This window comes from Lepidochelys olivacea (assembly GCF_965140295.1).
Source record: "Lepidochelys olivacea isolate rLepOli2 genome assembly, chromosome: 1".
NCBI classification, from domain to species: domain Eukaryota; kingdom Metazoa; phylum Chordata; order Testudines; family Cheloniidae; genus Lepidochelys; species Lepidochelys olivacea.
Window position 1 is genome coordinate 266,222,571 of NC_140411.1, and position 288,358 is coordinate 266,510,928.

Below are 288,358 nucleotides of genomic sequence, written 5' to 3' on the forward strand. Positions count from 1 at the left end.
TTAGAAAAATCAGTGCTTGGAGCACACTAAGAAGCTGCTCTTCCCTTCACAGATTGCATCAGTAAATGATGACAGAAAATCCTTCCTTGCTAGGTAAGGGATCACAGGTAGGCAGAACATTTCCTTGTTTGCAACATTGTTGATTCAACTCCGATTAACATTTTCTATCTGGGTTGGATCCTCTGAAAAAGCTTTCATTGCTCTTTAATAAACTCAGTTTGCAGACAGCTTTCCTTACTCTGCATGATGAACAGGGTGGAATGCATTATTGTATTTTTTGACTCAGGTACAACCCAGTCATCCTGTACGTGAACCTTCTTGCAACATGAAGAGAATGAACAGACATACTGGATCCTATCTCAGACCACAACCAATACCTGAGACTTGAGAGGAAGAGGGGAAAAAAACAATGCACTTGGTCAATGGTGCAACTCTTTACATGGATGTGGGCTCCTGACCACTGACATAGTTAATGACTTGAAGCATGGGATTTATTTACCCTTTTCTTAATAAGTGCAGCTGATACAATTTGATTATTGCTCAATCAGCCCCTTTAAAAGTCAATATTTAACTCACTGGCTTCTTAAGTCTGTGAACTACATAGATTGATTGTCCCCTGTATGAAGCAGCACACCGCCTAAATATACTGATCACTAATTTGGAATGTCCCTTTGCTTTCATATTATGAAGTAGCATTTAAAAAAAGCAATTTTGTCCGACATTGACTACATACCCTTCATAATCATAAATGTTCAGTCATGTCTCCTGTAACTTGTCTCCTTCCCAGGTTAAATAATCCTAAGGCAACATTTTCAAAATTACCCAGTGATTTTGGGTGCTCAACCTGAAACACCCTTGGCCTGAATTCCAAAGCTGCTGACTATCCACACCATCTATTCAATTGCCTTCAGATAGAGCTGTGGCTACTCAGGACTTCTGAAAACCCAGGCCTCCAAATCTTGAGGTACCTGAAATCAGGGAACACTTGTGAAAATGTTGGCTCTAGACTTTGCACTCTTATCAGATAAGCCTCTCCTTATATTTCTAAGCACATGTGTTGCCCTTTTCTAGAATTTTGCAGTTTGCACTTACAGCTATACCTATCCTCATCTGAGGCGACCAAAACTGGATATGACACCCAGGTCAGCTCCATTTCCTTGTGCACCAACTCTGAGATCCTCAGAGGTGACTAATTTCAGATTAATAGCCGTGTTAGTCTGTATCCGCAAAAAGAAAAGGAGTATTTGTGGCACCTTAGAGACTAACCAATTTATTTGAGCATAAGCTTTTGTGAGCTACAGCTCACTTCATTGGATGCATACTGTGGAAAATACAGAAGATGTTTTTATACACAACGACCATGAAAAAATGGGTGTTTATCACTACAAAGGTTTTCTCTCCCCCTACCCCACTCTCCTGCTGGTAATAAGAGAGGTGACTAAGCAGCTTTGAGAATCAGAGCCCAAATAACCACTCTTTAATCATGCAAATCCCTCAGAACACCTCATCCATGAAGCCAATCAATGCTAAAGCACCCTAAAAAGAGCAATATGCATATGGTGGTGGTGGGAGCATGGAAACTACACTGTTTTTGAGAATGGACCATCTCCTGCCTATCCAGTGCACTGTGTGTCTAAACCACGTTGCCTACTTCTTGTTTCACACAATATCAGGTACAATAACAGTGCTTAATAAATAATACCCAGGAGGTTGTATCATTGTTAAATTACAAGACTATGATTAATACTTTTCCTTTTCTTAAAATGCATCCACCCCTCCCTATGTGCTCTTTCATATGTTGTCACACCCTCAGCAGATGCTGTCACACCCTCAGCAGATGCCCTCATTATCCTCCTACGTTGACTCCCTAATATTAACCTCTTTCCATTCAAAGAAGCAGTCGTTTGCTGTGATGTTTCCTACCTCTTCATATTTTTTCAGTCCTTCATAAGACTTTGCTCTTTGTGTGATTATTCAACCTCCTTAACACTATTTTATGAAGGCCATCATCAAAAAATCTTTGGCCGTACTCCAGCATTTAGCCAGTGATTATTTCAGAAAAACAGTCTTGTCACAACCTCTGCAACTGACATTTGGACTCTAATTAGCCAATGTTCCTTTTTTTCCCCCTTTGATAATATAACCTTGCACGTCCGCACAAGACAAATGCATAACATCCCCAGCTTCGTTGCCAGGTCCTCTCACTTAACTGTCCATACACCATTATTAAGCAAATTGCGGGGGGGGTGGAGGGAGGAAGGATTATTTTTTAAACTTTTCTCATTAGTTACAATGGTAGCCAGAGAAGATTTAAAACTGAGCTGTTCCTGACCACTCCTCCTTATTAGAGACCCCAAAAGGGTGTCCTGGCCAAATTCCACCCTGGATAATTCCATACTGGTGAACTAAATGTCCCTGCAGTTTAGAATGGATACAGCAGTCGTCTTCACTGTGTGTCTCTTATGGGATACGTGCTCCCCAGTTGTGAAAAAAATGAATTCTAGGGCAGTCAGATATGAGAAATAAAAGTAATGTGACTTGGAAGAAGAGCTAGTTGGAAAAATATGCAACAAAAAATAGGAACAGTTTAATGGAAAATGTTTTGTATTTTCTCAGCAGCTCTGGTTGGTTTAAATGAGGAAAGAACTTTAAATATGCTTCCCATAGCTAAGCAATAGACCGGAGCAAATAATTCACAACAAAAAATGTACCCAATAAATGTAGGCCTGTTCTTTTACTTACAGAAGTTCTGCAATCAGGATTCCCTCAGACGTACTTGAAGTTAGTAAATAATGTATTATTTTATCTATTTTTAAACTCTATTGCTTGTTCAAGAGTATATCCTAGCAGAGCTGCAATGATCACTTGTGATAGGTCAGAGAAGCCACATGGTATGTCCCCTGATTGGATAAGTGCACAAACATTTGCAGTGTGTATATTTTTTCATTGATATTTTAATTTTTATTTCTGCAAACCCCCACATGTGAAGTTTCAAAATTAGCTGTCAGTAAACAGCAAAGCTTGACTGCCTGAATGATCACAGAAAGCAAACAAGAAGAAAGTGAGCCTGGCCAAAGCAAACAAGAAGAAAGTGAGCCTGGCCAAAGCAAATCCAATTAAATAGTCAAAATTCAGAGCTTTCATAACGTTGTCCATTACTACCGGTGTGGGTGTGACAACATATGAAAGAGCACATAGGGAGGGGTGGATGCATTTTAAAAAAAGGAAAAGTATTAATCATAGTCTCGTAATTTAACAATGATACAACCTCCCGGGTATTATTTATTAAGCACTATTTACTGACAGTAATATTGTAGTGAGACACAGTTCCTGTCCAAAGAGTTATAAATAGAAAACACATTATTATCCTCATGATGGAACTCAGGAACAGAGTGATTAAGGGTATGTCTACACTAGCAAAGTTACAGCGCCGGCAGTTACCGCGCCGCTCGGAGGGCGCCGAAGGGAAACTGCTGTTGTGTGTTCACACTGACAGCTGCCTGCGCAATAGCACGTACACACTTGCGGCACTATTCAGAGCAGTGCACTCTGGGCAGCTATCCCACAGAGCACCTCTTCTGCCACTAAGGCTTGTGGGAAGGCAGAAGAGGTCGTGCGGCATCCTGGGTCCTGTCCCAATGCCCCGTGATGCATTGCTTCTCATCCCAGCAATCCCTATGCTTCTGTCCGCATTTGGCGCCATCTTTCAATGGTTTGTGTACTGCGCGCTCTGCCCTGTCTCTTTCTTGCTGCAGGAATGGATCCTGCACTGTTGACCAGTATGCTGCTCGCTCTGACCAACACGTCACGAGTGGCAGTGGAGTTATTCCTTAAACTACAAAGGCAAGAGGAGTGTGACATTGATCTCACCACGCATAGTAGCTACGACATGAGATTGCTTGTGACATTCACGGAGGTACTGACCACAGTGGAACGCCACTTTTGGGCTCGGGAAACAAGCCCTGAGTGGTGGGATCACATCGTGATGCACGTCTGGGATGACAAGAAGTGGCTGCAGAACTTTAGCATAAGGAAAGCCACATTCATGGGACTGTTTGATGACCTTGCCCCAGCCCTGCGATGCAAGGACACAAGAATGAGAGCTGCCCTGTCGCTGGAGAAGCACGTGGCGATAGCACCGTGGAAGCTGGCAACTCCAGACTGCTACCGATCAGTCGCGAACCAGTTTGGAGTGGGAAAGTCGACCGTTGGACTCATGTTGACGGAAGTGTGCAGGGCCATTAATCACATCCTGCTCCAAAAGACCGTGACCCTGGGCAACATAGACCCCGACTCCGTGCGTGCTCCGGGGCTGGAGCATGCATGGGAAAAAATTAGAGGGTGCTCAGCACCCACCAGCAGCCAAGCCCCTGCTGCCCCCAAGCCCCTCCTTGCCTCCTCCTTCCCCAAGCACGCCACGTCCCTGCTCCTCCCACTCCCTCCAAGCGCTTCCCACCCCCCCGCCGCCTAACAGCTGTTTGGCAGAGCTTAGGACTTTCCGGAAGGGAGGAGAGGAGCGGGGATGCAGCACACTCAGGGGAGGAGGTGGAGAAGAGGCAGGGCACGGGTGGGGACTTGAGGTAAAGGGGTGGAATGGGGGCGGGGCTGGGGTGGGAAAAGGTGGGGTGGGGCGGGGACTTTAGGGAAGGGGTGGAATGGAGGTGGGGCTATGCTTGGGATTGCAATGCTTGTAATGCTAGGTGGTGATTGGTGCACCTGGTGCAAGAGAGGCCTTAACATAATTGAATGTTGCTTTGCAGTGCTCCTTTTGGTTTCACTTAATAGAATAAAGATTGCTTTCAAACAAACAGTTATTTTATTGAAAGACAACCACCAGAGGAGAGAGTCAAACGAAAAAATTCATCAGCGGGGGGTGGGGGAGGAGGAGATGGGGGAATGGAAGGTCTCAAGAGGAGGAGGGGTCCTGGGACAGCTACAGATTTGTATACGTCCAGGGATCATACCCAACCTTCTCCTTTGGAGTACGATGAGCAGGTGCTGTACTTCAGCAGGGCCAAACTGCAGAGGGATGGGTGTTGAGTGCAGTGGGTAGTGGGAGTCCGCACTGCTAGACTGTGAGGAGGGAGGAGTGGAATGCTGCAGGTAGAGAGTGGAGCCAGGAGGTTGAAAAGAGTGTGTTGGCATTGTAGGGTGGGGCACATGGGAAAGAGTTTTGTGACAGTGGCTGCAGGGGAGGGCGGGTGTGGAGCTGCTTGGTTTGAAGAGCTAGTATCACCTGGAGCACGTCCACTTGGTGCTCCATAACTGGAAAGAGCCACTCCCTGGCTTCTTTCTGGTGTGCCGTGTTCTCCTTTCAGTCCCTCTTCTCACTGTCCCATCACTCCTTCAATTCCTTTTTCTCGGCAGCGGAGTGCATCATAACCTCACGCATAAAGTCCTCCTTAGTTTTTCTTGGAGGCTTCCTAATTCTTCACAATCATTCTGCTGCCAATAATAAAGAAGGGGGCTGTGCCTACAAGGTCATCTCTGTGAAGTTTAAATGCAACATTTTACAGAAACAGTATTGTTTGCAACACAGACAACACTGTTTCAGTGCTTTAAAACACAGCCAGTACTGACACACCTGTCACTAACTGGCTGACCCCAGGCAAGCACACATAAGCCACAAGACCCCCAAAATGGTGAGTAGCCGCAGGGGCAGGATAAATCACTGCTCCTGGACCCAGCTGTGCACTGGGCATGTGCCTCTTGGGCACTTGGGGAGAGCCAGCCCTGTAGGGTGGGCCTGATAATCATTCCTGTCCCCACACCTTCCACAAAAGGTGATCATTATGGAAGATATCTCGCGGCTGCAGGTGAGCAAGGAATCAAGGGAGAGTCTTCTCCAAGCCTACAGCTTCTGCCCTGGCCCCTATATGGCTAGCCTGTGTGCAGCAATGGTGTCCCTGCCCCCTCCCTGTGACGGCACAGTGGCATGGGAAAGTTATCATTAATAGGGCAAGAAACAAAGTTCAGCTCTGCCGAGGAACCTGCGGTAGCAGATTGTCCAGCATCTCCACAAGCGTTTCCTGGAGAACTCTGAGGGAGATTCCCATGAAGTGAGAGAGTACATCAACAGCCTGTTCTGTCACTCAAACTAGACATGAGGTGGGAGACAAGCCTGCTTCCTGCAACCCTCCTGCCCCCAACAACTCGCTTCAGCAATTCCCCAAGATCAGATCCACTTACCAGGGGCCTCCCCTCCTGTTTGCACTTTGCCAAGATCCGACTGCTGTGACTGGCTAGGCTCCTCCAGGGTATAAAAGAGCTCCTAACTGCATGCATCTCTGGCCTCCAAGTCATCCTCTGCCTCTGGTTCCCACTCCTGCTCTTCATCCAAGATTGCCTCCTCCTGGCTCGGCCCACTCTTGACTGGCACGCGAGCCACCGAAGTATCCACAGTGACCTTTGCAGTGGAGATGGGGTCGCCACCGAGTATCACGTCCAGCTCTTTGTAGAACCAGCAGCTCGTGGGCGCAGCACCAGAGCAGTGGTTTGCCTCCCGTGCCTTGTGGTAGGCGTTCCGCAGCTCCTTCTCTTCTATTCCACAGTGCAGTGTGTCCCAGTCATGGCCCCTTTCAGTCATGCATCGTGAAATCTGTCCGTAGGTATAATTCCGATGGCTGGAGCACAGCTGGGACTGCACAGCCGCCTCTCCTCAAATGCTGATGAGGTCCAGTAGCTCAGCATTGCTCCAAGTGAGCGATCGCCTGGTGCTTGGAGCAGGCATGGTCACCTGAAAAGATGCGCTGAGATCACTGCAAGCATCACTGAGCAAACAGGAAGGGGACTTTCAAATTTGCAAAGGAATGTATGGGGTGGGGCTGACGGTTGGTCACCTGAAGGCAGGGCAGTAGAGTTCAAACTGATAACCAGAGAGGTGAGAACAGGCATTGTGGGACACCTCCTGGAGGCCAATCACAGCGCTGTAATCGCCCAGGGTGTCTACACTGGCATCGCGGTGCTGTAGAATCATAGAATATCGGGGTTGGAAGGGACCTCTGGAGGTCATTAGTCCAACCCCCTGCCCAGAGCAGGACCAGTCCCAACTAAATCAAGCCTGACCTTAAAAACTTCTAAGGAAGGGGATTCCACCACCTCCCTAGGTAACCCATTCCAGTGTTCCACCACCCTCCTAGTGAAAAAGTTTTTCCTAATATCCAACCTAAATCTCCCCCACTGCAATTTGAGACCATTACTCCTTGTCCTGTCATCTGCTATCACCGAGAATAGTCTAGATCCATCCTCTTTGGATCCACCTTTCAGATAGTTAAAAGCAGCTATCAGATGTTACGAATTATACCCGATAGGTCACACACAGGAACTGCTGCGAATTATACCCGATAGGTCACGCACAGGAACTGCTGTGAATTATACCCGACAGGTCACGCACAGTTTGAGTCTAGGCTGAGGCACACGAACAAAGTCCACAACTGCAGAGTTCCCAAAGATACTAAGTTTTTTACGCTCGAGCGTGGTGCCCCCCTGCTAATCAGGAGGGGACCCCGAATGCAGGTTATACAGAGATTATATACCTTTTAGCAAAGCATGTTGCCCTCACGCATCGGAAACCTTAGCCAATAGACAAACCCTTCCCTTATCTACCACCTATCCCTGCTAAGTGCATCCCCCATGCTAAACCATTACTTCAACTACACAACATGGTCCTAAAGCAATGCACCAGCAGCCTTTCTTATCAGGATGGGAGGCTCGCATCAAGCCCAGGAGGCAGGGAGTTAGGAACAGACAAAGAACAGAAACTGGGAGTTGAGACAGGCTGGAAACAAGGGGGGGGGGGTTTCACAGGAATGCAGTATCCTAAGGAACACTCCTCCTGGTGCATGATGTGTTTGCTTTTAGACAATGGTGGGCCCCAAACCAAAATGAAGTCACATATGCACATATGCTAACTTTTCCTTAACAGTCTCCCCTTTTCTTTTGTACATCAGTAAACGATATCGGGGCTGAGCAACCGCGATGCAGGGTTAGCAGTTGCCGATAGCACATACCACAACATTGTAGGCATACAAATAAATAACACAAAAGCAACAACAGCCAAAAGAATGAAATACAAAATACACCGTCCCCAAGCCCCCATATCCGGTAGCCATGAGGTGAGCCAGTTCCAGACCTCCTGGAATCCAGCGCTGGTATTGTCGAGGCTGATGTGGTGGAATAGGGCTGCCTGCTGCATGAGGATGTGGATATCAGTTTCCACCCTATGCTGCCGATTTACAAATACACAACAGCTTGAGTTAACCAGAGCACAGACCCCGCCCTGGTTTGCAAGGAGATAATCCAGGGCCAGGTGGTTTTGCAATGTAGTTTAGGATACCTGAGTTACTTCAATTTGAAGGGCAGATAAGGCATCTGCAGTTGCATTTGCCATTAATTTCAAAGCAGCTGAAATATTAACTATAGCTTTTTCTAGTTCACTTACTCCTAACCATGGCAGAAACCATCGCGCAAAGGAGTGAAAGCCTGTGGGCCGTTGAGAAAGAGGGTTTAAAGGAATACTTTGTTGGTTTCTCCATACTAGATTGTGGATCTCTCCCTGGGTTAGGGTCTGGTGTACTGTCACGGCGGGTACTATAGCCCCTAAGGTACATGTACCACACCATCCTGCTGGGAGAACCTTATAGGCTGTGTGATTGCATAACCAATACCAGCCAGACCCCTCAGGGACTGGCCACGGGGACCCGGAGTAGGTGGAAGGGTCTGCTGCACCAGAGCTGATCTGGGTGGTGTCCTTGCATCCCACAAAATTTTCCACAAAAAACTGTATTTTCCATGCCCTTACGTCATGACACACAAAGCATAATTACCCTGGGCCACCATATCAATAGACCATCTTTGGATCGTAACATTCCAGTTGAATGTAGTGTTTGCCCATAGCTTAGCTTGGAGTGTTCAATTAAGAGGGATAGGTACCCCTACCAACAGGACCCCCTGACCCAAATATGTGGGGGTATGAATATAAATCCAACACTGCGTTTGATTTACACTCTGTTTTATGGCACAGGTTAAATTCAAAAAGCTATTGCCCTCCCATCCTTGTACTGGACTTGGGAATAGGGAGAGGAACCCCCCAGGCAAACCATATCAATGTCGGCATTCTCCTCTATACAATACAAAAAACACCACCACCAATGTAAGTCCGATAAACAGGAACACGAAGTCCTGGTGGGCTGTAAAGGTTCCAATAGTTGGAAAGCTTAGTCCATGGGTTGGTCATGGTGTTCATTTGTGAAGTGGCTCGTCCAATGGCTTGTCAGGGTCAGGTGGGGGTCCCAGCACCAACTTAATGTAGCTATGATGGATCCAGGAACCTTTACCTGCAAAGGAGTGGTGGCAGATGGAGGGAGTAATGTTCGTGGCTGTAAGGCGTTTTTGGTATTCATACTTGCCCACAAGCACAGATTCCAGCCCCTGGAATAAACCCACCCCACCACTTCACTTCACATTCCCAAGAATACATCCTGCAACTTCCTCCCTGACAATGTACAATGTTCCATCTTTGCCACCAAGGCCAATTCTCAGGGTCTTTTGCAGTCAGGAATCCCTGGATCTTGGTGGTTTCAGCAGAGCAGGCGTTCCTTCTTCTCTCTTGGAACAGTCATGCTTTTGCATTATACAGGGGAGAGGTTACTAGCACGTCACCCTATAGTGCTTTGGTTTCTTTAGCAAATACTGAATGCAGGTTAGCTCTGTCAGTGGACAAGGGAGAGGTTACTAGCACTTTACCTTGTCCTTTTCCCTGCTGTCCAAAAGGAGGAAAGAAAAAAAAACCCAGAAGGAGGGACAGGCTGATCAGTAGTCGAAGTGAAGTCATCTCGAGGTGGAGGGGTCTTTTTGCAGTAAGAAGCATGGGTCCAGGCAGTCAGTCCTTGGCACTTCACAGTGGTGTTGGTAGTTAGCAGGACTTAATAAGGGCCTTTCCAGCATGGGGCCAGACTAGTCTTTTGTTGATGGACCTTTATGTAGACCCAGTCACCTGGTTTTAACAAATGGCAGGTTTGCTCAGGATTCTTGAAGCAGGACTTCTTTCACCTGTAAATACAGAGACCTAACACATTTCATTCATGTCTGGCAGTGTGTTGCAGATCTCACAGATTGGGCACATTCAAGCCCCCCTCTTTCTTGGCTGTCAGCCAAATCCTAGCTGTGAGTAGTGTCCTTGGGCAGGCCAGTGTCTTATCTTTGGACCGAGCCTGCCAGCTACAGCGCTGAATTAGCTCGTTTTCTGTTTTTTTTCTTCTCCCCTTCTTGGCTTTTATTAACTTGCAAAGGAAACTTTCACTTTTTACTCATACACCTTTGTTTAAAAATGAACACATATACATTGCCCATTATACAGCACTTTAGTCTTATTGTTCAATGTATGCCACATATACCCTTCTAGGAAAATGACTATTACAGAGCTTTGGAGCAACAAGCCAGGACAAGCACACCCACTTTGGAGGAGTCCACTTGGTGCAACCTCTGGTGTCCAATACCTTTCCTCCCTCCCCAGCCCTCTGGCTAGAAATTTGAGGTAGCCAGAAGGATCTCATGTATAATATGTGGAGTGGGTTAACCTTTCATGTCATTGCTTCCAAAGTCTGTTGATGTGCGAATTTTAATTTTTTTCAATTAAAAGATCTGGTCAATGAAACTTTTTTTTTTTTTTACTTAAGCAAATGTATTAAACTTTAGTATATCACATTTTTCTGATATTATCCAAACACTTTGTATTCCAAGTTGAATAAAACAAGTATCTGCATTTTGATTTAACCCTTCTGTTTAGTTTTAAACTAAACTGTCCTATGAAAAATTAAACACAGCAGTTCTGGCCACAAGACAAACACCACAAGACAGGACATAGAACACAGAACATAATTCCTATTGTGCCAGTAAATTCATGATATGTTAAATTGCTTTTCAGCTGGCATCAGTTTTCTCTGATTTTCTGAAAGGCAAAAAGAACATAGATCTACCCCTTCTGGGCAGTCAGTCATTGCTTAAAATATTTCCTTTTTATACAAATACCCTTGTTAATTGCAGGCAAAACAGAGGAATTACACATATTTTCTTGTATTTGTTTCATAGGCAGCCCAGGTTTTAGTGGCCTCTACCTTATCAGTTAGGTAATTTACATTAAAACAAATGGTTTCCGGCTTGCTTTTGGATCCACAGCTTAAAGATTCTTACTTTAAAAAGGGCACAATAAACTTTATCAGAGCCCTGGTCTACACTAGGACTTTAGGTCGAATTTAGCAGCGTTAAATCGATGTAAACCTGCACCCGTCCACACAATGAAGCCCTTTATTTCGACTTAAAGGGCTCTTAAAATCGATTTCCTTACTCCACCCCTGACAAGTGGATTAGCGCTTAAATCGACGTTGCCGGCTCGAATTTGGGGTACTGGGGACACAATTTGATGGTATTGGCCTCCGGGAGCTATCCCAGAGTGCTCCATTATGACCGCTCTGGACAGCTCCCTCAACTCAGATGCACTGGCCAGGTAGACAGGAAAAGAACCGTGAACTTTTGAATCTCATTTCCTGTTTGGCCAGCATGGAAAGCTGCAGGTGACCATGCAGAGCTCATCAGCACAGGTGACCATGATGGAGTCCCAGAATCAAACAGGAGCTCCAGCATGGACCGAACGGGAGGTACGGGATCTGATCGCTGTTTGGGGAGAGGAATCCGTGCTATCAGAACTCCGTTCTAGTTTTCGAAATGCCAAAACCTTTGTCAAAATCTCCCAGGGCATGAAGGACAGAGGCCATAACAGGGACCCGAAGCAGTGCCGCGTGAAACTGAAGGAGCTGAGGCAAGCCTACCAGAAAACCAGAGAGGTGAACGGCCGCTCTGGGTCAGAGCCCCAAACATGCCGCTTCTCTGATGAGCTGCATGCCATTTTAGGGGGTTCAGCCACCACTACCCCAGCCGTGTTGTTTGACTCCTTCAATGGAGATGGACGCAATACGGAAGCAGGTTTTGGGGATGAAGAAGATGATGATGAGGAGGAGGTTGCAGATAGCTCACAGCAAGCAAGCGGAGAAACCGGTTTTCCCGACAGCCAGGAACTGTTTCTCACCCTAGACCTGGAGCCAGTACCCCCCGAACCCACCCAAGGCTGCCTCCTGGACCCAGCAGGCAGAGAAGGGACCTCTGGTGAGTGTACCTTTTAAGATACTATATATGGTTTAAAAGCAAGCATGTGAAAGGATTACTTTGCCCTGGCATTTGCGGTTCTCCTAGATGTAGTCCTAAAGCCTTTGCAAAAGGTTTCTGGGGAGGGCAGCCTTATTGCGTCCTTCATGGTAGGACACTTTACCACTCCAGGCCAGTAACACGTACTCGGGAATCATTGTAGAACAAAGCATTGCAGTGTACTGGCATTCAAACAACATCTGTTCTTTATCTCTCTGTGTTACCCTCAGGAGAGTGAGATATAATTCATGGTCACCTGGTTGAAATAGAGTGCTTTTCTTCAGGGGACACTCTGAGGAGCCCATTCCTGCTGGGCTGTTTGCCTGCGGCTAAACAGAAATGTTCCCCGCTGTTAGCCACAGGGAGGGGGAAAGGTTGAGGGGGTAGTCACGCGGTGGGAGGAGTCAAAATGCCACCTTGTAACGAAAGCACATGTGCTATGTATGTAATGTTAACAGCAAGGTTTACCCTGAAAGAGTGTAGCCACTGTTTTATAAAATGTGTCTTTTTAAATACCGCTGTCCCTTTTTTTTTCCTCCACCAGCTGCATGTGTTTCAATGATCACAGGATCTTCTCCTTCCCAGAGGCTAGTGAAGATTAGAAAGAAAAAAAACACGCACTCGCGATGAAATGTTCTCCGAGCTCATGCTGTCCTCCCACACTGACAGAGCACAGACGAATGCGTGGAGGCAAATAATGTCAGAGTGCAGGAAAGCACAAAATGACCTGGAGGAGAGGTGGCGGGCTGAAGACAGGGCTGAAGCTCAAATGTGGCGGCAGCATGATGAGAGGAGGCAGGATTCAATGCTGAGGCTGCTGCAGGACCAAACCAGTATGCTCCAGTGTATGGTTGAGCTGCAGCAAAGGCAGCTGGAGCACAGACTGCCACTGCAGCCCCTCTGTAACCAACCGCCCTCCTCCCCAAGTTCCATAGCCTCCACACCCAGATGCCCAAGAACGTGGTGGGGGGGCCTCCGGCCAACCAGCCACTCCACCACAGAGGATTGCCCAAAAAAAAGAAGGCTGTCATTCAATAAATTTTAAAGTTGTAAACTTTTAAAGTGCTGTGCTTAAAGTGCTGTTTGGCATTTTCCTTCCCTCCTCCACCACCCCTCCTGGGCTACCTTGGTAGTCATCCCCCTAGTTGTGTGATGAATGAATAAAGAATGCATGAATGTGAAGCAACAATGGCTTTATTGCCTCTGCAAGCGGTGATTGAAGGGAGGAGGGGCGGGTGATTAGCTTACAGGGAAGGAGAGTGAACCAAGGGGCGGGGGGTTTCATCAAGGAGAAACAAAGAGAACTTTCACACCGTAGCCTGGCCAGTCATGAAACTGGTTTTCAAAGCTTCTCTGATGCGTACCGCGCCCTCCTGTGCTCTTCTAACAACCCTGGTGTCTGGCTGCGTGTAACCAGCAGCCAGGCGATTTGCCTCAACCTCCCACCCCGCCATAAACGTCTCCCCCTTACTCTCACAGATATTGTGGAGCACACAGCAAGCAGTAATAACAGTGGGAATATTGGTTTCGCTGAGGTCTAAGCGAGTCAGTAAACTGCGCCAGCGCGCCTTTAAACGTCCAAATGCACATTCTACCACCATTCTGCACTTGCTCAGCCTGTAGTTGAACAGCTCCTGACTACTGTCCAGGCTGCCTGTGTACAGCTTCATGAGCCATGGCATTAAGGGGTAGGCTGGGTCCCCAAGGATACATATAGGCATTTCAACATCCCCAACAGTTATTTTCTGGTCTGGGAATAAAGTCCCTTCCTGCAGCTTTTGAAACAGACCAGAGTTCCTGAAGATGCGAGCATCATGCAACTTTCCCGGCCATCCCACGTTGATGTTGGTGAAACGTCCCTTGTGATCCACCAGAGCTTGCAGCACTATTGAAAAGTACCCCTTGCGGTTTATGTACTCAACGGCTTGGTGCTCCGGTGCCAAGATAGGGATATGGGTTCCGTCTATGGCCCCACCACAGTTAGGGAATCCCATTGCAGCAAAGCCATCCACTATGACCTGAACATTTCCCAGGGTCACTACCCTTGATATCAGCAGATCTTTGATTGCGTGGGCTACTTGCATCACAGCAGCCCCAACAGTAGATTTGCCCACTCCAAATTGATTCCCAACTGACCGGTAGCTGTCTGGCGTTGCAAGCTTCCACAGGGCTATCGCCACTCGCTTCTCAACTGTGAGGGCTGCTCTCATCTTGGTATTCATACGCTTCAGGGCAGGGGAAAGCAAGTCACAAAGTTCCATGAAAGTGCCCTTACGCATGCGCAAGTTTCGCAGCCACTGGGAATCGTCCCAGACCTGCAACACTATGCGGTCCCACCAGTCTGTGCTTGTTTCCCGAGCCCAGAATCGGCGTTCCACAGCATGAACCTGCCCCATTAGCACCATGATGCATGCATTGTCAGGGCCCATGCTTTCAGAGAAATCTGTGTCCATGTCCTGATCACTCACGTGACCGCGCTGACGTCGCCTCCTCACCCGGTATCGCTTTGCCATGTTCTGGTGCTGCATATACTGCTGGATAATGCATGTGGTGTTTAATGTGCTCCTAATTGCCAAAGTGAGCTGAGCGGCCTCCATGCTTGCCTTGGTATGGCGTCCGCACAGAAAAAAGGCGCGGAACGATTGTCTGCCGTTGCTCTGACGGAGGGAGGGGCGACTGACGACATGGCTTACAGGGTTGGCTTCAGGGAGCTAAAATCAACAAAGGGGGTCTTTTTACATCAAGGAGTATTTCAGGCAGGACTTCACGGAGGGTTCCAATAAGAAATGGTGCACCTAAGTTATCGTTCTTATTGGAACAAGGAGGTTAGCCTGGCCTCTGATTGATACATGGCTAGATTTACCTCGCTGCACCTTCTCTGTGAGTGACTGCAGTGTGACCTAGAGGAATGAGTCCCCTAGACAGGGGAGGAGGCCAATGAGTACAAAACAAATCTGGTCTATTTCTTGTTTTGACCCACTCCATCCATCTTTTACATCTTTGGCTGGCAGCAGACGGTGCAGAAGGACTGCATGCCATCCACATCTCATGGCTGCTCGGCAGAAGATGGTACAGTACGACTGCTAGCCATCCTCATCTCTTGCCTGCCTGACAGAAGATGGTACAATACGACTACTAGCAATCCTCATCTCTTGCCTGCCTGGCAGAAGATGGTACAGTACGACTGCTAGCAGTCCGTATCGCCTGCCCGCTCACCATAAGACGGTTCAATAGGACTGACTGCAGGACTAAAGAGAATGACCTGCTCAAGTCACTCCAAATTTAGTCCCTGCGCCCATGTCTGCCCAGGCGCTCCTGATCAACCTCACAGAGGCGACCAGGAGCACCTCGGACATGACGATGATGGCTACCAGTCGTACTGTACCGTCTGCTGCCACAAGGCAAGGGGTTGCTGCTACTGTGTAGCAATGCCGTACCGCGTCTGCCAGCACCCAGGAGACATAGGGTGACGGTTACCTGAGCGGGCTCCATGCTTTCCGTTGTATGGCGTCTGCACAGGTAACTCAGGAAAAAAGGCGCGAAACGATTGTCTGCCCTTGCTTTCACGGAGGGAGGGAGGGAACGGGGGCCTGACGATATGTACCCAGAACCACCCGCGACAATGTTTTAGCCCCATCAGGCATTGGGATCTCAACCCAGAATTCCAATGGGCAGCGGAGACTGCGGGAACTGTGGGATAGCTACCCACAGTGCAACGCTCCGGAAGTCGACTCTAGCCTCGGTACTGTGGAAGCGCTCCGCCGAGTTAATGCACTTAATGCACTTAGAGCATTTTCTGTGGGGACACACACACTCGAATATATAAAACCGATTTCTAAAAAACCGACTTCTATAAATTCGACCTTATTCCGTAGTGTAGACATACCCAGACTTTTGATTGCCTTTTACTTTTAACTCCTGCTGTCAAATACACAGCAACCTGAAAAGGAAGACACCACTTATTGTAGCCCCTTGGAGCCTAATAAGATATTAATTAAGTAGCACTGTATAATTGCATACCATTGGAAAAGGGCCCATTTTCCTCAAAATGGCTGCAAAGAAACCAAGAATTCTTTTTTCCCCCCAGTATTTCACAAAGTTCAACTGCTTAATTCTTTTCAGCAACTACAGAGTTAACTTTTTACTTTTCTTTCTTAAATTACTTGCTTATCTTGACACCCAATTAACTTAGATTTTACCATTCTAAGTATTATTTTGGGATTTACATTTCCCATTCCTGTAATTATTTACTCCTCTTTTTCCACTATGACCTCCAAGTTTTCAACCTGTTTTCCAATCTCTATCTCTTGCCTGCCTGCTTGGGCCCGATCCTGTTTTTTTCTCTGAACTGTCCCTTCCATGAGCACCAGCTTTGTTTCACTACCAATTTAACAAGGAGGGTGGGCTTCTTAACTAGCCCCCCAGCTCTCCTGGTCTCTTCTCTTAAATATTCCCACTTACAAGGGCTACCCGAGTCCCCCCCCCATGAGGCTTGTCACCTGGACAGAACGCACGGCCAATTGGCAAGCAAGGAAGTGACAGGCATAAGTCAGAAAGCCGAAGGTAAGCCGGAGGAGGGGCAGAAGCAGGCATAGCACAGAGCGGGGCTGGAGAACCCTGAGATGAATAAGAAAAGGAGGAGGAAAGAGGACGTCCTTTCGCATGCGCATAAGCCCAGTTGTCCCATACATATCGACAATCCATCTGGGCTGGAGCTTTGTTCTCCAGCCTTTTCCTAAGCGCTGTTAATTTTTCTCCAGCAAAGGAACCATCCGGTGGCCATTCAAAAGGTGTTTGAGTTGTTAGTGCTGGCCACTCAACCTTGCACAAGATTACAGCTTTTTTTTTTTTTTTTTTTACTTAACCCATGGGTACCAGAGATATTCCCCTAATTCTCGAAAATTTCAGCCAAAGGGGTTCCCTTACTTACACTCTGCCCAGAACCCATAATGGGCTACCAAAAGTACACCAAATGTGCCACCTTATCACCTAAGCGACGGCTCACACCCCCCCTCCTCGGAGTTCTCAAAGGTGAACTCACCCTGTGCCGGCTGGAGCTGTCCGAGAGGAGGAGTGTAATCTCGCTTGTTGAGGCGAGCCTAGAGTCCCTTCGTGGTCACCAAAACTGCTGCGATTTATACCTCACAGGTCACGCACACAAACTGCTGCGATTTATACCTCACAGGTCACGCACAAGAACTGCTGCGATTTATACCTCACAGGTCACGCACAAGAACTGCTGCGATTTATACCTCACAGGTCACGCACAAGAACTGCTGCGATTTATACCTCACAGGTCACGCACAGTTCGAGTCTAAGCTGAGGCACACGAACAAAGTCCACAACTGCAGAGTTCCCAAAGATACTAAGTTTATTACGCTCGAGCGTGGTGCCCCCCTGCTAATCAGGAGGGGACCCCGAATGCAGGTTATACAGAGATTATATACCTTTTAGCAAAGCATGTTGCCCTCATGCATCAGAAACCTTAGCCAACAGACAAACCCTTCCCTTATCTACCACCTATCCCTGTTAAGTGCATCCCCCATGCTAAACCATTACTTCAACTACACAACATGGTCCTAAAGCAATGCACCAGTAGCCTTTCTTATCAGGATGCGAGGCTCGCATCAAGGCCAGGAGGCAGGGAGTTAGGAACAGACAAAACAGAAACTGGGAGTTGAGACAGGCTGGAAACAAGGGGGGGAGGGGTTCACAGGAATGCAGTATCCTAAGGAACACTCCTCCTGGTGCATGATGTGTTTGCTTTTAGACAATGGTGGGCCCCAAACCAAAATGAAGTCACATATGCACATATGCTAACTTTTCCTTAACACAAATCCCCCCTCATTCTTCTCTTCCGTAGACTAAACAATCCCAGTTCCCTCAGCCTCTCCTCCCAGTTCCAGACCCCTAATCATTTTTGTTGCCCTTCGCTGGACTCTCTCCAATTTCTCCACATCCTTCTTGTAGTGTGGGGCCCAAAACTGGACAGTACTCCAGATGAGGCCTCACCAACGTCGAATAGAGGGGAACGATCACGTCCCTCGATCTGCTGGCAATGCCCCTACTTATACACCCCAAAATGCCAGTGGCCTTCTTGACAACAAGGGCACACTGTTGACTCATATCCAGCTTCTTGTCCACTCTAGGTCCTTCTCTGCAGAACTGCTGCCTAGCCATTCGGTCCCTAGTCTGTAGCGGTGCATTGGATTCTTCGGTCCTAAGTGCAGGACCCTGCACTTATCCTTGTTGAACCTCATCAGATTTCTTTTGGCCCAATCCTCCAATTTGTCTAGGTCCCTCTGTATCCTATCCCTACCCTCCAGCGTATCTACCACTCCTCCCAGTTTAGTGTCATCTGCAAACTTGCTGAGAGTGCAATCCACACCATCCTCCAGATCATTTATGAAGATATTGAACAAAACCAGCCCCAGGACTGACCCTTGGGGCACTCGGCTAGATACCGGCTGCCAACTAGACATGGAGCCATTGATAGCTACCCGTTGAGCCCGACAATCTAGCCAACTTTCTACGCACCTTGTAGTGCATCCATCCAGCCCATACTACTTTAACTTGCTGAAAAGAATACTGTGGGAGACTGTGTCAAAAGCCTTTGCTAAAGTTGAGGAATAACACGTCCACTGCTTTCCCTTCATCCACAGAACCAGTTATCTCATCATAGAAGGCAATTAGATTAGTCAGGCATGACTTTCCCTTGGTGAATCCATGCTGACTGTTCCTGATCACTTTCCTCTCGTCTAAGTGCTTCACAATTGATTCCTTGAGGACATGCTCCATGATCTTCCCAGGGACTGAGGTGAGGCTGACTGGCCTGTACTTCCCAGGATCCTCCTCCTTCCCTTTTTTAAAGATTGGCACTACATTAGCCTTTTTCCAGTCTTCCGGGACTTCCCCCGATCGCCATGAGTTTTCAAAGATAATGGCCAATGGCTCTGCAATCACAGCCGCCAATTCCTTTAGCACTCTCATATGCAACGCATCCGGCCCCATGGACTTGTGCATGTTCAGTTTTTCTAAATAGTCCTGAACCACTTCTTCCTTCACAGAGGGCTGGGCACCTCCTCCCCATGCTGTGCTGCCCAGTGCAGTAGTTTGGGAGCTGACCTTGTTCGTGAAGACAGAGGCAAAAAAAGCATTGAGTACATTAGCTTTTTCCACATCTTCTGTCACTAGGTTGCCTCCCTCATTCAGTAAGGGGCCCACACTTTCCTTGGCTTTCTTCTTGTTGCCAACATACTTGAAGAAACCCTTCTTGTTACTCTTAACATCCCTCGCTAGCTGCAACTCCAGGTGTGATTTAGCCTTCCTGATTTCATTCTTACATGCCCGAGCAATATTTATATACTCATCCCTGGTCATTTGTCCAATCTTCCACTTCTTGTAAGCCTCTTTTTTGTGTTTAAGATCAGCAAGGATTTCACTGTTAAGCTAAGCTGGTCGCCTGCCATATTTACATTCTTTCTACACATCGGGATGGTGTGTTCCTGTAACCACAATAAGGATTCTTTAAAATACAGCCAGCTCTCCTGGACTCCTTTCCCCCTCATGTTATTCTCCCAGGGGATCCTGCCCATCAGTTCCCAGAGGGAGTCAAAGTCTGCTTTTCTGAAGTCCAGGGTGCGTATTCTGCTGCTTTCCTTTCTTCCTTGTGTCAGGATCCTGAACTCGACCATCTCATGGTGACTGCCTCCCAGGTTCCCATCCACTTTTGCTTCCCCTACTAATTCTTCCTGGTTTGTGAGCAGCAGGTCAAGAAGAACTCCGCCCCTAGTTGGTTCCTCCAGCACTTGCACCAGGAAATTGTCCCCTACACTTTCCAAAAACTTCCTGGATTGTCTGTGCACCACTGTATTGCTCTCCCAGCAGATATCAGGATGATTGAAGTCGCCCATGAGAACCAGGGTGTGCGATCTAGTAGCTTCTGCGAGCTGCCGGAAGAAAGCCTCCTCCACCTCATCTCCCTGGTCCGGTGGTCTATAGCAGACTCCCACCATATTACCCCCCTTGCTGCTCACGCTTCTAAACTTAATCCAGAGACTCTCAGGTTTTTCTGCAGTTTCATACTTGAGCTCTGAGCAGTCATACTGCTCCCTTACATACAGTGCAACTCCCCCACCTTTTCTGGCCTCCCTGTCCTTCCTGAACAGTTTATACCCATCCATGACAGTACTCCAGTCATGCGAGTTATCCCACCAAGTCTCTGTTATTCCAATCACATCATAATTCCCTGACTTTGCCAGGACCCCCAGTTCTCCCTGCTTGTTTCCCAGGCTTTGTGCATTTGTATATAGACACTTGAGATAACCCGCTGATCGCCCCTCGTTCTCAGTATGAGGCAGGAGCCCTCCCCTCTCACACGCTCCTGCTCGTGCTTCCTCCCGGTATCCCGCTTCCCCACTTACCTCAGGGCTTTGGTCTCCTTCCCCCAGTGAACCTAGTTTAAAGCCCTCCTCACTAGGTTAGCCAGCCTGCTCGCGAAGATGCTCTTCCCTCTCTTCGTTTGGTGGAGCCCATCTCTGTCTAGCACTCCTTCTTGGAACACCATCCCATGGTCGAAGAATCCAAAGCCTTCTCTCCGACACCACCTGCGTAGCCATTCATTGACTTCCACAATTCGACAATCCCTACCCCGGCCTTTTCCTTCCACGGGGAGGATGGACGAGAACACCACTTGCACCTCATACTCCTTTATCCTCCTTCCCAGAGCCACGTAGTCTGCAGTGATCTGCTCAAGGTCATTCTTGGCAGTATCATTCGTGCCCACGTGGAAAAGCAGGAAGGGGTAGTGGTCCGAGGGCTTGATGAGTCTCGGCAGACTCTCCATCACATCGCGAATCTTAGCCCCTGGCAAGCAGCAGACTTCTCTGTTTTCCCGGTCAAGGTGTCAGATAGATGACTCAGTCCCCCGAAGGAGAGAGTCCCCGACCACCACCACCACCCGCCTCCTTCTCTTGGGAGTGGTGGTCATGGAACCCCCAACCTTAGGACAGCGCATCTCATGCCTTTCAACTGGTGGAGTCTCCTTCTGCTCCCTTCCCCCAGACTTATCATCTGGGCCACTCCCCGCAATGGTACCTGTGGAGAGAACATGAAAACGGTTACTTACCTGTATCTGCATTGCTGGTACATGGACATTCCCTCTTCTTCTTCTGGAGGTCACATGTTGCCAAATTCCTTCACCGTCCTTCTGTCCCCGCTGCACAGCCTGCTCTGAATCTTCAGAACCTTGTGCCCGTAGAAGCATATCCTGACGTCTGTCCAGGAAATCTTCAGTTTCTCTTATGCAATGCAGGGTCGATACCTGTTGCTCCAGACCTTGAACCTTCTCTTCCAATATGGAGACGAGCTTGCACTTTGTACACACAAAGTTGCTTCTGTCCTGTGGTAGAAAGACAAACATGGCACATCCAGTGCAGGTCACAACAGCTGAACACTCCCCATCCATATTACCTTCCTACACGAGCTTCCTCAGGAGATGCAGTAATTACTCAGAGAAGCTGTAGCCCCAGCACAGAAAGCTGTACACCTCTCGTCGAGGTGGGTTTTTTAGAGCGCTGCATCTGTGCAGTTTCCGCACACTATGTGGCTTGGCAGTGTGTACACCTCGGGAGTTACAGCACTCAAAGCTGCTTTACTGTGCACAAACTTGCCAGTGTTGATGGGCCCTAAGTGTCTTGGCCAAGGTTAGACAAAAGTATCTGTGGTATAGCAGAGACTCAAACACAGATCTCCTGTGTCCCAATCTAGCACCTTCACCACAAGGGCAGCTAAAGTGCGATTAGGCTTTTTGTAAAGACACCCATTACATTAAAGACAGTTGAAATACATAAATACTCCCTCACTTTTACTTTTTCATGTAGGCAATTGCTGTAGATGACACTGGGAGACTGCACAGTCTCGTATAGGAGACTCAGATAACTGGCTAGGTCCAGATGCAATGCAGCGGGCGGTGCGTAGGTACCCCAGCACAAGCCTATAATTCACCTCAATCTTGATCGGCAGTTCCAGTCCCACAATATCTCCTCCCTCTGGAACTGCAAGATCCACCTCATCCCCCCGGCTATCCCAGAGCAGGGATGTCCCCTGCGTGCACACACATACACACCTGTCAGCGTACCTCCATTCTCCTTTGCACCACCACCTGTTAATCTGATCATGGATATCTCACACATTGTTGCCAGTGATGTTGCTATGGATTTTCTCATCTCCATTCCACTTCGAATCCCTAGCACCTCCACCTCATCTGCTGCTCCTCATTCTCATCCCCATCCTGTTTTTAGTCTCCTACCCAGTCCTGTCTGCTGTCCATCCCCATGCCGGTTCAAGTCACTCTGTGCAGTGCATCAAAAATCAAACCCAGGTGGCTGGCAGACAGCAAAGCCCTGAGTAGCCTTTTATCATGATCAATAATATTTATGTACCTGAGCACCTCAGTCAAGCTTCCCTCAGAAGTTCTTGTTCTTGCAGTGTGGGAGAGAGGTGTTTGCTTTCCTTCAACATTGTGCTTTTTGGCATCATAGGAACTTTTCTGCACTGGAACACGAGAACAAATTATAGAGCTACCAGGCTTGAGGAACCATGTCAAAAACTGACTAGTGTTATGTGGGTGTGGGCAGAGTTGGACATAAAAACTTATATCAAATTAAAGAGGCCTCTGACTTTTTGTATGTGGGATGGGCAGATGAAGATAGCTCTCTGGTTACCCCATCTGTCTCAAAAGGGAAGTAGGTTGCCCTACTTTCCCAAGAAAGGTGTGTCTTAGTCAGACGTAAATTGCATTTTTGGCTGCAGAAGGAAAAGTGCAGCTACCAGAGAGGGGGAGCACGAGAGAGCATGGCCTGAGAGGAGCATTAGTGTGGGGCGTTAAATAGACATTATGCTCATGGAAAGAGCAGCAATTGCTTGCTATGGAACTGCAGAGCAGGAACTGGGGATCATGTGGGTGGAAGACCATGGTGGGGACATTGGAAGTGACTGAGCTCTCTCATGTAGATGTGGCCTAAGTCAGTACCAAATGCCCTTGGATCAAACCTCACCTCCTCCCTGCCTGTTGGTTCAATCAAAGCATCTCTATCCATCACTCTGTCATCCCGACCTTATCTTTAAGAGGAGTCAGTGTGTCCTTGTACCACCTTCAGGAGTGTGTTTACACCCTATCTGGTGTTGGGGTGTCCTGGTACAACCCTTTCACAATGTGTTTATGTGAGAGTGTCATGTGCCAAACATTTCTTTGCAATACCCGCCCTTTTCTTTCCAGCTCCTGTGGACTTGCAAGTAGGCATGTTTTCTAACAGAGCCTGACTCCTGCTAACCTTGCTTTATATCAGCAGGGCCCTGACTTTAGTTCAGGACTTAGGCCTTACACCAGGCCTCCTTATACTAGGCCTCAGGCTCTCTCTTTCTACGACAGTTACATAAGACCATTTGGATTTGTTTTCCTTCTCAGAGTGAACATGAGCATGAATAAACCCTGTAGTTAAGAAACACGTGGCCAGAATGGCTGGTCTCTGATTGCTGCTAAGCCAGCTGATCCCATTCTCTGTACAGACCTCTTCCTTTCTGGCTTCTCCATAATGAAACAAACCACAGAAGAAAGGGTCTTTATCCACTCGCCTCCCCACCCACCCCCCTCCATCTGACCTGTGATTGGATCCCCCTCATTGGGATAATCCACTCCCACCTTCTACAGAGCACAGTGCCCGGCTGTTGGTATTGGATCAGGTGACAGCAGCTGGAGGTGGGAGGAGGCCAAACTTTGAAGTCATACTCGCAGCATGTTAATTCTGGAATAAATGAGCCCTTTCTCTCTGTTGAGTCCTGGAATAGCTTGTAACAACTTTAATGAAAGAAAAATCCATGTTATTATCTACTCAGCATTTTGAACACAAAACCAATAACGGTTATTGTGTCCAGGCCTTTAGTCGGGCTGGCTCACTCTTGGCTCATGTGACAAGACTTATCTCTGCCTGTGCAACACAGGCCAGATTTGTGCTTGCTTATCCAGCTACTTAATGTCAGAAGAGCTCAAAAGGGGTGGGAAGGAAAGAGGTTTGAATTCCAGCCTAATCCTCGCCTTGTGCCAGTGAGGAGGTGCTAGACCCAATCCTTCCCACACTGCCTCCCACTCATTCCAGATAATCAGTAATTGGGGGCTGAGTGTTCTGCGTCTTGGGTGTTCTTCTTGACTATTCTGACTGGATTGGGGGACGTGTAGTGACTCATGAAAATCAGGGACTGGTAGCACTAGCTACAAACAGGCAGAGTACAAGGGTGGGGTGAACAAGTTTCCCCAGGCTGCCGCACCTTCCGGTTCCTGACTTGGACTTCTTCACCTTCTGCCTGGCTGTTATGCCTGAGCAGAGAGCACAAGGCATGTGGAATTGTGGCATGGATTTTGTGATGTCGAGTAGGGACAACAGGCAGAGGAGCTCTGCAAATTCGTTTCCAGCTGTGACCTGGACACGCCTGAACCCAGATCTCCAGACGTGTGAAAGGCCAGCAGTGAAAGGCCGAATCTTGCACGCAGCCCCAGCCTTGGCCCCCGATCCAGATGTGGGGCAAGCAGACTCAGCCCGGCAGGATCCAAGTGTGGAGGGGATTAGTGTGGGGGGATCCAGGTGTGGGGCGAGAGGTTTTGTGTGGGTCAATCTGGGTGCAGGCAGCTCAGTGGGGGGTGCAGGTGCCGGGGGGATCTGGATGCACAGGGGCTTGCAGGGGGATTCCGGGTGCAGGGGAATGGGACTCTAGAGGGTGGTCCAGGTGAAGGTGGTTGGGGCTCAGCAGGAGGGGTCAGGGGCTCGGCAGGAGATCTGGGTGGCTCCAAATGCATGGGGACTGGGCAGACAGGGGAGCAACTCCCCATACAGTGAACCCTCCCACCATGGCTGAGGAGTGATGGAGACAAGATATGGGGGCAGGGGGTGTGAAGCTTCCTGCAGCCAGGAGAGGTTTCTGGGGGTGGGTCTGACATGGCCCCAGCCCCTCCTTGCAGGGGAAGAGGAAGTCCCATCCTTTCCTGCCCCACCCAGCCAGGACTGGCAGCTGAGTCCAGCGCAGCGTAGGAGCCACCGGCCAGGACCTCCCCAGCCCCACTCATCTGCCCGCCACGGTGATTTACCTCTCTTCTGGCTGCTCCAGGCACCCGAAACGACGTGCCAGCACGGCAGGGGAGAGGTGTGTGACCACTCTTGCAGCTTCCCTTTGCTTCCCCATCAGAAAGTCAGTTTTCTGCAGGGAAGCAAAGAATTTCGCAAGGAAAACGAATTCTGCACCCACCCAATGGCACAGAATTCCTCCAGGAGTAAATAAAAGACATTCGCTCACTCACCATGTCTCTCTAATAGTCTCAGAAATCTCAGTAGCCAACAGGTGGTCACCAGTCTAGCATATACTATTAATAAAGCATTCAACAGGTGCTAGACAGATGTGTCAAAGACACATGAAGACAGCAAGGGGAAAAAAATACCCAAGGAGAAAAGGAAATGTATTGCTTGAGTGGTTCCCCTGCTGGTGCTGTTGAATGAAGTATCATTATAAAAATCCCTTGTGAATCAGAGACAGCGTATTCAGCTTTACTGATTTTACAGAAAATTAGCCCTGAGCTTTGGTGGACGGGGAGGAAAGGGACTCAGGAGGATCCGAGGGGAGGAAAGGACACCAGGAGAGTGCATTCTGTGCACAGGATCAAAATAAGAATTGGATGCAAATCTTTGAGATGTTTTTTCACCTCCATTTACAGGCACTGATTTCGGCAGGCAATGGCAGGGGGGCATCTGAGCTGCTGCAAGAACAGCCAGCAAATTCACAAAGACTAAATGGTGAGACCCAGTCCCTGCAAGAGAAGGCTGGAAATTACACTTCCAACCACTTATTACTTCTCACTTCCTATGCAGCTCCTGAGTTTCCTGCACTGGCGGCAAGTTTCGATAGTCACTGAACTACCGCAGTGGGAAGGGGAAGGCAAAACCACAGGCTGTCTGCAAGTCTGGGAGAGCAAGGGGTTGACTGGAAGGAAAAGGATGGGCGAGTAACACTGGGCAGCATTCACAGCGGTTAGCAGAGAGGGACAAGTGGCTCGGCACAAGGCTTCTGTCAGAGTAAGTGAAGCAGAGACAATCCTTTGGAGAGCAACAACTCGCTTGCTCCTGGTGGCTTAAAGTTTTAAGGACCCAGCTCATTCCTTGTGAGCCTGCCCTGGATTGAAGGAAAAAGAAAACACAGGCAGTTAGGGACCTGGAACGCGTCTGGGATAGTGCCAAGGATGCTGTGTTTCCTGACAGCATGAAGGGACAAAGGTCTGGGAAATGTCTAGCCCTTTGCATGCTGGCTTGGAGTTGCCTCCACTTTGCCTGGAGTGATGCCATCAGTTCCGGGGCCACCTTCACTGGAGCTGGAAGTATCGGAAGGGGCTTCCCGAGCGACGTCACCAATAGAACCCATGTCCGTAGCAACCTTTCAGGTACGTAGTAAGCCAGTGTCCCTCTCTCCCTTACGCTGCAGAACAAATGTGGGGAGGACTGGGGTGTGGTGGGTGGGGGTCTCACTTGCCCATATAACTGGTTGGCATGAAAGGCACAAGTAGGTGGGAGGAAAGTGCAGAATATTAGTGCTGTTATGCACATTTGCTGGCAGACTTGGGATCTATAAGTGGGAAGAGTCATCTGCTCTTAACGTGTATTTATTGCTTACAGTCATAGCTCCAAGCACCATGGCAACATCCCTGCAGTGGGAGAGCTTTGCAATTGAATAGGCAAAATTTTCAGGTGAGGTGAAAGCTCTGACCCCTTTATTTATAGGGGAGATTCCTCTGTGCTACTCTGACTTCTCCCTCCACCCCATGATGACCAACCCATTGGTCAAAGAGGTCTGAACGGAGCATCTTCAAGAGCTTGTTAACGCTGCTATGAACATCCAGTCACCCAAGAGCACCAGAAGGCGCTCTGAATGTCAAGGGGAGGAGCACGCTGCCTCCCCTACACCTCCAGCCTATGTCACACTGATGAACTCATCTATTCTTCTCCTGATCTTAACCTTTGTCATCAAGGGCTGAGGCCAGACACTATGAACATGAGGTAATGTGAAAAGGGGAAAGAGTACAAGACGATTAAGATGGATCTCCAAAAGATTTAACATACTTCTCTTAAGCTTTGGCCAGTGTAGTACCTTAACTTGGCCACTCTGTCCGTATGCATTCTGATACGGGCTTTAATTACACGATCATAGACTATTTTGCCCCATAGGACCCGTCTCACAAAGAGGCTGAAATCCAGGCTGCAGGTGCAGCCAAAAGCAGGGTTGGAATATTTAGAGCCACAGCACATGAAATCGCTGAGGCCCAGGGCACGGAAGGCTTTTAAGTGGATCTACCATGAGAGGGGGACGCAGACATGTTGCAAGCCAGCATAGGAATGCTGAGACTCAGGAATAATGTGTTCAACTCCAGGTTTTGTGCATGAGTGTGTTTAGTGGCCATAGACCCTTCCACCCCTGTTGTCCCCCAGCCTTTCCCTGTCTACTCCTATCCCCCATTCTGACCAATATTCTCCCTTCCTCCTGACTTCTGGACCCCCCCACAAGCTCGCCTATCCTCAATGGCTCCTGCCCCTCCCCCTTGTTCCTGTTCCTACTTTGTATTCTCCCTGCTTTCCCCCCTCCATCCCGCAGTTTGTCCCCCTCCTCTTGCTCCTAACTCCTTCTGCATGCATTCCATTCAGGTTGCTTCTTCCTTCTCCTCCATGCTGCCTGGCCACCAGTAGGGGGTGAACTGCACAGTCTCCCTGCTCTCAGGCCCCGGGTCCAGAACCACATCAGCCAGGAATAGCTAGTGCAATAAAACCCTGCTCAGCCAGCCCCTGGATCCTTGGGAGGGAGCATGCTCCCTCACTCAGCAGACATGATGCCTGTGCAGTCCCAGCTGCACACAGGAGATGGGAAGGGCTGGAGCATGCTCAGTGTCGACTGTCTTCACAGCTGTTATCCGCCAAACTCTAAACAAGCCTCTGCTGAGCATGTGCAAACAGATGTTTTTTGGCTGGCTTATAAACTTAGCCGAACTTGGGCAAATGTTCACAAGAACACCAAAAGATATTTCTGACACCAGGAGGAGCCCTGCCCAACATCAAGGCCCTGTTCCAAAGCATGGAGTCACTAGAGCTTCTCAACTAAATGGCTTTAAGATTCTTTTTTTAATATGGGGAAAAACAAATCTCATTTTGGGAAACAGCGGAATTATTGTAGCTGAAACTTCCTCTTTCCGCAAGAAAAAAAAGAAAAAAGAAAAATCAGCCTCCGGCAGACACCCAGTGAGGAAAATTTCAGCCCAAACAAGTTAATTTTTCAAAAGTTAAACAACGAAAAGTATGGTCGTATAATGGAACATGTCAGGCAACCTTAACTGTCGATGTTACCAATTAGAACACCAGCACCATGTATGCACACCCGCATGAAATGCAGGTCTTGGTGACTTGGCCTTGCGTACGGTGGCCCTGATTCAGACGAGCATGGAAGCACACGCTTAACTGCTTTCCTCCATCAAGGCCACTACTGTCACAGGCCAACTGGTGAAATGACTGAACTGAAAGCAGCACAGGGAGCAACTGTGAGGGGAAGAGATTTTCCAGGCAGACTAACGGACGGTAACTACAGTTACCATTGTGGTAATTTTAAACACATGTAACTTCAGGGACTAACATACTGAAGAAAAGGAGTTAAAGATCTGTCATCTCTTCTCTTTCAATAAAGTTTGAGGGCTCATAATGTACATCCCTGAAGCCCCTAAAGAGGGTCCTCCAATGAAACACGAATTCTGATTTCTAGGGTAAAAACAGCTTCTGTGTAACTATCAGCATTGATTTGCTGTGTTTCTCTCCCAGTTCAGTGTGTGATGCTCCTCCCTCCACCTTACGGATCCTATTACATCGAGAAGGGCACCGGCCTCTCCCTGGGCTCAGTCATTGTGTACTGGTGCAGAGAGGGGTATCAACTGGTGGGCAGCGAGAAGCTGGCTTGTCTCCTCCGAGACAGCACCTCTTACTGGAGTCAGCCAGCACCTCACTGCGAGGGTAAGGCAATGACGAATGAATCAGTCACTTCACTTCAGCTAGCACTGGCTTAACAGATTGTTTACACTAGTGTCTTACAACTCCTCTAGCCTTAAGCAATATTAGTCCATTTCTCCATGGACACGTCTCTCTGCCACTCAAATCACGAGGGGGGGGCTGCAATGGCTATTCATTGGCTATTTTGGGAGGAGTTTCAATAAAACCCAACCCGAGGGAATTTGAACCGTCTCAAAACCCTTGGAGGTGGGGCCTTCGGTTTTTAAGGCAGATGAGGGGGGACATTATTGAAGCAACGTGTGAAAACGACACCTGACTACTGCCTATGCTACACCAGTTATGTGGCGAGACCAAGGGGACTTTACTTTGCAAGACTAGCAGTTGGCACTACTCCCAAGTGCTAAATTTGTTAAAAGAAAAACGGGGGGGGGAGGAGGAGGAGTCTTAGAAAACTTCTCAAGTTCCAGGATACTCAGACCCAAGCAACAAGGGTGTGAAAGGTGTTGCATTTCTTGGCAACTAGGCAGGTTGAGGACAAAGTCTGTGTGTCATTAATCGGACAATATTCCCTTTCTCCCACCATTAGTCTAACGGGTCTATTTGGACTGCGCTCTTTGGGGCTAGGCCTGTCTCTTCCTATATGTATGTACAGCATCCAGTACAAGGGGGTCCTTGTCTCAGTTGGGGTCTAAGAGACTACTGTACTGCAAATAAATGGCAGATAGCTAGAGGCATGAATGGCTGGATGTATGAATTGGCGGGTAGCCGTACAGCTGAGTGAACAACTGGGTGGAGAGAGTCAAAGAATTTCTCTAGGGGCAGTTTTATCTTGGGACTGCAGAGCTCTTTCTGCTCCCAGCTGCTCGTGGGCACGGGCAATTGCAGAGGCGCAGCTGCTTGTGACGCAGGCCCGTATCCCACAGTACATCTACCATGCTTCAAAGTCTGACACTTCGGTGGAGTTGTTTCCCTAGAACTTAACCAGAGAGGAGGGCAGAGGAAGGAAGTGAGAGGTAAGCAGACGCTGAGACCCCGTAAAACTCATTTCACAGAAGGGTGGCTCAGCCAACTCTCACCAAGGGCCCAGAAAAGCTGCATGCTCTTAACAACAATTCAGTGATCACAGCAGGCAGAGAGTTTGCAGCAGTAAAGAAGTGATGTAATAAAGAACTGGGGGGGTGGGAAGGGGCGGGGGAGAGAAAGAAAGAGAGAGAGACTGCAATAAGGAAAGTTTGAGGAAGCAGCCTTCCCCCTCTCTAGGGTGGTGGTTCAGTGACTGCAAAGGGTTGCCTCAACTGGAAAAGCCACCCAGTGGAAGGGTAGCAGGAGAGAAAGAGCTGCTGCCCCAGGGGCTAGAGCAGGATGGCAGTTGTGTGAGGCCACGGAGACCTGGCCCTGGAGAGAACAGAGAAAGGATGAATGAGAGCCAGCGTCCACGTGACAGCCGCTCTGTAGAAAGGGCTCTCGGTAGCCCTGTGAGAGGGCTGCTTAACTCCACCAAGGGATTATCCTCAATCTGTCCAAGCTACTGTTTTGCCAGCCTCAAACTCCTTACAGGCGTGTTCCATGTTTATCTCCCCAGCCATCCCAAAGCCCCTTGACAAAGGGTTCCGGGTAGCAGTCATAGCCTCTCTCATCAGCGGCGTGATCATTCTGACCATGTCTGTCTCCTTCGCTGCGTGCTGCTTGCGAGACAGGCTACTGAGAAACAGCGCACAGCAGCTGAACATCAGGGAGGAGTAAGTACCTTGGATTTTGGACAGGATCCTGTCATGTCATATAAATGCTAATTCCTAGTGCATGAGGTCTGATAAAAAGGCATGACAAGTGACAGGGGGGAGAGGGGGGAGACGACAAATGAGGCAGGTTGGTTTCAGACTGAAAAAGATTTGGGGCTTGTGGGAGATAATCAGCTGAACATGAACTCCTAGTGTGATGCTGAGGCCAAAGAGCTAATGCAATCCTGGGACGCATAAACAGGAGACTCTTGAGTAGCAGTAGAGAGGATATTTTACCTCAATGTTTGGCACAGGTATGACCCTTGCTGCAATCGTGTGTCTAGGTCAGAGCCCACAATTCAAGAAGGATGTTGATAAATTGGAGAGGGGTCAGAGAACAGCTGCAAGAATAATTAGAGGATTAGAAAACCCGCTTTATAGTGACTGAGTTCCTTAAGTCAGTCTATTTAGCTTAACAAAGAGAAGGTTAAGGGGTGACTTGATTATGGTCTATAAGTATCTACATGGGGAACAAATATTTAATAATGGGATCTTCCAACTAGCAGAGAGATGTATAACATGATCCAATGGCTGAAAGCTGAAGACAGATAAATTCAGACTAGAAAGAAGGTGTAAATTTTTAACAGTATAACACTGGAACAACTTACCAAGGGTTATGGTGGATTCTTCATCACTGACAGTTTTTAAATCCAGATTGGATGTTTGTCTAAAAGTTCTGCTCTAGGAATTATTTTGGGGGAGCTCCCTGGCCACGGGTGCTGGAATGGTGTGTGTGTGTGGGGCGGGGGGGGGGTCATGGCCCCATCACTTTTAAAAGTGGGATGGCTATGTCCTCCTGCTTTTTACCACCTGTAAGAGCGAGCAATGGGGGGGAGGGATGGAGAGAAGCAAGCGGGGGTGGGGCCATGGGGGCGGGGGAAGAGGCAGCAGGGGAGCGGAGCCTCAGGGACAAGGGGAGGGACAGGGAAGGGCCACAGTTAAGCAGCAATGCCCGCCCCCGCCCCTTTTAGGACACTTCTGTCACTCCTGTCCGTGGCCTGTGTTACACAGGAGGTCAGAGTAGATAATCACAATGGTCCCTTCTGGCCTTGGAAACTAAGACTAAGAAGGATAGTGGTGGCAGCATCAGCCCTATTTTTAGTATACTCTTCATTGGCCCTTCAGGAGCAGACATCAGATAGTGTTCCTCCAAGTCACATCAATGCAACAGCAGCAGTGGCCACACAGTGCCTAGCTACAGGGTTCCTTGACTAGAGTTCCCTCTGCTGTCTGACTGGGCTCTGCATTTGGAAAAGCAGGAAAAATTCAGGACTTCAGACTGAATCTCTGAGTTGAGAGTATTCAGTAAAGTCTAGAATGTGGATTAACTTCTGTTATTCAAAACTGATCTTTACAAATGTATGGATTTTATTCACTTATTGCGGGGGTGGGGAGATCAACGTACAGCACATGGCGTGATTTAGCTTTATACTTGTGGCAAAAAAAAACACCTGTATTTTGGCCCTTCTCCATACATTGTGGAAGTCTCAGTTAAACACTGGACAGCTTTGCTGCTCCAGAATGATTAATCCAGCATTCCAAGCACCTTACTTCTCTACAGCAGGAAGCGTTCACCCCATAAGGTCCTGGGGCAAGTTGCCTTTGGAACTGACAAGGATTTTTAAAATAGCTACTTGTTACCGTAATGTGGTCTGTTCCAAAGGCAACTTGCCCCAGGACCTTATGGGCTGCGGCAGCTAATCCAGTTGTGCCAGTCTGTCGAAAGCTGAACTGCTCTCAGCTGAGATGCGGGAATTTTATCAGTTTGCAGATTCCCTCCCGAGAACATATACACATACTTAGGTCTGGTCTACATTTCAAAATTAGATCAACATAGCTACGTCACTCAGGGCTGTGAAAAATTTTACACCCTAAGTACCCTACTTAGGTCAACCTAACCCCCAGCATAGATGCAACCAGGTTGACAGCAAATCCCATCAACTGAGGGGTGGATTAGCTATATTAACAGAAAAACCCCTTCTGTCGATGTAGGAACCACCTACACTACACTGGAGTAGCTGCAGCTGTGCTGCGGTAGCATTTACGGTGTAGACATAGCCTCTGGAAGCTTTCCTTTAGACTGCCACAGTTTTGCTCTTCAGGTTTGCTGCTATTGGGGATGCTTAAATTAAAGCTTCTGAAAAGAGACATGCTCATTGAATTCCAATTTCATCCCTGTGAAACATCTTGGTAGGCATTAGCTCACCAGTTGTGGTTTGGATGATCCTTGGTCACCCTTTGCTTTTTTATTACAGCAACACACAGTAGTCTACCTTATCTTGTACACTGCAGATGTACTGGGTCATCTCACTAGAGAACAAGCCGCCACACCAGTCCTGTTATTGAGCCAATTGATAAGCTGGTAATGCCACCTGCTGGCCAAAGAGCTCCACCAACTTGAAATTCACAAATGTCATGCTCAAATAAATTGGTTAGTCTCTAAGGTGCCACAAGTACTCCTTTTCTTTTTACAAATGTTACAATGGTTCCATTTGCTCAACTGCAGTTAATGCAGAGTTCATATTTTCCACTGAAATAACATTGGAGTTGTAGATCTATATCATTTGGCTCTACCAAATGTTTTGCAAGCAAAGAGAGCTTTGGCTGAGTATAGACAAGGTGCAGTCAATGTACTGTATTAAAACTTAAACCTGTTTTGCAAAAAAAAAAAAAAAATCATGCAGGAGAAGTCCCTCTACACCTGTATCACTAGTAAGAGTGAAGTAGTGCTAGAATTTTAACAAAGGACTCCTACAAGCATATCACCTTTAGCCCATGATAAAGCCTATGCCACAGACGTAGCATTGCACAGAGAGGAAAGCTACGGTACTGGAGGAATCTATTTGTTTTCCCACTTTAAAATGTTCTCTCCTAACCAAGGAAGGAAGTAACGTAACTGGGGTACTGAATATGCTAAATGCATTTGCTGGAAATATTTATATTTTCTTTGTGAAAAACAGATGGAGCTCAGTGATAGTACAGCACAGTGCTCAACTTCTGTAATCACAAGTGAGGATTGAGGTGAAGGGAAGCTAAGTATCCTTCTCCAGGAAGGATTTTTAAAATAGCGACTTGTTACCGTAACGTGGTCTGTTCCAAAGGCAAACAATTGCTCTTCCAAAATGGTTATGAACCCCAGCAATCAGTCAGGGCTGGGAAAGGGGTGATCCAAAATCAGGGAAGTCACCACAACACTCCATTATACAGCTTGATGGCAGGATTGTAACAAGAGACTCCCACAAACTTACTGCAGCATAGGCTGCAATCCCGGCAGACCTCAAACGCTAAACAGGGTCAAAACATTGTGGGCTAGGATGGGGGTTGGTGATTCAGTAGGTGACACTCTTCCCAGGCGGCAAGTCACTATTGCACTAGCGCCCAACACCAGGTCAGGGACACCAGGCTGCTAGAAGTACTCTCTTTCAAACGAGATACAACACTGAGGTCTTGAGCACCTGTGGTCATTAATCACATGGCAAAGTAGGAGATTAGATACACTGGCCCTCAGAAATTCCAGCCTGTGTAATCACATTCTTCCGACAGACATTCTCACTGCAGTTACAGTATTTAACACTTCCCCCTTTAAAACTGTAAGGTAGCTGTTTATGGTTAAACAGCTGCTGCATTCTACAAAGTGGTATATTGACTCTCATTCCCCAGTGGTTTCAAGTAGGCAGGGAAAGCCAGATGTTTGCTACATGAATCCCAGTTGATTTGCCTCAGATTGAGAGAGAAAAAGTGAAGCACCGATGCCAGAAAAATAGTCCAAGGCAAATGGAAACACAAATACTCTGTACACCTATGCAAAGGGCCTAAGAAATCCTTCCTTTCCTCTACAGCAACTGCCAAAGAGAGCTATACAGGGTGATGAATGGCTTCATCAAGCCAGAGGGACTAGTCCACAACAGAACGCACCATCCCTCATGGCAAGGAGCTTCTTTCCTGCTGAGACCACCACATGTATCCAGGAGGCCTCTTAGGACACCTGGAACCAGACACCAAGTGTATGCCCAATATCTGACAGACTCTTTGAACTAATTTGATCCATTCATACAACAGAAAGCCCTAGATATCCTGAAGTAGACAGGAGTCACCACCTTTGTGAATCAAATCCTTGCTCTGGCTGACTAGTGAAGTACAGCCAAAAGTAACTAGAACCCTTTCAAACAGGGTCAGCTCCTTGTTCCAAGAAATATTGAATGAGGATAAACTGAACCGGTGACAGGAAACACATTTTTGCATCATGCATAGTTAAACCGGCAGAACTCACTGCTGCAAGATAGACTAAGCACTTGGCTGTAATGCTGATTAAAAAAGGATTAGACATGAACACGCACAATGGGAACATCTACAGCTAGGTTAGTGAGGATATTTTTAAAGAGATATAAAACCTCATGCTTCAAGGTACAAGTCAATCACTGAGTAGTGGGGGTCAGGACACTTTTCCTAGAAGGCAGGTTATTCCATAATTGTGTAATGGGATTTTGTGTGTTTGTTTTTAACCTGGCTTTGAAACATCTGGTACTGCTCACTACCAGAGATCAGACACTGGAAAAAGTATCACAGTGATTCATGTGGTTTAAGAGTCTAAATAGAATAAATTTGAGTTAAAGTATCTCCTTAATGACCTATATATAAATATAAAGCCAGAGGAAGCAAGAGGGGCACAGCGAGAGTTAACCCATTCATTTCTTGCACAGTCTCACTTTGCAGTGGAAGTCTGCATAGGGCTTGATGCTACACCCCCTTGCAGCCAGATTCCTGAGCTTGCAGACTGCCTGGAGGAAATGAGAGTAGCTGAAGGGAGTCCCCTTCTCCCAGTAATCACATACAATGTCTACACAGTGCTCCTTACCATACCAGGCCTGGGCCCAAAGGCCCAAAACATAGAGCTGGTTGAAATTTTGCAAATGAAAATGGAGTTTCCTGTCAAGAAATGTTGTAACAAAACCAACGTAATTTTCTGTGAATAGTCAACATTGGCAAAATGTCTCCTGTTTAGCAAAGTCAGCCTATATTCTCTGTGATCCAAGTTTTCCAGCATTTTGATGAAATGGCCCTGAAAAAATACAAAGTAACAGATTGCAGTTTGTTTTCTGCAGTTCTCAACCAGCCCTACTGAAAAATCTTCATAAACTTTGATTCTCACCAAAACGTGAGTGCATTACAACGTTTTGCTTTATGTCTCATTGTTTCTCTTTTCATTTTTTAGGCAACAGCAGGGCAGGACGTGCCGGGGTGCAAGGCAAGCTGATTCCACTAACAAGGAAATGGAGAAGCAACAAGGAGCTTTTGGGAAACTGAAGCACCATCACAGGCTTGATTACCGCATCTCCGCCCTCCGTAGTTCTGTATACCCTGGGGCACTTGCAGGGTGCAGTAACCAGGGATTCCAAAGGTACTTGTTGCCATTACCCCATAGAGAGACTGCTCACCCATGGAGGTTGGATCCAACAATGTTGGTAGTCAAAGACTGGCTTCTTCACTGGGGAAAGTGTTAATTCCAGATCACTTCTCCTTTGCAGCACACATGCCCCAAAGGCTTTTCAATCCACATCATGGACAGAGCTTTTTCTCCCCGTTTTTTGATCAGATTGGGATATAAGGCCTGCTATTATGCTATAATGCCCAGCTGCAACTGTCCCTGCTGTTCCAGTGCTGGGTTCTGCTAAAGCACCATAGTCCTGGTTTGTAGCAACCCTTGTTGCAAGACTGGGTCTCTTCTGTTTTGGAATTTAGTAATTTTCCTGATTTACCAGATGTGATTATTTTGCAGTGTAACTAGAACACTTACTAGGGACTAACCCAAAACTAATTTTCCTTTGGTCTTACACCTAAGCACTGGAAGGCACATTTGCAGTGGGGAACAGTTAATATGTTTACCCATTTACTTACTCAATTCCTTCTCAGCAATGCAGCAATTTAAATGCACTTTTGCCTGCTGCCTTTTGGAAGGTTGCAACATGCTGCCATCAGGATAGAAATGATAATTCTCTGCTGTCCTTGGATATTTCTAATAGAATGGAGCAGGATTGGTTGGGTTAAAACAGAGGGAGATGTCTTATTAGCAGAGTGTCTTGTTCTCACTCTTGTCTCACTTTTGCCTTTAACAGGAGTCAGGAGAATTCACACCAGACGTCCATGCAAAGCTTATGCTCTGAAATCCACGTCTTCCCACAAGTGGTTCTGCGGCCGGGTGCAACACCATCTGCCTCCTCTTTGTACATTCATTTCCCCCAGAAGCCAGGAGATATCTCCCTGGCTATAATGCCTTGTCATGCCAACTCCCCCAGAGACATACCCACAGCCTACTACAGAGGATATGAAGAACATAAGCCCTTAAGCTTGTATTGATAGTGATCAGCTTACAATTTTAAGCCATTACCCAATTCCTTATTAACACCAATTCCTTGGAAGTCTCCCAAGCTCAGCAAGGAGAGGCATATGATAGAATCAGTGTGACTGGATTTTCAAGCGGCTATTGCAAACAGGTGAAAAAGAGTGACATTTCATGTTGAAAGTATATTTGACCCCACTCTTGTTTTCTTCTGCACCCAGGCTGTTTACATGCTTGTTTAAAATGTAAGGTCATGTGCTATAAGGATCCTGATGGTTTTAATGAGAAAGTGAACAGCTGAAGTCAACTGCTCCAGATTACAATACAGCCCGAGCACATATAGGCATTTCATTACACAACATTCTGACCATCTATTCTGTGGATAAGTTTACATGGCCATCTGTGATGGTTCTCAGGGTATGCAGGGCAGTGAGCCATCTTGTCACATATATAACTCCTTGGATAGTGTCTGTATGTACATTTCATGATATTAACAACCACCCTGATCCCGGCTTTCATTTAAGACCTCCCATGATATTCTTTAGTGAAACAGAATGCACATACCAGGATCAGGATATTTTGCAATGCCCTGGACAGTTGGTACTGAAGGATTCCTGGGTCACATCATCAATCTCCAAAAGAAAAGTGTCCAGAGAGGAGGGTTTTTGGAGGTGGAGATGTAACTGGAACTTCTTTGATCCTAGTTTAGGAGTGTAGTTTGGGACTAAGTGAAACAAAAGGGGGTTTTAATTTAATATTGATTCTTTACAGCTTATCACTTCTACTTAGAGAATCAAGGACCAACAGCATAAGAACGGCCATACTGAGTCAGACCAAAGGTCCATCCAACCCAGTATCCTGTCCTCTGACAGTGGCCAATGGCAGGTGCCCCAAAGGGAATGAACAGACAGGTTATCATCAAGTGATCCATACCCTGTCACCCAATCCCAGCTTCTGACACCATTCCTGCCCATCCTGACTAATAGCCATTGATGGACCTATCTTCCATGAATCTATCTAGTTCCCTTTTGAACCCTGGTATAGTATTGGCCTTCACAACCCCCTCTAGCAAGGAGTTCCAGAGGTTGGCATACAGTAACAAATGCTTAAAGGTGACGGCAAAGGGGAAAATGGGCGTGCACCCTTTTTGGTTTTTCATGAAGGATGAAGTGACCTGAAAGGTTTTTAATTCAGTCTCCCACTATTTTTCTTCCTGCATTAGAAATTCACTTCATGTCTACTCTACCAAACAATGGGGACTGCTGAAGAACGAGCAACATGAACATTTTGATTAAAGAAACCTTTACAGTTACATAGGCGTTAACCAAAACAAAGTTACAGACAAACAGTCTGGCTAAAGATTCCTTCCCCTCTTAACGGCTCAACTGGCATTCGGATTTTGTGACTGTAGAGTCAACATCTCATTTCTTCAATTAAGGCGAGAGCCGACAGTACATATATAGTGGCTCCTCCAGCAAAGCCAGACAAGACTAGAGCTGATATAGAAATATTAGCTATGTTTAAAAAACGCAGGGGGAAAAGAAAAGGAAGCTTAGGAAAGCCCACCTTTCAGGCCTCTCTTTCACACAACAAAGGAGCAGAAAAAGGGCCAGAGCACAATTTAAAAAAATCCTTTGCAGGTCACCATTTTGTTAAAAAAAAATATGTAGACCCCTCGAATGAAATTGTATCCACAGCTGTGCTGTAGGAGAAAATATAAGTCTTCCATCCTTATAAAAAGCATTACTGTTTGCTGGGAAAATGACTAGACAAGCTGAACTGGCACATGCTGCTCTCTCAACGCAGAACTCCCCCCGTGACCGAGAAACAATCACTGGGACTGCTTGTGTTATCAGTAATAAAAGCCATTGCCCAAGAGAAGAATCAAACTTCAAGAAAGGCACTCTACTCTCCAATAGCATGCCCGAAGCTTGTGAAACGGCTTCGTTCTTAGCAGAGGACAGGGCAGCATTCCCTAATCACAGCTGCCAGTATGAAAGGATTCCTAGAAGGTGTAAATCTAGTGAGAGACAATGGCATTTTGAGCCAAAGGTATTAGAGGATGTTTGTGCCTAGATCCCACAGAGACCATGTTAAATAAAAGCACAACACAGATTTGATGGGAATCAACAACTTCTGCTGTGAAAACTACACCATTCAATTCCTCAGTAACTTAGATGAGATTTAAGCCAGTCAAAAACACAAAAGGAGGGGGGAATTTTCACATGGATTTCATATTTTTATGGCCTTTTGGGGAGGGTCAAAGTTAAAAAAATGCAACATTTTTCTACCTGTTTTAAGAGAATACACTCCCCCATCCCAACCCGTACACACAATTGGATTTTTTAATTCAAGAGAGCCTTTGGGACATGCTCTGGAGCTAGCAGTGTCTCCAGTTCAAAGAGCTGGAGAGAAAAATGGAATTTCCACCCTGAATGAAATTCAGAGATCGATGTTTGTTTACACCCAGAATTGGGACAAGCAGTAAAAAAATTTCCAAACAAGTAGTAAAAATGTTCAGATTAGAAACTTGCAAATGAAACTTGCTGGAATTTCCCAAACAAAACGTTGACATTTTGAAATGAACACTTGCATTTCTAAGCATCAGTTTGAAACCACGTTTTGTTTTCAAACTGCCTTTTCAAAAACAAAACATTTGATTTTCCTGACAGAAAATGGAAGAATTTCACTGGAATTGACATTTTCCTGCAGGATTCTGGTTTCGGTGAAGCCACATTTTTGGACAGAAAGTTGTTGGTCAAGAATTTTTTTGACCAACTCTAGTTCTAAAAGCAGCACAACTCAGTGAAGGGGAACAAGTATATGAACTGCTTTGAGTCCTAGCACATTGTCCACAAAACCTGTAGAGAGAAGCAAAACACCTGCTTCAGGTGAGAGGAGACAAGTATGAGAAAGCATTTTGCCGCTTGGGGGTTATTTACCAAAAAAGAGAATGGAGGAAGACATGTTGGAGTTCAGGAATGTGGGATTAATCTTTATTAAACTCTAGGAGTAAACCTCACTCCATGCAGGATATCTTCCACCACCATCTCATCATACAGTGGGGTTAAATAGTGATTTGGGTTTAAGTTACACAATTTACAATTTTCCACCTGCCTGTGGTTTCTGCCAGGAATGTTTCAGTCCTAGTTTGTACCATGATGAGAAGCACCTTTAGAATAGCAGCCCAACATGAAAGAACTCCAATTACTTAATGGAAACTTTGAAACAATGACCGGTATTTCTAAACGGCTGTGCAGTTTTAATGTGCTCTTCACTAATATTTTTATGGTTCTTTGGCTAATGTTATATGAAGATCAGTCGCTCCTCAGAGAGGCAATATATTTCCCTAGCAATGATTTAAAAGGATAATATTTAGTGCGTGCATTGTCGTCTAGCCAAGCGGTGGCATCTTCAGTGGCGTGATGCAGTTCTGCTAGGCCGCCACGGAACCTAGTGAGCAGGCATTCATCGATAACGTGCGCCATCGTCTGTGTTGCACCGCAGCTGCACAAAGGCCCGTCACAAAGGCCCCAGCAATGCTGGTTGGCTGCACAGAGACCTTGCCTGGTCTGGAACCTGTTCAACAGGGACCACTGGAGACGGGGCAGGTCAAAACCAGGCAGGCAGATTGTGGGGGTCGGCGGCAAGGGACCGGTTGGGGATTATAACAGACATCCATTCCTCTCACCAGAGTGTTTCTGCCCTAACATCCTGGCGTGGCAGTTGAGACCATAATGGGCAACGCGATGGCAAACATGCGGCTAGTGGTTTAAAAAGGTCATTGTGCAGCGGCAGGTTTGAGTTAGCGCGTACTTTCTCCAGTAACTTGCCAGTGGCAATCTCTCGTCTGATATGAGGAGGAGCGCTACTGCTCAGAACTGGAAGCCATGGGAGTGAAGTTGGATGCAGGATGCCAGAGAGGATACACACGGCGGCATGTACCTGCATCTTTGTCATGCCACCCACCAGTACCTGACAGCAGTCAGGGAAGCTAATGATCCAACCAGCGAGCCGAATTCCACGAGCACCAGCTCAACAAATTCCGGCACTGTCATCACCGACAACCCCAGCGTGCAGCCCAGTGACTCCTATGTCATTGGTCTAGCTCTGCAGGTGTAACCACTCAACGTGGAAGGTTTGTCAGCTGCAGAGTATGATTTACTCAGGGTTTTTGCACGATAATATTAAAAATATATTACAATTCAAAAATAGTTAAAGAGCTGGGGCAGTTTCTCTGTGCCTTTGGCTTGCTCTTACGTTATCAACTGGATATGGCTATTTTCTGGGACAAGGAAGAACTTGCATTTCATTTCTTCTATTACCACTCTTCTGACCACACTCCCATGAGTTGGACTGGAAGAAGTGGCAGTAGTTTACTCCTCCTTGAGTCCAAGAGTAGGTATAGGTATCTGCTAAAGTTACCTGCAGTGAGTTAGCAAGTTGAGAATTGCTAGGCTTCAGTTAACAGCAGAGTGGAACTTCTCAGAGTTATTGTCTGTCTGCAGTGTCAGGAAGACAGCAACAATCAGCTTCCACATGCAAGTAGTTTTCTTTGCAGAGGGATAGAATTTAAAAACTTTCATTCCTGCAAACTAAAGTTCTACAGAAACAGATGGGCCAGAAGAAAAGTTCTACTCAGGCATATCTTCATCATGTGACCTCTGCTCCCCTTCTGCCATTGGACAGCCATCTCTTTGCACCCATCTCCTACTCCACACACACACACACACACACACACACCAACCCACCTTTCCTTGGGAGCTTACTCTCCCACCTGGTGCTCCCTGGACTTAGCTCTGGTCTACACTATGGGGTTAGGTCGAATTTAGCTGCGTTAGGTAGATTTTAAAATGGATGCGTCCACACAACCAACCCCGGTCCGTCGACTTAAAGGGCTCTTAAAATCAACTTCTATACTCCTCCCCGGTGAGGGGAGTAGCGCTAAAATCGACCTAGTTGGGTCGAATTTGGGGTAGTGCAGACACAAATCGATAGAATTGGCCTCCGGGTGCTAACCCAGAGTGCTCCAATGTGACCACTCTGGACAGCGCTTTGAACTCCAATGCACTAGCCAGGTACACAGGAAAAGCCCTGGAAACTTTTGAATTTCATTTCTTGTTTGGTCAGCATGGCAAGCTCAGCGGCACAGGTGACCATGCCGTCCCCCAAGAATTGCAAACGAGCTCCAGCATGGACCGAAAGGGAGACACTGAATCTGATTGTGGGGGAAGGATAGCTCAGTGGTTTGAGCATTGGCCTGCTAAACCCAGGACTGTAAGTTCAATCCTTGAGGGGGCCATTTAAGGATCTGGGGCAAAAATTGGAGATTGGTCCTGCTCTGAGCAGGGGGTTGGACTAGATGACCTCCTGAGGTCCCTTCCAACCCTGATATACTATGATTGCTATATGGGAAGAAGCATCTGTGCAGGCAGAACTCAGAGCAAAAAGAAGAAATGCCAATATATTTGCCAAAATCTCACAGGGCATGATGGAGAGAGGCTACAACAGGGACACACAGCAGTGCCTGGTGCAAGTTAAGGAGCTCTGGTAAGCCTACCAAAAGACAAAGAAGGCAAAAGGTCGCTCCGGGTCAGAGCCCCATACATACCGCTTCTATGATCAGCTGCATGCCATTCTGGGGGCGGGGACCCTACCACTACCCCACCACTGTCCGTGGACACCTGCAAAGTGGGAGTCTCACGCAACAGGGAGGAGGATTTTGTGGAGGAGGAGGAGGAAAATGCGCAGCAGGCAAGCGGTGAATCTGTTCTCACCGACAGCCAGGACTTTTTCATCACCCTGGACCCAATACCCTCCGAAGGCGGGATCCCCGACCCTGAAGCCAGAGAAGGCAGCTCTGGTGAGCGAACATTTGTAACTACAGTACAGGGTTTAAAAGCAATAGTGTTTAATGTTTGATTTGCCCTGAAGAATTGGGATGCATTCGCGGCCAGTACTGCTATTGGAAAAGTTTGTTCACACGTCTGGGGATGGAGCAGGAATCCTCCAGGGATATCTCCATGAAGCTCTCCTGCCTTATTTCGTCCTGCATGGTAGGACGCTTTACCACGCCAAGCCAGTAGCAAGTAGTCTGGAATCATTGGAGCACAAAGCATGGCAGCTAATGGTCCTGGGTTTTGGTCGCATTCAAGCAACATTTGGTCTATATCTTTCTGTGTTAGCCTCAGGATAGTGATATCATTCATGGTCACCTGGTTGAAATAGGGGAATTTTTGTAAGGGAACAGTAAAAGGACCCCGTGCATGCTGGGCTGTTTGCACTTGGCTAAAAGGGATCATCCTGGACAATAGCCACGCAGCAGGGGGAGGGAGAGGTGTGTACTGCACATCCACCCGAAAACTGCAGCCCCTCCTTTTACATGTGAAACCCAACCCATTGTTTGCTATGGAAAGGATGGTGCTGCAGTTTGAAACCATTCCCACATGTTATGCAACCCCGTGTACCCTGTGCCTTACTATGGCTGCCTGGAAACTGAATTCTGTTGCCCCGCCTTGTGTGATGTGTCACCATACCAGCAGGTGCTCAATATAAAAGGCAAAATGCAACCTTGTACCTAAAGCACATGTGCTGTCTGCTGTGAATTGCTTGATTCATTGTGAAAGAGTATCCCTTTTATTCTTAGAAATGTATCAAATTTTACTCTCCCTTATCTTCTCCCCCCCACGCAGGTGCAAATGTTTCTACGCTCCCCCTATCATCTCCGTCCCCTGAGGTTATCACAGATTAGAAGGCGAAAAAAACCACACTCGCGATGACATGTTTTCCGAGCTCATGCAGTCCTCCCGCACTGATAGGACACAGCTTAATGCATGGAGGCATTCAGTGTTAGAGGCCAGGAAAGCATTAAGTGAGCGCAAAGAGCGGAAGCAGGAGCGTGAAGAGCGGAGACTAATGGGGGAGCAAATGGACAAGATGAAGCATCTGGTGGAGCTGCAGGAAAGCCAACAGAAGCACAGACCTCCGCTGCATCCATTGTATAACTGCCTGACCTCCTCCCCAAGTTCCATATCCTCCTCACCCAGATGCCCAAGAATGTGGAGAGGGGTACGGGGCAGGGGGAGGCTCCAGGCACCCAGCCACTGCACTCCAGAGGATGGCCCAAGCAACAGAAGGCTATCATTCAAACAGTTTGATTTCTAGCATGGCTACAAAAAGCAATGTGGCCTTGTCCTTCCCTCCTCCCCGAGCTCACCCCACCCGGGCTACTTTGTCAGTTATCTCCCTTTTTAAAAAATTAATAAAGAAAGAATGCATGGTTTCAAAACAATAGTTACTTTATTTCGAAGGGGAGAGGGTGGTTGGCTTACAGGGAATTAAAATCAACAAAGGGGACGAGTTTGTATCAAGGACAAATACATACAACTGTCACACCGAAGCCTCGCCAGTCATGAAACTGGTTTTCAAAGCCTTTCTGATGCGCAGCACACCTTGCTGTGCTATTCTAATCACCCTGGTGTCTGGCTGCTCAAAATCAGATGCCAGGCGATTTGCCTCAACCTCCCACCCCGCCATAAACGTCTCCTCCTTACTCTCACAGATATTACGGAGCACACAGCAAGCAGCAATAACAATGGGAATGTTGGTTGTGCTGAGGCCTGACCTAGTCAGCAAACAGTGCCAGTGAGCTTTTAAACGTCCAAATACACATTCTACCACCATTCTGCCCTTGCTCAGCCTGTAGTTGAGCAGCTCCTGACTACTGTCCAGGCTGCCTGTGTACGGCTTCATGAGCCAGGGCACTAAGGGGTAGGCTGGGTCCCCAAGGATAACTATAGGTATTTCAACATCCCCAACAGTTATTTTCTGGTCTGGGAATAAAGTCCCTTCCTGCAGCTTTTGAAACAGACCAGAGTTCCTGAAGATGCGAGCGTCATGTACCTTTCCCGGCCATCCCACGCTGATGTTGGTGAAATGTCCCTTGTGATCCACCAGAGCTTGCAGCACCACTGAAAAGTACCCCTTGCGGTTTATGTACTCGCCGGCTTGGTGCTCCGGTCCCAAGATAGGGATATGGGTTCCGTCTATGGCCCCACCACAGTTAGGGAATCCCATCGCAGCAAAGCCATCCACTATGACCTGCACATTTCCCAGGGTCACTACCCTTGATATCAGCAGATCTTTGATTGTGTGGGCTAATTGCATCACAGCAGCCCCCACAGTAGATTTGCCCACTCCAAATTGAGTCTTGACTGACCGGTAGCTGTCTGGCATTGCAAGCTTCCTCAGGGCTATTGCCACTCGCTTGTGAACTGTGAGGGCTGCTCTCATCTTGGTATTCTTGCACCTCAGGGCAGGGGAAAGCAAATTACAAAGTTCCATGAAAGTGCCCTTACGCATGCGAAAGTTGCACAGCCACTGGGAATTGTCCCAGACCTGCAACACTATGCGGTCCCACCAGTCTGTGCTTGTTTCCTTGGCCCAGAATCGGCATTCCACAGCATGAACCTGCCCCATTAGCACAATGATGCCCACATTGCCAGGGTCCATGCTTTGAGAGAAGTCTGTGTCCATGTCCTCATCACCACGCTGACATTGCCTACTCACCCGGTTTCACTTTGCCAGGTTCTGGTGCTGCATATACTGCTGGACAATGCGCGTGGTGTTTAATGTGCTCCCAATTGCCAAAGCGATCTGAGCGGGTTCCATGCTTGCTATGATATGGCATTTGCACAGAAAAAAGGCATGAAACAATTCTCTGCCATTGCTCTGATGGAGGGAGGGGCAACTGACGACATGGCTTACAGGGTTGGCTTACAGGAAATTAAAAATCAACAAAGGGGGTGGCTTTACATCAAGGAGAAACAAACAAGTGTCACACAGAATGGCCCCCTCAAGGATTGAACTCAACCCTGGGTTTAGCAGGCCACTGCTCAACCCAGTGCTCAACCCACTGAGTTATCCCTCCCCCTGGTATTTCAGGCAGGACTGAATCTCCATTAAACTTTTCAAGGTGCCTCTGACAGACCTCACCAAAATGATTGTCGGCCGCTGATTTAACGGAGGGAGGAGCAAATGAATACAAAACAAATCTGGTGTATTTCTTGTTTTGATCCACTCCATCTATCTTTTAGATCTTTGGCTGGCAGCAGAAGGTGCAGTAGGACTGCAAGCCATCCACATCTCATGGCTGCTCGGCAGAAGACAGTGCACTAGGACTGCCGGCAGGACTAAAGAAAATGACTTGGTCGAGTCACTTCTATTTCAGTCCCTGCGCCCATGTCTGCCCAGGCACTCCTGACTGACCTTACCGAGGCAGCCAGGAGCACTTTGGACATGATGAAGATGGTTATCTGACCTATTGCACCGTCTGCTACCACAAGGCAAGGGATTGCTGCTGCTGTGTAGCAATGCCGTACCATGTCTGCCAGCACCCAGGAGACATACGGTGACGGTTACCTGAGCAGGCTCCATGCTTGCCATGGTATGGCATCTGCACAGGTAACTCAGGAAAAAAGGCGCAGAACTATTGTCTGCCATTGCTTTCACGGAGGGGAAGGAGGGCCTGATGACATGTACCCAGAACCACCCGCGACAATGTTTTTGCCCCATTAGGCATTGGGATCTCAACCCAGAATTCCAATGGGCAGCGGAGACTGCAGGAACTGTGGGATAGCTACCCACAGTGCAACACTCCAGAAGTCTACGCTAGCCTCGGTACTGTGGAAGCACTCCACCGAGTTAATACACTTAGAGCATTTTGTGTGGGGACACACACAATCGACTATATAAAATTGATTTCTAAAAATCCGACTTCTATAAATTCGACCTAATTTCGTAGTGTAGATATACCAAAAGTCACATCCTACTCTCACAAACACTGTCTTAGAATTGATAGGGATTTGCCAGATTTATCTCAGGGCTGGGGAAAAAAACAGAAATGCTGGTTTCCCTGGACTCCATGGCAATGAGCAATGAATCTGACACAATGATCATTTAAACCGTAACAGATTGCACCTGTCTGTAGGACAGGATGCACCCTTCCCTCCCCACCACCCAGTGTTTAGGATCCTGTCTAGAACAGTTGCCATTCTATATAGTTTTCTTCCATAGTGGCAGTTGCTCCTCATTCAAGAAGCTTGCAACTCAAGAAACCCAAATAGGCAGCTTGTACCGAGTCTGACATTGAACCACCAGCGCTTTCTCATTCATGAAAAAAGTCTTTTCATGGCACACTTGGCCAATTCAGCAATCGCGAAAGCAACTTGTATTGAATGGTGAATTCCCTTAAGTGGGCAGGTCAATCAATGCTTCTCACTTTTTGGGAAGCATCCTGCTCTGCCCCCTTGTTAGGATAAATATCTTAATAAACCATGACTGTGCAGGGTCTCCTACCCCATTAAGCAGCCACTGCTTTGCTATGTAAAGCAAACAATGGTCATAATCTAGGGTTGAAATCAAGACAGGAAGTGGAGCATATGAAGGGAAGGCACTGACCATGTCAGGCCTCTTCAGCAAACAACCCAAAGATATGTTTCACAAGCAATGCATTGAAGCAGTTGTAATACTGTATGCCACAACACCACCATTTGCATGGCTGGAGAGGCAGAATTAATAGTGTTCAAGTTTTCCTTCTCAGCACCATATCTTGTGTCTGGGGCCCTTGCTTAAAGCAATAGATTTAAATGCAAGACTTACCAGTGTGTAGATGGATGACCAGCTGTTGTTCTCAGCCAGCACAAGAGAAATTTCCAAGCTTAGGTATGAATGACCACAGAGTTAGGTTAGGATTTAGTGGGCAAATGGAGAAGTCTTGCACATTTAGCTCAGAATACCACCCCAGAAGTGATCAGTTTGGGGTAATGCTTGAATATTAAAAGCAAATTGCCTAGCAATATGCAAAGGACCTTCCCCCCCCACCCCACCCCACCCCCCAAAAAAAATCACATCACACAATCACATTCCATACATAGAAAATAATTCAAATTGAGTGCGAGAAGGGCAAGCGTAGCTCAAGGAAAGTTTTTATTTGAAAACACTAAGTTTGCTAATGCCCCTCCATGCTGCAGTGGCTCCCATTATTCCAATACTGGACCACTCCCTGCCTTCTCCCCCATTTCTGTCAATACACCTCATTTCTGAACTATTGCACCTTATATTATTCCAGTTTTCAGTCTCTCCACAGCAGAGAGGGCCAATCATGCTGCAATGCGTGGTGCTCTCATTCAATGCATCCATGCATACTACAGACTAGGATAAGACTAAGATTTAACTCACCTTGGATTTAAATAGGGCGTGGACCTATCCTGAGGCAAGAGGCAAGTACAGTAACTCCAGTCACACTATCTTTTTATACACATTTCAAATCTACTGTTCAGAAATATATCTGAAATCTGCCCCTTCCCCAGAAAAGTAACAACTGGCATGAGAGTGTGAAGGAAATGTGTGCCGAAGCCAAAGAAACCTCTATGAAAACATGGTCAATTCTTATGGCTTTATTATAAGTTTTGTGATAGTTCGCGTTTTTCTTAAAGCCCCAGCTCCTGGAGCCATTTGATTACATAAGATTCTGAGCTTTCATTGATTCCCTCCTGCCACAATGTTTTTAGCACTTATGGTTGGGGAGAAAAACTTGGAAACATGAACCCTAAGGACTCAAACTAGCAGGCAAATATGCCAAATTTAAAAATATCTTATGATTTTTAAAGCCAGTCACAATTTTTTGAATGCTTGGGGTTGGCAGCAGCATTCTGGCCTGACTACTGGAAAGATATGCAAACAGTATAATAAATTAGCCACTGAGAACATTATAGTAAATAGCAACAAAGCATGTACAGATACGGACGTAAGGCCAGAACACAGATGAAAATGTAAACTGATCTTTCAATAAAAGGACTGGTATGGCGTTTGATGCAAAAAGAAAACCATATCGGTAACCAGAGCCTCATGAGACTAATAAAGCCTCACATCGCTTTTCCAATGCAATACACTTGAACAGCGTAGAAACACCCTGGGCTTATCTCCCAGTGAAGGAATCAACCATGAACAGCAGATGAGACAACTAGACAGCAAACATATTAAGCCCATCTGATGTATTGTTTGTCAATTTGCATCATCGTCACTCTGTTAAATCTAGATTTGAGAAAGGTTACAAGTAAATACCATACACTGTCAAGCTGGATGCAGTAACGTCTGTGTACTACAGTACCCAAAGTTACCAGCTAGGGAGTTTGCTTTTGTGAGGGAGGTGAAGCCCCAGGAAGAAAAGAATGCAGCTAGCATGAAACTTCTGAATGGTACGTTTACTCTCATAGGGCTAGCACAACACATTGTAAACAGCTAGAGCCTACACAATGCTTGGCATGAGAATTTGACATGCAGGTTTTTGTTTTAAACGTTCCAAACTCTGGCAGTGGGACTGAATCCAAATACATGGAAATGGTCACGCTTTGTGAGTTGCTAACTTAACTAGCAGTAACTAATTGCACCAGTCTTTAAGAGGGTTATTTATAGGGATTTGTAGTCCTTTAATAGAAGTTTGCAAGTTTTGCTAATGATAGAGGTTGTCTCTCAGAACTAACCCAATCCTCACCATGATCTCAATAGGGATATTAAAGCCAACCTAGTTTCTTTTGTTTTCTTCACCTAGAATTCATGCATCTGGCATGCTTATGAAGGAATTGCTTGCAGGGGGCACTCACACTGATTTCAGTCCACACCACCAGCTTTAATTTTCAGTTTTTGTTAAATGAAGCCTTTAATCCAGAAGCCATTAAACCACCTGATAGTTTTCAGGCAAGTGATTTTTTTGGCACAAACAGGTTGAAAAGCATTCTTCTGAGCACTGAGAGCACAAGGCTTGTTTTCAATTATGACATCTAGAACCAGTAACTTCAGTTCAGTTAACAAGCCTTAGTAAATAAATGCTCCTAGGAAAAGCAGCCACTCTGAAAACTGCACCAAAGGGTAATGTGGTATGAGAAGAGAGGAAGTAGCTTTCTAAAGTCACCATCACTAAGAAGCTTGCCAAGTTTGCAGCTGGTTTGTGGACGATGGGGCTATTAGAATGGAAAGCCTCCTGCAGAGGACATGAAGTTAGGGGTTGAATCATGGATTGAAAGTGTCATCCCCTAATCTTGCCCCCCACCCCATCAAAACGTTTGCTTATTTTAAATATTGTGACTACCAAGGTTGGGCTCCCTGGCAGACCTCTTAGGGTACATCTACACAGCCCATGGCAGTGAGTCAGAGTCTGTTGACTTGGGCTCGGAGACTCGTTGCCGCTCACTGTGTAGATACACCCTTAGAGATCTCGCGTACGTAAACAGCTCTTGCACACCTGCACCCAAGGGGAGGGGTGTTGAGTCTTTAAACAAAGACGTCCCTTTGCCAAATGTTCACTAGGCATTGGGAGGTACAGGGATTGAAAAACCAAGTTTTAAAGCAGTAACTAGAACTCCCCCCAGTGCTCAGCTTTCAGTGCCATCATGCTATTATGTCACCACTGTGCTATTTGTCCCCAGTCCCAGGGAAGACAAGATTACTTTTACTGTAATGAGTAGTATCAGTTTAAAATGAATGGGAAGAATCTACTAGGATTTGCTGGTACTCCATAAAACCCCATGCAGAGTTAAAAACCAAGAAAAAGGAAAACAAAGTCATCATCAAGTTTTCTGTTTTATTTAAGATTTTAGTTTTAATTCTGAAGAAAGAGGTACATTTCCTTGTTTTTAGTTTTAGCGTCAGGTTATAACCATGTTTATTTATCTGTTTCTTTTTTTCCTGTCTTTTCAATACTGCACAAACGTCCAGAAACTACAGGGTTAAGTAAAAGCTGCAGGCAGAGGAGGTCAAAGGTTGCGCTCCTGATGGTGATCATGTGGCCCCAATGCAGTGCTATCCCAGAGTGCCCTAATCAGGTGAATTTAAAAAAAAAGAAAGAGAGATTGACAGAGGAGACAGAAAGACTGAAGTAAATATCACTCGTGTTTCAGCTGCTTATATTATGTTATATGCTAGGTATTAAATCTGTGAATACTTTTAAAACATTAAAGTTTACTTTAAATCTAACGCCAAAAATTTTTAAAAAAACTTTTCCCCCCTCTTTAAACCACTCTTTAGCAACATGCCAGTTACTTCTACACATTTTGTCCTTTGACCCACTTCTTGTCAAACTTCTTACTGACTTACATAAAGTACCCCCTTCCAAAAAAATACATAGCAATTTCCCTGTGTAGTGACACCTGAATGCAAAATAACTGCAAGGCCACTGCTTTCCTCCATATGTTCAGTAATTTTGTTTAAATTAAAAATAAAATGTTCATGTTTCTGCAATTCATTCTATATTTTTGCATTACATTTCTCCCCTACTGTAGATTGACTTTCTGCGAGGCAGAAATGCTCATTATGTGCGAAAGACAGACTGATATAGTCTCTTTTTAAGCACTGAGACAGCACTTTGATTTCTCTCTCTCTCTTTTTTCTTACAATGTTTAAGGAAATATTTTTAAACAGTGTATTTCAAACACTGGATCAGCAGAAACTTTACAACAAAAAATATACGGTCATGACCCTGTGATCGCATTGCATTTGGGGGTGGAGGGGAAGATTTGATCAGGAACTAGATTCTTCAGAAAGAAAGATATGAGAAGGGAATGGTGGGTGGGCATGGGGAGGAATCAGGGTGGGGCAATTCCTGCATTTCTCATGTTTTTTCCTCCTCCTTTCCTAATGACGATCCAGCGCTGAGCTCTGTAGTAGATCTGTGGGGGTTTTACTGGGGGGTCTGAAGGCTGTCTGAAAGCCTGGGGGAGGGGAATGGAAACTGGTAGGGTTTGAAGGGGGAGAGTAGGGGTTCCAACTGGCTCTGTGCAGAGGGATCTGTGTGCTGAAGGGGTTACTGTGGTGGGTCTGTGATGGGGCTGCACTGGGGCCGTCCATCTCTGTGAGGGCTTGAAGAGATTTTAGCCAGTGTGGTGGATTGTCGTCTTGAAGGGAGTCTAAACTGTTTCCTGTGGAGGCTGGGATCCCTGTGAAGAGAAGAAAAAGTGGGAGGAAAACAGGTGAGTCACAACAGAAACATGTTCAGTGTGAAGGAGGTCAATTTAATCTAACAGATGGCAGTGGTGAGAAAACAATTAGCTTGTACAGAAAACATGTTTATACAGTTTATCTCTCACCCTTCCCACAAAGATGAACATTTAAATCCAAATAGTTTCCCTCCTAGAAACACTTTTTGTGTCATTAAGTCCATATTCTTACATCACGCATTTGCCAACCCTCCCACCCCCCAATCACAAGGCCCAGGTCCCTGTCCATTACCTACCCAAACCCAGTTCTACCACTACTGCATGCTTTTCTTCCTGCTCTCCCTGCTTGAATCATGCTTCAGCCTATCTAACAGAGATACACAACCAGACAGCCTTATAAAACAGAGCTTTATAAACAAGTGGAGTACGTTCATTTTTAAATTAGAAGTCCAGGCACTGAAGGCATTAACAGAAGACCAGCAGCGCACATACTGGACATACCATCCAGCAGAAGGGACGCCAACATAAGCCTACAGTTATGCACTGAGCATTCTAACCACCTGTGAAGATCCTGGGCATGCACTGGAAAGGGCTAAGTGGGGGTTCATTATACCTATTTGTTCCACAAGGATTCCTGGCTCCTTGAAGTTTTGTGGATGGAAGCTGGAAGAGACCACCGCATACAGACTTATTTTTTTTCAGATGCCGATTAGTTTGTACCAATACCCAGCTGATGGCTGCCAGTGGAGCTGAAGGAGTGAGAAATGGTTACCTGTGATGATTGCGGGGTCCATCCAGCTGCCAGGGCTGTCCCAATTCAGGCTGTCGGAGGTGGCAGTGTTGGACGTTGGTACACTGTGGTTGGCGTTGGAGGGGGAAGAAGGATTGGGCAGCCCACCAAAGTTGATGTTAATGTTCGGTAGAAGTGCCCTTAGCCCGTCCTGCCATTCCTTCATATTTAAACTCTCTATAGAACTGCTGTTGTCTGGGAGATTTACCAACAAAAAAAATGAAAGATAAAAAAATAAAAAGCTGAAGTTAGAAACAGATGTCCTCCTTTGGTGGGGGAAGGGGATCTTCTTTCTCTATTAAGCATTTAATACAGTTTCCCCTGTCAAGAAACTGGGCTAGGGATTTTAATATGGACTATGAATTAATCAAGATGGGTTGGCATGTTTTATTGTTTCACTTTTTTAGTGTAATGGTGCAGGGGAAAGATTTAACTCCTTCCCCACTCATGTCACCATTTATTCAAGTTAGAGACCTGAATGGTTAAGGACACAATGGCTCTCCTTTCATTAGCAGTGGGAGAAGACCCATGAGATCTTTTATCAGAGGGCTGGCAGCTAGTCTACCCAATTCATCTGCTTTATGAATAGACAGCAGATGCTAAAGCCTGCCATTGAGCATGCCTTCCAGTATATTAAAGTGAAGAAAGGCTAGGGCTCTGCTATTGAAGTCCAACATGATTAGTCACTTGGGGAAACCAAAGAACGGGGCTGTTTGATTACAGCTTGCTCATTTACAGCACTGCAGATGCGATTCAAAAGGAAAAGGTAGCAATGCGTGCATTAAGTCAGAAAGAATGTATCTCTCTTTCAGCCTAAGGGCAAAGGAGGAAATTCCTAAAAGATCTTTCAGAATAATTCCCAGCATTGCAATCTGCTCCAGCTGAAACAAGACACCAAACAGTGAACGCTGAACTCCTTCACCCTGATGTTTCAGGGCATCCATTACCAAAGAAGGGCAATGGGATAACAGCTATTGGCACTGGAAGATTCTCTTCTATATAGGTTCTTATACTGCATTCGTCACTGCAGTAGCTGAGCTCCTGACGATTACATTTAATGATTTAGGGAACACTAATACAGAAACAGCAGGGGCTGATACCATGACAAACAGAGCAGACCTTGATTTTATACAATGCTTCTTCTACTCCGGGTATACCAAAGCACTTCACAGATCAAGATACTGATGGTGCAGTGATTGTGTCAGCAAATGCAAAAAGCCCTATTTAGCAATTATTTACAGTCAGCCAAGATCCCATTTCCTATTTGAGGGAAATGTTTGCCAGCACAATGTAGTTATCTGATTCTTTTAAATCACTGATGCCAACTTCCACCTTGACAGCCAAAGAGAGAGTAAAAGAGATGTTTGATGTCAGATCTGAAGAGTGGCCTCTGACAGTGCAGTATTTGTAGGGCAATGCTCCTCCACCAGCATTGGATGAGACTAAGCCCTGGCAGGAAGTTTGAACTGCAACCAAATGGACCATGTGGCATCTAATGTGTGATTCCAATTCAACAAGATGAGAAGGGGAAGGATGGGATACTCCCCCAACTCCAACCATTCTTCAGTGACATTTGTAAGTCTGACTGCACAGAGTGAAGAACAGATATCCTTAGTGAGTGCCTAGGACTAAAGGGAGCATGCAGTGTGAAAGTTTTCCAACACCACCTCTGTCCTGTTATGGTACCTCTTTCTCCAAGACTTCTCATGAGAATAAATGTTTATATTTTCATATGGACAAGTGATTAAATATCTCAAATCATTATTTGTGATCTAAGCCAAACTTGAACCCATGGCATCAACAGCAAGATCAGTTACCATATTAATCCACTACACCCAGCCAATGTGCCATAAGGATTGCAGCAGGGTGTTCCTGACCTTTCACGTTCCTGACCAAGTATGCCATCCTATATGGCAGCAAGCAGAATCTAAAACATAGTAAGGGTGAAGGCCCTTGTGCACAGTATAGTCAGACTTAGATATCCGGTGTGGAAACCAGGAAGAGGACAAAGGCATCAAATCACTTTCAAGATCACTATACAGTAACTGAAGTTATCTACAATAGTTGGATGCTGGTCACCATACCACAGAGTAATTTTCAGGATACAAAATTTATCTTATCAGCTGTTAAACTAATACTTGCAATTATTTGATGTTATCTTTGCTCCTTGGCTGAGGCGAGAGAATTACTCATTCTTCAGAAGTTAGCAAATAAAGTAACATCTGAAGAAGAGGAGAAGCAAAACCAAATGTCAAGTCTCAACCAGTGAGCAAAGACTAGAGACACAAGAGTCAACAAATCCAACAGCAGAAATCATTAATCCAAAAGCCTGCTCACTATTTCGCAAATTATTCAAGTACCGAAAGTGGTTCAAACCTTACATGCTATAGCAGAAAAGGAGATCAGAGAAGCTTTTTTTCTCAAGCCAATAAAGACTTCAAGGACTAACTTACTTCAGCCCTAGCTCACAAAACTGAATAATGCTATTATCAAACAATCTTACAGAATGCTCAACAGTATGTGGCAGGCAAGTGGCTAATATATCAGGACCTGTACAATATGCTTGTAGGAAAGTGATGGGTTTTCACAAGATTTGTTCTGCACCCATTTAGTGTGAAACCCTGGTGCACACACTTGTACTTGCTCTCACTGACTTGTCAATCAGTCATTCCTCCTATTTTACTTTAATCTAGTTTTGGGCTCTCTAGAATTTATTCCCTGTAATTCCTTTGGAAGGTTGGGCACGTGTTTGCAACTTCTTGTTTAGCCAACGGATGGGAAAACTAGAGGAGCTTTCCAAAAGTCTAGCTGAAATGAAAGATAAATGAACTTGTGGCATGGAAGAGGTGAAAAATCAGCTACAACCCAAGTCACAACTGTTCCTATTAGGTTTGTGCCCATAGCCCTCAAATAGCACCATAAAAATCAAGTTGCTGGATTCAGCTCTCAATACAAGAAGATTCTAATTCATTAACTCAGAAAAATGATTATGGGAAATTCTCAATGGGCATTTACCACCATCTTCAAGAGCTGTTATGGCAGCAGAAGTGGATGTAGACTGCAGAGATCTACCTGTCCAACACCACCTAGTTGCAGAAGATAGACAAGATGCTCTTCAATGACTAACTAGGGGCCAAACACAATGCTTCTGCAATACCTGCCAGCCTGAAATGTGCAGAATAATTTTATGACCAGATACTGTTCATTTCCTACTTGGTATTAATGTGGCAGTAATTAGGAGTGGCACTATAATATATAAATTTAGTAGCAAGTAGTGACACTCAGGGAAGACACCATGCTGTCAATGTAAACAGCTCAATGTGCAGCAGTAGTCAAAAAAAGCAAGCAAGGTGTCAGGACTCAGGATGTATAAGAAATGGGACAGAAAATACCAAAGATAGTCTAAATGCCACATTGCCTAATCAATTCTGGTAACCTGGCATCAATTTTTTTTTTTTTAAAAGACATACTGCGGCATAAACAGGAGTCCAGAGAGAGATGAAAAAAACAATTTGAGGTAAAAGACTTCTATAAAAAGAGATCGAAAAGGTTGGGACTATGTTTGGAGAGAAGATATACATATTAATAGAACAGTATAAAGAAGGTAAACTGGGTACTCCAATTTACCCTAATACAAGAGCAAAAAGGGACATACAATGAAATTGAAAGGTAAGAAATTTAAAACTGACTACATGATTTTTTTTTTTTACGTCAACAGAATTAATCTGAGGTAATGAGTTCTTGGCAAGGCACTGAGGTCAAGAGCTTAACAGATCTCAGAAAAGACTTGTCATCTATATGGATAATGAGAACATTCACAGTTACATGACATGGAGAGGAAAGGGGGGTGTTTTGTTTATTAAAGACATACAAATTTTTATGCTTTAGGGCGTAAGCCAACCAATGACTGTAAAGTTTAGGAAGAAGGGCAAGCTGGCTTTTCCAGCCAACATGGCTTTCTGGGGTAGGGATAGGTGGAAAGGCTACAGCCACTTGGCAGCCCCATGACACCACTCAGCCAATGGGATAGCTCTGCTTAACTGAGGAGCTCTCACTGAGCAATCCAGGTGCCTGCAACAGGCTCCTGGTTTGGCTGGCTGGGACACTGGGCAATTAAGGGCCAGGCTAAGCAGAAGAGGACCTCTTACCACTCTACCCACCACTGTAAAATGCAGTAGGGATTGGAATAATACAGACTTTGATGAGGTCTTATTTTGAGTGGGTGGGTTGAGTGAACACGATGCTCTGGATCTGAGCATTGATACTGTGGGGGTAGATGATAGGCGAGTCATCTATTGCCTTCCCCAGTGCTCCGAGGACAAATGGCCTTGAGAAAATTATTCTGTTAAGGGATTAAAGTTGCAGCCACTTCATCAAAATTCCAGATGTCTGTGCCTTCCTCACTGGCCTCTACAGTTCACAAAGATCCCTTGTTGGCAAGTTAATCCATAGTTTTCAAAGTTCTTGCACTTTTTTCTGAAGTCTCAATTAGTGGCTAAAGTCATACTGGGTCAGATAGGTGTCCTGTCAATTCTTCTGTTCTTATGCAATACTTCTGCAGCACTGTATGGTAAATTTCAGCCCAAATGCTTAGAGATCAGCAAAGTTATAAGCAACTGAAAACAGAGTTGTATATGGAAAGTGTTGGGCAACCTTAACTACAGTCATCATTACCTCCACCACTTATAATAAATCTTCCTACATGTTATTTAAGAGTGTGGCTCCTGAAGCCCACGGCTGGTCCCATAGTTGCTACTATATTCTTTATAAAGTCAAGTTTTAATCCAATTTGCATCATAAAACTGGCATAATATATAAAAACAAGAGGATAATGAAAAAATCATTTAAACCCCAGATGAACCCGAGTCTGTAAAAGAAGTCCCTGAACCACTTCCACCAGATTTTTTGGGGGGGGGGGGGGGGTGGAGGGAGGAGAAGAGAAGGTGGTGTAATTTTGAATATTTTTAGGAGACTTATTTCCATTTATCACCATTAAACTGGTAATATGAGACTAATACTTCCTCATCCTCACATTTGTTTCTCTTCATAGGCTCTTTCAGTAACTTAAGCAGTGTGCGGAGGAGGATAGGAAAATGTGGGGGAACTCATATGCCAAGTTTAAATCCACCAATCACATCATAATCTTTCTGGAAAAGTTTTCTATTCTGACTCAAGATAATCTTAGAAACAGGTCTGATATAACTTTGTTTTGTTCCTATGGCAATAGATTAATTTGGTAAAGCTGCAATGAAAAAAGCCAACTCCCATTTAAAAAACAGGTTCAGGTAAAACCAAGCATTTCAGACATGAAGGTCTATTGTTTCCTCAGTGTGCATTATTTCATAAACTCTGTTCATGTTGATGGAAACTTGTGTCCCCACTGAGAAGTGAACAGATTCCGAAGTATGGCACTTCTGCTGAAAATGTTCAGTTTCCAGTGTGATACACAAGCACGAAATTCAACAGTTGTACCTAAAAAGCTTTACACATTAGCACCTGTCCTTCCCTATGGTGGATAAATTAGGGAAGTATATAGTGACAGATAAGCTTTCATCAACACAAGGAGTTCAACTCATCCCACACTGATAACGACCAACAGTGTACCACCATTTGATGTCTGAGCATTAATCTATGTGGAAAACTGATAGTTTGAGTTCCTAATGGACAAGTTTCCACATCACAAAAAATCCTACTATCACAATGATACCTTAGTGGACAGTCTTACTGCAAATACAAAGGACATTAGAATATCCTTATGTTTAAAGATTATCCCTCCAAATCAGGTGGGCAGCATATGCCTGTATATGTGGACAAGGCCTAAACACTGCACTACAATAATTTAGACAAGGCCTAGACACTACACTGGTAACATCAGTTTGACTAGATTCTAAAGTTTTTATAGGGGAATTTGTAAACAGTCAGAGCTTTGAAACTTAATTCTCATGATCCCTTATTCAGCTTGTTTTGAGGGAGGTACAGTAGTTTGATGAAGTAAGCTATCTCCAAATCTGGGACCTGGAGCAATTTTGGTTGAATTTCCTTCCTAGGCTTTTCATGTATGAACCTGATCTTTGTGTGGCTTCCCTTATCTTCCTACTTTAGTCTAATTTAGATGGCGGACAAGGTGGCCGAGAGGAAATTTTCCAAAATTAGACCAATATCAAGTTGTCACCTGAATTTCAACATGTAGATCTAGGACCAAATTTTTGCCATGAAACAACTAATGTTCAGTCAGATTTACTTATTTATAGAGAAAATATAACATGCCTATTAAATAAATATTTAAGGCAGATGTAATCCTTTGTCTTGGCAAACTTCAGTTATATATCTCAAGATATTGCAAAGAACTGGACTGGATACTCATCTGCATTCAGCCAGAAGACAGAATAAAGAGATACCACAACAAAATGCAGACAATAGATATGCTCTGTTTTGAAGCTTTTACATAATGAATAACCCAAGCTTAATTTACTCTTGCCTTTTTATTAAAAATGACATCCCATTAGACTCATCTGTTTTTAACTATGCTTTCCTCAAAAGTAATTTGATTTTTTAAACTAATAATCAATCCTATCATTTGATTGATTATACAGAAGCAGATATATTGTGCTTCTTTACTAACCTTGTATAATTGACTGATCTTTATAGCATCCTACACTCTATTCCACATGAATTTGACTTTTCCCACCAAGGGAGTCTAGAATAGATGTATGGAAACAGCTTGTCTAATTTAGATCAAGTTTCCTATCCTATAAGGATAAGTGCCTCATGTGAATTATCTCTTACATTGCAATACATACTTCAATAATAGTTCTCGAAGTCATAATGAAATACAACAACCTTTATGCCAAAATACTAAATAAATTCTAGTTCCATTAAAAAGCAAACACTCCTATAATTTTAGATTCAGATTTAGATCTTTGGGTTACCGAGAGCAAGATATAACAGCACAACAGTGCAGAAGGCTGAGCACTTCAAGTAACCCAAAACAGGCAAAGTTCAGTGGAACACAGCTGGATGAAATAAAGTATTATACTAGCAATGCCACCAAACTGATTGCACCATATAGCAACACAAGGAGTGAAAAGAATAAGGTGATGTATTAAATAGTCAGCACTAAAATGGCTTAAATGTATAAAGGCCCTTGTCCAGCCCTAGGTCTGTACTGTCAGTACTGATCAGTTTTTAAAAAAGGACATTCAATAGCTGCAAAAAATCCAGAAGATCACAAGACTACAGTAGAAAGAAGAGGGCACACCAAGATAAGATGCATACATTAAAAGCATGAACAGCTTAAGAAGACGGCAAGGGTGAAGAGAGCTGATTGTGGTGTAACAAATACCAAAAGGAGACCCACCAAAATCTAGGACAGAGATTCTCAACTTGCTCACAACCACAAATGGAGGTACCAGGAAACCGTGCCCCCTTATAGCACAGCATCTGTCAGCTCTTAAGACAATCCTTTGTGCTGGCTGCTGCAATGCTTCATCGAGAACTGGGACTTCCTGGGAAGCGTTACAGGAACCAGTCCCTTAAACCATCCTAAGAATACGTAACATACAACCAAGGCACTAAGTCCACAGGAGAGAGCTTAGAACCCCTGATCTTAAGTACCATCTCTTATCTGTGCAGAAAGAATAAACTTAGGTTTAAGCATAAATAGGGGCTTCTTCAATCAAGGGATAACTAAAATGTAAAACAGTCTAAGAGGTTTAGTGGAGACAGCTACTAACAGTTTAAACTTGAGTTAATGGCAGGATTAGGAGACACCATGTTTTCCCTCTATCCAGAACCCTTATGATTCTGTGTAGCAATGACTTGTGGTAACCCCACAATATTTAGCACAACTGAGGGCTTCACTTGCCAGGATCCTGAAAGCATAATTTGCCTAAAATAGGACAAATTACATCCACTCATTAATCCAACCCTCATCACTCTGGAGGTGCAGCTAATGCATAGTGCACTGCATTTTCAGTTTTTACTAATTTTGACCAATAAATTTTCAAGTTTTTTTTTTTTTTAATTAAAAGAGTTTGGGTTTTTACTCATTTACACCCGTTATCAATCCACTCATTTTTTGGGTGCTTATTTTTGCTGAACACTAATACTTTCCGCGACTATTGTGTCCTGCAGCTCCAAGATTGAAGCAATACTGCAGTTAAAACACAGAACACACACACACAGCCGAGGTTGGAAAAATCAAACATTAATATCAGACTATGGCTATGTCTACACTACCACGGGATCGATGCTCTGGCGATCGATGCACTGGGGGGGTCGATTTAGCAGGTCTAGTGGAGACCTACTAAATCAATGGCAGAATGCTCTCCGGTCAACCCCGGTTCTCCACCAGGAATGAGAGGAGTAAGGTAAGTCGATGGGAGAGCGATGGGACACACTGCAGTAAGTCGACCTAAGATACATCGACTCCAGCTATGTTATTCACGTAGCTGGAGTTGCTTAACTTAGGTCAACTTACTGCAGTAGCATAGACAGTCTATGACTGCCTCAAAAGGAGATTCTGCCCACCTACTCCTTTGTGTCCGTTCAGTGCAACACTGAATTTAAACAATAAATCCTCTGCAGATAAAGAGGGAAACCTGGGGCAAAAAACACAAATCTATGCCTGAATATCAACAAGAAAATCAGTGCTTAGAAATTTTCAAGGAAAGTAAAGACGGGAGCGAAGAGGATGCATTGCGCTGCAAGTAATGCAGCATTTCGGTCTGTGCTCGCACTGACAAAATAAAGGAGCATTTCAAAAGCAAGTGACAAGAAGCTTAAGAAGAAAGTGAGGTTTGGGGTAAACAATCAATATCAGGAGTTTTCACCAGGGCTTTAATGAAAGAAAAAACAGCACGATTGTGTCAACAAATGTGTGTGTGCTCCTTGTTTCACTGATAATCGCTGTTAATTGCGGAGGAGCCTGTTGGTGACTTTGTGAGACAATGCTGTCCAGCAGCAAAAACCCTTCCTAATGCAGACAGACAATCTCACTCAAATATCTGAAAGATAACGACAATGCTTCAGTATCTAAACTGATGGAACAAATGGAAATATGTTGTCTAATCAGAGTTTTGACGAGTCTCCTGATGCTTTGGACCATCCAATTCTTGGCCTTTTGTTTTCATTTTTTTATTTCAAAGCAAATAAACCCACATTGTTTTGTGCTGAGTGTGACATTCATCTGCTCAGCTGACAGCTGTTTTGTCAACGCAGCAGTAATGGACATGTTTGAGACATACCAACAAACTTGGGAAAATTTAGCCACAACTAACACAGATTCTGCTTCCTACATGGCTAAGATTGCATTGGAGTTTAAACTCAACCAGAAACCAGAGCTGCTACTTATTACCTGTCCTGCTTATCTGACTAACGTTGCACTGTCAGCAGCTACTGGCTACAGAAAAAATGAAAGACATGAAATCTTGCATCACTGAGTTTGCCCCACTCCAGCTGGGGAGTGGGGTCAGGGGCTTGCCTCGCTCCGTGCAGCTCCCAAGAAGCAGCCAGTGTGACTCCCCTCAGGCTCCTACGTAGCACAAGGAGGCGCAGCCAGGCACCTCTGCGCACTGCCCCGTCTGCAGGCACTGTCCCCGCAGCTCCCATTGACTGCAGTTCCTGGCCAATGGGAACTGCAGGGGTGGTGCCTGTGGACAGGGCAATGCACAGAGCCACCTGGCCGCACCCCGGAGCAGGAGGGGGAAACATACTTCCAGGGGCTGCTTGCGGTAAGTGCCATGTGGTAAGCACCCCTGAACCTGCCCCACACCACAATCCCCTGCCACAACCCTCCTGCCCTCTGAACTCCTCAATCCCAGCTCAGAGTCCCCTCTTGTACCCCGAGCCCCTCATCCCCAGCCCCAGCCCAGAGCCCACACCCCCAGCCAGAGCCCTTCCCTCCGTGCCCCAAAAGCCTGTCCCAGCCCAGAGCCCCCTCCTGTACCCCAAACCCCACCATTCCAGAGAACATGCATCCATGCTGATGACTGGTTCTGCTTTATAACGATCCAAAGCAGTACACACCAACACATGTTCATTTTCATCATTTGAGTCGCATGCCACCAGCAGCTCATTTTCATTTTTGGTGGTTCAGGTTCTGTAGTTTCCGCATCGGAATGTTGCTCTTTTAAGACTTCTCAATGCATGCTCCACACCCCGCCCCTCTCAGATTTTGGAAGGCACTTCAGATTCTTAAACCTTGGGTCGAGTGCTATAGCTATCTTTAGAAATCTCACACTGGTACTTTCTTTGCATTTTGTAAGATCTGCAGTGAAAGTGTTCTTAAAATGAACTGCATGCTGGGTCATCATCCGAGACTGCTATAACATGAAATATATGGCAGAATGTGGGTAAAATACAGAGCAGGAGACATACAATCCTCCCCAAAGGAGTTCAGTCACAAATTTAATTAACACATTTTTTTTTAACGAGTGTCATCAGCATGGAAGCATGCCCTCTGGAATAGTGGCCAAAGCATGAAGGGGCATACGAATGTTTAGCATATCTGGCACACAAATACCTTGCAATGCCGGCTACAAAAAAGTGCCATGTGAACGTCTGTTCTCACTTTCAGGTGACATTGTAAACAAGTGGGAGGCATCATTATTTCCCATAAATGTAAACAAACTTGTTCCTTTTAGTGACTGGCTGAACAAAACGTAGGGCTGAGTGGACTTGTAGGTTCTAAAATTTCTCTCTCTCTTTTTTTAAACACAACTGCACTCAAAAACAATCTACATTTGTAAGTTGCACTTTCACGATAAACAGATTGCCCTATGGTACTTGTACAGGTGAACTGAAAAATATTTATCATTTTTACAGTGCAAATATTTGTAATAAAAATAATATGAAGTGAGCACTGTACACTTTATACTCTATGTTGTAACTGAAAACAATATATTTGAAAGGGTAAAAAAAATCCAAAATATTTAACAAACATCAGTTGGTATTCTATGGTTTAACAGTGGGATTAAAATTGCAATTAATCATGGTGGTTTTTTGTTTTTTTTAAAGTTAATCACGTGAGTTAACTGTGATTAATCAACAGCCCTAGTTAAAAGCCTAATGACAGACAAGCATCCCAGCAAGCCAATACTTTTTCCTTGTGGCTACCATGTTGTCCTTCGGAATTTAAGCTTTTATTTAAAAAGACTTTAATCCTTATGGTTGCAAAAATAACCTGCAAAATATGAACAAAATCTAAATTGATTCAGTAATATCTGCCTAGCTCTCTAGGCAACCTGAAACAATGCCACAGGTAATTTGCATTTCTGATCAATAGTAAATTTGTAATATTGCATTTAGATGATCACAGCATGCAAGAAAGGAGACAATTATATGAAGAGCTGCACAATCTACTGTCAGTAATATCCGATTGCTATCACAAAGGTCCAAAGCTTGGGTTGGGAGTGGAGCTTTGGAGTGTACCACCATTTATAATTTTTCCCAGTCTGATCCTTGGAAGCCACGCTATAGGGAAGCCTGGGATGGCACCCAAGTCCCACCAAGGAGGTGTGAAGAAGACATGCATGATCCTATTTTGAAGATCAATACAATCCACTGTGAAGGTTCTTATTCTGAGAGCCAAGTGAGTAAAGCTTGAACGAGTACCACGACCATTTTATTTCAGTTTGACTATAACCTACATTGACATTAGCAGGTAAAACATTTAAAAGTCTAAAAATCCTAATGACCAGGGCTTATAGCGAGGGCCCTATGAAATTACGGCCCTGAAAACCGCATCACAAACCATGAAATCTGGTCTCCCCCCAGCGAAATCTGGTCTTGTGTGCTTTTACACTATACTATATAGGTTTCATGGTGGGGCGGGGGGGGGGGACGGGACCAATGTTCCTCAAATTGGGGGTCCTTATTCAAAGGGGGAGTTGCAAGGGGCGGTCACAAGGTTATTTTAGAGGGGTCCTGGTATTGCCACCTTTACTTCTGCACTGCCTTCAGAGCTGGGAAGCCGGAGAGCAGTGGCTGTTGCTGAGAGCCCAGTTCTGAAGGCAGCGCCTTGCCAGCAGTAGCGCAGATGTAAGGGTGGCAATACCATACCATGCCACCCTTACTTCTGCATTGCTGCTTTCAGAGCTGGGTGGCTGGAGAGTGGCAGCTGGTGACTGAGGGCCCTGCTCTGCAGACAGCAGCGCAGAAGTAAGGGTTGCAATACCATACCATGCCATCCTTACTTCTGCACTGCTGCTGGCGGTGGCTCTAGCTTCAGAGTTGGGCTCCTGGTCAGCAGCCGCCGCTCTCTAGCTGCCCAGCTCTGAAGACATCGCTGTAGCTGCCAGCAGCAGCGCAGAAGTAAGGGTAGCAGTCCTGCAACCCCCCCTACAATAACCTTGTGACCTCCCCGCAGTTCCTTTTTGGGTCAGGTCCCCAATTACAGCACAAGGAAATTTCAGATTTAAATAGCTGAAATCATGAAATTTATTATTTTTAAAATCCTATGACCATGAAATTGACTAAAATGGAGAATTTGGTAGAGCCCTACTCATAGCCAATGTGTCTCCTAAGGGAAAAAAAACAGTTAAAGTGTCATTTACCAATGATATAAAATGGAAACTCTTAGCATACATCTGCATTGCCAAAGTCAGATGTTTACATTCACCACTAGTGCAGCTCCACTGTGGTAGCAACAGCAGTGTAGAAAGGGATCACACATCTTAACAGTGTATAACACTACACCCCCCACCCCAAGAATGTATTCTATTGTGGTTCTGAGAAGAAAACAGAACAGAAAGAGAATCCCCTCTAATGCACTTTTAAGTAGTGCATGGGGCAGATGGGAAAGCAAGGAAATTTTCATAACACTGCATCATTGCTCTGGGTTGAGCAATAGAGCACAAATTGTAGATGTGGAACAAGAATGAACTTCAGAATAGGTTCAAACGGATCCTCCCACTTATTCTCTTTCATATTTTATTTCCTCTAATCTATTTCATTCATGCAACCTTCACATCAGTTATGGTTTTCAGGAAACAAACTTGAACGTTTCTTTTGTGGAAGTGCTGGAACTCAGCTCAGCTCCTGTGACCATTAACTTTTCTCCCATGTGGAGTTATGATCCTTAACTAGGCCTTCAGCGACTGGATAAGACTTAAACAGCCACCTACCAATTTTATTTTCAAGGGAAGAGTACTCACCCTCCACCTCGCAAGAGCCACGAGGCATATCTGAAGTCAGATATTCAATGGGAGAGCTGTGCATGTAAGGAGAGAAGACTAGAATGGGGTTCCACAGAGTAGATTTGAGAAGAGATTTTTACCTGTAGTTTCAGGAGAGTGATTGTAATCTTCTGCTTACAAATCAAGGTTATGAAAACAAAGAGCTAAACTTGGTGCCATTACAGCTGCAAGCCACTTAATTTAAGTTGTGAGAAAACAGCCTGCCAAAAATATGGAGGAATATAGCTTATTTGAAAGCAATACATACCTTCATGCCACTGGTTTTCACAGAGCACACCTTTATCTGTGATGCTGAATTTTTAAATGGTTATTTAACATTTACATAATGTAACAGCTAGAAGCCTTAATCAGTTTGGGGCTACAGTGCACTAAGCCCTGTTCATGCAAAGTGACATCAGTTCAGCAGATTTAAAAAAAAAACTTGAAAAATTGGTCAGTAGAGGCCTCCACCTAGTTGCCATTATATACACAGAATGTTTACTGGTTGATAGTAACCAAGCATTTTTAATTTTTTCAGAAAGGACATAACATACTATATGGGCTACTATACAGTGAGAACTACCAAAGGGCCAATACTAGCAACGACGAGCTGAAGGGGAAGCAATGACGACATTGAAATGAGTGCAAATATTTATCTGGGATATATACAAAGCACATCTTGGTTAAAAATGGAGTGGTACATAACATCCATGCACACGGGATGACCAAAATTAACCTATTCTGGGTATATTTAATGCAAATGACTGATGCAGTCTAAGCAGAACTTCAACCTTCACTGATTATTGTAAATCAATGGAAAAAAAAAAAAAAAAGACTTCCAGACCCTAAAAGGAGAATCCCATACAAGATTTGTGGACAGTTACTTTTTTTTTATCAGATATTTGGAATTTTCTGTGGAGTTGAGTGTAATGACAGGAAGTGCTATATGGAATGTGCTCTGAACTTTATGAGGTTTAGTTGTGACCATGTTATTAAGACATGTGTGAAATACAGACAGCAATTTTAAGTTGGGATTTTTGGTCCTAGGATTTTATAATTCTTATGCTCAGAGCAAAGAATAAAATTAGTGCAGTGCACAGGTGCACACTGAGGACCACTAGAGCCATTCTTGACTTTTCTGTCTTTGTAACAAATAAATTAGGATGGTTAAGCATTAATGTACATTTGCAGGTACCTTTATAGAGTTATTCTGTGATCAGGTCAGATGAGAGAAGTAGAGAAGGAAGCTGAAAGGAAAACAAGGCATCTGAACCTGGACTCAGTATGATTACTGAATGTCATCTTCAGATATAGTTGACCCACTTACGTAAGCAAACTTTTTTTTGTTTAAAAAGATACCTATGCCTACAAATAATTGAACTCCAAATTCAGCTTAATATCTTTTTCCCAACACAAGATTCCAGTGTTGAGGAAAGGGATTAAATTTGCATATACTGAAACAAGTCAGACAGCCTAATTTCACAGAGATCTTTATATTCTTTCAAATTAAGTTACCCGATTAAGGTACTCCATTTTTTTAAAACATTGCAAATAGCAAAAAGCTATGTTCTACTCAGAAACACATTCATTCAGAAATGTGCACTATCAGAGTTTGGCCATCTGCATTTATTGCCAGATAGGTTCTAACTGAAATTTAGGATATTTGATTTGACCAATAAAGCCTTATAGTAACTTAGGGCCCTCAGTAATGAGAGATCTTCCTCCTCTGAGATATTGCTGCAGCCAACCTGTTGAAGTGTGCATGCTAATAGTCCTCTAGTTTAAATGGGAAGAAGTGGAAGTGAGTTTTGCATGAAAGACCTCAACTTTTGACCTCTTCTCAGTCTATCCAAGGTCAGATCTGTTTATGCATTGTAGGGTGCTCTCACTATTCTACTGGTGACATCTGTTTCTTTTAGATTGACTTACAAAGCAAGTTGTACACTTTAGAATTTTACTTTGTAAGTTTTAAAAATGTGCTACAGCAGCTCTAGGCCCTAAGGATCAACGCTTTCCAGAAAAAGAACATGTCAAAAATCTATCACAAGGGGAAAGTCTACTACTTCTTTAGCCACAGCATCTGGAGGCCCTAACCAGAATTGGGGACTCATTCTGTCTATACACGCATTTCTGGCTAGACATCTTTTAGCTTTCAATTAATCCCTTTTTTAAAAAGCAAAACAAAGATTAGCACTGAAATGTGACGAATTTACAGCCATGAGGACAGAAGTATTTTTTACCCACAAAAAGAGTGCTAACTTTCCCCACTACCAGGGATGGGAACGGAGCACAATCTATTTTAATTAAATACCTTGCTCCTCCAGTGCACTACCACGAAGGGTGACACTAAAAGAGGAAAGTCAGCCACATGAACCACCTATCCACTACAAAGTGAAACAAATAGTAAAAAGCCACTAGATATAATCTTTGCTCACAACTGGTGGACCCGAATGCAGACCAACAACCTACAGGAGGAAGTCACTCTTAATCCTATGAGAAATCCATTTTCACCAGTAAAACATTTATTGCCATCTTAGCTGTGTTATTGACATTAGCAGTCCATCTGAATTTGTCGCAGTTAAGGGAGAAAAGCTTGGAGCCAAGAGTTCTTGAAACATTTAAAACTTTCTAATTTCGTAAGTTAGGAACGTTCAAAACATTTTGAAAATTTGGAACCTTAATGTTACTATTAATGCTGGTGTACAAGTTAGCTCATCAGGTTAGGACAGTTCAGGTTGAAAGTTTATTGAAACTTGCAAATGCCCAAAGCTAAGTCCTATGAGATCAGTAGTTCTCAATCTGTAGTCCATGGACTCGATCTAAGGGGTCCGCAAAAGACAGACTGAAAAGTGACAGGACAGAATTCAACTATATATGCCGACAATAAATTTCCAAAGGTGTCTGGCACCTCCATTCGAAATTTCTGAAGAGGTCCATATCTCCATTGGAAGTTTTTTAGGGGTCCGCAAATTAAAAAAGGTTGAGAACCACTGCTGTAGACTAGCGCACTGATATTTATACAAAGAGGTTTATTAGAAATAGCATCTTTCACACAACTGTATCTGAAACACCTCAGGGTTAAATACAGTTACTAAATTAACAGCAAAGTTAAGAACACAAATGAGATTTTAAAAATGTATAGAAACAATGCGACTGCTCCAAATGGGAGAAGCTTTATAAAAAGTTCTTGAACACACACAAGAATCTCTCTCCCTCTCAACATCTTATTTAGTAAATGAGTAGAGGGCGCAGATGGAGAGCAAAGAGACAAGATTCAAGAGGCAGAATGAAACGTCTATGGCTGGTTTTAAAAAACAAGGCAATGTCAATCTGGTCCCTGAAATGAGTAGGGAGCCTGGGTATATGCTTGGAGATCTTTCCACTCTACACATATGTGGGAAGCAACATTTTGCACATGTTGGAACAAACAGGAACTTGAGAAACTTTAAAAGGAGTTACAGTATTCAAAGCAAGATAAAGAACTCTGCAGAGGTGGCATCAAGACGGGGGGGAGGGGAGGGGATACACAGAGGCAACGTTACAGAAGTGACAATAGACAAGTTTGCAGCCAAAGCATATATGGGGAGTTGAGTCAAGGAGAAGGCCATGGTTATGGGAACGGAAGGCAAAATGGGATATCAGAAGGCAGAACAGAGTTTGAAATTTGTCCCACAAACCCTTAACTGATATTTAGGTGAAAGATTAATCCATAAGGAACATGGCTGAACATGAACATGAGCAGAGCCTTGACAATCAGCGTAAGAGTGGTAATTTAAAGCAGTGATTTTCAAACTTTTTTTCTGGAGACCAAGTTGAAGAAAACTGTTGATGAGCGCGACCCAATGGAGCTGGAGATGAGGGGGTTGGGGTCCAGAAAGGGGCTCTGGGTTTGAGGGGGGCTCAGGGCTGGGGCAGGGAACTGCGGCACGGGCTTATCTCCAGTGGCTTCTGATCAGTGGCGCAGCCAGGATGCAGAGGCAGGCTTCCCGCTTGTCCTAGTACCACGGACTGTGCTGCACCCCAGAAGTGACCAACAGCAGGTCCGGCTCCTAGGCAGAGGCAGACAAGTGCCTCTGTGTGATTCTTGCCCACAATCACCACCCCCCTGTCCTCCCGCAGAGCCGGACCCGCTGCTGGCTGCTTCCGGGGCGCAGCACAGTGTGGGATCAGGTAGGGACTCGCCTGCCTTAGCCGGCCAGCACCACCAATGGGACTTAACGGCCCAGTCAGCAGCGCTGACCAAAGCCACCGCAACCCAGTGCCTTACATTCCATGACCCAGTACTTGGTTGCGACCCACAGTTTGAAAACCACTGATTTAAAGGATATAATATACAGAAACAACTATGAACTAACACTGATTCAATGGAGTTCACATGGCTAACACTGTGGGATAGACAAGACTAAAGAAATCCCAGAAAACTGGTTATAAGTGGATTTACCATCTACTATGTATTGTGCTGAACCAGTTGAAACATTTATCAGGATAAACAGGAAAAAGTAGCAGTTAAAATACAAGTGAGAGAAGGAGGGAAGTAAAGGGCTTACAACTGAGCTCTTGAGTTTCAATAGGAGGAATCACCAGAGAAAAAGCAGTGTTACATGGGGAAGGACCACAATGAAAAGAAACCCGACACCTGAATAGTTACAGAGACTATTCAGGAGGACAAAGTCAATCAGTGAGTGCCAAGATTTACATAGAGGTCAAGACAAACTTTTGTTGATGAAAACTGAATGCACAGATGCTATTAGGCAACTGTCTTAATGAAACATGAATTACAAATAGTTGAGGCTATTGTGCAAAACGTGGTTTGAACATTGATAGCAACACAATCATTTTGCTAAGAAAGAAGGGATTAAAGACTAAACCAGCCAAGATTTTCAAAACTAAATAGTGATCTTGGGTATCAACTTGGCATCTGATAGTGAGTGTTCACTTTCTGAAAACGGAGACTCCTTTAAGGTGTCAAGTTGGGCACCCAAAATCACTACGCAGTTTTGGTGATTAGTGTGTATGTCATGGTCAGAGAAAGGCTTACAAAAGGGCAAGTAGCTGCAGATTTTAGGGAGTTGGGAAGGTAGCAGCAGAAGAAAAAGGAATTGTTGATAATGGTTGAAATGTTGCAAGCAATGCTGCAGAGACAAGACTAAACAACAAGGAAGAGTGCCAAGTAAACAGGTAGTTTTCCTTGAAGTACTATGTCAGAAGAGTGACAGGTGGCAAATAAAGTGTTTGTGACAGTGATGCAAGTTTGGCCAGTTACATTAAAGGTGGATGGAAATCCTTTGCATGTGGCCAAGGAAAGGATAAGAAGGTGGAAATATTAAATTGAGTGAGACATTAGAGAACATGCAAACAGAATGGTCAGTGGGAGTGAGAGACTAGAAAAGATGGGATGCCGCTGTTAGAAGTCACATGGCCATGGAGGAACAGATTGGATAATACTTCGTACATAGCTCTTTTCACCATCAATGCATTTTACAACATACTTAATATATCGCTCCAAGGTAGGCAAGTATCCCCATTTACAGGAGGGGAAACTGCAGCAGAATCATCATGTGATTTGGCCAAGGTCAGAGCGTGTGTCAGAAGCTCAAGAGCTCATGGCTCCCAAGACTTGTTCAAAACATACCACCATACCTTGCTCTGTATAGGCGCTAGAAAGAATCAATTATGAGACACACGAGTGACAAGGTCAGAGGGGTAAAGACCACTGAGGTAGAGGCATTCCTAACTGCAAGGAGGGTTAGACTTGGGTGTGAAGGTGTTACATCAGGAAGTCTGAAAATTGCTCTCTCGATGTCAATGCAAGAGAGAGACTCTCAGCACTGGCTACGATGGATACATCACCCTCCTCTGTGGTCTGACTCACGGGAATTCAAGGAAGGAGGCAGCAGAGGCCAACACCTTAGTAAAGCAGTGATGTTAATAGCACACTGTCTGAGGTATAGTAGCAGGTAAACAGATTTGATGTTCAGCATAAATTTGATAGATATGATGAGATGCCATATGACTCAAATGGTGGGAGAAGGCAGAGAGAGAAACCTTTCAGATGTGGAGTGTTAAATTAAAAAAGGAACACCAAATAAGGATATTAGATAGATATAATTTGCTTTGCCCTTTTCGTTCTAGGCAATTCTACTTGAGAGGCCTGAAGCAAACAGGTAAGGGTGCACTTTTGTAAGCCATCACCTTGGTTGTTATGTAGTAACAGTCAATGTGTTTGTATGTAGAAACAGCAATATAGGAGGACTTGTGTGGTGCTCAATATTCTTACAAATTTAAGCCTGTTTAAAAAAGAAGCCCCCACTCCTTTGAGTCCACTCAGGCATTATTTTCCTATCTACAGAGTGCTCCCATCTATCAGATTGTGTGTAAGAACAAGAGATTTGCTAACAAGCTATACAACCCCTGATTCAATAGAAGCAATTTCTCAATTACACCTACCTCCAAGCAGAAGTCTGAGATGATTCTGGCACCAGACCCTGAAGGTGACTGATTATGACCAACATTCCAGAACCAAGGGTTCTCAAAAAAAAACAAAAACCCTATCTACACTCTCCAAATCTCAGGGCTTAGCAAAATTGATGAAAATGATTCAACTGTCATAATGGTACGCAGAAGAGCAGGTATGTCCATAAGTTTTCTGCAGTTGTATATAATCATACCTTGCTACTTATATTAACACTAAATTACAATATGTACAGTAGAATACTGATCTTCCAATCACTCCAATCCCCAGAAGAGAAAATCCTTCAAAAATGTGACCATGAAACCTTTGCAAACAGAAAAAACAATATCTAGAATAGTCTAGCCACCTGAAAAATATGGATATTAATTTTAGAATCACTGCAAGAAGGCTGAGGGAAATGGTTAAATGGTGGTTTAGGGGTACATTTGTGCCCGGTGAACATTCCAGTTTCAAAATTTCTATGCATACCAAAGAAAAGTATGGGGCCAACTGCCTGGTTAAGTATTTAATGTTTGTAATTAGAAATACAGTAGCCTTACAACCATCACACATTTCCTTCATGAATCACATCAGAACAAGCAAAGTCAAATCCACATGTGATTTTTTTTTCTTAATACAGGTCCTATATACATTTAGATGGTGCCATGTCCTGAGTGTCCTTCCATTTATATTATTGGGCATCAAAAACAGCTGTTTTGGAGTTACAGGAGTGCAAAAGAAAGTAATTCTGTTCTGGAATAAACAGAAGATAAAATTGATATGGTGTCCTAAAGTTAACACTGAAAAATAAAACTAATGAATACCAGTGTAAAATATTAATTTTAAAATGTTCTCTCCCTTAAATAAGGAACCATAATGGTTAAAACAGAACATTTGAAAGAGCCATACTCTATGGCACTAAGTAACTTTTTCATGAAAAATTATAGCACTAAAAGTTCAGCAATTTAATTGGCTAAACATCCCCAAATAATTTGTAGTGAAATTAGCAAATCAAGGCACTGAAGAGTCTAGCAAACAGTATGCTGATTTCAAATCAAAGTTTTGTGAGGCTCTTTTAATCAGGTTTGGTTTTATATACATATAAATAAAAAAACGTTGAAAATGGCTGGGTGAGTGGAAAGGCAAGTTGACTGGATGATGCGTAGAAGGCTCAGATGTTCTCTTTTTCTAAACACTAGTCCAGGATTATTGTTTGTAAATTGTATTCATCCTGAAAGCATTTATTTCTGATCCATGAAAGTGTTCATCTTACCAATAAGCTCTAATGTAGGCAAGACACCCACAGCTTCCAGTATTTTTACCACCATGTCAGTAAAATGCTGGATGCTGTTGGAGCCCTGTCTACAGAAGTACTACCACTGATGACACAGGTGAGAAATTCTCTATTATAGTCATAGTTTCAATGTTACTTTTTTGCCTAACTAAATAGAACTTTATGTATACTTATCAATTCACTATTTTTTGTATGCTAAATGAGCTTACCCCCACACCATCTCATGCAGGGCCCTGTTAGAATATCAGTTACAGCCCCTTAGTGTATACACAGCCTTAAAGACCTAGTCTACACAGATGTTAGTATTAGTATAACTATCTGTTAGGTCTGTGATTTTACCAATCTAGTTATACTAGTACAGTCCCCCAGTATGGCTGCAATTATCCATACAAAGGTGCCTTATACCGGGATCACTTATTCTTCCCATATGGAATGTAAAATTACAGCCACGCTAAGGGGTCATAACATTTTGATTATATCAGTATATAGAGAAGCCCATGGAAAGGAAGTTATCACATGAAAAGGTAAGAGTAATTTTGTAGAAAGCTCTGCAGATCGAAGACCTATCTGAAATGAGAACTCTCTATCAGTGAGTGGTGGGAAATATAAGATGTGTTCTAACAGGTCAACATGCCACAGGAAAACATAGGAAGTATTCTGACATTTCCTCCTATCTTCCAGGAATAATTATTTTATATTTCAGTAGTTCCTAGGAGCCCCCAGTCACTGAACAGGACCTGTGTATGATGAGCCATACAAACAGAACAAATCCATACAATAAAAATCCATAATCCAACAAAATGATCTGACCTTCTTGTACTTACATTAATTTTGGATCAGAGAAAAACAGACTAGCCAATGCACCCATGCAGATGATATCCTTCTCTGAAGGAGTTTATCAAAACCACTATGAATGTGGGTTGTTGGAGAACTAACAGACTTGCCAGACTGTGAACTAGGCAACCTGCAATGTTTTCTTAACAAGAGTTCAAAGCTAACATGACAGAACTTCCCATAGAGACTTCAGCAGATGTTTATTTTGTGTTTTCTGTATTTAAAAATATTTTTGGAAGATGAATTGGTTCTAATGGTTACATACTGAGAGAAAACATTGGTGGATATTATTTCTGTCCTTTAAAAAGAGGCAGTGAAAAGTGTAAGTGACAGGCTATATACTAGTCATGGGTACAAAGGTCCATGGAACCCTTCCTCCAGAGCAATACCAAGAAGGATACCCAAGTCTTGTGCAGCACAAAAAGGGAAAAACAGCATGGCCAAAAGGCAATAAATGATGTGATTTTAAGAATGACCTTGCAAACCCATCTTGCCAGAATCAAAAGCCTTATTGCAAAGTTGAGGTTATCTTTGCAACACCACAGAATATTTATTTTAACCATAATGACTCAAGATATCTAACTTCAACCATACCATTGGTCCCTTGGACTAGCACCTTTTGCCACTGGTCCACGATAAAATATATCAAGTCACAGAGCTCAGAATAATTTTATAATTATTTATAAATAATAAAGCGCAAATATATTTGATCTAATTTCATGAAAAGATCTATTTGCACTGTTAGGTTGTAAGTGTAAACACCTTAATGAGATAGCAAAAAACTAGGAGCCCTCTTGTTTACCTTAAAGTTTTTTGTTTGTTTTTTAAACCTAGTGTTAATCATCATTTAACTTGAGGGAGCCAACTTCACTGTAAACGCTTGTCTGGACACTCTCAACATTTGTTTCAGGCTACAATTTGGTTTACTCCAGGGAAGCCAAGGAAAAAGCATGGAAATGATTGGGCTCCAGCAAGGATTCAGAGGACAAAGCAGAGGGAAGAAACTGCCAAAATTAGCCTCTGCACTTGAGTAACAAAAATATGTAGTAAAAAATGTCTAGGTCACTCGCCTTTAGATTTTTTTAATCATTAGAACAGAATCGTAGGGTTAGAAAAGACCGCAAAGGTCATCAAGTCTAATCCCTCTGATAAGATGCAGGTTTTGTTGCATCTAAACCAGAGGTTCTCAAACTGTGGTCCGCGAGCTCCATTCAGGTGGTCCGCGGATAGTTTCCTCTAAAGTGTGCACCTGGGTGGCCGCATACAAGAGAATGAAGGGCCATCCACCTAATTAATGAAGCCACACAGGCATGGCTCCACTAATTAGGAGCCTGGACCCTGGAGAAGATGCACATGTAAGGTGAGGTGGTGGCCTTGCGGAGAATAGGGGGTAGATGGGAGGGGGCAGTGGGATGAGAAGAGGGCATGGGGGGAATTTGGGATGTGCAGGGCTGTGGTGGTCAAAGAGACAACTTTCCCCAGCTCCAGGGCTGAGGCTGCCAGGAGAGATGGCCCTTCTTCCTAGGCCCAACTCGGGGGCTGCCGCAGCGGTGGAGAGAGGGCACATCCATCACATTAGGAAGGTAATACTACCGATATTAAAATATGAGTTGTGTGCTTTTATTTCTAGTAGAAAAAAAAAACCCTTTATTATTATTAAGGTTTTTTTTAATATGACACTTTTATCCAAAGTGCTTTACAATAGTTACCTAATGGTACAAACAACATTTGGAAAGATCATTAAGTGGTCTGTGGAGACCCTCAGCAATTTTCAAGTGGTCTATGGAGAAAAAAAAAGTTTGAGAACCACTAGTCTAAACCATCCAAGACAGATGGCTACCCAGCATCCTTTTGAAAACCTCCAGTGAAGGAGCTTCCACAACCTAGGCCATCTGTTCCATTGTCCTATTGTTCTTACAGTTAGGAAGTTGCAACATGTTTCTCCAAAATGCTCAAAGAAAATAATAGCGGCAATGTCTCAAGGAACAGCTTTCCGCAACCCATGACTGCAAATAGCTTAGGAGACTTTTTCTTCCTTAAATTGCTAGTTATGTTGAATACAAAATGCCACAAATATTTTTTCCTGGAAAACACCTGTTCAGGCCAAACTTATTAAAAGCGGCTTGGGAGTACAAGATGAACTCCAAATCCCAGAAGTGAACTAGACCAATATTCTGGCTATTTAGCCCTCTAGTCACAATGTTTGTTGCAATATCCCACCAATCCAGCCATGGTCCAGAACTGGCCTGTTTTCTCTTAGGACATCAAAGATTGCATGTAAAACATTAAAACCATTTGGAGTGCAGAAATAAAGCATGGAGCGTTAAATATGCAGTTTGTTTTGGTTGCATGTGAAAGGGAACAAACTAGCCAAGACAGCTGGCTGGTGGCTTTATCCCTTATGCTTGCAAAGAATTTTTGCATATCTTTTTGAAACTTGGATTAGCACCTGCATGTTGATACTGGAGTCTGATTGGAATTTCAAGACCCAGTCTTCCTTTTAAGTTTTCATGGAAAGCCAGAGCTTGGCAAGACTGAAGAACTGAAATACCAATCTCTTTTGAAATGAAATAATTGGGCACAAGATACTCCACCTTCCTTATAAAGCTCAATGTTACAAGGCTAAACATCCAATTAAACCTTCTGAAAAAATGAAAGAGGGCCCATTTAAAACAATGTTGCCCCAAAAGAATCCCAGGAAGACAATCCTGGTAGCAGTCTAGCACTGGTAGCTGGCTATCCCCCCTCTTCCCACCCTGGCTCAGAGAAGCTGAAGGCATGAATCAGGTGACACATTCATGGCTCCCTTGATTCACCTACCTGATATAGGGATCCCTCCCAGACCTGTGTTGTGTTGTGGCGGGAGAGTCAAGTCCAAGAAATTACTATTTGAGGTGGGATTTGCTGTGTGATTCAAGTGCATGATGCTATTGCGTGGGAAGGCCATCCAAGGATAGCGAGCTGCTTGGCCTGGAAAACTGAAGGAGTTGTAAACTGCTCGGTGCTGTTGAAACTGCGGGAACCTCTGCGGCAAGACTGGAAAGGTGCTACTGAGAGAGTTGGCATTTGAGGGCGCAGCAGGATGCAGGAATCCAGACCCTGACCCTTTGGCGGTTGTAGTGTGCGGGGAAGGGTTCTGAAGAGATGTAGGTGAGAGGGAAGGCTGGTCTTGGACTGACAGTTCCTTCTCAATCAGGTCTGCTAAGGCTTTGCGGGTGATATCAAAGGGGTCAAACCCTAAGTCATCCTCTTGCTGTTTGGAGGAGCCAAACCCAAATGCCGCTTGCCAGTCTGTAGAGGAGGATACTGGGATGGTTTCTGTTGGAGGAGAAGAGGGATGACATTTAACATTTCAACTAATCTCACCTCCGTGGTCTTTTTAAAAAAAAAATCTTATTGCTGCAGTTTTCAGATCCAACACTATTAAATGTCAACGTTTGGCCACCTTTCATATTAATACATTTTTATGACATTTCCCCAAAGACATTTGGTATTTGAACAAGCGCTTCCACTTTCGCAGCCCATCTTATCTTTCTATCTCACTCCACTATAAACTAACTAGGAATCTGGGGTGATTTGAGATAGTACAGACAGGACTGATTTCATTGCAGGATAAAGCAGAATCAGGTCTAAAGTGCAAAAAAGAAAGCCCTTACCAAATAAATATCTTCAGTAAAAGCAAAGAACAGAAATATAGGGTGACTAAACAGGTGCTTGCACAGAATATTCCTTGAGTTTTTACTAGTAAAAGTTTTCCCACTGAATAATGCATTAGTCAGAGCGACAAAGTAAAAATCCCTTAGTCTTATTAAATAAAGGTGCTGTTAAATATTATGCTTTCAATTCTAATGTTGTACTTCAGGGCTGATATGTAACAATTTTGTAGGAGGGGAAAAAAATTGGCCTCTTGTACTTCTGAAAACAAAGTACTGATGACTTCTGAGCAACCCTGGGAAATAGCTTGCAGAGTATAAACACCACCAAATTACACGAATGAGTAAAATATGCGCCTTGACAAAGGAAGTTGAAGAAAAATAGCTGTACTGTAAATTTTGATAAGTGCTTTGAAGCACTGTTGTGGACATGAGTTACCAAAAACTCTTCCTTGCATTTTCAATTCGCGCGTGCGTGTGTGTACACAGAGAGAGAGAGTTCATCTTATTTTTAAAACATATATAAATAGTATTAAATTCATAGTCTCTGAACACTGGAAACTGTCATTCAGTTTTTGTAGAAAGTATGAGACAACATGCTGGAGATAGATTCTGAGCCAGCAAGTCCCCTTCTATAAGGCAGTATCACAAATGAGCATTTGCATTGTCTCCCTTCATTAGGGAGACGCTAGAATCAACTGCTTAGAGGAGTACACACCACTATGAGAAGACTGGAGAAATTATGGAAACTGCTCTGTGCATCATTTCTCAGAAGACTAGAATCTAAACTTCCACTTTTGTCCCCAATATGAGAATTATGGGATTATAAGACACTAGGCATGAGGAAAGTAGATCTTCCACATTTAGGCTTTATCTACACTATCGTTTTTGTCAGTAAAACTTTGTTATTTTTCCACTCCCCTGACTGACATAAGTTTCACAGACAAGAGTGTTGGTGTGCACAGCGCTATGTCACCGGGAGAGGATCTCCTGCCAACACAGCTAACGCTGCTCACTGGGGGTGGTTTAATTATGCCAGCGGGAGAGCGCTCTCCTGCCAGCAAAGAGCAGCTACACGGGCAACTTTACAGCAGCACGGTGATAGTGGTACAGCTGTGCTGCTGCAAGACATAGTTTAGACATAACCTAAAATTTAAATGGCAACACAAACCATAAAGCACAAGTGACAGCAGTGGAAACCAGATCTATGTTGTCTGGGAGTTCATCCTCCGCTGTTGCTTATTCCTTACATGAAGACAATCTCCAATACAATCATTTCCTTAGTATGAATTTTGATGACAAAACAGGATTATGAATTCAGGTGAAGAACATGAAAAATATATTAACTCAAACAAAGTATTCTGATCTTGAACAAACATCTATGTGCCATTAACCACTAGATACTTGATACCACCACAGAGTATGTCTAGTTTCAGTTCATGTACCTGATACAGCACAACATCCCATTCGTGTGAATGGATATTCTAAAAGAAACCATCTCTGCAGGGCTACAGTTGGCCCTAATATCTTTCACACTTCCTAAAATGAGTGGTTGTGTAGTCAAACACTGGCCAAAAAATATGGAGAATAAGCTAGCTTGCATAGCCATCAGCCAAAAACTCTGTCATAATCACTTCACTAAATATAATTACAAACCTGTGCATGCTGGATCTTCAGATAATACAAATATGGCTTTGGTATATATTACTCATACCTCTCTACGTTGTTCTGTTATTTTATGCCAAAAAATTTGAACATGCTTTCAACACTAAGATCCGTAATAAATTGTGTTTTTAGCATTTAAACAGACATGAATACTACTACACTAGATGCTCTGATAATTCCAACAAGCAGTTGGGATGTTGGGAAGAGTGATTTCTTGATAAGAATTAAGTCAATATGCATTTGACTATCAAATGAAATTAAAATAATGGTGTGAAAAAATAAAGAGGCATAAACTTCAAAACTAAGTGACTTCCAACACCTTAACCAGGCTTTCATACCTGATGTGAAGAGGCTCTGTGGTTCTGGTGCTGTGGGCCAGTCGTTGGAAGTCTGTGGAGAGCTGGGGAATGGGGGGAGCCCGCTTGGGATGGGGTTGGGGTGCCGGAAGTTGTCCGAGAAGAGCGACTGTGACTCTGTTACAGCCCCTTCAAAAGGAGACCGCGCACTGTGATTGGATGAACTGATGGGTATGACTGGATTGGGTTTTGATAAACCAGGTGGTGGTGAAGGTGTGTCACTGTTTGTTATCTGGTGGCAGGGGAGAAAAAAAGACGATAGAATAAGATATGTATCTTTGGACTTAAAGTCATTCCATATTAAAAAAACATTTTAAAATTCAGTTTGAAGACTAGAAAAAAATCAGATTAAATTAAGATTAGTTCTGTGAGCATACAGTTTAAATGTGAAACAAATCAGCCTGATGCAGCCTATTTTTGGATCAAAAGACATTTAAAATTAGTTAAAAGAAAAGGAGTACTTGTGGCACCTTAGAGACTAACCAATTTATTAGAGCATAAGCTTTCGTGAGCTACAGCTCACTTCCTCAGATGCATATCGTGGAAACTGCAGCAGGCTTTATAAAATTTATAAAATTAGTTGACAGTTATCAAAAGAAACTAACATGCCACATTGATATTTCACACACAAAAAATATGTCTCTTTCAAAATAAAGGTTGCAACTGAGCTTCAAACAAATACAATTGACATTTACATAATGTTGGCTTTCAGGCCATACCTGCTGTGAGTTGTCACCATTTCCTATACTGAGAGCATCTGAAGGTTTGTCGAGAGGGCTGGAAAAAGTGAAAGGGGGAACAAAAAAATCAAATAAGATATATGCAACCACCAGAATAACCATAATGAACATCAGAAGTTGGTTTATTTTGTGGTATAAACGCCTAGAGCAGAAACTGCCCAAAACTAGTTTCAAGAGATTATGAAGGAAAGTCCTCCTATTGTTTGAGGACTTCTTAAATCAGAAGTGTTCCAGTTTTACCATTTGCTAAGTTTTAGTTTATGGCCATAGAGGTGTATTTCCATACACTCTATTCTGCTTGTGCATTGTTCTACTGAGCAGCCAATGGTTCATCTGCAATCCCAAATTTGTTATCCTTCAATTCTGCCTGCTTCATCAGTTTAAAAAAAAAAAGTACCACCATGGGTTTGTTACTGAGATGCACAAAGAACTTAGTTCCCCCGCTCCCTGATGTGTATTTAGTGCTTATAAGAGGAATGAGATTGACTGCCTTGAAGACTGACATCCTTCATCTAGAGAAAGCAGACAAGGCAGTGGCAGTTCAAGCTTCCCAGAATGGCTTGTCACTGGTGTTTCAACTTTGACCTGGACAACTACTAAGGTGGAGAGGGAATTAAGTCTCCAGACTCAGAAAATCTGAGTAGAGGCAAGGTCTAAAATCGAGAGAAATGCAGAGAAACAATCAAAAACAGAAAAGGACAAAAATGCCACCTCAGAATCCTATTCACTGGAAGCTACACAAATCCCTTTGAATCATCACTGCAGCCATAATAAGAGATTCTGACAGCCATTTACGAGCAGTCCAGAGTGCTCTGAATTCCATGCTATCCTAGGGCTTCAGTGTAGGGCCAGATGCAAAAGTCCTGTAAATTCAGGCTATGACCACAAGTACAGCTTATCTACCCCTAGCACAGCAGAGGCCTGTACAAGTGTCAGACTGTACAGACCCAAATGCTTTCCTCTGCAGAGAAAGAATATCAAAAGTAACATGAAGAACTTTAGAATATTACATTTTTATTAGAAAGCCACAGTTCAATACAGGTCAAATTACAAACATTGTATTTGGTGCAAAAGTTATTCATATTAATGTTGAGTTATTTTACTTGAGTGCAGCCCTCTAGATCTTAGCCAGTTATTAAAATGTCCTGCTGCTGTGAAGTTTGGGCACTACTTATTGTACAAGGCCATTTGGCTAGCTAGAAAACATCATTTAAGAGGTTAGAATTAATTTAAAACTTAATCAGAGAGCACAGGACTTGGGTAAAAGCAATTTGTGTGCATAAACACATTGGTTAAACCTGACAGAGATCAGAACTGGGCCTCAAGTATTTTTAAAACAATTTAGGACAAACATCATATAGGAACAGATATGTAGTAGATGACTATTCCAAGGTAGTCCACTTAATTATTTCTTGCTCATCTCAAGAAAAATAAAGTTCTGTAACTTATCCTATTTACATTTTGAACAGAGATTTATGACAAAGGTTAATGTATATCTACAGCACAAGAATTCTGTTGCAAAATCTTCACTAATAGCTTGTCTTCACAGAGACATGTGGAAAATTCACCCAAATTAACACCCTCATTCAGAATTACAGTGGTCTTATTTCACCTTCTTAATCCACTTTGAAATGAACTGAACTAAACCAAATTAAGGCCATTAATTTGGAACAACAGCATCCACACAAAAAGAAAAGGAGCACTTGTGGTACCTTAGAGACTATTTAATGTGGTTTTAACTAATCCACTTCAAATTCACACCTTTAGTTAATTCGTATTAACATTCCTGCATGTCCTTATGTAGGAAAGTCTTAAGTATTCAGTTCTTGGTAGAAAAAAAATGTTTAAATGACATTTCAACCCTACAAAGACATTGACAATAATAGTACTGCTGCATCTTGAAGCAAGTATATGATTGTTTATGACAATCCAATTGCTGAGAAGCAAAACAGATTATACTTTAGATCTATACAAAGGGTCTTTAAGTGAACAGAATTTACAAGCTATAAGTTACAACCCCATCAATAAACAAAAATCAATGAATCGCCTACATTTTAATAATTTTGCTTATGTAGTGCATTCCATTCAGAAAGATCCCAGTACAGCCTATATTATGCTTGTCCACCGGTGAAATTCAGCCACAGCTAGAGTGAAACTTAGTAATTGTTTAGCTGCACACAGCAATAAATGACTGGAAGTGAAGAATATCAGAGTTAACTGAAACTAGAGGGGAAATTTTAGAAGCTGAATTACCTAATTGGAATTTGCCCAAGACACTTTTGTTAACACTCCTACTCTTGGGTGAAGCACCATAGGATTTCTGAACACAAATGAGGACGACCCCTCTTACATCTCAACCAAAAGGCGTGACCTTCAACAGTGAAATTTCTCTTATTCTAAGGTTTGGTTCAATACTGACCCAAAAGGAAGAATAGCTGCTGAATCAGCACTAGAACATCTGTGATATTCTAGATTTTCCTTTGTCTTCTCCCTTCTAAACTTTGGATTAGTCCAACCCAGTTTAGCCCAAGAGATCTAATGGAATCATAGCCTGGGGTGATATGATTGTAAGATGTTGCAAAATCTGCCCAACGATGTTTATGATGGAAGTGGATACCAACAGTACTATAAAGAAATTCAGAGACCCAGTGTAACAGTTTGTAGGGAAACGGTCAAACAAGTAGAGGAGACTCCTTGGCACAAAGGAATTCCAGCAAACTGTGGTGCCCTGCCATTCATGCTAGTGTACGAAACCATAGGAAACCCTGAATATTGTGGCTTAGTTCCCAGAACACATCAAGGTGAAGAGATGGAAGTAAGTATTTAGTATTACAATATTTACCTTTTTGGCCATCATAAGCCAACTTTTCAAAGGGTCATCAACTAAAAGCCTCCTAATGGACTACAAGAATTATACCTTTCTTGAAGAACTTTTGAAGTTGTTCATAAATGTGGGGGACTTATCCCTGGCTAGGACATGCTTAGTGTGGGAAGCTTCTACACAAGCTTCCTATGACCATAGTGCTGCCAATTCATGTCAGTCCTTACCTGCATCATCACCTATTATCTTAGCTCTAGGATTTTCCCAAACTGTCACACATGCAGTGTTTTTGCAATGGGGTAGAGGCTAGGCTGAGCCCAAACTAGTTTCTATATGTGACCTGATCAAGTTTTGAATCCAGCTCTCCAACCAGAGAGTCCAGAGAACCATCCCTCCACACCATTAAGTGAGAGAGAAAGCAAGCTAGCTAAAGTATAAAAGGCAGCACAATTACCCGAAATCTGAGTCTGGACCATCTGGAGTCATGTGTTCTGGGTCTGTGCCATTTTCTAATATAGGAGGCGTTTTCCTGTGTTCCATTGTTAAACCGTTGGCTGATTTACTTGAACTCTGTAATGATGGCCAGGCATCTTTGTTATTACTGTTGGGTCTGGAAAAAGGCAAGAGTAAAAAAAGAAGAGTTCAAGTTATGAAGAAAGTGTTCTAAAAAAATTTAACCGCCGAGGAAATGAATCCTCGCACCAGACAGTCCATAGGAATGGAATTATCTGGGCATATCTTTCAAATAGATTTTAATGCTGATGGATAAAAGAGGCTCCTCAAGAGAGAAGATTGAAGGAAACAGAGTTCTACCCACTGATTAGATAATCGGATCACCTACATTGGAGTCCAAACTTGTCCAACTGTAAAATATCCATTTAGACAGCTTCCAGTAACAAATCCCATAGGCTTGCTCTCAGTTAAAGCTTCTTCACTGTATCACAAAAGTATTTAGTAGTTTTATAAAAAGTAATCATTTTTTTTCCCCTGAAGATCTTCCACATCCCACCATCTCCCTGAAGATTTTCCCAGGCTGGCCTGAGAGCTGAAATTGAATTTGGTTGCCTGCCTGATGGTCCACAGCACCATCACTAGACCATGAAATTAGCCACTCCAGAACACTTTAAAGCAGTCTATCCAAGTTACTGCCCAGTTCACTTCTTTTAATCTAAAACCTTTATGATTTCCTCTACAAAACAAAAGTAGAGTTCACTCCATGAAATGTATCTGATCTGGAAGAATGACTTCAGAGGAAGTAGTCAAAGTGGAAGTTATTTACTGCTGCAGGGAATTACATCCCCAGGCAACACTGCAGCCAGTTTTTATGTGTTTATTTGTAAAAGTACATTTATATAATAAATATGTCATCAGCTAATACCACAACACAAAACCTATTAATGTCTAGCTCCCTTCATTTTTTCCTATTGTTCTTTCCTATCCACTTTAGAAAACAGCATCCCATTTAAGGCAAGTGATTGCATAGTGTACAAGCGCATCATTGTAAAAGGGCATACACTAAAAGCTGAGTCTTCTTACACACCTGCTTTCTGATTTCTCTTCATAAGTATAACAGACTTACTGCCTGCCCAAGTATTCATTCCACATATACAGGTGGATTTAATAAGTTCTGAATTGGGACCAGGAAGATTCCTATGGCTCTTTAGCAATAGCACCATTTTCCAAATTCCTATTCAGTCTTAATATCTCATTACAATCCTGGCTGTCCCCACACCTCAGATATTGTAAGATTTACTATTTTGTCTCCATCTACTCTTCTCTCTTTGTGGGTCAACTCCTATGTACATTTAAGTAGGTCAAATCTTTCATTTGTGCATAAAACTCATCTTAGATCTCTCACCTTTGAGAGAAGAGGCTAAATATGGCACCCTATCAACTACCTTTTACCAAATTGAGAATCAATTTATACTACATCTCATGTCATGATTAAAAATTTTCTTTTGCCCTTTGCACCATTCTATCCTGACGCAAGAGACTAATTTTCAACCCAGACAAAATTTCAAATTAATTCTAGTCTAGATGTGACTTCAGACTGCAATCAGCATTTTCTCCTTCCCCTCCCTCCAAAAAAAAAGTCTAATGGTTTAACAGATCCCAAAATATTCAAATCATAGCATAGACTTTCCTGTGGAAAAAAATGTTTTAAAGTGCTTATGAAAGCTAAATGCTTCCTAAGAGCAGTTCTCCAGCAATAATCCCTCACCCTATGTGCCAGCGACAAACATATTTAGTATTACAAGAAAGCATCAATCATTTTGCCCCATTAAAAACAAGTTTGAGGAAAGTGGCAGAAGAAAAAGAGGGCCAGAACTTTTTAAAATCAACCCACTGGTATCAGCACCCTATATTTTTTAAGTGAATACAACTGTCATTACTTCTACTATATAACTATGGAATGCTGTACCAATAGGTACTTCTTACGGACACACACTCACACAGGTGGAAATTACAGCATTTGCCTTTCACACAAATGAGGGAAAAAATAGCATGAAGAGGGACTTTCACACTGGAACAAACTTGGAAAAATAATGTTTATACAAAGTTTTTGCCCAGTAATTATGTTTTCTCTACTATTACTGCAGGCTTACATTTGAACATATATTTCTCAGAGCTCAGCTTCTGCTTGATCCCTCAGTGAAATCCTAACACCGGACAGTCAAGAGAATGATTGTGAAATTGTTGACTCAGATGTAGAATTTAACAGGAGAAAGACAGTCGCAAGGCAAGGAATCAGACAAATGAGAAGCTGTTTATAAGTAGAAAGTTGTGAAGGGGTTAGCAATTTAAATATGATTAGTCTATAATTTAATCAGCTCTCAAACTACATATGGCCATGTCTGATTAATATTTGAATGGAGACCTCCAACTTCCTCACTGCTGAAAGGGCACTGGCAATCCAGACAATACTGTCCACCACTCCACAGCAGTACTGAATCAGTTTCCCACTGTAGTTATGCATTTCAGATGAATGACAAACTGAAGTTCAGTCCACTTGCATTTTTCACAAGTGCCAGGATGATAGCTCTGGGGGCCTGGCCAGATTCCAATGCTCATAACTGCTTTCCAACTACCTGAATTCCTGCAGCAGTTTCAGATGGAGCAATGCTTCACTTCCTGTTCTGTAACATCTTGTGCTGGGATCCCATCAGGTTTCAAGTTAAGCAGAACTGGTTCAGGCCCTGGATGTAAAACCCATCAGCACATGACTACTGCAAAAGTTGGTGTGTTGGGTTAACTTGGTTACACTCTTCCCTCCAAGTTAGTATTGAAACGAAGGCTCAAGGCATGACAGTCGGTGTCAGTGCTTCAGATGAGAAATCTGGCGATCCCAATCACTTGCAATCATTAACGATTATGACACTTCCTATAAGAGTAGGGAAAGATAATCCTAGTCTCTTAGTCAGATTCCAGTGCTGGTAGACAGAATATAACTATCCGAACTCCCCTGGCTGTTTCCTTTTGATATGGTTTTCTTCATTTTCTTGCATAAACTGTTGTCTAGTGCTGCTGCCAGAATTCGTTTCAGTACTGGGTTAACAAGCCCACAAAACTCTGATCCTGCATCAGAAGTGCTATATAAAATGTAAGGCACATTTTAAAAGTTTACCCCCAGTATGAAAGTCCCTTCTTGAATGGAAAGTAGTTAAGAGCTCCTTTTTGTTCATCTTAAATTTAACATTTAGCAAAACACACCAGCTACTTGTTTTAGCTTTTGGTTTATTTTTTGTATGGTTGTAAATTACTGGATGAAAAAAACTGTCAGGAGGTGGCTTTTGGAAAGTAGACCACAGCTGAAAAATATCTAGTAACAAGCAGTAATGGGAAGACAGACGCAAAGAAAGAGAAAGTTACAATTCAAATATTTAACCAAAACCACCATTTAAGTTTGCTAGGATGTAGCACCCAAGGATAGTTCACACCATGTGCCCGTTTCTCAGCCAAAGGTAAAAGCAAAGACGAAAGTTCAACTGTTTTACTTTGAATTGCCCAGATTTTTAGGGCTTGTGTACACTTAAAACACTGCAGCAGCGTACCTGCACCACTTGAGCTGTGCCGCTGTAGCGCTTCAGTGAAGACGCTACCTGTGCTGAAGGGAGGGGTTCTCTAGTAAGCATGGGTTCTCCACCTCCCCAGGAGGCGGTAACTAGGTCAACAGGAGAATTCTCCCATCAAACTATCACTGTCTACACCAGAAGCTAGGTCCCTTTAACTGCATAGCTCAGAGATGTGAATTTTTCACACCCCTGAATTACCCAATTATATGGACCTAATTTCCTAGTGTAGACCAGGCCTTAGTCTGTGTTCAAATCTTAACACTGATGTAAATATTAAATAATATCAAATATTTAGACACTTCAGCCACCGTGACAACAGAGACTGCCTGCCCTCTTATCACAAAGCAAACGCCACATTAGCTATAATTACCAAGAATTTGCTGCTTAATAGTATTCACTGAATTGCATTAATGTTATTGCAAAAATTGTGAAAATATTAAATAAAACCCTTCTGATATCTGCTTCAAAACGACGACAGCTTGTTTCGAGTTAATGTGCACAAAACCATGTGGTACAAGAAGGGGGAATCCTTTCATTTATCAAAGATGATTTAGCACATGTTGTTACAACTAGAATGAAGTACTGCATAATACTGCATTTGTATGTAAGCGAAAATTTGAGATGGAACATTTCACACCTTCCATATTAAACAGCAAGCATTGGGTGAGATGGGAGAGAGGATCAGCAATTTTAATGAAAATAACTTTAAAAGGGAAGTGTTGTCAGTCAGTCTGGAGTCAGTACTTACACATCATACCTCTGCAGTGCTGTCACTTTGTTCTTGTTCTTGTCAACTGTACCCGTAGACAGCTGGAGGAAGTTGGGGTTTAGTTTGTATAATTCTTGCAGTAGCTTCTGTTCATATTCTTGGTGTTTTCCTGCCTGGGGAAAGGGTTAAAATTTTCAATGAAACCTAAGCTGAAGTTCATATTCCCTCCCCGATCTGAAAGATCTTGGGGCACACAAAGCTATAAGGCTTTGCTTGACACTCTAATGGAAAGTTTGGGCTTCCAATTTTGCAGTCAAAAGGTTATTCCAAGGAGTCAGAGGCTCATGCTCTCAGATACACTCAACCAGCTGAATTTGCCAAATTGCTTGTGGCTTAACATGAAATTTATTTTCTCTTTTGGTACCTTTTAAAACAGAAAACCAATTTACTGAAGCCTTCCTAGGACTTATTCTCCAGTTCAAGCAAAAGTGTTTGTTGTAGTACAGTCCAAGTACGTTTCAAGTAAGTTTCCAAGAGAAGTGTGTAGTCTGCATTTTACATCTCCCTAACGTATATTAAGCTGTCCAGAGGGAAGAAAGATAGTCGCTTCATTTCAAAGAGTTTCTTTGCTGTTGCGAACAGTTCTGCATTCCAAAGACTATTTCAAAAGTATCACACAGCTGTCAATAGGGTAAGCAAAAGCATTCTGGTTAGTGTGACTGGAGTTTGTTCAATACAGAAGTGGATTTCTGTACAGCAAAGTATTACAGGGAGATATGCATGGTGCTTTCAGGAACTGGGGAGATTTCTATGCCTGAATGATTCATACTGCACAGACTCTACTTCTGAGTGAAGAAGGGGATGAGATTCATTCAATTCAGGTCTATCCTTTTGGCATTCCTAGAACATATTAGAACCATTTATTTAAAGTTTATTCAATCTAATGCAGAGTAGCTTCTTCTATGTTTTATTTATTTTTTGAGAGAAGGCACTTAAGCATGACAACTGAAATAGGGTTAGACTAAATATTAAAACATTTTGCCTTCTCTCTTCCGACAACCAAAGCTGTCCAAATTTGAAGGAAGTTTTTGGTATGAGGCTTGGGTTAGAATGGTTACAAGGTAATATTACATGCAAGTTTAATTTCAATATTTTCAAGAATTTTAAATTAAATCTAAAGTTGCAAAATGCAAACAAATTGAATTTAAAATGCCCAGTCACTTGTGCCCAGTGACCCTCAACACTATGATAGGCACTTTAGAAACAGAAGCAAAATGTTACTCCCGTAAAATTGGAACTACATCATTATGCAAGTATCAAGTGTTCATTACACCTTTAACACACATTTTGTACGTAGTGTCACGAAATCGTATGTCTACAGAATCCAGTATTATGGAGTGTGATTCCGAAAGCACTCAAACATGTTGTACACTAACCGGTCCATGTAGACCCTAAATATTCCCTAGTAAACTTTAACATAGTACTGTGTCAAACAGTACTTTGCTGAAGTGCACGAGGAAATCTAGTGTGCACCAGCAGGGTCTAGGCAGATCAATTAATGTGCAAAGCATGAGTGCACTTTAGAAATCGCACCCCCATGGTGCACATTGCCAACCCATGTAAACAGCCCTCAGTTATACCCATCAGAGTTAAAAAAAATTCAGATAAATATAATTGAACTATTCATGACAATGTCAAGTCATCCCAGAAATACTGTACTATATTACAACTCAATCAAACAGTAATCTTTTTAGCCTTACATTTTTAAAACAGCAGAAGTATTGTTTCTCATTTTAAATCATTTCATAAAAAACTAAGTAGTACCGGGGGAAAAACAATCCTTACTTTAGTTACCTTACTACGGCTCACTCAAACAGCACTGATTATGCATCCCACTTCCACTAAGTATCATAGGTAATCCAATCAGAGTTAGAGACCTTATACACCCCCTTCAGTAGCACAAGGCTTCAGAGAAAAGTCTCCAAAATCATGCAAAGTTAAAAAAAAATATACTCCGTTTTTATGACACCACCACATTCTTCTGATCTATACTCAAAAGGCAATTCTTCGAAGCCCACACCTTCAGTCATGCAAGCCAAACTACTGGATTATGGGAGGAACAGAAACCTGTATGGTTTCCTTCCAATCCCTAAACAAAATCCACTTTGAGACGCTCATGACAATCATGAACCTAAAATTTGGTTAATGCAAACTTATAGATGTATTACGTGCTAATAAATTACCCTCAAAACATCTTAATACTCTTCCAAATGCTTAGCACCCATTTCATGAGATACAGTAGGAAATATAAACTATCCCACAATTGTCTTACAAACCTTTAACTATCCAATACTTGGAAGATTGACTCCTTTTGAGCCTGTAAAAACAGCACTCTTATTGGAAAACCACCAGTGCCCTATTGGCTAAGTATCTTCTGGGGTTAAAAAAAAAAAAGAAGTTTTGCTATGATAATATTTAAAGGCTGGCTACACTACACTTTAATATAAGTCATACACAGGAAAAAAACAGACATTTACACTACAATTTAGGATCCTCCTTTCTGTGCGCATCTACCTGCATCTCCTCTTTTGTGAAACTGGCTGCTTCGTCCCCCAGCTCATGTAGATACATACAGTCAGGTTTTGGACACTGCATGTTCTTTAGGAAATAACTGCAATATTTTGTTGTACCTAAAGATGCCTGAAGGAGAAAGAAAAGTGAGACTGAGTAGCTGAGCTAAGCACAGAAACCTAGAAGCCACATTTCAAGCACAAAAAAGCCCTCTGAATTTAACAGAGGTCTCAGAAGACAATATACCTTCATAAAAATTGGAGTTCATTGAAACAAGTTTTTTGATAAGGCCTAAATAGGATATCAGTAACATAAGAGACTCATATCCAGGGTCTAGATAATCAGAACGTACTTCAAAATCAATTTTCATCACATCAAAATAAAAAGCAAGACCAAAGTTGGGTAGAGATTTACTTTCATATTTGTAAAGGTAGGGCCAAAAAAATCTCAATTACAAGCCGGGATTTTCTGAGTTCATCTCCTATTCATTTCTGAGCCCTCCCACAAAACACTAGGCACAAGAGCTCAAACTCAAGACACGTGGATTCTATGACCAGCTCTGCTGATTTATATAAATACTGTGTCTAACTGGATGTTTTTATTGAGTAAAATATAGCAACAAATCTGAAACAGATTTTTAGTATCTGCACTAGATGTTAAAGTCCTTGCATGTGCCAATCACAGAATGCAAAATACTACCTTAAGTGTTCTGCCATCTACCACCACATTATTGACACACTGTATGGCTCTGAGAGCATCTTCTGATCGGATGTAGGTTACGTATGCACTTGCACTCGGACCCTAGAGAAAGAATTGAACAATGTGGAATTCTTTCTGGTTAGTTTTTTTTTTTTTTAATTTTCCTTTACTATCTGGCTAAAATTCATTTAACAAGGTTTAAAATTACATTTGTTTGAAATCAAACAATTCATTTACTTGAAAGGTAGTAAATGTAAAGGTCTGAAAAAAGGAAGCTTAAAGCTCTTAAAAGTTTGTGAAAATGAAAAGCTTATTAAAATATGGTTTATTAAAGTACTTGGTAGCTGGAAATGTAAGAATAGATACCACACTATTATTCCAGAGTAGAATAGATTCCACACTATTATTTTCTGAAGATTCTATCTTTTGCTTTCCTACCACGACCTCCATTATTTTGCAGACACTTTCCAAGGACTGCAAGTGCAAAGTCATTTAAGGATACAATCAATATTACTCTATGTACTCTGTTACTGTAGTATTGATTCTCCAAACCCCAGCCCCACAACCTGCCATGATAATTTGCCATGATAATTAGCCACCACTCAATCAGGAAAACGTAGCCCAGATTCTTCTTGAACCCGTAACTCCTGTCATGAACAGTGCCACCACAATACCAGAGCAACAAAAGCCCAAGAATCTCCTACCATGGCTTACCTGGGAGCCTGCATATGATGTGCTGTTGTTGATGACAACTTTATGTATTTTACCAAACTTCCCAAAATATTCTGGCCGCTTCAAAACCTGCAGGAGGAATGAGTAAATTAAACAGACATATTGGGAAATTAATAGCAACTCAATGATATTGCTAAAGGATTAATTTTTTTTAATGAATAACTTAGTTTTGCAATTAAGACCTTTAACTAGTGAAAATGAGAGAGGACAAGTTCATATAGATAAGTTTGTTCTGAGAACCTTCAATTAAAAAAGATTTACATTACTTTTTCTTAATGTTGGTAACATTAACACTGCCCCAAAGAGCCAGGATGACAGGTATTCATCATATCTTACACTTGAATCTTGTAGCTCCTTTTCGAACCCAAGACATCCAAATCCTGCAATAAGCAGCTGATGCCTACGACAGAGGGTTGCCCCGCAGTGCACACAACACAGTTATGTAATAGCTACCCCAGAACTTGACTGGAGCACAAAGCTGGCCCATGGGTGATCAGGTTGATCTAATATTTCCCCATGTTTTAAAGATACATTTATTTTGTAATTTCTGGAGTAAGAAAACAATCACATCAGTCCTAATTTTAAAAAGTGACTTGAAAACTCATCTACGGAGACACAGATAAAATTTTGTGAAATTCCTTTTTAACTGTTCACAATCAGTTTTGGACTTAGCTATCTTGAATTGTGTATTGCCTGCAAATTCTGCCAACCTATTGTTCACACCCTCTTCCAGATCATTTATGAATATGTTGCACAGCATAGGTTCCAGTACAGGTGCTTGGGGGACCACACTATTTACCTCTGTCCAAAAAAGTGACAGACTATTCCCACTCTTTGTTTCCTATCTTTTAATCAGTTACTGAACCACGAGAGGATCTTCTCTCTTATCCTCTAACTGCTTACTTGCTTAAAAGCCATTGGTGTGAGACCTTGTCAAAGGCTTTTTGCTAGTCCAAGACCACTATATCCACTGGCTCACCTTTGTCCCCATGCTTGTTGATGCCTTCAAAGAATTCTAACAGATTGATGAAGCACAATTTCCCAACACAAACTCCATGTTGATTCTTCTCCAACATATGTTCATCTGTGTGTCTGATAATTCTGTTCTTTACTAAAGTTTCAACCTACTTGCCTGGCACTGAAAGAGAACCCAGAAGACTGGAGCAGGGCTAATGTAATGCCCATCTTTAAAAGAGGGAAAAAGGAGGAGCCAGGTAACTATAGACCGATCAGCCTGACCTCAATATCTGGGAAGCTACTAGAGCAGGGGTCTCAAAAACGCGGCCCGTGGGGTTCTTTCGTGCGGCCGGCCAAGCTCCCGCCCCTCTGCCTACCCCATGCCATTCCCTGAAGCGGCCGGAACCATGCCCCTGGGGGCGGGGGTAGGAGGGGAGGGGGTCGCACGGCAGACAGCTCCATGCATTGCTCTCGCTTCCAGGCGCCACCCCCGCAGCTCCCATTGGCTGGGAACAGGGAACCGCAGCCAATGGGAGCTTTGGGGGAGGTACTTGGAGGAGCAGCAAGAGCAGCACAACAAGCCATGTCCCCCCGCCCCAGGAACATGGTTCCAGCTGCTTCCTGGAGCAGAGCAGAGCAGCCAGGCTGGAGCCCGCACCCCAACTCCCTGCCCGCCCCCTGCTGCACCCCACACCCCTCCTGCACCCCAAAGCCCCCTGCCCCGCCCTGCACCCCTCACCCCAACTCCCTACCCTGAGCCCCTGCTGCACCCTGCACACCACCTGCACTCCCTGCCCTGAGCCCCCTGCCGCACCCCAAACCCCAACCCCCTGCCCTGAGCCCCCGCCACACCCCGCACCTCTCCTGCATCCCCTAGGCAGGGAGAGGGTGGAGTTGGGGTGGGGACTTTGGGCAAGGGGTTGGAATGGGGGCAGGGAAGGGGCGGGAAGAGGCAGGGAAGGGGCAGGGCCTCATGGAAGGGATGGAGTGGGGGCAGGGCCGAGGGCAGCAGGGGAGGGCGTGTCAGTGATGCAGTCCTTGGGCCAATGTACTAGTCCTCATGTGGCCCTCGTGGGCATTTGAGTTTGAGACTTCTGTACTAGAACAATGTATGAAATAGTCAATTTGCAAATACCTAGAGGATGAAGGCGTAATCATTAGCAGCCAACATGAATTTACGAAGAATAAATCATGCCAAACCAGCTTGATTTTCTTCTTTGACAAGGTTACTGATTTGATGGATAGGGGAAATGTGGTGGACATAAATATACCTAGATTTTATCGAGGCTTTTGACACTGTCCCACGTGACATTTTCCTAAAAAAGCTGGAGAAATGCAGGCTTGGTAGAACTACCGTGAAGTGGATACATAACTGGTTAAACAGCCACATAAAGTAACTACTAATGGTATAATGTCAGATGGGAAGGAGGTCTCAAGTGGGGTTCCAGAGGCGAGCGACAAAAGATCATCAAAGGGATGGAATGCAAGCCATATGAGCAAAGGCTGAAGGAACCGGGTATGTTTAGTTTGGAAAAGAGGAGATTAAGGGACATGATAGCTGTCCTCAAATACTTAAAAGGCTGCCATAAAAAAGATGGAGAAAATTTGCTCTCTGTTGCCACAGAGGGCAGGACAAGAGGCAATGGTTTCAAATTACAGCATAGCAGATTTAAAATAAATCTCAGGAAAAGCTTCTTAACTGTAAGAAGAGTAGGACAATGAACCAACTGCCTGCAGAAGTCATAGAATCTCCTTCCCTGGAGGTTTTCAAAGAGGCTGAATAACCATTTGTCTTGGATGGTTTAGACTCAACAAATCCTGCATCTTGTAAGGGGGTTAGACTAGTTGAACCTTGGGGCCTCTTCTAACCCTATGGTTCTAAGAAGTTAGGCTTCCCAGCCTGCAATTGCAAGAATCACCTCTGGAGCAGTTTTTTTAAGAGCTTCCCCCTCCCCTGCAGCAAGGGGTTGTCTTCTAGCAGAATCTGTGTAGCTCCACTCTGCAGAGGAACATGATAAAGGGAGCTCATCAAGGGAGGCACACTTCCTGTACATTAAAGAGCCCAGCTGTGTAGTAGCTACCTGTGCAATGATGGAGTTTGCAGAGAGAATCGCAATATCAATCCACTGGCCATTACCCTCCCCCCGGCAGCGTAGAGGGAGATGAAGTAGTGAGTTGCATATCCAGTTCTGAGGCTGGATATGCAACTATGGAGTGGCTCTGCATCTAAGGAACAGCATGAGAGGAGTCGAAGGGAGTACTTTTCCTCCAACCCAAACCAGAGAGAAATTCTGCAGTGCACAGTCCAGCAGTTTCACTGCATACTAGGGACAGGATTTGGGCCTTGGTAATTCATATCTGTATTCAGAAAGCACCTGCAGTTTCAGGAAGACAGAACTACATTTGTCACTTTTAGAAGGTTCTCTGCAACTATGAAGGTTAGAAACTTTTTTAAAATTAAAGCAAAACTGTTACAGAAAGTGGTGGGTACACTTCACTAACCAGAAAATTTTGTACTCATCTTTGATGAGGAGTGGAGTGGTAAGAGATAACGGCCCTGCAATTTAGGCAACTCAGTTCTTTTGTCGCCCACCTGACCCAGATGCTTAGATCTCCCTTCCTACGTTCTGGATTTTTTTCCTCCCAGATAAGGCTGCCATAAGAAAATGCAACTGAATGGAGGCAATACTGGGACATAATACAGCAGAATTTCTACGAGTCTGATCTATCAGTGGAACAGTAGGGGGATTCCCTGGCCCTATCAGCTAATACCTTTGCATTGAAATAGTTAAGTATCTACTCCTCACCTCCAGTTGCACGCCAGGTACAGCAGGTAGGTGGGCCAAATGAGACTAAGAGGGGCACTGACGCCACTCTAGAAGTAGGGGAAAGACACTTGCAATGGACAGTGGTGCTGTAGCTGTGGGTCTAACACAGGTAAAGCTCATATATCCGAATCCTTCAGCTCATTTTATGTTGAAGAAACCAAACATTGTGTTTCTCCAAAAAAAGGTTAGTACACCTAGTATTAACAGAAACAAAAACAATGAACAGCTGGTGAGGTTTGAAGGAGGGAGGAATTTCATCCACGCCCTTAAAGTGAAGGGACCCTAAGCATCAGAGCAGCCATTTCTAGAGAGTTGTTTTATCTGGCATCAGTAAAAACCGACATGCAGTTTGCCATCCAAGTGAAGCACAAGGATACCACACTTTAGGTGTGGTCTTTAGATATTCTGATTATGGTAGTATTTAGGCAGCAGGGAGAAGTGGCACATGTGAACTGTTTACCTCTGGATCTGCTAGGCGCTGTGACAGCCCTACCACAAAGACAAGGTTCTTCTGTACAACCCGTACACTGGCCAGGTGTTTGCGATTCTCTGATATTTTCTGCTTTCTCTCGTTTTGCTTCTGTTTCTTTTCATTTTTTATCCTTTGCAGCTCTTCCTGGGAGAGTGGTTTGTACACTGCTGGATCTTCTGGATATGGCTGAACATAAAACACACCATTAAATGCAACCCAGTTAAGAAACTAAATATTTGAGAACAATTAATCTCAGTAATTAGATATACAAATTGATGTTAATGTTATGTAGTTTTCTGGTTGGCAGCTCTGTGGACACAGTGTACACAGCCCCTTAGGAAGAGAGGGGAATCTCACATTACTTTCAAACAATACCCCTACTTGCACTCATGTAATAGTGAAACTGACAAACATTACACTGACTCTGCTGCTCCCCCCGTCGGAGAACTCTACAAGCATTGGCAACAGGACAGAATCCTCCCAAGGAATTTCAGTAAGGCAGCACAGTAAGCATGGGAAAAGGCAGGGCCCTGTCATCGCACATCCAGTTTAATTCTGTCATACATATGAAGAATATTTTAAAAGCCAGTCTATAACATAGAACAAAAGAATCCATTTGGTCATTGTCATGAAATCAAAATGTGCACCTCTGGGTTTTCAAGAGTCCTCTTAGCTTTCTGACCAGAGAATTTTGCTATTGTGTAGTTCATTCTTTGTGTTATCTTCCCTTGGTATAGAGGCAGGTTACTACAACAACTACTACACTGGATCATTTAATAGTACTGTTAACATGTTTGCCTAGCAGTTTCAGACAGACTGTCTCCACTGGGGAGAGGGGAGGAAGCACAATTTTACCTCAAAATAGCTCTCTCATTGAAGACAAGCACCGTAGGTTTTACCTCAATTAAGTTAGTTGAAGTAAACCCACGGTGGGTTCACCCCAACGAGCTACACAGGAGTTTAAAAAACAGTTACGAACCTTTCCATAATTATTGTACTTCGAGATGTGTTCCTTGTGTCCATTTCACATCAGGTGTGTGTGCGCGCCGGGTGAACCATTGCCAGAGAGGTTTCCCCAGGTGGTATCCATCGGGCTGGCTTTATTGCACTCTGGTGCCATGTGCTTATGAGCTAGTATATGGGGCACTGCCGGCCACGCACCCTTTGAGTCTCTTTTTGCTGGCCAACTCTGACAGAGGGGTAGGAAGGTGGGTCATGGAATGGACATGACCAACATCTCAAAGAACAGTTACAGAAAAGTCAGTAACCATTTTTCTTCATCAAGTGCTTGCTCTTGTCCATTCCACATTAGGTGACTCACAAGCAATACCCCACGAGGTGGGCTTGGAGCTCATGGACATGCAGACTGCAACACTACTCTCCTGAACCTGGCAGTGTCTCAAGCCTATTGGGTAATGGTGTAGTGGGATGCAATAGTAGGCACCAATGACCAAGTTGTGGATTGGAACCTCTGCGATGAACACTGCTGAAGAGACCTGAACTCTTGTGGAGTGAGCAGTCATGATGGTGAACATTCTCATGCTCACAGCATGCCCGAATACTGGAGGTCATCCAGGATGAGATCCTCTGGGCTGACACTGAAAGGCCTTTCATCCTTTCTGCTACTGCTACAAAGAGTTGTGTGGATCTGCAAAAGGGTTTAGTCCTCTCAATAAAGAAGGCAAGGGCAAGCCTAATATCCAATGAGTGAAGTCGCCACTTTGAGTTCTTGTGAGGCTTCAGGAAGAAGACTGGTAGAAAAATGGCCTGGTTGCTATGGAACTGTGAAACCACCTTTGGCAGAAAGGCGTGGTGGGGTGCAGTTAACATTGTCCCTGAACAACACCGTGTATGGTGGTTCTGATGAAAGGCCCTTGACTTCAGAGATTCTTCTGGATGATCAATACAAGCAAGGTGACCTTCCAAGAGAGAAGCAGTAGAGGGCATGACACTAGCGATTTAAAGGGAGGACCTGTGAGCCTTGAAAGAACCATGTTTAAGTCCCACCGGGGGGAGGGGGAGGTGGGGGAAGAGAAGAGATCAGCTTGCGGATCTAAAGATAAAGTCTCTCCAGCCCTGTAACAAAATGAACCATCATTTCATGAGAGAACACTGACCTGTGTTCACTGGTCAGTGGAAGGCCAAAATTGCTGCTAAATGCACCTTGATAGACACGACCCAGACCTTGTTGTTTAAGATGGAGCAAGTAGTCTAAGATAGACTGAAGGGAAGACTGAGTTGGAATGAGGTCTTGTTGGGATGACCATATCAAGAAACACTTCCAATTGGTGAGGCAGGTAGCCCTAGTGGATGGCTTCCTACTACCCAGCAAAACCTGTCAAACTTGTTCTGAACAGGCCTGCTCCTCTGGGTTCAGCCATGTAACATCCATACAGGTCCAGGAAGAGAGGAAGTGGGGCTGCTACTGATGGATATAATAGCGTGCTGAACCAGTATTTGTGTGGCCATGCCAAGACTAAGAATAACTCTTGCCTTGTCCAGTTTGATTTCCAGGAAGACCTTGTGAACCAGAGGACCAGTGGGAATGCACAGAATAGGAATTTTCTGTCCATGGAACCAGGAAGACATCAGAGAGAGAGCCTGGACTGTGCCCGGGCAATTAAGAAAAAATAATGGCATTTTCTGTTCTGCTTGGTCACAAACAGGTCCATTTGGGGAGACCCCACCTTTAAGGCTTGAACCTGGTGACCTCTGGGTGACTTGTGGTCAGAGGAAAAGGATCCACTGAGGTGATCGGCCAGTGCGTTTTGGGCTCCCAGAAGACGTGAAGCCTTGAGGTGGATCGAGTCTTTCACACATGTCCCACGGATGTACAGCCTCCTGACACAGAATGGAGGATCAAGCTCCTCCCTGCTAGTTGAGGTAGAATATGGCTGCGGTGTTGTCAGTCAGAACTCACACCACCTTGTCTGAGACCTTGGGAAGCAACAGTTGGCAGGCTAAGCAAATTGTCCCAAGTTCCCTGATGTTTATGTGCAGGAAGAGTTCTTCCTGGGACCACAAGCCCTGTGTCTGTTGAGGCGGGCTACCCAACTTAGGTCTGACATGTCCGAGACTAGGGACACTGCCGAGTCGGGGCGAGATACAGGACTCACATTATTACCGACAGCGGGTCCTTCCACCACCAGTCGAGGGAAGAGAGGTCCAGTGTTGGAACAGCAAGCACTGAGTCCAAATGGTGTCTGTTCAGGGAGGAAATGAAGCTCGCCACGTCTGCAGGGACCTGAGGTGTAGCCTTGCATGCCAGACCACATAATTGCAGATGGCCATGTGACTTAGTAGTTTGAGGCAAATCCGGGCTGTCGTAATTGGGTGAACCATGACTTTGAATATCAGATCTGACATAATCTGGAATCAGATCTCTGGAAGGAAGACTTTGGCTTGGGTCAAGTCAAGCACTGGCCCGATAAACTCTGTTCTCTGAACTGGAATAAGTCAACTTCTTCTCATTTATCAAGAGGCCCAGCACTCGGAAAGTGGCTTGAACCACGCTAATGCTGGTCTTTACATGAGCCTCTGAATAACTCTTGATCAGCCACTTGTCGAGGTACAGGTAGACCAGAACACCTCGCCATCTGAGGAAGGCAGCTACCACCAGGCACTTCATGAAGATCCAGGGGGCTGCGGACAGGCTGAAGGGAAGAATAGTGAATTGGAAATGAGTTTGGTTCACAATAAACCTGAGAAATCTTCTGTGGTCACAAAAGATAAAAATGTGAAAGTAAGTGTCCTTCAAATCAATCGCGGTGTACCAGTCCTCTGGATCTAGGGAGGAAATGGTGGAGGCCAAGGAGACCATGCAGAATCTCAGTTTCTTGAGATATTAGTTGAGGCGACAAGCCCAGGATGAATCAAAGGCCTCTCTTGGCCTTTGGGATTTGAAAATATTAGGAGTAAATCTCCTTCCCTCTCAAGTTTTGCAGTACCTCCTCCAGAGCCCCCATCCGTAGGAGGGTCTGCACCCTCCTGGGTGAGGAGAGGCTTGTGAGAAGGATCCCTGAAGAGGGATAGGGATTGGGGGCGGGAGGTAGAGGTGGATGGAAACTGAAGGGTATCACCGACCACCACTGTTTTTAGCACTCAGAGGTCTGATGTTATGTGGGAACATGCCGGAATGAAGTGGGACAGTCAGTCCAAAAATAAAGGAGAGACAGGATCTGAGGGGGGGGACTGGTATAGTGCCTTGGGCACACCTTCAAAAAGACCTGCTTAGGCCAACCAAAGTGCCTACGCAAGCCCAGCTGGGAGGCTGAGGTGGATGGAAGTAGTTGACAGTGCTTATAACCTCTCCCCTTTCTTTTACAGGGTTCCTTCTCAGACACTGAGCTGGGAAGCGTGGTGGCTGATGGGGATTGATATGCTTCCTCAAAGTAGACAGAGCAGAGAGATCCAGGGACATGAGGCTAGCCCTTGAAACCTTCAGGCCATGCAGCCTCATGTTCATCTCCTCTGAAAATAATGAGGAGCCTTTGAAAGGCCCAGATTGACTGCTGGACCTCGTGAGGGAGTCCCAAGGGCTGCAGCCAAGAGCATAGGCTCATGGTGACAGCAGAGGCAATTGTCCTCACCATGCACCTGCTGCGTCCAGTGCCGCCTGGAGAGGCGCTCTGGCAACATTCCCTCCCTCTTCTAAGAGGGCTGAGAATTCCTGCCTTGATTCCTAGGGCACAGAGTTCTTAAATTTGGCCAAGAAGTCCCACAAATTGTAGTCTTACTCCCCAGTAAGGCTTGTTGGTTTGAGATATTTAGTTGTTGACCACCTGTTGAATAAACTTTCCTCCCAAATAGATCACGTTTCTTTGCATTCTTCTGTTTGGGAGTAGCACTCGACTGGCCCTGTCTGTCCCTTTCATTAGCCAGCGATACAAGTGGGATGAGAGTACAGATACTCGTACCCACTGGCTGGCACATATTTCTCCTCCGCCCCTTATTTTGAAGAGAAGATGGTGTCTGGCACAGGACTTTAACCTGATCCATTACTACCTCATTAATGGATAAGACCACCTTAGATGGAGCTGCTGCAACCAGAATGTCAATGGGGCTGCGGGATGATCCCTTGAGCTTTTCAATCTCTAGCCCCAAGTTAACCACTATCCGCTTTAGGTGCTGTTGATGAGCCCGAAAGTCTTCTTGTGGTAGTTAACTGCTTGGGCCCGAGATGGCCTCATCCGGGGAGGAGGAGGAGGAGAAGGAAGAGGCCTGTACTGGAAAAGGGGGCTTTTCTCTTTTTCAGCTTCAGTAACCTCCACAGGGGGCACATCCTGTAGATCGGTACTAGGGTCGGTACTGGAGTCAGTGTCCGGTGCTGAATGTGGAGGAGTGGGGACCACTTCTCAGAAGCAACTGAAAGGATCAGTGGGAAGGGGGACCTGGTACCGGGGGAAAACCGCAAGGATTCCAGCATGGCCATTGCACAGACCATTGTCCTCCTGGCCAGGCACCAGCACTGCACTAGAGGTACGATGGCATGTAGGATGAGTACTGATGGCTCTTAGGCTGAATGTAGACCTCCACGTTGGACTCAGACAAAGAGAGTCCTCTCTAGGTGACCATGGGGGAGCAGTACCTCTTGCTGCCTCCAGTTGGTGCCGAGGGTCCGGTGAACAGAAGAGGAGAAAAGAGACTGCTTCCCTCTAGAAGGTACCAGAGGGCCAGGTGACAGAAAGGTGCTCAGAGCACCGTGCTCTCTGCTGCTCAAGGTTGACAGAGCCGGCAGCTGATTAAACAGGGTAGGCAGGACCAGGAGTGACAGCAAATCTCTAGCCGCTGCAAAGGACTCCCGAGTTGGAGGCACTGCAATTCTGCCAGCACCACAACGACTTCCCAGTGTCGGTGAGGGATCCAGCACCAGACTCAACCATCTCAACGGTGCCGCCATGGGACCAGAGGTGGAAAAGTGGCCTGAAGGCAGGTTGCACTTCACTGCCTTCCCCTTGCTTGCCATTCTTTGGCACTGACAAGTGCCCTCTGTTGGTGTGCTACTTTTAGTGTTTCTTCTTCAGCATCAGAGATGGAGAGTAGTGCTGGGAGGTACACAGTGCCGGAGAAGTGCTTTGCACCAAGGCCGAAGTGCTTGGTGCTGAATCTGAGTAGCTTGGTTCTGAGGCCAGTCTAAAGATAGGATAACCTTAAGTCTGATCACTCTGTCCTTTGTGCAAGGCTTAAAGTCTTAACAAATTTGACAGTGATCTTTCATACGAGATTCTCCCAGACTCTTCAGACAACTGGAATGTGCATTGCTCACAGGCATCGGCTTGCCACAGGCAGCAAAAGACTTGAAGCCCAGCTCCAGGGGTAATGGGAGACCCTTAACAATAAGGGGAGAGGGTACCCTCTACAGTAACACTATTTACAATGCCTTGCATGGTGTCAGGCTTCAGAGTGGTAGCCATGTTAGTCTGTATCAGCAAAAAGAACGAGGAGTACTTGTGGCACCTAAGAGACTAACAAATTTATTTGAGCATAAGCTTTCATGGGCTAAAGCCCACTTCATCAGATGCATGCACTGGAAAATACAGTAGGATTTTTTTTTTTTTTTTTTTTTTTTTTTTTACACACACACAAATGAAAAAATGGGGGTTGCCATACCAACACGAAAGAGAATAATCATTTAAGGTGGGCTATTACGGGCAGGAGAAGACAACTTTTGTGGTGATAATCAGGATGGCCAATTTCAAACAGTTGACAAGAAGGTCTGAGTAACAGTAGGGGGAAAATTAGCATGGGGAAATAGCAAATCTATCCAGCTCTACTCTTAGCCCAGCAGAAGAATCTGTCCTACCTCAGGGCCTCTCCTTCTGCCCCTCCACCCCCACGAACATGATACATTTCTGTGGTGACCTAGAATCCTACTTTCGATGTCTCCGACTCATGGAATATTTCCAACACACCTCTGAACAGCATACTAACCCACAGAAACCTTCCTACCAACACTACAAAAAGGAGGATTCTGCATGGACCTCTCCTGAAGGTTAAAACAGAGTGGATTTCTACATAGACTGCTTCCGCCAACGTGCATGGGCTGAAATTGTGGAAAAGCAGCATCACTTACCCCATAACCTCAGCCGTGCAGAACACAATGCCATCCACAGCCTCAGGAACAACTCTGACGACATAATCAAAAAGGCTGACAAAGGAAGTGCTGCCCTCATCGTGAACAGGTTGGAATATGAATGATAGGCTGCTAGGCAGCTCTCTAACACCACTTTCTATAGGCCATTACCCTCTGATCCCACTGAGGGTTACCAAAAGAAACTACACCATCTACTCAAGAAACTCCCTGAAAAAGCACAAGAACAAATCTGCAGACACACCCCTAGAACCTCGACCAGAGGTATTCTGCTACCCAAGGTCCATAAACCTGGAAATCCTGGACGCCCCATTGTTTTATGCATTGGCACCCTGACAGCAAGATTGTCTATGTAGACTCTCTCTTAAGACCCAATGCTACCAGCACTCCTAGCTATCCTCGAGACACCACTGACTTCCTGAGGAAACTACAATCCATTGGTGATCTACATCCATAGTGGCCAGGATGGTGTTTTCTGGAAGAAGCCCTCTACACCAACATTCCACACGAAAATGAACTGCAAGCCGTCAGGAACACTATCCCCGATAATGTCACAGCAAACCTGGTGGCTGAATTTTGTCCTCACCCACAACTATTTCACATGTGGGAACAAAGTATACCTTCAAGTCGGCGGCACTGCTTAGGGTACCCGCATGGCCCCAAAGTATGCCAACATTTTTATGGCTGACTTAGAACAACGCTTCCTCAGCTCTCGTCCCCTAACGCCCCTACTCTACTTGCACTACATTGATGACATCATCATCTGGACCCATGGAAAGGAAGCCCTTGTGGAATTCCACCATGATTTCAACAATTTCCATCCCACCATCAACCTCAGCCTCAACCAGTCCACACAAGAGACCCACTTCCTGGACACTACACTGCTAATAAGCAATGGTCACATAACCACCACCCTATACAGGAAACCTACTGACTGCTTTACTTACCTACTTGCCTCCAGCTTTCATCCACACCAAACCACACGATCCATTGTCTACAGCCAAGCTCTAAGATACAACCGCATTTGCTCCAATCCCTCAGACGGAGACAAACACCTACAAGATCTCTATCAAGCGTTCTTACAACTACAATACCCACCTGCTGAAGTGAAGAAACAGACTGATAGAGCCAGAAGAGTACCCAGAAGTCACCTACTACAGGATAGGCCCAGCAAAGAAAATAACGCCACTAGCCTTCACCTTCAGCCCCCAACTAAAACCTGTCCATCGCATCATCAAGGATCTACAACCTATCATGAAGGATGATCCCTCACTCTCACAGATCTTGGAAGACAGGCCAGTCCTCGCTTACAGACAGCCTCCCAACCTGAAGAAAATACTTACCAGCAACCACACACCACGCAACAAAAACACGAACCCAGGAACCTATCCTTGCAACAAAGCCCATAGCCAACTCTGTCCACATATCTATTCAAAGGACACCATCATAGGGCCTAATCACATCTGCCACATTATCAGAGGCTCGTTCACCTGTACATCTACCAATGTGATATATGCCATCATGTGCCAGCAATGCCTCTCTGCCATGTACATTGGCCAAACTGGACAGTCTCTATGCAAAAGAATAAATGCATACAAATCAGACATGAAGAATTATAACATTCAAAAACCAGTTGCGGAACACTTCAACCTCCCTGGACACTCAATTACAGATCTAAAAGTCGTAATTATTCAACAAAAAAAGTTCAAAAACAGACTCCAATGAGAAACTGCAGAACTGGAATTAATTTGCAAACTGGACACCATTAAATAGGGCTTGAATAAAGACTGGTAGTGGATGAGTCATTATACAAACTAAACTATTTTCCTATGCTAATTTCCCCCCTTACAGTTACTCACACCTTCTTATCAACTGTTTGAAATAGGCCATCCTGATTATCACTACAAAAGTTTTTTTTTCTCCTGCTGATAATAGCACAACTTAATTGATTACTCTTGTTAGAGTTGGTATGGCAACCTCCATTTTTTCATGTTCTCTGTCTATATCTATATCTTCCTACTGTATTTTCCAGTGCATGCATCTGATTAAGTGGGCTTTAGCCCACAAAAGCTTATGCTCAAATAAATTTGTTAGTCTCTAAGGTGCCACAAGTACTCCTCGTACTATTTACAATGTATACACTGTAACTAAACTATAGAATAAACTTACAATACAGAGAAGAAAACCACTGATAGGCACCTTGCTGAAGCAAGGGGAGACATTTCAGCAACCATCACAGGTGGTAAGAAGGAACTGAGAGGGTCTGTGGCTGGTGGCACTCCTTATATGGCACACAAGAGGGCACTAGAGCCAGCCTGATGGATGCCAGACGGATGGAAAGATCTCCAGCAACGGTACATGCAGCGTGCGTACACACACACACACACCAACCATGAAATGGACACAAACAAGCATTCGAACAAAAACTGCAGTGCCTCATCACTCCTCGGGCTTCACATTGAGACAGCCATCTTGAGGTAAAACCACCCTTTTTTGCAGTGAAGACATACAACTCAGAAAGCATGTCAAGGCTATTATATATTTATCCTCCACACCCTGCTGCTCACAAGGCACTCCTACCCATTCTCAGTCCTGAAAACAAAACTCAGAATTATAAAATGTATAACTAGTCTTCATAACAGTTTGAGACATACAGTAACAAAGTTTATATAACACAATATATACACAATGCATCGTAAGACAAAATTTAAAATTGATGAGAATGAAGAAGTTACTGAAGTGATGCTAAAGATATGACGCGCACATATTACGGAATTTCCTCTGGGGCTGACAGTTTAAAATATGAAACTTAATCAATTACATGGAAAACAGGGAATTCTCTCCCCATGTTTTAACACCCAACCGAGTTGACTGACTAGGTGCATTATAGAAGAATTTAACCTTCCCCTGAATTACAATACACTGACCAGTACTAGAAGCAGGATACCAAATGAACAGTCTCTCTACACTGTCCTGGACAAACAGCTAATCTGAAGTACTTGAGCTGGTATGCAAAGGATAGAGCTTGTACTGAAAGTATAGGGAATATACTTTTTCATTGCCATGCACAGGAATTTAAAAGTCGACACATTCTATTAGTGTTAATGGAAAAGATGCATTCAACTCCATGCACAGCAACACCATATTGACTTGATCTACCCTTGAACTTGGATTTTTAAGGAAATGTGGCTTAAAATCAAGGTATTGTAGCACCACAACTGAAGAACAAACCCCATGCAACAGTCAATCCTTCATGCACACTTCACTTAACTGTTGGATCATAATCAATGACCCACTCTTGAGGCTTGGTCACAGCCATGCTTATCACAAGTTATGTCTTCGACACACACGCTCGGGTAATCATTTTAGAAGGACACAGCATTAAGTTTATATGGCATTTCACAGATAGCTGGCTCTTTGAAGTAAGGAACTTTTTTTTTTAAACTTGAACAGCTCTTTGTCTAATTGTATGCAGACTATTAAATGATGAAGAGGATAAAGAATATTACCTAGAAGTAGGTAGAGTTTCTTAAGAGGAACTTGGAGGAAAGGCTGTTTGGCACACAATGCAGCTTTCAGTTACAGGGGATAGTGAGGATTGAGGCATGAGGCTAAGAACGGAGGGAAACCAAGGTTGTATCTATAATAGGTAACCGTACCACTGAAAACTAAAACAGTTTGCCCCAATGTAAAGGAGGATATGGGTAATGTGTCCATTCTATGCATCCTTTTTTTCAGAATGGAGATCCTCAATATTAAATCACCAAGCATCCCAGGTGACCCAGAAGAGAAAGAGGAACAAATTCTAGCAATACACACAGTAAGTCAGAGGAAGAGTCCAACAGTGGAATTCATGTTGCGTGAAAGGCTCTATTCTCCACCATGATCAAAGTAATCAGCTCCATGAGCTGCTTCAAGACAAAGTTCAGTGGACTGCATGCCATTTTGAAGTCAGGAGCATGATTACAAATTGCGTGAGGGTTGTTGGATACACCTGCTTATCCAAGGTAACTGCAGAACTAAGTGAGGAAGAGGAAGTTACTCACCTTGTGCAGTAATGATGTCCCTGTGGATGCTCCATTGTATGTGTATCTGCGTCCCTCAATGAAGGTTTTGGTAGCACTGTCTGTTTGGCCCACACATGAGCACAAGGGAGGGAGAGCATTTCCTCGAGGCTAACTAGCACTATGTGGGTGAACCACCCTCTGTTCCTTCCCTACTGCAGCTCCCCTACTGAGAACACCAAAGTAGAAGGGAGGGTTGTAGAGCACCCAAGGGGGACACACCTTGAAGAACTATCATTACTGCACAAGGTGAGTAACTTCCTCTTCTTTGAGTAGCATCCCTATGGGTACTCCAAGATAGGTGACTCCCAAGCAGTATTCCCCAATGGAGGGTCAGGGCTTCGGCATCTAGTCTATTATGGATGACAACGCTGTGGAGCTGAAAATCTAGTAATTGTATAGTGTTCTGTGAAAATATGAGCAGATGCGCAAGTCACTGCCCTGCAGATTTCTGGCATAGAAACATTTTTAATGGCGTGACAGAGATGAGAAACACTCATGGAATGCGTATGGATTCCAGATGAGGGTAGCAAATTACGATCATGGTAGCACTAGTTAATACAATTCAGGACCCATTTGTAGAGTCTCTGAGCTGATACTGCTACACCTTTGACCTTTCCACAATTTAGAGGAAGAGCTTAGGAGATTTCGTAAAGGCCTTTGTCCTGTCCAAATAAAAGGCCACGGCTCTCCTAACATCATGTGTATGTAGTGTAGCCTCCCTGTTGTCATGAAGAGACTTTGGGTAGAAGGTGAATGAACTGTTTCATGTGAAAAGACGAGGTGACCATGGGGATGAACTTTGGGTGTGACTTTAAAAGAAAATTGTGAAGGGGTGTATGTGCCATTAATATGCTGCTATTTTCCCTATTCTCCATGCCAAGGTGATGGCTACTAGGAATGCTGTCTTCATTGGTAGATGTGTAAAAGAACAAGGGGCCATAGGTTCAAAGTGCCGTCTAGTTAGGCTCTTTAAAACTAGATTTAGGTCCCTCACTGGAATGGGGTGCCTGATTTGGGGAAAGAGGTTTCCTATATTTGACAGGTTTCAGAGCAGCAGCCGTGTTAGTCTGTATCCGCAAAAAGAAAAGGAGGACTTGTGGCACCTTAGAGACTAACAAATTTATTTGAGCATAAGCTCACGAAAGCTTATGCTCAAATAAATTTGTTAGTCTCTAAGGTGCCACAAGTCCTCCTTTTCTTTTTGCTATATCTTCAAGGAATCTCTGTTGTTGGACAGGTGAAAACAGAATATCCCTCTGCTTGTAGAAAGCCATTATGGCTGCAAGATGTACTTTGACTGAGCTGAGAGACAGCCCTGTCCTCTTGAGGCCTAGTATGTAGTTTAGCATGGTGGGGAGGGAGGAAGATACCAAGGTAACTTGCTTGGAATTATACCAAATCTGGAATCTTTTCCATTTTTGCAGGTGAATGCGGCAGGTAGACAATTTGTTTACTGTGTAATAACACTTCTTGTATCTCCTTGGAGCAGCAGGTCTGTCTGTTGGAACTATGGAGGAACAATGTCTTGAGTCGGCAGATCCACAGGTTGGGACTGGAGGGTTTGTCAGGTCTCACCTTCTCAAGGGGAATTTGTAGTATCTGCTACTCTTTTTGTAAGATCATGAAATAGTTTAAAATCATCCTCCATGGATGATGGAGGGGGCCATCACTGCCTCACCTGGTGAGAAGGAGGAGATATTGGTTTGTGGTGTAACCTCTTTAATCTGTTTCAGAGTAACAGCCGTGTTAGTCTGTATTCGCAAAAAGAAAAGGAGTACTTGTGGCACCTTAGAGACTAACCAATTTATTTGAGCATGAGCTTTCGTGAGCTACAGCTCACTTCATCGGATGCATACCGTGGAAACTGCAGCAGACTTTATATACACAGTGTGTGTGTGTCCCGGGAAAAGGGGGGTGGGGGGGGTGAGAAAGCCTGGATTTGTGCTGGACATGGCCCACCTTGATTACCATGCACATTGTAGGGAGAGTGGTCACTTTGGATGAGCTATTACCAGCAGGATAGTGAGTTTGTGTGTGCGTGTGTGTGTTTTTGGAGGGGGGTGAGGGAACCTGGATTTGTGCTGGAAATGGCCCAACTTGATGAGCACTTTAGATAAGCTATTACCAGCAGGACAGTGGGGTGGGAGGAGGTATTGTTTCATGATCTCTGTGTGTATATAGAGTCTGCTGCAGTTTCCACGGTATGCATCCGATGAAGTGAGCTGTAGCTCACGAAAGCTCATGCTCAAATAAATTGGTTAGTCTCTAAGGTGCCACAAATACTCCTTTTCTCTTTAATCTGGCCTCCTGCTCAAGTTTTCTTTTGAGGTTATGGAGCTCTGGATGCAGAGGCTGAAGGAGACCATCTTACTGACACTTGGGAGGAGACACCAGATGCCCGAGAAGTATGGTGCCTGTAGGTTGCCCATGTTCCCAGTATGGTGGAACCCACGGGTGGTCATACCAAGAAGGTTGAGGTTTGGACTGAGGGTGAACTGGAAGGGCCCTGGTTGATGTAGAAATGGGCCATGGTGTGAGGACAGTGAGAGGATATCATCCTGGTCACTATCTGAGTCCTCATTGGACAGCATTGGAACTGACAAGGAGACTGGTGGCCAACACCCTGGTGCCAGTGGTGATTCCAGGGATCGAGATGTGCTCAGTACCAGGGCCCTGGTATCAAGCAAGTGGGAAACTCTTAGAGTCTCAGCCACCATGAGATCTCTGGGAAAATGAAACTCCTGCAGTACCACTGTGATCAGCACCATCAAGGCTTGTTGGTGCGGATTCGCTGATACTGAGGAAATCGGCAGAGATCTTGCACGAGATGATCAGTCCGAAGATGGTTGTTTGGAAGTAGCTGATACCAAGGGTTTCCACATCAGTACTGCTTTCACAGAGACATTACAGTCTTTGCTCTTGCCCTTGACAGGTGGTGTCGCCGCTTCAGAGCCTCCGCCCTTCAGGTCTTTAGGCTTATAAGTGGTGTCTGCACCTGAGGACCCGTGTCTCCTCTGGATACCGTGCTTTGTAGCCGAGGTGACTGACCATGCCAGAGATCTCCTCTGGCTGGTCCGGGGCTCAGTCTGAGGACTTGCAGCTCTCTTTTGGAGGCCTTGCAAAGAGAGTACAAAGATTTCCTCTTTGGTTCTCCCTCCTTAGATGTAGAAGGCTCTGGGAACAATCTTCACCGTGGAGGGGATTCGGGACCAGGGTCAGAAGCTCGTTTAAGAACATCCTCCATAAGGAGTTTCAACTTTAACTCCTGGTTCTTTTTGGATCTAGCCTTCAATTGCTGACAGAAGGTACGCTTCTGTGGAATGTGAGCTCTCCAAAGCACCGACGCAGTAGCAGTGTAACCTATTTCCAGTACTGCCTCCCTGCAGGAAAGACACCGTTTAAACCCGGGGGAGTCAGGCATGCCCTTTTGCTGGGGGTGATCCCCAGATGAGAAAAAGGGAAAAGACGGGGGGAAGATTTTTTTTTTGAACAGTAAAAAAACCAGAAACCTTATAAAACTAAGAAAAATCTAATGGAAATGCTAAAAGAAGCTAAGAAACTGAACTCAAACTCTGGTGTAAAGAGAAAGCGGACTGCAATTTGCTCTGTCTTAGGCCAAGTGCAGTTGAGAAGGAACTGGGGATGGTTCACCCATGCAGTACTAGTTAGCCTCAAGGCAGGAAGAGTTTATGTGTTGGCCAAATGGACACTGCTACCAAAATCTCCAATAAGAGGCACGGGAAAACAGATATACCTACAGTGGAGCACCCAAAGGGACACTACTCGAACGAGGAGACTTTTGCATCCCTTTGGGAAGCTCCAGATTACCTGCATGAGAATGTCATTCTCTGTAGAATGAAAGCAGTGTTTGTCCTAAGGAAGAGGTCTACCCTGGATAGCAACTGGTCAATCAGGCACCAGTGGGACTGGAAATCCTTGAATATAGCAACAGAGATCAAGTGTTTCAGTGGCGTACAATCAAGCTAGCAAACATCCACAAGACCACTGATGGATTTGAATAGCTGGGTTTCCTGAATTTCTGGAGCTATAGATGAACCCATGCGCACCTGATCAAGCCCAGGAATAAACTAACAAAAGTCTACCACTCCATGGTGACAAAAGCCTTATAAGATCATGGTGCATAGTTCCTAGATGTTTACTGGAGTGGGCGAGGGGAGAGTGATACAGCTACAGAGTGTGTGCAGAAAGGTGGTCAAGTATGCCTCTGAAAGGCTGAAAGCAAAGTGGAAGTACCTACTGAATACAGTGAACAGTGTCGTGATATCCGCTTGTTGTATTCTATCCAATATTGTGAAAGCAAAGGAGGTGTTTGACAATGGACAGAGGAAGGCATGAGTCTTGGAGCAAAGAATGGAGGTGGACAAAGGTGTGCCACTAAACGTGTGACAATTATGAACATTGCCTGCAACAGGCATATGAACCAAATCAGAGTTGCTTTGTGCTCATATTCTGCTGTTGTAGGAATGCAAGGGGATCGATGCGCTTAATGCCTGAATGCGGCATACTGAAATGTTAGCAGTTTAACTTAATATCACTGATTCCATAGTTGCTAGTGGGTTTGATACCATGAATTAATTAGTTTTTAATAAAAGTATTACCAGCATTTAGATGCTTTTGGACAAAGAGGATATGGGGGTAGAAAAGCAGTGCTGTTTAAGGTAATTCAAACTATGCCTGCTGAACTATTAACTGAGATTGATTTGCATAATGTATTTTATCACGAAACATGGAAGCCACCTTCAAAAATGTAGTTAATACATAACAAAAAACAGCAAGCCAGATTTTGTTTTATGCTGAAATGTGGACTAACTGTGCAAACTGCTATTGGCCCTGCATGTACTCTATCAAAAGTTCAAAACTTTGTTTTGAAGTCTTATTCTTTATCATGTTGTACATAGCTCCTCACACACTCTTTGTCCTCTTGCATAAATTTCCCTTGGCATTTAAAGAGAAGTTGCATTTTTCTTCAAACTTCAAATTTTTTCTTTCCATGTTTTTCTGAACGTTGTAAAAACAGATCTAGTTTTTGTTCCTTGCCAAGGGATCTGTCAAGCACTCTGCTTCTTGTATTCCCAAATGCATGGTCACATTCCTGCCATGTAATGGATATGCCAAACATTTCCCATTTTTTGCCTTGTTGCAGAAGTGGTCTCTGAAAAGAGAAATATGGAGTGAGTCAATATGCTTACGTCAATGAGCCTCTGCCTGCTGCCTCCCCAGGCCAGAACTTTCCCCTGCAGCAGCGAGAGAGGCTCCAGGAGTGGGACACTACATTGCTAAAAACAGCAGCGTAGATGGGAGAGGCACTGCTTGGGCACAGAGAGCCATGTAAGGTATATGCCCTAAGTTTCTGGCACAGTCTGTTCACCATCTACACAGAGGTTTATACCTGTGCTGGTGAGGTGTGGTGTGTAGTGAATGCACTCTATACCAGGCCGTGCAGTGCACTTAGCCTTAGAATGATCACATGGCATGGCTCAGCTAGCAGGGTACTTCTGCCCTCAGAACTGATCCATGTAGGTGAATGGGGAAAGGTGGTGATGGGCATTATGGGTGGGACTTCCAAAACTAGCAATATCCATAGGATGAGGGAATTAGAGGGCTGATGCACCAGGGGAACCAGAGAAGGCAGATGGGAAGAGAGGACTTCTATCTTCACATGATGCTACATCTTCATCCTGTTTCACACCCATATGAATGTTCACGTGAACCCAGAAAACTGCTCCCAAACCCCAACCATGCAAAAACCTGAGTTAAAAAACACAAACACATATACCTTGCGCAGATATCCCTTCAGTCTCCAAAGGTGTCATCTTCCCAAACATGACTGCTTTTGCTGCAGCTACCATCTCAGAGTTTTGGACAGATGTTACTGGGATCTTGGCAGAGCCTCTGGCATTCCTGGATCCTGGTCTGCCCCACTAGTTTCAGAGAGCACCACGGGAGGTGGTGTTCTCTTATTTCCAGGTTCCTCAACAGCCCACTGGTGGGTGCCACAGTTCTGTCCAAAAGCATCTCATGCTCCAAAGATCGGAGAGTGCCAAGAACATGGTCTGGTTCATCATAAGGGCAGATTTTCATCACTGCCCTGGAATGGCTGTTGACATCCCCAGCCTTATTAACATTGCATCGCCAGTCCTTCTATTTTCTCCCAGCACTATTTTCCTGAGCAAATGATATCCAGCTCAGTAAGGCATTCAGACACCTAGTCATGAGCCAAAGTGTTCCAAATTACAGAGGTCAGCTGTAACGATCTCCTTAATCCAGACACTCACTAGTGCCCGGAAGTCTGCTGAGGAATACCTGGCAGCATGTTTCTACGGTGGCTTCTGAGACATGCTCCAAAACCAGTTTGCAAGCACACAGTAATCACAAAGGAGTGAATACTGGCAAGAAGTACTGTACAACAACATTTCGGGGGCATGAAGCAATATTTGTACAGGCAAAAAGAGTCCAGAAAGCTTGTCCTCAAGCCAGCAGAGTACAGAAGGTAAATCAGACAGACTCCATAAGCAGGTACTGTGGGACTGTAGCAGAAGGAATAATCATATCATTGGCATTATCACAATAGAATTTACTGTCGACAATGGCATTGCACTGGTGGAGACAGACAGTGACCGATGACACTGATTAGTCTTCCTTGTAGAAAGTCCAATCCAAAACAGTGAAGCTAGCTTCTGTGCACCACTGATTACACCTGTATGTCAATGTGTGGTGCTTTTCAGGCTTGCTAGAGTCTCCAAACAGTGATTAGCATGCCAAATTTCTTTACTGTAGACAAGGCCCAAAGGAGCAACATGGTAAGATGACTGAAGGTGCATATGGAAGAATGAGGCAGCAAGTGCACAGATGCAGGTGTAGCAAGGTTACTTAAGGCCTAGAAAGGGAGCTGGAATTGATACCATAAAAGAGACAAGATGCCAATGAAGGGATTCAGTGAGGACAGGGACATGCTTAGAACAGGGGAAAAAAGGGGGGACCTCTGTAGCTGGGTTTAGAGGAAAAAAGGTGAAAAGCAAGGAGACAAGAGGAAGTTATAATAATTAAAGGAGACATTACCAAGGATTTCTGAAGAGGTGTGTTGGGTGATGAAGGCAGAAGGAAGCAACAGATTTTAGCTGAGACTACATGAGGAGGAAAGAAAAGAGAAAAGTCAAAGATTCCAAGGTTGTGACCCTAGGAGACACGAAGGGCAGCAGACTTGAAGATCAGTTTTAGGGAGTTTAAAAAGAGAGAACCAAAATGTGTCAGGTAACTGAAGTTGTGACTGGATAGAATGGGCGAAGTCTAAGTATGGCACTCAAAGTACCTTGAGCATTTGGTAACAAAGATGCAAGAAACTACACACCCGTCAAGCACTCTCACCAAGAGCTAATGGCTTATAAAGTGGGTGTCAATAAAAATGAATAGCTCTGGCTCAACAAGTACAGCAAAAAGGGGTGCTTTATGAATTCCCACACAGCTGCACCACCATACCTTAACCCTCACTTGAAGCATATCCTGCTGTTTCAATCCTCGCCATCTATCCCTAAACAGATAGATCAGTGCATCACTATCCTGATTCCCAGATTTTTTATTTCTCCTTTAACTCTACCCACAGACCTCAGTCCTGACCTGCACCCTCCACTGCTATTCCACTTCTATCTATTCCGCAGAGACGACTACTGGTTGCATAATGATTTTCATATGTACAGATGGCATCCAGACAGTGAGACGCTCACACCAGATCTACACTGCCATTTGAAGCAAGGTACCCTGATGTAAAGGAGTACTAACCAATGCAAGAACCTCAAGACATATGCAAGGTAAGCCGTTATTCCAGGATATTTACCTTTCTGCAAGCAGGACAAAGTCCATTCTCATCAGTGCGGATACGGTGCCAACAGAAGCGACAGATTTGGTACCCACACGTGCAAGGGAAGAAGTTGATGTCATCAATCTCCAGGGGCTCCATGCAAAGAGGGCATTCCACAGGGTCTTCCTTCGCATCAGGGCTGCGAGACATCTTCACGTGTTTGCAGAGCAGCAAAAAAGTTTATAATAACTTAAGGGAGCAGAAAGGTCTGCACTGAAAATTAAAATGGAGCAACTTGAAGATCTGCAAGAAAATAAGACAAATGTGTCATTGAGTTAGTATTCAAGTTTATATTGCAAAACACAGAAAACCCAAATGACAAATTTAGACTTTTGGTTGTATCTTTCAATTCTCCATAGCCTTTCCTCTCTCTCTCTACCCCCGTAGTCTTTCCTACATGACTTATTCACTAAGTCCAACTTGGGCCTCTCGTTCTGCTTCTGAGTCACATGAGCTGTTGGAAAGGTGCTATTATTGGTGTTTCCCTACCTAGCAAGTCATTGCTCTGACTGTTGCTGGCCAAGTGTCCTTGCCCAACAAACCCTAGATTTGAGATTTTGCAGATGAGCACAAATACCTAAAAGCAATACATGGAGTACATGCAAACCTTCCTGGATACATTTAGGGAGTGTCTGAAGTCGATCTCAGAAAGTGGCAATGAAGTGAAAAAATGAACCTACTTGCTTTATAAAATACTTGCAGAGATTGGGAATTATTTCAAGCTCACTGGTTCAAATCCAGTCTCAGTCAGTAGGTTAAACTTTTTTTAAGCACAGAAATTTAAGAAAAAAGCAGTAAAAGCTCTTTTCCTCAACCCTGACCTGAAGCAACTATGAGAGAGGAATTCAGTGTGTGTCTATTGCATTCTCAGACACTGCTGAGAGTAGCTACAGCTGTCCATTAAGTTACAGCTGATGTGTACATAAGCCTGTTCACCACAACTGATCAACCCACTTTCTGTAGGCTACCACTTTTTTTTCCTAGTGGCATCACTCTGGAGCTTTTCATCAGTGCCAAATTCACACTACCACTGGTATGCTGACAAAAGCTATTATGGCATTTGCTTAATTACATTTTGCATAACTAATACTACAGCTAAGTTTTGAAAATGGCTTCTATGGTAACACCCATTTTCAGTGCTCAACTTCTTCCAGAAGGATAGCTTTTAGAAAAGATTTTCAATAATTGGTTTTTGCTCAAATGTAAAATTTATAAGTCTAGGGAAAAATCCTTTCATGCTGTGTGCATGCTGACGGAGAAGATGGATTAAGTTTTTCCTGCTAAAAATCTGATTAGGGAACTGTTACTTTTACATTTGAAACTTGGCAGGCAGACATTTTTAACATTGCTTGTGAGGATGGGGAGCAGGGCTCAACAGCCTTGGGGCTTACTTCCGGTTTATACCTTAAGCTCCTAAAGCTCATGCTTCAACCTGCTACTGGCAGGGACCAGGAAAATATTCCTCCAATGTGTTCTGGGAGGTATTTCCTCTTCTTCCTTCTGAATAACAGGGACAGCCACAGCTAGAGATGATACACTGGTGAGGTGGGGCTCTGCTCTGCTCAGTACCACCTCATTCTCTCTCAGGTGCTTGGCTGGCTAGTTCTTGCTCACATACTCAGGGTCTAAATGATCACATTATGTGGGTCATGTAGGAATTTTCCCCCAGATCGGATTAGCAGTGATTTTAGGGGATGGGGGCAGGGCTGGCCTTCCTCTGCAGCACATGGGTGCAGGTCACATTTATCTCATTTAATCATTTTCCTGTCATTGCAGGGATCTTTAGCACCATCTAAGAGAAGTGTGGCTGGCCACCGTAAGAGAACTGGAAGGACCTACTGCCTGTATGAAGAGTATAGAGGAAACTTAAAATACATGACAGAGCAAATCCATAGTCCGCTCCCAGATCACCTGTCTGACAAGCAGGTCTGTCAGGTCCTCCCCCTCCCTAGATGGGAAAGGAGGCAAAGAGCGTTTCGATACCAATCCCTGGTTAGTCTGGTGAAAATGAGGGTCTTCAACTGTGTTCCCTGTAAGCTGCATGGTTGGGTGGCTACCCAGCAGACATTCAAGCGCAGCCCAGTTGATTAGCAGAGTGCACACATCCGGCAGTGTGTGTTCAGGTGCCCCTCCCCCTGCTGCTTTGCAGCCACACTGCTCCATCCCACAGCTGCTCCCAGGACCCTCCTGCTGCCTGTGCAGAGCAGGGGGATGGGTGGCTGCTGATGTCAGGCTGTCCCCCCTCCCCCAGCCCACCATCTCCACAGAGCAGGGGAGCTCCACAGAGCTGGCTCAGGACTCTGAGCTGCTGCGGTCTGAGGTCTGAACAGTAAGTGCCTTTCTTAAAAAAGAAGACAGTCCATGGTTTTTAAGACTTCCCCAGCAGTCAGTCACTCACACACACCCCTTGCCCATGTACCCCATCTCCGCAGAGCGGGGGAGGGAATGCAGGGCTCAGGACAGAGCAGGAGAGCTTTCCGTGAGTGCCTTAAAGAGACAGCTCTCGGCATCTATCAAACTTCCCCAGCAGCCAGCACACACACTGTCTCTGGGTCACACAGTCTCTTTCACACTCACCTCCCAACACATACTTGTATTCTTATTGTTACTTCTGGGTACTTCCTGCAATGTACATATATTCTCCGTAATTTTATTCTTTCAAAGTGTATTATTTTAGTGTTTTGACTGGTCTATGCATTTCATACTTTTATTTCTCTTACACTTAAATTTAATTCTTTGAATAGTGAGTTCTAAAATGCCTAACCTGTCCTGGCTGGAGTAATTATCCCTATGGTAACTTTTAAAAAGTATACATATCTAGATTTTTTGTTTCTACTGGTGGCACACATCCGCACATACCTCTGTGCACATAAAATTTATTCCGCACAGGGATGGAAAAAATTAGATGGAACATTGGTCCTCAAGTACATGAAGTCAGGTGCAGTCCTGGTAAAAGAAGTAACAGTGTGTATTTAAGTGCCCACTACCTTTAGTGCTCACATAATGATGAGGTTAAAAGGAGCAGATGTATCAAAGGTACTATGTTTCTAGTTGGCATGCACCAATAATATTTCTGCTGTTCCCAGTTTCCCCCCCTTTCCTTCCTACTTGATTCCCTAGGAAGGTAAAAAGCAAAAAACTTACTAATGAAATTTAGGATATATAGTTAAAAATCAAATATAAGAGTTAGGATTGCTACAACACAATTCTTTTATTAGTGGCAGTATTACAGTAGCACCCAAAGGCCCAAGCCAGATTCAGCGCCCTTCTGTAGTACATTCTGTACAAAACAATTAAAAATAAACAAAAGAATCCCCATGCCTTGGAATTTGCCCTTATTTTAGGCATCTGTATTATGTTGTTTCTCTTGTTAAAATGGACACCTTAATACATTGCTGTTGAAGGGTATACTAAGCAAATGCATGCAATATCAAGTTAACACTTCAGTTAAAACCTTAAAGTTTACATTTCCTGACATTAAATTTGCTAAAATTAAATACAGTTATTGCATTTGTATTTAACGATCAGTTTTGCTGGAAGTAGACTACCTAAACTGAGTAAGTGGTGGAAATAGTTTCTATCTAGGAAGTACAGGGAGAATTGTATGGAGTTTCTTCAGATTACATTTAGTCAGATGTCTAAAAACAGGCCAGTAAGCAAGCAATGTATTCTGTTGAACAGTCTACTCATTCCATTGCATGTTCAGCAAATCTAAGGCTATTGAAATATGTCTGAATCAAGCAATGCCAATGCTAATGAAAGTAATTTTTTTTCGTTACACAATTTCGAAAGGATGCCAACATATTTAATAATTCTACTGACAACTGAAGTTGATATTTGGACCTTCTGCTAGAAAAAGTCACCAGTTCATGAAAAACATACCACTTATTAGCCAGTGCCTCAGACATGCAGACAGGCTCTCTAGCAAAACTGCAAAGTGATTAACATTTATGAGCTGTTTAAGTTAGCACTAAGAGTTCAGCAGCTGCTGGCAATAAAGTCAGTAGATTTCTGCATAGCCTGCCATAGGCCTGTTTTATATTCCAGCCAAGGGTAAAGAGCAGCTGTGTTCTGTGGTTTTGAAACTAAGAGAAAAGCAACATTTTTATTTATTCTGGAAAAGGTTATTTAAAGAAATTCCACCAAAGTTTGCAACAAAGACGCAGCACAGCTGGACACTACCTAGTACAGTCCTCCAGATTGTTGGATGTCTACATGAGAAAAGTAAATAGGCGAAATAGGAAACTAATTAATAGGCTGCTTGCCAGGGACACCTTCAATCTGAAAGTTACACTTACCTGAAAACTGTGTGCCTACCATAGCTGAACACCCAAGATCCAAACAACTAGAAAAGGGAAAAAAATTCTCCATTTTTCAGTTTGTTTACTTGGTTCCCTTGACAGCTGTGTCTAGTCAGCTTCACTGTTCCATTGTAAAGTTAGGCTTGGAAGGATTAGATTTTTATTGGTAAAATGATGGTAAAAGTTGATTTCTCCATATACACAAACTGACAAATTATTTTCATTTATAATAATCAAAATTTACACACGGACAACGTAAGAAAAATGCTGCTTGACAACTTGAGAGTTTAAGGGCATAAGGATATTTACTTTACACATTTTGACACCAGATGTTGACAATTTGTGTTTAAATGATAAAGCTTTAACTTTTTGAATCTCAACATGCCATAAAATTGTCTGACTGCCCCTATTTCCTGCAATTATGAAAATTTAAATAGCTAAAATAAAAAATGCTTAAACAAACCAATCTTATCAAAATTATAAAGAAAATTCTGTCAAGCCCAGAGAGTCCATTTTTTTAACAAAACAAAAAAACACCTCACAACATACCCACACTCAGGTTGTCAAGCAATTTAAAAAAATTCATTGCGATTAATTGCACTGTTAAACAATAGAATACCATTTATTTAAATATTTTTATTTCTCCATTTTCAAATATATTGATTTTAATTACAACACAGAATACAAAGTGTACAGTGTTTACTTTATATTTATTTTTGATCACATTTATTATGTAAAAACAAAATAGTATTTTTCAATTCACCTAATACAAATACTGTAGTGCAATCTCTATCATGAAAGTTGAACTTAATGTAGAATTATGTACAAAAACTGCATTCAAAAATAAAACAATGTAAAATTGTAGAGCCTGCAAGTCCACTCAGTCCTACTTCTTGTTCAGCCAATCACTCAAACAAGTTTGTTTACATTTGCAGGAGACAATGCTGCCCGCTTCTTATTTACAATGTCACCACAAAATGAGAACAGGCGTTCTCATGACACTGTTGTAGCCGGCACTGCAAAATATTTATGTGCCAGATGCGCTAAAGATTCGCATGTCCCTTCATGTTTTAACCACCATTCCAGAGGACATGCGTCAATGCTGATGACAGGTTCTGCTCGATAACAATCCAAAGCAGCATGGACCAGCGCATATTCATTTTCATTATCTGAGTGAGATGTCACCAGCAGAAGGTTGATTTTCTTTTTTGGTGGTTCAGGTTCTGTAGTTTCCACATTGGAGTGTTACTCTTTTAAGACTTCTGAAAGAAAGCTCCACACCTTGTCCCTCTCAGATTTTGGAAGGCACTTCAGATTCTTAAACCTTGGGTTGAGTGTGGTAGTAATCATTAGAAATCCCACATTGATACCTTCTTCGCGTTTTGTGAAATCTGCAGTGAAAGTGTTCTTAAAATGAAGAACATGTGCTGGGTTATCATCCAAGACTGCTATAACATGAAATATATGACAAAATGCAGGTAAAACAGCAGGGGACATACAATTCTCCCCCAAGTAGTTCAGTCACAAATTTAATTAAAGCTTTTTTTTTTTTTTTTTTTTAAAAAAAGAGTGTCATCAGCATGGAAGCATGTCCTCTGGAATGGTGGCCAAAGCATGACGGGGCATACGAATGTTTAGCATATCTGGCATGTAAGTACCTTGCAACGAAAGGGCCATGCAAATGGCTGTTCTCACTTTCTGGTGACATTGTAAATAAGAAGCAGGCAGCATTATCTCCCGCAAATGTGAACAAACTGGTTTGTCTTAGCGATTGGCTGAACAAGAAGTAGGATTAAGTGAACTTGTAGGCTTTGAAGTTTTATATCACTGCAGTCAAAAAGAAAGCAATGTAACAAAAAAAAAATCTGTTCTGAAAATGCAACTTACAAATGTAAAGAGATTGCACTACAGTATTTGAATGAGGTGAACTGAAAAATATTTCTTTATCATTTTTAGTACAAATATTTATAATAAAATTAGACACTTCATTTTCAATTACAATACAGACTACAAGATATATGAAAATACAGAAAAACATTTAATAAATTTCAATCGGTATTCTATTATTTAACAGTGCAATTAAAACTGCAATTAATCAATCACTTGAGTTAAATGTGATTGACAGCCCTAAAAAAACTCTTATAATAGCCAAGCAGAAAAAAAACTTAACGTTGGAAGAAAAAAATTCAGGGCATGCTACTGAAAGGATGTTCTATTGAAATTTGGATTTATTTATTTGTTTATGTTAAGATAACTTGATTGTTTTGAAACTAGCTGACAGTCTCTCAAACCTTTTGTAACCAAACCCAAAACAAAGGCTAGTCTAGCATTTTGGGACAAAAACTGCCAAAACTTCAACGAAGAGTTTAGTGACTTCCAGGTATTTCTCTACTTGGGTGGAAGGCTTTGCCCAATTTTGGATTTAGTTGGAATACAGACCCTGCCACTCCTTTCCTCCTATTCCACTTGGGATTGGGGAAGAGGTGCAGCAGTGGTGTGCTATCTTCCGTATTTAAGGTTTTCAAGGGGCAACCACCTCACTAACTCCCCTCAGCTCTTTACAGAGATGACAGCTTGTTACCCGATCTAGTTGTTTCCTAAAGGGCACTGGCAAGAGGTAGGCTTGTTTCTCCACACCCCAATACCTTACATTTGCCAGAAGGGGGCAGTGCTCTTGTTCTGCGGCTGCATGAGTGAACTGATTCTAAACATTCTTATGCAGAAAAGGGGCTAAATCCCCAGAATATTAGGGACTTTTGGGAGGAGGGAATAGAGAAGAGATAGTGTGCTTGTCATGTTCTAAGGCTCCAGTGGGAGCAGCAAACGGCCATACTTGGTCAGACCAAAGGTCCATCTAGCCCAGTACCCAACAGTGGCCAATGCCAGGTGTCCCAGAGGGAATGAACCGAACAGATAATCATCAAGTGATCCATCCCCTGTCGCTCATTCCCAGCTTCTGGCAAATAGAGGCTAGGGATACAATCCCTGCCCATCCTGGCTAATAGCCATTGATGGACCTATCCTCCATGAATTTATCTAGTTCTTTTTTAAACTTAGGAAGCAGACTAGCCAATAACTCCATCAAAATGAGGCTGAGGATAAATTAATAAAATACTAGCCTTCCAGAACACATCTGGCAACCAGGGGCCTCCAGAAGGGGAAGTGCAGGTGAGTTTCTGTTTATGTTTCACTGAATGCTTTAACATACCAGTAACTTGAAATGAAACAGGTCACAAAGTCTATGGACTGAACCTGCAGAAAAGATCTGCTGAAATGCATGCAAACAAACTAGGAGATTTTTACAAAGCCCTAATATGTTTTGAAACTCCAGTTCTGCATAGACTCAAATATGAGCGGGACTTTCCTGCCCAGCCCCTGAGCTCCTGCCAGGGAGGCTAGCCCCTGGCCCCTCCCCCACTGTCCCCCCTTCCCTGCAGCCATGCCGCCGCACGGGCAGCAAGGCTGCAAGCTCCTGCCGCTCTGAGTGGCATGGTAAGGTGGGGGCAGCGGAAGGGTTGGGTAGGGGGCACCGGGCGGTAGTCAGGGGACAGGGGGCGGTTAGGGGTGGAGGGGTCCCAGGGGGCAGTGAGGGGACAGGGAGGGTTGGAGGAGGCAGAGGTTCTGGGGCAGTCAGGGGTCGGGAAGGGGGGGTTGGATAGGGCATGGGAGTCCCGGAGAACCTGTCGGAGGGGGAAAAGCGGGGTGCAGAGGGGCCGGGGGGCAGTCAGGGGACGGAGGTTCTGAGCGGGGTAGTCAGGGGACGGGAAGTGGGAGGGGGCGGGAGCCAGGCTGTTTTGGGGGCACAGCCTTCCCTTCCCTGTCCTCCATATAGTTTTGCACCCCGATGTGGCCCTCGGGCCAAAAAGTTTGCCCATCCCTGGACTCAAAGGACCATTCCACTGGAAATCTCCATTTTCACTCCATTGTGACTATCAATTCTCTTTCAAGTTTATGGACATAAGTGCTCATTTATGTGCATATGTAACTAGGGGAGAAGATGTTCTAGATTTGATTCTCACAAATAGGGAAGAACTGGTAGAGAATTTGAAGGTGGAAGGCAGCTTGGGTGAAAGTGATCATGAAATGATGAGTTGATGATTCTAAATAATAGTAGGAGGGAAAACAGCAGAATAAAGAAAGATAATATACTTCAAGAAGGCAGACTTTAGCAAACTCACTGAACCAGTAGGTAAGATCCCATAGGGAGCAAGTCTATGGGGGAAAAAACCTCAGGGAGAGTTGGCAGTTTTTTAAAGAGCAAACTATCCCAATGTGCAGGAAAGGCTGTATGATAAGAGGCCAACCTGGCTTAACCAATACAACTTCAACCTCCTGCAACTCAGAAGAGTCGCACAAAGAGTGGAAACTAGGTCAAAATACAAAAGATGAATATAAACAAAAAACACCACAAGCATGTAGAGACAAAATTAGAAAGGCCAAGTCACAAAACAAGATTAAACTAGCTAGGGACATAAAGAGTTACAAGAAAACATTTTACAAATATATGAGACACAAGAAGAAAACAAGGACAGGGTAGTCCCATTACTCAATAAGGAGAGAAAGACAATACCAGAAAATGCAGCAATAGCTGAAGTGTCAGATGCCCTTTTTGTTTCCGTTTTCACCAAAAAAAGTGAAGAGATTGGATAACTAACAGTGAATATCAGTGTAAATGAGGTAGGAACTGAGGCTAAAACAGGAAAAGAACAAGTTAAAAATTAACTTAGATAAGTTAGAGGTCTTCAATTTGGCAGGGCCTGATGAAATACAGGCAGTTCCTTAAGTATTCATGGATGAAGAGTCTCTGAACCATTAGAGATTATCTCTGAGAACTCATGAAGGACGGGAGAGATCCCAGAGGACTGTAAAATGACAAAATGCAGTACTTATCTATAAAAAGGGAATAAGGACAACTGAGGGAATTATAAACGGTGAGCTTAACCTCAGTACCCTAAAAGATAATGGAGCAAACAATTTAAACCATCTAGAAGAAAATAAGGTGATACATAACACTCAACATGGATTGTCAAGAACAAATTCTGTCAAACCAACCTAATACAACCTTTCTTTGACAGGGTAACAAGCCTCATGGTTAGGGGGAAGCAACAGATATCAGGTATCTCAACTTCGGTAAGGCTTTTGATAGTTTCACATGACCTTTTCATAAACAAACTAGAGATATAACTTAGACAAACATACTATAAGGTGGGTGACACAACTGGTTAGAAAACCACACTCAGTAGTATTGAGTGGGGTGACACAAGGATCTGTCCTGAGACTGGTTCTATTTAATATCTTCATAAATGATTTGGATAATGACAGAGTGTACACTTATAAAATTTGTGGGTGAGATCAAGCTGAGAGGGGTTGCAAGCACTTTGGAGGACAGGATCAGAAATCCTAATTATCTTGAAAACTGGAGAAATGGTTTGAAATAGGATGAAATTCAATAAAGAAAACTGCAAAGTACTACACTTACGAAGGAATAATTAATTGCTCAAATGGGGAAATGACTGCCTAGGAAAGAGTACTGCAGAAAAGGATCTGGGGGGTTACAGTGGATCACCAATTAAATGAGTCAACAATGTAATACCGTTGCAAAAATATGTAAACACCATTCTGGGATGTATTAGGAATGTTGTAAGCAAGACATGAGAAATAATTCTTCCACTCTACTCAGCACTGATAAGGCCTCAATTAGAGTAATGTGTCCAGTTATGGGCCCTACTCTACAGGAAACATGGACAAATTGGAGAAAGTCCAGAGAAGAGTAACAAAATTGAATACAGGTCTAGAAAACATGACCTACGAGAAAGTCTGGAAAAATTGGCTTTGCTTTGTCTGAAGAAGAGAAGACAGAGGGGGACATGATAAACAGTCTAAGTAAATATAAGTTTGTTACAAAGAGGAGGGTGATAAATTATTCTCTTTACCACGGAGGACAGCACAAGTAATAAGGGGCTTAATTTACAGCAAAGGAAATTTAGGTTAGACATTCGGAAACACTTCTTAACAGTAAGGGCAGCTAAGCATTGCAACAAGTTACCTAGAAGGAGCCTGTGAAATCTCTGTCATTGTCTAACCTGTTCTTAGATGAGTCTAAACACCTATCAAAGATGGCCTAAATAATAAATAGCCCTGCCTCAGTGCAGGGGGATGGGCTAGTTGACCAATCTAGGTCCCTTCCAGGCCTACATTTCAGTGATTTTATTATTTCACTTTTGGACATGGCCAGATTTTTTGGTGGTAGCAGGGAAGGAGGAATCCCAGGCTTGTTCATCAGTTGAGGCCCCAATATTTAATTTTGTATGTGTTCAAGAACAAATTGTACATACTACAAATATTTCAAAATGAGAGCCAATGTTTAACTTCAAATACTATGCTAATTACTTTTTTCTGCAACTCTATTTTCCTTATTTTGGATCCTTAAAGAGAAGGGCTTCTTATATAAATCTATCTTGAGGATTTCAGATGTCAGCCTCCTCAGGAGTTCAAGGAGGAAATGGATGGGAACACTGTGGTAACAGTCTATGGTGCTGAAACTGCTCCCAGACAACTGGTTTACCACACAGCATTCACAAATGAATACTGAACCAGGAGAAAAATGCCAATACCAGAAACAAAAGAAGTTTCCCCACATATCTACTAACAAAGGCTGATAAAAATAAAGGCTCCAAACAGAAACTGGCTACTGTTCTTTGGTGAGCATCCCAACATGCCTGTTTCATTTCCTGGTTTTAGCGAAGTGGCAATGATATCCTCATTGAGCCACTCTTTAGGCCTGTTTGAGATGACCTCACTGGTGTTGACCCTTGCCTCCCAAATGACACACTATTGGAACTTGTCCTTCCCCAACTTAACCTATCACTACAGAAATCATTAGGGGATGAAGCTTCACTTTTGCTTTTCCTGAATACAAACAGAGGCACCACACTCTGTCCTAGTTGATAAGACGTGAAGGGAACTTCCCATTCTCTTCCCCCTGCCGACCATTCCTGCTCACTGGTCTTCCGATTACCCTTAACTTTTTGAAACAAAACAGATACTTAATCCTCTACTCACTGGAAGGGTGAAGAGATCACCTCTCCCAATTACCCCATCCCTGTAACAAATCAAGGCATTTTGCTTCTATGGCTCATAGCATTCAAGCAGCAGTGATTTACACAACAATCTGGTCAGTGACACTGCTAATCAGAAGGTTGTGGTTTGCTGCAGTAAAAGTGATCATGCCTTTTCAAATTTTACTTTATTGTTGCTGACTGATAGCAAAATTCCCTACTGGTGAGCAGGAAGGGGCCTTTCAAACATCCAGCTTTATTTTAATTTGTTCAGTGAATGAGAAGAGAAGGAGGTTTATTTACTATTTCTTTTCTGCTACCAATCTAGTTAACTTTTAAAGTAAATCATATTGGTAGTTGAAAAGTTCACATAATTCCTACCCTAAAATTAGGCAATTTGCTTCTCCCCCAGTCTTCATTCTGGAAGAACAGATTGCTGTAATATGGTCTACATTAACAACTTGATCACAATACAACCATTGCACAAGTGTCAGAGTTAAAGGGATGGACACTGTAAGGTTAGCAAGATTCACTGAGAATCAAGTAGGCATCTCAGTATCCCCCAGTACCAGGCAATATTCACTAGCAACTGAAACAGGCAAAATGAAAGCCACAAGATAGTCAGCACAATGCCCCTGAATAGAGATCTCTATATAAAGTTGAAGAATTAATAGAATGGCCTCAAGGCATCTTGCTAGCCAAAATAGAGGTGTCAGATGGCCAACTGCTGAATCAGAGGTGACATGATCACTGTTTACAGACCTAGCATTCAGCAGAACTATTTTAAGATAGCTATGTGATAAAAGAAAAGTTATGTACACAGAATTAATCTTCTCTCCTTCATTAATCAAAGCAAAAATTGGCCACCACGTAAATTTTTATGTAAACTTAGAGAATAAGCCATTATGCACAGCTAGATAACAGCACACACCATACATAACGCACATAATTTGAAATAAACATGTTGAGATTATGTATTCTCAAGGCATTGATTCACTGCGTCCTATGGACAGTATCAAGACCTCCATTAATAAACTTTACAGGCTAGGAACAAAAGATAGCTGCTTGTAGACAAGTGGTCAAAGACTTCAGGTCTTGTTCAACATGGAAATGTGCTTGCCCCAGTATTCAGGCTGTATTATTCTCTCAATTGAAGTGAAATAGTGTTGTGAGTACACCTAAAGGAATTTTACTGCATTCTTCTTGGTTTGAACTACATTGGCAGAGTTTCTAATTTTTACTTTCTTGTGTTTGTGTCAATTTACTTGCTTTTCACATTTAATTTCATCATCACTTTTTAATTAAAGTTAAAATGCCTCTCAGCACCAACAAGAGGGACAGAAATTAGATTATGTAGTTTAAAATTCAAGTTTTTAAGAAATCCAATATCTAAATATCATAATGTCCACCTGGTTTGAAATCTAGATCAGATCATACAGTAACACAGGTTTAATCTTCCACTAGGGCTGCCTGCTGTTAAATGGTCACAGGGATGATTCCACTAAGACATTTTGTTTCTGGTCCCCTTTCCAAGCCAGTAATAATTGTTTGACAGGGTTGGACCACTGTACTTGGACCACTCATACTTATCTTTATTAAGCCCTAGCATATATTTTGCTGCACATGTGTGTGCAGGCTCATCTGGATTGATTTCCCTGTGGAAGACCCACATTCTATCACTGCAGTGCTCAAAGACAGTGGTTTTCAACCTGTTTTCATTTGAGAACCCCTAAAAAATTTTGAATGGAAGCGCGGACCCGTTTGGAAATCTTAGACACAGTCCATGGACCCCCAGGGGTCTGTGGACCACAGGTTGAAAACCACTGATATAGGACAATTACACCAATATTTCCACCAAAACCAATTCATTCTGAAAAGCAGATGGCATAGTGGTTAACAGCTTTGTTAAACATGCATGTCCAGTAATTTGTTGTGGATAATACAGTATTTAATAGTAAAGACAGTCACTGATATAGGGCACTCAACATCTGTTTAAAGTAGTCCAGCAGACTGTCAGTTTCTGCATTACCATAATTGGCCAATATTTTTTAGTCACTAAGCCATGATGGCAACACAGATTCTGTGAAAATAGTGGTCACTTTGGCCTGGTGAATCTGGCATCCTTATGTTCAGCAGCAGCTTTAAACATCAAAAGGTTCAAACATTGTACCTTTGCCTTTAAACTCAAAAACGTGTACCTGCTCAAGGGTACCATACCTAGTAAGGATTTAGACACAAGGGCCAAGATAGGCTTTCATTGCTCCGAGTTCCAACATAGCCCTTTTTTTTAGATTGTGCAATGCCTCTAACAAGAGATCCTCTCCTTGAAGAGGGAAACAAACTTCAGCCCTAACAGCAGTTAAGATCATGAAATGATGTGCGCTCAAGTTTGTTTGCCTGAAGACCATCCCTAACTGAGGCAGCATCAGCCCCTAAGCTCAATTTCTACAGTACATATGTTTTAAATTGCTGACAGTCAAGTAACTTTTTGCTATCATCACCCTCAGTAGTCTGGCCAGACTAGCAACCCAACACACGTAGTGGATAGCTACAATATATTTCAGAGTAACAGCCGTGTTAGTCTGTATTCGCAAAAAGAAAAGGAGGACTTGTGGCACCTTTGAGACTAACCAATTTATTTGAGCATGAGCTTTCGTGAGCTACAGCTCATGCTCAAATAAATTGGTTAGTCTCTAAGGTGCCACAAGTACTAGCTACGATATAGTTTACCATTGCCTCAAACACATCAGTAAGCTGGACCAACTGAATTCAGGCCAGTTCTGAATTAGGTTCTTTTCCCTTAATCCTTACAACCCCTAAAGTTGTTCTTATTCCACGCAATACCAAGTTTCCCAGCTTCCATGTGTATTATGGATGTTGAGTACTAGGTTTCTCTTCCTACACAAACCTCACGTACAGTGACTCTTGATCAGCTGCAGCCCAGTCAGTGGAATCTTCTGCAAGCACAATAAAATGTAGCTATCTGTATACATTTGTGCCATTTACCTAAGAGGTTCTGAAATTGCTTCCATAAAGTCTCACTTTGTGAATGGTAATATCATTTGATCAAAGATTATCATTTTCGACCTGTAAATTGGAGCATTTCAAAAATCTCTCAAATTGAAGTCATGTTTAGTGACTAAATCATGTTAAGGTGGAAAAATATATGGATTTCATGTTCTACTTAGTGGAGCAATTAAGCAATAGGAACTTTGACAGTGATATTTGCTATTTCTATGCATTTCACATGAACAGTCCTCTAATCTGCACGTTAAAAAAAATCACTTCTAAATGTTTTACACTTGACAACCATCAGGCAGTTGATGACCTGAGACCACTGCACATCATACTAGCCAAAACTCTGTCACTTTCTTTATATACTGGAATTGGAAAAGGTTCAGAAAAGGGCAACAAACAATTTGGGGTATGGAATGGCTTCCATATGAGGGGAGATTAAAAAAACTGGGACTTTTCAGGTTGGAAAAGAGACAACTAAGGGAGAATATGATAGAGGTCTATAAAATCATGACAGGTGTGGAGAAAGTAAATAAGTGTTATTTACTCCTCCTCCTAATACAAGAACCAAGGGTCACCAAAAGAAATTAATAGGCAGCAGGTTTAAAACTAAAGGAAGTATTTTTTCCACACAATGCACAGTTAACCTGTGGAACTCCTTGCCAGAGGATGCCGTGAAGGCCAAAACTATAACAGGATTCAAAAAAGAACTAGATAAGTTTATGGAGGATAAGTCTATCAATGGCTATTAGCCAGGACAGGCAGGGATGGTGTCCCTAGCCTCTGTTTGCCAGAGGCTGGAAACGGGCGACAGGATGAATCACTTGATGTTTGCTTGTTCTGTTCATTCCCTCTGTGGTGCCTGGCATTGGCCACTGTTGGGGAACAGGATGCTGGGCTGGATGGACCTTTGGTTTGACCCAGTGTGGCTGTTCTTATGTACTCCCCCATCTGTCTGGATCCATCTGTTCCTTGTTTTATATTTACAGATAGTAAGCTCTTTGGAGCATGGAGTATTTTGTTGTTGTTTGTATAGCATATAGCACAACACAGTCCTCATCTATGACTTGGACTCGTATGTTTACAAAGCCCACGGCAACGAGCCACCCAGCCCAGGCTGATAAACTCAGGGTAGCCAGGCTTGCACTAGTGCTCTAAAAAATAGCTGTGTGGAAAGTCCTTTGAGTTTTCATCTCAGGCTCTGAAACCCTACTCCCTCCCTAGGCATCAGAGCCCAAGTTGCAACCTCAAAGCGCTGTCTACACAGATGTTTTTACAGAACTAGTGCAAACCCAGCTAGCCTAAGTCTGTGAACCTGGGCTGGGAGGCTCACTGCCACAGACTCTGTAGACATACCTTTAGGACTGCTATAATAAGTATAGTAGGGTTGCCTGTATCAGAAAGCTTCTCGGGCTTACTACAATTAATACACAACTTTTCATCTTTCTGACCTGAGGCTCATGAACATGGAGCTTTCCATGAATTCTGGAAAGTAAATTTTACATCTAAATTTCTCTTACCACATGTGTGTTTTACACTTATATGACTCAGAACCCTCAGTGTTCTTGGTTGAGTCAAGTAGATTTTTTTTTTTTTTTTAAAGAACCCCAACTGGGTATTTTGAGGTGTTCCACACATTTCAATAAAAACCCAAACAATGCTGTGTGCATATCATTTTTAGTTTGTTTTTTAAAATGTCTTAAAATTTTAAAATCATTAAAGACTAATTTGCAAATTAAGCTTTGGTGCTAGGCAGCACCACCCTATTTTGCAGTTACAAGACTAAATGTTAGAGAAAGGTCATCTCCCTATTCAAAATATTAAATCACGTTTTGCTGAAATAATAATCAAACTGAAGTTTATGTTACTGCACAGGCAACTGTCTCATTTGGAAACCTGATACTAGCCTGTCAAAAGATGGTGTTTGAACTACTAAAGAGCCCAGAGCAATTGCTCTCCTCCCCAAAGACCTCTGATCAAAGTACTATGCACTTCTCTAGAAATACTGCACCAGTGTAACTAAATTGATTTTGAATCAACTGACAGTGGTGCAAAATCAGACACTTAAGTTCTGCTTAAAATTGGTTTAGCTTAATTCAGTACCTTACCAATACAAGCTAAATTGATATAAGAAGGTTAAGACTGTTTAAGTGCATCTTCTTTAGGTGTTTGCAATGATTTAGAGAGGTTTAAAATCCAATTACATGAGCCCAGTTTTTCCAACGTAGACAAGCCCCAGTACATTCCAACCAAGGCTCTGACTCAAGACATGTTCAGCAGTGCATTTCTCATCCTCTCTCTCCTTCTCCCAAGGCATTACATGTGTGGCTTACACCAAGTAGGCCCCTCTGACTAGCAGCTAGCTCATTCTCCTCTCCCCACCCAAGTCAGTTCAGTTCTTTATTCCTCTACCACTCTCCCCTCTGACTGGCATCTCAATGTTGCTGAGTCAGATGCCACTCAGCATATTCCCAACACATCCAGCAGGCAGGAAACCCAACTTTTAGGTGTGCAAGGCTTCTGCATATTAGGGTTTTCATTCAGCCTGCTTCCTTCTTTCAATGAAGGGGAGGCATGAGAACATGTGATTGTAACAAAGACATCTTGTAGACTAGTTTATCTCTAGACTTTTAATGTAGCCAATATTTCTATATTCAGTTCTAGACAGCATTTAGTTCTGAAGAGAGCTGTATTTTGCACAGAAAGCCAACCTAGAAATTCACAAAGTGAAGCACTTTACCCCATGTAGAGATGTGGGACTGTAAAATTTAAATATAGTTGGCATTTTAGAGCCACCTACCAGCAGCCATCATTTTATCCAATAATCAAACAGTGGGACTTTTGTTTACTCTCTGAATCCAGTTGAAATAGTTCCCATAAAACAAATCTTACAGTTGGGATTATTCCACAGATACCCAAGCACAAGGAGTCACTTCACCACTGAAATGCACTGCAACATGGAACGTAGCAACACAACTATGAATGTTATTAGAAAGTAGTTAAAGCATGTAACCAATTACTTAAGTGAAATTCAGTTTTTACATAAGGTAATAGTTTGAGGTTTAAATTAAGAATTTTAATTTTCACAATACTGCAATGAGCAGGATTGGCAGTGGTCTTCGAAATCACATAAAACCACTCAGTCCTGTTGCAGCCCATAAATAGCATAACAAAGGATCAAAACACATGCAGTACACAGATTCCCATGTTAGTTTGGGGGGGGGGGGGGAAGGAGGGGAGAGAGACCTATGGTCTTTCTTGAATGAACTTGGAGAACCTTCAATTCCAGAAGACTTCCCTCAATCTGCTCCCTATATATATTTTTAGCATCAAGTTAGATAACCGTCTTCCTCTAAACTGTAAGTATCCTCTGTTACATGCCTCTGAGTCACTCATTGCATACTGCACTTTCTGAATATGGTGCAATTAACAAAAACAATATATTAAGGTGCATTACATAACAAGTTTTTTATTTAGTTACATAAAACGGACAGTATTCATATCTCAAGTAGCTTAATATACCTGGACACTATGTTCTGTTCTTAGGACAATGACCACTAACAGACTACATAAATCCTGTAGAAGATGTGCAGCGGGTGCTGTCCCTAACACATTAATGATTAGAGAGTTTTGTTTACCAGTGTCCCAGAAACATTCAACTCCTTATGGAAAGCAACATCCATTGTCCAGAGGCAAGCAGAAGCCTTCCCATAGCAAGTGGGTGGGTGAATGGGCTATGGCAGAAGCTCCTGAACTGGCCAGTAGAGAATTGTGCTGGTAATCAATTGGAAGTTAGCTGGAATGAAGAGCCAGAATCCTGTGACCAGCTCTTAAATGCATTAAATCAGCTAAACACAATACTTCAACAACTGTAGTTTCCACAGGGATGCTACAGAATCATGCAAGGTGAAGGAGATAGTCCACATGACAGTATTAAAATGTAGTCCACACTAAGAGGGTAAAACCGGCAAACCCTGGTCCAAGGCATTAATTTCTGAAGAAGCTAAGCTTTTAAAGTAAGTTTCTAGCCCTTATATAGAAGTAAATATAACCTTCCAAATGTGAGCCACTGCAGTGATGCTTCTGTTACTGTAAATTTTTTCTAAGAAACAAGGAAGTGTGACAAAAACACACCAGGTCAGTTTCAATATTGCTATTCAGAATCCGATGGACATCAGTGAAACCAAGAACTGAGTCAGCTTAAACACTAATGCTGCACTTCAAAAACCGGACAAGGGAGTGGAGATAGTAAAAGGGGAGGGCAGAGCCTACCAACGGAGACAGGGAAGAGGATGTATAGAAGTGTAGTGAGGAGCCCCACAGTTCCACCTTTGCAGCATCCAGGAGTCAGAGAAAGGGTAAAATGAGATATCACACTGCATCAGTCAAGAGTTTCTGAGGTAAGGAATACATTGTTTTTCAGTCTCGCAGGGTTACTTCTTGACATTCCAAAATGTAAGAGGGCCCAAGGGGAAAAAAGCACTTGCACAATTTGCTTCTTTAATGTATAATGGCCTGAGAGCTTCCCCCCAAAATTGTATGCTTATTTACATTAGAAATTTTGGTCCTGTTTAGGTTTGAAGACTACAGCCACTGGAGGTCGGCAAATAACGGTGGTGGGGTTTGTTTGTTTTTTGGTTTGCAGGCTTTTTTTGGATGGGGGGGAGGGTGGATCAAGCTGAATCTGAAACTTTTCCAAAAAAAAGGTCAAATAGAAAGAGTCCATTTTGGGTCAAACGAAGCACATGGTTTGATCCCAAAAAAATTAGTTTCCAGACATTTTTAAAGAGCTAGATTTACAAAATGGCCAAGTAGGAGGTGCCACTCTTGTAACTTTAGCCTGGTGGTTAGGGCACTTACCCAGGATTGGGAGACAAGGGTTCAGTTCCTCCAAATCTCTGCTACACAGCAGGCAGAGGAACTTGGGTCTTCTACTTCCCCAGAACAGTGCTATAGCCACCAGGCTATGGAATTTTTGGAAGTAGGTCTCAATCTCTCCTGTTGACACTATTCCTTTTCATTTGAATTAAATATTCAGTGGTGCCAGGATCTGAACTTGGATCTCCCACCGAACAGGCAGGCGTACTAACCACCAAGCTGGAGTCACATATTCTGTCTCAATAACGACTCAAGTGTTTCATACAAAGTGAAGCAGCTTCAACAGGCAAGAGAGCGCTGCCCCAGAACACCCACATTGTTTTGGGAGATGTGAAATCCAAGTTTAAATTCCTGCTCCATATCAGGAAGAGGAGGGAACTGAACCTAGGTCTCCCACATCATTGGTGAGTGCCCCGAATCACTGGGCTAAAAGTTAAGGGAGCACTACCACCAGCATCTCGAGTCCTGTTTTGTGAATGGCAAAGTCCCCTTGTGAATCTAGCCCAAAAAGTTTTCCGACTTAAACTATGAGGCAAATAGGCCTTTGGGTTGACCAAACTACATTTTTCAACAAGTGAACTATTCATCCAGAAAGTCACGAAAGCAAACTGTGAAACCTAAGCAATTTAGAGGGGAAGAGATTCTTCAGCGTACAGTTTAAGAATCTTGTTTATTGTTTAATATCCATTTAACTTCAAATGACAAAGGCTTCCTTTATTCAAAGCTTTGATTCAACACTATCTCCTCTTCAATTAAGGCACTACGATATTTACTGTGTGCTCCAATTCCTCCAAAGGTTCTCCAGAAAAACCAGATAAGATCATATTGGAAATACCGGATACTTCCAAGATAAAATATAAGCAAGAAAGAAAAATTAAAAACTTTCAGACCTTTCTACACCATACAGCACCCAAAACAAAAGTGATTTGCAGATCACCCTTAAAAACAGCAACAGATACAAAACGTGTTGACACATGAATTCAGTTTTATTACTAAACCAAATCATTTCCCCCATATTTTCCTTGTCAACCAGTTTAATTTGCTGGCTGTATAAGGTATATACAGGCTGTTAAATAGAGAGGGAGCAAGTCTCAAAGCAGAGCAGCTTTCATTTAAAAAGCCCTTTCAACGGCTCTTTTCTGTTTAAGCCAAGGTGTGGTTCCAATTTGAGTGCTTCTGCTGATCTGACACAACCAGGCTGCAAAGCATTTAGGTCTTTTAAAAACTAAAACCAATAACTGAGATTTTAGGCACTCTTTCGATGCCTTCAGCTCTACCTGGATATTTATTGGCAGCCAGTACAGAGTATGGACACTAGTACAGAGTATTTTATATGACATGCTGCTTAATAAAGAAGGCAGACATTTGGCACTAGGTTCAGTATCTTTATGGTCTTAATATGTAGTGCCGATAGATGACATTACTGTAATCCAATCTCAGCTATCTGCAGGATCAGGAACACTGCACCACTTCAAATTCAGAAAGTTCTCTGCAATCATCACGGCAAGAAACATTTTAAATAAAGGCTTAAATTTTACTTTATGACACTCACCAGAAAAAGATTCCTATTCACTCAGATTTTCACTTGGCAACAGTGATTATGAGCACCAAAAGCAATTATATGCTTAATTTAAAAGTATCACATATATATATATATATATATATATATATACACACACACACACACACACACACACACCAGCCTCATGCAAGCTCCTTAGTAAATTTTACAAAAAAGTGTCTGAAAAAGTTTATTGAAATATTAGAGTGGATAAAAAAGTGATTTTAAATAAAAAAAATCAAAAATGAGTTTAAGTCTGATTTTAATGAAATACTTTTAAAAATAAAGCTATTTAAACTTTAATTTGACATTAGGCCTTAATGTAGGTGGTCCTAAATCTATCAAAATAATTTAAATTAAATAAAAATGGGATTTAGCTACATGTTTTCTGATGAAGTTTTAAAGAAAGTCGAAGCACTGAACTGGTTGTGGAATTTGTGGGCTAAATACATGGAATCAGAATGCTGAAGCACTAACACAGCTTTTGACAGCAGTAGCCTCTTCTGCAGGGGCAGAAAATGTTTTCTTCGTTTCAGTTTAATGGGTTGAAAAAGCAAGAAAGCTTGTTTTCTTCCAATCTGTGAATAAGAACTAGGTGAGAGGATGAGATCTACTAATTCTAAAATCTTGATAGACATGCTGATCAGAGACAGTCAGCTAATACTTCCTTTGTTTAAGTCATTTTTGAATGCAAAATATGATTTGATCTCTTTTCTTATGCATCCAGCACGTAAAACGATTAAAGGCTGGTTTTGAACATTTTAATTGAATTCCAGTTTCCATCCAAATAGAACTTGACAAATCCAGAGTAAAAAACCAAAAATCGAATAAAGCAACGTCATTCACCATTTTTTAACCCTTTAAAAAAAAAGGGTTAAAATTTGTAAGTTAAGCAATATAACAGCTTAAATAAATGTGCTTAGAGTCTTCCAACTAGGAAGTACCATGAAATTTAGTGCAAAGGCTATATTTAGCTGAAAATCAACATATTTTAATGGTTACAAGCCAACAAGAATCAATGTGCAGGTTTTTTTGTCTTTAGGAAAATAGCTAAAAAATAAAAATGCAAAAACACAATTTAAATCATTTATTTAAAATCAAGGTTTCTTGCTTGATGACTTAAATTATTAAAATCAGCAACTTCAACTAACCCATCCTGAGTATTAGGGCTTCATGTGACTAGTAATTAGATAATCCTTGGTAAGCGGGTCATCTCAAAGATGAAAAATATGAATGAACATTATAAATTAGCTACTTTCCACTAAGAAAAAACCTTAATAGCAAAATAGAAGTGGAAAGGCCAAAAAACTAGAATGTATAGACTTAAGGACCTTGTAAGATCCTAACATCTTTCGCTACTATTAACTGAAATAAGGGCTGACCCAAACAAAGTTAAGACAGACCATGTTTCTCCCAGTCCTAATTTCAGAAACTTGGTTTTCCTAGTTTCAAATTTACACACACGTTATTTTCCACATTAGCCTTTCCCCCGCCCCTTATAACTTCCAGCCATTGCTATAACCAGCACAGCTCCACCAGTAGTAGTACTTGTATAGACAAGATTCTGGCAGCCATTAGCATCTTTGCCTAGTTCTACTTTAAAGCATGTCTAGATGACTGGTTAAAATGTTAGGTGTTGCACTTCCACTGTTGATAATACTGGTGGTGGTGCAAAACCGAAGGAAAAAAGGCTAGCACAGACATCTTCCACATGTTCCCATGGATCAACTGTGATAACGTGATGCTGGACTGAACACGTCAATATCAAGCATGCAACACTGAAGCCTTACATAGGTCAAGAAATTTGCCCATTGCTAAAAGATGTCACATGCAGTTGAATCAGTGCCAAGAATGATTCCCCCACAAATATGGACAGGATCAAATCCAAGGTCAACCACAGTTTCTAGAACACTTAGGCACATAGTAAGGTACTGCACACTTCCAGTTAAAGCACTCCGAACCAATCTAGTTGTACCAGTTGCTGATACCCATTGTCAACAAATGAGTATGTTTCCCGATGTACACAGTTTCCGTCACTGTTATTTCAATCATTTTTAGTGCTACCTATTGGAGAATTCCTGAGCCAAGATGTCAGGGGCACTGCTACTCTTTTATATTCTAAAACAAACCAAGGAGGCATATGGCCCACCATTACCTACCTCCCTTTCATTTGTTCACCTAGCATTGCAAAATATATTTCTTATAAGACCTTGAGGTATGATGGCAGGATAAGACCAAAAAACTTTTGTTAGGGAGATTATTTAAATTCTTCAAAAAAAACTCAGATCGGAAAGAGCTTAATACATAAAAGGCTTCTGAGCAATTTTAAAATGTGTATCAGTAACATGGAGGAAGAGACTATAAAGACTTTTCATTGGCACATTGATATGAACAAGAAATAAATGTTACTATGAAGTTACACAAAGTGAATGATATGTTAGAAACAAAATATTGAGAATGGAGTCCTACTGTACTGATTTTTAACTATTAGAAGCCCAGCACTAAATATAGACGCACACACAGCTCAAGATTCGTATTAAAGGCAATTATAGTAGAACTTCAATTATCTGAATGACACCAATGCAGGGTGGTTTCAAATAAGTGAAGCCTGGATGAGGTTCTAAGGTGGGAGGGTCTTTCTCTGGGTCCCTAAAACTCTTCACAATAGAGCCACCCACAGCGCCCTCCTCCAGACACATATCCCTTTCCTCCCAGCAGTTGCCTCTTCTAGCACCTCTACTGAGCTGGAAATTATACTCCTGTGAGAATTCTGCACCACTGCACAATGCAGAATTTTGCAGAAATACTGCATGCACAGAATTTCCTCCCCCTTCTCCCCCCCCGACATGGGGAATGCAGGGATGCTGGCCAGCACCAGGATCCACTGGACCTGGCAGAGCCCAGCTCACAAATGGAAGACAAGGTTGGGGGGAGGAGGAAGGGGTGCACTGGAGGATTCTGAGCAGCTGCAGTTTCTAGCACACCCTGAAGGAAGGAGGTGGTGGCATGCAGGAAACCCTGTGCAAGCCCAGGACCTAGCATCAGGCGGTTTCTCCCTCTGGATCCCTAAGCTCTAGGAGGATAGGGGGTGAGAGTATCTGGGCCGGGGGGGCCAGGGTGCAATTGGCCTCTGGGGGGTAGAGGATGCGAGTGTCTGGGCCAGGGAGGCCCGGCAGCTATGCTCTGGGAGGATGAGAGGGGGAGTTAGTGTCTGGGCTGGTGGGGCATGTCTGGGCTCTGGCAGAGGAGGGGGGAATGTCTGGCCCCCTGGCTGGGCTGGAGGGGGGGCATGGGGGCAGAGAAACAGGAACTAGGTTGTCATAGGGATTTCTTTAACTCTCTACTCCTGAGGGAATTTGTGTGTGTCTATATTGTTAGAGACATAATTGCAGAGAGGTATTTTGAAATAACTTACCAAAATAATTGAAACCGGCATGATTATATATAGTGTTATTTTGACCAATAAAATTTGCAAAATCTTAAAATATTGTGCTCAGAATTTTCAATTTTTTTGGCACAAGAATTCCCCCAGGAGTAAGATTATTGGTGAAGTCAACCAGCTGTCTAATCAAGAGAACCAGCCAGAACGGTCAAGTCTATATTAAGTGACAGATATTTAGATAATTGGGGGTTCTATTGTACATCCATTTCCCTGTTTACATTTTTTAACTTATAATAGCAGTAACGACCTCCAGAGTGGACATTTCCTGGTGTTAATTGGCAAGGTCAAGTCCTCCAGCAGTGTCCTCCCCCACCTGCTGGCACCTTTTCATTTCACAACTCAGACTGCTCTTCAGACAACTGAATGACTGTTTTCCAGATCATTTTAAAATTTATACTTGCCATAGTCTTCAAGTGTAAAGTGAAAATGACAGCAGTTAACAGACTGGTAAGTCTTGTCACAAACAGATCAAACTACATAACACAAAGCCATGAATCCCAAAAGATTACACACACCTCAGTAGAACATCAATTTGGCAAATTAGTCTACCTGAACACTTAATATGGACAATTCTGAGTTATAGGCTAACTAACATGATGTAACACTTGAAGTAATTATGGAGATTGAATTTACAATATTAATATAGGCTGTAAATACATACATAGAGCCTCATACAGATAAAAGGATACTGAAATACAAAATAGTATCCATTCAGCTACATGATCTGAATATACCAAATACAGCCACTTACTTGCCAGATGCTTCATATAATTCCTGGCATAATCTTGTGAAATAATAGTCCACAAAAAGTGGTTCAGATGTGTCACATTGCGTGTATAGGACTTTAAGATCCATTGCTATGTTCCCTAGTCTCATAATAAAAATCAGTTACCATACCACAATATATCAGTAATCTAATCTTCAACAGTGGAGATACCAGAGGTTTCAAGGAAAAGTATAAACCAGTAAAATGCATATAACAATGTACTGCACATTAGGGGAAATTTCTTCACCCTACATATAAACTCACTGCTTCCCTGTAAGACTGGTAGCCCTTGACATTTTAATCTTAGCAAATCTGCAGAAACTAAATGTCTAACCTTTTTTAAAAAAAAAAATTACAAAGCTATTTGACTTTGGACTGTCCCCCAAAACCCACATCTAAACAGACAACGTGTGCTGTAATAGGATGGGCCAGAGCCTTTAAAGCACTCTTATTGCTTCTGATGCTGTCCATCATCATATTGTAAGCTCCCGAGGCTGAACAGCTACCCTGCAATTTTAGAGTTCTGCAACCCAAGCCCCACAAACCTAAGTCAGCTGACTCAGGCTAGCCACAGATACTTTATTGCCCTATAGAATGGGGTGGCCAAACTGCGGCTCCTGGAGCCCACCATGCCCCCCACATTTTCTGCTTAACAGACTGGTGGGGAGGGCAGCTTGGGGCTTCTGCCCTCTGGTGGGGTAGTGGGGCTCAGGGCTTCAGCCCCACAGGGCATGCCTCCTGGGGCCTCGAATCTTGGCAGATGCCTCCCATGGGCCAGAAGCCCCAGCACCCTACTGCAGGGCAGAAGCCCTGAGCCCCAGCAGATGCTCCCGACAGGGCTGAAGCCCAGAGCCCTGGCAGGTGTGCCCATCTTTCAAAGTTATGAAGATTATCGTATGCAGCTCAGAGGGTCAGTAAGTTTGGCCATCCCTGCTACAGAAGTACCCTTAGGGGCTTATTTGTACCTGAGAACTAAAGCCACTTAGATTGATAACCACGATATTTAAACAGCTCCGCCTGAAAGTGTTGGCTCATGTACTCTCTGAAGTATGTGGAATTTGTGGTGTGGGGGGCTAAAGAACTGCTCTACCTGCTCAAGACAAACTCAGGATTTTGCTGCTTCAGAACCCTCAGAAGGACGTCGTTCAATTCGTCAGGTGTTTTGTCTCCATGTATTAGCAGGAAGGGACTAAAATCCAAAATCTGGGCCTGCACTAAAGAATACTTTTTACCAGTTGTAAAGCTGTCATGGGATAAGAGGGAAGGTCTTCTCATAGATTGTTTCCTATCTTTTAACCAGTTACCAAAGGTTAATAACAAATGGTCAGTGTTCAGAATGGAAAGAGGTAAATAGTGGTGTCTCCCAGGGGTCTGTACTGTGATCAGTCCTATTCAACATATTCATAAATGATCTGGAAAAAGGGGTAAACAGTAAGGGGGAAAATTGGCAGATACAAAACTACTCAAAATAGGTAAGTTCCAGCCAGACTGCGAACAGCTACAAAAGGATCTCTCAAAATAAGGTGACCGGGCAAAAAAATAGCAGATGAAATTCAATGTTGATAAATGCAAAAGTAATGCACATTGGAAAACAAATCTCAACCATAAAATGATGGGGTCTAAATTAGCTGTTACCACTCAAGAAAGATATTGGAGTCATTTTGGATAGTTCTCTGAAAACATGCACTCAATGTGCAGCAGCAGTCAAAAACGCAAACAAACAATGTTGGGCATAATTAAGGAAGGGATAAAGAAGAAAATATTGCCTCTATATAAATCCTGAATATTTGATTCAATAATATTTAAATATTAAATCATTTAAAAAGCAAAATATTTGATTAAACAAATAATGGTGTCCTCAAAAAAGCTTTTGCCACCTCTATTCAGCCCTCATCTAGAAAGCATACAATAGCAATCTTAGTACAAGGTCTCCACTATTAACCTATTTTTACATTAAGAACAGGCCACTTATTCTTACTGCTTTCTCTCCCAGAGAGTTTTAAATGCCTGACTGATCATTACCTCATCAGTTACTACTCTTATGAAGGTCTATTAAAGTCTTTGAAATTATAACAGTTTTTTTCTTCATATGTTGGAATTCTCAAGTTAGAGAAGCACAATTGTGGATGAAGGGAAAGCAGTGGACGTGTTATTCCTTGACTTTAGCAAAGCTTTTGACACTGTCTCCCACAGTATTCTTGTCAGCAAGTTAAAGCAGTATGGGCTGGATGGATGCACTACAAGGTGGGTAGAAAGTTGGCTAGATTGTCGGGCTCAACGGGTAGTGATCAATAGCTCCATGTCTAGTTGGCAGCCGGTATCTAGCTGAGTGCCCCAAGGGTCGGTCCTGGGGTCGGTTTTGTTCAATATGTTCATTAATGATCTGGAGGATGGTGTGGATTGCACCCTCAGCAAGTTTGCGAATGACACTAAACTGGGAGGAGTGGTAGATATGCTGGAGGGTAGGGATAGGATACAGAGGGACCTAGACAAATTGGAGGATTGGGCCAAAAGAAATCTGATGAGGTTCAACAAGGACAAGTGCAGAGTCCTGCACTTAGGACGGAAGAATCCAATGCACTGCTACAGACTAGGGACCGAATGGCTAGACAGCAGTTCTGCGGAAAAGGACCTAGGGGTGACAGCGGACGAGAAGCTGGATGAGAGTCAACAGTGTGCCCTTATTGCCAAGAAGGCCAGTGGCATTTTGGGATGTATAAGTAGGGGCATTGCCAGCAGATCGAGGGACGTGATCGTTCCCCTCTATTCGACACTGGTGAGGCCTCATCTGGAGTACTGTGTCCAGTTTTGGGCCCCACAAGAAGGATGTGGAAAAATTGGAAAACATCCAGCAGAGGGCAACAAAAATTATTAGGGGACTGGAACACATGACTTATGAGAAGAGGCTGAGGGAACTGGGATTGTTTAGTCTGCGGAAGAGAAGAATGAGGGGGGATTTGATAGCTGCTTTTAACTACCTGAAAGGTGGATCCAAAGAGGATGGATCTAGACTATTCTCAGTGATAGCAGATGACAGGACAAGGAGTAATCGTCTCAAGTTGCAGTGGGGAAGGTTTAGGTTGGATATTAGGAAAAACTTTTTCACTAAGAGGGTGGTGAAACACTGGAATGCGTTACCTAGGGAGGTGGTGGAATCCCCTTCCTTAGAAGTTTTTAAAGTCAGGCTTGACAAAGCCCTGGCTGGGATGATTTAGTTGGGATTGGTCCTGCTCTGGGCAGGGGGTTGGACTAGATGGCCTGCAGAGGTCCCTTTCAACTCTGTTATTCTATGATTCTAATTCTTACAAAAGCAATATTGACTGGCCTTTATATTATTCCTACACAGAACGCTTAGCTAAGGTGTAACCAAGGCTGCAGGGTCTGTACCAGTGGTTTCAGTGCACATTAACTTTCAATATGAGAATTAAAAGCCACATGTTCAAAACCCAGGAAGTTCAGAATTAAGGTTAGACTTGCCTATGAATTTCCGAACTTTTGAAAGTTTGAATTTCTTTTAAGAATCATGGGATCCAAGTAACCTTAACTCTGTCTCTGTAGAGACGCCATCCTTCCATCTTCCCTATCTGGTAAGGTTAAATTTTGATAGTGTGCAGCAGAGAACATTGGTTCTGTGCCTCTACCTACTTGTTTGGTGTCTTCCTCCAAATTCCCTGTTCTAGCTGTTCAGTGTTGGAATGAGGTGAGAAAGTGGAAACTATTGGCTACTTTGGTTACTGATTTGTGGAGAGCAAAACTCTGGGAAAATGGTATAGATTTGTATATAAAACTTACTCCTCATGCCCTAAACAAGGGACAGAAAAGTACAGCAATCATTAATTTTTTTGACAAAAGCTTCTGCTAAAATGATCAGTGAAATAGTTAATTTTGAGATTTTAAATTAAGGTTCAGTTAATATCCTACTGAAATTAATAGAACCAACTGATACCTCCCATTGTGACACCCTCTATATGCACACAGTACTGCATCCAGTCTCTTCATTATTTTTTTTTTTAATCAAAATCCTACAGAGTTCAAATGTATCATGGGGGCTTTTCAGAAGTCCTCAGTGTCCTGACAGCGACCCAAAGGCAGAAGAGTAGGTAACCTCACAGTCAAATGTAACAGAGAAAAGGCCCTTATGTCTTCAGTCCCTGCAGGTCTATTGGCTTTTAACTTTCTATCAGAAGCACCCTCTAGCCTCTTGGCATATCATACACCATCTGTGGATACTGACAGCACTGCGAGTCAGGGTATGTCTACACTATGGAGACTATACAGGTCACTGTAGCTTCATTGCTATAACTCCGGAGTGCAGAACAGCCAACACTGAGTGAAGGGTTTTTTCTTAAGGCTGTCAACCCATTAAAAAAGTTAATCAAGATTAATCACACTGTTAAATAGAATACCATTTATTTAAATATTTGTGGATGTTTTCTACATTTTCAAATATTCTGATTTCAATTACAACACAGAATACAAAGTGTACAGTGCTAACTTTATATTTTTGATTACAAATCTATGCATTGTAAAAAATAAAATAGTATGTTTCAATTCACCTAATACAAGTACTGTAGTGCAATCTCTTATGAAAGTTGAATTTACAAAAGTAGAATTATGTACAAAAATATTGTATTGAAAAATAAAAATGTAAAACTTTAAAGCCAACAAGTTCACTCCTACTTGTCAACTCAGACAAACAAGTTACTTTACATTTGCAGGAAATAATGCTGACCGCTTCTTGTTTACAATGTCACCTGAAAGTGAGAACAGGCATCCGCATGGCACTGTTGTAGCCAGCATCGCAAAATATTTAAGTGCCAGAGGCGCCAAAGATTCATATGTCCCTTCATGCTTCAACCACCATTCCAGAGGACAAGCATCCATGCTGCTAATGGGTTCTAACAATCCAAACCAACGCATGTTCATTTTCACCATCTGAGTCAGATGCCACCAGAAGGTTGACTTTCTTTTCTGGTGGTTCAGGTTCTGTAGTTTCCACATCAGAGTGTTGCTCTTTTAAGACTTCTGAAAGCATGCTCCACACCTCATACTTCAGAAGGCACTTCAGATTCTTACGCCTTGGGTTATGTGCTGTAGCTATCATTAGAAATCTCACATTGGTACCTTCTTTGCATTTTATCATATCTGCAGTGAAAGTGTTCTTAAAATAAACATGTGCTGGGTCATCCGAGACTGCTATAACATGAAATATATGGCAGAATGCAGGTACAAAACAGAGCAGGAGACATACAATTCTCCCCCAAGGATTTCAGTCACAATTTTTTTAATGATCATCATCAACATGGAAGTATGTCCTCTGGAATGGTGGCCAAAGCAGAAAGGGCATACTCATCTTTAGCATAACTAGCACGTAAATAACTGGCAATTCCTGCTACAAAAGTGCCATGTGATCGCCTGTTCTCACTTTCAGATGACACTGTAAATAAGAAGCGGACAGCATTATCTCCCGCAAATGTAAACAAACTTGTTTCTCTTAGCGATTGGCTGAACAAGTAGGAGGACTGAGTGGACTTATAAGCTCTAAAGTTTTACATAACTGCACCCAAAAACAAAACAATGTAACAATCTACATTTGTAAGGCACACTTTCACGACGAAGATCGTACTACAGTACCTGTATGACTTAGATTGAAAAATACATTTATTTTGTCATTTTTACCAGGGCTTCGGAACGGAGCCCGGAGCTGGAGCACGGAGCAGTGGAGCCACAGGTTTTTGCCCAGAGCTGGAGTTGAGCCGGAGCACAGAAAAACCTTGACTACTCCAGGTTTTTTTTTTTCATTTTCAATCCAAAACGAATGATATTTCGCAAGAAAATCCTAAAGGTGCCAAAAAGTTAGATTGTATAACAATTGATATTAGCATCTACTTTAGCACTTTACGTAATATGTCACAGTTATTCTCACTTCAGCTGAAATCAAGATTTAATGTACAGATACAAAATTACAAAGTTTTCTGGAGATATGTTTTATTAAAGAATCAGATAATTATCAGGCATCTGGCAACACTGCAGACTGCTCCCACCCTTGTGCCAAGGTTAGGCGAGTACGTACTCGTGTAGATTAGTTAGATTAATATGTGTTGATACTACTTTTGTAAGGGTTGATCAACGAGATGCGCTGAGTGCTGTGATTACAGAAGAAAAGTGTCACGCAAGACGCAACATTTAAGACATCACCAAAAGGTATATTGCAAAAAAAATAATGTTTTTGTTTATTGATATATTTATATCTCAAGAGATATTAACCACTTAAGCTCATTTCTCACATAGGCTCCCATTACCGGTACATTTGTACATGCTCCCGTATCACTAATACTTAGTAATAAGTCACTCTGGCGGACTTATTTTATATGTCATCTGTTCAACGGTCTTTTGGTAGTGTTTGTCATTTTAAATTTACTGAATAAGTCGCGGGCAGCAGGCATATAAATATACAGTAAACATTTTTGCATAAATTAGGAGTGATTTTTTTGATATATCCAGGGTGATTGGAAAATGTCCAGCACAACTTTGGGGGTGAATCCTTCGGTCATTTTAAGAAAAAACACTTGTGAACACATGTCCTAAAATTCTTCCTAAGGGAGCTACAGTCCCTTCAAGGAGGTGATGAGAAGTTAATTTCTGATTAATCTCAAAAACGCTTTAATAGAAAGCAATGAAATTATGTCTGTGTCTTAGCGTCAGTATGTGCTACTATATTACATTACCCAAAATTATTTAAACAGTAGCCGTCCCGAACTGGTAGTTGGTCATTTCATATTTCAAGAAAGGTTTGTCATCAACTGCCCCTGGCTACGAGCGGTAATATTATGTTCCATAAATAGTTAATTATTGGTTATTATTTCTTACATTTAAAATTGATGGTTCCAAAGTTGAAAAATAAGGAGTAAAATTGTATCATTCTAAGCATCTAAGCAGATTAAAAATTTTAAACAGTTTTCTCGGAAACGGTTCATTATACAAAATAAATTAAGAGTACCATTTTAATGCATGTTTTGGCATTAAATCATATCCCAAAGTCATATCTGTTAAACAGTCAAAGACTTAAAAAATATTAAATAAAATTGGCCCAGTCCCCCCAGTTCACGACGCCTGTAGTTTAAATAATTTTATTTGAATGATGTTGTATGATATAGCATTGGAAATAAACTTTAACAGGAAAGCGGATTCAAATTGCAAGTACACTCCTTTTAGTAAACAGAGCAAATTTTTGGAAATATGTTTTTTCCCCTCATCAGCCTGGAAACGTTAAACAAGATAGAACCTGTTATTTGCTCTACCTGATGAAGCAAAAACATATTTCCGAAAATTTGCTCTCTTTACTAAAAGGACCGTGCTTGCAATTTGAATCCGCTTTCCCAATAAGTTTATTGTCAACTTTGTAACGTGTAGCCTCATTACTTCCCAACAATTAATGTTGTAGAACAGCAATAGCACGCACTAATGCTATGGCACATACCAAATTTCATTGATACATCTATTTAAAAGCATTTCAGATACTAATTAAAAACTTGGAAAATATTTCGAATATTTTTACCGCAAAATTTCATAAGAAAAACTTACAATTTATAAATAAAAATTATGTATATGAATACTTCTTACTTCATTAAAACTGCAAGAAACATGTTAAAATATTTAAAAAACTTTAATAATTGTGTAAAAAGAAAATGCGATCATTTTTGTCCAGAAAATCCAAAATAAATTCAAAGTACCTTAAGTGATTAAAATATCACAAGCAGGTACATTATAAAAAAATGTAATGCTTTTGTTAATTGCTTTTCAAAGATCATAACAAGGAACATTTGGATTCGGTAGCAGCACAAGATTTGGCCATGGCTTCAAAAAAAAAAAAAAAAAAATAATCAAATCCCCATGAGTGATAGCTGATTTATGGAAAAGGATCTGAACGACATTTTTACTTTTGAATTTGAAAAGTCCAAATTTGGACTTTTGGGAAAAGCAAAGAAGAAATCGGCAACGTACAAGGTGGAAAAGGAGGTGAATGGCGAGCTCAAACCACGTAGCTTCAAGACAAGTGAAGCAAATGCCGTGAAAAGTTTCAATCTTTGGTGGCATGTAAAACATAACCACCTGGAAAACTATGCAGCTCTGGTTACAAAAAAGGACCAGGAAGATGAGGCAAAACAAAAAGCTGACACAGCTAAACGACGTTCATCTGGCTCTTTGAAAACTCCTGGAGAAAAGATTTTTTGTAGAGCTTCATCTGAAAAGAAACCCAAAATTGAGCCAACGAAACATGACTCCTATTTGAAGTCCTCAAAGGTTACAGTCACCCTGGATGCCAATACTTTCCATGAAGGGCTGACAGAAATGGTTTGCTTGAGTTCAACATCGCACACTACCTTCAGGCTAAAGAACAAAGGATTCCAAAAAATTGCAGGTGAAATGGATTGGCAGCTTGGTGTTTCGACGGGGCACGATGCGGTTCATCGTTTAGTTGTCAGCACATCTGAGTCTGGTCACAAAGAGCTCAAGAAAGCTATGGCGCAAAAATTGTGCTAACAGAAATTTCCTTGCAATCAATGCTCAGTATTACAAAGAAGGAAAAGATAAAGCTGTGGTAAAAACCTTGGACATAATCGACACTGAAGGGTGTCATAATTCTTCATATGTGAAAAGTCAAGTAAAAGCTATTTTAGAAAAATTTGGGATCAGTGAAATGCAAGTGCTGAGCATCTGCGTTGACAATGCAGCAAACATGACGTGTGCCGTCAAATTTCAGTGAGGACAATGAAACCATTTCTACATCTGAGACCAGGGATGTGGACAGAACTGAAGCTATTTTGCCTGATGAAGGAACTAAAGGAATGGATGAAATCGAACTCAACATGGATGCTGCTGCGCAATGGGTTAATGACTTCCAACATGGTTTCATGAGGATGACTCAAAAGTCCAACTGATGAGGTGAGGTATTCACTCTTCCGTTGGCAATCTGGGATGGACTAAAAGAACGTGAGAAGAAATTTCTGGCAAAAATTCGACAAGTCGTTGTCAAACTACAAACCCCAAGTATTTGAAGTGTTCTGCTTGATCTACATGGGATAACGCAATCATTGGATACTGTGACTCGCTGGGGTTCAACATTTGCGATGATTGATCGGCTTCTTGTTTTCAAACCTTATGTGAAAAAGTGGCTGCTGCTGGAACAAGAGAACTCAAGTTAACAAAAGCTGAATGGGACGAAGTGAAGAACCTGCAAGACCTCTTGGCAAAGCCAAACCAAACAACCGTAAATCTTCAAGCTGTCGATGTAACCCCAGAAGTTTTAATGAAGGAATGGCAAAAAACTGTCAAAATTCTTGCAAGAAAATGGTGGACAAATTTCAGAAGGAATTCTATCCTCCATGCAGAAACGCGAAGAGAAGCTTTTTGACAATATTCATTTCCTTGCTGGAGTTTATGTTGACCCACAGAATCGGATTCTTCTTATCTCAAAGGAAATGGCGAAGACAAAGGAAGGGCTCCTTGATATTGCTCAAAGACTCGAAAACAAAATCTATTGCTCCATTTGAACTTGGCGAAAGAGGTTGAAGAAACTGAAACGCAACAAAAGGAGTCATCAACAATCAAATCTGCAGTTTCAGAAAGTTCACATCCTTCAGAAATAGCAGGCTGTTCTCAAACTTCTGTCTCCACTCTGAACTTGTTTGAGCGTCAAATATTTGTAATAAAAAAATATAAAGTGAGCACTGTTCACTTTGTATTGTGTTGTAACTGAAAATGTAGAAAAACATCCAAAATATTTAATACATTTCAATTGGTATTCTATCCTTTAGCACTATGATTAAAACTAATTAATCACAATTAATTTTTTTAATTGTGATTAAATTTTTTTTAGTTAATCACGTGAGTTAACTGCAATTAATCGACAGCCCTAGTTTTTTTCCATAGTGTATGAAGCATTCTTCCATCGACACAGCTGCACTTCACCATGGGGTTAAGTCAGCATAACACCATATCCTTGAGAGCAGTAGCTTCTCACCCCCAGCACCAAAACACCCTAACTGACATAGCTATGTAGGTCCAATTATTGAGTGTCGATCAGGCCTCAGGGTCCTCATCCCTCAGGAGGGAACAGAGTCCTATTGTCTACTTTAGCTAAACCAGAATTCTGGGAGAAAGTCTGCAGAGCCTCAGCCTCTGCTTGATTCACTCATTTCCTTGGGAATTTCCATTAAGAACTAAGTATCTAACATCTGGATGTTAGACACTTGGTTGGAGACTGAAAATTCACAAATTCCTGACATTACAAGTGAATCCCTGATCCTATAAGCCAGTGGGTAAGGATGTAAGGAAATGAAGCTGATTTTCTTTGAAGTGTTGTAGATTCACAATAGGGAAGAGAGTTCAGATGTAAAGTAAAAGGAAAGCGTGCAGCATGCTCTTTTTTCCAACCTCTGCCCATCCAACATTTTTCTTCAAGTCTACTCCTGCCACCCACCTTATTAGAGGAGTTTTTTGTAGGTTTATATCCTAACATCTATTTATGCAAGTTGTCCTGCTACACAAAACATAGACCTTCCCTCTTATGTGCATTGCTGATCCTGTGCTTCATAAATTAGCTGTTTTCTGTGGTTAACTGAACTTTATGTAAAGGTAACCTGCAAATACTTTGAGAAAACTCGGCAACTTCCATTAAAGCTAAATAGCCAGGTTAAAAGGGCAATAAACAAAAACTAAAGGTTCTAGTTAATCTAATTCCCCATTCGTTTTATAGGGGAAAGGTTGTGTTTCATTCATTTTTTCTGAACCAAGTGTCTCTAAATTCAATCCAGGCACAGATAAACAAACTTAGCTGTGCAAGTTTGCATTTCACACTTGTACAGAGCTGATTTCTTATTTTAAGAACATACTCTTACAGGCAGCTTACCAGATCAAGAATGCATCTGCAGATATTGAAAAATTAACCTGCTCCCAATTTTCAGGCTCTGAATACAGAATGTGTACCTTATATAGCACTTTTCACACTGTAGGAAACAGATAAAGGAAACCAACTTTAGTTTACAACCTAAAATTGGATACAGTGGTCAGTATAATTAGTGGTCATTGACACACCCTGCATAATTACATTTCATTTGTCCATTCTGTTATTGGTTGATTTCTGGACAGCAGGTTTTTTCATGGCCTGGATATTTTGCTAAAGAAAATTCCAAACCCAATTCAATCAATTTTGGCTCAATAACCATACGTGACAGAATTCTAACTTTGTTTCACTCTATACCAGGCTAAGAACAGCATTTGAACTGATTTAAGCCACATAATGGCATTTTACATCTGATCTGCCAAAGTTTGTAGTTTATTCTGTCACAGCATCACTTCTGCCAAAAACCTGTATCTTGTACTTGCCATTTAACCGTATCGGGTATGCACACTAAGACCAAGATGAATTGATTCATTTTGGGGGTGACTAGGAGAGAGAAGAGGCAAGACAACTTGAACAAACAGTTTTCAAAATCCATTTTAAATTGAATGTAATCCCATTTGTTTAACTTCAAATTGGGTGAACATTTCAATCATTTCTTGGAGGGAATGAGGGTTGCAAAAGGAAGGAACAGAGGATTTTCACTGTTGCCTTAAATTCCTACCCAATTCTGTTAAAGTGAAGCTAAGGTTGGGGAAAAGCAAACTCTAGTTACCTTATACAACCATTAGTTTTCGCCAAACTCGAATGAGCTTTATTCATAATGATACAGTACTTGGGCACACCCCACCAAAAGTCTTTTATAAATCCTGATCAGCTAGATAAACATAATAAAGGCAATCATTTCCCTGCAAGTCTGCATTAGGGGCCTGATCCTATAAGACACAGAGGGCACTCAGCACTTCATTGGGCTGAACACTATCAATCCATATGCCAGCCAGCTGTCTAGGTATCTTTAGGCACAGATACAGCATCTCCACATCCGAACTTGCTAGGTCCAGCTCACTGAACTGTGTGGAACTTACATGAAAAGAATAAAGGCTAATGCATCAAGTTTAGTGTCAGATATGTATGAGACTGTAAAACAACTCTTCTTATCAAAGACTGGAGAAGGAGAGGATCCATTGTCTAATATCCCTGAAGAAGATAACTCTGAGGACTGCACTGAAGATAGGACATGGGAAAAGGGATTGGAGCGAAGCCTGGGGCAGGAAGCAAAAGTTACTTACAGCAGGCGACTAGAAAGACAGACAGTCGTTCATAAATTAAGTTCTCTCCAGTGCTGAAGCTGCACATTGAAGAACCCAAAGACACCAAAAGTGATGAGAAATGTGGAAGAAAGGATAAGATGAAGGGCAAAGAGAGGAGGGGAAAAAAGACAATGGTTATGGTCCTAAAGGTGTCCTGAATTATTCCCCTCCCTACTTGCTGAGTGATGAATACAAAAATGAGTTTACAAACTAGCCTTTATCTCTGTGCATAATTAATTACCATCAGTGAGAATTGTGCCGGGCAATTCAGGTCCGCACATTAGGCTAAAATCCCTGTTCTAAATTTCTGAACAGCGGTTATAAAGAAGGGATAAATATTCATACTGAAGATTCCCTGTAAGCATCCGTAAGAAGGTGCACAGTTTAGCCAATCCAAGTTAACTTCTGTGGAGTGGGATGTTTTTCCTAAAGAAAAACAAACAATCTGTGGATTTCTCATTTATTCTACTAAAAAAAACCCCACACCACCACTTCCTCAAGTTCCTCTGCAGTTAGTTTCAAAGCCACTACAGATATTCTAATGCTTGAAAAATTCACTTGTTTGATCACCTCTGGCGAGCTAACATCTATCACTGGTGAGATGGGATGGGGGAAAAAACCCACAACAATTTCTAGAAAAAAGTTATCCTCATTCAACATGAAGTTAAGTTTCTAGGCATAATACCTGTGAAGACTACCTTCCACGCATTAACCTGTACAGTAGTCTTCCTGTCTGCAGACAAATAAGTGCTAATGTTTCTGCTGCTACTCAGCTTTTATAAGCATCAGAAATGAAGGTAGCAAGCCTCTCTATTCCACTCCTGATACTCATTGTTTCACTCCCAATATTCATTACCATGTAGGAAGCAATTAAACTGTTCTGTGCATTCCTGCCAGGAGACTGGCAGAGAAATAGACTAGCAGAGACTCCAACCCCACTCCAATCAGGATACTCTGTGTGGGCAGAAGAGAAACTCCACCTCCCTTCCAGTAGCCCCTAGGGGACTTCCAATTTACACAAATATTAGCCTGATGCAGACACACAAAGGAAGTTTCCGATCAGGGTCCAGATACAGCATCCTTGAAAACATCCCAGCACCATCCCCAGAAGATGGATATGTGGCTGGGCTTCTTACCACAACACTGAACCTGGAATTTAATTCAGATCAATCTCAGAGTGCTAGGAGTCTGGTAAATTTTTCAAGCTCTGAATTATTCCAGGTTCAAAGTGAGATAACCTACTGTTTAAATGAAAAAGCTATAGAACTTAGCAAGGTTCTCCATAGATAGGTCCAACTCAGTGCCAGGGAAGGGGAACAAACTTAGTATATTTATTGGGAAATACACACTTACAACAGTTTAAAATATTTATCACTAAACCTTTACTTAAAGAAAAGGCTATATTTGGAAATATTTCTGGACGATATGCTGCCTCCCACACATTTTTAATTCAATTCCTAACTCTATAGCTATGGCTGGCTGTTCAGTGTAAAATCGATTAAACTGTGTGACTAAAGCAATGGTTCCCAAATTTTTGTATTGGTGACCCCTTTCACACAGCAAGCCTCTGAGTGCAACCCCCCCTTAAAAACACTTTATATTTAACACTATTATAAATGTTGGAGGCGAAGCAGGGTTTGGGGGGGGAGGCTGATAGCTCGCGACCCCCCCATGTAATAACCTTGCTACCCTCTGAGGGGTCACGACCCCCAGTTTGAGAACCCCCTGAACTAAAGTGTGGCACAAGGTCAGAGATCTGCGGGTATACTGATCAGAAACATAAGTAATTCTTTGCAAAACACCCTCCCTCCTATTCGAGGACACTACACACTAACAGTTGAAACAAAAATATGCACTTTATAGCTTATTCAGTTTTTTTATAAACACAAAAGGTTGAATAGTCAGACTTCACAGCTTGATTTTAAAAAATGCAAAACAAACATTCCATGATTGGTAACTTCATAAGCACTTCTGAAGCTAGTTGCCAGCAGTTAACTAGGAAACAGGTGTGTAAGTCATGCAAGTTTATGATCTCCCATAGTAATACACTGGGAAATTACAATGAAGAGCTGAAAAATATTCCCTGATGTTTGATCTAGTATGCAAGTCTCCTTGGTGTTTGTGATATCATGTAGAGTTCAAAATTTCCTGTCACACATGCAAAAATGTATAACTACATACTGATGATCTTGCATTTGCAGAGGAGCCACATCTGTTGCTCAGTGCTTTTCTATTAGCAAAAAGGTGAATTTCTACAATGAGTTGTATAGTAGACTGCAATTACTCAGTCCCAAGCCCTTAAGAGCTTTAAGGCCCAGACTACAAACTGTTAGCAACTCTCTAGCTAAAATTCTGCTCACTAGTGAAGGTAAGTTTCACTGTTCAGGATCAGCTGAGTAAAACCCTGAGTTTAATTAAGCTTAGTAGAGCCGAACAGTATTTAAGTGTGTAAAACAGTTGTAGCAACATACATTTTAAGCTATGATATCCACGTAGCATCACAAAGCACAGTGCAAGTTAGGGAAGTGCATTGTTAGTTTGATTCCAAACATGAAGGCCCATTCATATAAGAAGCTGCAAGTGCTGTGATCCATTAAATGTAAAGAGGTCTCGTGATGCTTGTAAGACTGTTTAACAACCTCACTCTGGTCTTCACAGATCAATCACTTATGATTACACTCTTAACCTACTCCAAAACTGCCTTTTGTAAAAACAAATTCTAGAAAGTAGTTTACAGGAGAATTATTTGCAAAGCTAATTCTAGAAGGGAATATAACCAATCTACTTGCTGATTTTAAACAGCCAAGTATCCCATGTTAATCAAAATAATTAAATTAGATATGCAAATAAGCCTAAATCAACTCAGCAGCTGTACTCAGTAAGAACAATAATCTACTCAAAATCACTGTTTTAATGTTTAGAATTCCCATTCTCTTGGCATATGGAAGAGTACTAATAATAGAAATAATATTTTCTGCATTTATTTTTACATTTATGTTTATCACGTAGTGACTATACTGCAAAAGGCATTACCTGTAACAATATCAGATTCCATTTCCCTATGAAGAAGAGAGTGAACACAGTTTACCTCTCATCTTAACTTTATGAAAGCATCCATTTTCCAAAATTAGTCTTGAAACTGTGGAGGTCTCATTTGAAATTTTGTACACAGAAGTGGGAGAACAAACTAATGGGTCAAACATGCGTTCCCAGCTTTGTGACGGATGCTATGCAATTACAAACCATGGTAGTGACTATGTAGTTAGGTTTTAGGGACCTCTCCTACAAGGTGTTGAACACTAATAATGTACTTTAAAGGGCAACCAGGAAGCCCTTGTTCCTGTTCAAATACCAGATTAAAAGGGAGAGTTGTTGTGGTTTTACTGTCTCTAATAGAGCCATGCCCTCTCAGGATACTTCTAAATTATCCCTCTCAGAGATTTAATTCTGGGCCTTTAACAAACATTTGCCATTTCAGAAGCAAGCATATTTGCTCTTCTGATAGGCCACTTAAGATACTTCTGGATATAACCAGCACTTCCCTCCCCCAAGTTGTAAGAATACTTTTTGTGAAACCAAGTGCATTTTTTCTTACATGAGTGTGATATAAGAATCTACATAGAACACACCCACACATACAATGGAAGGAATGAAGCAGCATGCTGTTTGTCCCAGCACAGACAGATGGGAAAGGCCACAGGATCCAGAGGGTCTTCAGAGAGAGACAGAGTATGGGCAGGGGTAAAGAACTCAAGATTGTAGAGGAGGGAGGAAGGCTGTAGAAAACCAATGAAAGGATATGAGCCTCTTTAGAGATTTGTCACCCTGGAAGGAGATCACACATGACCAACCTAACTTTCTTCCCTGTTACTTTCCCGGGTGATATGTGTACTTATGAAGGGTTCTATCCACGTATTCCTCCTAGTCAATCCAAGTAAAACTTTCAAGGCCAGGAAACAAGGCTCCGTCTCTCCCTCTTCAGGTATAGCCTGCAAAGTTTGCAAAGTTTGCAAATTCTCGCATTCAGACAAACCAGTGGAGTTCAGAGACAGGATAGTTAAAGTTCACATAATGATGTTTTCACACCTTTACCAAAAAGAAAATTTCAACACAAAAAGTAAAGATACTGTTAAGGTTGTAAAAATCAATTAAACAAACTAAATATATTTGAAGCCCAGGAAATTTGGAGCTGAGATTCTGCAGACAACTTTGACTGGCACCTCTCTACCCCTTGCCACCCCCACTCACCATTTCTCTGATAAGAGATACTAATATCAGTATGAACAAGTTCAATTATGTGAAAAATGATTAACTATAAATTCAAATGTAACTACTTTGATGCAAGCATCTTACTGTTTTGATGACTGTTCTACTCTGGCATTCATGGTCAGTCAGTTTGTGAAGAGTGAGCAGCATAAAAGCTCATGCGAGTCTTGTTCTGGAAGGGGTGTGATCTGAGATACATATTCCCCATCTGGCTGACAAATGTGATCTAGTAGTGAAATAAATGTAAATACAACAAAGGGACTCAACCCTATATGGGAATATATGATTTAGGTGTGTTCACGGTGAATACAGCGTAATTTTCTATAGAGAAGAGGTAGCCCTTCCCCCTGAGAAAGTGCGAGGAGATGACTGCTCCCACTCAGGGAGAGAGTAAGTGAGAGTTGGAGAAGAGGGGGGCAGTTGAGAGACAGAGGCAGGTAGTGTGGAGCTTGACAGAGAGAAACAGAGTCTGTGAGTAACCTAAGAGAAACAGGGCAAGGGAGTGAGAGGAGAGGGAGGGAGGGAAACCAGGACTAAGAGAAACAGAGAGTAAGTGGAGAGTGAGACTGAGCAGGACAGAGACATGCAGAAGAGAGTCCCTTTAAGTTACAGCCAGCTGTTCAGGATCAGTCCATGTTTGATGACATGTTCCTGAGCATCTGTTCCTGTTTGCTCCTGAGCATCATCTCCAGTCACCTCTTATGATTCACATGGCCCCAGAATAGGAGTCCCAGAAACCGTTCAAATCTTGTGGGTCTAATCTAATGTGCGTCCCCACAAACAAGTACCAGTGGAGTCGAGTCCATCTCTTCAGGAAATCAAGAGAGGCATCTGAGTCTCAAAGACTAACTTGGGTGTTAGTACCCAGTGAGAGATTTGGAGAAAAGGGACTTTGAATTAAAATTTTACCCTCAACCACAGCCTATAAAGGTAATAGCCTGTGCATACAGAGATAAATATATTTCTCTAAATAGAAGGTTATATTTAGTTTAGTGCACTTAGAAGTTTTATATATTTATATAAATTATATATAGACACACACACACTCTTAATCTATTTAATGTTATTGTATGTAGGTGGAATCCAGCTTTGTTTGTTCGAGTTTAAATAAAATCACTGTTATGTTGGGGTTGGTTTTTTGCATACCAGCTGTATCATCTTGTCTACCATTAAATAAACCTTTTTCCCAGTGTAACACCCCGCAGCTCTCAGCTGTAAGTAAATTACACCACCACTGAGACAGACGACTACTAAATCCTGGTTGTTGGTTTTGGGACAGGCTGACCCTCAGATGTACTTCAAATTATAACACAATAACCCTACTCTGAGGAGTCATTTTACATAAGCATAGGATTTGACATCAGGACTTCTAATTCTAGTTGTACCAGTGATTCACTGTGTCTGTTTTCCCAGCCATAAAATAAGGATAAATCCTCCCAGAAGAATGCTGAGGTTTAATTAGCTGGTGTTTGTAAAGCATTTTGAAGAGAATAAGCATTAAGTATTACCGTGGACAATAGATGAAGTAGATCAGTGTCGTTGGCTCAATGGAACAGTAGAAAGAAAAGCAGTGCAGTATACAAGAAGAGATTTTATGGAGAAATGCCTCGTAACCAATAGGGTGAACTGGAGAAGGGGTTTGTGGCCAATATGAGACTAACAGGTTCTATACCTATAGTACAGCACTGTGCGATAAAGGAAGGTTTGTGGTTACTACTGGAAGCGTGGATGATATTGATGGTTATGATGAAGGGGGTTTCAAATGGCTAAATATTATATTAACATTCGTACAGGATCCGAGTTAAGGTTGTCTGAAAAATCTTAATATGGCTGCACTTACAGCAACTTTTGTAATGAGGGAGGGCAAGGGTAATTAAGTGGCAAATCTTTCTTGTTTTAAAGATGCAGTTGCAAATTTTAGATGTCTATGGCTCCCAGCTGCACCCTCCTTTCCAATTTTAGAAAGATGCACCACCCAGGTAGATCCCAAAATTACATGACAGGGAGAGGTAACCAACAGCTGCTTAGAGAAAAGGTACTCTTGCTGCTGCTACAACTTCAAAAGATCCATAGGTGTAAGACTCAAGATGGGTGAGCACTCATGTCTCCTGAAGAATCTATAGTACTTTTGGGACACAAAGAGCCTCCCCTCGCAGCAGGATGAATGTTTTGAAGATGTTAGCAGCACAGGTGTTCCCTCACCATCCCTACTGTCCTTTGGCATTATGGGTCTTTGAAATAGCAGGTGCCCGGGTCTCTTGCCTTATTTTCAGCCAACCACTGTTACCATAATTACAAGGGAATGAGGCCAATTGTATAGAATTCTACCTAGGATATGCTTCTACCTGCCACTAGGAAGAATATGGCTTGTCTATCGTGTGTTTTTTTGTTTGTTTGTTTTTAAACCACACACACAGGTCGGGGGCAAAATTTTCACTTTCAGAAGTAACATTGCAGTGAAACGGTTTCAGTTTTAATTCTAATGTTCTAATTGTGTTTTAAATTAAGTGAAATTTAAAATTATAGCATATTTTTCCTCAAAATATACTACATAAGAATATAAGAACAGCCATACTGGGTCAGACTAAAGGTCCATCTAGCCCAGTATCCTGTCTTCTGACAGTGGCCACTGTCAGGTGCCCCAGAGTGAATGAACAGAACAGGTAATCATCACGTCATCCATCCCCTGTCACCCATTTCCAGCTTCTGGCTTACGTACTGCTATACATAAGACTGAATGGTAGGTGTACAAACTAATTGGTCTAGATTAGACCAAAGAACCCTTCACCATACATTTCTAAAGGTCACATTATGGAACTACCACTTGTGGTTCCACAGTTAAGGCTCAGTTTCGCATACAAACCAGGGACATTCAACCACTGTTACACATGAAGAATACAAGGTACCTTCCGAGAAAATTACAGCACTTACTCTGACTACAGAATGAATTGGTTAAAGAGGTAAAAACTAACTAAAATGGTTCTTTAAAATTAGCACTTGGGGGTCACACTGATTGTTCCCAATACAACTGACTCCAACTTCCCTAATAGTTAAAACTCACTGAAATCTTGTTCACAGGCTAAATGAAAGACTTTTTTTTTTTAAATAAAAAAGACTTATAGTCATTTTCCCTGTTACTTTCCCTGGAAACAATGGGAGGCTTCCACCATTCTGGAAGGGGGTGCACTAATTGAGGGATGCTATGGCCTCAGTCTCACTAAGAACAATAGGAAGAAGTTTTTTCCCCCCTGCTCTCCTGCTGGTAATAGTTCACCTTACCTGATCACTCTTGTTACAGTGTGTATGGGAACACCCATTGTTTCATGTTCTCTGGGTATATAAATCTCCCCACTGTATTTTCCACTGAATGCATCCGATGAAGGGAGCTGTAGCTCACGAAAGCTTATGCTCAAATAAATTTGTTAGTCTAAGATGCCACAAGTCCTCCTTTTAATAGGAGAAAGGTAATGGACACGGGGCAATTCTTTGTGAGTGTTTCTGAAGATTTTATGCACCAGACTCTACTGACAAACTTTGTTACGAAAAGTGACTGGTATCCTAAATATTTCTTTTAATAAGCTACCCATTGTACCAGATCTCCTTAGAGTGCAGGAGAGAGAAATGCAAGGTGCACTATCCTGTGGTGATACTGAAGTGGGAAACTGAATGTCTTTAAAAATCAATTTACTCTTATCTGGGACCAAAAGCATTAAAATGCCTTAATGATTATTGCATGACTTCACTACAGAGCAGGGAAGGTTGTTCAAGTGCCCTAATTGTGCATTTCCATACCTTAACATATTTGGATTTCTTAAATTTAACCTTAATACTGAATTTCTTGATCTTAACACACTGTTTTTGGATAACTGTAAAATCCCTTTAATGTACATTATGCTATTTTATTGACATGTACTCTCAAATTTACCTTAATGTCATTTTGCCTGGAAATATATGCAGACATATGCTAACTGATGCAAAAAGTATTAAGCCTGGTAATTTACTGCTCTCCTTGAAATCTGATGATACGGAGGCTAACAGATTTAAAGGAAAACTGTCCTTCAAAACAGGCTCTGGGAAAACAGAGTTCACATAACCCCTCAGGTTTGCAATCAACTGTGTGGGCTGGCTTTAAGGGAGTAAAGGTGAGGGACTTCTCACTGAGTACAGTAAAGGACCTTTCAGGGAAGCAGGAGAGGAAATTTTTAGAAGATTAAACTTTTACAACTTTTTTTAAATTAACATTCAATTCTTATTTTTAGACAAGGAAAGGCTAAGAAGATATTTTATACTTGCTTTCAATAAAATCCTTGGATGTGAAAAGATGCTAAATGCAATTCACAAATTATAGAGGTAGGCAAATTACAAAAGAATAATCCTGTTATGTTCAACAAGAGTTGATGCGTCTAGGCAGAAAAGGCTGGCAAAGTCATCTCCATTGCTTTCCTCAGAGAGGAACTCAAATGTGTGTTCTCTAGAGGGCTATTTTACATCAAGAATTAGTAATAGGGTTCCACAGTTTTCCCCTTTAGCTCACCTGCTCAAATCTAATCCAGGTTATTACATATCTGCCAGCCACAGTCCAGTTCACCTGCCAAGAGTCCATACAGGCAGTACTTACCCACACACACCCACACCCACACACCAGTCTAGCAGGAATCTAAAGAAGCAGAGGATTAAATCAGCCTGGAGGCTGAGCTATCCTCACTTTCCAGGTCACAGTACACTGGTAGATGAATCCTGCATTGTCATTACCCAAGCAGTACTTGTTCACTGGACAATCAGAGGGCTTCAATATCCAGTACTGTCACGTCAGCACTTTTCACAAGATGGAACAGAATTCTCAAACATTGGGACCTGTCTTTTTTTAATGCCCTACTACACTTTTTGGCCCTAGATAAATAAGTTGTTCTCCATAAGACTACCCCACCCTAAGCCTCTGTATGACTAAAAGGTTGGGTTAAAGGAGTAAAGAGTTATTAGTCTCAATTACTGACTCAGTAATTCAAGTACCAAAAAAAAACCTGCAGCTATTTCTGTATCCTTGAGCTCTATAATTTAACATTTTTAACATGACTAAGTTAATTATAAACATTTTCTTAAATGGCATAAAAACAAATCCTCAAATCTGTAGATAGTGCCTGTCAAATCCATGATGAATGCTATAATTCACACTACCAGGCAGGTCCAATCCAGAGCAAAAAACAATATACATGTGCCAAGGCCAGACAGCCCTCTCTTTCTGGGCATTTCCTGCACAAGCAGTGAACTACTCTATTTACTTTCAGCAACCAAGTTGAATTTTTATCTGGAATTTGGTTTAAAAAAAAAAAAAAAACTTACTGCTGACCAACATAATGAAAAGCTCTCTTAGTTGAACCACAAAACCAAGTAGTTTCACATTTTGCAACAAATCAGTCTGATGTTTTTGCAGTAATAAACTGCATAAGCTACTTTGGAGTTTTTTTAATGTAAAAATACATTAAGGTTAAGTAGTGGACAATCTGTCTCACTTAAGTTATTCATATATACCATACAGAGAAGGGACTATCATCATCTATAGCATTAAACCATATGACAGGCCACTATTATTTCCTGGGGCATTAAAAATTAGCACCTAGCAGGAAAGGCAAATGAGAAATGTAATCTGAACCAAAAACAAAAAAATCATTGCCACAGTTTGTGACTAATACACATACCTCTGCTCCAGCCTTAAGATGCAGAAGTGATAGGCTGTTGAGCCAAGACTCAAATACCCTCTCAGACTTGCTCTACTCACTAAGGGCAGGACACATACATGCAGTACCATGGACAGGGTATGGGAAAGTAAGAGGGTTACCTTCCTACCACTTCTGTGCATTTCATTTTGGATTTGAAATGTTGCCTTTCTGAAAGCTGCTGGACTAACAGTTCTACAAACTGAAGTCTTCTAGCAACAGATCAGATGCAACAATGGTAATACAGATTTCTCTATACCACATGAGTGTGTTTCAGCCTTCACGTCAAGAAATACCTCTAAGGAAGAGAGCGTATTTTCAGTCTGTTTCCATTCAATAAGTGGGTTCTTCTATGCTAAAGCTACCAATCCATTTCACACACACTAAGGCTAGTCATTCATTTCATATAGGCCCGTCAATAGACAAAACTTCCCAACCTCTACTGAAACAAGCAGATTCATACACACAAAGTATGACCAGCTTGGTGTGGGGTACCCACAATCCTGTATCTTCCTTTCACAATTCAGTAAAAGAACAGAACAGTCTTACAGAACAATGCCACCAATGGATCATACCAGAGCTATTGGTCTTTGCCCTGAGTACTTCCCCAGAGGCAACAAAAGGAGAAAAGCATATACTGAAACTGTTGCCAGACTTTTCCAAAGTGGGATGTGAAGGCAGATTTACAGTGAATTGGTTAAAGGGGAAATTAATAGCTTTGAGAAGTAGATCAATTTTGGAGGAAAATTTTGGTTCTCACAGTAAGAAATGGGCTGGCCATTTTCAACATAAATAAGAAATAAGTGAGAAGCTTAAGAGAAAACCTTTATGTAAAAATCTGAAATTTATTAATGACACTAATTCCAAGAAAACAAGCAAAAGAAATATTCACTTTAGCAAAATAAAGTGAAGAACTAACAAAATGCAAGTAAGTGATTTAAATTTTAAGGTTAATTTAAATAAAAACACTGTACAACCTTAGTTACAATTTTCAAGTCACATATCTCACTTTTGGTATTTTTGGATTCAAGTCTCAGAAGTACAAGTCTAGATGTCTTAACAGCCACGTTACATTCTTAGGAAAAGGCTGCCAGTGATTTTTGTCAAGATGGACAGCCTGAGAGGGAAAAAAAAAATCTATACTTCCCACATTAGTAATTATAGTATATTTCCAAGGGAAATAAGAGGTAAGGAATTTACCAAGTCTACGTGAACAGAGACAAAGACAAAGGCTGACAAATGCACAAGTAGAAGACTTTAAAGTAGCTAAAGTCCTACCATAGGGAAATAAGCTTATTCTTCAGATGGAAGGATTGTTTTGTATTACTCAAATGTTGCTACTGTGGCTGACTGGGTGCAGTTTACAGGCTCCAAGAACAGCATCACATAGTCCTACACTTTAATAATAATGGCAGTTTTACAGGACCTCAGCAGGAGGTGGCAACTGGAAGTTAAAATCCTCCAGGTTACAACAAAACAAGACATAGTTGTTTGTGTCTAAACAAGTCTAAATTTTTAAAAAAAAACAGGACTAGATATAAGAAAGGTGAATTTTAATGTGGCCTTCTCTTTTGTCAAAAGACAGAAATGACAAGAGCAACATTTTAGGAAGGCTATTTTAAACTTGGATCAAGATTACACCACTACACAGTCACACACTTATAAGTGCTGAATGAAGGAATCTTGCACTTAATGCTTATGCACCACTGTGGTAACAAAAGCAGGTAAAACTTACAAGGAATGCAGGATGCTTTAGCAGCTTCCCTGTACACCTATGGGAAACCCAGAAAAGCGTGATGGTCTTATGCAAGTTTCACTCAAAACTGCAAAAGTTGCAGGACAATGGGGATTTCTGTGATGGCACACCAAATGTCAGCCTCTGGTTCCACTATGCCAGGAAATACAAATGTGTTACTACACAAGGTCAAAGAAGTTGGGAGCACTTTAAAGGAAACACTTTTAGCAGAAAGGAGTGCATCACTGCTTCGCATAAACATCTAGACATCTTAGATGCTGCATTTGACAGATTCTGGAGTCCACCACACCCAGGACATTGTCATGGATTTAAAGGTTATGGGAGGGAAAATAAGTGGGAAATGGAAGAAAACCTAAAAGTTACCTGAACTATTAAGGGACAAAAAGTCCTATGCAAGTGGTTTTCTTGTATTAAGTAATCTTTTATAAGAAGCATCAGCAATGGCAGCGTTCTAGGAAAGTGTCAAAAAGCAAAGCATTAAATCAAATATCTCTTACAATCTAAAAACAGTAACAAGTTCACTACCCATCATCACCCCAATTGTCTAGCTACACCTGATTGGGTCTATTTGGGTAGGTAAAATTTTTGAGACCTTTCTTGCATGACAAAAACTTGTAAGGTAACACCTTGAGCAAGTTATCTGTTAGTCTATGAACACACAAATGTATCCTGCAAAAAAAACCTTAGTCTGAAAAAAAAGTTAATGGCAAACGTACTGGCTCAGCCATTTGCCTACTTAAAGGCTGGATCCTGGAGTCATTTTCTACTTAGGATAAAACAGTTGTTCCATTTTTACCGCCCTCAGAGCGGACAAATTCCTTCAGACAGAAAAAATATACTAACCCACAACATGCAAAAGGTTGGCTTAACAAGGTCAAGAGAAGAACCGTTAGAAAGACTGAGTATGTACGCACAAGTCTAAAATCAAAGGAGTAGACACTAAGAAAGCCCCAAAATATTTCTGCTAGTGCTAAATCGGACTGAGGGGAAAGTCACCTCTGAAATAGAGTACATAACAGAATTAGTTGTCTCAATGCACTTGCACCCTTCCCTTCCCCCTCCCCCATGCGGCTATACACTGGCAACCTTCTGGTCTTCAGCAGTATCTGACCCCACTATAAACATCAAACAATGAACTGGTGCTGTCAAATGCTAATCCAATTTTCAATGAAGTTATCTTCCACCATTCTCCCAGTCAAGACATTTTAAGTACAGGGGAAACTACATTAACTGATCACTCAAGGACTGATAAAAAGTTGTTGTCTTTATTAAAAGACCCTAACACAGAAAGCTGAAAGGAATCCCACGAAACCAAATTACACTTGATTCCAAAATTTATTTTATTGTTTGCAAGTCACTTAATATACCAACATTTAGATTAAGTAGTTTATAAAAATCAAATACAAATACTGCATTGGGGGGAGGGGCTGTTTGTTTTTTAAGCGTAGAACAGGTTACTTGTTGCAGCCAATAATGCTCTATCCATCAGTTACTCAGCACAGGTGAAATAAAAACGTAATTTCTATTACATTTAACTACTTTCTAGTGATTCAGTGTAAAAAACTTACTGCAATACATTGAGTTAGGGAAAATGCAGAACTCTCTATGAAAAGACTATACACAGTGTGCACTTAACAGCAAAGTCAAAAGTAGTTGAGCCATTTTCCCCAAAAAGGTACTGTTGTATTTGGCATCAGTTCTAGGCTGTCTCTGATCACAGAAAGATGTTCTCTTAAAACTAGCATTTTAGTGTTATCTAGGAAGATCTTTGAGTGCTCACCAAGGGCAGGTGGTCCGCATGAAGTTTCACTGTGCTATTATATATATTTATATAAACAGTAATACCTAAGTCCTCAGGTCAGACTTAGGGTCTCAGTGCGCTAGCCACAGTACAAATAGATAGGACAACAGGCCTGCCATAGGGCATAGTTAGCCGACTTCAAATCTTGCAGTTTTTAAGTAACAAATCTTTAAAAATCTTAATGTCAGTAATCCTTTTGTTATAGTTGTGAGCTGTTCACATGATCATTCTAGTATTAATTCCTACTCAGCTACCACCCATATAGGAAAGAAGGTAGCTGTAAGCTACTTTTTTTTTAAAACTTCTGCAGATTATTGTAAATGCTAATAGTTGCTTGAATTTCCCAACTTTTGTCTTTAATATTTTAAAAGAATAACATTTAAACTACACAAAAAGATTGAACTAGAATTAGTGTGCTATTGTAAACTGTATAATTCTCCATCATTTAATTTCCAGAGACTTCCAATCTGCTGTTCTGGAGCCAGTTTGCTACTAATGATGAAGCTATCCATACAAGAAGTTTCAGCTTAACATATCCTTTGCCAGATGAGTGCTGAAAATTTCTTTACTGCTGCTTTCAAGGACAAAAATGAGCTATCGTTTGAACACAAGTTTTCTCCGTTACAAATGCCATGATCTTTGTGTTTTATCAAAAGCTGGAAGGAAAGTTCCAACTTAAAGGGAAGACATCAACAGACAATTTACAAAATGGGTTGCTTTAGAAAAAAACGGTTGCATGGATCCACAACAGCAGTGAGACTGAGTCACTAGCCAAGTTGGAGGTGTTTTATTAGGCTTATTTCTTATTTACATTAAGGCCTCTTTACATAATTCTGGAAGCATAAAGGAGCCTTAGTGTAAATGAGATTCAGGTCCATAATATTAATACAATAGGAAAAACATGTAAACAGATCTGAACTACAAGGTAAATTGACCTATAACATAATTTTGATCTACAGTTTTCATACTAGTTTAGGGATTACCAGAAGACTCAATGGCAGTATGAACAGATGGTGAAAACTAAGGCCAGGTCAATGCTACAGACCTATATCCGTAGGAGAGCTTCCCCCATCAATATAGCTACCACCTCTCAGGGAGGTGGATTAAGTACGCTGATGGGAGCTCTCCCATCAGCACAGTAGCGCTGTACATGAAGACAAGCCTTCAGTCTACATTTTATTCCAAGCACCACTGGCGATGAAACAGGAGATAAACAAATGGAGGGAGAGGGAGGTTTCCGCTTGATAATATATTTGAAAGCCTAGGGTAACTTCTACTCATCATAATGAAGCTTCAGATCTTTTACTGTAGCACTGCCCGTCAGTTCACCCCTTTTTATTTGTTGCACTGAACCAACAGAAACACAGACCTTTAAGTACACTTTACAGACATTTAGTTGTTACTGCTGAACTCCCTCCTGACCTCATTTTGTTGTTGTTCTAAATTGTACTGCAAACCAGAAATCTTGAGTGACAGCCACAACACACTTCCATTTTTTACCCCAAGCATTTCCTTACACCAAACTCCCACCCACTTGGAACTTTCTAATGCGAACAATTTAAGTTACCGGTACCTCTGTTTCAACACACTACCCTTTTGCATTCCAGTCCTCAAATGTTGTTAAATATTTTGTAAAGCAGAGCAGCTCTCCAAAGGCCAGGGGGTAAGCAGCTGTGATATTAATAGGCCGGATTCTAATAATAATAAAACCCATCTTTATGAGAAGTACTGTATTTTATACCTTCAGTAGTCTTGGGCTACTGACCATCTAATCTAAAATTAATACACACCACCCAAGCAGAATTCAAGTTTAAATCTATACTGTCAACAGCAAAGTAACCTTTAAAACTGCAAGTCTTACTAGATACACTGCCTTCAACTGATGCTCACCTGATGAATTAGATTTTTTTTTGCAGCCAAGTTTTCACTGCAGCAGGTAAGTGACCACTTTATCACTTCTACAGTATGCCAAGATGGGCTACTGTTGATGAACCTTCTCATGCAGCAGTCACTCTTTTACCCTACAGAAAGTTAAATCACTGCTTTCCTTTTATGATTACCAGTTTAATACAGACTAGTTTAGAGTATGACAAAATTGCTTAGGAGTATTCTTACACTGAGAAGTTAAATTGCCACTTATAACACTCTCTCTAACGAGCATTAGTAAACAAATTATATCTTGGGCTACTGAAGAGCTAACAAGATTACAGTAAGATGGCCTGTAGCCTAAAGACCTGAAGTGTGCAGAACCAACAACTAGGAATAAAGTACTTTTTGGATGCTCACTAAATTACTTGCTCATTTCCAATGCTGTCACAAGATGACCACAACTTTTTGGTCATTACTGTAATGCTGCTTGTATTATGTTCAGGGTTTGATAAATTTACTCACCAGTTTTCTACTTGCCACTCTCTGGAAAGTGAGGCAGTTAGCCACGAATTTCTTTACAGACTTACTCATCAGCATGTAATCTTCGTTTTAAAAATAATTGCATTTCTAGCACTTAGTTGCAAAGTAAACCTAAGTATCAATCAAATGCAGGTAGTGTTGTTTTCATGCATCTGGACAGTCAACCTGAAACTCTACAGGTGTAAATGTTTAAGGCTCAGATATTCCTAGGAATTACACTGGAGTGGGAGAAGGTATATATTACCCTTCCTCACACCCACCAAAAAACTTCACCACAATACAATAGTGGAGCCTCTTTATAGCCAATAGTTTAGCCTATGGCTAGAGCCATCTTCCCTACGTGGGGAGGTATAGCAGCAGTCCACACCCCAAATCCTTTTTATGCAGCAGCACATGGGAAACCCTCGTAAGAGTACCCCAAATTTGGCACTCCCTCCTGCACAGATCCTGACACAAGGCCCACCATGTTGCTGAGGGAACAGGATTTCTCCAGGAAGCGTGACCTGTCTCCACTCACCTCAGTAGTGTTTACTCAAGCTTCTGGATCCATCTACATTTTACCTCTGAACTGTAAAAAGCTCTAAAATTGCTTCAGATATAACAGCCCCATTTCCACCATCACCTCAACCCCAGTTCCCAGTATGAGTACTGATAGCAAGTTAAGTCTTCTGCCTTGTGATCTAATGATTGGTTTGTCAAATGTTGTTTATGTATTTAACAGATTATGGAAGTAACTCTAAGATGACATCTAGAAACAAAAAACTGTGTACACATCTTACAGATTGTGCAGGAGATGGAAAGAAGTGTCATTCTCCAGCCCCTGAATTCCTGTATAAATTTGGATACAGGCTTCCTAAACTTGCTAGGTCACACAAGTACTGTTTTGTAATTCCAGAATATTTTAAGCCTCCTCCAGTACAAGTACTTACGGGCTTAGTTTGAGTGAAGAAAGTCTGAGAAATTATATAGTGCGTTTTAGTTACAATGGTCCTAGAACACCAGAAAGATCTCGAATAATGGAATTTCATTCTCCTGCCATTTACAAATGACTAGGTTGAGCACTGTAATTTCTTTCTCAAAGCTAAACAGGAGGTCAGTCCACTAACTAATGTGAAGCTGACCAGAGTTCCAAACAGAGTGAGAAGTCAAGCCTGTGATTGTAAATGTTCACTGCATTACTAGAAACAATTTGATACTTGAAGTAGCTTCAAAACCACTGCATCAACTATGGAAAAATACACAGGATGTGGGGCCTGGACAATTTTTGCTCTAAGGTTGCTTATTTTGAACTAGGGAAATAGCCTGCAAAATAACTAATTTATAATGGAAGTTTCTGGTTCAGTAGATATCTGTAGAAAGTGTGTGTGTTATCTGGTTTTGCTATCTCTGAGCCAAATAGTTTACCCTGGAACAATGCAGTTTTATTTACAGAAATGCTTTTATTCAATCCACCATCTATCACCAACGTTGTCCTTTCATTTCACCTGGTATAAGAACCTCCATAAGTGCCTCAAATCTTGCTCTCCCTCCTGCACAGTAGAACCACACAGATCCTGACAGAAGGCCCACCACACTGCTAAGCAAACAAAAGACCTGAGCTCTGATCCTAGCTCCAACAATGTCTGATGTGTGAACTCGGGAAAATCATTTACTTCTATGCCTTGGTTTCCCCATTGGTCATTCAAGGATACTACTATTTTTCTTTGTAAAGCACTTTGACACCTACAGATGAAAATATATAAGAACCGAGTATTATTTCTGTAACCTACTGCAGAGATTCCCCAAACTGTGGTCAAAGGATCAGTAGTAGTTCACAGAGATGGGCAATCCTATAGCCTAGACTCTTCTTGCCAATTCCAGCTGAGAGGAAAAGAACAGATAGTGAAGGAGATGTACTGAACTGAATAGCAAAGACCGTGTCATTAACTTTCTCAAAAAAGAACACCGCATACTAAAGACTGCTAAAAATATATGAATATTTTCCTATTACTACTTTACAAAGAAAGCAATTGCTGAAGTTGTCACAGGGATGTTATGCAATCGCAAGTGGGATGAAAGGTGGTCCAGATAGTCTATTAAGATGTTGTTCACCCTTGTGAAAGTCTGAGAACCCCTGATACAGTGGCCTTGCCAAGCAATTTTGCTTGGTTGCACCAGATGGCAAGGTACAGTCTTGTACCCCGAGACAGGTCTATAAATGATGGATTTGGTTGTCTAAGGCCTAAAATACATTTTATAATCAGACAATTTGAAGTTGTATGTTTACACGCCATCCATTTGAAATAATCAGCTCCAAATTAAAAAAAACTAGAGCCCTAAGACTGACAAGCACCTATAGCATTTTCTGTAAGAAAAAACTAAGCTAGCCACCTAAAAACTTTAATGGGAACTTAAAAGGAAAACATGCTAATTAGAACAAGAGTGCATTTTATAATCAGTACCCCTTACCATACAAAAACAATCCTCTCCTACCATAAGCTTTCCTTGCCAGTCAGCCAAGTCAAGTCTAGTCTGACTGACTGCCAAATGTTTCTAAACCCATACATGCGTTAGTCTTGTTTATGGAATGGAAAGTCTGTTACAGGATCATAAAAACCCTGAGGTGTAATACACTTGACTCCATTTGACTTCTAGACTGTGCACTTACTTTTTTTTCTCCTTTTATTAGCAATGCTACTGAGAAACTAAATGTATATTTGGAGTATTCATAGGCCACCTGAACACCATCCAACCTCTAAGGTACACTACTTCTTCGCTCTGCTCTTCCTTTTCATAGCCTGAGTTTCCAGATACAAAGTGGGGAGGAGAAACAACTTAGTTCTTCCACAGATTTGTCTTTCAGTTATTACTGTTTATCTTTTAGTCAATGCCTGTGATCATGCTTACATAAGTGTGATGTCAAAATATCTGTTCACTGAAGTCCAGATATTTTAAAACTAAAATAGAATGTAACACAAGCAGTATTGCAGATAAGCACAATAAGCTAAAAAAAGTACAGAGACAGTAAACACGCTATATGCTAACGTAACCTTTACAACTTTTGGTAAAATTAAGCCAACCTTTTTCAGAACTTGCACATCCAGCTTAAAGAGTAACATGTAACATATACCCTACGTCAGGGGTTTGGGACCCCTCAGGGGGTCATGAGATTATTACGGGGGGGGGGGGTCCACGAGCAGTCAGCCACCACCATAAACCCGCTTTTCCTCCAGCATTTATAATGGTGTTAAATATATAAAAGTGTTTTTAATGTATGGGGGGGGTCACAGTCAGAGGCTTGCTATGTGAAAGAGGTCACCAGTGCAAAAGTTTGAGAACCACTGCCCTACATAGCATTCATTGCCCTCCTAATAACTCCGCATTTGATAGTGTCCCAAGCACACAGGCCAAAGCCATACGAATCCTCTGAACTGTAGCAGTGAAGTGTTCCAGGAGGACGATCCAGCGCGCACCTCCTCCTTTTATTGCGCACAGGAAAGCACCACCAACTCACACTGAAACTGGCAGGTAGAGCATATGGCAAGCCATGGAACGCGGTGCGAGCCCACAGCCTTCTCATTTCCTTCTCCTAACTCAGCCTGCGAAAAGGTTTCTAAGACTGAGCATGTTTTAGAAGCCCTGGAAAGTTAAAGACCGATGTGCTAAGAGACAAATCTGAGCAGGTTAAATGAACTGTCCAAAATAATAGGGAAAAAGAGACGGCTGCCATTTACCATCTGTCTCCCACAAAAGTGAGAATCGGAACAAATGGAGCCCAGTTTTGGGGAGGGGGAGGAGGAAGAGAGGAAATTTCCACCAAGCCATAAGAGAATCACACTGAAATAGATAACCCAAGCCAGTGCGGCCTCCCCCGGAGGCTGGAGAGGAGGGGTGGGGTGAGACGCTCCCGGGCACAGCCCCCTCCTCTCCCACGTCCCAGTCCGGCAGCCCCTCGGTGCCGAGCGCGGCCCCGAGCTCTCCCTCCCACCACCGTTCCCCTCCCCGCGAGGGGCTGGAAAACGGGCAGCCCCTGGGCGCCCCTCGCGACCTCCCGGGCAGGGCGCCTCCGCTCCCCCTAGACAGCGGGGTCCCGCCGCTCTTGGGGGCCGAACCGGGGGAGGGGGGTGGACTGAGGCCTGCGCGGTCCCTGCGAAGCCTCCGCTCTCTCGTAGCCCGGCTCCCCCGGCCCCTGCTCGCACACTCACCCGCCTTCCTCGTCCCTCCCCGCCCGCAGTCTCTCCTGCTTCACGGCGGCCGGCGAGCGGGCGGCAGGAGCAGCAGCGCTGTCGGGCGGGACCTCTGGTAGCGCCGGGCCTGGCGGGAGGGGGCGGAGTAGCTCCTCCGACGACCTTTATGTGAGAGACGGGTAATCTCCGGGCTCCGTGCGCTCCGCCGCCAGGCCGGCCACCATCTTACATTAGGGAGACTGCCCTAGACGCCGCCGCCAACGCGCGTGCGCATCAGCCGTCAGGGGGCGGGGTAGAGGAGACGTGCCGCCAGGGAGGAGGCCGCCCGGGGCACGCTGGGACTTGTAGTCTGGCTGGGCAGGAAATGGAGGCGGCTGCAGGAGCTGATGGGTGGCGATGGGCTGCGTTAACCTGCCACTGCCAGCTGTGGATGTGGGGCTGGGGTTGTGCGGTTCTCCCGCTAGCTTCTGTCTGAGGCCTCGGCATCACCCCGCCTCTCCTTCCCCACTGCGCCCCCTCTACCCTGCATCGCTGTGTGTCTACTTTCTCCTGTCACCTTCGTCTTGTCTCTGCACCATGCTGACCTGCCACCGTCTGCTCCATCCTGCACTCATCCAAGTTCCAGCCTTACCTCTCCCACTTTAACCTGCCATGGGCTTTGACCCGCTCCAGTTCCCAACCTTACCCTTCCCCACAACCTGCCACGGGCTTTCACCTGCTCCACTTCCCAGCCTCACCCCCACTCTAACTTGCCCTGGCCAGGTAGCTCAGGAAAGCTTATGCTCAAATAAATTGGTTAGTCTCTAAGGTGCCACAAGTACTCCTTTTCTTTTCACACTTATTTAGAGGGCAAAGGAGGAACGTTTCTGCGAAATCAGCTGAAAAGACAACAAACTGTTTTGTTGTTACAGCTCATTCAAAAGTTATGCTGATTTAAAAGTTTGGCTTCGTTTTCCCCTAGATCAAACCCAGTTGGTTATTACTTACTCCTTTAGATTGTCCATGTAGTTAACTCTCTTTTAAAAATTCATGCTATCGGGTATATTTCAAGCTATAGGATTTAGTTAAGGAAAGCTGTTAAAATCCTTACTGTGAATAGTTTTGAGCCTGAGCCCATTGATTTCAGTGGGTTTTATGGGCCCAATCCTGTTTCTGCTGATGTTAGTGGATGTTTTTTGCCATTGACTTAAATAGAAATACATTTTGTAGCAATGATTACTCATTTTACAGGTATAAGAAAAGTGGGGAATCTTTATGATAACATCTCAGGTGTGTGAGATTATGTTCTCAGTGGTTTGCTACTTTATCAGGGATCACATATATTTGCACCCTGACCTCCCATTGACAGATTGCACTGTTGCCCAACCCTGTTGTGGTGTACACTAGGGATGCCTGTAGTGGTTTCTTATTCTGTATAGTGAATACATAAGCCATCTCCTGCTGGCTTCACACACCCTGCAAGTTGTAGGTGCTGTGCCACCTTTTTGATTCAGTGCCACAGCTCTCTCCATTTTTAATATCCTCTAATTGACTGCCATAGTCCCCAGCTGTGGTGGGTCTCCTTCCTCCCCCATGTTTCAATCCCCCTAATCTAGCCCCACAGCTGCAGAGATGTTCTGGGAATAGAGATCCTGATGGGCAGGATACCATCTTCTTGAAGACATCTGCCTCTGAATCTGCAGAATTTGATTTCCTCTTCCACCAATCAGGTTGCCCGTCATCCCCACTGTCTTCACTGCACCTTGCCCCAGCCTTTGATACTGCTCCACTTCTTGCTGCTGCCCCAGTGGAAGCTGTCATTCTGCCTTGCCTGGCGTACTCAGCATCGCTGTAAACCTCCTCCCCATTTTTGCTGAGCATTTGTGTGTGCACAGACCTCATTATTATATGGTAACAATCATTTAAATATTGTTGCCCCTTTTCTGAGCAGTAGCATTTTTTTTAGAGCCTTGCACGTCAGTTTCTCATTTGGAATAGAAATAGGTGACATTGAGTGGGGTATTTTCTTGGTGTCATTTCTTTAACTACAAAATATACTTAGGTCCTGTTTTCTTGAGCAGTGGTAGTAATAAACTGCACACCAACCTTCATGCAGAAGCGTCCAGTAAAATACCTCTGCCCTGTGGTCAGTGGCAGCTAACATTTGCTTTTGTCTCTCTCTAATGCCTTACACAAATCTCCCCACTTTATAAACAGTCTCCTCTTTCTGCCACAGTCCCTGAGTCCCTATACTAGTCTTCATGTGAACAATGATAAAAAGTTTCTTTTTTCTCAATTTTGCAATGTCATTGCCATCTGCTTTTCCCTGTATGGGGTGCACTTGGAGATGGTAAGACATTTTCTACCTTACTTCTCCCTTCTATAGAATCCCTGAATCAATGCTGTGTCAGTGTTGGCAGGTGGGGAGGCAGCAGGGTGCAGGTTAGTAATTGCATGTGTATCTCTGCAGGCTATGTTTACATTGGAGGATGTTACTCTAAGCCATGTCCACAACAGGTAGGGCAGGGTCTTATTCAAAAAGGTAGTGAACAAACTGGGAAGATATGCAGCACTGCTGTTTACCAGGATGATGTCCACCTAGCTGGTACAGGAGTGGAATAGAAAAAACACCTGTCTTAGAATATAAGAATGGCCATACTGGGTCAGACCAATGGTCATCTAGCCCAGTATCCTGTCTTCCCACAGTGGCAAATGCCAGATGCTTTAGAGGGAATTAAGAGAACAAAGCAATTATCGAGTGATTCATCCCCTGTCATGCTTCTGGCACTGGATTGCATTCTTGACCATCTTAGGTAATAGCCATTGATGGACCTGTCCTCCATGAATTTATCTAATTCTTTTTTGAACCCAGTTATACTTTTGGCCTTCACAACATTCCCTGACAACGAGTGCCACAGGTTGACTGTGTGTTGGTTTTAAACATGCTGCCTATTAATGTAATTGGATGAGCCCTGGTTCTCATGTTATGTGAAGGAGTAAACAACATTTCCTTATTCCTGTTCTCCACACCATTCATGATTTTATAGACCTCTATTATAACCCCTTTTAGTCATCTCTTTTCTAATTGGAACAGGTTTTTTTAAGGCTGTCTTCATATGGAAGCTGTTATATACGCCTAATAATTTTTGTTGCCCTTCTCTGTTCCTTTTCCAATTCTAAAATAGATGGGGTGCCCAGAACTGTATGCAGTATTCAAGGTATGAGCATGGCATGGATTTATATAGTGACATTATGATATTTTCTGTCTTATTATCGATTCCTTTTTTAATAGTGCCCAACATTGTTAGCTTTTTTTGACTGCCATTGTGCAATGGGCAGGCGTTTTCTGAGAACTATACACGACTCCAAGATCTCTTTCTTTTAAGTGATAACAGTTAATTTAGACTGAATGATTTTGTATTTATAGTTGGGATTATATTTTCTAATGTGCATTACTTTGCATTTATCAGCATTGAATTTCATCTACCATTTTGTTGCACAGTCATGCACTTCTATAAGATCTCTTTGTAATTCTTCACAGGGAGCTTTGGATTTAGCTATCGAGTAAGTTTATATCGTCTGAAAACATTGCCACCTGCACTGTTCACCCCTTTTTCTAGATCATTTCTAAATACGTTGAACAGCATAGGGTCTAGTACAGATTCTTGGGAAATCCTGCTATCTACCTCTTTCCATTATGAAAACTGACCATTTAGTCATACCCTTTGCTTCCTATCTTTTAACCAGTTACTGATCCATGAGAGGACCTTTTCTCTTCTCCCATGACTACCTACTTTGCATAAGAGCCTTTGGTGTGGGAACTTATCAAAGGCTTTCTGAAGGTCCAGGTATGCTATATCAGCTGGATCACCCTTGTCCACAGGCTTGTTGACCCCCTCAAAGAATTGTAATAGACTGGTGAGGTATGATTTCACTTCACAAAAACTGTGTTGACACTTCCCTAACATATTGTGTTCATCTATGTGTCTGATTACTCCATCCTTTACTATAGTTTCAACAAATTTGAATGATACTGAAGATAGGCTTACTTGCTTGTAATTGCCAGGATCACCTCTGGAGCCTTTTTTAAAAATTGGCATTACGTTAGTTAGCCAGTACTCATCTGGAGTAGAGTCTGATTTAAGCAATAGGTTACATACTACTGTTAGTAGCTCTGCACTTTTATGTTTGAGTTCCATCCATACTCTTGAGTGAATACCATCTGGTCTTGGTGATCCTGGCATCCCCAGGAAGCAGGGATGGTTCTAGGGGATGCAGCACATGGCAGAACCAACTTCCTGAGGGCAGTGAACTGCTGCACTCAGCCTTTTTGGTGGGAGGGGAGAAGTTTCTTTTTGTTGCTCTGCTGCTCAGGAAGTGTTTTCTGCTCTAACTGGCAAAATGGCTGAGGCTCTTCCTGCCCCAAGAAGGCTGTATTGCCTTGTAATGTTCGTGTCAAAATGGAAATTTGCCTTAAATGCTCTTTAAAAGTGCACTACAACATAAATAGCCTTTTGAAGTAATTAGTTTGAAACCAAGGGGTTAACAATGCTGAGGCTTTGATGAAAAATAGCCATGACTATAATCTCTCGGGCTAATTTTGGCAGTTTACCTTGCAAAATGTAAAAACACTGAGGCAAAATGCTTTTTCTCTTTCTGTATCTGCTGTTACAATAAACATGAGTACCATGCAATGTGTTTGATTTTTAACCCCTGTGGTGCCGTGGTTGACCGGGAGAGAGAGGGAGAATTGAGCGACACAGGAAGGAGGTTAGAGGGGCAAAACATTTGGCCAATAGCTGTGGGATGACATTTTGAGCATGCTCATGGTGGGGAAGCCAAGGAGGTGAAGAAAGGCTCATAGCTCACATCCAGCCAAAATGGCAGCACCCAACAGATACCCAGAACAAATCCCCTTGTATGGTTTAAATCTCCTTATATGGTTGTAATACAGCACATTATTAGTAGTGCTCCATTTTATGCAGCATTTTCAGACTAGCTTGCTGCTTGGGTTTCGGAGGCCATCTCCAGCACTTGGATCTCTGGCTTACAGTGTGGTGTGTGCTGAAAAGATCTTGGCTGTCTGGAAGAATCTCCTCCTGGTTGAGGTTCAGCGTCACATGGATGCCTTCCAAGGCCCTCCTTCCCAAACTATTCAGAACCACATGTCAGGGCTCAGTTGTGCCCTCCATTGCAAAAGTCCAGTCCAGCTTCTGATAGTATGGGTAGGTAGAATTACTGGAGGGCCTGTTCTTGTGCTTTGTATTCTTGTAGTTCTGCTGGAGCTCTTTTTGCTATGGCATTAGTCCATGTCCCAGGAATACCTTTTCTTCTGCAGTTGCTCTTCCAGCCACTTGTAGATCTTGGCATTCTGGTGACTGCTGTTCTGAGGGGCTTAGACATGCTCCTCTCCCAAGAGGGCAAGGAAGTCCAGGACCTCCTGCGGGGTCTGCTTAGAAACACAGGTCATGGCTGCAATAATGGGTATGTGATTCTGGATATATGAACTTGCCACAAGCTGGTATCACAAAAGGGATGCATCTGGCAGCACACCAGTATTTAAATGGGGAGGAGACTTCTGGTCACAATGATCCCAGAGCAGAAAAGCGCACACAGGCCAGGCCAGGCAAGAAGCAATGCAGCATGGGATAGCAGTGAGAGAACTGCCACAAATGGAATAGTTAATCTGAAATATGACAACTGCCACATGCATCCACATAAACCTTATTCCGGAAAAAAAAAATCATTACTCAGTATTTCACTTCAAAAGTGAATTAATTAATTTGGAATAAAAAGCAGGTTAATTCAGGGAGGGGTGGGAACTGTGTTTGGATACAGTGCTGTTTATGTGGGGAAAAAATTAGTTATTCCAAAAAAAAACTTTCCCATTTAAACAAGGTCTAAGCGGAATATTGGTTATTGTTTTTGATGAGTGATCAGCTTTTAAAAAGAGTATAACATACATTATAAGAAGAAAGTATTGTGTATTATTGTAAGTTAAGTACATTTATTGTTATAGTCAAAGAAATTTTTTTTCTCCACTGCCCCATGCTGGCATTCAACAGCATGTAGTACTTCCTCCTGATTTCCAATTTAGTAGCTCTCTTGTAAAAATGCTTCAGATGTAAGGACTCTGCTGACATTAAGTAAAAACTGCATGAACTGGGAAAATGCAGTACTTTGCCCAGTGTGTTGATTCCATGGCCATTGCGGAAATAGAACACTTTAGTTAAAGGAGAATTTCCATTAACTCTAAGCATTAAGACTTGCATCCTCCATGGGCTGGGTGTGACATGATCCCACATGTAGAGAAGGTCTGACATTGCCTTCACTAATGTATAGTGGTACACAAACACACTAGCAAAAATATCACAGCAGCACACAAGCTCCGGCTATAATTTGCAGTTGTCCAGGCTTAATTTTTCCTTTGCCAGAGAAATGTTAGATAACACAACTGATTTACAAAAAGAAAAGGAGTACTTGTGGCACCTTAGAGACTAACCAATTTATCTGAGCATCCTGATGTCTGACAGACAGTCTGACATTAGACAGACTGAGTAATTAAAAGCGGCAGAGAGTCCTGTGGCACCTTATAGACTAACAGACGTATTGGAGTATGAGCTTTTGTGGGTGAATCCCCACTTCATTGGATCCGACAAAGTGGGTATTCACCCACAAAAGCTAATGCTCCAATATGTCTGTTAGTCTATAAGGTGCCACAGGACTCTTTGCTGCTTTTACAGATCCAGATTAACTCGGCTACCCCTCTGAAGCTTGAGTAATTAAAATAGATTAAATAGAAAGCCAACGTATGTTAACTAGGAATATGAAGATGTTCTTACAGAGTTAGAAGAAACATATTACAATGAGGATAGATTAGAGAGCCTAGAATAATAAGATCTGTCTTGCATATAGACAGAGCCTTAATCACAACTACATGACATACAAATTTGGTTGCTGTACAAAGGAACCAGAGCTTTATATTCTGATACAGAACATTTCCTTGTTTTTACAGCCTGTGTTTGACATGTTGACAGACTGAAGGTTACGCTATGTGCTGTTTTCTGGTCTGTTCTCTTGCTACATTAAGGTCCCTTGAGTGCCATTTGGCATTACGGGGGCAGATTGACTGCCACTGAAGGTGTTGGCAGCGCATATATCCAGAGGGGAAGATGCCAGCCTGGTGCCATGACCACCAAGGATTTAAAAGTTTATATTTTAGGAGAGGGTTTTAAAATTTGTGTTAAACAAGGAAACTAACAGAATATATTATGGGAATGTGTTTTTTCTCTACAGAATTTTTAAAATATTTGCTATGTTATGTGATATTAGAATTCAGTGCTACAGGACCAATTGTACATTTGAAATGTTGAATAGATCTAATAAATATTACTCTAATTTGGATTTTAAAAAAATAGACAAAAACACCTCAGTTCTTAGCCTCCAGTAGCCAAGTGTGAATTGTAGGTCAAATACAGGAGGAGGCCGTGTTTTACTTGAGTTTATAACTTGCAAATAAAAAATGCTAACATTTTATAGTCAAGCTGCAATTTGATTGTGGCAGTATATCATATCTTAAAAACCAAAATGGAATTACTTGTAGAAAATTTCTATACAGTTATTATAATAAATAACTATATAAAAGTTTCAGCTGTAAATAAGACTGATAACCCATTTCACAATAGCAACTCTTGCGGCTCTAAAGTTAAAGTTGTTGTCATTGCTCTTCCATGGTACTGTGTCACACTTTTTTGAGGTGTTTATAACTGGTTTGTGTGATGCTGGCAGACCAGGTGCCAACTCATGTCTAGGCCCATAGACCTACACTGAACATTGACCAATATGTAGTTGGAAACCAGTTTGGCTCATCTGTGTGTTAGCATTGTTAAAATAGATGTTAGGTTTATAAGAATGTGTTTAGCCTCTATAAAATGCTGGCATGTTGCTGCATTATTAATCTCAATTATAATGTCTATATCCCATGTTTATGGTAAATATTTAAGTGTTTGCTCTATAACTGTAAAAATGTTTGCTCTAAAACTAAACCACCAGGCAGGAGAGAAACATTACTGCCAACTGAAATACCAGTTTGCCACAAGAGGGGATATCTCCTGCCCAACAAAACAAGGTCCGTAGACACTGGACAAACCATTGTGGAACATCAGATGACAAGAGATTTTGTCCACCCCTAGCCCCCCTGCCATGCACACCCATGAAGAGAAGACATGCCTGTGCACTTGTTCCATCAGCTTGAACTCTAGGGGAAGGAAATAAAAATCCCTGACAAGGAGAAACTGTACTTTTTATGCTGCTTGGACTCTGAGGGGCAAGGATTACTAAGCATAAGCAAAAGATCCCCAATGCTTGGCCTTGGTTAGCCCTAAAGAACATATAGTATTTTCTTATTATAGAAGCATCTGCCACCTTTTGAAACCTAAGACTAACTCATTTGAGTGTGTATGTTTACCTGCTTTAACCTTGGAAATAAGTCATTTCTTTTTCTTAGTTAATAAATCTTTAGCTCGTTCATTATGGATTAGCTACAAGCATTGGCTGTGGTGTGAGATGTAACATGCTGTTGACTGGAGGTGACTGACTGTGCCTTTGTGACAGAGCAAGCTGAATATTGTTATGATTTTCAGTGTATGAGACCAATCAATCACAAAGGCAAGCTTGCCTGGGTGCCAAGATAGACCGGACTACCCAAAGGGATTGACTCCATGTTAGGGCTGTCATAGTGCTTAAGGCGTTCACGCTTGATTCGTGAGATCTATGTATGGAACTCACAACCGGTTTGGGGTTTGTGCCCTGGTTTGTAGCAATCTGCCCTGAGGTTAGTACTCATGGTCTGGAGCCATTCTTAACAGCTTGACTATACAAACTCAATTTGGGCAAAACCTAGGAAATGTTCTGTACAACTGGGTGTTTTTAGAGTAAGTTTCTATTGCTGAGGTTTTTTTCAGTTATACAAATGCCCTCATAATTAATATAATCATTTTCCATACCTGAAGGACAACATTTATCAATGGGGTGTCTAATTTATGCACATAAATCCATATTTTAGGCATAAAAAAGTCTGATTTTTAAATGTGCTGACCATCTACAACTTCAAGTGATGTCAGTGAGAGCTCAGCACCTCTGAAAGTCATTCACTTATGGATTCATGTGCTGAACTTTAAATATCCATATCAGAAAATGGTGGCTGTACTGTGCAAGTACTAGGATGCAAACAATAAAACATGTAATCTACAAACCTATTCATAGTTTAGCAGGCTTAATTTTGTGTGTTCAGATACATTTTAGAAAGATTTCAAGTTAAAAATCACAATGAGAAGAATTCTAGGTAATTAAAAATCTGCTGAGATAAGTATTAAGAATTTACAATACTGCAAGATACCCAAGGTGATGTGTGCCAGCAGGTTCTGATACTGGGTGACTGAACAGCTCTGCTTTCCTTCAGAGAAAACCACTTCATGTGAGACCCTGGTGGTCAGTTTGCCCTCCTCCCCCATGGAAAGAAGAGGATCAAGATCATAGGTGAAAGCTACGAATCAGTCTCTTCCCACTTGGATAACAAATGGATTGCAGTGAGAGATTGCTGAAAGTCTGCTCCTCCTGCAGAAATCAGGACAGTGGAAGAAGATGAACCGCTGGTGGCCTGCCTCTCCACTTGCACATTTTGGAGATGAAGTCTACTGACGAGCCTTTCTTCCTTAATGGGCATAAGACATACTTTTACTCACTTTGGACCTAATTAAAAGCCAAGGAAATCAATGGAAAGAGCCTCGGGCCTTGTGCTTGCTAGGATGAAAGGTGTGTTCTTACCTTGGGTTAGCTAACTCATAGTAACATGAGAAAATCCTACTGAAGGAAGCAAGGCTGGTGAATAGACTCATCTCTTAAACATAGGAGTGAAGAAGCAGGCCACCAGCACCCCACATTCACTAGTGGGGAGCCTAGATTTTGCCTCAACCTGCTAACACATGTGAAAACTACAAACAGAGTTCTCTTCCTTAGGATTTACCTTACGTTAATTACTGTGTGACAAGAACACTTCTGGGGCGGGGGGGGGGGGTTGTACACCAATGAAGATATTGCCTCATTGGTTTCCTTTCCAAGACCTTTAAGCCTTGTTTTCAGTTAAACTACATTAATAAATGTTTTTCTAAAAGTTCTGCTCTATAAATTACTTTAGGGAAGTTCTATGGCTTGTGTTATACAAGAGATTAGACTACATGATCACAACAGTCCCTTCTGGCCTTGGAATCTATGAAGAACAGCTGATACAAATAAAAGAAAAATGTTTCTTTGTTTCAGTTTCACATTTCCCATTCACCCTTTGATTAGGTGTTGATACTATTGCATCAGGAGCAGCATAAAAACCTATGTAGATTGCTGCATGGACCTTTTTATTTTCACAAAAGGTGGAATACCACCACACAGTTCTTGGTGAGTCATAATATATAAATAGAACCATTGAGGGGGTAACAATGGCTCTGTTGTACTATTACACAACAGAGAAATAGATGGCTTAATTCAGATTATGCATTAAGTTTATAATTGTTGATGTAACTGAACAGCCAAAATTATTTTATGGTTAATTTATTTGGCTAGGAAAGCTCATCTGCCATACTGTATTTAGTTTGAGTAGGAAAAAGCTTTCCATCTTGGATGACTGAGGCACAAAGAAGACATAACTTGTCCAAGCAAGGGCACCTTAGGGTTCCTGAAGCTTGATTCTCCACTTATTACATCTTGTATAGACATTGCCCATTCTGATCTGGTAGCATTTTACACCCTCTTTTCAAAGGTATAAGTGATTCCACAAGGTGCAAAGTAATGACGAATCCAATGGCAAAAAACTGGTGACACAAAGTTCAGGTTGCATGGTGGTATGCCATCCCCTTTGCAGAACATGGAATTGAGAAAAACTCAACTTCTGAAAACCAGGAAATGCAGAGTTAAGCTTGCCCATGCAAATTTAACTCTGCCCTCTTTCAGCAATGCCCCAACAACACCCATACCTTTACTCTGCCAACCCCACAGTTGCCGAAACGTACAAACTCTTCACCTCCTTTTACAACCCATTCATGCTCACCCACAGGATTCCATCTAACACTATTAAAGGACCAAAAAAAAACCCCCAAAACAAAAAAGATAGTTCATGCTGTCATAGTTGAGGTCAACTGCATGTTTATTTCTGCTCAGGGGTTCAACAAGCGCACCCACTCTTAGGCTTCCAGTTCTTGCCTCTCTTTGGTAGAATCATACACCTATCTCCTTTTGGACCATGGCATTCTCAGGCTGAACAGTTCCCTGCTTTCACTGTATCATTCCCAGCACACACAGGTTGCCCTGCTTGCTTTCTCTCCAGAGTCTGATAACAGTGTAATTGTTACAGACAAGTTACCACACAGTTTTCTAAGCAAGCTTACTTTATTCTTAAGGTACAAAGCATTACAAACAAAACATTAAAAAAATGAGTTTCAGAGTAACAGCCGTGTTAGTCTGTATTCGCAAAAAGAAAAGGAGTACTTGTGGCACCTTAGAGGCTAACCAATTTATTTGAGCATAAGCCCGATGAAGTGAGCTGTAGCTCATGAAAGCTTATGCTCAAATGAATTGGTTAGTCTCTAAGGTGCCACAAGTACTCCTTTTCTTTTTATTAAAAAAAATAGAACCTACACATGCTAATGAGCTTACCAAAGTTCATCCCAATTCTCACAAGAGTTCTAGCAAGTGCTGTCTAAATGCCCCACCCTATGGGTATCCTAGGGGTTACACGTTCCGATTTTCAGCTCAAAACAAGGACCTGCATAACATGTTCAATTTCCTTTTCATACAGTTCAAGAGTCTTTGAACTGGAGTTTTCAGAAGCAGGTCATTTGTATACAAAAAGAGGCTCTTACCCTAGGACATCGCTTCAAACAGCTGACTTCAGATGGGAACACATTCTTCCCCTCACCTCAGTGTATGTCCTAAGGAAATCCACGTCACATATTGTTCTAAACAGTCCTTTGAACTCCCTCATACCTTCCAGAGATTGCATTAGTCTTGTCTTCCTGCTAAAGAAGTGCCAAACAATCTCACAACAGTACATAAACATTTGCATTTGTTATACAATGAACTCCAAAGGTGTTAACCCTAACTCAGTAAGGTTTATCTTCATTCAGTAAAGTTTATCTTAACTCCATAGGGAATGTTCAGGATATTGTCTGTCTGGGCACACATCACCTTCCTTCGGTTCCCCTGGCAGCAGCCAATGGGAATTATTTGAATACACCATAGGTTCAGTCAGCACACTGGGTGTTCGGTGTACCTACACAAAATGGTGGAGGCAGTAGTTGGGCCTGCTTGGTAAAGGTATATTTGTGACATGAGGATGTGTGTGGATTACTTTGAGGTATGTGACAGAGCTAGGATTATAATCAGAGGAGGCCTATGTTTTGCTCCCAAAACACCCTCCATGGCAGGGCTTGTGAAGAAGGCTCAGAAGGCAGCCTGAGCTGGATGCTGTCTTGCTCAGTGGTTGCACCTAGGGGATTCTACCCTAACTTTTAGAGGGGCTTTTAGATCCCTTTTACACCACTCCAGCCCTTTTACCTGCCTCTGAGGGGCTGGAGCAGGTCCAAAGATCTCACCCCCAGCACCTAAAGTGACTTATTAGTGCTCAATAAGGGGTCAAAGGCAAGGGAGTTTTTAGTGGGAGATTTTACTAACAAAATTAAAGCTTTAAGACTTAAAGACAAAGCGGTAAAGAGAAAGCACTATGTTTCCTGGTCCCACTGATTGACAGAGACATTAATAGATTCAAGATTCAAAAGTAAAAAACACTACCCCTGTTAAAATCATAGGCCCAACCAACAGCAGCTATTCAAACACACACACTAAAAGTGAGCCATGACTATTTTAGTGGGAGACAAATATAAGGTGTAGAGGGCTAATGGCTGCAGTGCAGTGGCCTGGAGGTAAAGCTTAATAAGGTGTGACACAGGAGCACTGATAAAAACAAACTTTGTTTCCTGGCTCCAGGAACCTGGCATGGCTTAAGGTTAAAAAAGGATGAGTACCTCTGTCACATGATAGTTCAGTATCCACTACCTCTAGTGGTAACTGTTACAAAAGTTACCACAGATGTGTATTCTTTAACATGGTGTTTAATGGGGAGGCAGCTGCATATAAATCAGGACCACTACCAGGTGAGTTAGTCTAGAGGGGTGGTTCTCAAACATGTCTGTAAGGCCTTTTTTTGATGCTACACAGAATGAGATGTTAGAAAACCAAACAGTGAGGGACTGGGTTTTTGGGAGGATCCTTCAGTTATAAGGTTGTTCATGGAAGCAAAACCTGGAGAATCTCTAGAATAGAGCACTGTAAGCAGAGCACTGTAACCCTAATAAAGGCACACTGAAGCCTTTGTTACAAAGAAGTCCAAGCCCTCTCTGATGGCCTCTTACAGCTTGGTTCTCCCCATATGGCTGCTTGTTTTGAGTGAGCATAAAGCAAGCCTCATCCCCAGTGTTGTACAATGAATCAGTAACTCAAAATTTTCCCAGCTCCTACTCTGCCCTGACCTTTAAACTGTACAGCCTTGTTGTACATTAAGTAATGCTAAAACTATGAGACATAAAAAAAGCTATGAAATGATGTAATTAATGAGATCATGTCACCTAGGGATGCAACACAATGATGTTTACTGAGTGCTTAGAAAAGTAACGTCAGGCAAGTATTTATTGAGTTCTGTAAAGACAAAAGACTTATGATCTTATATTTACTGAAGTCATATTCACGAGCTGCAGTTACCACAATACTACAAGACAACTGGTGTGACGTCTGTGCAGAGAAAAGCCCACAACTGAAGTGGGTCACTGTTTGATGTGAGATTTCTTAAGCTCTGAAACCTTGCTTCTCAAACCAGTATTTTATATACAAATTGAGATCTTATACTGAAGACAGATACAAGGATAGCCTCCCAAGTAAGTTTCATCTTCCTTTATGCTTTCTCTAAGCTTCACTTGATGATTATTATTATAATTATTATTTATCTGGGTTGCAGAAGAGCCTAGCAGCCCCAGTCAGTGATTGGCACTCCAGTGTGCTTGTCACTGTACACTTGTTACTGTATTTCTGTAAATAATTTTTATGAATTTTAATAGAGAAACAAAACAAAAAAGATAAACAACTTGCACCTTGAATATGGTAACAAATAACATTTCACAGGATAGTTAATAAAATTATAGTAATTATGCAATATTCAACTTGACAAAGACCTGGCAATGCAAAAATCAGACAATATTACACAGAGAACATATTAGGATATGGGGTAACAATTTTAAAAAAATGAAAAAAAAAGACAAATAGGCAAAAAAGGAAAGGAGAGAGCTGGGAAGAGGGGGAAAAGCAGAGAGGTCAGGTGGAATGGCATTATTTGACCCATTGCAGCATTCTTTATCCAAATGTATCAAGAAACAGGGTCCACATTTCTTCAAATTCATATCATTGCTATCTACATCAATGAGCCATTCTTTCTTTTGCTGCTAATTCAGGCATATAAATTTAAAACTGAGAATTTCATCTTGTTTAATGGCTGGTGCTCATTTTATTTTAAAGTTCGGTCTAGTTATCAATTGTTTTTCAGCCCCAGATTTTGAAGGCAGAGATTTAGCTTCCCTGAACCAGCCTTTTTTAGGACAGGAAAGTTCTCTAGTATTAGGGAGGGTCACACCATGTATTTTGACCACCTAACCAACATTGTTCAGAGGAGATTTATGAGTTACAAATGCTAAGCACTCAAGAAACCTGCACTGAAGAAAAAGGTTTTTCCCTACCCCACTAGTAAGCAGTTGAGCAACTGAGTGAGCATGAACCATAAACTTCAGCCTTCATCACCCAAGCACATCAGGTAGTTCAATGTTCCCAACATCTAAGGTGTCACCTCACTAGGAATTATTGAGTCTGTAGTCTCAATAATAGCCCCATAGTAGCTGAGATTGTTTCTCATTAATCTTTCCACACACAGACCACGTGAAAATTAAAGAGGGAACTGTAACGGATGTGTGGTTTGCAATTCATTGCTTTTTTAATGAGTATGCAGTGTTGGAGTATGCAGTGTTGTTGGTAGCCATGTTGTTAACTGGAGGTCAGACACTAGAGTAGACACAATCAACTAATAGAGTTGTCCCATCAGTGACTAGATTCAGTGCTTGTGTGTCCTTCAAATTATTTCTGCCAAGGCATAAACAAAGACCCTTGTGGTCTGTCAGGGTTCCCTCCCCACTCTGAACTGTAGGGTACAGATGTGGGGACCTACACGAACGACCCCCTAAGCTTATTTCTACCAGCTTAGGTTAAAAATTCCCCAAGACACAAATCCCTTTTGTCCTTGGATGGTATGCTGGCACCACCAAGTGATTTAAACAAACATTCAGGGAGGGTCACTTGGAGCCTATCTCCCCCAAAATATCCCCCCCAAGCCCTTACACCCCCTTTCCTGGGTAGGCTTAAGAATAATATCCTAACCAATTGGTTACAAAGTGAGCACAGATCAACCCCCCCGGGTCTTAGGACACTGAAAATCAATCTAAAAGAAGAATTTTATTTAAAGGTAAAAGAATCACCTCTGTAAAATCAGGATGAAAGATATCCTGTAAAGTTAAGATTCACAAACACAGAGGAACTCCCTGTAGGCTTAGTTCAAAGTTACAAAAAACAGGAATAAGCCTCCCACTAGCAAAGGGAAAATTCACAAGCTAAAACAAAAGATAATCTAACACACCTTGCCTGGCTTTACTTACTATTTTTGTAATATTAGAGACTGGTTCAGGATTGGTTGGAGGAGATGGAGAGAGAACACCCAACAAAAAGCACAAAGACTTCCCCCGCTCCAAGATTTGAAAGTATCTTCTTTCCCCATTGGTCCTTTTGGTCAGGTGCCAACCAGGTTATTTGAGCTTCTTAACCCCTTACAGGTAAGGAGGAGTTCTAGGCTACTCTTAGCTGTATGGTTATGACATGGTCCATAGACAGGTTCAGGGGAACCGAAATGGAACATCCCTATAACCAAGCCAGTAGGTGCTAAACGTCTGAGCAGAAAGCTGCTTCTTCCATTTACAGTTTCCTACCCTTGTACTGATTCTGCAGATGGTTCAAACAAGGCTTTGTTTCAGATTTCCTACTAGAATAGGAATACATGCAGAACACTAAAGAAACTTGCACCTTGCAAAATAATGAATGGCATAGCAATATAATTTGTGAAGTATTTAAAACATGGCTCTACCCTAAAATGTGGGGTTCATATTCATTGAGTCTCACCTATTCCCATAGGAAGTGTGCTTAGTTTGCAAGTATTAAATTGCCAGCTCTGCCAATTTAGCATGGGCTCTATCAAGCTGGGTTTTTCCCCTTATCTCCTGCAGTAATAGAGACCCTCTAGGTCAGTGTTTCCCAAATTTGGGACGCCGCTTGTTCAGGGAAAGCGGCGTGGCCCCCATTGGCCAGGCACAGTGAACCGCGGCCAGTGGGAGCCGCGATCGGCCGAACCTGCGGATGCGGCAGGTAAACAAACCAGCCCAACCCGCCAGGGGCTCTCCCTGAACAAGCGCCGTCCCAAGTTTGGAAAACACTGCACTAGGTTATCTTGTGACCACAGATATGCTTTTAGAAAAGGAGTACTTGTGGCACCTTAGAGACTAACCAATGTTAGTATACAATATTGTTTACTTATGCCCAGTTTACCAAGCTATCCAGATTGCTCTGAATCAGTGACCTATTCTCTTCATTATTTACCACTCTCCCAATTTTTGGATCATCTGCACACTATCAATGATTTTATGTTTTCTTCAAGGTCATTGATAAAAATATCAATCATCATAGAACCAAGGAACTATCCTTGCAGACCCACTCAATGACAATTCCCCATTTACAGTTACAATCTGAAACTTATCAGTTAGCCAGTTTTTAATCCATTTAATATCTGCCATGTTAATTTTATATCATTCTAGTTTTTTTTTTAAATCAAAGTGTCATGGGTACCAAGTCAAATACCTTGCAGAAATATAAGTATATTATGTCAACACTATTACCTTTATCAGCCAAACTTGTAATCTCAAAGATAGCTATCAAGTTAGTTTGCTGGGATATGTTTTCCATAAACCCATGTTGATGTGAATTAATTACATTGCCATCCTTTCATTCTTAATCAATCCAGTCTCATATCAGCAGCTCTGTTATCTTGCCCGGGATCAATGTCAGGCTAACAGGCCTATAAATACTAAGATGATATCTAAATGATGCTAAGTATACTTAGTATCTACAGAAAAACAAGGAAATGGGAATGCAAGGATAGGCTCAGTTTGAGCTCTCTTCTTTAAAGATCCTGAATTATTCATAGAGCCTGTAGAAGAAACCAATTAACTCTTCATTTATAAGAGTTTCTAATCTCTGCTTCCAATTTTAGTTCCAAAAGGACTATGGAATCATCTGATATAAGGATATTTGCAGTTTGACAAAGTTCTTACAGAGAATCCTTTCCTTCTACAAAACTCAAACCAACTTTAGAATGCAGGTGAAGCGGACAAGACAAAGGTACTTCCTGCTGCTTGCAATGCACCATGCTTTTCAAGTCACTTTACTAGTTTCAAGCCTCTGAACAATTCCCACTTGTCTACACTTCCTCTCATTACCCTGCTTCCCCTCAGTCCTCTACTCCCTTATCCTCTCCTCCTCCTATTCTTGGTCTTATCTCTTCCATGTTGCCTCTCCTGCCTGGTGAAGTCCCCCATTTTCCTTGTGCCTACCTTCCTCCTATTCTTTCTTCAAATCCACTTGAACACCACTTTCCTCTTTTAAGCTCTTTTCAGATGGGTCCATATGCCTATTTGTATTTGAGAGAGGCAAGGTAGGTGCAGTAAAAATCTTTTACTGGACCTACTTCTGTGTAGCTCAAAAGCTTTTACCTACCAACAGAGCTCTTATTCAGGTCTGGGGAAAAGGAATAAATAGTGTCTGAGCTAAATACAAGTTGGGACAGATAGTTAAACATAAGGGGTAACGTTGTAGGATGCCCCTTGAAAAAAGTGGGCAAGTGAGGGTTAGATTGTTATGCATAAGGAGTTTGAAGTGGGCAAGTAAAGAGCAGGCATTGGGTGAATTACAAATTGTTTTAGTGAGCCGTAAAACCAGTGTCCATGGTTTCTGGTTCTATCAGAGTTAGGAGTTTAAGTTCACAAGTTTGTCTTTTGACAATGTTGTGCAGGTTTCTTTTAAAAATGAGTATTGAAAGATCAGAAATGGACTGATGACTTTATGAAAAATTTTCACCAGTTGGTGATATGGAGTTTGTCTATCATTTTTCTGTAGGAGTTAATTTGGGAGCATGGTGATTGTCTGGTTTCACCCACATTGTTGTTGTTGGGGCATTTGATGCACTGGAGGTACACCACCTGTTGTGACATGCACATGTATGACCCATAAATCTTGACAGATGGGTATTGATCGTTGTCACAATGGAGATTTATCTGGAAGTTTTGCATCTGCTGTTCTGACAGGGTCCAGTGTCACTTTGAATTGGTGTGTCCTGGTCTGTGGGGAGCTTGCTTCTGATGAGCTTGGTGAGGCTGGAGGGTTGATGGAAGGCCAGAAGAGGGAGTTTGGGAAAAGATTTCTTTCAGGATGTGGTCCCCATCAAGTATGGATTGTGATTCTTTGAGGATATCCCCTATGGGTTCCTATGTTGGTCATCCAAGAACAGGGGTGGCAGGTTTGTATACTTTTGGTGGTGCCCAGAACAGGTCCCACCCACCCACCTTGTAAGCCGATATCTATTTTTTAAATGTAAAAATGGACTGGAAACAATAAGCATTTAACAGTTTTCTTATATTGCACAATATGGAGGGTGTGGAAGGGGGAGATGAGGACTCTGGCTGGGGGAGTTGGGAGGAGCTCAGGGCTAGGGCAGAGGGTTGGGGTGTGGGCTGCGAGGTAGGGCCAGGGATGAGGGGTTCAGGAAGAGGCTCAGGGCTGGGGGTGCAGGTTTTGGGGTGGGGCCAGGGATCAGGAGTTTGGGGCTACAGACAGGCTGCTTCAGAGAGGACTCTCCCCAGCCCTCTCCCTGCCAGCCTCAGCAAGCTCTGTAGGGCAGCAGCCCCCCTCTCCAGCACACTTACCCCACACCACTTTCACTGCACATGCTGCTAGGTCCCCTGTCAGGTCCAGGAAGCCCCCTTGCATCCACTGCTATCACGTGTGCACCTCCCCCTCCCACAGGTGGCAGCACAGCTGCCGCCTCAGCCTGCTGCCAGCACCACTCCCTTTTGTGGCCAGCAGCAGCAGGCGAGGGAGCACAGTGTGCCACAGCAGGGCTGGTGCCCAGGCAGCGATACTCCAGGGGCGCCAAGGGCCCGGAACATTGGTGGAGCCCGGGCGCCAAGGGCCCGGAACATTGGTGGAGCCCGGGCGCCAAGGGCCCGGAACATTGGTGGAGCCCGGGCGCCAAGGGCCCGGAACATTGGTGGAGCCCGGGCGCCAAGGGCCCGGAACATTGGTGGAGCCCGGGCGCCAAGGGCCCGGAACATTGGTGGAGCCCGGGCGCCAAGGGCCCGGAACATTGGTGGAGCCCGGGCGCCAAGGGCCCGGAACATTGGTGGAGCCCGGGCGCCAAGGGCCCGGAACATTGGTGGAGCCCGGGCGCCAAGGGCCCGGAACATTGGTGGAGCCCGGGCGCCAAGGGCCCGGAACATTGGTGGAGCCCGGGCGCCAAGGGCCCGGAACATTGGTGGAGCCCGGGCGCCAAGGGCCCGGAACATTGGTGGAGCCCGGGCGCCAAGGGCCCGGAACATTGGTGGAGCCCGGGCGCCAAGGGCCCGGAACATTGGTGGAGCCCGGGCGCCAAGGGCCCGGAACATTGGTGGAGCCCGGGCGCCAAGGGCCCGGAACATTGGTGGAGCCCGGGCGCCAAGGGCCCGGAACATTGGTGGAGCCCGGGCGCCAAGGGCCCGGAACATTGGTGGAGCCCGGGCGCCAAGGGCCCGGAACATTGGTGGAGCCCGGGCGCCAAGGGCCCGGAACATTGGTGGAGCCCGGGCGCCAAGGGCCCGGAACATTGGTGGAGCCCGGGCGCCAAGGGCCCGGAACATTGGTGGAGCCCGGGCGCCAAGGGCCCGGAACATTGGTGGAGCCCGGGCGCCAAGGGCCCGGAACATTGGTGGAGCCCGGGCGCCAAGGGCCCATATAACTCATCCCCCCGGCCAAAAACCAATTCTTAAGGGATCCCATTGGAAGCATACACATTTTATAACAATTCCCCATTTACAGCTGCAGTTTGAGACCTATCAGTTAGCTAGTTTTTAATCCAGGTAACATGTGCCATGTTAATTTTATATTGGTCTAATTTTAATCAAAATGTGGTACAGAAATCCACATATATTATGTCAACATGATCACCTTTATCAACCAAACTTGAAATCTCATCCAAAAAGGTATCAAGCTAGTTTGACAGGAGCTATTTTCCATAAGCCCATGTTGATTTGCATTAAGTTACATTAACCTCCTTTAATTTCTTTACTAATCAAGTCCTGTGCCAGACAGTAAAGGATTGGGGCCTACCTTAAGCACCCTCTTCCAGCTCTTCCTGGACAAGTTCCAGCTGAGACCACTCTCTCCCCAGGGAAATTCTGCCTGGAGCCATTTCACAGAATCCAGGGAGGGTAGTTTCCAGACAGATTAATTGCTGTGGGTTTTATTTCAACCTTCTTAACAAAAAGAGGACCAAACCTTCACAGCCTCTCCCATTAGAGTCTGTAGGGATTAAATCCCTTACTCCAAGCCTGTCCCTGACCCAACAAGTTCATCAACCCCAAAGTTCCTGGTTCTTATCTTAGAGGCTTCATGATACTAGGACTTTCCCCAATCTTCCTTTTACCGATCTGTACTTTTCCTCCCAGCAGTTACTCCAGGATCTGGCAGGCATTGCAACCCCCTTCTGTTTCCTGCTCCTTTTTTTATGAAGATCAGCCAATTAAGTGTGATGGTCTTTTCCCAGGTGCAGCAGCTGGGCTAATTAGCCAGATACCCAGTGGTGGACTACTGACCCAGGGGAATGGTATCCCTTTTTCCTTCACGCAGATGCTTCATGCTTGATTATCTTGCCCGGGGAGTAATGTCAGGTTGATAGACCTATAATTACCTGATACCTTGTACCTTGATCTCCTGCTTCATTCTCCCTTTTGTCTGTTTTACCCAACTATTATCTCTCACAACATGCTAAGATTGCAAACTCTTTGGGGCGTGGACTGTCTTTTTTTTTACATATGTGCAGTGCCTAGCACAATGGGACCTGGAAGCTCTAGGCACAACTACAATACAAATTACTATGGAACTCCACACTGCCATTTTTAGAGTCACTTTTTATGGGAGAATCCCAGTTTATGTGGTAACAGGGAGATGTTAACTATGTTTTCTTTCATCAGCCACCATCTGATAAATTGTCACAATCATCAGATTATTTTTGAAATCTGGGCCCACCCCCCTTCCCTTTAGAAGCTAAAATCAGAAGTTATTTCTGAAGGGGGGGCAAAACATATTCTTAACCCCATGCCAGGGAACAAAGATTAAAAAGATCAACAGACCAGTGGACCAACCAGCAGGAATTATCTAATGAAAAGTCCCATTCTCCACACAAATCAGGATGCATCATCTGACCAATAATAGTAATTGAATTTGACTGCTCTAGCATGCATATATGATCGGAGAGATCCAGCCTTTGAAAAGAAAAGATTATTGGTATTATTTATTAAGCAAATAAATAATTATTTCAAAAAGATATTATTAGGATAATAATTGCTAATTGTTGCAATTCCGGTAAGAGGGCCAATAGATGTCAATGTTCATCCCCACGCAGATTCTGAGGCAGTTATTCAAGAAACGCTGAGACCTTTCAGCCCATTTTCTGCCTTGGAGTAGGAAGAACCCGTCTCCTTACTACAGTTGAAACCATGCTAGCAACAACTTAGTATGGTTTTCCTGACTAGTCTAGGTATCATGGGAAGCACCTAGGATGGGAAGCCAGATAGAGATACATAGTTTTTTGAAAACCTATGGAGCTAAAGGTCTTGTCTAAATTAGGATTCAGAGGTGTGATTAACACATTCTAAAACTCTAGTCATGACATAGAAATTGCAATTGCTAAACTGATGAAGTTAAAATCTATGCTCCTCCCTATGCATCCGATGAAGTGAGCTGTAGCTCACGAAAGCTTATGCTCAAATAAATTGGTTACTCTCTAAAGTGCCACAAGTACTCCTTTTCTTTTTGCTCCTCCCTAAGTGACAGCACAGGTAATGTCATCACTGCAAAAAAGCTGTGTTTTTTTCATCTACACTAGAAAACTAGGTGGGCATAACTATGTTGGTCAGGGTGTGAAAAATCCACCCCCCTGAGTAGCATAGTTAAGCTGACCCAAGTCCCTGTGTAGACAGTGCTAGGTCAATGGAAGAATTTTTTCATCAACCTAGCTACTGCCTCTTGTGGATGTGGATTACCTAGATAGATAGTGTCTATACTGAAGTGCTACAACAGCTCAGCCGCAGCATTTTAAGTGTAGACAAGCCCTAACTCATGTAAAATCCTACTAGAGACAAGGTACTGTAGTCATTGCCTCATTGTAGCCCTATACCTCCTGTTGATCTAGTTACATTGAGGTAAAAACTACCTGTGGCTTGCCTCCACTAAGATTTTACTTTGAGACAGCTGATGTATAAAACATAGCTTTTTTTCAGAGAAGACATAGCCACAGTCAGCTAACAAGGTTTCAGATATGTTAACCTGCATCTTAACAAGTGGTAAGGGTTGTTTTTTTTCATGGAGTTGAGCTAACACAATTGAAAAATACACCTTTTTTGCAAGTCTAGGCAGGGACACAATCTCTACCATAGTAACCACCCAATTGCTCAGCAGTCCAGATCTACTGTGAAATATTATACCAGTTTATTACAGATGAGTAAACTGAGACTTGATCTACACTTAAAAGTTAGGTTTCAGAGTAGCAGCCGTGTTAGTCTGTATTCGCAAAAAGAAAAGGAGGACTTGTGGCACCTTAGAGACTAACCAATTAAAGCCTGCTGCAGTTTCCACGATATGCATCTGAGGAAGTGAGCTGTAGCTCACGAAAGCTTATGCTCTAATAAATTGGTTAGTCTCTAAGGTGCCACAAGTCCTCCTTTTCTTTTTACTTAAAAGTTAGATCTACATAGCTACAACAGTCAGGGGTATGAAAAAACACAGCCCTGAATGCTGGAGCCATGTCAACCTAACTACCAGTGTAGACGCTTCTATGGCAATGGGAGAATGCTTCTGTCAACTTAGCTACAGATGACATCCCTACAGAGATAGAAAAACCCTGTCCATTGGTGCAGGCTGTGTCTATACAATGGGGTTATACTAGCACAGCTACGCTGACATAGCTATGCTGGCATAGTCTCTGTAGTGTAGACACACCTGAGGCCTTGTCTACACTACGAAATCAGGTTGAATTTATAGAAGTTGGTTTTGTAGAAAGCATTTTTATACAGTTGATTGTGTGTGTCCCCACACAAATGCTCTAAGTGCATGTAGTCAGCAGAGTGTGTCCACAGTACCGAGGCAACCGTCGACTTCTGGAGCGTTGCACTGTGGGTAGCTATCCCACACTTCCCGCAGTCTCCGCTGCCCATTGGAATTCTGGGTAGAAATCCCAATGCCTGATGGGACTAAAACATTGTCGCGGGTGGTTCTGGGTACATATCGTCAGGCCCCCCTTCCTCCCTCCCTCTGTGAAAGCAATGGCAGACAATCGTTTCATGCCTTTTTTCCTGGGTTACCTGTGCAGACGCCATACCCCGGCAAGCATGGAGCCCGCTCAGCTCACCGTCACCGTATGTCTCCTGGGTGCTGGCAGATGTGGTACTGCATTGCTACACAGCAGCAGCTTATTGCCTTTTGGCAGCAGACAGTGCAGTATGACTGGTAGCCATTGTCGACGTATTCCAGGGTGCTCTTTTAACCGACCTTGATGAGTTCAGGGGCACCTGGGCAAACATGGGAATGACTCAGTCAGGTCATTACCCTTTTAAGTTTCATCTCATAATGATTCAGTCCTACTGGCAGTCCTACTGCACTGTCTTTTAATGAGCAGTCAGGAGATGATGATGGCCAGCAGTTATACTGTACCGTCTTCTACCGAGCACCCAGGAGATGATGATGGCTAGCGGTCATACTGCACAGTCTGCTGCCAGCAAGATGTATAAAGATAGATGAAGTGGCTCAAAACAAGAAATAGACCAGATTTGTTTTGTATTCATTTTCTCCTCCCTTCCTTCCTCCCTCCCCCTGTGAAATCAACAGCCTGCTAAACCCAGTTTTGAGTTCTATCCTTGAGGTTTTGAGTTCTATCCTTGAGGGAGCCATTCTGTTTCTCACAAAGCCACCCCCTTTGTTGATTTTAATTCCCTGTAAGCCAACCCTGTAAGCCATGTCATCAGTCGCCCCTCCCTCCATCAGAGCAACGGCAAACAATCATCTCGCGCCCTTTTCCCTGGATTGCCCAAGCAGGAGCAGATGCCATAGCACAGCAAGCATGGAGCCCGTTCAGCTCACCGCAGCAGTGATGACCACTGTAAACACCTCATGCATTATCGTGCAGTTTATGCAGAACCAGCACCTGAAAAACCAGGCGAGGAGGCGATGGAAGAGCGGTGATGAGGACATGAACACACTTTTCTCTAAAACTGTGTTCTCCCGCAATTTGGAGATCATGGTGTTAATGGGGCAGGCTCATGCTGTGGAACACTGATTCTGGGCCCAGGAAACAAGCACAGACTGGTGGGACCGCATAGTGTTGCAGGTCTGGGATGATTCCCAGCGGCTCCGAAACGTTCGCATGCGTAAGGGCACTTTCATGGAACTTTGTGACTTGCTTTCCCCTGCCCTGAAGCACAAGAATACAAAGATGAGAGTAGCCCTCACAGTTCACAAGCAAGTGGCAATAGCCCTGTGGAAGCTTGCAATGCCAGACAACTACCGATCAGTCGGTAATCAATTTGGAGTGGGCAAATCTACTGAGGGGGTTGCTGTGATGCAAGTAGCCAATGCAATCATTGAGCTGCTGCTATCAAAGGTAGTGACTCTGGGAAATGTGCAGGTCATATTAGATGGCTTTGCTGCAGTGGGATTCTCTAACTGTGGTGGGGCTATAGACGGAACGCATATCCCTATCTTGAGACCGGACCATCAGGGCAGGCAGTACATAAACTGCAAGGGGTACTTTTCAGTGGTGCTGCAAGCACTGGTGGATCACAAGGGACGTTTCACCAACATCAACGTGGGATGGCTGGGAAAGGTTCATGACGCTCGCATCTTCAGGAACTCTGGTCTGTTTCAAAAGCTGCAGGAAGGGACTTTATTCCCAGACCAGAAAATAACTGTTGGGGATGTTGAAATGTCTATAGTTATCCTTGGGGACCAAGCCTACCCCTTAATGCCATGGCTCATGAAGCCGTACACAGGCACCCTGGACAGTAGTCAGGAGCTGTTCAACTATAGGCTGAGCAAGCGCAGAATGGTGGTAGAGTGTGCATTTGGACGTTTAAAGGGTCGCTGGCGCAGTTTACTGACTCGCTCAGACCTCTGCGAAACCAACATTCCCATTGTTATTGCTGCTCGCTGCGTACTCCACAATCTCTGTGAGAGTAACGGGGAGATGTTTATGGTGGGGTGGGAGGTTGATGCAAATCGCCTGGCCGCTGAATACACGCAGCCAGACACCAGGGTGGTTAGAAGAGCACAGCAGGAAGTGCTGCGCATCAGAGAAGCTTTGAAAACCAGTTTCATGACTGGCCAGTGTACTGTGTGACACTTCTGTTTGTTTCTCCTTGATGAAAACCCACCCCCTTGGTTGCCTCTAAATTCCCTGTAAGCCACCCACCCTCCCCCCTTCGATCACAGCTTGCTTGCAAAGGAAATAAAGTCACTATCATTTAAAAAACATGTATTCTTTTTTAATTGATTATAAAAATAGGGAGATAACTCACAAGGTAGCCCGGGTGGGATGTGGGAGGACGGTAGGAGGGACGGGAAAGGCCATTTTGAAACTTGTTGAATGACAGCCTTCTGTTGCTTGGGCTGTGTACTGGGGTGGAGTGGTTGGGTGTCCAGAGCCTCCCCCGCCCGCGTTCTTGGGCATCTGGGTGAGGAGGCTATGGAACTTGGGGAGGAGGGAGGGTAGTTAAGCAGGGGCTGCAGCAGAAGTCTGTGATCCTGATGCCGTTCATGAACCTCCACCAGATGCCGGAGCATGTCCCTTTGATCCCACAGTAGCCCCCGCGTTGCCTCATGCCTCCTTTGATCTTCCTGCCACCACCTCTCCTCACGTTCATTGGCCACTGTCCTGTACTCTGCTATTGTGTCCCTCCACACAGCTCTGTCAGTGCAGGACGACTGCATGAGCTCAGAGAACATTTCATCGCCGTGCGTTTTTTTCACCACCTTATCTGAGATAGCCTTTGGGACGGAGGAGGGAGGCTTGAAACATTTGCAGCTGGTAGAGGAAAAAAAGGGAGTGAAGTATTTTAAAAGATACATTTTACAGAACAATGGCTATACTCTTTCACAGTGAACAATACTATTCACATTACATAGCACATGTGATTTTGGTACAAGCTCGCATTTTGCATCTTATATTGAGAGCCTGCGGCTTTGGTGTTAGAGATCACACATGCAGGGCCGGGCAACAGAATTCGGCTTGCAGTCAGCCATGGTAAGCCATAGTCTTTTGGCTTCTGCAACCTTCATAACAGCAGAACCTTTCCCATACCAAGCAAAGCCTGTTGAGTTGGCCATTTAGTGCTGTGGTTTTCCTGTTAACGTGCAGCAGCAGAAACCAAAGTAACCCCTTCCCCCATCCAATTCTCTGGGATGAGCGCTTTTTCCCTCCCCCCACCACCTGGCTGGTATCAGGGAAGATCCCTGCTAGCCAAACGCGAACAGCTCAGCACCAATGCCCCCTCCCCCCACCGCATGGCTAACTGCGGGGAGGATTTCTTTTCAGCCACAGGCAAACAGCCCAGTAGGAACGGGCACTTCTGAATGTCTCCTTAATTAATTTCCCCTATTTCAACCAGGTTACCATGAACAATATCACTCTCCTGAGGATAACACAGAGAGATAAAGAACGGATGTTGCTTGAATGCCAGCAAACACCAGGACCATATGCTGCCAGGCTTTGTCACGCAATGATATCAGATTACTTGCTACTAGCATGGCGTGGTAAAGTGTCCTACCATGGAGGACGGAATAAGGCTGCTTATCTCAGAAACCTTCTGCAAAGGCTTTTAGAGTACCTCCAGGAGAGCTTCATGGAGATGTCACTGGAGGATTCCTGCTCCATCCCTAGACATGTTAACAGACTTTTCCATTAGCAGTACTGGCCACGAATGCATCCCAAGTCCTCAGGGCTACTTAATCATTAAAAATGCTTGTTTTTATAACATGTATTATATTTTAAAACGGTATACTCACCGGAGGTCCCTTCTCCAGCTTCATTGGGTTGTGAGGGTATTTCAGTCAGGGTGATAAAAAAATCCTGGCTGTCGGGGAGAACGGTGTGCTGTGTGCTCTCCCCAAGCTCGTCCTCCTCCTCCTCATCTTCCACATCCGCAAAATCCTCACCCCATCATCGGAGTCCACGGACAGGGGTGGGGTAGTGGTGGTGGCCCCCCCTAGAATTGCATGCAGCTCAGCATAGAAGCAGCATGTCTGAGGCTCTGTCCTGTAGCATCCGTTTGATTCTTTGGTTTTCTGGTACGCTTGTCTGAGCTCCTTAGGTTTCATGTGGCACTGTGTTGCGTCCCTCATGTAGCCCCTGTCCTTCATAGCCTCTGAGATTTTTTGTAAAGTTTTGGCATTTCATCTTTTGGAACGTAGTTCTGATAGCATGGATTCCTCTCCCCATACAGCGATCAGATCCAGTACCTCCCGTTCGGTCCATGCTGAAGCTCCTGTTTGATTCTGGGACTGCATGGTCACCTGTGCTGATGAGCTCACCTGGCCAAACAGGAAATGAGATTCAAAAGTTCCTGGGGCTTTTCCTGTACACCTGGCCAGTGCATCCGAGTTCAGAGTGCTGTCCAGAGCAGTCACAATGGTGCACTGTGGGATAGCTCCTGGAGGCCAATACCTTCGAATTGCGTCCACACTCACCCTAATTCGAAACGGCGATGTCAATTTCAGCGCTAATCCCCTCGTTGGGGAGGAGTACAGAAATCGGTTTTAAGAGCCCTTTATGTCGAAAAAATGGCTTCGTAGTGTGGACAGGTGCAGGGTTAATTCGGATTTAACGCTGCTAAATCCAACATAAACTCATAGCGTAGACCAGGCCTGAGACACAGACAGTGTCAGAGCAGGGACAGGTCTCAGAAATTCTTGTGCTCTGATCAGTAGTCAACACCGCATCTCTTCCAACTTTTGGGATGCACAAGCACATTCCACAATTTAAAGAATGTACTGTACTTGCATAAAGGAGTACCTCTTTTACAAGCCATTTTTGTCTGCAACAATGCAGAAATGCCTTTTAATTTTCACTCTGACTCATCAAGCTGCAGGTGATAACAAGGCCACTAATAATTAAGCCTAGAAAAGAAATTATGGTAAATTGAAAAAGATACTAAAATAACCCCATTGTTATAACTGTGTGGTTTAGCTCACAACTATGATGTCTATGTATATTATTATTTATTTGTATTATAGTAGGTAGCTCCTAGAATGTCAATCAGGGTCCCTTGTGCTAATAATTTTAATTATTAGGAATAATTATTTCCACTTACAGTATATAGCACCTTTCATATGAGGATCTCATATATCACAACCAAATATGTAATACTCAGTAAAAGCCACAGAACTGACTGTTTTTCTTGTTTTGTGTCTAAACTCTATCTCAGAATATCATTAAAGCACAATGCGTCAAATCCATCTCTGGTCACACTCCATTGGTTAAACCAGGGATGACTTGAGCCAAGCCAGCAGGATCAATGAGTCTTAGGGCTTGGCTACACTTGCGAGTTACAGTGCAATAAAGGAGCCCTGGGCGCACTAGCTCACTACCCGTCCACACTGGCAAGGCACATAGAGTGCTCTGACTCCACGGCTACAGTGCTGCTGGTACTCCACCTCGGCGAGTGGAATAATGTTTGCTGCGCCCCCGCTGGAGCGCCACAGCACCGGTGTGGACACCCTGGTCCTATAGTGCACTGTGATCGGTCCCCAGAAGTGTCCCACAATGCCTCTGCTAGCCACTCTGGTCATCACTTTGAACTCTACTGCCCTGCCCTCTGGTGACCAACCATCAGACCCGCCCTTTAAATTCTCTGGGACTTTTGAAAATCCCCTTCCTGTTTGCTCAGCCAGGCATGGAGTGCTCTCAGTGCATGTTTCCAGTGACCATGCCTCCACGTGCCAGGCAATCCGCAGTATGGAGCAATGGCGAGGTGCTGGACCTCATCAGTGTTTGAGGGGAGGAAGCTGTCCAGTCCCAGATGCGCTACAGATGTAGGAATTATGATACCTTTGGGCAGATATCAAGGGACATGATGGAAAGGGGCCATGACCAGGAAGACTGCCAAACGTGACGCAGTTCGGGCTCCATTCCCACAGACTGAAAGGGAAGATAGAGCGCGCAGTACAAAAACATTGAAAGATGGCACCAAATGTGGACGGAAGCACAGGGATTGCTGGGATGCAAACCGATGCATCACGTGGCGTTGGGACAGGACCCAGAATGCCCTGCACCCCCCACCCCCTTCCCACAAGCCACAGCGCCAGAATGGGAAGAGGTGCTCTGTGGGATAGCTGCCCATAATGCACTGCTCCCAATGCTGCTGCAAGTGCCGCAAATGTGGCCACGCCAGTGCGCTTGTTCCTGTCAGTGTGGACAGACTGCGGCGCTTTCCCTACTGCACTCTCCAACAGCGAGTTTAACTCAAAGCACTCTACATCTGCAAGTGTAGCCATGCCCTTAGGCTATATCTACACTACGGAGACTATGTTGACATAGGTATGCTAGCATAACCCCTTAGTGTAGACGCAGCCTACGCTGACAGAAGGAGTTTTGCTATTGGTGTAGAAACACCACCTCCCCAAATGACTAGCTATATGATAGAAGCATTCTTCCATCAGCATAGCTGCATCTACACTGTGGGTTTTGTTGGCATAACTATGTCAGTCAGGGTGTGTGTTTTTTTTCACAACCCTAACTGATATAGCTATGTCGATATAACTTGTAAGTGTAGACTTAGCCCTGGTCTACACTAGGACTTCAGGTCGAATTTAGCAGCATTAAATCGATGTAAACCTGCACCCGTCCACACGATGAAGTCCTTTATTTCGACTTAAAGGGCTCTTAAAATCGATTTCCTTACTCCACCCCTGACAAGTGGATTAGCGCTTAAATTGGCCTTGCTGGCTCGAATTTGGGGTACTGTGGACACAATTCGATGGTATTGGCCTCCAGGAGCTATCCCAAAGTGCTCCATTGTGACTGCTCTGGACAGCACTCTCAACTCAGATGCACTGGCCAGGTAGACAGGAAAAGAACCGCGAACTTTTGAATCTCATTTCCTGTTTGGCCAGCATGACAAGCTGCAGGTGACCATGCAGAGCTCATCAGCAGAGGTGACCATGATGGAGTGCCAGAATCGCAAAAGAGCTCCAGCATGGACCGAACAGGAGGTACGGGATCTGATCGCTGTATGGGGAAAGGAATCCGTGCTATCAGAACTCCGTTCCAGTTTTCGAAATGCCAAAACCTTTGTCAAAATCTCCCAGGGCATGAAGGATAGAGGCCATAACAGGGACCCAAAGCAGTGCCGCGTGAAACTGAAGGAGCTGAGGCAAGCCTACCAGAAAACCAGAGAGGCAAACGGACACTCCGGGTCAGAGCCCCAAACATGCCGCTTCTATGATGAGCTCCATGCCATTTTAGGGGGTTCAGCCACCACTACCCCAGCCGTGTTGTTTGACTCCTTCAATGGAGATGGAGGCAATACAGAAGCAGGTTTTGGGGACGAAGAAGATGATGATGAGGAGGAGGTTGTAGATAGCTCACAGCAAGCAAGCGGAGAAACCGGTTTTCCCGACAGCCAGGAACTGTTTCTCACCCTGGACCTGGAGCCAGTACCCCCTGAACCCACCCAAGGCTGCCTCCTGGACCCAGCAGGCGGAGAAGGGACCTCCGGTGAGTGTACCTTTTAAAATACTATACATGGTTTAAAAGCAAGCATGTGAAAGGATTACTTTGCCCTGGCATTCGCGGCTCTCCTGGATGTACTCCCAAAGCCTTTGCAAAAGGTTTCTGGGGAGGGCAGCCTTATTGCGTCCTTCATGGTAGGACACTTTACCACTCCAGGCCAGTAACACGTACTCGGGAATCATTGTAGAACAAAGCATTGCAGTGTATGTTTGCTGGCGTTCAAACAACATCCGTTCTTTATCTCTCTGTGTTATCCTCAGGAGAATGAGATATCATTCATGGTCACCTGGTTGAAATAGAGTGCTTTTCTTCAGGGGACACTCAGAGGAGCCCGTTCCTGCTGGGCTGTTTGCCTGTGGCTAAACAGAAATGTTCCCCGCTGTTAGCCACAGGGAGGGGGGATGGTTGAGGGAATATTGGTTTCGCTGAGGTCTAAGCGAGTCAGTAAACTGCGCCAGCGCGCCTTTAAACATCCAAATGCACATTCTACCACCATTCTGCACTTGCTCAGCCTGTAGTTGAACAGCTCCTGACTACTGTCCAGGCTGCCTGTGTACGGCTTCATGAGCCATGGCATTAAGGTGTAGGCTGGGTCCCCAAGGATAACTATAGGCATTTCAACATCCCCAACAGTTATTTTCTGGTCTGGGAATAAAGTCCCTTCCTGCAGCTTTTGAAACAGACCAGAGTTCCTGAAGATGCAAGCGTCATGTACCTTTCCCAGCCACCCCACGTTGATGTTGGTGAAACGTCCCTTGTGATCCACCAGAGCTTGCAGCACTATTGAAAAGAACCCCTTGCGGTTTATGTACTCGGCGGCTTGGTGCTCCGGTGCCAAGATAGGGATATGGGTTCCGTCTATGGCCCCACCACAGTTAGGGAATCCCATTGCAGCAAAGCCATCCACTATGACCTGCACATTTCCCAGGATCACTACCCTTGATATCAGCAGATCTTTGATTGCGTGGGCTACTTGCATCACAGCAGCCCCAACAGTAGATTTGCCCACTCCAAATTGATTCCCAACTGACCGGTAGCTGTCTGGCGTTGCAAGCTTCCACAGGGCTATCGCCACTCGCTTCTCAACTGTAAGGGCTGCTCTCATCTTGGTATTCATGCGCCTCAGGGCAGAGGAAAGCAAGTCACAAAGTTCCATGAAAGTGCCCTTACGCATGCGAAAGTTTCGCAGCCACTGGGAATCGTCCCAGACCTGCAACACTATACGGTCCCACCAGTCTGTGCTTGTTTCCCGAGCCCAGAATCGGCATTCCACAGCATGAACCTGCCCCATTAGCACCATGATGCATGCATTGCCAGGGCCCATGCTTTCAGAGAAATCTGTGTCCATGTCCTGATCACTCACGTGACCGCGCTGACGTCGCCTCCTCGCCCGGTATCGCTTTGCCAGGTTCTGGTGCTGCATATACCGCTGGATAATGCGTGTGGTGTTTAATGTGCTCCTAATTGCCAAAGTGAGCTGAGCGGCCTCCATGCTTGCCTTGGTATGGCGTCCGCACAGAAAAAAGGCGCGGAACGATTGTCTGCCGTTGCTCTGACGGAGGGAGGGGCGACTGACGACACGGCTTACAGGGTTGGCTTCAGGGAGCTAAAATCAACAAAGGGGGTGGCTTTACATCAAGGAGTATTTCAGACAGGACTTCACGGAGGGTTCCAATAAGAAATGGTGCACCTAAGTTATTGTTCTTATCGGAACAAGGAGGTTAGCCTGGCCTCTGATTGATACATGGCTAGATTTACCTCGCTGCACCTTCTCTGGGAGTGACTGCAGTGTGACCTAGAGGAATGAGTCCCCTAGACGGGGGAGGAGGCAAATGAGTACAAAACAAATCTGGTCTATTTCTTGTTTTGATCCATTCCATCTATCTTTTACATCTTTGGCTGGCAGCAGACGGTGCAGAAGGACTGCATGCCATCCACATCTCATGGCTGCTCAGCAGAAGATGGTGCAGTAGGACTGCTAGCCATCCTCATCTCTTGCCTGCCCGGCAGAAGATGGTACAGTACGACTGCTAGCAATCCGTACCGCCTGCCTGCTCACCATAAGATGGTTCAATAGGACTGACTACAGGACTAAAGAGAATGACCTGGTCAAGTCACTCCAAATTTAGTCCCTGCACCCATGTCTGCCCAGGCGCTCCCAGCCGACGTGGCCAGGAGCACCTCGGACATGACCAGGACGGCTATCAGTCGTACTGCACTGTCTGCTGCCAGAAAGCAATGGGTTGCTGCTACTGAGTAGCAATGCCGTACCGCATCTGCCAGCACCCAGGAGACATAGGGTGACGGTTACCTGAGCGGGCTCCATGCTTGCCGTGGTATGGCATCTGCACAGGTAACTCATGAAAAAAGGCGTGAAACGATTGTCTGCCCTTGCTTTCACGGAGGGAGGGAGGGAACGGGGGGCTGACGGTATGTACCCAGAACCACCTGCGACAATGTGTTAGCCCCATCAGGCATTGGGATCTCAACCCAGAATTCCAATGGGCAGCGGAGACTGCGGGAACTGTGGGATAGCTATCCACAGTGCAACGCTCCGGAAGTCGACTGTAGCCTCAGTACTGTGGAAGCACTCCGCCGAGTTAATGCACTTAATGCACTTAGAGCATTTTCTGTGGGGACACACACACTCGAATATATAAAACCGATTTCTAAAAAACCGACTTCTAAAAATTCGACCTTATTTCGTAATGTAGACATACCCTAAGACATATTCCCCCTTTTTGTGATTCTGTGTGAACAATGGGATCATAAATTACAAGATAACAAATAAAGTAGGAATAAGCAAAGGATCATTGTCTAAGGGGCTTGTCTACACCAAAAGTTGTACTACTTTAACTATATCAGTGTTGTTAAAGCAGTACAACCTCCCTAGTGTGGACTATATCAGTATAGATAAAGCGTTACAAATTCCCTAGTTTGAACACTACAAGGGTGCTTATACCAGTATAACTTATTCACATACATGAAAGGGAATAAGCTATACTGCTATTAGGTACTACTGTACCAGTGTAACTGAATTCACCCAAGTGTATTGATATAACTATTTTGGTAAAAAAAAAATCATACCCACACACAAAATTGAACTGGTATAAAAACTGTAAATAGACCAGGCCAAACTGTATGTTCTTCCTGAAGGATCTCCTCTCCTACTCATTTTTCATTGTATTTTGTTGTTGTTGCTGCTATCTAAGCTATTGGCAGAGCATGTCAATGAATTATCTGGAAGTTTTCAATGTTACATCTGTGCGGGTTACACAGGATCTCCTCTTCCAATGGGATTCTTTTTTAACGCGTACAATCTGGAAACATCTTAATGCCAAAAGAAATGTGGTAACCTTCCCTTCTGCCAGAATAAATCAGTTTCCTATTTTTGTTTTCTGCTTTATCTTTTTTACTTTCAATTTCCACCCCCTCTCTTGCACCATTTTTTCCTACCTGAGATCAAAAAATTTGAGTCTCCCGTCACCTCTGTCATTTTCTGACCTCTGAGGAGGCTAGATCTATAATTGACGAATGGCCAGGACCAGAATGAGGAAGAGTTTACGGAATACAATTCCTTTTATTAAAATAAACAAATTAGTTCAATGTGAGCAATGGTCTAAAGAAAAGATATCCCTTTCTCAAATATTTACTCTTCAAGCTCTGTGAGAGGAATTCTTTCTGGCAGGATGTGTTTTCTCGTTCTTGCTTTCTTTCCATCTCTCCTCTTTCTGCTTTGACTACTCTCCATTGTAATCCCTTTCTTCTGGCTTTTGTCTCTTTTCCTCAGTTGTCTCTCCCTAATTCATCCTGACTCTCCAGAGTCTCTGCTTTCTCTGTATTGTCTCTTTTCTTTCCTCTCCTATCCTGTTGTGTTTCTCCCCTCTACTTCGTCAGTATTTGCTGTCTGCTTTCCGTGGATATAGTTTGTCGAACATGGTTTTGCAGCAAGACAAACTTAATTTTAATAAAATTCAAGTGTGAAAATGTTAGGCTATTGGCCGCTGACATAAATGTGTCTCTTGAAGGCATCTCCTATCTCTATGGGAATATGCTGAAGAAAAGTTGCAATCACTATAATGGCTGGAAGAGCCTTGCAAGAGATACTATTTCAAAGCAGGTGGGCAGTAGGCGATATTCAGATGTGGGAGATTTGTCAGATATTAGTACACCTTCCTTCGCTCTAGATATGTGTCCAAGTCTCTTCTGTGCATTTTCCTCTTAATTTCTGACAGTCCTTTCCTCAACTGTCTTTTGAGACTACTGATCTTGTCACAATTGAAATGTTCCTTGCCCCATGTTGAACTCCATTGGGATGGCTAGGTCCCTTAGTGTCCAGGATAGAAAACTCTAGTCTATAATCAAAGACTACAAGACATATGATTCCAAATCCAATACATTTGCTTTTAGAATGAGTCAAAAACTTAAAGATTTTTTTTAAATTAAAATTTAGTTTTATTTTTTGGTAAATTATTTTTTTCTAGAACAAAGGCCATTTTTCACCAAAAAACATTTTTTGAAAATATTTGTTTCTTTCAAAATTTCCCAGTTTTTTAATGAACAGCTGCAGAAATTGAAGATATTCAGTTTTTGAAAACCTAAAATGTGTATATTGGTTTATGGCTTTTAGTTGAAAAACTGGGAAATTTTCTAGTGTCTATAGAAATGAATGCAATCACATACTTTTCTTAGGGCACACATTTCAGGAATATTTTCCTACAGTGATGGCTCTAAGGAGAGGTAACATAACGGAAGACACTTTCTTCATCAGGACCTGAAAAAGGAAGGGAGGAAAAAAATTGAGAGGGATAACACTTATATATATTGTTTTCATTATGTAAGATGGGAGTTATGAAACATAGTATCTGATTAGCGAGACAAGGTGGGTGAGGTAATATTTTTTTCCAGACCAACTTCAGACCTGAAGAAGAGCCCTGTGTAAGCTTGAAAGCTTGTCTCTCTCACCAACAGAAGTTGGTCCAAAAATAGAAATTACTTCACCCACCTTCTGTCTGTAATATCCTGGGACTGACACAGCTACAACAACACTGTATGCATAAAGAAAAGGAGGACTTGTGGCACCTTAGAGACTAACCAATTTATTTGAGCATAAGATTTCATGAGCTACAGCTCACTTCATTGGATGCATGAAGTGAGCTGTAGCTCACGAAAGCTTATGCTCAAATAAATTGGTTAGCCTCTAAGGTGCTACAAGTCCTCCTTTTCTTTTTGCGGAAACAGGCTAACAAGGCTGCTACTCTGAAAACTGTATGCATAGAGTCTGATTGGCTCATAAGGTTCCAATTGTGGCCCTGATCCTGTGAACACTTATACATGTGCCTAATTTTATTACTGTGAGCAGTCCCATTGAAAATGTTTTAATAAAAGTAGAAAACACATTAATACAAAGAAACCATTAATATGAAATATATAATTAATAAGGAAACAAGCACACTAATGCTTCCCAATGACTTCTCCTATTAAGACTATAATTGCTATAGAACTCACTTCACAGACCATAATATAAACTAAGTTGCACACTGTTAATACTTATTTTTATTACAATTGTGTCATTTTTGTAAATAGAACAGGAGTACTTGTGGCACCTTAGAGACTAACACATTTATTAGAGCATAAGCTTTTGTGGGCTATAGCCCACTTCATTGGATGCATAGAATGGAACATACAGTAAGATATATATATATATATATATAAAAGTTGGAAGTTACCATACAAACTGTGAGAGGCTAATTAGTTAAGATGAGCTATTATCAGCAGGAAAAAAAAATCTTTTGTAGTGATAATCAAGATGGGACATGAGGTCTGTTTTCCTGTCAGACATTGATCTAGTTTGTAACATTGCAGTCCAGCTTGTTAATATACATTCTAGTAAAAAAAAACCCAACCTTTTCTGAGAAAATTATAAAGGATCACATAGAGGAGGAAAGGTTGGTCATTGTGACTACTTAAACAGGTTATATTAATATAACCTTTGGAAATTCTAGTTTTTTTAATCAAATAGTTTATTTATTTATTAAACAGGACAGTAAGATAACACTTTTTTCCGATTCAAAGGTGGGTGAGTAGATTTTGTCCCTGGTGTGGTCCTTGTGCAAATATATATTTTTTAACGTTTTGCACATATGATAATGGGCTCACTAGTAATGTGGTTTTTTTATTGAGGAGAATAAAGGTCCTGAACACATTCATCCATCCTGTTTCACCTTGGGTGAAGAGTGTGGGGACAGATGGGCTATGTGGGAATTTTAGTTCAGTCGTTTGCATAATTTCATACAATCCAGAAATGAACTACAATTCCCAGCATGCATCGCGCTCTGCCCATGTAGACCCCGGCTTTCCAAGGCAGTCCTGCCCGGGGTGCGGCGTATAGTTTATAAACATATTAGGGACCCTCCCACTAGGGTTTTACGGGGAGTAGCGTTCCCTGTAGGCGGCGAGGAGAGTGATATTTCTAGGCAGGCAGCGCATTGGGCGCCCCAGCTCTTTCTGGGCCTCTCTGCGCCGGGGGCGCCTGCCTGTTCGTGGATTTCCAAGATGGCGGCGCTGTTGGCGGTAAATTCAGGTAAAACGAACCTCTGGCGAGGGCGGTTATCGGGGGCGGCGCGGCACCGGCTCGTGCTCCCCCCCCATGGGCAGGCGGGGGCGCCCCGTCGGGGCCAGGAGCTCCTGGCGGGGGGGAGTGGAGGAGGCGCCGTCTGCGGCCCCTGTCCCCGCGCGGGGCCCCGCGGCTCCGGCCCGACGGGCGTGGGCGAGGCCCCGGCTGTTCCTGCCCCGCCCGTTTCTCGGAGTCTGGGTCCGGCAGCGGCTGCCGGGCGCCGTGTCCCCAGCTGGTAAAGAGCCTGCACCAGCGGCTCCCCCCGCGGCAGTCAAATAAATAGATGGAGGCTTGTTCTTTGCCTTTTGGTTTCTGAGCCCCGAGGGGCTCTCGGCCCTCCCCGCCACCCGGTTGTTCTCTGCAGCCGCCAAGGCTAGAGCCGCACCTCCAGCATGGAAATAAAAACTCTTGAGTCTCGCGTAATCACAAGAGTCCCGGAGCTGGAGCGCTAAGAAAAACAAAATGTGTCCCGAGTCAGCAAATCCTATGACAACAGTTAGGCTGCTGGTGAGCTGAGCCCACAGTTTATGGTGCTGACCAATGCTATCTCATTTCCTTGTAGTCCCCCGTCTGCTGAATCCATCTCTCGTTTCTTGTCTCACTCTTGGACTGTACACTGCTTGGTGCAGGGACTCTTTGTTCTTTTGCACAGCGCCTGGCATAACTGTGTTCTGGTCCAAGACTAGGGCTCCTAGCCACTATAGCAATATAAATAATGAAACTGTGAGAGTTGGCAACCTAGGTAACATGAGGAAGATGAGGTTTTGGGAGGCAGAACCCCCTGCTCCGTTGTGCTATCTGGTGTGTTCATTACTCCCTAATGGGTGCAGAGAGTTTCCCTCCAGCAGGTATATTTCCAACATCTAAACCCTAACCTTTTAGAAACAGCCCTACTCCTAAACTGGAAATAGCTGAACCAGATTTAGCCCCGTCCTATTAACACTTGAAGCCAATGGCAATACTCCCCCACTTAAAGTGAAGCGTGTACGTGTTTTAAGGATTGAGGCCATTGCATGTGGCTTATTTTTCATGAAGAAGAATCTTTGCTTTGATTTGAAATAAACTACTAAAACATCCTTGAGATTATGGGAGAGGATGATGGAGCTGCAGCTGGGTCCAGATGAACATGTGCATACAACACCATTCTCAATCCATCTTGTGGCGAGGACATGCTGTAATTCCCACCAGGGTACTGTTGGATCCTGCTCAGAGAATCCGTGCTTAGCTAAGAAATGGTGGAAATGTGCTCCTGTCTTTTTTGTCTTCTAGATGCTGTAGAGTGGAAAGCGCTTCACTCTCTAAAGGTTTTTTGTTCCCTTTCCCTGTTTTGGCTTCCCTCTTTTTTGAAAAAAGAAAAGGAGTACTTGTGGCACCTTAGAGACTAACCAATTTATTTGAGCATGAGCTTTCGTGAGCTACAGCTCACTTCATCGGATGCATACCGTGGAAACTACAGAAGTGCTGGGAGTGGCCCAACTTGATGATCACTTTAGATAAGCTATTACCAGCAGGACAGTGGGGTGGGAGGAGGTATTGTTTCATGGTCTCTGTGTGTATATAATGTCTTCCGCAGTTTCCACGGTATGCATCCGATGAAGTGAGCTGTAGCTCACGAAAGCTCATGCTCAAATAAATTGGTTAGTCTCTAAGGTGCCACAAGTACTCCTTTTCTTTTTGCGAATACAGACTAACACGGCTGTTACTCTGAAACCTCTTTTTTGAGCTTTCCTTTTTTGTCTTCCCCTGTTTCTTTCCCATATTCACAGAATTTGGTGTTTTCCTCCAGCTGTCACAGAGCAAAATAGACATGGTTGGGCTCCATTTTCTGCTGTTTCCAAGACTGTTTAGAAATAATGAAACAGATCAGAATTGTCAGTTTCATTCTGCTACTACTTTCACTGGTTGGCTAAGGTGAACTGCTAGTTGGACTTAAACTAAATTGATATAGGCCTTGTGTAAACTGACGAACATGTTTATAGAGGTTGCATTGGTTTAACTAAAGCTATGTCTTCACTGCAAAAAAGTATCGCTATCTCAGTGTAAACTCATGGTGGAGACAAGGAATGGGTAGTTCATTCCTCGAGTAGTTAGTCGAAGTAAACCCCAGGTTGCCAATATAAAGTTGACCTCTACTAGTAACACTGAGTTTAAATGTTTCAGAGTGGTAGCCATGTTAGTCTGTATCAGCAGAAAGAACGAGGAGCACTTGTGGCACCTTAGAGACCCACAAAAGGTTATGCTCAAATACATTTGTTCGTCTCTAAGGTGCCATAAGTATTCCTCATTCTTTCTGCTGATACAGACTATATGTGCCTTGTCTCCACTATGAGTTTACACTGAGATAGTTTACGCTGAGGTCGTTACACCTTTTTGCAGTGAAAGCAAAGCCTAACCCAGTTTTAGTTAAAGTATTTCAAGTTGTGTGTGTAGACAAGGCATTCGATTGAAAGCTCTTTGGGGCAGAGACCATCTTTATGTTAGATGTGTTGTGCAGTACCTAGCATAGTGGGGCCCTGATCCTTGATTTGGTGGCCTCTAGGCATACTGCAATACAAATAATAATACAGTAGGTACTCTTGGTGGTGATTTGTTTTGGGAAGAATATGTAAATTGTTTCAGGAATATCAGATATATCTAGCAAATGAAACTTTGACATTTCTGTTAGATTGGTAGCTGGTTATTTGGAGAGTTTTTTTTTTTAACCATCAGAATACTAGATTATACTCTGTAGGCAGGAATTATTTACCAAATATCATGCCTTCAGACTGTTTCCAGTTTTACTATCTAGACTGAAGAATGATTCTGCATTATGGTATCAGTGTTTGAATATTAAGTTTGCTGTTGATAATGTAGGATGCTGTTGTTTGTGTATGTGCTGGTGAAAGAAAGTAAGTAAACTTTTAGTGTAAGTTTCCTAAATTCCTCCCTGTGCAAAGAAACTTTGATCCAGAATGATATCCTTTCTAATGTGGAGAGATCGCTCATCCTCAATGCTAAATTCAGATATAGCATTTCCAAGCAAAACTTGTGCCAGTGGCAACAAGTGAAGGAGGAGAGTTGGATTATAGAATAGGGTCTGAGACTTGGCCTAAACAACAATTGGTAACACAGGGTAGCTTCCAAAAATAACCCTTATGAAAAGCATCTCAGTGTACTAAGTTAATGCTGCTTCATTAATCTTTTTGTATTGTAAAACAAATTCATATTTGTATAACTGACCTTTTTATTGCTGTAGAGGATGAACATGTATTATCTAGTCCTAAGGATTTATGTATAAAATATTAATAGCCAGAATTTACACCTCTGTCAGATGTTGATCAATACAATGCTTTCTTAGGTTTTTTTTTTTGTTTTTTTTTGTTTACTGTATTTCTCAATCTCCTGTCATGTGGTATGGCAGCAACAAACATCAGGGAAAAAAACTTATTAATATAGTACAATCTGGTGAATAAAAATCACCTTGTAAACTGTATTTCTGTTAAAATCAGAAAAGGTTGACAACATTTGAAAGGTTATATATAACTTAATAGCTTAACAAAATGTTTTACATAGAGAGAGATGTAATAATAAATCAAATATGACAGAGCACTGTTGTTCATGTATAGTTTCTGATATTGTTGATTTTGTTCCATTTTGGTCTGTTGTATCAACAGCTGAAAACAGGAAGCTCGCTTTGCCTCACTTGATTCTGGTGCACTCTTCAACCCTTACTTATCCCAGTAGTCCTGCTGAAGTTGATAGGATGCAGGATCAGGCCTATATCTGTAACAAATATGTCTGTGTAAAGAAAATATGGTTCCAGAATTTATCAATTGTCATCTTCATCTCTTCTCCACTCCCTGTCCCCTCCCTGCCCAATCCAAGGAGATTTCCACCTCCCAATATAAGAAAAGCATTGTCTTTATTCAGTGGCATATTCTCATTTTGGATGTAAAAGATTTGTTTGCATAACTTCCCGTGTTTTCATGTTGAGACTATGCAGTAAATGTAAATAATAGTCTGTTTCTAGAATGTACTGTGTGGAGAAATAATCTTTCCTCTACTCTTCCCACTTACAATACGATTTTTTTTTTCAAACCTTTTTTCTTTTTAGCTGCCAGTTTGTGGGGTCCATACAAGGACATCTGGCAAACAGTGGTAAATGGTATCTGGAAAAGGCAACCTGAAGCCATCCATCTCCTGGACCAGGTTTTAAAGAAACACAAACCTGACTTTATCTCACTGTACAGAAATCCGGTAATTAACTAACTTTTTCTCTTTTGTAGTGGGTTGGGGAGAGACTAGTGTGCTTTGTTTGTCTTGACTTTTTTTCTTTCCTTTTTTAAGATTAGCCCCAACCTCAAAGAGTGATTATCCTGTGTTTTATATTTATCCAGTGCCTTGCACAATGGGGTCGCAATACTGGTTGGAACCTTTAGGTGCTATAAGAATAAAAATTACTTGAAAGAGTCTTATTATTTATCTGGCTTCTTTTGCAATTGAACACTTAAATAATTTAATGTTGATCATAATTTTGTTTCATTGGTTTTCAAACAGACTGTTTGCAGAGGGATACTTTATTTATCCATCACAATACCCTCTGCTCAGTCAATTGAGTGCTGATGGGTTTTTCTATTTGATCCAGGCTTCTGAGATGGAGCACATAATTATTTCTTCTTGTGTTTTTTCCATGCTTATGATGCAGTTACTTAAGCATGCCAGCAGGCAAAACAGGTAACAATCTGAAAATAAAAAGCATACGGGATGCTCCTCCTGAAGATTGTGGGATGAGGTGGAAAAACCCATTTAGCACTTGACTGATGGAGGAGTAGATATCTGTTTAAAAATAACATTACAGTAAGGAAAAAATATCTTTCCTGCAACATTTATGGTTGAAGTTTTCATTTTTATTTGTAAAGTTGATAGGTTGAAGACTTTAGTCACATATAAGATCTTGTTTCTCTACATTTTAGCAGTTGACCGACATCCAAAAAAGGAATAATATATTATTTGTAAAACTATTTATTCTTTAACAGTTTCTCATCAACATTCATGCTGTCTTTCCTCAAGGTTAGATCAGTTTCTGATGGGAAAATTCCTGTTGGGAATATATCAAAAGCTACTTTGAGAGCTTAAATAATTCTAAGTAAAGTAAGCTCCAGCACTGATGATATAAGATCATTTTTGGTGTAGCCTCACAAGAAGCCTTGCTCTGCATTACACTGTGAAATAACTTTGAGGACACCTTTACTACCTGAATGTAAAAAATATAGGCAATGCTTGTGATGAAAGCCTAACATGTCAGAGTGGTAGTTGTAAAGAAGAATTAATGTGAGAAGCTTTGCTTGCTCTCTGATCAGCTTTGACAGAAATGAATAATTGTTCCGCATCTTGCCATTTTGGGAACTTCTGTTACTTATTTCTTTTATAGCCAAAGAATGTGCAACAGCATGAGAAGATTCAGAAGGCAAGTACTGAAGGGGTTGCCATCCAGGGTCAGCAGGGTACCAGACTTTTGCCAGAGCAGCTCATTAGAGAAGCCTTTATCCTGAGTGACCTCTTTGATATTGGAGAGCTGGCAGCTGTTGAGCTCCTTCTAGCTGGTAAGGAGGCACTGAACTGAGGGGACAATAGTTTCATTGAACGCTAAATACATCCTGAGAGTTGGGGCAATTCAATTCCTACAGGCTTCTTATTGGAACTACTCGTTTATTTAGAGCTAAGCACATGTTTAAATGCTCTGTTGGATTAGGGCTTTAGTGTCCAACTCTGTAAGATGTTCATAAAGATCTAAAATGATTCCTAGTACTGTAATGCGGTAGAAAAATAATATTTTGAATCCATTAAATTATTTTAGTCAGTCATTGTAAAAGGGGAAATAATCTATAGTGAGCTCTCAGTCAAGATTGTTAGTTACTTTGGACAAGCAATTTATCACTGGATTCAAGAAATAATTGATTACTTATAGCTGATTATTAATTTCTCCATAAAACAATGTAGTAGTGAATCATTTTGTGACGTGTGTGTTAATTGTACTATAAGCTTATGGCTGTACTGTGTACCATGACATAGAAGCTGATGCTCAGGATATGAGTAATATGATTGCAAGTAATCCACATTATCTGACAGGCAGAAAAGTGATGATGTTTGTGAATTCTCTTTAACTTGAAGTCTTTAAATCATGATTTGAGGATGTCAGTAATTCAGCCAGAGGTTATGGGTCTATTACATGAGGGGGTGGGTGAAGTTCTGTGGCCTCCAGTGTGCAGGAAGGCAGACTAGATGATCATCATAATCTCTTCTGACTTTAAAGTCTGTTTTTTAAAAAATCTATTCCATTAGGAATCATTATCTGCTACTTTGTCACATCTGATATGAGTTTTTTGAATATGCCTATTTTTATTAAATGTGGATATGACCTTGCTGGTAAAATGTTGGTCACCTGTGAGAGGTCATCATGAAGTTCTGAAGCAAATTAAACAAAATTGGAAATTAAGGTTTTCTGTCTGAATGAGCACTGAAAAACTGACTTTTAAGTACAATTACACTGCACAAGCAAAGGACAATAGCAGTTTATGAGGGTAAGATAAATATTTGTTTTCAAATATAATTTGGACTCAGAGTTTTGTTATAGGCTTGTTGTACTTCTATTTAAAAAAAATAAGATGATCAAATACAAAGATGTGATTGATTACGTATGTTGAGGGTTGTTTTTTTTTTTTTTGGTGGTTCTATATTTTTAATTCTGTAGGGGAGCACCAGCAACCTCATTTTCCTGGCCTTACAAGGGGTTTAGTGGCAGTTCTTTTGTACTGGGATGGAAAGAGATGCATTGCCAATTCACTGCGAGCCCTCATCCAGTCACGGCGGGGCAAGACATGGACACTGGAACTCAGGTCTGTCTTTTAGTTACGTTTGGGACTTGGATGTGAGGCATGCTAAAAAGCTCTGTGTGTTGGCCACTGATGGCTTCTAGGCTGGTTAGTTTTTGGGGGTGTAAGAATTTTCAGATTTGTTCGCTATACCTTGATGGTGTTGCTTTCATGTCTTTTCAGCACAGTATTCTTCCATATTTTAAAAAGAAAAGGAGTACTAGTGGCACCTTAGAGACTAACCAATTTATCTGAGCAAAGCTTTCGTGAGCTACAGCTCACTTCATCGGATGCATTCACAAATACAGACTAACATGGCTGCTACTCTGAAACCTTCCATATTTTAAATACATTTTATTGATTACCTGGGATTCCCCTTTTCTTCTGCTCCTGTATAGCCCTTCACCTTCTGGCTCTGTGTTGTGGCAAGTGCTGCTCCCTTAAGAGCCAGTTAATGCTGCTCCAAGCACTGACAAGTGGTAGTCACTCAAGCATGTTGTGAAGTGCTTGTGTCCACTACGCAGACTGAGTTCTCTGCCTTTGCAAGACTCCTAGCTCTTACAGTCTGGGAAGCAGAGAAATTTTAACTTATTTTTATTTAAATGCAAATTTTATTGTAGAAATTAATATGTGCATGTGAGGTACTCTTGGTGAAATACAAAACAAATACAGTATACAGTATATAGTAGAAGCATACCTTGGCTGGTTGACTCCATGTATACTAACATAGTTTGTATTGAGTTGGGATATAGTGTAATCACAAATACCCTAGTGTAATAGGGATGATCAATTTATGGATAATTCACTGGAGTGGTGGGGCTATGGAAATTTGCCCAGTTGCAAGGATTGCTGAGGAAGAGAAGTCTGTAGAATGTGAATGTGGGCATTGTTACTTACAGTGAAGGTAATGGAGGAATTACAAAGGTGCATGGCCCTGGGAAGATGCAAAGCGGGCGCGCAGCCCTGGCTGCAGCCCCGCCAAGCCCGGGATGCTGCCAGGCAAGGGCGCACTGCTCAGGAAACTGCAGGGCTGAGGTACACGGCCGCGGCTGCAGCCACTGCCAAGCCGGGACACTGCTGGGCAGGAGCACACGGCCCTGGCTGCAGCCGCTGCCAAGCTCGGGACGACGCGGGGCTAGGGCACACATCCCTGGCAGAAGCCCCGGGGCTGGGGCTGCAGGGTCCTTGTTCCTACTAGCCCCAGTTGCAGGGCAGGGGCGCACAGTCCCACCTGAAGCGTAGACGTCATGGAGGTCCGGTGAAGTCACGGAATCCATGACTGTTGTGACTTCCGTTGACTAAATCATAGCCTTGTTCATCACATTTCTTCTACTGTGGTCAGGAATAGCATTATTTGTTGTTTCAGTTGTTAATACGTTGTGTCTCTTCATTTTAGCACAGAGTTGGTGTCCATGACAACACGCTTTACAGATGAGCTGATGGAGCAGGGTTTGACTCAGAAGATCCTAAATCTGGTATCTCATATCAATGTGAACAGTGAGTTTGAGAAACTACAAAGGGAGCGAGGTCTGGGCAGTGAGAAACATCGCAAAGAGGTAAGAGAATCACTTCGGCAAATTACTGCAAAGATTAAAATGTAGTTATAATCCCCTGCAGAATATTTTGTTTTAAATTTGTGGGTCTTCTCTGAAATAAAATCTCATTGGCAGTTTGTTTATTTCTTTTTAAGTTATACTCTGGTTTTAGATAATTTTCTCCTCATTTGCTACTTCTTCCACTTACTGATTGAGGGCAGGGTCCAAGACATTCTGGAGATCAGCTGGTGAGCAGAGACTGATCAACCAGACGGTTCCAGCTTTCAGGGTGGGACACTATATCAAATAAAAGAGAGGATTCAGTTTGAGGAAGCAGGAACTTGTGGCCGCAGTTGTGTTTGGATGGTGAGAAAAGAACTAATGAAGGCTATATGCTGCAGCTTTCAGGAGTAAAAAACCAAGGATTAAAAAAGCCAACATTCTGGTTTCTGATAGTAGTTGCAGACAGGGACTGCTGAGGTAAATCAAAAGCTCTCTCTCAGCCTGCTGATCCACTGCTGATACTCTTGTCATCTCCTTCCCTTGCTTGTGATTCTAGCTTCTTTCCTTCCCTCAGATCTGCTGGTGGGTTGTAGTGGCATCTTTCTCCCCTGTCTCCAAAATTACCGATGATGATTTTTATTTTCCTTCGCTCTGCTTCTTCATCCTTTGTCACTGGATGAGGTATTGTGAATAACTTGGCTTCCCCAGTTCAGGGGGTGGGTTTCTGCCTGCTTGTCCTGCACGAATTCCCCTACTCTTTACCAGAGCAGCCCCTCTCTACCTTCAGCAAAGTAGTAGAAGCAAGGACAACAGAAGAGCAAATTAAATATAAAGATATAGCATAAAATCTAGAACACAAAGTAATTTTTTTTTTTTACTTTAAGCACTACAAATAAAAAAAAAAAAAAGAGGGGGATTAAAAATGGAGAACTGTATTTCAAAAATAAATAAAACAGGACAAAATAGGGTCCAGTCATTTAAGCATATTTTGTATATCCAGCTGTGTTAAATTTAATTTGGCAAGATATACCTCTAATAGTAAATACTGAAAAGTACTTGAAAATAGAGTGCTCATTTCTGCACCCTTGAGAGTTCTTGTGCGTGTAGCCACTGTCTGCAATGGGAAGTGGATCAGACCCAAACTTTAACATTACAATTTTTTTTTCTGTGCTTACTGCTCATAGTGACAGTCCTTCTGGAAAGTATAATAATATATGGTCTTGGCAGTTTGGGGGCCTAAAGCAAGGAGCTAGTCTCTCATCTACTTCGATGTTACTCCAGGAATCATGTAAAGAACAATGATATTTACATTAAATGTTTTGTATGAATGTTAAACCAACATTAAAGCAGATTAGAAAATGTATTTCAGACCTTTGCTTCCTTCCATATACAATTTTACAGATGATACTCCAGAATATTCTACATATTAATTAAAACTGATATTATACTCAACTATAATATGCATACATGCACAAATCCATTGGTATATTGAAAGATTATCTAATCAATTTTTCACTATTAATAAAAATACATGCACAATAAAAATGGGACATTGGCAGATGGTTAGTTTTCGTATTTTACCGGTGAGCATGTGTCAGGTACAGTTTAGGAACTCTTAAAATACAGCCAAATGAAATCTGATTTTTACTGAGTGACCCAAAGGCACCAAATCAGTGAAGTAGGGGGAATATTCCAGATTTGAACTCTGTCCCCTTTGGCTGATATACAAAAGCTATTCAAATACACGATGGACTTTGGGGGAGTCTGTTACAGATAAAATGCATAAGAACATAAAGAATGGCCATACAGGGTCAGGCCAATGGTCCATCTAGCCCAGTATCCTGTCTTCCCACAGTGGCCAATGCCAGATGCTTCAGAGCAAACAAACAGAACAGGGAAATTATAGAGTGAGCCATCCTTTGTTGTCTAGTCCCAGCTTCTGGTAGTCGGAGATTTAGGGATACCCAGAGGGTGGGGTTGTGTTCTGGACCATCTTAGCTATTGCTGGACCTATCCTCTATGAACTTATATAATTTTTTTAACCTGGTTATACTTTTGCCCTTCACAACATCCTCTGGCAAGAAGTTCCACAGGTGGATTGCATTTTGTGAAACACTTCCGTATGTTTGTTTTAAACCTGCTGCCTATTAATTTTATTGGATGACCCTCTGGTTCTTGTGTTATGTGAAGGAGTAAATAACACTTTCACTTTCTCCACATCAGTCATGATTTTATAGACCTCTATCATATCCCCTCTTAGTTACCTCTCTTCTAAGATGAACAGACCCAGTCTTTTTAATCTCTATTCATATGGAAGCTGTTCCATACACCTAATCATGTTTGTAGCCCTTCTCTGTACCTTTTCCAGTTATAATATATCTCTTTTAAGCTGGTGAAGACTGCTCGCAGCTCTGGTCAAGTTGTGGTGTACCATGTATTTATATAGTGTCATGATATTTTTATGTCTTTTTATCTATCCCGTTCCTAATGGTTCCTAACATTCTGTTAGCTCTTTTTGACTGTTAGCTGTGCATTGAACAGATTTTTCAGAGAATTATCCGTGATGACTCCAAGATCTCTCTCTCTCTCTCGAGTGGTAACACCTAATTTAGACTCCATCGTTTTGTACGTATTAGTTGGGAGTATTTTTTCCAGTGTGCATTACTTTGCATTTATCAGCATTGAATTTCATCTGCCATTTTGTTGACCAGTCACTCACTTTAGGGAGATCCTTTTGTAACTCTTCACAGTCAGCTTTGGACTTAACCATCTGGAGTAACTTTGTATTATCTGTGTATTTTTGCCACCTCACTGTGTACCCCCTTTTTCGGATCACTTATGAATAAGTTGAACAGCACTGGTTCCAGTAAAGATTCTTGGGGGATCCTCTGTTTAACTCTCTTCTTTGTGAAAATGGACCATTTATTCCTACCCTTTGTTTCCTATCTTTTAACCAGTTACTAATGCATGAAAGGACCTTCCTTCTCATCCCATGACTGCTTTACTCTACTTAAGCCTTTGGTGGGGACTTTTGTCAAAGGCTTTTTGAAAAGTCCAAGTTCACTCTATCCACTGGATTACTCTTGTTCCCATGCTTGTTGACACCTTCAAAGAATTCTAATAGATTGATGAGGCATGATTTCCCTTCACAAAAGCCATGTTTGACTCTTCCCTAATATATTGTGTTCATCTGTTTGTCTGATGATTCTGTTCTTTACTATAGTTTCAACTAATTTGCCTGGTGGTGAAGTTAGGCTTACCGGCCTGCAATTGCTAGAATTGCCTCTGGAGCCTTTAAAAAAAAAAAAAAAATCAGCGTGACATTAGCTGTCTTCCAGTCATTTGGTACAGAGCTGATGTACGTGATACGTTACACACCAGTTATTAGTAATTTTGTATTTGAGTTCCTTCAGAACTCTGGGTGAATACCACCTGGTCCTGGTGACTTACTACTGTTTAATTTATCACTTTGTTCCAAAACCACCTCTGTTGACACCTCAATCTGAGACTGTTCCTCAGATTTGTCGGCTAAAAAGAATGGCTCAGGTGTGGAAAATTCCCTTAAATTCTCTGCAATGGAAAGAATTCATTTATCTTCTCCACAACAGCCTTGAGCGCTTCTTTAGCATCTTGATTGTCCAGTGGCCGGGTGATTTTTTTTTTTTTTTTTTTTTGTGGAAGGCTAGTTGCTCTTCAAATTCTTTTTTGGCCTGCCTAATTATATTTTTACACTTTATTTGCCAGAGTTTACACTCTTCTCTATTTTCCTCAGTAGGATTTTATAACTTTGTTCTTACTTTTGGTGGAACTTTCAGGAAAAACAAACAAACTGATCCCTGTTGGAGAGCAAGTATATCAAATTTCAGTCTAACAAATACATTTTTGGAAAATAATAAATTGAAAATCATGCCTTTAGCATGGAAATGCTTGGGCAACCTTTATATAGACCATGCTGTTTGCTCCATTTATAATATGTTAAAAATTGATTTATGATAAATAGCAATCATTTTACATATCTTAATCCATGAATAATCTTATTTATGAGTTTTTAGTGTTAGGATAACAAGAACAAGTGCAGAGTCCTGCACTTAGGACGGAAGAATCCCGTGCACCGCTATAGACTAGGGACCAAATGGCTAGGCAGCAGTTCTGCAGAAAAGGACCTAGGGGTTACAGTGGACAAGAAGCTGGATATGAGTCAACAGTGTGCCATTGTTGCCAAGAAGGCCAATGGCATTTTGAGGTGTATAAGTAGGGGTATTGCCAGCAGATTGAGGGACGTGATTGTTCCCCTCTATTTGACATTGGTGAGGCCTCATCTGGAGTACTGTGTCCAGTTTTGGGCCCCACACTACAAGAAGGATGTGGAAAAATTGGAAAACATCCAGCGGAGGGCAACAAAAATGATTAGGGGACTGGAGCACATGAGTTATGAGGAGAGGCTGAGGGAACTGGGATTGTTTAGTCTACGGAAGAGAAGAATGAGGGGGGATTTGATAGCTGCTTTCAACTACCTGAAAGGGGATCCAAAGGGGATGGATCTAGACTCTTCTCAGTGGTAGCAGATGACCGAATGAGAAGTAATGGTCTCAAGTTGCAGTGGGGGAGGTTTAGGTTGGATATTAGGAAAAACTTTTTCACTAGGAGGGTGGTGAAATGCTGGAATGCGTTACCTAGGGAGGTGGTGGAATCTGCTTCCTTAGAAGTTTTTAAGGTCAGGCTTGACAAAGCCCTGGCTGGGATGATTTAGTTGGGGATTGGTCCTGCTTTGAGCAGGGGGTTGGACTAGATGACCTCCTGAGGTCCCTTCCAACCCTGATATTCTATGATTCTGTGATTCTATAAATTAAAGCATTGGCTTTGTGAGAGGAGTCCTTTTAGTTTGAGATCTTACCAAGGCTTTGAATACTAATATAGGTTTGGAACATGCTAAGAAAATGCCTGTGTGTGTTAAAAAGAAAAAATGGGTTTACACATCTTGTTCCGTACATTAATGGAGACTCAGAAAAAGTACACTGCTTCAGACTCTCAGGGTTGTCTATATGTAGGGCCCTATTCATGGACCAATTCATGATTGTGAAAAATGTGTCATGGACTGTGGAATCTGATCTTCCTTGTGAAATCTGGTGCCCAGCCAGGGGCTCCTACCCTACACAGGGTTCCAGCTGCGAGTCCTGGCCAGGGATTTGAAGGGACCAGACTTCCTCTTCCCCTGCAAGGGCCACTTCTGGGGTGGGTCAGACCCATGTCTGGGATCAACCCCAGCTGCAGGAAGCTCCCCAGTGCCAGCTGTCACCTCCCTTCGTGGGGAGGCGGTGGCGCCAGCTGTTAACTCCCTACATAAGCGGGAGACTGCTGGGAAAACCGGACATATGGCAAAAAAAACAAAACAAACCCACCCCCATATCCTTCTACTCTCACTTCTGCGCTACTGCTGGTGGTGATAGCTTTAGTGCCTCTGTCAGTAGCAGGGCAGAAGTAAGGGTGGCAATCCCATGACCCCCCTACAATAGCCTTGCGACCCTCCCATCCTGTCCACATTTTGGATCGGGGCCCTCATGGTTACAACACCGAAGTTTCAGATGTAAAGATCCAAAAACATGAAGTTAACTAATTTTAAGCCCTCCTGATCTTGAAATTGACCAAAATGGACCGTGAATTCGGTAAGATCCTAGCCATATGCATGTGTAAATCCCATTCACGTTAATGGCAATGGAATGTATATATCAAGCCAAGAATAAATCCTAATTGATTCAATCATGTTTTGGGATTCCAAATGAACTTGTGTAACTGATCCTAGTTATATTGACTGACTGAGCAAGACACGCTTGAACAATTTGAAAATAATTGTATGAAAATAACTAAATTTTTTTTTTTGTTTTAACTAGGTTTCTGACCTTATCAAAGAGTGCCGACAGTCATTGGCTGAAAGCCTGTTTGTCTGGACCTGCCAGTCTCCACTGAGCAGGGATGATACTTTAATCCTTATTAGTTATCTGGAGAAAGTGACAGTTGAAGCTGATGGCTTATTGGACTGTGTGAATTTGTCCCTCCTCATGGCTCTTCTTTACTGCTTTGATGTCAGTTTTCTAGAACAGAGCACAGAGGATCGGGAAGGTAATGGTAGAGTTTTCTTAAGTTGTACCTTACTATTCCACAAAATGTATTAGCTTTAATTGTTACTATCACTAACATTTTAATCATTATTTACTACAGTAAGGCATCATACTTGGGTGGGGTATACATTTTAAGTAGAAAATTTCTTGATACAGTGAAAATACTTCACTGGGGTAAAGGTTGACTTGAAATCTACTTATAGTGATGTACTTGATACTAGATGAAAAAAACAGAGTTCAGTGGGTAATAGAGGAAGGGCCTGGTCTGAGTATGGGACTAGAGTTTTAATCCTGAATATTCTTGAGTTGTAATCCTGAATTTTTACACTGATTTCCTTTGTGGCTTTGGGTAAGTCAATTCAATTATTTATGGCTCAATTTCCTCATGTAAAATGGGGCTGAGAATACCCTGGCAGGGATGTTGCAGTTTAATTTATTCATGTTGAAAGAGTTTTGAGGTTGAACAATTATAATGTTCTAAGATTCATTATGCTGTTTACATTTATACCTTGAGATAGATAGATATAGATAGATATATACACACACAAAATGGTGCAGTTACAGTTGACTCACAACTTTTCTGACTTGTTCATGTAAATTCTCACCTCTAACAGTGCAGTAAAGTAACTTTATGGAATTTCTCTCCTTTTTTAAATAAGGGAGGAGCAAGTGAGTAAATAATTGCACATTAATGTATTTATTTCAATGTGCAATGGGACAGTCCTTTTTTTTAAGCTGGGGAAGACGTGAGATTCTGTTTCCCTTTTATATTGATGGAGTCTGACATATATAACTTTCAGAGTTTGTTGCAAGGCCTATTGATTTAATATGGGCTTCTGCTTGAGGAAGGGATATTGACAGAGTCAAGTTTTGGTTTTTGGAAGGGAGTCATTTAGGTTGACTTTGGAGGTGGTAGTGGTCTTGTTTCGTAGCTTTGTACTTGCATCCAGAGAATGATGGCTGCTTTTTTTATTATATAGAGAAAGAAATAGTATAAAATGTATGTTGAGTCATAAAACTTTTAAATGAATGCATATTGTACAGTAACTCCTCACGTAAAGTCATCCCGGTCAACGTTGTTTCATTGTTATGTTGCTGATCAATGAGAGAACATGCTCGTTTAAAGCTGTGCAGTGCTCCCTTATAACATTGTTTGGCAGCTGCCTGCTTTGCCCACTGCTTGCAGAAAGAGCAACCTGTTGGAGCAAGCTGGTGGGGGCTTGGAACCAGGATTCATAGATTCATAGATATTTAGGTCAGAAGGGACCATTATGATCATCTAGTCTGACCTCCTGCACAATGCAGGCCACAGAATTTCACCCACCACTCCTAAAAAAGACCTCACACCTATATCTGTGCTATTGAAGTCCTCAAATTGTAGTTTGAAGACCTCAAGGAGCAGAGAATCCTCCAGCAAGTGACCCGTGCCCCATGCTACAGAGGAAGGCGAAAAACCGCCAGGGCCTTCCAATCTGCCCTGGAGGAAAATTCCTTCCCGACCCCAAATATGGCGATCAGCTAAACCCTGAGCATATGGGCAAGATTCATCAGCCAGATACTACAGAAAATTCTTTCCCGGGTAACTTGGATCTTACCCCATCTAAAAACCCATCACAGGCCATTGGGCCTATTTACCATGAATATTTAATTACCAAAACCATGTTATCCCATCATACCATCTCCTCCATAAACTTATCGAGTTTAATCTTAAAGCAAGATAGATCTTTTGCCCCCACTACTTCCCTCGGAAGGCTATTCCAAAACTTCACTCCTCTGATGGTTAGAAACCTTCGTCTAATTTCTAATCTAAATTTCCTAGTGGCCAGTTTATATCCATTTGTTCTTGTGTCCACATTGGTACTGAGTTTAAATAATTCCTCTCCCTCTCTGGTATTTATCCCTCTGATATATTTATAGAGAGCAATCATATCTCCCCTCAACCTTCTTTTAGTTAGGCTAAACAAGCCAAGCTCCCTGAGTCTCCTTTCATAAGACAAGTTTTCCATTCCTCGGATCATCCTAGTAGCCCTTCTCTGTACCTGTTCCAGTTTGAATTCATCCTTCTTAAACATGGGAGACCAGAACTGCACACAGTATTCCAGGTGAGGTCTCACCAGTGCCTTATATAACGGTACTAAAACCTCCTTATCCCTACTGGAAATACCTCTCCTGATGCATCCCAAGACGACATTAGCTTTTTTCACAGCCATATCACATTGGCAGCTCATAGTCATCCTATGATCAACCAATACTCCAAGGTCCTTTTCCTCCTCCGTTACTTCTAGTTGATGCGTCCCTAGCTTATAACTAAAATTCTTGTTATTAATCCCTAAATGCATGACCTTACACTTCTCACTATTAAATTTCATCCTATTCCTATTACTCCAGTTTACAAGGTCATCCAGATCCTCCTGTAGGGTATCCCTGTCCTTCTCTAAATTAGCAATACCTCCCAGCTTTGTATCATCTGCAAACTTTATTAGCACACTCCCACTTTTTGTGCCCAGGTCAGTAATAAAAAGATTAAATAAGATTGGTCCCAAAACTGATCCTTGAGGAACTCCACTGGTAACCTCCCTCCAACTTGACAGTTCACCTTTCAGTAGGACCCGTTGTAGTCTCCCCTTTAACCAATTCCCTATCCACCTTTCAATTTTCCTATTGATGCCCATCTTATCCAATTTAACTAATAATTCCCCATGTGGCACAGTATCAAACGCCTTACTAAAATCTAAGTAAATTAGATCCACTGCGTTTCCTTTATCTAAAAAATCTGTTACTCTCTCAAAGAAGGAGATCAGGTTGGTTTGGCACGATCTACCTTTTGTAAAACCATGTTGTATTTTGTCCCATTTACCATTGACTTCAATGTCCTTAACTACCTTCTCCTTCAAATTTTTTTCCAAGACCTTGCATACTACAGATGTCAAACTAACAGGCCTATAATTACTTGGATCACTTTTTTTCCCTTTCTTAAAAATAGGAACTATGTTAGCAATTCTCCAATCATATGGAGATGGACCGGCAGCCCCTCTATCAGCTCCCCTAAGTTCCCTGTGTGGCAGCCGCCCAGCAGGCTATCAATTGCTGGGTAGTTCAGTTGTCCCTCCCCCCACGGCTGTGTGCTGCTCCTGCCCTCTGCTTTGGAGCTGCTCCCGGGAGCCTCCTGCTTGCTGTGCGGGGGTGGGGAAGGGGTGCTAATGTCAGGGAATCCCCCAGCCCTCTGCTCCTTTACCCTATCTCCACAGAGCAGGGGTCGGGACATGGCAGGGCTCAGGACAGAGGGAGCTTGCAGGCAGCAGCTGCTGTCTCAACTTGCTGATCTACTTAAAAAGACAGAGTACTTAGAGCAGGGGTGGGGAAACATTTTGGCCTGAAAGCCACGTTGGGTTTCCAAAATTGTATGGAGGGCTGGTTAGGGGAGGCTGTGCCTCCCAAAACAGCCAGGCATGGCCCGGCTCCTGCCCCCATCCGACTCTCCTTGCTTCTCTCCCCGTGACGGCCTCCCTGGGACTCCTGCCCCATCCAGCCCTCCCTGTCCCCTGACTGCCCCCCGCTGCACCATCCAACCCCCCGCCCCCGTCCTTCCTGACTGCCCACCCCGAGGACCCCTGGCCCATTCAACCACCCTTTCTCCCTGACCACCCCCAGAATCCCTGCTCCTGACTGCCCTCCACCGCTCCATCCAACCGCCCCCCCCTTTCCTGACTGCCCCCCCGGGCCCCTGACCCCATTCAACCTCCTCTGCAGTTGTGTGGCCTGGCAAGAGCTCGCAGCCCCGCCGCCCAGAGCATTGCACCAGCGGCGCAGTGAGCTGAGGCTGCGGGGAAGGGGGAACAGCAGGGGAGGGGCCGGGGGCTAACCTCCCGGGCCAGGAACTCAGGGGCCGGGCAGGAGGGTCCCGCAGGCCGGATGTGGCCCGTGGGCCATAGTTTGCCCACCTCTGACTTAGTGTGGTCAGCGTACTTAAAGGGGCAATGCGCCTCTCTCTCTCTCTCTCACTCACACAGTGTGTGTCTCTGTCTCTCTCTGCCATGCTATCTCCCCTCCCTCCATTCATGCTGCCTTGTAGAGTATGAGGCTACATTAACAACAACGTGTTAACCCTTGAGGGCTCAGCCGAGTGCTAGTTCATCATTTAGCAGTAAGGCATTCCCTGGGAAATATCTCACTCTCTGACTTCACCACCTCAACCAAGCTTCACAATCATCATTGCTGTGTACGGTATTAAATTGTTTAAAACTTATACTGTGTGTGTGTGTTTGTGTACACACACACATACACACAGAGTATATATATACATACACAGAAAGAAAGAGAGTGTCTTTTGTCTGATGAAAAAGTTTCCCTGGAACCTAACTCCTCCCCATTTACATTAATTCTGATGGGGAAAATTGGATTTGCTTAACATCGTTTCATTTAAGTAGCATTTTTCAGGAACATAACTACAACCTTAAGTGAGGAGTTACTGTATACTGTTTGGGCTTCAGACTATTTGAAAGAATCAGCTGATCAGTTTAAAGAGATAGAAAAAGTGACAATTATTGTAATAGCTAATTGGAGAAGTAAGCTACATTTGTTCTCCAAGGCTGTACATTTCAGGAATTGTTCATATTTTTTTTTAATGGAAATGAGAATTTAGTGTTTCACTTTTTTATATAATGATGAGTCACTTCGTTTTTCCAGATTTGATGCACCAGCTGCCTCTGTTAACCGAGAGACAGTACATAGCAACAATCCACACTCGCCTTCAAGATTCTCAACCATGGAAACTACCAGGGCTGCAAGCTACTGTTAGATTAGCATGGGCACTAGCATTGCGAGGAATATCCCAGCTGTCTGATGTGACAGGTAAATGAATCCGAAGTGAAACTGCTATAGCTAAGTCTTCAGGGCCCCTTAATACTACAAGTCAGAGGAGCTGTTACTTTTTGGGGGAACAGTAACTGCCCTCTCTCACAGAACTGTGCAACTGCTAACTTGTATTTGAGAGTTCAACTGAGAATTATATTAGTCTGAAATATACACAGGATTAGAAATACTTACTGTTTCATGATACAAACTCCATAATATCCCTTCGTTTCAATAGCAAATTAATATTGTGCTGAAAAAATGCGTAAAATTTCATTTAATGCTAGTTGGTGCCCTATGCTGGTAACTCTACCATTAAAAAACAAAAATAGATTCCAATTTGTTATAGCCTTTATGAGTTAAAGGCAGCTCCATTGTAGCTGGATATTGTAACACACATTGTCTGCTGAAAGGATATTTGAGAACATTGGATAGTTTTCTTCCAAAAGATGTGGACTTCTGAAGTGCTGTAGTTGATCAGAATTAGATCAGTTTCAGAATATCCTTTCTGTGAAGTTAAATCAGAGTTAAACTTCACAGTTCTAACGGTCTTAAAAGAATAGTTTTTGATTGTTATAAATAATAGGGGCCTACAGCCCTGCATAACTGGATTTGGTTTCACTTATTCGGAGGACTAAGTGGATTATGCACATCTTTCCTCTTTGATCAGAGTTCAAGTACTGGCTGTCCCACTGTATTGGCATAACTTTTACAGACCACTGTTCTTTTGAACATCCAAAAGACTTAGGTAGTATTCGTTTATGTTCATTTGCAAGTAAGCCAGGAACTTTGAAACATTGGTAAGTGAGATAATTGCATTCTTTCTTCCTCTTCCCCTTCTTTATTCTTTCTAGCTCTTGCAGAATTCACTGAGGCCGATGAGGCAATGGCAGAGCTAGCAATTTCTGATGATGTCTTCCTGTTCCTTACTGAATCTGTGGTGGGGTCTGAAAACTTCTACCAGGAAGAATTTTACATCCGCAAAATTCATAACCTTATCACAGACTTCCTTGCGCTCATGCCGATGAAAGTAAGTTGTTATGCATGTGGACTAGCAGTTGATGAGAATTTTGGATGTATAATCCAAATGTCATGTACAGGAGCAGATAACAATTTTGGATAATATGGAGATCCAGATAAGGCATCTACCACCATGGTCTTGAAGTGCTAGGATTCAGAAAACTGCCAATTAATTATGTATTTGATTTATGGAATTAATATAGTTTTCAATTTAGTTTCCAAATAACGATGCTCTAAAAATCAAAGTTTACATGAGTATAGTGAAATTTTAAAAGCAAACTGTTCATTTGGTAGTACTTATAATTTTTAATAAATGCTATTTTTTTCTATAGCGACATAGTATCGCAGCTGAAGTTATTTGTGAATGGGAAAAGATCAGTAATCCCACCGTACTGTGCCAGTGCTTTTTAATTTTTTGCCAGGAATAGACTTTTGCATATGTGTATGAGAGGGGTGCTATCTTTCCTTGCAGCAGAATACTTTTCCTATGGATATAACAATTTGATTTACCAGGAATTGAAACACTTGTGCTGCAAAGCAAAAATAAAAAAAGATGTGTGTGTAGCAGTGTGAGCTATTTCATTTGTGCAAGAACTTATATCCATGCATTGAAAGCAAGAGATCTGGGAAAGTGGAGTGTCTTTTTTTAATAATTGGTGAAAGCTTTATTTTGTGTCTGTTGTGTCGAGCAGTTGTGTGTCCACTTGAGTTGCCAAATAATGACTGTGCAGTCATAATTTTTAATTCTTTTTTATGTGCATACCTTTAAAGGATCTCTTTGTTCATTTTAGGCTGGCATGAGAATGTCTGGGGAAAAACTCATTCCTTCAGTTTTAAGAATCTTTTTGAGTGCACATATAAACATATTTGTAGACTGTTGAAATTCTCATTTATTTAAAATTCTTTGTTTATTATGATGATTGCTGAATTGATTTAAAAGCTTTTCTGAATTCACAGCAGGTACAACAGTGGCAATGTCCATGCAAGTATCCTGTGTACACAGCCTCACTAGTGTGCCTCCGTCCACTTCTGTAGGGACTACACACAAACACCTAGAGGGGAGTCACATGCTGTAACAGGCTTTGGCCTTTCTGCTAAGGCTGCGAACAAGGTGGTTTGTCTGTCTGATGCAGACGTATCCCTTAGAAAATAGGCTCATTTCACGTAATCATTGAATAGTCACAGTATAGTAATGTCTTTCCATTAGCTGCAGCCCTGGACTGTATTAAAGCGATGACCTAGAGGTGCAAAGGAATTCTATTTAGGAACAGAATATTGCCATATAGGATCAGAACAGTGGTCTGTCCATCTGTTCGGGTATCCTATTTCTGTCGGTGGCCAGTAACAGTTGCTTCAGAGGAAAAAACCTTGCAGCAGACAGAATTCTTGCTTGTGAAAGAATCCTTTCCAATCCGTATTAGGTAATGGTTGGATTATGGAATTTATATGCCTTATTACATTATAGAACTTTGAATGTTTTTATTATCCACATAAATGCTTAATCTTTTTTTTTTTTTTTTTTATTCCTACTAAGCTCTTTTTCTCAATGATATATTTTGGCAGAAACTTCTGCAGGTTAATTATGTTTTGGGCCAGTGCACTGACAACAGTGGTAGTCACTTGTGAGGTACTTTGTCAAAGGCTTTTTGAAATTCAAAAAAATTATGTCAGCTGGTTTTCTTTTATCCAGTAATTTGTTGACACATTCAGAGAATTCTAGTAGATTAGAGGGCACAATTTTTCATTACAGAAGATGTACTTTTTTCTTTCCCCCCTGTCATATTGCATTCATTCTAGCCATTTTAACACTTTAATTATAGCAAACAATTTTACTGATATTGAAGCAGTGCTGACTGGCATGTAATTCCCTAGGTCACCCCAGAACTCTTCAAAAAGATAAAGACATTTGCTACCATTCAGTATAGTAGCTGATTTCTTGAGCAATTTAGTTCTTCTCAATTCTGTTCATACAAGGCACTATCCTATAATGCTAGCTCTGTTTTCTCTCTCTACGCTCCACATACACAAACATATTCGTATAATTAACTTACATTTTTGATTTTGGTACAGAAGTTCATTTAATCTATCTAGCTTTCCAAATTGAAAATATTAGAGGATGTAGCTTTGGGGCCTGATCCAGATCACACTGAAGTCAATGGAAATATTCCCATTGACTTGGATCAGGCTCTTGTTGCAGATGAGAAGAGCCTTGAGAGAAACGAAGTGGTTAAATATTTCTCTCGATTTATCAGCTCCGCGAATTAGTGGTGGTTCTTCAAGTATTTGTCCACATGGATCCCACTCTTGGTATACATGGTCTCCATGCACACAAGATGGAATTCTTTTGCCCAGCAGTGTCTGTCTGGAATCATGCCTGAACCTTGTGCCCCTTCAACTGAGGGCATAATGGACAGGGCAGATCCAACCATCCCTCACTTTCTTCACCAATACAGAATCGTAGAGCAGTGGCTCTTAACCTTTCCAGATCACTGTATTCCTTTCAGAAGTCTGATTTGTCTTGTGTACCGCCAAGTTTCATTTCACTTAAAAACTATTTGTTTACAAAATCAGACATAAAAAATATAAAAGTTCCACAGCACACTATTACTGACAGATTGCTGACTTTCTCATTTTTACCATATAATTGTAAAATAAATCAATTGGAATATAAATATTTCAGAGTATAGTATATAGAGCAGCATAAACAAGTTATTGTGTGTAATATAAAATTTTAGTTTGTACTGACTTTGGTAGTTCTTTTTATGTAACCTTTTGTAAAACTTGGCAAATATCTAGACGACTTGATGCACCTCCTGGAAGACCTCTGTGTACCCCCAGGTTGAGAACCACTGTCCTAAAGGAGGAAGACTCCATAATAGCAGGAAAGGAGGGATCCATGTGGACATAACATTGTGGTTATCATATTATTGGTTATCAGACATTTGATTTATACCTTGAACCGCTGAGAATTTCTTCCTACTATTGGATGATATGGTAACAATTTAAACAGAAAATTAAAATAAACCCCTGCAATTTGATAATGAATTTCAATCTATTTCAATAGCATTTTTGTTTATTAAGGACATGCTTAGGAGTGTTAAAATGTTTTATAAAAATAGATAAGACTAGGTTGCTATTTGTAATCTTTAAGATAATTTTTTTTTGTTGGCTTAAAATAGACCAACATTCTTCTCCACTTCATAAATTGTATAGGTGAAACAGCTGAGAAACCGTGCAGATGAAGATGCTCGTATGATCCACATGAGTATGCAGATGGGTAATGAGCCACCTATTTCCCTTCGGCGGGATCTGGAACATCTTATGCTTTTAGTAAGTCCTACTTTTTAATTATGTTTGTAAAAAGGGATTATTTGGGGGTTTTCCTGTTGAAAACTTCTGATACCTTAACAGTAAAACACATTATTTGAATAAGAAGATACTGTGTGGGGCATAACTTACCTATTTTTAATTGTCAGTGGAAATCTTCATATTTTTGGTTAAATTAGAAGTAGATATTTTCATTAACTAGTGATGTAGTTGAATTAATTTGCTGACCTGACTTCCCCCTGCTAATAAATATCAGTTTATTTTTGTTCAACATATAAATATTGCACCATTTGTTGCATTTCAAATACCGTGGTGCTACAGTTTAGATACCGGAATATCTTTTGACATATGATTGTGTATACATTGTGCAGTATTTTAAATGTAACTCCTCCCCCCCATGTTAACACAACTTTAAAATTGAAATTCCAAGTTTACAAATCTCAGAACTATGGTTCCCATCTAACAGTATTTGAGGCACTTTGTGCTTATGTAGTGTTTTGTGTTTCTGCATCATCCCAGCAAAATTCTATCTATTCACCTTGGGTGAATAAAATATCATCAATTTTTACATGATCATTAGTCATTATGGTAAAGGGTGAGTGTGTAGATTTTTTGCATCTGATATTGTAATTTTTCATAACAGTTTTGCAAGGCTGCTATATACATGGTGTTGAGATCTTAAATGCAAAAAGACCAAGTTACAGCTGATGTGGGAATTGTAACTAAATTTTCTGTGTTTCATTAGAGTAAAATTTCAACCATAATGTTGCCTCTATAGAAGGGTCTTTTTCCATTCTATTTCTTTGTTTGTTTTAAAAGAAATAAAGTTGGTCTTGTGTGTTTATTTCAATTTGTGATTGTTAAAGTTAGATAACATATTCAAATACTGTATGTGGGCAGTGTACATTTTTTCCATGGTTGTTAAGAAATAAATGTTATAATAAAACGAACTGGTGAAGTATACAAATTCCTCCTTAAATACAGTGTACCAGGCAAGTTTGAAATTTTAAATTCTAACCATTTTAAAGCTAGAGAAACATTAAAAATATTTTTTATCCACAAAAAGTATTAGGCAATTTTATAAATCATTAAAAAAGGGGCTTAGAATGAAAATGCCTTCTTAATTAGAACTTGTTATGGCTCTGGCACAAAGCTATAACACACCTATAAAATGAAGAACTTGAAACAGAAATTATTCTGAAGGAAATTTGACCAGTCAAAGAACAGTTAAAAGCTTTTAATCCCAACACTGGCTGATTTATTTTAAGCTAATTGTAGCACAAATACCCAAATGCTCATTTAAAGAAAATACCAGTGTGTTGATATCCAGGGTTTTATAGGCAACAGAGGGAGAATACCATTGAAATTTACAAATAAAAATTATTATTAAAAAATCTGGAAATTTCAGGGTTTTTTTAGCTATGGATTGTTCTCACATTACTGCATAGGAACTACCATTTTCAGGAAGAGACTATTTAAAAAATTATGTATTAACCATGAGATTATTTTTCTTCCTGTATTTCCAGGTTGTGCTGAAGTAGTGTTCATTGTTAAAATCTTGGCCTTTTTATTTGCAATGACATTTTTTCTCTCTAGAACCGTATTTTTTTGTCCCCCTACAGATTGCTGAGTTGTACAGGAAGGATCCCTTTAATCTAGAACTTGCTCTTGAGTATTGGTGTCCTTCAGAACCTCTCCAAAGCTCCACCATTATGGGATCTTATCTTGGAGTAGCCCATCAGCGACCTCCTCAGCGCCAGGTTAGCCAAATTCAACTTTTTTCCTCCAATGTTTTCAGTGGAAAAACTTTTTTTTCTTTCTTTCTTTTTTTTTTAAAATGTGTGTCATTTACCTTAGTGTCATGGTGTTAAAAGCTGCAGGCTGGAGCACCTATAGCTCCTGGAATCGAGAGGAGTAAAGATGGTTTTTGAGGAACTGGTAGAACCACTCTCATATGGTCTTAAGAACCTGTTATCCATTGCCAAGATATTAGTGCAGTGCTCCCACCGTTTGTTGTATGGGCACTATAGGCATGCTAGAAAGGGAACCTTTACCAGTTGTCCTTGGCTGTAGATTGTTCTCTGGGGTGTCGGTGGGTATTAATGGGAAAGAATCTAACCACTTTCAAAACTCTTGTTTACACAAGCAGCTACATTTTCTCAGTGAACTTGACTAATAATAATATTTTGCTCTTACGTTGTACCTTCTGTCTGATTATATCACAGTGTTCTATTGCTATTCCCAGAGGCAAAACTCTGTTAAGGTGCAGTTAAGGTCTCTTAAGGGTAGAAAACATTACAAGGATGTTGTAATTATCTAAAACCCAAGGATAGGGTTAAAACCTAACTAATCCTAGAATTAGGATTAAAACCAATCCAAATACGTTAAGATAAGAAATGCACAGTTAAGGCATCCAAACAACCTTAGCTGTGCCCTGTAGTAACCTAATTACCATGCAATTATTTAGAGATTATGGTCTCAGATTAGATTTATTTTTAAAGAAAGACATACTAGATTTTCTTCATAGTTTTCCCCTTTTGGCATCACTGCAGCTAATGTTATGAAAGAGTATTGCACCCTTATTGATTAACATGTGTTCCTTTGCAATATCCTGCATATTTTGTGTATCTCTTTTCTCTTCAAAATGTGGATATTTTCTGTTCAATGAAACAGAACAAGCAGTTCACAAGCGTATTTATTTTGGAGTTGAGGTGAGGGTTTTGTATTTTTTAAGTCCAAACCAGAATATACGTTATCATTTTGGTGTCTGTTGTCACCCCCAAAATACGGTTAGATTTCTTTTTAAACGTTTACCTTTTTCATTCCAGGTCGTCTTGTCAAAGTTTGTTAGACAAATGGGAGACCTACTTCCCTCCACAATATACATCCCATATTTGAAAATGCTTCGGGGATTGGCCAGTGGGCCCCAGTGTGCTCATTATTGCTTCAGTTTGCTGAAGGTCAATGGCAGCAGTCATGGTAAGAAAGGTGTTTGACAGTAGGCTCACCTCCCAACTCTTTTCCTAGACAAATTAGACAAGAATGCAGGTCTGGATGAGATTAATTGTAGTTTACTACTTAGTTAGCTACTATTAGTCTTACACCTTTAGTACAGAGGTAAAACTCATTTTCACTTTCAGTTGTGGTCTGCATAAAGATACTGGTTTATATATGTTAATTAAATATTTGAGTGTCCTGATTATGGGAGTGGCTGAATTCCTAATGTATTTAACAGAAAGCTATAAAACATTTTAAAATCAATGAGAGCTTCAATATATCACTTTTGCTCAGTACAGTATGTTGAAGAGACACTTATTAGCATAAAATAGCCAGGCTGTGGATTTCCAAATACATTTTTAAATGATGGCTAGCATTTCTGAGGTTGCTTTTAGAGGCATCCTGACAAAGTGCCATCATTTGTAACACAGGTAATATAAGTTTCTGTTTTGTTTTCATACTAGCTTGTCAGGGAAAAAATTACGAGACTAACATTGTCTTTACACATTCAGCATGACAAAGGTTCTGATTCGTAAACCCATACGATAGCATGATTAAAACAGTAAACCTATTTTACACCTGATTATCATATTAGTAATGTCATAGCTCTTCAAAAAGACCATAAGAGCACAAAGCTCACCAACACCAGGCTTTTATCATAAACTTTGTTTTCCTCTCTGGCCTACTTTGAATCTGAACTGAAAGTTGAGCTCACTGATCATCTCCAATTCTGGTGTGCCATTGCAGGGTATAAATGGTTAAGGAGAAGGGACGGGGAGGTGTTTTATGGATGCCAATAGGCACTTTTTTTTTCTCAACTCAGAATGTTTGGAAAACAACTCGCATGTTGTGGGCATTAACATAAATGATAAATAATAATAAAAGTGCACAACCTCTCGTACATAGTGAGAAGAATTTCTTATTAGTTCAGCTTCCAGAATACTGTGCTGAGTACAAGTTAGGGCAGTTTTTTAAAGTTTGATATCCTCTTTGCCACCTGTAAAAGAACAAAATTATTTTGTAATCCATTTGAACATTTTTCCTTTCCAGCTGAAAACATCCAAGGAACAGGTGGCAGCCCTGTCTCCTGGGAGCATTTCTTCCGCTCCTTGATGCTGTATCATGAGCACTTAAGGAAGGACTTGCCAAGTGCAGATAGTGTTCAATACCGTCACCTCCCCCTCCGAGGAATCACCCAGAAAGAACAGGATGGATTGATTTCCTTTTTACAGCTTACAACTACTATAGTGAAGTGGGTAGGTAATCCTTTTCTTTCTTGTGTCTCGCTGGTACGTTTCTGTATCTCTTGCAAGATGACATTTAAACTGACTTACAGATTTGAGTTTGCACGTAACTAACTAGTGGTGACCTATGCCACGTTTGCCCAAAATGGCACTCTGGGCAGAGTCAGCTAGCAGTTGCTGTGATTTGTTTTCTGGACTTCATAAGTGATAGCAGGAATGACTGGGTTGGACAAGCACGTGATAAAGCAAGAAGGGGCAGGGTCTGTTGTTGGTACTGCAAATTGCTGATTTTTAACTTTTCAAGACTCCCTTCCCTGTTGTGGAAGAGTTGTCTCTTTCTTTCACAGCTAAGACGAGTTTAAAAGAAATCAGGTCAGAGCTGAAGAACTCTGAGCATTTACATTTAATAATTTGAGAGGGGAAAAGCCAGAAGAAGTAAACTAAAATAAAAGAGAGAAAATGGCAGGGGAAACAAACTGCTAGTGAAACTTACCTCCAGGCTGGATTTAAATGGCTGCCAGACCTATAGCTGAAAAGGCATCTTGAGTTAAAGGGGTGGAAACTCCAAGCAATGGTTATGAAAATAATACATCAGTGCAGGCTCTACATAGGTGGTACAGCTTTAGTTCGGTTACTGAATACCCACATGAGGAGAGGGTAATTCTATATTAAGTATGCTTAGAATTATCTAGCTATACTAGAACTGTATGCCAGTTGAATAGCTTAGCAAGAGATCTCAGGTATGCTTTAACTAGCCCTACCCAGCTTTTAGATCTTAACAAGTTTAATTTCAACTTAGTGAATGTTAAGAATGTTAAAAATAGATAATACAGGCTTGTAATAGAAATAATGACAGAGCCCTTATCTGCTCTGGTGTGAAGGGGCTGTTGAGGTATAAGCACTTGATTTCTCTAGAGACAGTTGTGTGAGTGTGTTCCTGCTAGTATATGCTTGGGAGTTACAGAAGAGACTTGAGCTTCCAGCACATATGTGCACAATTCCTTTAGTACATGTTGAAAGAAGAAGAGGGTGAAATACTTGGTAATTGTATTCAATTATTTTAAAAATAAGCTTCTTAATCAATGTTTTTAATCAGTTAAAAGTGATGCTTTAAGTTGGAGCAGTCTTCCATTCTTCCCATCTCTAAGATGTGTTGGGCTAGAAAATGGCATCACCATTGCTTAGGGCTTGTCTACGCTACCCGCCAGATCGTCGGACTGTGATCGATCCAGTGGGGGTCATTTTATCGCATCTAGTATAGATGCAGTAAAGTGACTGCGGAGCTCTCTCCCATCAACTCCGGTACTCCAGCAGAACAAGGAGCGCAAGCGGAGTCAACGGGAGAGCATCAGCTGTCGTATCTTAGATGGACCCTTCTCGGTAGTCTAGACAAGCCCTGAGACTTTGAATCATTTGAATTAGGTGTTGCAAAACTCCAAGACCTTTCAAAGTGACAGTGTGTACTCCACCCTCCCCTCTTGTTTTGTGTATCATTCTGCAGAGTGAGAATGCTCGTTTGGCACTCTGTGAGCACCCCCAGTGGACTCCAGTGGTAGTCATTTTGGGACTCCTGCAATGTAGCATCCCTCCCATTTTGAAAGCCGAACTATTAGGGACTCTTACTGCCTTTGGAAAATCTCCTGAGATAGCTGCTTCACTCTGGCAATCACTGGAATATGCACAGGTATTTTAGGATTTTGTATACTGCTTAGAACTGTAGTAACTGAGTCCTGGCTGAATTGTAATATATTTTAACATTATATACTTAAATCTTAGCAGTAATATGACACACTTTTCCTAAATGCTCTTTTAATCATTTATTTCCATTGCTGATTATCAAATTCACATTGTTTCTTACTGTAGAAAAGGCCTGTGTACTGATAATAGTGGTGTATTCTTATTGCGCAAGGAAAGGGAATGGGGAGAAACCGGCCCTTTGAATCATAGAATCTCCCGCTTGGAAGGGACTTCAGGATGTCGCCTAGTCCAACCCCCTGCTCAAAGCAGGACCAGTCCACAACTCACATACCACGGGAGACATAAAGATCTGTGAATCCTGAAGTAGTGCTATTGTAAGAGATCACAAGATAGCGTTTGACCTCTCTAGATGGTTTAGGAGTGACCATCACTGCACTGGAAGGAGTTCTGTCCAGTGCTTGGCTGACATGAAGAAACGACGTGACGTAGCCCTTTGAGGGTTGGGGGGTAAAAGTGAATGTGGAGGATCTGTACAACTCTCAGAGATGGGCAGTCCATTTTTCTATCAGCAAATTAGAGATTTTTTTTTTTTTAAAAGCTGCTGTTCCCCCTGAAAGAAGTGGTTAGTAGGGAATACAGTAAGCATTTCTGGTACAATGTAAACATCAGCCATTTCTGTTAGTAGCTATGTAGAAACACATTTTTTCCCCCTTTCTGTTTAAGATATTACAGACTGTAAGAGCTCCAGGTCAAAGGCAAGCAACTGGCATTGAGGTAAGGGTTCTTCTCTTCTAGGAAGCCACTTTGATTTCTATACAGATGAGTGCAAGGGGGAAAATGTAGAGGTTGTGCCTGCTATTGAGTCTTGAAATAAAATCCCTCTTTGCTTTGCATCTGTTATTCCCAAACCTACTCATGGCTCCTAGAAGTCTGTTTTTATCTTGCTTTGTAAATCTAATGGAGTTCTTAAAATTTGTTTGGCCATGCCTAGCAGCTTTCTAATATGTATGGAATAGATGTCTTTGCCCTTCTTTCTTGTTATGTACACATTTTTCTAGAATTCCTAGACTGCTTATTGTTTCCTGTATTTCATTTTTTTTCTGCATTAGCAGTCAGTTTTAAGTCACGTAAAATCCATTGTGATTTAGCTAGAAAAAGGAATCATACTCATTTTTGCTTATCAGTATGGATTAGTGCATCAGACTTTTGTAGGTATTCTTGCTCTCATTTGTTTTCAGACTTTTCCTCCCTCCATCCCCCTTTAAACAAAACACATGTAAAGGTTACATTCTAATCAGACATGCAAAGTATATCATTATAGTTGGGCAGTAGTTCCATTATAGCTAAGGCTGAAACTTGTTTACTGTTTAACAGGTGGTTTAAGGGCAAGTCTACACTACCCGGCTACATCCACACAGCTGCACCGATGCATCGGTGCTGCTGTAGCCCTTCTGGTGTAGATGATTACTGTACCTCCGCGAGAGGCAGAACCTATGTCCACAGAAGAGTGTCTCCCGCCGACATAGTGCAGTGTGGCCACTGCTTTAATTTGATGTAACTTACATCACTCAGAGGGGTGTCTCCAAAAATACCACATCAAGTTTTTTTGCAGCTCTTAAGTTCTTATAACTTTTTTTGGACCTATCTGTTGTTCTTATTATAGTTCTCATCCTCCCATAACTGATCTCACCCACTCAGAATTGATTTTTAGCTTGTGTCTAACACTCATTTTTCTCTTGGGGAAAAACAATATTTAAAAAGTTGTTAAAGCTGGATCCACAGTGTGGATTGAGCCAAACTGGCAAGCGTGTCCCAGACCTGACGAAGAGCTTTGTGCAGCTTGACAGCTTTTCTCTCTCACCAAACGAATTTGGTTCAATAAACTATATTATTACCTCGTCCACCTTGTGTCTCTAAAGCCAGAGAAAGTAATTTGTGCATGTACAGCAGGACTGGGGCTCCGTTGCAAGACAAAGTGTAGACAGCCTGATGTTAGAGTAAGTGGGTGGCTCAAGGTGATGTGCCATGGCTATTCAGCCCAAGCAGTACCCACATACATCTAGTTTGAATCCTGCCCATGACAGCTTGCTGAGAATGTGTGTTGTACTCATTAGTTGCTCTGTCTGTATTCTGCAGAGGCTCCTTCTGGAAGTTTTGTCCCGATACAAAGCTTATGACTTAAGAACCAATATTTGAGTGTAGTCCCTACATGCATACTCATTTTACATTAGAAGTATTGCCAAGGAAATAGCTTAATTAAACAAAAGGAAGATGGAAGGCTAGTAAGCAGCAGCACTAGGATAATGTGATCATGCTGTATGCATCTCATTCCTGAGCAGTGAGACTGAGTGTGATCAAAGAAAAGGAAATAGCTGCAACTCCTATGTCAGCATGATCAAAGGGGATACTGAGCATCAGCAAATGCACTCGTAATAGAGAGCCCTATTCTCAGGGCTGGCATAAGGTCAGCATTGACTAATGTGGTGCCAGCATACTATCATCAGTCAAAAAGTAGCTTATGTTTATAAGCATAGAATAAACATAGAAAACAAATCTCAACTTTATGCAATAATTCATATGATCTACACAAACCAAAGATTCATGCCTATCAGTTTTATCTCTCAAAGTATTGTAATTTTGTGTGTAAAAAAACAAAAGGAGGTGGAGGGGAGTCTGAGGGAAATGTCAGACACTAGAAAAAAATTAGTCACTTGGCCCTTTTAAAAACAATCGCATCAAACAATATTTTTCGCCTCACATGTTGCTATAGAAAAATAAAGCAGTGAACAATTACAGTAAACTTTTAAGAATTATATTATGATGCAAAAAAGAGAGAGTTTGTAGACCTTTTTCACTCCAGTTAAAATGGAAATCTTGGTGCAGCCTTAACCATGGGTGACATTACCACCCCATATAACATTGCTGTGTTACATTAGCGCTAGGCGTAGAGATAGTGGTGCAGATTTGGAGTCATTTGATCAAGGGATCCCTCAGATGCTGCCTCCCTCCAATAAGTCTTATTTTAGTATTCAAATTTCTTTAAAACCAGAGGTGTAACAGGATTGTTTTGAATTGATATTCTACAGCACTGGGAGAGGGGAGCATACACCCATTGAGATGAAGGGGTCACTTCACATCTCTGAGTTCTTGTGTCAGGCTGCATTAGTTTCTGTGGGCTGATTTGACTCAGCTGAGCATTCAGGCCTGCTGTGCTGCCGAGGATAGTACAGAGTCCATTCCCGCTACATCAGGTCTTGAAGAAAAGTAAAAAGTATGAGGCTCCCCTCCATTGCTGCCTCCAGCTGGTAGATATGCTCCTCTGTTACCACCTTCATTCCTTCTCATGGCCTCTCCAACCCTATTGGAAGGATAGAGGGGTCAGGAGGAGGGCAGAGCCAGTAGAGAGTGGCAGTGAGGTGTTCCCAGCCTTGTGCCTTCCCACAGGCACCCCTCAATCATGCTCCCACACTACCACCACTTTCTCAAAAATCCAGGAAAATTCACTGCCCAAAAACTTTAATACAGAGTTAAGGTTGACTGGCGATGCCTTGTGTCCTCCCAGAACACTGAGTCGTTCCTCATGTCTGCTTATCAGCCCAGAATGATTCGTACTTACCATATATCCCCAATGGCCATTGCCACTTCCAGAGGGCGGAGTAGAGGTTGTAGGGTCGGGCAGTTGTGTACTGTAATTCTGTATTTGCTGGTTTTCAGAGGTTTAAGTACAGGTATATTTAACATCTTAGAATGGTATAAGGCATTGCCAGTCAATTTTAATTCTGTGTAAACAACCATTTTAAGACGTGAATGTACTATAAACTATTATCTGTCCTCTTTTCCAACATTGTTTTTAAAATCACCTAATGGCCAAGACACTTGAAAACTGGTGGCAGCTTAGAATATGTTTTAGGCTACAATCTTGAAATCTGATGCATGTAAGAGGACTTCTGTGCCTGTGCAGAGCCCCATAGAAGAGAATTGGATGTAGTGTTGGAGCCAGCACATGTGCATCACATTGTGGGTTTGGGCTTAACTTGTTTCTTTGCTTGTTTTTGTGGTGAGTAGTGGCGAAGGAAATGGTATTGCTATTAAAAAGAATGGTAGATAAAGCAACAGTTGAGCTTAATAAGAGTAAGAGCTATCACTACATTATTATGTTAATTGCTTTTCAAATAATGAAGTGTCAAAGTAGGATACTTCTTAAATTAAAAAAAAAAAAAAATTGGGCCCAATCCTACTTTCCCTGTGCACCCTGACTCCCACTGAAGTCAATGAGAATGAATTTCAGTCATTTCAGCCTTCAATCAACATTCCCTTCCCGTTTTTTGATTGTGTTTCAGCCTTATTATTTTGAATGTATTTTGATTTTAATTACAAATCTATTGAGGTGGAATCTTGTTGCTGTTGTCTGGTTCTTTAGTGTTATTTCTTAAGTTGAGGCCTTGATGGTTTTTTTTCCCCCCCTCCTCTTGGGAAGGTTGAACTGAATGAGGTTGAATCTCGGTGTGAGGAGTACCCTTTAACCCGTGCCTTCTGTCAGCTAATCAGCACGCTGGTGGAGAGTTCATTCCCTTCTAACTTGGGGGCAGGACTGCGCCCACCAGGCTTTGACCCCTATCTGCAGTTCCTCAGAGACACTGTGTTTCTCCGATTTCGCACCAGAGCTTACCGGATTGCTGCTGAAAAGGTAATTTTTAGTTGTGAAGATAGTTCTTTTGGGACTAAAGCACTTTAGTCCCTGGCCTTGGAAGAGCTGTGATGTGCAAGTTTGATGCAGCTGTGATGAGTCCATGGATTCTTTAAATCAAAGCTGTAGCCAAATGACATACTCCACTCCTGAGAAGCAGATTGCGGAGAGATTTACAGTATATATCTTCATTGTTCAAGAATCGCTTGGTTGTCCTTAAAGGGCTAGAAGCACTGAGCTTCTTGATACTAACACATTAAATCGACAAGATGTGATAGCCTTTCAACAGCCAGCAAGGAGATGCCGAAGTCTGCCAAAATGTGGAGCACAGAATGTAGACTGGAAAGAGCATTTTCAAACACCACTGTTTGCATTGTCAAAAGCAGGATAAAATTAGTAAACAGTCGGGGTGAGAGTTGTATTGAGTTTCCATACTCCTTTGGTAAAAGAACTCTATTTCTGAAGGTAAAGTGTCTCTAGCCACTTCTCTAGCCATGTGAGAAATACATGGAGTTAGCTATCTGCTGTTGTTACATTATGATATTTTATAAATTGCTTTGTTACCAGAATTTTACCAGTTTGGCTAATGATTGCTAAACCTAAGTAGCTTTCATAGACCTGAATAATTAGAACCTTCATCCATCAGTTAGAGTTCTTTCATCATGACCATGTCACAAGATTATTTAACCAAATAGTGTTAACATAGTATTTTAACTTCTTGAAGCATGGAATTTGAGTTCCTCAGTATGATTCTTTTTGATGAAAATGCATTTACATTGAAAGTGGAGTGACCCAGGCAGGCAAACAGTCAAGTTTACAAGCATATTCATTCTTTTATACATTTCAGAATAAGTTTGCATCTGGTTTTGAATATACGAAAAATACACTATCGTTATATTTGCAGATGTTCTTTTTAGTTCAAAAAAGCACACTGGTAGTATTTCAAATTCTCTGACTTAAGTAATTTCCTAGTGCTGTGGGATGCTAATTTTAAAAGTAGACACATTTTTCTTGAAGTCTTGCCCAATCCATTGTTGAATTGTTTCACTTTCCCTTCTAGTTATATTGTTCTGTCATCCTGGTTTTGTGAATATTAATAATATCCTGTGTGGTGTGTTGTTTTGTGGTTGTCCACAGTGGGAGGTAGCTGAGGTGGTTCTGGAGGTTTTTTACAAGCTGCTGAGAGACTACGAACCTCAACTTGAAGACTTTGCGGACCAATATGTGGAGTTACAAGGTTAATTTGTTCATTTATGTACTGTAAAACAAGATTATTACTTTCACTCTACTTCCATACCTCTGTATTGTGATCTTATCACATTTTACAAGCAAGCTGAGTCCATGCTTAGATAGGAAATATCCAAGAAACTCTAAAGTGCTGCTGACTCAGTAGGCTGCACTCTTTTCTGAATCAATAATGAATCAATGCCCCAGCATGGAACTGGGGGGCAATGTGCTTCTGGAGGTGATGTCTTTAAGATGAGATATAAAACTGACATCCTGCACATTTGTGGTCATTAAAGATCCCATAACACACTCAGAAGATTAGGAGCATCATGGCCAAAATCGAATTAGGAAGTTACATTTTGTCGACCAGAACTTGTCCTGCAATTTCATTTAGATATTGTAGTATGAATATTCTATACTGTTAAACAGCTGCTTCCTTACACTCTGGATGGTGGTGAAGTAATTTTTTGTGTATGTATAATTTGTGAAGCACTTTGCATTCCTTCAGAAAAAATAATATATAGTATTATAGTAAAAATATAAGATGTTGGAGCACCTTTTTGTTGTGTATTTTCTACTCCCTTGCCCCCGCATACCACAGCAGAAAACATCCTGCCATAAGGCAATAAATCGCTAGTTACCAGGACCCAAGGAGGCAAGTGAACTGTCTATCAAAATTGGTAGAAAAGCACGACCCACTCACTCACTCATTCTTTTCCTCCTTGCGTACTAGCATCCAGATTCCTTTAGTTTGAGTCTTTGTGTTTTCTTCTTGCTCTTTTTCTATAGAAGGTAGAAGAAAAGAATGCAGAAAGAAATGAGACAGGCAGAAAGGCAGTAGGGAAAAGAACATGCTTCTTAGTTGTAGAAGGAAGAGGGCATCAGGGCAAAGCTTACCCTGTGGATCAAAAGCTCTAAACCAGCTTTACAGGACTCAGTTCTTGCCCTTTGCTGATTCTAATTAGTAGATGCTGTTTCCTTTGTATTGCAGACTTGCTATGGCATGTTCCTGTCCTTTTGTGAGAGATGATCTTTTCTTCTAGTCCAACTGCTTGCTCTCACAGGTGGGGTGTGGGCCTGACTGAAAATAGGTGCTTATAGTCCTTAAAGTAGCCATATATTTGAAAAGATGGGAGTTGGTGGAAATGCCAACCTTGAACTTATGGGTCTAGGCTTTAAACCTTATATCTTGTCTCCATGACATGGCAACCAGATTGGGGAAATGGTAATTGGTTCACCTTTTAGGACTGGATCTCAATTTATTAATTACTGGCTATATGGGGAGACATCAGTCATTTGCCTACTGTCTTCTGTGGTTTACCAATAACCATTTGGCAGCTGGTTTGTGGGGAACCTCTCTGTCTCAGGACATAGGCACTGCTACTTTATGAGAAGAAAGCATTATATTTGTTGTGACTTTGCATTAGATTTTCTAGTAACTATAATTATCTCATTAAAAGCAGCATTTGACAATTTATTTTAACTTTGAGATTTTAAATATCTTATTCTTGGGCCTGAATTTCTGTTTCTATGGCTTATATCTAAATCTCCATTGTAATCACACAGCCAGTTAAGGATGCTTACTTGATGTGTTCTGTAGCCAATTTTCTATTGATGTTACTGAACAGTGAAGGTTATCTAGTTTAGAAATGATTCATTCTAGGATGTTAAAATTAGTACTTCCTGAACTCAATTTTAATGAGGGATACTACTCTTCTGAGGCCAAGAAAGAAGGCAATTGCTGCATTATAGTGAGTTTGAGGCTAAAGTTGAGTTTATTCATCTTAGTTTTGTACTGCACATTTTTTAATGTGAGGTTTCCTCTTAAAGTTTTTCACTAAGTGATGCTTGTTAATTTGCTACAGGCTCAAAGAACCTTTAGAAACAGTGCGTAGGTGGAGAGACAGGCAGAAATATGTCTTTCTAGTAAGTTTGGCACAGACTGGAAGGCCTCTAGATCACACAGTGAAAAGGATCCTCTCAGCTCCAGTGTTTGTGTCCTACATCATCTTCCTTTGTCTTTTTTAGGGGGATAAGTAAACTGGGAGTGTTAATATAGACTTTTTCTTATTTACAACGTTTTTTCTTTTGCCAGTTGATTTTGTTTTCTGATGACCTTTGAGTATCATACCAACAATAGTTTTCTTCTACGCTCTAGTTCATTGCAGCAGATATTTATAATACGTATATTAAACATTTCATGCATCATCTTTTTTCCTCACACAAGGTCTTCAAAGGAATCTAAAGTAATGCAAATTTGTTTCTGTGATCTAAAAACATCCTGAAGAACCCAGAGTAGGTGATTCTGAAGAGATTGTGGCTGGGGCATCCTTTACTGACTTAAATGTAAAGGTTGGATGTTTCCAGGAAGAGTACACCTGGTGAAAGCTAAAATTCTGCTTTTAGATTTCGAGGTCTGTCTTATGGCAATCGCCCACCGCTGTTCTTTCCTAGCTTTTATGAGCTGCTATCTGCTTAAGTGGCTTTTGGGTGGAAAGTGCTCCAAAGAATTTTCCTGTGATATATCACATTGATTGCTACAGTAGCTATTGTTGAGATGTTTTCTGGTATGGAATGGAGTAAGAGGATGCCTCTGACAAACAGAATGACTAGTAAGTAATTTCCCCCATTTTCTTTTTCTTTTTTAGGAGAAGAAATAATAGCACATAAACCACCTGGATTCAGTCTGATGTATCATTTATTGAATGAGTCACCAATGTTGGAACTGTCCCTTAGTCTGCTGGAAGAAGGGGTTAAACAGCTTGATACGTATGCCCCCTTTCCTGGTATGTGCCATTAGTTTATTTTTAAAATATTAATGAAGAGTTTACCAACAGCGATGTGACACTGGTATTTCTATATATCTTCTGTTTCTCAAATATATAAAGTTATGTTCTGAGGGAAGTTAACTGAAAAAAAAGTTATCGGATCTCAAGGTACTTTTCTGAAAGAGTACTTTGATGAGCTGTTCAAATATTACCTTTTTGTAGAGGCTCCAGGAATTGTGGCTTGCTTTGTAACTATTGTATGTGTTTGCTTTTTTGCATATGTACTATAGGGAAGATGCATTTGGAGAAAGCAGTGCAATATTGCCTTGCACTTCTTAATCTGACCCTACAGAAGGAGAACCTCTTTATGGACCTCTTACGTGAGAGCCACCTTTCCCTAATTGTCACACCTCTGGAACAGCTGCTGCAAGGAATCAACCCCCGCACTAAAAAGGCAGACAATGTGGTAAACATTGCCAGGTAGGCACAAATTACTTTGGGGGGCAGGCACTTTGGCTGTGTTGGAAAGTGAAGAGAGGCCATTGTGGCTGTAATTCTTCAGTTGCATCCACACAGTAGACCCTTCTGCTTGCTCAGAGCCTCGCTGAACAGTGAATTCTGCACAGCTTGAAGGGTCCACCTGCATACATTTGATTGCAAAAGTGGGGCAATTCCTCTGTTCTGAGGAATTCTTCTGAGTTACTCATACTTTTTGTGAAATTCCGAACTTTTAAATTCATTGCTTACCTGTGTATAACCTTCATTTCTCCAACCTGGACTTTTTCACGATAGCCATAGATTCGGCCAGTAAAAGTTCCTTTGACCTAATCTGCCACCCTAGCCTTTTGCAGCACTGCTCATTAATTATTCCCATTAAAGGGATACTATTAACTTGATTTTCAAACGGAGAGCAATACAGTTTCAAGTACCACACTTGCCATTGAGTCTCTCTGCCAATGTTTGTGGTTTACACTGGCATTTTACTATAGGCAGGCCAATACAAACAACTGGAAAACTGACTACAGAGGAGAAACAATGAAATCATTACACACACAGCCCTGTAAAAACAAAGTGTGTAGTTTTTTCTCTAATCCTCTTGTTATCGTAATCTCAGATGTTACGTATAGCAATAGTAAGTATACAGTTTTCAGATAAATGTCTTTCAGACCATTGCTCTTTGTCCACCTATTTCCTAAGGGTGTATCCAAATGCCTTCTTTCATTTATATTGACCCCTTTAAGGTGGATATAGAGTAAAGGAAACAGCAGAAAAATTTCTGGGAGTAATCTCTCTCCTGGTCAATCTTTATTACTGGTGTGGAGAGTGTTTAGCTGCTGTGTACCTTTTGTAGACAAAATTCTCAATCTATAATTTAAAAAGTTTGCTATATATACAGGATTATTCAGATTTTATTTTAAATTGTTTCAGTTTACAAATGCTCTTTTTTCCTCTGGGTAATATTCTCTGGGAACTCTGGAGTGACCAACAATTTAATTACATTATTCTTGCAATTTTTTAAAGGTATCTTTATCATGGCAACAGCAATCCTGAACTGGCTTTTGAAAGTGCCAAGATCCTTTGTTGCATTTCTTGTAACTCCAACATTCAGATAAAGCTAGTAGGAGATTTCACACATGATCAGGTAACCACCATTCTGTTTGAATTTGGGGAAAGAAAGTAGTGATGGAAAAACAATACTTTTACTACTTAATAAAAACAAACCTAGATTATATGTGATAAGGCTACATAGTGCCTTGTCTGTACAAAAGAACAGATTATTTTTCCATAGCACAGGGGTTCTCAAACTGGGGGTCAGGATCTTTCAGGGGGTCGCAAGGTTATTATATCGGGGGGGGGGGTTCGCAAGCTGTCAGCCTCCACCCCAAACTCCACTTTGCCTCCAGCATTTATAATGGTGTTAAATATGTTAAAACGTGTGTTTAATTTATAAAGGGAGTCCCACTGAAAGGCTTGCTATGTGAAAGGGGTCACCAGTACAAAAGTTTGAGAACCACTGCCATAGCACCATAAAGATTGGTTACTTATTCATGGCATTACGTTTTTAATAGAACCTTTCCCACGATAAGGAGTGGACAGTTTTGTATGACATACTAACCCTTTTCTTTGGTGAGACTGTCCTCCCTAGGGGAGGTTAATGTAACGTATTTTTAAGACGTTAGAGTTTAAAATATTATTTATCATGTGGCTTAACAGTTGATGTATGCTTAGAACAAGTAAGACCCCAATAATGAATGCTCACTAGTATGATCACATTTTTGTCAATGAAATAAACTATAAAACTTCATTTTTTAAAATCATCTTGTAGTTAAATCAGTGTTTTATCTTCATCAAAATTCTCTGTGTTTTTCATTCCCAACCTTCCATTTCTGAATCCAGAGTATAAGTCAGAAGCTGATGGCTGGGTTTGTGGAGTGTTTGGACAATGAAGATGCAGAGGAATTAATTAATCCGGAAGATGGTATGTGACTGGTCACATTTTATTTACATGATTATCTTTTGTGTAGATTTCAAATTGCATGTATTTCCTTAGCATGCTTTCAGCAAGTACAGCTTTCAAATTACTGAGCAAGTAAACCCTGAAACCGTTATGGTTTTGGCATCTCAATTACACAGAGGGCCCCATAGTTGGATGAAGGGTATTCCTCACTTATTTTAAATTAGGACAATATTGTAAGAACAGCCTATTCAAAATTGAACCAGTTCTTAAGAGAAAATATTATAAATTGCTCTGGACAAATTGTGTAGGATTATATTCAATAGTTATTTGGAATTAATTCCTGGAAATTTCTAGAGTGATCCTGAGTTTTACTTATAGCTTTCTTTTATTTGGTTTGTATGTTGTGGCGAGGGAGGGCCATGCAGTACTTACATTATCTTCGTTTCAGTTTTCATCTGACCTTTTTTCACTTTCTAATAAGATCTGGAATCTGAAAAAAAGCAGTCTCGGATCCACCATGAAACAAAAATCCACATCCTGAACCTTCTCATCACCTCTCTGGAGTGCAGTCCACCCAACCTGGCCCTGTATTTTTTGGGGTATGAACTGAAGAAACCTGTCAGCACCACAAATCTGCAAGATCCAGGTATGTGGATGAAAAGGGGATCTAGCATTTATCTAGCTTTTGTATCAATGTTGAGACCATATATTGGAAAGCTCAGTGGAAGAAATCCTGATTCCTCGTTCATGACATCAAAGGGAATGGCCTTAACCTTAAAGAATTGGATTTTAAAAGTATACTGATACTCAAATATGGAGTGTAAGCTACCACAGGACACATTCTTTTACACAGTAAGGAGAACCTGGAGATATACAGATGCTAGCCTGGTTTGAACCAGTTTTATCACATAGGAGTTGACCTTTCTTTCCTCAAGGTAATCCGTGGAAGAAGAAAGTGAATTTTTGCCTTGTAAGATGTATAAAGAAGGCCTGTAAAGTGTGTGTGTGCATGGGTGGATTTTCTTTTGTTAGAAACCTTTTAGAAATGTCAGGAATAGCGAGTCTCTAAAAAAAAAATAAATTAATTGCGATTAATCACACTGTTAAACAATAGAATACCAATTGAAATTTATTAAATATTTTTGGATGTTTTCTACAGTTTCAAATATATTTATTTCAATTACAACACAGAATACAAAGTGTACAGTGCTCACTTTATATTTATTTTGATTACAAATATTTGCACTGTAAAAACCCAAAGAAATAGTATTTTTCAATTCACCTCACCCAAGTAGTGCAATCTCTTTATCATGAAAGTTGAACTTACAAATGTAGAATTATGTACAAAAAAATAACTGCATTCAAAAATAAAACAACGTAAAATTCAGAGCCTACAAGTCCACTCAATCCTACTTCAGCCAATCACTCAGACAAAAAGGTTTGGTTAAAATTTGTGGAAGATAATGCTGCCCGCTTCTTGTTTATAATGTCACCTGAACATGAGAACAGGCGTTCAAATGGCACTTTTGTAGCTAGCGTTGCAAGGTACACCAGACCTTTGCTAGAACGCTCGTGTATATAGCACAAATTAGCATATAACAGGGTTGCGGCCATTGATCCCAAATTTAATTAGTTTAATTGCAATTCATTTTAACGCGGTCCCCACTATAACGCAGTCCCCGTGTTAACGTGGTACCACGCATGGATCCCAAATCCCACGTTCTAGTGAGGGTCTGGTGTATTTACATGTCAGATATGCTAAACATTCGTATGCCCCTTCATTCTTCTTCCACCATTCCAGAGGACATGCTTCCATGCTGATGATGCTTGTTAAAAAAACAATGCGTTAATTACATTTGTGACTGAACACCTTGGGGGAGAATTGTATGTCTCCTGTTCTGTTTTACCTGCATTCTGCCATATAGTTAATCTCATAGCAGTCTCGGATGATGACCCAGCACATGTTTGTTTTAAGAACACTTTCACAGCACTTTCACTTTGACAAAATGCAAAGAAGGTACCAATGTGAGATTTCTAAAAATAGCTATAGCACTCGACCCAAGGTTTAAGAATCTGAAGTGCCAGTCAAAATCTGAGGGGTGAGGTGTGGAGAATGCTTTCAGAAGACTTAAAAGAGCAACACTCAGATACAGCAAGTACAGAACCCAAACCACCAAAAAAGAAAATCAACAACTGCTGGTGGCATCTGACTCAGATGATGAAAATGAACATGCGTTGGTCCAGTCTGATCTGGATTGTTGTTGAGCAGAACCCGTCATCAGCTTCGACATATGTCCTCTGCAATGGTGGTTGTAGCATGAAGGAACACATGAATCTTTAACGCATCTGGCACGTAAATATCTTGTGGTGCCGGCTACAACAGTGCCATGTGAATGCCTGTTTTCACTTTCAGGTGACATTATAAACAAGAAACGGGCAGCATTATCTCCTTCAAATTGTAACCGAACTTGTTTGTCTGAGCAATTGGCTGAAGTAGGACTGAGTGGACTTGAAGGGTCTAAAATTTTACATTGTTTTATTTTTGAATGCAGTTTTTTGTACATAATTCTACATTTGCAAGTTCAACTTTCATGATAAAGAGATTGCACTATAGTACTTGTAATAGGTTAATTGAAAAATACGATTTCATTTGTTTTTTTTACAGTGCAAATACTTGTAACCAAAAATAAATATAAACTGAGCACTGTACACTTTGTCTTCTGTGTTGTAATTGAAATCAATATATTTGAAAAATGTAGAAAACATCCAAAAATATTTAAATAAATGGTATTCTTATTGTTTAACAGTGCGATTTAATCACACGATTAATTGCAATGTGATTTTTTTAATCACTTGATAGCCCTTGTTGTGAGGTATATTTATGAAATAGACTTTTTCTTCTACGTCTTGTATAGATTGTTTTAGATAAATAGGTGTTAATGAAAACAACTAAAAACCTGTTTGGAGTTATCTGCAATAGGAGAATGCCTATCAAATTGAAAAGTAAGATCTACACAATCGTAATTAAGCCTGTACTTTTGTATGGCACTGAATGCTGGGCAAAGAGGAAGACGTAGGAGCAGATCTTGAATACAGCGGAAAATGAAAATGTTGAGATAAATGATTAGAGTTACAAGGAAGGACTATGTTCAGAACAAAAGCATTAGGGAAGTGTGGTGGTACTAATTATAGAAAGGTTGAGGGAATTCAGGTTGAGGGCATGTGAAAAAAGAAGATCAGAAGAATATATAGGAAACAGAGTTTTACCCTCCGCTTGTAAATTTAAGAGAAGTGTTGGAAGATCCAAAACTGGATAGATAGGTAGATAGATATCATACAAAAGTATTTGATTAGCTGCAGAGTTTCCAAGGAACAGCTTTAAGACAGACTGGGATGAAGAAAGACTTGAAGAGCCAACCCCATATAGATGGGACAAAGCCTTGAAGAAACAAATATAAAACCTGTTTTAAATACTCTGAACAAAACCAAATACACCTCCCAATCAGCTTGCAATTGCTTGATGTTGGATATAATCCCAGCAAATTTCCAGTTGTCCATAACCTTCCAGGAAGAGTGGGGTGGATGGAACCTGAATTTGTAATGTGAAAAAAATAATATATTTATGCACCAAAAAGAGACATAAGGAAATGAGTCCTTTTTTCCCACTTGCAGGTCACTTTTACTGGCGGACAGTGGGTTTGGCAGTTTCAAAATACAGTAGACTCTCATTAGTAGCAACATAACGGTGCACTTTTGCTATGTTGCTCCTAAGTGGCTGTTATGTGGAGCATTGACAATTCATATGGGGAAAGCGTTCCCAGCGGAAATGTTGCTCACATGCGGTGGTGGCACTTACAAGGTGTTGCTGCAAACAAGCATCTACTGTATAATAGCTTAACAATGGCCAGTTATGTAAACTACTTGATCTTATCCACAGGTGGCCTTACCAGGAAAGCTAGAGGCACTTAATATAGTCATCTTGAATGTCTCCATTCTGACCTAGGTGCAAAGTAGTTTTACATCATTATGACATTAAGTAGATCTTCAATTTATTATGACACTCCACAAGTATTTATATGTTTGACTTTCTAAAACTCATTTAGCATTGAAAACAGGTATGGAGATTTCAGTCCAGGTGAACATTATGTTTTTGGTTTAACGGTTTAAGTAAATTGTGTTGAATCTGACTCTAGCATGGAAAAAAAAAATTCTGTTCTTCTGATGAATGGAGATATTTAAAGAATGATTTTCAAGAGAATACCTTGAATATATTTAGGATCTTTTGGTTTGTTTTATTTCAGTTCTTTCTGGTAGGAAGTGATAGATGTGCATATCTGTGTGCAGCAGTTAAACAAAACATTTCACATTGGGATGCTTATGATGCTTTGCTCTCATGGCTTACGTTGCCATCTCAAATCCTTAATTTCTTATATCTCACTATAGACTGTTTATTATTATTTAGATACTATTAATCATTTTACAAGTTGGGTGATTATCATGCCATAGATTAACAAATATGATTAGTGATGTTTCCTCCCCATCCTACTCTTCAACCAGATTCTGAAACTACAGGCATGGAACTTGCTCTTTTTATCATTTGAAGGAGATAGTGATTGAAAAAAGAATGAAAAGAAAGGGCTCCATTTTCACATTGAATCATTTTTTCTTGGTTGGTGTGCAAGTTTAACCATGTAAATTTCACGATATAATCAATAGAAGACAAGAGTATTCAACTCTCCTTTCAATGGAATATTGACCAATAATTCAAAGCTTGGTAGAGAGCAGGAATCCCAAATTCTTACGCAATTTATCAAGAATATTAAAAACTTGTTGAATTCACAGTTTTTTAATAGCATTGAAGGAAAATGGTCTTAAATAAACTGTTTGACATATATGGGACTATTTGTTCTCTCTTTACTAATGCAAAAAAAGAGTCTGTCAAACATTTTCTTATGAATTTTAATAAGGTGCAATTCCCACTTCAGTTTATATTACCATACTGAAATCTCTGCCGGATTTTGTAATGCTGATACATGGAACTGTGTGTGCAATGCATGGTCTGTGTGAGGGTGAATATGTAAGCTATGCATGTTAATGATATTTATGAAAGTCAACCAATGCTAAAAAAAAATAATTAATCTTCTATTTTAAGGTGTCTTGGGTTGCCCCAGAACTTGCCTTCATGCTATCTTGAATATACTGGAGAAAGGGACTGAAACAAGGACGGGCCCTACAGCAGTGCAAGAATCTCCCCATCTTGCAGAACTGTGTTATCAGGTATTTTATACAGAATATTTTGTGTTGGCAGAAGCTGAAACAGGGTTTGCCACTTCTTGGTTAGTAATGAGCACAGAGGTGGTTGTGATTTGATACAGTTTTTGTTTCAAAATGTTTATGCTAGATTTTTTTACGTACTAAAACTTTTACTCCTTCTACCCATCAGTATGTAAAAATGGATTACTGCACATTTACAATATAAAAAATCTGCAGTCACGTCAAAGTTAGTAAATGGATACTCTTTATAAAGCAACCTTTGATTTGTGTTTCTCCTACTAGTGTGTGGCTGGTTAATTAAACAAGGAGTGTGTTACTCTGTTTTTGCACCATCAATTGTTTGCCTAGAGAATAAAAATTAAGACTAATCCTTACTTGTAAAGTGTGTGGAGCGTCTCCCCTTAACTTTGCAGCAATGACAAATAATTGTACTCTAAATGGACATAATTTAATTAGGCATGTATGCATCATTGATGAGCTAGGTGCCTTGCATATAAAATCAAATCAGATAAAAAATATAAATAAGTCAACATGTCATGCTAAAAGCCTTTCGAAATAAAAATGACTTCAAATGGAATTCATTCAAATTGGTTCTAAAGTCAGGAAGGAAGACATGTCACAGAAGGAAAGAGACATGGGATATAGTTCCTTCCTTTGGTGGATCCAAGAATTGAGAAGCCTCCATACCTTCCCAGCTAAGAGAACAGGATGGTGCTTATATGGTGCCACAGCATGTATGAACAGAAGCTAATTATCTACCTGTTCATCTAGTCCTTCAATGGTGTGACAATCTGGTGTTTGCTATAAGTGATTTATTCAGCCTTGGAGTAGACCAATGGGATGTTTGTTTTAAACACAGACACAGTATTAGTTAAGTCATGCCTTTTATTTTTCTTTTGACTTGGTGTCTTTTAAATTTGGAACAGAAATTAAACTCTTACTTTTGTTCCGTTATCAGGTGATCTATCAGTTGTGTGCATGCTCAGATACATCAGGTCCAACTATGAGATATTTGAGGACCAGCCAGGATTTCTTATTCTCTCAGTTGCAGCATTTGCCATTTTCTATCAAAGGTAAAACTTTTTTTTGTATTTAGAAGAAAAATTCATGTTAATTTAAAATTAAGTTTATCTCTTTGATACTGGGAGGAGTCAAGGTTCTAGGTAAATTCTTGGTTGAATGGATTTAATCCAACCTGTCTGCTGACTTGTTGATTTAGCCAAGTAATCTCCTTGGATTAGTTAGTCTGAAATCCAAACTAATTGGGAAGCTGTTGTATACCATCATATCAAGTTTGCAGACTGAGTAGGCATGGAAGAGAGAGACACATTTCAAGATACATTTTTTTTCTCAAAATATTTTATTGTGGTCTGCAGTTCATCCCTGTTTACTTTGCGAATCCCACAAAAGTCTAGAGTATTTGTAAATTTCACTTCCATTACAAATCTGTTAGATCCTACTATGGAATCTTACATTCTGAAAAGTGGGGAAGGCTTGTGGATCCAGGTAGAGCCAGGAAGTGAAGAATTGTTCGTTGCACCATGCCAAGTATGAATTTTATGAAATGTTATGAAGGGCTTCTTTGTTATGAATAATTGGCTGAGATTATTTCTAGTGCTGGCATTAATTTTTGAATAATACGTACATTTTAATGTTTCTAAAGGTATTTCTCAGCTGTAATAATGAGAATAAGTTTAAAAATTAATTGGACATAACAAAGGCTAGTCTAGGTGATGCAGTGTATTAATTTACTATTTGTTAGTGAATGTGTATATAGTGCCATGACTTTGGATAATCCTTTTTAGAGATTAAAAAACAGTGTCTCGCTCAAAGATTTTACAATCCTAAATTAGATGAACATAGAACATGAAGATTTCTGGAGACGACAATTCAAGCCTGGTGAAGTTTAACTAATGGCAGTGGGTAAAGTAGAGACACTACATGTGTAGCTACATGCTGCAATGAAAGGTTCCAGCAGCAGGGAGGCTGTGGGGAAAGGCTCTGTCAGCTTCTCCCAGCTGGAGCCTTTCCCTGTTGACTCTTTGTCCCTTGACGGAGCCTATCCCTGCTGCCAGAGCCTTTCTCATTGTGGCAGGGAAAGGCTCTGGCAGTCCGGAGGCGGTGGGACGCTACAGATACGGGAGGCACTGCTTGGGCTTGTAGAGAGCCCATTCATGGTATATATCTATGGGGTTCAGGCATGTAGGGTGCTCTGCTCTACTCCTCTGCTCTACTCATTTAAGCCGTGCCTCACCATCTATACTGCTGTTTACACCAATGCTAACTGCGTGTCCAGTGTGTGCTCTCCTTGCAGCTGTAAGTATAGACTTAGGCTGAGTACCTTCTGTCTCTGCTTAGTGCCTTGTTGATATTTATTCAGATCACAAAGACACCATAATTGATCAGAATTGACCCTCTTTGCTCAGAAAAGGCAGAGTACTGTGCAATGTAGATGGCGCTGCAAATTAAGACCGAGATTAATTGTCAGAATTTTTTGTGCATACATGTGTGACCACCGCTCACTGCAGCTATTCCTGGCGATGGACAGTTCTGTCAGTCCTTACCTTTCATGAGCAAGAAGTAAGGAAACAATTTAGCCAGGTTCAATTAAGTTGAAAATCACTTCTCTCACACAGCATTATAAAACCCATCCATCCAAACCACACCATCCAAAAAACCCCACCCAAACAAAGAAACAATTTTCTTGTAATATGGAATATTATTTTTACTCAGCTGTATGATTCTTTGTGTATCTCCCTTACCTAGAACATGAGATTTCAGCACTAAACCAGATGTCTTGGCTGATGAAAACTGCATCTATAGAACTGCGTGTGACATCACTGAACCGCCAGCGTTCCCACACACAGAGACTCTTGCATCTGCTGCTGGATGACATGCCTGTAAAACCTTACTTAGGTAAAACGGGGTATGTTCTGGGGGAGAATAGGGAAACCAAGACTTGAACTAGTGAGAGAGTCCTCTTTCCTTACTTAAATTACTCCTCTTTTAATACATACACATTTTAGTTCTCATCTACCATTTGAAAATCTTTCTGGTATTTGGTTTGGTATTGACACTGCGAGAGTGAGGAATGTGGACTGCAATATATGGAACACAGGATTCCACTCTTTCTCCCTTTCATTCTTTTTTGTTTGGCTGTTGGTTAGTTTGAAGCGTCTCTGTTCATTCTTCTGTATCAGTCTGGACCAGGGGTTCTCAAACTTAACTGCACTGCGACCCCCTTCTGTCAACAAAAATTACTTCACAACCCCAGGAGCAGGGACCGAAGCCTGAACTTCCCTGAGCCCCACTACCCCGGGGTGGGGGGGCCAAAGCCCAAGCCTCACCGCTCTGGGCAGAGGGGCCAAAGCTGAAGCCCTCAGGCTTTGGCTTTGGCCCTGGACAGTGGGCCTCGGGCTTCAGGCCTGGACCCCAGTAAGTCTAAGCCAGCCCTGGCAACCCCATTCAAAGGGGGTCCCGACCCACAGTTTGAGAACCACTAGTCTAGACACTTGGTTTTAGAGGCAAGTAGATGGATTTGGTAAAATCATGTCCTGTATAAAAGGTTGATGGCTCATAGACCTTGCTTGTTTCTATCTCCCAGCAGGTGGAGTGTCTTCCTTGCTGGCTGGTTTAGATAAGGTTTTCACCCAGGCTGAAAGTCAGACAGTTTCACTCTTCACAAGTCTCTTGTAGCAAGTAGAGTCCCAAGTTATTTCAGGCTTTGAGGTTGTACCATTATGATACAATATTGTATCATGACAGTACTCATTGATGTAATGTTGCAACTCAAAGACACAATGTCACCACATTATATATTTACTTTGTTCTGCAAAACAAATGTTAAAAGGTGGCAGCAGAAATCTTCACATTATGAAATAAGTGGAATAGCCAAGGAGATGCACAGAAAGGGCCACAACCAAACAGTTTCTCCCCTATCTGCCTTCACCAGTCTCAACCCTGACCTGATTTTGGTGAGGTGGATGTCTAATTATTAGGAACTGGATTGAGACCATCTATTCATTTTACATTGGCCACCAAACAGTAATATCAATACTTATCATTTCCATTGTGTTTTAACCCTTTAAAGTATTCTACAGACATTACCAGTTACCAGTGAACAGACAATAACTGTTTTCACTTTCTACCATCCTAAAAGTAGTGACCTAAAAGTGAGAAATTGACTGGTCTGCTGTCGTGTTATGTGCCCTTTCAGGCTTGGTCAAATTGTTTGCATATTTTCTCTACTTTCGTTTTCTGATTTATTGTATTTCAATACCCTTAGCTGATGGTGAAGGAGGGATGGAAGATGAAAGTCGATCAATCAGTGCATTTCTTCACATTGACACTGCCTCCAAAGGTAAATGCTCTGGAGAGTCATTATTTCTTAATAAAGATTTTCTGCTTATGAACAGGAAGGGCTGCCTCTCGCAGATGTACTTCAGCATGAAAAATGGGAGACATAAGCAACAGCAACAATTGCAGTATGCAGACTATTATCTAGCATGGATTTTAGAAAGCAAGTGACAGTTTTATAATGAGGGAAAAATACTGGAACAGGAGAGGAGGTAAAAGAGTAATGCACAAGGGAGGGCAAAAGGCAGGAGGAGGCAGTCAAGTGAACTGGGACGTAACCATTTTGCGACTTGCTGTGACACACCCCTAAATAGTATCATTAAGTTTCTGTGACTGAAAATGTTTGCATTTGTGTTTAAAAAAAATTTTTTTTTTCTTTTTAAAACCTAGGTAACTAAAGTTGAACTCCTAAATACATGTCAGGCACCCAAATGTTGCTGCAAGTTCTCTTCACCTCTGAAAATCAGGCTGTTTTTATTTAGGAGCTGAATTTTACACACCTGAAAATTTTGGCCCATGAGCATATATAAAATGAGAAATGACGTTGTAGAAATAAGTTAGTCATCTAAATCATAAAAGACAAATATCTATTCTGTTAACATAGATTCATAGCCTTAGCTGCTCAGAAAGCTCTTCTTGTTAAAGTGAAGAATTGTATTTACAAAGGTCAGTTAAGGTCCCAGTAGGTCCTTGGTATTTCTGAATAGGATAACAGTTCATTTTCTTCCACAGTACGCAGAAAGATCTTGAGTATTCTGGATTCCATTGACTTCAGTCAGGAGATCCCTGAACCTTTGCAACTGGATTTTTTTGACCGTGCTCAGGTTGAGCAGGTCATTGCTAACTGTGAGCACAAGAATGCACGTGGGCAAGTTATCTGCAACGTCAAGGTAAGCAGTGTTTGGAGAGTGCTGTCTCAAGATAGACACGGTGTCTAAAATTTAATTTGGTAATTTTAAAAAAATGGCTGGTCGGGTTTGGGTTCTGTTATTATTGGTCATTGTACACACTGATAGTGACCCTGGCCCCGTGTTGGGATTTACCTTCCCAATGAGGTTTAGATAGTGGACAATTAAACTAAAAATATCTTTATTAGTTCAAAGGCTGATCAGCTCAGTAGCACGTTACAAGCATGCAACAATTGGCAATGCACTTATTATCTATCCCCCACCCTCCCAACCACTGTGAGCTGCGATCAGTTACAATAGGGCCAGGAGCAGAACCACCACCTCTACCAAGTGCTCCAGAGTCTTGGCTACCTGTGGACCTTCTGAGAAATTTCACCTGCTATTGTTGTTACCCTTTATTATCGAGTAGAAAGTTCTGAAGCACTCAGAACTTGTTTTAACTGGATCTTGTTTGCTGCCCTTGCTGTTTCTCCTTCATTAGCTCAGACACAGGTCAAACAAGTTTTGTCTAGCAACTACTTACATCACTATAATTGCCTGGTTATTATATTAAGAGCCATTAGGTTTACCTCTGTTTACAGACCCAAACCTGTTGTTCCTTCTCCAAAAGAAAGTTTAGCCATTTCAGTATGTGAACACACAGTTATTTTTACTGTTTTTAGTTGTATGTTTCATCGTGTGAGCTAATTAGACTTAAAACTGATTTTCTTTTTAATGTCCATATCTTGTATAAGAGCTCTTGGTCCTCCATCTGTGTTATACTGATGATGGATGCTGTCAGGGGAGATTTTGTGCTCTGCAATGTTTTTCCATTCTAAACTCCTTCTCCCCCCAAATTTTGTTAATAATGTGACTTAAATTGTCACTTATTTATATACCTATAGATTGGAGTAGCATGCAAAGGCTGCAGTCAGGATCATGGTTCCATTGTGCTGGGTGCTGTATGAACATATAGGAAGACCAAATCCCTGCCTTGAAGACTTTAAAGTCTGTAAGACAAAGAGCAGATAAAGGGTTGGGGAAAGGATACAACATGTAAACAGTGATCTGGGTGATTGTAAGAACTTGGCCATGTTGATTCCAGGGTGTTCCATGTCTTTTAAAATATAATTGTTTTAAAAATCTTTAGGACTTTTTTTTGGAGTAGGGAGCAGTTGCAATTGAAGTGGGAAGAGGAAGGGATTGTGGGAATAAGAGGGGGTGGATAAAGGAAGAAGAAAACTGTTAGGGAAAAGGAGAATGGGAAGTGAGGAGAGGAGGGTGTGAAGCACAATGGGTAGAGAGAGTGAAGTTGGGCAGTTGAAGGGCTGCAGTAATAGGAGAGGGGTGAGATAAGGGGGGATATGCAAAATCAAGGAAGCTAAGGCCATGTCTAACTTAATGGGGATTGCTGCCTCTGCGATCAATGCAGCGGGGGTTGATTTAGCGGATCTAGTGAAGACCTGCTAAATCAACCACAGAGCACTCTCCTGTCAACTCTGGTACTCCACCAGAGTGAGATGAGTATGGTAAGTAAATGGGAGAGTGTCTCCCATCAACGCAGCGCAGTGTAGACACTGCAATAAATCGACCTAAGCTCCGTTGACTCCAACTATGTTACTCCTGTAGCTGGAGTAGCGTAACTTAGGTCGACTTACCTTGATAGTGTAGACAAGACCTAAGTGTGCAGCTGTCTCCTAAGCTGAATCCACTATGTTTGTGTTGCAAACATTTCCAGACAGCAGGGAAGTTCACAATCTAGACACGGCAGTATTTAGGCATACTGGAATCCCCTTTCATTCTGTTAGTTTGATTTTTTTTTTTTTTCTCCTGCTCTTTCAATTCCAGTATCTTCACAGAGTTCTGGTTGCAGAAGTTAATGCCCTTCCAGGAATGGCAGCCATAGGACAGAGACCTTTACTTATGGAGGTAAGTCTAGTCAAAATAACCTGGAGCTTGCCTTGGTAGAGAGTTAGTATGCGGCAAGCTGGGGTGTAAATCTACAGCACACGAGATTGCTGTGCACTAATTGTGTGGAACCTGCCTCCGTGCACTAAAAGTTCCCTTGTGTGCTTTGACCTACTGATGTTTGAAATGGGAGAAGGTCAAAGCACACGAGGGAACTTTTAATGCCTGGTAGCAGGGTCCATATGGCCAGTTAGTGCACAGCACTCTAGAGCTCTGTAGATTTACACCCTCCTTGGAAAAGTCCCTAGTCCCATTGAATTGAAAGAACAATCCCATTGCTTTTTCTGATAGCCTAAAGATATTTAAGTGGTTTGTTTTTTTTCAGAGACTATGACCATAAAGTAAGACAAGCCAGCTGCAGTCTGTCATCATATTCTTGTGCTATATAATCTAACTAAAATTTCCTTTTCTTGGGAGTCCAGGAGATCAACACAATTCTGCAGTATGTGGTGGAGCGGAACAAGTTGCTGCAGTGTCTCCATGCAAAGCGGCATGCACTGGAGTCCTGGAGACAGCTGGTGGAAATTATACTCACTGCCTGCCCACAAGACCTCATACAGGCTGAAGATAGACAGCTGGTTATCCGGGACCTCTTACAAGATGTGCATGACAAGGTAATGCTCTTTTGGAAACCAACCATCTTTTTGAACTGTGGTGGTACTTGATTTTGCATTAAAGGGAAAATTTCATCTTTGTACCATTTTACAAAACATCTATTGGGCTGTGTTCGTATTTCAGTTTTCCTCCATCACTATCACTATGCTAGTAAAAATTGCATGTGCTATGGAGAGAGGGAAGAGCGATCTATTTATTTATTTATTTATTTTGCTAAAGCTTTTATTAACTTTGGCAAATGAATACTTTTTACCAGTTTGTAAAATGTGCCAAATCATTTTATATGTATAAAAAGGCAAGTTAGGAAAAGAACTTGGGTTGCAAAGGATATTTATATAAACAAGTAACTGAGAAGGTAATTTTACCCTTTAAATGGTCAAATGAAATGAAACAAATGAAGTACTGACTTTATCCCCTTCCTGAAGAATTCTTGTGGCTGCTCTCAGATGGGTACCAAGTTTTTCTAAATTGTGTCTTGTTTAACTTTTCCTTTTACTAATACGAATTTTTTTTAGATATTGAAATGTAACATGGCTGAATTGTTCTTTCTCTAACTTGTTTGTTTATATGTGAAATATTTAAAATCAGGCTTTAATACAGCCATTGCACTCTTCTCCCTTCTGTTTTCTGCCCAAATACATGTGTCGTTATGTTTGTGGTTTGGGGGAGTGAGAACCATAAGGCTAATAGTCTAGTCCAAAATATTATATTACACTCTTTTTGAAAAAAGACACCGTGTTCAGATATTGATTTATTTTGTATAGAAAATCTTCTATTTCTAATTTAATGAAATAAAAATGTCAAATAACGTAACATTAAGATGCGTTCCTTTTGCTTGCAGAAATTATGTAGATATGGGCAGCTGAATAAGTGGTCTGGTACCTCCTGAAATCAAACATGTTCTCTTTTTCCCCCCACCCGTCCTCTTAAGATTCTAGATGATGATGCAGCTCAGGAGTTAATGCCAGTGGTGGCAGGGGCTGTGTTTACCCTCACTGCCCACCTTAGCCAGTCTGTGCGCACTGAGCAAAAGCGGCCACTTGCAGTCCCTGTACCTGGACACTCCCAGTATGTCCTGATGCTGGATGGTTCTTTCACATCATCACCTGGTTCAGAGGGCATATCTGTGGGTTTTGCTTCCATTGGTGACTCTTCCCTCCATATCATCTTAAAAAAACTATTGGATTTCATTTTGAAAACAGGTATGCCGTTAAAAGCATAAAATAATTGCACTGTCTGTGAGTGGATTCTAACATGCCAAGACTGCATAAATGCACTGTGAACTTTGATTGAACTTCTTTATGGCATTAATACAGGTGCACCTTTCAGAGTTACCTGTATAGACATCCTGTAAGTTGTGTTACTCTGAGGAGACAGTTACTTAGCATGCTATCCTGAAAATCAGAACCGTTGAGGTGGAGGGCTATGTAGTGTGTATGTATAAAAGGGGATTGAATATTGCAGTGGTTATAGCTTATCAGACAAGACCTTGCTTTGCTAAACTCATTCTCGTAACCCTGGATCGGTACGCCAAAGGCAAAGCTCTCGTATAAGAAAACGTAATTTTTCATTTGTTTTGCTACTGCCAGCACTAGCACTGCGAAGATAAATTAAGTGGGGGGTCCAGATGGTATTAATAGAATAATAATTTCACTTATACCAATTTGTTCCCTGTTAAAAATAACTGTTTCTTATGACCAGGTGGTGGATTCCAACGAGTGAGAACACATCTGTATGGATCACTGCTTTATTACTTACAGATTGCCCAGAGACCAGATGAACCAGACACCTTAGAAGCAGGTAGGATACAATTGTGTTTTGAGAAAAAGATGACCAATTGTGTATCAAACCCAGTGCTGTTTGTTATCCCACTGTGTTAGAATTAAGTCGGGACAGAGAATTGTCAACGGCCATTTCTAAGTATTCATTCAAAATGTATTCTGTACCATGAGCTTTGGATTTCCTGATATCAAGGACTAAAATATGTGATTTGTTATTCGGTGTCGGTTTAACGAGGAGTGAACCATAATTACAAATCTGTGAAAGGTCTCAGGGCCTGTTGGAAATTTATTAAATTTGTTAACATTGTTGGAAGCTATTGGAAAACCTTCTGTGCACTCCTGCTTATGTACTCTCTCAATGTTTCATTTGGAACTACAGGAACCTCTTACTGCTCTTTGGTGCTGCTTTTTTTCCTCTAGCTGAAGATGACTTGAAAGGAACTCATTTTCAAAGCTAATCAAGACTGCTCCTTAAGCAATCAGCAGGGCTACTGGTGCCAGCCACACTCTTTCTGTCTAAGGGCTGAATTCTTTGCCTCTTCAATATTCCTAGCCACTGCTGAATCTCAGAGCAAGGGATCAGGATCAGAAATCAAGCTTCGTTCTTATACCTGGTCATTCAGACTACCACCACTATGATTTTATTAGTGCTGGGAATTGCAGTGATTGAAAGTGTCAGTAAAATTGTTACAGTTCCTTTACAGTTTATTGATTGCTTTGGACATAACTATTTTCCACTGGATGCATCTTGTTTGCTTCCCTTAAGATTGATTGCTTTGATCTCAGTTGAAGTTTTTAGGTTCAGTTGAAAGAGTTTGCATGTGTACAGGGGTGCTGGAACAATTTTTATAGTGGGGGTGCTGTGAGCCATTGAACCAAACTGTAAATTCTGTATATAATGGAAACCACTTCAAGCCAGGCACCCCCCCACCCCCATGCCCCTAGTTCCAGCTCCTATGCATGTATATGTATTTTATCCTACAGTAAGTTTTCCTGACCAGACCATCTGAGGGGAGGGGAGATATACATACATGTATACACACACACCCCCTACTTGGATGTTCTGGCCAGAGTAACTGATTTTAGGACCAAATATATTTGTACAGGAACCTTGTCACTTCAGCAGCGCGCTTCTCCCCCCCCCCCCCCCGTTACTGAGATTATGTATAGATTATGACTACTTTAATGTCCTGAAAGAAGTGGCTTCTGTTTTGCTGCATCAAACCACTTCATTCTTCTGCATCTCCTTTAATTCTATTTTTCTCACTTTTTTTATAGCCAAGAAAACAATGTGGGAACGTCTGACAGCTCCAGAAGATGCATTCAGTAAACTGCAGCGAGAAAACATGGCAATTATTGAAAGCTATGGTGCTGCCCTCATGGAGGTGGTCTGCAGAGATGCCTGTGATGGCCATGAGATAGGCCGGGTAAATGAATCTATTCCCTTGTAGCCTAAAGTTGTTTTTTAAGGGATGCTTTTCAACTATTTCGGTGAACATTTGATAATTTTTTTAAATTGTAATTTGGTGAGTATTACAAATATCTACTGAAATAAAAAATCACTCGACAATTTAGATATATTTTTATAAAAAAACATTATTTTGGTATTTTTCAGAGTAACAGCCGTGTTAGTCTGTATTCGCAAAAAGAAAAGGAGTACTTGTGGCACCTTAGAGGCTAACCAATTTATTTGAGCATAAGCTTTCGTGAGCTACAGCTCAAAGCAATGTGTGAACTCACCCTGCTAGCTGTGCAGAAGCAGGGCCATTGTTAATGCTGTTGCAGAGGTAGTATGGTCTAGAGGACAAAGCACAGGACTGGAAGCTAGGACTTGCTGAATCCCATGTCTAGATCTGATATTGATCTGCTGTTTGATCTTGGGCAAATCTCTTGATTTCCTTGTGTCTGTTTCCTTACTTATAAAATGTGAATAAAATCCTCACAGGGACTTCATCATTTTCAAAAACTGTGTTTAAAGATAGCTTCAGGTATTTCATTGTCCTAACTTAGTGATTTATACCATCGTATTTTCAATTTTTTAAAACATTTCTCTTTCTCCTCTTGCTGTATGAAAGATCCAGGGGAAGGAGTGAAAATGACAAGACAGGTAGTTTTGTCAAATGTGCCAGTAAAGAAACTGAAGAGAGAAAATGTTTTCACTTATTTTTCAGATATAGTGAGGTTATATGCTACTTGTAACAAGAGTAGACTTAAAAAAAAAAAAAAACAACAAATATTATTTTCAAGTAGATAAGTGTCCCTATAGTGTTTGGAAGCATTTTGAAGATATTCTAAGTATTAGTTTTGCTAGATAGAGCCGTAAACAACAAAGGGAGTCAAGTTGGTTTTCTCTGTATTAAAACCCCACGAACTAGATGGTGCAATAACTTCCAAATAAAAGAACAGGTTAGTGTGTGGGGAAAAAATATATTCAGTTTTGTTAAGAGGTTTCTACAAACAATGGACCAAAATAAGGTGTGAATTTCAGTATATAAGCATGTTGCCTGTCTCGAGGCATGTATTAGAAATCTCAGCATTCTGGCTAATTGATTTAATTATTTTTTTGTTTATTATTTTTAGATGCTAGCTCTGGCTTTACTTGATCGCATTGTCTCAGTAGACAAGCAGCAGCAATGGCTCTTGTATCTCTCCAACAGTGGCTACCTGAAGGTGCTTGTGGATAGCCTAGCAGATGATGACTTCACTCTTCAGAGCTTACTCACGCCTCAACCTCCTTTACTTAAAGCTCTTTACACCTATGAATCGAAAATGGTAAGAGCTCACCCGGGACTGTTTTCTTCACAAACGAAAGTTGCTTTCTTGAGCTTCACGTTCTTGATAAGAGTGCGTGTCCAATTAACAGATGACATATTTAAAAACCATATGGGCCTTTCTGTTTCGTCAATATGTTTTCAATTTATGGTATTTTCAACAACAGCAAAAGTTGTTCTGCATACAATAGATATGTTTTGGGATACTGTTGAAAGCAAGGAGGGCAAGAACATTAATATAAATGGAGTGCTTGTAGCACCTTAGAGACTAACTTATTTATTTGGGCGTAAGCTTTCGTGGGCTAAAACCCACTTCATCAGATGCATGCAGTGGAAAATACAGTAGGAATAGAAATGAGAGAGAGAGAACATGGGGAAAAAAGGGGGTTGCCATACCAACTCTAATGAGACTAATCAATTAAGGTGGGCTATTATCAGCAGGAGGAAAAAAATAAAAAAACCTTTTGTAGTGATAATCAGGATGGCCTATTTCAAACAGTTGACAAGAAGGTGTGAGTAACAGTAGGGGAAAAATTAGCAGGTGGAAATAGTTTTTAGTTTGTGTAATGACCCATCCACTCCCAGTCTTTATTCAAGCCTAATTTAATGGTGTCCAGTTTGCAAATTAATTCCAGTTCTGCAGTTTTTCATTGGAGTCTGTTTTTGAAGTTTTTTTGTTGAAGAATTGTGACTTTTAGGTCTGTGATTGAGTGTCCAGGGAGGTTGAAGTGTTCTCCGACTGGTTTTTGAATGTTACAATTCTTGATGTCTGATTTGTGTCCATTTATTCTTTTGCATAAAGACTGTCCGGTTTGGCCAATGTACATGGCAGAGGGGCATTGCTGGCACATGATGGCATATATCACATTGGTAGATGTGCAGGTGAATGAGCCCCTGATGGTGTGGCTGATGTGACTATTTCCACCTGCTAATTTTTCCGCTACTGTTACTCACACCTTCTTGTCAACTGGTATGGCAACCCCCATTTTTTCATGTTCTCTGTCTGTCTGTCTACTGTATTTTCCACTGCATGCATCTGATGAAGTGGGTTTTAGCCCATGAAAGCTTATGCCCAGATAAATTTGTTAGTCTCTAAGGTGCCACAAGTACTCCTCATTCTTTTTGCTGATACAGACTAACACAGCTACCACTCTGAAACCTATAAATGGAGTCTCACTGTAAGTTTGCATGACTGTTTTTTCTCTGTTCTCTTCTATATTCTAGGCATTCTTGACCAGAGTGGCTAAAATCCAACAGGGGGCATTAGAGTTGCTGAGGTCTGGAGTGATTGTGAGGCTTGCACAGTGTCAGGTATATGACATGCGACCAGAGACACATCATCAGGGGTAGGTGTCCATGGAATTGGTCCTTTAACTGAGTGCTAGACCATAAAACCCATTCTTGGAGGATGCGAAAATCACTGACTTTTGCAGTCTTTCATCCTTGTGTTAAAAATGTTTTCTCTGTTTAACTTTTCAGTAGCTAAATTCAAGCTGTCTTATTGGCATGGAAAATTCCGGTTTATCAGGCATAAAGGGGTAAATTATGGTACTTTCCAGTTGGCTCCAGGATATAAAGCCCTCTTGCTTATCTGATTCTGTGGAAAGTGGTCCAGAATTTTTTAAACATAAATTAGGTTCTGCTAGTTTAGAGCTGAAGTTGCTGAAATCTACAGCAGCGAAAATTAGTGTTGTTTAAACCATTTTTCTATATATTATAGACTTAATTTTTGAGGGATTGGAGGTGGTTTGAAGGTGGTGGTAAGAGCCTGTGTTTGATGCATTCTCTTCTTCCTTCCTCTAAGAACACACAGAACATATAATATTGGAGTAAATTTAATTTCCAAGTTGTTTCATGATATTTGTAATATGTGACACAGAACTTGGGGGGAGGGATAGCTCAGTGGTTTGAGCATTGGCCTGCTAAACACAGGGTTGTGAGTTCAATCTTTGAGGGGGCCATTTAGGGATCTGGGACAAAAATTGGGGATTGGTCCTGCTTTGAGCAGGGGGTTGGACTAGATGACCTCCTGAGGTCCCTCCCAACCCTGATATTCTGTGATTCTGTGAACTCCATGGAGTTGTACAGTGTTGTTAAATTGGTTAATTAGAGTAACCTAAACACTGCCTAACTTTCTCAGCAGAAAGTTTGTATGTCTAATTATTTTTAAGGTGCTAGCAACCAGGAGCAGAAGCTCAGATGGCCAGTATCTGTTGGGGTGGGGTCACAATGTGCAACTTTTGGTTGTGAGGTGGCTGGGGGAAGAAAAGGAGTAACTTGTATGTTTAGGAAAAAACATCTTGACTAATTTCCAACCCTGATACTCACTTTACATTTCCAAGGCAATCTTTGCAACAAAAAGAACTAGAAACGTAAAAAAAAAAAAGGTGGGGGGGGGGCATAGGGGGGTTTCAGTAAGCACTGAGGTCTAAATATATCAGCTGGAGTTTACATGGTCTGTTGGAACCTGAAAGGAGTGTTTCTGAAGCCGCTTGTTTTCACTGAGGACAACTGAGGAAAACAAATCTGCTGTTTCTAGACCAAGTCCATCTGATTAATCTGGACATTTGCAAAGAAACATTGTCTTCTAGCTAGAGAATGCATGGGAAACGTCAGATCTAAAGCAGCTTTCTGAGGAAGTTAAAAAGGGATCTGTGTGAAATTGGCCTTATACTGGAAAGCTAACAGCCTTAACTAAGAAGCTATTATTGAGTACTGTGATGTTTCCGTACCCTTTCGGGTGCTTGTAAACTGTTTTTGTAGCCTCCAGTTTCCTTCAACTATTGATACCTTTCATCTTAAATCTCTTCAGAATGTTTGGAATGAGAGATCCGCCTGTCTTCATTCCTGCTCCTGTGGAGCGCTATCGCCAGATTCTTCTCCCAGCCCTCCAGCTGTGCCAGGTGATCCTCACATCCAGCATGGCACAACATCTGCAGGCAGCTGGACAGGTAAGCTAAGAGGCCAAGAATGATCTTTCGGTGTCCAACATTGGCTGATGATATCCTGTTTGCTGCCAGATTATGTATAATATTTGTTCTGTCAGTAACATTTTCTTTATAATGTTCTCACCAATATGAGAAATTGCACTGAAGTTCTTAAAGTAATAATTCTGATTTTATTTATTAGATTACTATTCAATTTTTTCATCACTCATGTTTTCCTTCCCCCTTTCTGTGGTTTAGGTTTTGCAGTTTCTAATATCCCATTCAGATACTATTCAGGCAATCTTGCGGTGTCAAGATGTCAGTGCAGGATCACTTCAGGAACTAGCCTTTCTGACGGGAATAATCAGCAAAGCAGCTCTGCCTGGTAGGGTTATATCTTAAATCGCAAAAAATCCAATTTTGTTATACTTGTCTGACTTAGTCACATAAGCTTGATTCTTTTGATGTACTCTCAAAGGAATAAAATGCATCATGGAAAATCTGTTAAAAATTGTATCTTATTGGAATGTATGGCTTTGGAAAGAGACATGGGAAATAATTATTCTTGAGGCAAAGAATGGTGGGTTGGCAGTGGATGTGGAATCCACAATATGTTGATGTAGGCTTGACTTTTCTGCTGCATTTGCATAATAATACCTAATACTTCTACAGTGCTTTCAGTGTTCTAATATTAGCCTACTACAATTCATCTTCACAATGCAATTGGGAGGTAGATACAAGGGGATTGTTCAGCCAGTCCACTTTACAACTGAGAAAACTGAGGCACAGGAACTTATTTGCCTAAAATAATCTAGTTTTTTTCCTAGTTGGTGGTAATTAATGTTTCCTACATTTTTATTTATAAAGTTTTTTTTGGGGGGGCGATACTGTAGGTTAGTGCACTAACCTCCTCTCTCTGAGGATCTACCTTCATGAAAGTATCTATTCACTATTGTGCTGGGTTTGGTGGTCCTCTCTAGACCACCCTTGTGGACATATTTGGGCTCCTCCCAAATTCACCATACTATGTTTAGTCATGATTGGCAGTGTTTCCTCACGAGGGGCCTATGACTAGAATTACAATGGCCGTACAGTGCTGTAGGTCATAACTGAAGTTTATTGGTTTAGCTATGTGGAAAGACTAGCACAACAACTGCCAGTTCTTTGCCAAGGCTTCATTTTTTTCATAAGTGCTGAAATTCACCCCAAAACTTTATTTTAAAAAATGCATATAGTATTACTCAATAAATAATGTTATTACATAATCGTATATATCCTAGTAGCTACAGCTAGATCTGAACACATTCTTCACAAAAATGTTTGTGCAAAAGTTTTGTCAAAATTTCATTTTGATGGACGTTTTCTGACCAGCTCTATTAGTTAAATGTAAAATACTAAACCATAAGTGTTTTTAATTAAAAGAAAAAACACCCAGGTATTGTATCCTCTCATGTCTGTTTCATTAGGTGTGTTAGGTGAATTCGATATCGATATTAACGAAGGGACACAAATGGAGCTACAAGGGCATATAGGACGATTTCAGGTAACTGAGTTTTATGTTTTAGTCTCATGTCTGTTTGGAATTTCATATTTAAATGAGAATTGCATCCTAATTTTGTACCAGTTCTCATAGAACGAATATCTGTTACTCTCTAACTAAGAATTGAGAATCTTATCTCCTCCCCTCCCCCAGCAAAAAAAAATAAAATAAAATAAAAAAGAATTGAAGACTTTGACAAAAGGAAAGTTAGGTTAGAGACTTTCATTTTACAGTCGAGCCTGCAGAGATCTGTAGGATTCATCTACTACATGTGAAGAAAGAGGAGGGATTTGAGACCAATACCAAAATGAAGTAATTCAGAAGTATTCCACTTTCACCACAAAGACATGCTCAGCTCCACCTGTTGATGTGTCTGACACACCCAATGTCTTATTTCTTTCCTTGTCCCTTTTAAGGAGAAACCAGATATATGGTGCAGGGCAGCAGGTCTTGATTAGAATCCATAACGACAGTCCCATATCCAGGGTTCACACCCTACTTTCTGCTCTGAAGCCTTGCTGTTGTACTGCTTTCTTCCACTAGTAGGAACTACTTCTTTCTCACCTAATTGTATAAAGAGGCTGCCACACCAAATGCTTTTGGACAGGAGAGTAAGATAATGTGTTCTCTTGAACCCTGATTATTGCTACTCCATAGATGAGCCAAAAGTGGGCTAGCAAGCAGTAAGCAGCTGCTGTAGTACTGATGGTGTCTGAGTGCTCAAGTTCTGCATCCCTCAGCATGAGTCCCCCTGGAAAACCAGAGAAAGGGTTCCTGTTTTGTGCAATTCAATTTCTTTATTAATTTAAAAATTGGGTGGCCTGAATAATATGCTTATAACAAATTGAGTGAAAAGACAGGAAGTACTGTATTCTAGCCCATATGCCGCTGTGGTCATCAAGTAAGAAAAGAAGACTTAATTATTTTTCTCTCTACACCTCCCTCCCCCCAAAAGTATTTAGCAATAAGTATTTCTAAGGTGTATTTTAATAATTGCCATGTGGAACTGGTTCAGTGTTTGAGGTATATTTGGTGATCATAATAGCCCTACTTAAACTAAGAACACAACCATCCTGGTGGGTAGTTATTACTGCCGTCCTGTCAGACCATGCAATGTACAGTGTATTTGACTTGGAATGGTTGGTTAATTCAAATTTACACGGTTTAGTATCTTCTCGTCTAATCTTCATTTTAGAATTTGTAAATGGTTGGTGCTAATCACAATCCAGTGTTGTCTGTTCTTATATAAACCAACACAGTTTGGTGACATTGGGCCTTTTTCAGGAAACTGAAAACATGAGGAGAGTTTGAAGACATTTATCTCCAGTGTGTTTTCAGATGACATACTGGAGGATACAGTCTAAGGGTATGTCTACACTACGAAATTAGGTCGAATTTATAGAAGTTGGTTTTTTAGAAATCGGTTTTATATATTTGAGTGTGTGTGTCCCCACAGAAAATGCTCTCAGTCCATTAAGTGCATTAACTCGGCGGAGTGCTTCCACAGTACCGAGGCTAGCATCGACTTCCGGAGTGTTGCACTGTGGGTAGCTATCCCACAGTTCCCGCAGTCTCCGCTGCCCATTGGAATTCTGGGTTGAGATCCCAATGCCTGATGGGGCTAAAACATTGTCGCGGGTGGTTCTGGGTACATATTGTCAGGCCCCTGTTCCCTCCCTCCCTCCATGAAAGAAAAGGTAGACAATCGTTTCGTGCCTTTTTTCCTGAGTTACCTGTGCAGGCGCCATACCACGGCAAGCATGGAGCCCGCTCAGGTAACCGTCACCGTATGTCTCCTGGGTGCTGGCAGACGTGGTACTGCATTGCTACACAGCAGCATCAAGCCCTTGCCTTGTGGCAGCAGACGGTACAGTACGACTGGTAGCCGTCCTGGTCATGTCCAAGCCGTCCTGGTCATGTCCACGTCGGCCAGGAGCGCCTGAGCAGACATGGGCGCAGGGACTAAATTTGGAGTGACTCGACCAGGTCATTCTCTTTAGTCCTGCAGTCAGTCCTATTGAACCGTCTTATGGTGAGCAGTCAGGCAATACGGATTGCTAGCAGTCCTATTGCATCATCTTCTGCCAGGCAGCCATGAGATGTGGGTGGCATGCAGTCCTTCTGCACCGTCTGCTGCCAGCCAAAGATGTAAAAGATAGATGGAGTGGATCAAAACAAGAAATAGACCAGATTTGTTTTGTACTCATTTGCTTCCCCCCCTCCCCTGTCTAGGGGACTCATTCCTCCAGGTCACACTGCAGTCACTCACAGAGAAGGTGCAGCGAGGTAAATCTAGCCATGTATCAATCAGAGGCCAGACTAACCTCATTGTTCCAATAAGAACAATAACTTAGGTGCACCATTTCTTATTGGAACCCTCCGTGAAGTCCTGCCTGAAATACTCCTTGATGTAAAGCCACCCCCTTTGTTGATTTTAGCTCCCTGAAGCCAACCCAGTAAGCCGTGTCATCAGTCACCCCTCCCACCATCAGAGCAACGGCAGACAGTCGTTCCGCTCCTTTTTTCTGTGCGGATGCCATACCAAGGCAAGCATGGAGGCCGCTCAGCTCACTTTGGCAATTAGGAGCACATTAAACACCACACGCATTATCCAGCAGTATATGCAGCACCAGAACCTGGCAGAGCGATACCGGGTGAGGAGGCGACGTCAGCACGGTCACGTGAGTGATCAGGACATGGACACAGATTTCTCTGAAAGCATGGGCCCTGCCAATGCATGCATCATGGTGCTAATGGGGCAGGTTCATGCTGTGGAACGCCGATTCTGGGCTCGGGAAACAAGCACAGACTGGTGGGACCGCATAGTGTTGCAGGTCTGGGACGATTCCCAGTGGCTGTGAAACTTTCGCATGCGTAAGGGCACTTCCATGGAACTTTGTGACTTGCTTTCCCCTGCCCTGAAGCGCATGAATACCAAGATGAGAGCAGCCCTCACAGTCGAGAAGCGAGTGGCGATAGCCCTGTGGAAGCTTGCAACGCCAGACAGCTACCGGTCAGTTGGGAATCAATTTGGAATGGGCAAATCTACTGTTGGGGCTGCTGTGATGCAAGTAGCCCACGCAATCAAAGATCTGCTGATATCAAGGGTAGTGACCCTGGGAAATGTGCAGGTCATAGTGGATGGCTTTGCTGCAATGGGATTCCCTAACTGTGGTGGGGCCATAGACGGAACCCATATCCCTATCTTGGCACCGGAGCACCAAGCCGCCGAGTACATAAACCGCAAGGGGTACTTTTCAATAGTGCTGCAAGCTCTGGTGGATCACAAGGGATGTTTCACCAACATCAACGTGGGATGGCCGGGAAAGGTACATGACGCTCGCATCTTCAGGAACTCTGGTCTGTTTCAAAAGCTGCAGGAAGGGACTTTATTCCCAGACCAGAAAATAACTGTTGGGGATGTTGAAATGCCTATAGTTATCCTTGGGGACCCAGCCTACCCCTTAATGCCATGGCTCATGAAGCCGTACACAGGCAGCCTGGACAGTAGTCAGGAGCTGTTCAACTACAAGCTGAGCAAGTGCAGAATGGTGGTAGAATGTGCATTTGGACGTTTAAAGGCGCGCTGGCGCAGTTTACTGACTCGCTTAGACCTCAGCGAAACCAGTATTCCCACTGTTACTACTGCTTGCTGTGTGCTCCACAATATCTGTGAGAGTAAGGGGGAGACGTTTATGGCAGGGTGGGAGGTTGAGGCAAATGGCCTGTCTGCTGGTTACGCGCAGCCAGACACCAAGGCGGTTAGAAGAGCACAGGAGGGCACGGTATGCATCAGAGAAGCTTTGAAAACCAGTTTCATGACTGGCCAGGCTACGGTGTGAAAGTTCTTTGTTTCTCCTTGATGAAACCCCCCGCCCCTTGGTTCACTCTACTTCCCTGCAAGCTAACCACCCTCCCCTCCTCCCTTTAATCACTGCTTGCAGAGGCAATAAAGTTATTGTTGCTTCACATTCATGCATTCTTTATTCATTCATCACACAAATAGGGGGATGACTACCAAGGTAGTCCAGGAGGGGTGGTGGAGGAGGGAAGGAAAATGCCACACAGCACTTTAAAAGTTTACAACTTTAAAATTTATTGAATGCCAGCCTTCTTTTTTTTTGGGCAGTCCTCTGTGGTGGAGTGGCTGGTTGGCCGGTGGCCCCCCCACCGCGTTCTTGGGCGTCTGGGTGTGGAGGCTATGGAACTTGGGGAGGAGGGCGGTTGGTTACAGAGGGGCAGCAGTGGCAGTCTGTGCTCCAGCTGCCTTTGCTGCAGCTCAACCATACACTGGAGCATACTGGTTTGGTCCTGCAGTAGCCTCAGCATTGAATCCTGCCTCCTCTCATCACGCTGCCGCCACATTTGAGCTTCAGCCCTCTCTTCAGCCCGCCACCTCTCCTCCCCGTCATTTTGTGCTTTCCTGCACTGTGACATGATTTGCCTCCACACATTCGTCTGTGCTCTGTCAATGTGGGAGGACAGCATGAGCTCAGAGAACATTTCATCACGAGTGCGTTTTTTTTTCTTTCTAATCTTCACTAGCCTCTGGGAAGGAGAAGATCCTGTGATCATTGAAACACATGCAAGTGGTGGAGAAAAAAAAAGGGACAGCGGTATTTAAAAAGACACATTTTATAAAACAGTGGCTACACTCTTTCAGGGTAAACCTTGCTGTTAACATTACATACATAGCACATGTGCTTTCGTTACAAGGTCGCATTTTGCCTCCCCCTACCGCGTGGCTACCCCCTCAACACTCCCCGTGGCTAACAGCAGGGAACATTTCTGTTCAGCCACAGGTAAACAGCCCAGCAGGAACGGGCTCCTCTGAGTGTCCCCTGAAGAAAAGCACCCTATTTCAACCAGGTGACCATGAATGATATCTCACTCTCCTGAGGATAACACAGAGAGATAAAGAACGGATGTTGTTTGAACGCCAGCAAACATACACTGCAATGCTTTGTTGTACAATGATTCCTGAGTACGTGTTACTGGCCTGGAAAGGTAAAGTGTCCTACCATGAAGGACGCAATAAGGCTGCCCTCCCCAGAAATCTTTTGCAAAGGCTTTGGGAGTACATCCAGGAGAGCCGCGAATGCCAGGGCGAAGTAATCCTTTCACATGCTTGCTTTTAAACCATGTATAGTATTTTAAAAGGTACACTCACCGGAGGTCCCTTCTCCGCCTGCTGGGTCCAGGAAGCAGCCTTGGGTGGGTTCGGGGGGTACTGGCTCCAGGTCCAGGGTGAGAAACAGTTCCTGGCTGTCGGGAAAACCGGTTTCTCCGCTTGTTTGCTGTGAGCTATCTACAACCTCATCATCATCATCTTCCTCGTCCCCAAAACCTGCTTCTGTGTTGCCTCCATCTCCATTGAAGGAGTCAAACAACATGGCTGGGGTAGTGGTGGCTGAACCCCCTAAAATGGCATGCAGCTCATCACAGAAGCGGCATGTTTGGGGCTCTGACGTGGAGCAGGCGTTCGCCTCTCTGGTTTTCTGGTAGGCTTGCCTCAGCTCCTTAAGTTTCACGCAGCACTGTTTCGGGTACCTGTTATGGCCTCTGTCCTTAATGCCCTGGGAGATTTTGACAAAGGTTTTGGCATTTTGAAAACGGGAACGGAGTTCTGATAGCACGGATTCCTCTCCCCATACAGCGATCAGATACCATACCTCCTGTTCGATCCATGCTGGAGCTCTTTTGCGATTCTGGGACTCCATCATGGTCACCTCTACTGATGAGCTGTGCATGGTCACCTGCGGCTTGCCACGCTGGCCAAACAGGAAATGAGATTCAAAAGTTCGCGGTTCTTTTCCTGTCTACCTGGCCAGTGCATCTGAGTTGAGAGTGCTGTCCAGAGCGGTCACAATGGAGCACTCTGGGATAGCTCCCGGAGGCCAATACCGTTGAATTGTGTCCACAGTACCCCAAATTCAAGCCGGCAAGGCCAATTTAAGCGCTAATCCACTTGTCAGGGGTGGAGTAAGGAAATCGATTTTAAGAGCCCTTTAAGTCGAAATAAAGGGCTTCATCGTGTGGACGGGTGCAGGTTTACATCGATTTAACGCTGCTAAATTCGACCTAAAGTCCTAGTGTAGACCAGGGCTAACTAAACTGGACATATCTGAATTGGGATAATTTCTCAAAATTTAAGATTGGGTTCCATTGGGGCCCTCTAAAAGTACCATTTGCTTTCAAATTGATTTAAGGACAGGCAAAAAGTAAACTTATATTCTTTGTGATTTAAACATTTTAAGGTAAATATGAGTTTAAGGTTAGCTTACAAAATTACTCCCATGTGATGTAAATGCTTAATTTGTATTTTATTTTATGTAAATGCTTTTATTTGTATCTTAATCTGCTTTTGTTATAGAATGGATAGTAAAGGGTTAATGAGGGCTGTAAGATTATTATTAATCAAATGTATCATTTTTATTGCTTGTAAATATCAAAGGATTTTTTTAACTCTTTGGTGGAGACACTCACCAAAGTTTGCTTCCTGTCACAGCGCCAGTGCTTAGGACTTCTAAGTCGGTTTGGAGGTTCAGACAGACTCAATCAGTTTAAACTGCAAGATGACAATGCTGAGGGAGACAGAGTGAGCAAGAGGGATGAGATTGAGTTGGCCATGCAACAGGTGAGGAAATTGAGGAACAAAGTTACATCTTCACAGCACTGCTAAAATCATCAGTTGGGAATTGTGAGATATCTGGCATGGGTGATTTGTAGCCATTTCTAGTCGTCATACTGATGTATGCAATTTGAAGAGTTCTGAAAATAGTGTTAATTGTCTACCCAATATTTCATCAGTCTTACTTGTATTGACTTGCTGTGATTCCTCTTCTGTAGATCTGTGCAAATGTAATGGAGTACTGCCAGTCACTTATGTTACAGTGTGCCCCCACCTTTCAGCACACAGTTTGTCTGTTCACTCCTAGTTTGTCAGAGTCAACTAACCGAGATGGACCCCGTCAGGGTGAGTTTGTGGTTTACTTGTTTTGTATGTATCCGAGACTGAATTGTGAAAGTTGGACTGATAGCAGGTAATACACCTCATTCATGATGTGTGCAACGTGCCTTTTCTAACTTATTGGAGATGTTAATTGTGCCAAGTTGCAACAAATTGGGGGATGGGGGTAGCATGAGATTGACTGGTGGAAAATGTAGTGTATTAAAACAATACGCCAAAACCTCAACAGCATAAATTAAGTTTTTCTTGGCAGTAAATATTTTGCAGTGCTATTAGAAAGAAATGGTACTGTTATCTCTAAGTTGTCCTGATACCAATGCCTTGATCCAACCAGTGACTTCTATTTTGCATTTAATTATCTTATATGTGTAAGAACATGTTTTTCAAGAATTCTCCTCTTCCCCTGTTAAATAGCCATCTTAAAAGGTGTAGAATTACTGTTACTGTAAAAATTAGCTTTTGGAGACCTTTGAAGCCTGAGTTAGTTCAGTGAAAAAATATAGGTAGCATGTTTACTATTGAGAGTGATCTATGGTGGAAAGCCTGAGTGATAAATGGATTTGGTTTATGTGAAGTCATTTGTTTATCCTTTCAGCATCCCAGAATGGCTGTCAGAGGACACTTCAAAATTCTAGGGTTTAATAACCCTGAGCTGTTGTGCAAAGCACGGAAGTAATCTTTTGTGGCTAACGTATAGCTCCAGTGCTCCTACTGCCCCAGGCTTGAAATAATGATTTGCACCATAGTTGAAATTTCCCCTTGTAGGGCATACACCGTTAAGCTCTTTTTGTTGCCGCTGATTAACAGGGAGGGAGACTGGATGTGAGCTCTGCACAAAGCAGAAATGATAAGGTTTCATCACAAAAGAAAATGTGGGGAATTGAATGCTAACAGCTGTCTGCTTGCCTGCCATGTGTCAGCAAGAGATGAAATCACTGAGTTTTGTCCTAATATCTCATTTGTAATAAGTGTGGCCCACACATCCAAAATAAAGTTTACCAGTACTTACATATCCTTGACACTACGGTGGTGACAAACAGTAGAGGATAAGCTGCATAGCTGTGGGGGCTTCAGAGAGAACTTGTTTTAACTTTGATGGTGGTCTCCCCTAGATACACAAGCACCAGTGGTCCCATATTGGCGCTTGCCTGGCTTGGGCATCATTGTCTATCTGCTGAAACAGAATGCCAATGATTTCTTCAGTTACTATGATAGCCACCGTCAGAATGTTAACAAGCTACAGAATGTGGAGCAGCTCCCACCAGATGAGATAAAGGAGGTAACAGAATCTGTAGACTTTATTATGAACAGTCAGAAGTATCTGTTGCCTGTAAATTAAACTAAATGTAGAAATAACTGTAGTATGGAGCTGTGACCATCTTATACTTATTCCTTTTTACTGTCGGGGTGTGTTGGAGTTGACGAAGTGGGAACTAAATGGCCATGGAAGCGGTCATTTATATTAGGATGAAAAAATGTCAGGTTAAGCTTTGTGGAGGGTACTGAGTGGATATTTACTGCGAATTATATTGGAAACTATTACTACTGTCACTCTTAATGTATATGTCATGCTGACCTTTATCAGACTGGTCACCACTGATGTCTCGTGACTAGCCAGCCAGACAAAATAAGTAGACATTAAACAGGTGTGAGTTTCCCATCAGTCTATGAAGCGATTGGGTTACAGAGGGGAGGGATAATTGAACTGAAGATAAGTGACCACTGTTCCATCAACATGAACTGATAATAGTTTTGATCCTGAAGGAACACTTTAGATTTTGCCAGAAAAGTGTGGGGTGGGACTTGGTTTATTTGTTTTTGTGGTGACTGGGGTGGGGAGAGAGGAGGATAAGAAGAGAGAGAGAACTTTCCCAGGAGACAAAATTCTACAAGGCTGTTGTGGGTATTTTCTTGACTTTTAACACTTTGTTTTGGTTTGCTACATAATGTTGAATCTTTGTGCATCTTTTCTTCTTGCCATAGCTGTGTCAGTCAGTGATGCCAGCTGGGGTAGACAAAATTTCTACTGCCCAAAAATACGTTTTGGCAAGGCGGCGTCTGGTGAAGCTGATAAATAATCGGGCCAAGTTGCTTTCCCTATGTTCCTGTATCCTTTTGGAATTATGACCGCTCCAGTGATGACACTCCAGAAAAATTGAAAAAGTTGGCTGAGAAATGGGAGTAATTTGCTTTATTGCCTAGCAGGCAATTGGGTTTCAGGGCACTTTAAAAAATGCCAATCTTAGGAAGGAAAATATTCAGATATTGATGATTAAATCAGTTGAGAGGAGGCACATGTTTCTCTACGCTTAGCATGTAAACATTTATTTTCTAGTTGTGGTAGCAGCTCTGAAAGAAAGTCAATAGTAACATAGCATCATCTCCACAGAAATCAACAACAAATAAAGTTAATTGATGTGATTAGGCTGGTGATTCTCCTCCATTGTGGTGAAGTGGAAATACAGCTGAATAACAAAGCTCTTAGAGCTGGAAGCAGGTAACAGTAAAAGAATCAAGTGTATGGGTCCACCAAGCATGCTGTCAGGATGTACAAGCCATGTGAGTAACTTGGAACTGCTGTTGTGCAAAAAATCGAGGGCCGTGGCAACTAGGAGCTGTCTATCAGAGTCATTTCAGTCCCCAAGAAACAGACACCTTGGTCCCCAGTCTTGCAAACACATGCTTAACTTTACCCATATGAATAGGCCGATTGCAATCACTACTCACGTGCACGGAGTTAAACATGCATGGAAGTTTTGCAACATCAGAGCTTTCTTTTGAAACCTCTAAAAGGGCTACAATCTAAAATCAGCATAAATTAACTTTAGTCTCCTTCACTGAGCATGTCTACAGATATCATAGAAACATGCCTCTTTATTCTTTGGCGTCACCTGGAATACTATCTATTGCATTGCACCCCTACTGATTCCCAAGATTCGCTGCTGGCCTCCAGGACTCCATTTAAGAGCAGAAGGCTACAAGGTAACATTTCTCAAACCCTAAGGTGCCTTTACATTAGTTTGTAAATTAAACATAAAAATATCTGGCAATATCAAGAGATTGAACATCAAAATTTAGGTTTTCTAAAATAGATTTTTACGAAACTTAACATTAATAACGTTTGACTAATTTGTTTGTAATAAAAGGTTTTTGTTTGCATTTAAACATACCCATGCAGTATTTGCAGCCCAAATATTGCTGCATTGTAGTAGTGGATGAGAAGTAAAAAATGAGTTTTGTCTAGAAACAAGTCTTGTTTCTGTTGGTCAAACTGAGTGAAATTGAAAAAGTAAGTAATAATGGTGAAAAGTAAATTAGATATTTTTAAAAAATTTTTCAAATGTAATAATTGAAGGTGATATTAAGAACAGATGTAAGGACATTTGTTTTCTAAAAGTATTTTTAACTTGATACAGTATTAACTCACCAGTGGATTTGGTGAGGAAGGGAAAAAAGTCAGGGAAGGAAAGATAATACGGGGAGGTTATTGTTGTTGACCATGCCATGTTGTGTAATCCAGGGCTATATGAAGTTACTACACTAATGGTTGAGAGAGAATTCATCAATAGGTCAAGAAAGATCAATTGTGATTTTTCTCTTCATCCTTGTTTAACTTTCTGTTATGTACAAAATAGGCATTTGTTGTGTTAATCTTGCTTCATACCTGCACATATATGGTATTCACCAGCAGGTGGAATTAAGAATTTAAATTTGTGAATTGTATTCCAAGATTCCTTCAGTTTGGAGCCTAACTTGGATTTCAGAAATGGGAAGAATCGAGTGAGCCAGCATGACCTAGATCAGGTGAGATGCAGCAGATAAAATATTCTTAATTACGGCATACCTGATGTGTTGCTAACATGCAGTTATTGTCAGCAGTCTGTCTATAGCTTCCATGTTTAAGAGTGATCTGCGATACCTAGCTGCTAAATGCTTAGTTGAACTACAAATAGGGTGTAACACGATTTTTCAAAAAGTATCAGTTGCACAGCTATACATGTATTTTTGAATCCTGCACACAGCCATGTTAATGCACAAAATCTAGAACATTGCAAATGAAATACCAAGGTCCAAATTACTGAAAAAAATATTTTTCTTATTCTCTTGTAAATTAGACTAATAAACTGCAGCTGTTTAATAATTTGCTTCTGAAATAAATTGTCAGTTGTCCTTGAAGGATGTGTATTGAAGACAGGGTTCCTAGTTTTGTGTGTTGCTGCAGCTGTTCATTTTTGGTCAGCTGCAGATGGACCATAGTAAAGAGAGAGAAAGGGGAGCTGACTATGATGTAGCTAAGAAATTGCCACTGCTTATGTAGAACCTAAAATAATTTGTGCTCTTTGGAGGTACAGCTAGCAAAACCAGCATAGGTTAACTAATGATCTATTCTCAGAACTATGTGAACATAAAGCCTTGATGTTTGTGTGCAAATAAGGAAATTAAAAACTTTTTGTTTCAATCACGATTAACAGTATACAAGAGTTGTAAAATAAGGTGCATATGCTTTTGTGGCTATACCCAACCACTCAAGAGAATATATACAATAACGTCCTACAATGTCTCGAATTCAGCTCTTTTTAAAAATAGCCTTTTCCATCAGTAATAACAAAACATGTTTTTCAATACATAGATTTTTGTTATATAAGGGCAAATCTCTACTACAATTCCTTAATTTAAGAAGTCAAGTTATATAACTCTAAGGCTCTGATTTGCCAAACATGCATGTGCTTAGATTGCAGCACACAAGTAGTATTTTTGAAGTCAAAACATATACATGTGTTTTAAAATGTTAAGTACTTCACCAGAAAACCCTCCACAGAAATACTTTCCAGTGTATGATTCAGATGGACAGACATAAGGATCTGTTTAATATTTGCCAAACTAGATTTCCCCCCCCAGCCATATTTATATTCTTCTAAGAGGGGGCTTGAAGCAATGGAAGAGGGTGTGGCATGGGTAAGGGTGATTGGTGGTGATTAATGATGAAAAGACCTCCTTTAACAAGAGGACTAGACACCACTGTCCATTTCACTAAATTTCTTCTCTTCCTCAGCTTCAGATTGAAGCCACCAACAGCTTTGGTGAATCTCTGCAGAAGAAGCTCCTTGATATTGAAGGGTTATACTCGAAAGTCCGGTCACGCTATACTTTCATTCAAGCACTTGTCAGACGCATCCGTGGTCTACTAAGGGTATCAAGGACCTAAAAGACTCCTCCTCATGCTACCTGCCTCCACAAGTAACAAACCAGGGCAAACTGCCTAAACTCAGATTTTATAGAACCTACCTTTTCTAAATTATGGCCAAAAATATTTTGTTACCTTTTTTTCATATCACTAATTAATCAGTTTTGTGTATTCTTTCTTGCGTACTGCCATCCTCACAGGAAAAATAAAGGATTTTTTTAAAAGATGCGTTATGGTCACTGTAAGAGAATAGACAGAATACACTGGAAATACAATGGAAAATTTAACAAGAATCTCGAGTTTTGTATTTGGGAAATCTGCACACATCCATGTGATGATTTGAAAGAAATGCAAAACTGCCTGGCCCCATTTATGGTGTTCTCACTGATGCTTCCTCCACGCTGTGGATCACCCGCTTAATGGAAATGTGAATTTCTTGGTCCAGTTCTTGAGGACAAGATATGTGTGTCCTTCTCAGAATAGATTGCTTGGTGGAAGGCCATTATTCCATCTAGTGACTAGTCGGCTTCTGTTCACTTCTTGTCTTGTTCCCTTCCAACAGACATGAATGTATATATGTGCATTTGTACGATTCTAGGTGCTGAGGAAATGGGGAAGTATGTGGGGGGAGGCTGACCCATGCTGGGAAATGTGATTGGAAAAGCTGAGGTCTATTCACTGGCTCCTCCTATGTGGCTTGTTCTACATCTTAGGCCTCCTTTGGGGTTCATTCCTATTTGCTAGCGTGCCAGGAATTGGGCATAAAGATACATAAGGGACAGAATGAAATTTGTGACAAAAGAGGAAGCAGACTTGAACATTGTGTTTGGCCCATAAGAGGAAAAAGAAATACCAAAATCATCTTTTACACAGAGAAGAATAGTAAATCAACTCTGGTATACATTGCCATTGGAACTCTTTAATACTTTCCATATATTGTTTTTACCGCAGACTGTTCACATTTGCAGGTGAGTTCTGTCTTTTCTAAATTTCCATTGCCTAGTATTTTTTATTAATCACAATTAATAATTGCTCCCTTTGTCATCAGTTTGTGTTGTACAGTAGATTGGTATATTTGTCTGGCTGGGATTATTTTATGGTCCAGTCTTTCAATTTGTGGTTATTAGTGGTTTTGACAGAATAGTGTTAGATACAAATTGTTTATTCTTTAGTGACGTCTTGGTGATTCTCAACCAATTTCCCTTCTCTTCCTCATACACACACCTATCTTATCCCCACAAAATGAAGAAAGTAAGTGAACAGGACTCCCTGTGAAGAGAATGCAAAACTATAATTCTGGAAATCTGCTGGCTTAATGTACTTTACTGCACCTTGGAAAACTGTGATATGATAACGGACTAGTATTTGTTCAGTACTTCAAGAACAGATTAAGGGAATTCTTTAATTTTTGCCAATAATAGTTCCCTATTGGGTCAGGACTTCTGAATGCCAATGAAATTAACATACTGTCTACTACACCAACATAAATAGGTGGTGCTATAACTTTTCAAATTCTGGTTTACTCTTTGGATAATACATTTTGTAATAATCTGCCACATTTTTACCATGTTTTATAAAATAGTAGACCCTATTGCCCAAGGACCTATAGTATGCATTATCTGAAACCATTCCTCTTTGTTCTCTCAGTTAAAAAACAGAGGCATGCATCCATTTTTCCTCTTTTATATCTGGCCACCCTGCCCATATTTAACAAGCCTGATAAATGCACCCATATTAATAATATTCTTATGTCCCAAATCAACAGTAATTATATTATTTAGATTAGAAACTCTTTAGGTCAGGGAACCTTATGAAAATAAGTGTCTGTAGAGCACCTACCGCACTGTTAGTGCTGTA

General features: G+C 42.2%; 3 protein-coding genes and 1 long non-coding RNA gene across 10 annotated transcripts; 2 read left to right on the forward strand and 2 right to left on the reverse strand.

The window, feature by feature from the left end:
* Positions 1–8,780: 8,780 nt before the first annotated feature.
* Positions 8,781–22,776, reverse strand: LOC311515515. Its single transcript, XR_014710166.1, has 3 exons — positions 22,641–22,776; positions 21,326–21,598; positions 8,781–10,050 (listed from the first exon to the last, which is right to left on the reverse strand). It is a non-coding gene; the product is annotated as an uncharacterized lncRNA (long non-coding RNA).
* Positions 22,777–26,185: 3,409 nt separating this feature from the next.
* Positions 26,186–37,579, forward strand: LOC311528793 (uncharacterized protein). The gene is made up of 5 exons (XM_084644214.1): positions 26,186–26,677; positions 29,091–29,279; positions 30,859–31,015; positions 36,267–36,452; positions 37,168–37,579. Exons 1-5 carry the CDS (start codon positions 26,500–26,502, stop codon positions 37,406–37,408), a joined length of 951 nt encoding a protein of 316 aa, XP_084500340.1. The 5' UTR covers positions 26,186–26,499; the 3' UTR covers positions 37,409–37,579.
* A 13,447-nt stretch (positions 37,580–51,026) lies between these two features.
* CNOT4 (CCR4-NOT transcription complex subunit 4) lies at positions 51,027–173,810 on the reverse strand. 7 transcript variants are annotated; one of them, XM_084652592.1, is made up of 13 exons: positions 173,599–173,810; positions 116,211–116,477; positions 97,190–97,387; positions 92,927–93,013; positions 92,213–92,314; positions 91,517–91,642; positions 88,991–89,115; positions 84,615–84,770; positions 81,319–81,376; positions 80,582–80,831; positions 77,746–78,243; positions 53,154–53,366; positions 51,027–52,381 (listed from the first exon to the last, which is right to left on the reverse strand). In XM_084652592.1, exons 2-13 carry the CDS (start codon positions 116,382–116,384, stop codon positions 52,080–52,082), a joined length of 2,289 nt encoding a protein of 762 aa, XP_084508718.1. In that variant the 5' UTR covers positions 116,385–116,477; positions 173,599–173,810; the 3' UTR covers positions 51,027–52,079. The 7 variants fall into 7 exon arrangements, with proteins under 7 accessions (XP_084508718.1, XP_084508717.1, XP_084508720.1 ...); XM_084652591.1 differs by having other exon boundaries at positions 88,982–89,115; XM_084652594.1 differs by lacking the exon at positions 84,615–84,770.
* A 37,528-nt stretch (positions 173,811–211,338) lies between these two features.
* NUP205 (nucleoporin 205) lies at positions 211,339–287,429 on the forward strand. The gene is made up of 43 exons (XM_084646245.1): positions 211,339–211,412; positions 215,539–215,681; positions 216,856–217,027; positions 218,176–218,320; positions 219,693–219,852; positions 225,723–225,951; positions 230,637–230,801; positions 231,656–231,831; positions 235,035–235,151; positions 236,771–236,908; positions 237,977–238,127; positions 239,196–239,401; positions 240,891–241,073; positions 241,811–241,861; positions 245,565–245,774; positions 246,912–247,011; positions 249,650–249,787; positions 250,060–250,249; positions 251,291–251,411; positions 252,167–252,248; positions 252,709–252,873; positions 257,380–257,504; positions 258,460–258,574; positions 260,268–260,417; positions 261,787–261,861; positions 262,590–262,747; positions 264,593–264,673; positions 265,135–265,326; positions 266,259–266,529; positions 267,029–267,127; positions 268,387–268,535; positions 269,689–269,880; positions 271,104–271,225; positions 272,692–272,830; positions 273,065–273,191; positions 274,273–274,349; positions 280,855–280,983; positions 281,196–281,322; positions 282,429–282,595; positions 283,300–283,423; positions 284,170–284,298; positions 285,047–285,120; positions 286,370–287,429. Exons 1-43 carry the CDS (start codon positions 211,385–211,387, stop codon positions 286,520–286,522), a joined length of 6,045 nt encoding a protein of 2,014 aa, XP_084502371.1. The 5' UTR covers positions 211,339–211,384; the 3' UTR covers positions 286,523–287,429.
* The last annotated feature ends 929 nt before the right edge of the window (positions 287,430–288,358 follow it).

Coding starts and splice junctions, on each gene's coding strand:
- CNOT4 (XM_084652591.1), bottom strand. CDS start 116,384: ATGTCTCGCAGCCCTGATGCGAAGGAAGACCCTGTGGAATGCCCTCTT. Junction 91,643..92,212: donor TAGATGGCAGAACACTTAAG/GTAGTATTTTGC, acceptor TTTCTCCTTCAG/GCATCTTTAGGTACAACAAA. Junction 53,367..77,745: donor GGGAGGGATCCCTATATCAG/GTAGGTGAATCA, acceptor TAAATCTCCCAG/ACAACAGCAGTTCTATAGAG.
- LOC311528793 (XM_084644214.1), top strand. CDS start 26,500: ATGAAGGGACAAAGGTCTGGGAAATGTCTAGCCCTTTGCATGCTGGCT. Junction 26,678..29,090: donor TGTCCGTAGCAACCTTTCAG/GTACGTAGTAAG, acceptor TTTCTCTCCCAG/TTCAGTGTGTGATGCTCCTC. Junction 36,453..37,167: donor AGTAACCAGGGATTCCAAAG/GTACTTGTTGCC, acceptor TGCCTTTAACAG/GAGTCAGGAGAATTCACACC.
- NUP205 (XM_084646245.1), top strand. CDS start 211,385: ATGGCGGCGCTGTTGGCGGTAAATTCAG. Junction 236,909..237,976: donor AGCGACCTCCTCAGCGCCAG/GTTAGCCAAATT, acceptor TTTTCATTCCAG/GTCGTCTTGTCAAAGTTTGT. Junction 272,831..273,064: donor ATCTGCAGGCAGCTGGACAG/GTAAGCTAAGAG, acceptor TCTGTGGTTTAG/GTTTTGCAGTTTCTAATATC.